Here is a 250891-nt window from a genome sequence, read left to right on the forward strand (position 1 = left end):
GACTGTTTAGGTAGAGACAACATATTGTGGTTTCCCAAATTATAGTAAGATTTCTTTAACTGAATAATAAATTACATTTTTTAAAAGGAAATACTTCTAATAGATTTTAGTGCAGCATCTTTTTGTGTGACTTCTGGGCCTTGTTTTCAGTGTCTTTAATGCCTTTTCCTATATATGTACTTCTTCATTGATTTAACAATGTTCTATTCAAATACTTATGCTAGTTTAATAAATATTGAGGTTATAAGCTCTGTGGAATCATCAGTTCACACTGTTCATAGCTGTGTAATGGTGTGCAATAATTTTCTCCTGTTGTGATGTTGCTGGGAAGGCCTGTCCCAGGTTTGATTATAATTGTCCACCTCATGATGGAAATGCATGTACTTTTTTACATACAGTTTCTATTACTGCATTTTGTACCTATCTTAAGGTGACACTTAAAACATTAAGCATGTTTCCAACAATGGAATTTTAAACCCTTTTATTTTTATTGGGCAATATTATAATTTCAATTTTTTGCTGTAGACCTCCATTGCCTGTAGATGTCTATCCTGATGCTCTTCAAAACTTCAGTTTAGATTATGCTTTTCCCCTGTCAGCTTGGTCTTCAAAACTAACCATATTTTCAGGTAATTAAAGTATCAGAGAATCCATCAGCAAGATGAAATTTCTTCTATACAGAGTAAAAATATAGTATCAACTTCTTCCTTCAGAAATACATGAAAACTTAATTTCTTCACCTCTGCTTCTAGTTATCTCCATTCCAACACACTCATAGGTAGCTAAAGAAATTAGAAATCACTCCTAGAGTCAGATTAACTTTTAACTTTGAGAGTAATGTGAAAGGTGTTCTGAGCAAGCAGACATTGATTTTTGAGCATGCCAAATAAAAATATATTTCATCCTGATGAACAGAGCTTATGGATAGTCTGCTATTAAGAATTATTTTTGCAAGAACTCATTGCTCTCTTGCCATTACAGCAAGTGGTTTTCAATACAGTGTGGACAGCCCTCAGTTCATATTCATCAGTAAGCCTTTATAGCAGTAAGAATATATCTCTTCATCTCTTTATGCATTGAGGCATTTCTGTTCATTTCTTGTAAATGAGCAAATAAGCCATCTAACTCCTTTCTCTTAATATCCCCAATCTGAAGGGCTTTTCTTTCTGGCTCCCTAAACAGCTGACACAGTAGGCGATTTCTGTGGGTGGCCAGGAACGTGCTAGATAGACAACTATTTTATATTGAATTGCAATATAGTAAATAGCCAAGACTGGGATATTGGGATTTTCTCAGCCACTGTCATAAAGGAAAACAGATTTGTAGCAATCAGTTTTGCTATCCTAAAGGTTGTAGGTAATTGAATTTTGTTATGCTTTGATAATAAGATGAAAATGTCCTGTGAAGTAAACTGAAAAAAGCACAATTGGTGGGACTTCCCATCTTTCTTACCTATTTATTTTCTGTTAAGTACATCCAGACTATTAAAGAGTTGATTTTTTTTCCTGCTTTGTTTTGAGGTATTTTTTTTTTATAAGGACAGTGTCATGATCAAAATGTTTCCTGCTCTCAGTGGTTTTTAAGTGATGAAATTTCTCAAATGTTGTTAGCTCTTTCATATACTTTTCCTAGTAGTAGTGGGTAACTAACAGATAAATACCACTGCAAAATCACTGTACAAATTGACTTGTGATCCAGTCATCCTTTTTGCCACGCTTTAGATTTTCTGTCTCCATGGGGTGTTATTTGAATACATTTCTGAAGTGCATTAAACAGTAAGACTGGTACCTCTGTGGTTTTCCATTCCACCTTTTTTCTCCAATAGGATTTTTTTGTTGTTTTTGTTATTTAAAACCTATATTTGCTTGTTAGTTATTGATGACATGTTCCAAGAAATTTCCTAATGTATAAAGCACGTGACAGATTTTTAGGAGTCTTCTTACATGATGTTCAAAGTGATTCTTGGTTCAGAAAAAGGGGAAAAAACCCCACCTTTGTTAAAGACCAGCAAGACCAGCATAGCCTCTCAGGCCTTTGGAAGAGATTTTTAAGTCACAAATTAAACTTTAAGCTATCAAGACTGAGCTAGTGAATTTGTGCCTTTTTCCCAGACCATAAATGCCAGGGTTTTAAATTTGACTGGAATCTAGAAAATCCAAGAAGGACATAATGTAGGCCAGGAGGGCTAGGGGCTAGAGACACACTAATTATTGGAGTAAGGTGTATTACACTGCTGTAGCTCTGATCGAAGATGATATAACAAAGCAGTAACTGAAGCCATATTACCATTTTCATTCACCTGGAGTGAAGTCAGTCTTCCTGCCACCAAATAGAAACTTCACTTAAATAACTTATATCACTTAAATCACTTATATTAAAAATGGAGATCTTGTATTGGAAAAAAAGTCCAAGGCAAACATGAGGTACTATTTGCATTCATGTAGAATTTTTATCTGTTACTCAAACCAGAATAAAAATTTTCAGGTATCCATTTGTTTTTGAAGAGACTGGGTATGTCTTACAGCAGCCTCTCCTTGTATGTTTTCATGTCAGTTAGGACTACTCTACCTTCCACTACATTTGATTTGCTAGCTTTTTCTTGATGACAAAGAAAATATGCTTGGGAGTGTTTCAGTTCCATTTGGATGATCATACTGACAGCCCAGCACATGGTGACTGGAGAAGGACCCCTTTTAGAAAGCTAGTGAGTCCTGGTAGAGAGCCACCAAACACAATACAGTCTAGATTTGGAATAGATCTTATCTGCCGAGATTGTTAATTATGTCCTGCAGGGGTGGCTTGTCTAGCCAGTAGTCATGTCTAAACATAGAGAAGTATTTGAAGTTTGAGTGATCTAATGACCTGCTAGGAAGCTTTGAGTACTCTGAAAATAGTAATTTTTTCAAAGATTTCCTTGTTGAAATGTTCTTGTTATTGCCAATATTTAAAAAGTAATACCAAGGCATATACAATGATTAGATGAAAATTCATATTACAAAAAGTGGAGATTATGCTTTTGTTTTTCCTACTTTCACACGGAGGATATAATAACCTTACTGAAATAGTTAAGAATTCTCTCACTGACTTTGGTACAAACAGGATCTGTTCTTAGGAAGCATGTGAAATGGTTTTAGTGGCAGATGATGTAGGATGATAAACTGATGCAGAACTAACATGGATCTAGTAATTTTTCTGGTGAACTCAAAAGAGCTGGGCAACATTCCTTTCATGCCCATTTCCACTTTCTTTTAATATTTACTTTAGATGAGTGCATTGAGTCATCGTAAAATAATATCAGCTCAAACATCAGCACTGTGCTGATTTGTGCAATTGTTTATCTTGTTTTCCATTACTATAGGGATGGCAGTTCCTCTCTTGACAAGGTACAGTTAGTGCAAACTAATTCCAGAGGAAGCAAACGCTGCTCTGGTCAAGGTATTGTTTGCTCTTGATGCTAAAGACAAAGTCCCAAGTCACTTCCTTTCTTAATCAGAGTGTTGCCGAGTCTCTGGACCTTGCTGAGAGCTTTTACTTTGTAGCTTAGGAGTATCAATATTTCAAAGTTTTGGTCATTTATCTTATATTTTCTTTGATATTTTGCCTAGCCTTCCTCAGCTCCCAGATTCCTGCCTGTTTCTCTATGGTATGTGTGTATGGCTATGATGTAATAGATCATAGAATCAGAATATTTTGCGTTGGCAAGGACCCTTAAAATCATCTAGTCCAACCTCCTGCAATGAGCAGAGACATCCTCAACTATATCAGGTTGCTCAGAGCCCCATCCAACCTGACCTTGAATATTGCCAGGGGTGGAGCATCTACTGCCTCTCTGGATAACCTTTGCCAGTGTTTTACCACCCTCACTGTAGAAAATGTCTTCCTTATATCTAGTCTGAATCTACTCTCTTTTACCTTAAAACCATAATCCCTTTTCCTTTCGCTACAGGCCAAAAAAGACTGTTCTCATCTTTCTTATAAACACCCTTTCAGTGTTGAAAAACTGCAAGGAGAAGTCTTCTCCACAACTTCAACTCTCTCAGCCTTTTGTCATAAGAAAGGTATTCTATCCCTCTGATTAATATTATGGCCCTCCTCTGGACTCTCTTCAAGAGCTGCATGTCTTTCCTGTGCTGAGGACTCCAGAGATGGAAGCAGTGCTTCAGGTGGCATCTCACCAGAGCTACTCTCCCCATGAGTAGAGTAATCACCTCCCAGTCTGCTGGCCACACTTCTTTTCGTGTAGCCCAGAGTACAATTTGTTTTCTGGGCTGCAAGCAGATATTGCTGGCTCATTACCATAATTTTTTTTCATCCACCAGTATCCCCAGGTCCTTCTCAGCAGGACTCAATCCAGTAATCTCCCAGCCTTTACTGATTCCAGAGATTGCCCCCACCCGGGTGCAGGACTTTTCACTTGACCTTATTGGACCTCATGAGTTTCACATGGACTCACTTCTTGAGCTTGTCCGGGTCCCTGTGGATGACATCCCATCCCTAAGGCAAATCAACTGCACCACTCATCTTGTCTGCAAACTTGCTGAGGGTGCACTCGATCCCGTTGTCTAGGTCACTGACTCAGAAGTAAGGAGTATGGGTCCTAATACAAACTCTTGAGGGACGCCACTCATAACTGACCTCCAACCTGCCATTGAGACATTGACCACTGCTCTCTGGATACAACCAATTCCTTATCCACTAAGTAGCAGGTTCATTCCAATGGCTCCTTGTATGCTTCTTATTGCTGCTTTATGGTCTTATCCAAATTTCCAAAGAAAATAAGAAAATATTCAAATTGTTGTTAGATAATTCCACTTTTTTATATAGGCATCATGAGGTCCTAAGACCTTCTGAGGGATGTCTAAGCTGAGGTGAAAGAATGGGAAGACCTGAGACAAAGAATTCCTCCTACTCATGGGGTCCTACTTGAAGGAGAAGAATTTAGTCGGACAGGATTTTCTCCTGAGTCATGTCGAAGTGACACCCAGTCTCTACCCATGTATTAGTATATAAAAATAGTAGCAAGAAAACAGGGGAAGTTTTATCCCAAAACGGTTCCATGAGGCTTTAGGGATTATATTAGTAATTGTTTGTGGAAAGCATTTCTGAGATGTGGCAGATCTTTTCTGAGATGTTAGAGGACAAAACTCTTACCACAGATCCTTACTATGCAGTGTTTTCTGTTTAAGTAAGCAGATATGTGGAAGAAGGATAGGAGAAAGAATTGGAGTGAAACCCTAAGTTTCATTGTTCCCTTCTAGCACTTAAGACTACTTTTTTAGTGCTCAGGTCCTTGCACTTAATTCCCAGCAGAATAAGACACTCACAGGCACACACAAACTTGCTATGTCTCAGCATAAGCTGAAGGACTCCAGTACTCCTTAGAGAAGAGATTCTACCGTGCATTCAGTGCTCTTAGAAATGGAAGGAATTTTGATGAAAACACAAAGGATATTTTGACTGCGCTGTACATTCTTACTTGTTCTCTCAGGCAATTATTCAAAGTGCGTGTCCATTTTCAATAGATATCCATATCCATCTGCTAAATAAATTATTACATTTATCATTGATTTTATTTTTTTGCATAGCTATGCTTTATCACAGTGCAATTATTTGAGATAAAAATAACAGGCATTTACCACAGGCAGTTCTTTGGACATTGAAAAAAGTCTGTTTGCATAATAGATACCCTATATCCCTATAAAGGACAGGAAAAAGCTTTAACAAAAGGTCACAAAACCTGACCTTCTCATCACTTCTTCAAAACTAAAAATCAGACAGCAAAACCTCAAGTCTCTAGACACAGCAGTGTATATATGATTCCTTTATTAATTTTCTTCAGACTATGATTAGCTTTCTCATATTTAGTATTGATACACAATTATTTTCAGTGAGATTATAGTTCTGATTCACCAAGTGCTACCATATGGACAGTCATACTGAAGTTGTTAGCAAGCATAGGTCACTTGTATTCCTGTATTCGATCCACTTCTTGAACCAGCTGTGCTTTGAGCAGGACACCTGGAAGGGTTTGCTTTGGCAGTGTCAGACTTGCTCTTCATTTATATTAGCGCAGTGTCTGGTTTGCCACAGCCTCTACTGAAACGGCCAACAAAGCAGCCAGTGCCTCATAACATCCCTTGCCCTGGCTGTATCGTTACCAATCGGGATGGCTCAAATAACAATACGTAGAACTCCGGTTTCTTTGGAGGGCATTATAGCAAAAGTTTATTGAAAGACAAGGACTTTTATGCAGTATTTTGGTACAATGGATATTAATGGTTGGTTGAGACCAACGCCTTTTAGTACCAGTAAACAACTTGGAAAAACACCAGGTGTCAGGAAGAAGATATCTACAAAGATTGTTTGGGGTTCCTCTTTATGATTTCCCAGGCCCAAGTGGGAGAGTTATGTACTTGGCTTTTCCCACAGGCCTCAAGCTACTGCCTGGAACGTAAAAATCTATTTTCTGACCAATGCCAGTTCCCACACAACAGCATTTATATTTTCCCATTTCAGTCAGTTGTACATGGCAAATGCATGATTGGAGCCCTTATATTGTAATAGATTATATACACCAATTTCAGGTATGCAGAGATTTGAAAATAATTTGTTTGAGTTATCATAACTACGCTTGAGCCTAAAAGAATACTTCAGCCAAGATGCAAAAGCTACTTCTCTCAAGATGCAGAATTTTTATGTCATGCTATACCTACTTTTGTTTTAACAGAAACAGGACAAAGATGCAATGAATTAATATGACAACACAATAAAGCCTTCGGGGTTTTGTGGTTTGTGTGTTTTTTTTTTTTTTTTCTTTTTTTTTTTTTTTTTTTCCCCAGAGGCAATGCGTTGTTGTACTGTAGTTGTACACAGTAGAGTTTTCATTCCACTTTAGAAGAGCATCATGAGGATGCTGTATGTCGGAAACGGGAAATTTTTTGTCTTGTTTTTTTTCATGAAGTTAACAAATTTCCCCTCATTATTTTTGATCAAATGTTTCTTTAGTATTGAATAAACCTTCAGGCTGAACAGCCCCAACTCTCAACTTCAGAGAGAGGTGTATTCACAGTAGAGGTGTTCCAGCCCACTGATAATCTTCCTGGCCTTTCTCTGAACTCTCTGCAGCAGGTCAATGTCCTTCTCATGCTGGGGACCCCAGAGTAAGACACAACAGTTCTGGTGATGTTGGAGTAAAGGAGTAAAAGAGGGGAATCCCCTGCCTCACCCTGCTGCCCATGCTACTTTTTATGTAGCCTAGGACACATTTGGCCTTCTGGGCTGCGAGTGCATGTAGCCAGGTTGTGCTGACTTTCCTGTCCACCAACACCTGTGTTTCTTTCCAGTTCACGTCTCAATCCATTCTCTGCCCCCCCTGTAGCTTTGTTTGGTACCTGCACCTGATCCAGGTGCAGGACCTTCCACTTGGCCTTGTTGAACTTCGTGAGGTTTGAACAGACCCACCCCTCAAGCCTGTGAAGGTCCCTCTGGATGTCATCCCTTCCTTCCAGTGTGTCAGCCACAGCACACAGCTTGGCATCCTTGGCAAACTTGCTGAGATGCTCTCAATCCCATGTCACCAACAAAGATGTTAAACATTACCTGTCCCACTACTGACCCCTGAGGGATCCCTCATCACTGGTCTCTGCTTGGACATGGAGCCATTGACCATAGCTCTTTGAGTGCTACCATCCAGCAAAGTTCTTATCCACCAAATGGTGCATGCATCAAGGGTTCAGCAACATCAGAGCATATTTTTTTTTCTGAAAGACATGTTGCCACTTAATATTTTTCTGTCCTTTTGTCTTCAGCCTTAGTTCTATTTTTCTGAAATCTTCCTTTACTGTTGCAACCAACCTGGACAGTGTGGTTAAATAGAACCTGTGTAAGGCTGAACTAAGATTCCACTTTTTCTTAATTTGTGTTTTCTCTAGTCTGTACATGGAACTATCAGAGTAGTTGTGAGCTGATCATTCCTTTCTTTTTCTAGTGCAGAAGTCATGTGTAGTTGTTATATTTGCTGAAATCATCCATATGGCCAGCAGATGTACTTAAAAAGTATGCAATGAGTGGTGTAAATTCACTTCATTAAGTTTTCCTTCAGTGATTTCATCTAGGCCAGGTGTATATTGCCTGTCTGTTTGAAATCAGTATGGATTATCTGAAGTAGAATCATGCTTACTTGGAATAACCTTGGTCTGGATGAACAGAAGTAAGTAATTAATTCAAGTGTAAGGTTTGTCATTGGAGTTTCATCTGCAAAATTATCAGTACAGCTTCTGCTTCAATTTTGGTAAGCCCTATATAATTTCACTCTAGGGCTGAAGTTCTGCTTGACGATAAGTAAGAGGTCATTTAAAGTTATGGTTCTCCTACTCCTTTTTGGTTCCAAGTTCCACTGGTATTGTAAATTAGATATATCTATATATTAAATTCTGCTCAAAATTTTATTTTTGTGATTAAAACAATCAACAGTGATGAAACCATCTCTAACTTCCTCTTAGTAATCTAAAACCTGGTTGACAAAGATCAAAAAGTGCATATTAATCAGCCATATCCCAAGATTCCACTAACATTTTTAGCTGGAGCACAACTTATACTTCTTAAAATCTGTATCTGAATGTTATTTTCAATTTTTTTTTTCTTTTTTTTTTTTTTTTTTCCGTAACATGTGTGCACACATGTGCATGCATATGTGGTTGTTTTTCTCCCTTTCACTCATTACAATATTAGTGTTCTTCCAGTTCTGTGAATTTTCCTCAGCATTTCAGCATTTAGGAAGCAAACTTAACATTGCTGTCTATCATGTCTAATTTATTTTTCTCATAACTCTTCAATCTGCCATTTAAAAATATGTGTTTAATTTTAGCTTGTGCAGTTTACTATCCTTTCATATTATTGATTTAATGGAAAGTATTTCATGTTACCTAATGTGAAAACACTTACTGTTTAGGTTTTCCAAATATGCGGCAGAAACATTTCTGCTGTTCCACATTCTTTTACACAATTCTATTTTTTCACATCTAGTTGTAAAGCAGTATTAGTGTTTGAAATATCATTGTCTCTGATTAACTTAACATTCTTCATTTTCACAGGATGTATCTTTTTGCCTTTCCTTTCTTCTAATTTCTTGAACTATTTAGTTCTTCAATTATACACTAACTGTTGCCAGCTTTTGTGCATTTTTTTCTTCCCCATTTGTTTTATGTTTTATTGTGCTGCTTTCTCTTCTTTTAGAAGATGGTAAGAAATGAGTTGGGAATGCAGATAAGGAGTAAGTCTGAAGTGGTATAGCTGAGATGGGTCACTGTAATCTTGAGTGTGAAATTTCAAAGTGGGGAGTCTTTTCTTCCAAGGATGTTTTTACAGGTGCTCTGGATTTGGCCCAGAATTAAGTTGACTATCTTCATAGCAGTGAAATTGTGCTGTGTTTTGTGTTTGTGACTAAAACAGTGTTGAAAACATGCCAGTGTTTGGGCTATTGCTCAGCAATGCTTGCACAGGATCAGGGCTGTCTCTGTTTCCCATTCTACCCACATTCCCATGCCAGGAACCAGGCATGAATTTGGGAGAGGACAAAGCTGGGACAGCTGACCCCGTATAATCCATAACATCATGCCCACCAATAAAACTGGGTAGAGGAAAAGGGTGAGACAGGGGCTGCATTCAAAGCTGTTTACCAGAGACTTGTGGTCTGCTTGTGGGCTTTGGTGAGTTGTTGCCTTAACGTATTTTTTTTTAAATCCTTACTTATTACATTTTATAATTCTCTCTCTTTTTTTTTTTTTTTTTTTTTTTTTTTTTTTTTTTTTTTTTTTTTCTTCTTTACTTACTAAACCATCTGTATCTTGACCTACTAGTTTTGTTTCTTTTTCTCATATTCTCTCCCCTGTCCCTCTAGGGAAGGAGGCAGGGGGAAGTGAGCTAGCAGCTGTGTGGGTGCTTATCTGCTGGACGTGGCCAACCCAAAAAAACCCCCCACATTAAGAGCACAATCTCTCAGTAGTGGGGTTTTGAGGTTTGAGGGAATTAAGTGCTTTTAATGAGAAGCAAGCCAGGGAAGAGGCATTTGTGCATCCACAGATAAAAGGAGGAGGACCTGTTTAACCTTGAGAAGAGGAGGCTCACGGTAGATGATCTTTTTGATGAGTTTAGAGGCCTGATAGGAGGAGTAAAGATGAAGACAGACTCCTTCTGATGTCCAGCAAGGGACAAGAGGCAATGGGCACAAACTGAAATATGAGAGGTTTCATATAAATTATGACAAAAATTACAGTAGATTAATTCCAGTTACAGACTAATGAGCAGAAGGCTGATTCCTCATATTTCAGTGTAAAAATGACACTACAAAAATTGATATTGTAATATCAATTAGTAGTATCAATATATGGTTAGTTCAATACTCACAGCTCTGCTGGAAACTGGGTGTAAAACCATAGCCTTTACACAAGTGCTATTCTGTAGGAGTGTTGGTAGATTAGTTTCATTCACAAGTATCAAAACTAACATTTCAAGATGACTCATTGTCCTGATTCAGACTGTTCTTTAGGTTCCATTTCTGGCTTTACTTCTGGCTTTTTCATTTCTGACAGTTTTGTAGGTAAGAGTTTGTTTATATTCTTCTGTTGCAGGCAGTCCCTGGCTTTCAGGCAGCTGACCTGATTAGTCTTGTCTATTGAGATTATTTATTAATTATTGCTATTCAGGAATGTATTTCATCAAGGAAATCTTGACTGCTTGGTTAAAAAGAAATAGGAACAGTCCATCTTTTTAAAATATGAGTGAAACACTACACTTTAAAAAATATATTAGCTTCCTCTTAAGACAGCAAATGCAACATGAAATTTGGGGGAGATATATGGAGCACTTACGCTTTTGGTTACTTTAATAGGAAAGCAGATTATTTTCATTGGATTAACTTAGTGACTTCAAAAACTTGCTCACTGATTTACTATCTGAAAAAAATAGGTTTCAATCTGAGCTGAAGAGAATATTTTTTGGTGTGTAGGTGCATGAAGAGTGTGATCTTGTAGTGCATGCTGCCTCCCTCTCTGTGGATTCTCATTAGCTGAACATAAGGAGAGAGAGTTCTGCAAGAGTGGCAGTACACACAGAACTGTTGCATGAACAGGCAGTGCTTTTCACTGTATTTCTGTACTCTCACAATGCACATGATGATTTTTCATCTGTGAATATTTAGTTTTTCTTTTCACTGTAAAGGTAGCTTGGGGTGTGTTAGTGTGATCCACTGAGGAAGATAATGTGGTGATTATGTTAGACATCTACAACAGCAGTTATGTTTATTTACAAAAATACATTAAACTGTATTGCCAGAAGTACAGAGGGGGTTCACAAGTCTTCTTCTGCTGTGTGTTTTGTTGTGCTTGTCTTTTGCAACACGATTCTTCTAAAGACCCTTCCGCATTCCTCTGTGGATCTCAGCCACATTCCTGTCTACCTTGGCCTGAAGCAGCCAGAAGTCGGTTACCAAATTTCAGATTCCTGCTCCAATGGAGCAGGAACCTGACTTTTCCAGACAATAAATTGAGGCTGTGTCTAGCAGCTTCAAGTTTGTTTTATGTCTTCAGCAATGACCAGAACTAGTACATACTGCATTAAAACCCAATCAAAATGCAATGCTAAGAGCATCCTGTAAACGTTTATCTGGGATGTCAGCAATACCGGCACACTGACACTAGGGACTACATCCCACATTGAAAGGCTTTGGTTGACAATTCGGCTGAAGTGCAATGTCAACAACTCTGGCAAGCTGCACAGAGGCATTTTGCCCGACACAGTGACCAGAAGAGACTGTGTGCACACCCTGGAGCCTCAGCATAGCCCCTTCCCAAGTAAGTAAATTGGGTGTAGACCTCCTTCCCCTCCCAAATATGAGGGTTTTCATAGCTCGCCCTGAGCGATCTGACTGTTATTGCCAACCCTGTGCTTTTGCTTTGGGATGATAAATATCCAGATTTGACCGCCTGTTTCCCGTGTTTGTAAATTTGCGTAGTCCTGGAGTCTGACCTACGGGAATTGAGTGCTGCTCGGGTTTCGTTCACCTCGCCGGCTGGGTAATCCCCTGTAGCTCCCCGGCCACCCTTCTCCAGGGTGACTAAAGACACCCGCGGCGCACCGTGCACGTTTCGGGTCCTTGCTGGCAGGCTCCGGGGGAGGGGCGGGCACGGACGGGCACGGGCGCCGGGGGCGTCTGGACCCTGCCGCAGCGGCGCCGCCCGCTGCCGCCGCGGCTGCGGTACTGCCGGGGCCGCTCGCCCGGGAGCGGAGCGGAGCGGAGAGGAAGAGCGCAGCCATCGCCGCCGCCGCCGCAGCCGCTCCCTCCCCGCGGCGGCCGGGGGGCGGGACGCCGCGGCAGCCAGCGCCGCTGTCAGCACCCGAGGGGCTGGGGGCCCTGCCGGCCGCGGGGGGCAGCGGAGCGGGGCCGCCCGCCGCCGACAGCCGCACCGGGGCGGGCGCCGAGCCGCAGCAGAAGCAGCAGCAGAAGCAGCAGAAGCAGCAGAAGCAGCAGAAGCAGCAGAAGCAGCAGCAGCGCGCCCGCGGCGCCGGCTCCCCCGTCGCGGTGAGTGCAGCGGGCGGCGGGCGGCCCGGGGCGGCGGCGCTGCGGGGGCCCGTGGCCCTGCGCCCGGCCGGGCGGCCGCGGCCGCCGCGCCGCCTGAGGTGGCCGCGGGTGCCCGCGTCTGCGCCGGGGGCAGGGGGAAAACGGGCCGATTTAACAGGTTGCGACGGGAGTGTGGTCCGCGGCTCTGTCGGCACCCGGGTTTTTGGCGTTGAGGTAGGTAGGAGCAGGATTTTTGTTAGCAGTTTGTCACTGCTGCTATTGCTAATATTGGCTTCTGATGCTATAAAACGCTTCCTAGGAACCCGCGTCTTCGGCCGGGTGTTTGATAACTCTCGGGTATCCGGCAGCTGTCCAAAATACCGGGACATGCAGTTGTTTATCTCCAGCCACATTCGGGCTTTAAGATGGTTCATGCACATAGGGAAATACCAAAACTTTTCTTAATGGTAACAGAACGAAAGGAGAACAAGAAATATCTTTGGGCATCCTTATGGTTCTAAAGGCAGTTTAACCTCCCCAGAGTGGTATTTTCTTAGGGGACGACCCATAATTTAAATTACTTTTTTTTCGTAAAGTTTTTGAAGCGCTGACACTTCCTCATGCCAACTCTTTAACTCTGTAATGTAGTATTTTTTTCTTTTTCATATGTAATTCATGCATAATGGATCATTATTCCTTTCTGTTATTTACTGTATGTGTTGTCTGTATCTGCCGAGAGGTTCTTTTACCCTTCTCATTTAATAGGTGCAGGATTTCTTGCAATTTTACTGATATATATTTGGCTATGGAATTAAATATTTTTGGGACTATCTAAAGGGAGGCACTGAAATTCGTGCCATTTCTAAGTTTGCAAGTCCTAAGTTAGAAGTCCAGGAAGGGATGAGTAAGTGTTCGGGGTTTTAGGTCTCTTGTGGGGTGGTTTTTGTTTTTTTTTTTTTTTTTTTTTTTTTTTTTTTTTTTTTTTGCTGCAAGGCATATGACATTTGCAAAAATTTGTCACTGTATCCTTCAAGTATCACAAGCAATATTACTGGACACATTTTTTTTTTTCTTCCTACACCCTGTGTCTCTTGAATAGTTTTGGCATTCTACAACACAAAGACCTTTGTGCATACAAAGTGGTTCAAGAGGATGAAACAACTAATTGGTTGTGAATAAAAGAAAAAATAGCGAACAACTAAATATTAACCTTCATTTTTCTATAGAAGTACTCAATTAGTAGACAGGTTTCAAAATACAGTTTTTGTATTCATACAGAACAGTCTTTTTTGAGGGTCTTGTATTATGAAAATATGCTTAGCTATAGGTATACTCCCTGAAGTCAATGAAAAGTTTTATACAGGCTTGCCTGATGTCAAGAATTAGTTCTAGAAAATTTTCCAACATGTTACTCTTTCATATGAGCAGACATTTCTGATGTTTCTGGGCTACATGCTTTTAAGCTTCCAGTAGAAGACCTCTAGGCTTCTGGGCTGGTTCCATCCTTTTACTACATGGAGAAAGATTCCCTTTAGGCTTAGTATGAACCTTGGTGAAATCCGTGTTGTATTTTTTGTGTGTCTGGAAAGGCAGTCTGGGTTTTAGGAACCTTGCCATGTTCTTATATTCATTATTTTCATGCCCCATTATGGAGGAGGCGTGAAAGCAATAGTATATTTGAGACTGAAAATCCTGTGCTACAATGTATATATGTTTGGTTGTTATTTTTACATTGGAATAGTGAGAAATTATCAGTTTTTCTCTGCCTGGATCTAACAATATCTTTTGATTGAAATTTTCATTTCTACTCCAGTCTAAAGTGTTAAAAATTATTGATGATAAGGTTGCAATGATATGGTTCTTGTAATGTGTGAGTCTCTCCTAAACTATGAGAATTTGGAGTATATGTAACATTATGCATTTATATCCTTACATACAGGTAAAACCCAGTTCTTCAGTATCTGAGGATGGATAAAGACTTCCGCTACTACTTCCAGCACCCGTGGTCTCGCTTGGTTGTGGCTTACTTAGTGATCTTCTTTAACTTCTTAATATTTGCTGAGGACCCAGTATCTCACAGCCAGACAGAAGCCAATGTTATTGTTGTTGGTAATTGTTTCTCCTTTGTAACAAATAAATACCCTGAAGGAGGAGGCTGGAGATTCTTGAAGGTGTTTCTGTGGCTCCTTGCCATTCTCACAGGACTGATAGCTGGGAAATTTCTCTTCCATCAGCGCTTGTTTGGTAAGTTAAAAGATGCATCTGCTGACTGCCTGATAATGGATTTCTGACTTTTCCTTTTAGCTTTTTACTCGTGGTAGTTTTGTAAACTTTGCTTTTAATCTCTTCTACTGTTAGGGCTCTATAGAGCTCAGTACATCAAAGCTTACACCATCATGGAAACAAATACCATAGCATAATTCTCAATGATTTCAGTCAAAAAAGGATAAAAACAGTGAAAGCTGACATATTTTAAATACTTGGGACATCGGTAGTTTTCAATTTTTCCGTGTTACAAATGTACTTCTTTGCACCCTCAGACCGGTTTTTTAGGTCTTATTGTGTAACTTTCTCAGCAATTTGTAGAAATGGAATTCTTCCTTGGGGTAGCAACTCTGCGTGTCTTGTCAAAAGACACTTAAATGGAAGCAGAGGTTCTTGTAAGTATTAGCAGAGCTGTGCTGAAGAGCTCTCATGTGAAAAATGGGAGTTCTAGAGAGGTAGGACCTGTCTCTGTTTTAGTGCAAGAACGAATCAGTAAAATGGAAAGGTGGGAAATGGGGAAAAACATGACAGTAAATGTTACCATACACAAGATACGACTTAACTGAGGAACATGCTGTACATGGACTAATTAAAGGAATGAAATAGCACTGGAATAAATTCTGAGACTGAGAACTTAGATGTAAATATATAGAGATACAAAACTATCCACTGTTGTCTTAACTTACATTTAGAGGATGTTGCATCTGAAGGCTCAAGGCTGTCTCTATGTTCCAGAGATAACTAGAAATCCTCAGGAGATTTCTTTGTTCCTGCCATTTGCACTGTTCTTTGAAACATCTGATTCTGGGTGTGCTGCTGCTGGTCTAGATGGACAACCCCCATATTCTTATACTGCCAACACTGCAAGATGGATGGTTACTGGAACACCTCGAAGCACATGAGCAATAGGCCATTTCCTTAGTCTGTCTCATTCTATTAAGATCCAGAGAGCGCCCCTATTGTTTCAGTAAATCAAATGTAAAGCTGTTGTATTGAGGAATGAACAAGCAAATCCAGATTATGAGGCTTCTTTTAGTCTAGACTTCTCTTGAAACACTTATTCTGAAAAAAAATTAAGCATCATGAAGACTGTTCGGCTATTTTACCACAGGGTGATGGTAAATGTTCCCATAAAGAGGACATTTTACCTGGAACAAAGGCTATCACAAGAATGTTTTCAATTCTGGCTTCCCGTTGAGAAATGATTTTGTTAAACTGAAGTAATTTAAGGAAAATTGATGAAACGGATGATAAATTTAGACAATTAGTCCAATAGTGAGAGGATTGAGGAGATCAAGGGAAGATTAGAGAGTGACTTGCTTAAATTTGAAGGACAGACCTTTCAGTTCAGCATATGTATTGCAAGGTCCAGTGCTTGGACGTGGCAAATAGCCAGTTTTTTTGTTTTGTTGTTTTTTGTTTTTTTTTAATCTGAAAGTCTGGACAATCATTAGATAAGTTTTTATAGGATATGACCTCATCAAGACATGAATTTTTCTTTTTGAGAGCACATTTTTCTGACTACGGAGTAATTATCTTCTATCTAGGTAGGTTATTATGATAGTTCCTTCTGGATTTGTAAGTGAATATCATATGTAGCTAAATACAAATTTAAAGGGGCTTGATTCAGTCTTACTGCCAAATGGAGTAGGTCTGCCCAGCCTTCAGTGTCTGCTGCTTTGTGCATTTGTGTGGTTGCTCAGTGAAACAGGATAGTGAACTTACCCATATTAGCAGTACCCATCTTTTATTTCTGTAAGGATCACATGCCCGACCGTACTGATGTTTGTGGCAGCACTAAGATGGGGTCAGCACTGAGAGGAAACCAAGGGGCAAGAAATTCCTAACCCTGAAGGCAGTGCTGGTTTATGGATATTTGTGGCTGTGGTCTGGGGAAACAACTTGAGTGTGGGTACAATCTGATTTGAGGCTAGCTGCTGCACAATGAGTCTCATGGCACTTTGGGCCAATGTAGATCCATCACAACCCCACCCTCCTAATGCCAGCCATGTGATTTTGGTGCCTCCCTTGAGCCAATGCTGCTGTTGATGTGACCGTGCAGTAAGCCAGCTCAGGCAGCCAATCTCATGGAAAATCAGTTGCTTCTGCTGTCGTCTACAGCAGCTCCTTGAACTGATGTGATCACTTGAGTGCCAGTGGTGATGAAATGGCCAAGGACTGTGCGGCCAAGATAGCTGGGGCTGTGGCAGCCGTGCCTGGTGTTGGCTCGAGCGCTGTGGGACTGCACCCATACAGTGTCGGTGGAAATATGCTGCTGCTTGTGATACACTGTGAGCAGATGGCAGGCTGTGTGACTGAAGAGCTGACTGTATTGCTGACTGATGTGGCTGTGTAGTTGGTGTGCATAGAGATTGCTTTGATGAGAATGTGAGTTTACAGCTTCAGTTATCTCTGTGTCTCCAGAAGATTTGTACAGTCCATGCTGAAATATTTTCTGCCTGTTATTTGCTACTACTTTAATGACTTCATTGCCTAGAAATTACTCTTTTTATTGAGATACTCATCAAATATGTCCTCTGGATCTTCTGGCATCAAGCAGTTCATGAATTCGCCCCTTTATTGTTTTTAGTCTATTTTTCTAAATAGCTGCTACGTGTTTTTTTTTTTTTTTTTTTAAATGTATAATTGCTTGGGACAACTCTAGTTTTAAGTCCTTGTTTATTTATTTTGTTGTTTTCTCTGCTACATTCTCTTTGCAGAGGAAATTGTGACTGATTGTTTCTTGTGGCCTGTGTATAATTTCCTGCAGTCAGGAAACCAAATAGCACCAGTCAATCTCCCCCTGTCAGATCTTGGCTCACAGTGTAGGCTGCAAATTGAAAATGAAAAGAATTAGTCTGCACATCTCACTTTAAATGAAGAAGAAAGGAAAGGATTTGCTTTCTCTATGCCCTTGCTGCTTTTTTGTTCCTTGTCTTCTGTATTTCTTGCTGCTGAGTTTGCATAGGAACTAGAAAAATAATGTAGCTAGAACTGTATCAGAATACAGTTTACTGTCTGTGACAGTCACTGCCTGATAGCCATGACTTTCACGACTAAAATAAAATAATAAAGAAGTTCAAGCATCTTATGTGTCTAAAAGGGGAAGAAGACAGATGCTGGAAATCTGATTTAGGCTCCATCACTCTGAGTTTACTGAGAGATAAGGGAGTAGGTAAACTATATCGATGAGAAGTAGAGATCTCAACTGGAGGACATAGTGGGATGTTTTCTGTTGCAACCTTTGAGCAATATTATCTTCAGAGAATCCTTCAAGACACTCTTCATGACTCAAGATTAGAAAACAATTACTCTTCTTGTTCTTTGGTCAAGAAATAATTAATTTGATAAACATCTCCCATGATAAATATTTCAGTGAAAAATAGCCCTTATCTGGTACATTCTTTATATCTTCATGACATGTGGTCAGAAGGAATAGAATTTAACATTGTCTTTTGGCTGTTATCAACTGTATTATTTTGATCCATCATGAAGCATATCTTCTATTTGGTTAGTGGGCAATTTCATGATATCTGGTTTCAAACAAAACACCCACCAAGGTTATGCTGTCTGAAAACATCACTTTTTTTCGTCAAACATCTTATCTGGAAGGCTCTAAAAGATCATACAAATGTCTTAAAAGCAGATACCTCAGTGTCTGTTTTTATGTTGAAATTTAAGGGGTGTATTAACTGAATGAAAATTACAAAGGGAAATTAGGCAGACTGGGATTTAGTCAGGATGATGTTGCACTACATAGGAAAAGTGGATGTTAATTAGGTAGCAGGATAAATTCATACAGTGTTACATATATGATTAGTTAGTATCCTGATATATTAGGGCTCATGTTAGTATAAAATCTGAGCAGTGGTATTGCTGCTAGTGTTGGCATATCACTTTCATGGTGGTGCTTGTGAAATAGCTAATGAGCCATGTGATCTGTTTTGCCAATGAAGCTTCCCATAGATTTGTTAAGATTTTTCTCACGCTTGTTTTTCAGCCAGATTGTTTCCCATTCTTGTTTGATGGTAGTGATAGGAACAGTTACACCACCATCTGTAGAGACAAGTGGTGTGCGTATGGCAATACTGTCATGAAATTCTGAGCTGATTGATAGAGCATATTCTTCTCTGTTGTCAGGTCTGTGTCTTACATCACAGTAAGGTCTGTCACTTAATACCCAGCAACTTTGTTCCTGCTCTTTCTTTTCCATTGATGACTTCAGTCTAGAAGAAGACAACTAATGTGATAGCTGGTGAAAAATACTGTCTTCAAGAGCCTGTTCAGTATTTTAATAACAATAACCAAGTTAATGCTGTTGAAACTATTCAAGGTCTGCTGTGACTGCCTCACGGTCAGTTCACCTCTTTTGTAGCAGTAAAATGTTGAAGCAATACAATAAAATTATTTTGGTCCTACAAAATGTGTGCCAAGGGGCCAGGGGCCAGTCTAACAGTTTGCTAATAATAATGCGCAAATGACTGTGAGCAAGCAATTCTGAGAGCCAGAATCCTCAAATGAAATAAAAAAAAAAAAGCTCTCAGCCAGCCACTGAATGAGTTGCAGACTCATCAGATTCTAGCTCTGGCAAGCTGACAGTAATTCAGATATCAGTTTATTTTAAACTTTACATCGTTCATGAGGGAGACCACAAGTGACCTTTCAAATATAAATGAAAAGCATGCAAGTGACCTCCTAATTTCTTCTCTTATGCCTATTTTTAGAAGAGCCGTAACATCTCACTGCTTCCTCTTTTCACACTCAATGAGAAGACTGCTGTTGTCTGCACTTAGCTTTAGCTGTGGAATCAGTCTTTGGGTAGTAAATTACAGAGTTTAATTGGAGAGACACAGGCAAAAGCTACAAAAGATTATCTTCTCTTTGATGAAAGCTTTGATTCCACTGGAGGTGCATATCCCAGTCCCCAAGCAGTAGCATAAGAGTGCAAGAAGAGCTACATGTGTCAGATTTTCCATAATGGGGAAGCTCTAGATAATATTTAGCATCTGGTGACTGAAAACTAAAAATAAGTTCATTGCTACTTCCTACTGATGTGTCAAATCTGTGTTTTGATCTTTTTGACGTGACTTTCATATTTTTCTTTCTGTTTGAAGCTGGGAGTGATTTTGGAATGATGCCTGCCACTTACAGGAATGATATGTCTCCATTCCCTGATTTCCAGAAATAGAAGTGAGCTTATTCTTAGTAGATGCATCCTGATGGGCATAGTGCAGGTGCAACCTAGTGCAGGGGCAAATTTCATGTATCATTATCCCATACAAGGAGGAGATGGAAAGGATATTAGTGTGGAACATCACCTGGCCATGTGCCTGTTGCAAACTCCCTAGGAGAACATGATTTTCCTGGTCATGCTGTGTCCTTTTGAAGGTCCCCTTAGGCTGTCAGAGGGGCATGAAGGTCCTTCATGAACAAACCAATGCTCTTCTCTGTGTGATTCTGTGCCCAAGCAGAATCTAGCCTGTGCACCTGCCTTATAAAATTATATATATACACATAAATTCACACACACACATATATATATATGTTAATTATTTTTTATAATTTCAGAATGAAAAAACCCCCTCAACATATTCTGCTCCTTATAAAACTTCGAATACATTATCAGGCTATAAGAACTATTTAGCAAATAGTAGGTGTGGTGTATACATTTCTCATAGATACTTTACATGTGTCAAACGTAAAAAAAAATTGTAAATGTATTCACTAACCAGACTAACTTTCAATGAGGAGGGAATGACACAGGTAGGGCAGAAATGCAGGGTTTCTAAGTATGACTGCTGAGATATAAGAGGCACGTGCCCTAATTTCAGATACCGGAAAACAGAATTTTCTGCACTCTTCTTTTTCTCTTTTCATCAGAAGGGGCAATGTCCCTTTCTCCACTGAGTAACTCATGCCTGGGGATGGCAGGAACAGCAGAAACTCTCCTGCTTTGAGGATTCACACTCTCCTTGGTGCCTTTATGTGGGAAAGGAGTCTCTCAGAAGCAAGCTGGACATCTGAGTAGAGGTAGCAACAGAGCCTTGAATTCAGCTTTCATCTGCAGCATTGGGGTATGATCTTTTGAAGTGGCCAGCTGTTTAGGGCTTTTTAGGCTCACTTATGTACATGCTAAAAAATGTCTTCTATTTCTGGGACACTGATGCAATGTCTGTCTACTATGAAGCACACTTTTGTTTAGGAGTAAAGCAAAGAAGAAATTAAATCTGTACAAGGCTCAGGTAAAATCAAACATGCTAAACAAATAATGAAAAAATAATTAGGGCAGTGAGGGAGTAAAGAGATGAGGCAAGATGGAGAAAAACATTCCTAGAGAGTCACAGCAACAACAATATTTAATTTTAGCTTACTTGAGTAAAAGGCCTAAAAATTGAGAGACCAGAGTTTTAAATAGCAAAATCCCACAAATATCCTAGCTCTTTTGCTAATCTATGCTCATAGATGTAAGTGACAAAAAACATGGATCTTAATTCACACCTGACAGTGTCATGTGCTAGAGGTATAGAAAAGGGTGGAGGAACTGAAAACTAATATTTTATTAGAATGTCTGTGGAGTTCCCGATCTGGGGAATTCAGGGCTTAGCCCAATGTTCAATTTTGTGTCACTTTCATGCAACAAAGAAAAAGGTATTTACAAACAGTTTTCTCCATGCCTACCACTTTTCTTCATGTTATCCTTGATAGGTTCCAGCTGAGATTATTTTGAAGTGGTTTGGGGCTTACATCCCATGAGCCTTATCTCTGTGGCAGCCAAAGGTGGAGCAATTTTTTTTTCTAAATTAGAGGTCACTTTTGTATGACTTGTCTAAATTCAGGGAGTAAAACAGGAGTGCTACTCTCTTGGGGATGTCTACAGATTTCCATCTCTTTGGCTGCAGATAAAAAGCAAAATTCCCTCGAGGCTTTGTTTCTGCTTGCCTTGCTATGGCACACACCAGAGCAAATGCAGGGGATCAGGGGTCTCTGCAGAGGTAAGGGCTACACTGCCTGTGCAGAGAGCCTGTGTGTACCCAGAGGTCAGCAGAGCGCCACTCTGGGTGTCAAAATAAACAAGAACTTGGTGGAGGCCCATATAGGGTTGTGCATAAAAGAAGAATTATCAATACAAGAAGCATCAATCCTTGTACTTCTAGATGCGGTTTGATAGCCCAGTACTGTTGGTGGTGTGGAACTGGTGTAGATCGTATGCTTGTGTTTGTATGTTTGTCTTAGGTTTGTTCTGTGTTGTGTTTTTGTTTGGTTGGTTTTTGTTTGTTTTGGTTTGGGTTTTTTTATGTTGGGCTCTCCTTCAGACAAGTGTGAAAATTCTCCTTAGGGGTGCATTCTGCCTTAATTTAGTCCAGCAATGGGTTTTGATGCTGTTAGGTATATGATTGATTTCAATTGTCATAAAAGTCTTTTTCAACATAAATGATTCTGTGATTTCTGACTTTACAAAATGTGTAGTATGTTAGTTCTACCACAATTTCCACGCCTCACTTTCCAGCACAACTAACTAGAGTCCTGCTCAGATGGGATTTTGATTTATCAGAAAATGAGTGATAACAGATCTGTTATTTTCATGCTGTGATAACGGTTATAGCAGACGAGGTCCAACTGTTTTATAGCAGGGGTAGCGGCTGCAATTACAGTCTGTGTAAACAACTGGCCAGAATCATGGTTATCGGAGGAAAATTAGCTTTTAACAGCAATCAAGACAGAATTAATTAACTTTCAACAGAGGAGCACCTTCTAGTGGTCTCGAGTGAACATGACAGGTAGTTACACAGTTACTCCAAATAAGGAGTGCTAAATATTCTAGATAAAGAATAGCAATGCATATTTCTGTGCACTATTTTTATTATTAAATTCATAATTAATTTAAAAACAAAGAAAAAACCCAAGTTTATTTTGGAAAAAATTAAAACCTTTTTTAATGACAATATTTTCTCCTCCTCCCCTTCTCCCTGCTGACCTAATAGTTCACTAGGTTTTTATACAGTTACCTTGAAAGAGTATTTTTGTATGTTCTGCTTGTAACCTATCCACCCTTTTGCTTTCTTAGTAATGAAAATTTGTCCTCATTATACAGCAGCTCCAAAGGAATTTTGTCATGGAAATATTACTTTCTTTGGTTTCACTGATTATTACAATACAGTTTCTTCAGTCAGAGTATTCCTAGTGAACATAGATTTTGCAATATATTATTTGCCCTGGTTACTTTTGCAAATAACATAGTATCAAATGGTTTAAATTTAATTTTTTCCTAAGTTACTACTAAATATAGTGGCTATAACTGTTTAGTCTAGTCTGTGATCTCTTTCAATCAGTATGTAGCATATAATGCTTTTTGGATTATATAGTGTATATAATACAAATGAGTGATGTGCTATTTCTAGAAAGGCAAAATAAGATTAATAAGCAATGCTTAATATTATGTCATTGCAGGATATTTGTGCATTTGTGGAAGCTAACTATATGAAACATATTCATACTTAGATTTTCATGATTTCTCTGAATTTTGCAATTGAGTGAAAAATGTCAAGTGCAAAAACTCAGATTTTCAGGTGCTTAAAAGAAGACATAGCTATTCAATTTTTTACTTTATAAACATCATAAACATATTCCTGAGTTTTCAAAGTAGGGAACTTGACTTTTTTTTTTTTTTCCCCTGAAGAAAATTTTCAGCATTTGGAAACTTCAGCCCAAAATGGAATTAAAGTCTTGTGAAGATTTTAAACCATGAAAGATAATTTTTTATCATTTGTTTTGGTGGTGCCATTATAAAATATGTTTGTCGAAATAGTTAGTAATTTGGCATCCTCTATCCCCTGCTAGGAGGGCAAAGGGGTTTTAAGACAAAGTTAATGGAGTTTTGGGTTTATCGACAGCTTCTGTAACCACAGAGACAGTATTCTGCAAAATGTTGTAAGTGCTACACAGTCGCTTGCTAGAAGTACAGCTGCTCACTGTGAGACAGGTCCAAGTCTGGCAGAATAATGGTCAGCTTCCCATGTAAGGTCTGTGCAGATTGCAGCACATACTCCTTCTGACATTATTAACTGGATGACATGGATTAACTGATTGTATATCCCTTTTTGGTGCTCAGACAAGTGTTGATGTGGATGCACATACAGGTGCCAGTTGAGTTTACAGCTTACAAAAAACCAGTTTTCACCAAGTCTGGAAAGGCTCAGGTCTATGTGCACACCCCTGTATTCCACTGTGAGCTCTAGAGCGTCATTTTTGTCACTGGAATGTGCTTCCTCTTGGTGCCACAAAACCAGTTCTCCACTTTGTTTTGCGCTGGAAACACAGACATGCTCAGTAACCTCTGGGGTGCCTGTTTGTCCAATGTGAGATCCAGTCACAATCTCCATAATAGACAGCAGAGTTGCAAATATTTGTTAAAGACAAAAAATAAACCTCAGGATTAATCTGCTTCATTTTCTGACTCAAAATTCTTTATAAATGTTTATTTTAAAGGCCTCTGTAGTAGATACATTGTAAGCAAATCTATTTGCTATTAAAAATAAGCTTCTGAATTAGCTTCAGGAGAAAAGAGCACACAGTATAGAAAAAAACCCTGATTATTTTGACAAGTTGCTGCAGAGCATCATTAAACTGGTATTGAAGAACAGAGATTTTATCACTTACTTTCAGAGTTCAGCATCAGCATTATACAGGCTAAAAGTATTGCTACATTTCTTTTATCTGCTATGAAGTTTGGATTCGAAAGAATTCAGAGAAGGCAAATGTAGTTTCTGGAGGCATGACATATATGGTGATAAAACATTTTAGCTCTAAAACTCAAAAAATAAGGAGGATCATAAAATTGCTTACATAGGTTTGGCAGTCAAAACTCCAGGTTTCTTAAAAATACTAAAAATTCTAAAAGAATAAAGAGTTCAAAAATATAATTAAGTACTTACATGCCCTTTAACTATTTTTTTAATGCCATGAAGCCTTTTAAAAAGAGAACTATTTTTTCACATTAGTTTTGTAACCTGGGATTGAGTCACATAGAATTAAAAAATCTACACCTCAAGAACAAATGCGTTAGCATTTTCTGTTGCTAATGCAGGGTTTTCAGTTACTTCCTCGCTAAAGAAATGCTTTAAACATTACAGGAAATCAATATCTATTTTTACAGGTTTTCTTTTATCTGCATCAGCACAACTGTCTAAACCTGAAGTAACAACATCAGTAATAGTAAAGTTTAAAATTAAAATTATTGGCTAAATCTCTGTAATGGAAATTGAGAGGTGCAGAAAAATTCAGAATTAAGTCTTCCTACACAGTAATTCTGGCATAGCTTTAAGTATTCCTGCATTGTCTGCATTTTACAACTCTTCCAAATCAGCAGCCTGAAGTATTGCTTCTAGATAATAGCAATGACATTAATGTAAAGCAGAGATGGGGTGCCTTCAGGACCCCCCCTACCATATTTGATATGGCAGATGGCACTGACCATCACCACCTGCCTCTTCCTTGCCTTTGGGTAATCCATAAGAAAAGAAAATGTCAGCTCTTTCCTTGCAGCAGCAAAAGCCCATCCTCCTGTTCTTGTTTTGGTATTAAGAGATGAATGTGCATTCTTTTGAACAATTCCATTCTTTTCTTCTTTGAGAAATAGCAAGAAATCTTTAAAGGCTATGTGCCATTTCTAAAATGGCATTTCTTTCTCTAAGGAAGGCAGAGTGCTAGGTATTTCACCTGTGTGTACTTGCCTGCAGTCTCTAGTTCAGATAAGGCCCTTGAGACCACCAAAATCAGGTGAGACAGGCTGCACAAGAGGGCCAGTGGAAAGACATCTGGCTATGCACATCAGTCTTCTGACCAGTGTTGGCTGAACTGGTGGGAAACCAGAGAGCCTGAGCTCCCTTTGTCTTAGCACACAATGTTCCCCACGAGGACATCAGTTTTTGAGCTGGGTCAGTAGCTGAGACCTTGACTGTTACCTTTTGCGACATTAGGCTGCGTTTTACCTTAGACTGCAAAAGCTGAGAACTGCAGTGCTCCCTGATTAGGGTTCACCTTTCCCAGCTGGAGGAAGCCCCATCTATGCTGACTCATGTGAAGTGGAAGGGACCGAGCTGGTAAGTGCCAAGCTGGGAGAAGTCCTGGAAGGAGAACTTGGGAGAACTGTAGGTTTGTTAGGTCACTGCAGGAGGCCAGCACATCCCATTAGCTCTTGACTGCAGGCTCCAGGCAGAGCAGAGGGACACTTGGCCACTCAGGGTCCTGGATGTCACTCCAAAGCAGGAGCAGAGAAGCTACATTTCTTTACAAGGCAGATGATGGACTTAGCCATATCACCTGCCTCTGCTGTGGATCCCCCAGCAGTAAAATCAGTCTAGGCATATTTTATCTCCTGCCTAAAAAGATTTTGCTTCCACAGATGAAAGCAATGTACAATAGAGAAGTATTTTAACAGCATTGTGGTATTGTTTGTTACAGTTTTTTGCCAAGTGAGGTGATTCTGAGGCATGGCAAAGAAAAACCTTGATATCATTTATGTATATTGAAGAGAAAACCAAGCTTTTAGGAACATCTGAACATTTTCATTTAAAAAAGTAAGCTCATGTCTTAATAAGTAAACATTTCAGTAGTTTCTCTCTGAGATTAAAGTATTGCAAAGAAAAATAGAGAATATAAAGATTGCTTTCCTTAGCAACTTGAGGAAATTTATAGCAAAATTTGTCTTCAAGTTAGAGATTTTTGGTTTAACAATTTTTTTTAAAAAAACAGCTTACAAAACAATGCTGAATGAACAATTGTAAATGGGAAAGTTGTTTCTCTGACAACAGCTGAGCATATACATAAAAGGTCAAATCTTTCAGGCCACAGTCGATAGACTGTGTTCACTGAATTTATTATGAAGATGTTAGAATATCTGAATAAGGTACAAAAAAAGCTACCAAGATCTTGCAGTCAGTTTTGTAGGCTAATACATTATTACAATCTACTATAATGTGTTCGAACTCATAATAGGTATTTACCTGGACACCATGTCCTCAGATTTAATCCAGACAAAGATCTGTGAGAAACCATTATTGCAATGTACTTGTCATAGTAGAATATGTTTATTTTGGCTCTTAGCTGTTTAGTTTATTGTTCACTTACTGTAGCAAAATGGAATAAGCATTTAATTTTATTTATGTCATTCTGGTAATATCATGGTAATATTATAATAAAACATTTTAGGACCATGTTTTTCAAAGTAAAAATATAAGCAAGTAAATATGAACAGATGTCGTGTGCCTTTTAACTTTTACCTTGCTGAAAACCCTTGGTTTCAATCAGGGCAACATTAGCATAATATCAGCCTGGTTGAACAAAAATGCTTTTTAAAAGTGTGTTTAATTGATTATATAACCATTTATAATCAGGAAAACAAGTGTCTGGAACCCTTATCAGCTACTAGAGTATATTTACTACTAAGTATCCTGAGAAACAGAAATAGCTTAGGGAAAGAGATGGAAGGATGGTTTTTAAAGATTATCTGAAAGCAGTGCTTTTAGACTCAGCCCATGACAAAGGCATGTTGTGTGAGATGTCCAGGCCAGGAGAACAGCCAACAGAGGCACTGTGGCACAGATGTGTTTTGTAGCAGTGCCCTTATCTGCTTTTTTCCCTTCTGTTCTTCGTTATTCAGGGTTAGTTGAGACTAATCTTTTTAGAAGCATGAGATTGTTTCTTATCTTTTTTCCCTCCTTTTTCTCTTATGTGTGTAAGCATCTTGGGACCTCTGTTACAGATGGCTTTATTGATAGATAATGAATGACATTTATAGAGCTTGTGGACACAGACAATGGAGACAAATAGACATGGAGGCCTGTTTCCAATAGACAATTAAATTTTAAAAAATAATATTTTTCTTTTAAAGTAAGAAAAGCTGAAATCACTAGAAATATCAAAGGAAAGAAGCAGTACTTAGAATGAGGTAAATACTCATAGGCATGCAATTTTTCTGTGGGATTTTGTGAGTGTAATAGTACATCCCAACACTCGTAAAGTGTTTCAGATTATCAGGACCAGATTATTTACTTGTTACAGACAATTAATTTTTTTTCTAGATTTTATATCTATATATTTAGTAAATACAATTGAAACATAGAAAAAGAGAGATTGAATATCCATGTAGAATAGAACAATTTTCTAATATATACAAGGAGAAAATTATATTTAAACTGTGGAAATTAAAGACCATACAAAGTGTATGAAAATCTACTTTGTCATCAGTAACTTTGAAAGTAAAGGGTTCACTGATACATGGGCTTTTATATTTAACAAGGTAATGTGTGGAACTTGGCAAGAAAACAAGTCAGCAGGTGGCTGATTATTAGAACATGATTATTTTGCCCATACAGTGTGATGAAAGAACACATATTTAATGACTCTTGAAGGTGGATGTTCTGGTGACTGTTGTGCTGGTTGAATGACTAAAATATATTGTAGTCTAATTTTCTTGGACTGTACTGAAACTGTGATGCTACGGCCCCAAAGGAACAAGAGAAGAAGCATTCTGTGTAGTGGCATCTCTCACCCTTCTTGCAGCTCAACCACCTTTTTATTTCAGAGCTTTTCCAGTGCAGACTTCTCCCTGTTGAGGAGTTCAGAGTTCATGGCAGAACACAGGCTCCCCTGAAGCAGAGCACTAATAACAAACATCTGTAATTTGGGGGGGACCCCCTGCTGCCTGGGAGAAGACTTAGCACAGCTCTGTAATCCATGCTTATTTCATGAGCAGATTCACTGTGGCTCTGACTATCCTCAGGGGCTTTATCTTGCTATTTATTGTTTGTTTGTTTGTTTGTTTTTGGAAATGTGCTGCACTTTCCTGGGTTAATGAGGTTCCACTGCCAGTGGAACTCTAGTGCAAGCAGCATTAAAATGAAGTACTTGTAGAAAGCCTCTCTGCAAATTCTCAAGCAGTTCAGCTGTAAGCATTCTGACAATTATTAATTGCACAATCACAATCACAGCAGCACTTACAAACGGATGAAGAAATAATTAACAGAAACTGTAAGGAGGCTCCTAAACACTGCTCTTAATCTCACTGTATTTTCCTTGCCCAGAATTAAAGGAGAACTTAGAACTTTTCATAATTTTTTTTATTCCATGTTGCATGTGTATACAGATTGAACTATTATTTCACAATAAATTAGGGTATTTAACAACCATATTCAAAGTGCCAGTTCTGTAAAGCTAGGAGTTGCTAGTGTTTTTTGTCATGTTAAGTTTTACTCTGCATTTCTGTGTGTTCTTGTCTGCATTTCTGTGTGTTCTTGCTTATTTGAGGGATATCTGTATAGCACAGGAGACCAAATATGAGACGGGTCTGATGATGCAAAGCCAAAGGAGCAGTTGGAGATGCAAGTCTTTGTAGACTGGTGTTTAAGTCATTGTTCTCAGGACAGAGTGATGTCCCTTACCCTTCCTGTCAGACAGCAGCAGTAGTACTGGCATTTGGGATGACATTTTACACTTTTAATTCTTTGATAGAATGTCTTATTTGCTATTGTAAAAATGATTGGGTCAAGGCAACTGTTGATGCTGCAGATGATCTCTGTGACTTTGTAAATGGCACTTAATGTGTTCATATTCCCACAGGGTGGTTGACAATTAATTCTGTAAATTAGTACCACCATCATCATAACGTGGTAAGGTATGAAAGAAACAGCAAACACTATCATAGCAGCTGAAATCAGTAACAGAGGCCTAACAAGTCTGTTCCTTCTTTGCTGACGTTTACTGAATTGTAGTAATGCTTTGAGAGACAACATATAGCATGTAAAAATGACTGTGACTGGAATTAGGAATCTCAATACAATTTTGGAGAATATGAATGGCACGGCAAATTGTAATGGTTCGTCAGTGTTATCCAGGTAATTTATCATGTTATGCTGTCTTCTAGCTGTAACTGTGTAGTAAATCTCAGGCAGTGATGCAATCACTATGAAGATCCATACCCCAACGGTGCAAAACACGGCCTTTTCTTTGTCCCACCATGTTAATGAGCTGATGGGGTGAACAGCACCTATGTATCTGTCAAAACTGATGAGTGTCAGGAAATACACACTTCCATAGATATTAACACTAAAAAATAGTTCTATGATCTGATAAAATGCTTGGCTGAAATAGATAGCAAACTTCTGGATATTATAATATACTGAAAAAGGTGCCATCAGAGTCCAAGTGAAGTCACACAGTGCCAAATTAAAGAGAAATATGGTATTGGTAGTCCATGTCTTCATGCAGTAAACATAATGTCGTAGTGCAAGTATATTGCCTAGAAATCCTGTTAATAAAGTGAAAAGACAAACCAGAATCAGCAAATAACAGTACCACTCCAGCTTGGGATTTCTGTTGCAGATGAGAATAATGCATGTACCATTCATCATCTGTCCACGGAGTACGCCTGAAGGGAAAAGAGAGACCAACAGCCTTTAAAATAAAAATTGAGTTGGATACATTGCATTTGAAATTCAAAAATTAGAAGTTTAATTCAGTGTGTTTGAACTGGCAAAACAATTCAGAACATAGTATAATGTACAAACTCTCTCCTCTATCTGAAAAAAATAAACTGCAGGTAGGTAACACAGCTTGCTCTCCAACACCCACACAAGCAGATCTTCATGAACTTATATGCAAAGCTTTATATACTTTCCTCTCTGCTCTTTACTGTAGTGTACGATAGATGCAAGAAATAAAGTGTGCACTCCTAAGTGAGAGCAATGTCCCTTGGCCGCTAATGTGTCTGTATCTATCTTTGGAAAAAGCAGAGGAGGTGACAGAAGGACAGTAATTGCCCATGCTCATTCCATCATTGCTTGGATTGCCTTGAGCATCCATATGGGGCTTAGGGGCAACTTGCATGTGGGCAGCTGTGCAGTGAGCTGTGACCGAGATCAAGAAAACAGCATCAAAACAAATGAGGATGAAATTCTGCTCTTACTGAACGCCACAGAAACTTTTCAATCTAAAGTGCTAGAAAAAGTGCTTTTTTTGACCTTCTAATTTAATTTTCTTCTGCAAATATTTGCCCCAGGATTAAAAGATTGTGCTTTGATAGGGTTAGAGAATATTCTTTTTGTCTAACATTATGGCTCCCTTTGTATCAATTCCTATTATTCAATATGTGGAATATAGAGCTGCAGTGTATTTTTCAAAGCAAGTTTTTAATGCTTGTAAAGTCTTAATCTTAATTTCAATGTTTTTTTACCCCTAATAAAACCAGTGGCTGGAATAATCTGTCACAATGAGCTGTCACCAATTGCAATTTGGTATGTTATAGAACATTTCCAAATGATGCTGAATTGTGAGGTCCGTCCAAGTAGAAGCTTTGTATGAAGATCATCCAAATAGCAATTTATAGATCAGAGTCCACTACACTGTTTGCTAGGATGACAGAATAAAATTGTCATCAGTACAGGCCACACTTTGAGTGGAAGAAAGAACCTTTTCAGAATGTTATTGATTCATTCAAAAAATTGAAACATCTTTAGCCATTAAGTTGGCAAGTGTTTTTTTTTTTTTTTTTCTAATATAATGCCTTGCTTTCATGTCAAGCTTAATACAATAAGACTTTTTCAAAGGTATGTTCATGTACATGGGTCAAAATATAACAAAGAGAAGCTGCAGTGAATAAAGACTTCTAAAGCTAAATAGAGACTACATTATTGTGCTTTGCAAATTTATAGTCTACTCAGTTACCTGACGAAAAGCTAGTTTAGACCATACTCAACAAAATTAGGAAGGAAGGTGGTTTCTCTAGAAGCTCAGCAACAAAGGCAGTCAAATGACTTTCCAGAAAATTATGTAGATAGAAAACCATCTGTTCTACTCACAGTGTATTTCACAGGTGGGTATTGTTTGTTCTATAAATGTATTTTTTAAAGTATTGAAGCACTGGACTTCAACCTTTGTAGCTATACTTTCCCTGCTCCATAGTCTTTGTGAATATAAAAAAATTACGCAAACTGTGTAATTGTTCTGCTGAAATTTATAAGAGATCCCTGTAAATTCTTTAAAACGTGAAACATAGTTAAGTAGCATTTTCTCATTATATGTTCAATTAGAAGTAGTTTGAATAGGTATAGGAAATTTATATTTCCCTAAAATCCTTTTGGCTGAGTTTGTGTGTTCTTGGAATTAAATGGCATTTCCTACCTCTCTGCCTTCCTTTTCAATACTTAAAAATGAGGGCACCAGACACACGATTCCAAGTTGTGTTGGCAGTATAAATAAGACCTAAACTGGCCACAAACATTATGGCCACGGCTGGATGAGGGAATTGTAATGCCGGTTTCCTGATCTTATTAAGCTTCTGGCCAAGGGCTGTAGGTAGGTCTAAATGGAGGGAGGCAAGCAGCTGTGCCACCTGCTCTGCTTTGCTTTAGGTTGGCCAGATAAAGTCTGGATGTGCAGCCTTGTAACTGTGTTAGGGCAGTCAACAAAATCCCCTATCTCCTTCCTCACCTTCAGTTTACTGGGCTGCACTCAGGGCTGAGCTCTATGAAGCTGGTTTTGTAGCTGGAGGGGATGGAACTGTCTAAGGTGCATTTGGAGCTCAGAGAGTCTTTAGAAAATATGTCTGTTTGTGTAGGCACTTCCCGCATTTCTACCTTGGGATTCCTATTTGAATTTTCTAAAATATTTTTCCTGTCTCCCCTTAATTCTTTGTATTGCTGTAGAGCTTAGAGATCATAAATATGACTAGATTTTTGAAACTGTGCTTTGCAATTGAAGTGGGTGACTTACAGGGTAGACACAGGGGAACAGGTGCAGAGATGAAAAGAACCTTTCCTGAGGTAACTTAATGAGCAAGAGGAAAACACAAGGGGTTTGACCCCCTGGTGCTATTCCAGGATTTCCTGGTCTTCCATCAGAAGAATTTAAAGCCTTATACAATCAAGGATGCAGTCTGACTGCATGCAGGAAGACAGACAGCATGCCCTGCTCTGTGCTGAACCCATTGGAGCTACCCTGATGTCCAGAAGATATGCGCTGTAATAATTTTCAGTGACATTTTTTAATATCAGACAATAGCAAGTTTTCTGTCTACTGTCTTAGCACCAACAGAATAACTCAAGCTACAGGATATGACTAGATTGCTTTCACAGTTCGAATCCAAAATTTTGCATCTGTATTTCAAGAAAACTTGCTTTTTCTGAACATAGAAGCATTTGCTGCTAAGTCCATGTATTCTTAAGTAAAGCCAGCCAACACACATATCTATTGGGGTGGAATGAGCAGCAGCACCATGGCACTATAGAGTGCATATGTTGTTAGTACAGGCTAAAATCAGACTTGCCAAACTTTGATGAAAGTAAGTTTTCAAAGTTAAAAAACATTTCCTATTTATTGTGATTAATTTTTCAGTTGAACAGTTTCAGTCATTGGTGGAGATGACCTTGAGCACTAAGCGGGCAGAAAGAGCATGCCTTGTTGAGGCACCCAAAATTAAAGGAATACACCTGATTCAATGAAGAGCTTGGTATTAGAATATTACAAATATGCCCAGGAAATGATGGACATTTGTGGTTTCCATCACTCATAGTTAAGACAAGAAAGAATGCTAAATACATGGGTAAGAACTTACTGTTTCTCTTGTTTCTGCTTCTGCAGTTTAATGAGTGCAACAGTCTTATGGGCTGCGGATCTAAAGATACTAGAAAAGTTTTAGTTTTTAAAAAGGTGACCTGTTTGACTCAATTTTTTGTATCTGCCTATTGAGTTCTTTTCTCTTGGGCTGGAAAAAATGGGTTGGCTACTGCCTGGTTTGTTGCAGGACCCTAAATGCTGAAATCTCTGCTACCTTGTGTTCTCCTAGTGCTGTTGATGTGCTCTCCAAAGCCTTGGAGCAGATAAAAAGACCTGTTTCCAGTCAAAAATTACATTTTGAGGAAATGTCTGGTGGATCCAGGAAACATTATGATAAGAGAATCTTGATTTTTGTATAAAGTTAATTCACAGTTTATCACTGGCAGTCATTCATATGGTATTTAACTTGTACTTGCAAAAGTCCATTAAGACTTAACACATTTATTTGGGGGTTTTTAAGTATATAATTTTTTATTGTAAATATATCATAATAACCATTTTCTTTTCTGTCATACCTGTCAGGGTTTGTTTTACATTTTTAACAACTTCATAATAAGCAACTAATTTTTCCTGACATTAAAAAAAACCCCAAAAAAGGTTAAAATGAGTCAAAAGCTTATTTTGTGTAATATTATTCCTTATCTACTGTCTTTGCCCCTTGCTACTTTTTGCTTGCTATTATTTGTATTAAAAGCCCTAATTTTACACAAACTGTTTTATTTTGCTGTAATTACTCTGAGAATTTTGTTGGGCTGTTTGGAATTGTACTTTAATCTAGTACAAGTCTATTCCAGTTACTGGATAGGTTTTACAAATTTCTGACCATTCACACCCCAGAATGTTTCTGATATGTGTGCTTTCGAAGTGTAATCTTTTAGCTCATTTTATTAAAAAATAATTTTACAGAGTCCTAGGTTTCGTTATAAAAAACCATTCTTTTCAATTTTTACTTAACTTACCTGTTAGGTAATCATCTGATGCAAGCCAATTTTATTTCAACTGAATTGATATGAAAGGGTATATAAAACAATGTGAGCATTAGGTGGATCATTTAACATGCATTTAGCATGTTATACATACTGGTACAGTGGGAGCAATAAGTAATACCTGCAACATTTGTATGCAGTTAGGTAAGAAAATTGTGCTAATATCCAATTCCTTTTGATTTTATGTATCAGTATTGTGATTAAAGTACTATTTCTTTCATTAAAAAATTATGTTGATGAACCCTGCTTGAGAGTGAATGAAGTCCTATATGGCAAACACAAGCTACAGTAGAAGGAAAGTTGAAGTGGAAAAATTTCCCTACTGAAGACAGTATTTATGAGAATATTCTTTTAAGAATTTATACATTTATACATATTTTTAGGTATTAATCAGTGTGTAATAACTAAATGGAAAAAACATTGCTTTGGAGAGTACAGGTGCAATGAATATTTATTAAATCTTTCTCTTACCTGTTTTGGAAAAGTCGGAGTCATCTGTTTTACAGAAGTCTTGATTCCAGGGTGTATTTTTTCTCTCCATTAATCTGGACCTCCTGAAATCACAACTCTATATTGCGAATACTGTTTATTATCCAAGGTGTCAGTAATATTCCATATGCAATGGCAGCTGTTCAGAGAGCAGGTATCAAACTGCAAGAGAAATATCTTTTATCATTAAGCCCCTCCTCTCAGAGGAGTCAGAATAATATGCTATTGCCATAGCAGCCTCTGCTTGCTCTTTAGGGAAGGACAGACTTAGAGGACATCCTCAGTCTAGCTAGGCCGGGGGCTGGCATGGTTTCCAGCAGTGAAAGCGTAGAAGAGTACAGGAGAGGGGCTTGGGGCATGTAGATATGTGTTTGCACTTCCCTGTTCTTTAGCTTTCTTCACTCACAGAATCCTTGTTGCTGCCCTACCACTGGACTGGAGCATAGGTCTGTGGACCTGTGTTTCTCTTGTCCCATTGTAGAGCTTCATTCAACCCCCCTATACCTACTTGTCACTTCTCCTGCCTCATGGTTCCCACATCATTCCAAAGTCTCAGCTTTGTCGAAGAACTCTCCTCCTCCAGCAGCTCAATCCAGAACTCACATTCTAGCTCTTCAGCCCATAGCCCATGTCTGCCCCTGGTCCTCAAGTCTTCCACCCCCAAACCTGCATCTCCATCTTCAGCAGCAAACACCAGTCCTAGGATCTTCCTGTCTGCCTGAAAGAGCATTTCAAATTTTTTATTATTTTCTCCCACTTTTTAGATTCCCTCTGTGTCCAGCCCTAATCAATGCTAAATGTGGACTTGGTAGTTCCACAACCAGCTCAGAGAAATCACCTCCATCCCAGACCATTTCACATCTCAGTCAGCCATATCACTTCTCTTGACACCTCCTGTCCAGCTCCTCATATTAATTCTGTTCTCCCTGTTTTGAGACTGCACTGTCTCCTTTTTAGATGCTGTCCTTCTCCTTGCTGCTTGAATTATCCATTGTCTTCCTTTACCCACTCCTGGCTCTGGTGTGATACTTTCAGCCTTGCAAAAACAAATTCCCATCTCTTGTACTGGTGAGGTTTTCAGTACTCTAAACAATTGTCTAAAAGTAAGAGAAGACAGAGAAGAAAAGCTAGCCCAGGAAAACTATGTTTGCAGCAAAAATATCATAAAAGTTTCACCTAACACCAGTGGTGAGAACAAGCAGAACTTCTTTTCAAGTGGGAAGACACCAGTATTTTTTGAAAAAATGTATTTGCAGAATAAAGTATAATACCATATAATACAATTAAAGTGATTAGATCTAAGAAAAACATACAGTACAAGATTCTAAACAGACTCATAATTTGATTTCCAAATTAAATTAGGGAAGCAAATAATATTTGTCACCGGACAGACCTCAATACTTCACACTGTCTTAGTCATGAAAAGCTGTCTTAGACACGAAAAAGGAAAACTATGTACAAATCAGTATCCTTTATTTAGCATTTGAAACGCATTGTTATGGCCTGTGGTCTTTCTCATAATCTCTTAAAAATACTGCTATTAATAAATTATTGTTGCATTCTTCTCGCCCCCCCCCCACCCCCCCCCCCCCCCCCCCCTTTGGATTACAATTTGTAATTTTGTAGCAATGATATCTGTTCATGCTGAACTACAGAAGTGTAGTTTGTCTACATAATGCTAAGCCTGTCCTCACACACAGTGGAATAATTGGATACTGGAAGAAATACAGCTTTGTACTTTATTTTGATTTATTACTATGTAAACACGTATTTACTGACTGACTAAAATATGCCTTCTCATAATTTTTGTACCATAGGTCAGTTGCTCCGTCTGAAAATGTTTCGAGAGGACCATGGGTCTTGGATGACAATGTTCTTCAGTACCATCCTCTTCCTCTTCATATTTTCTCACATTTATAACCTGTTCCTCATTATGGCAGGGAATATGAGGTAAGTTCCAGAAATTATTTCTGTCTCTTTTGCTCTAGAATATACTTTACTGTAAATTTTTTATTCCTCAGCTTTCTGAATTTAGGTAGAATAGTAATTTAATTGGTTAATTAACCAAGAGGATAAAGATATGAAGTGCTAGACTAATGTTAGCAACAATTAGATCATGGTACTAATGAACATGATATCTTTTTTTCTTTCTTTTTTTTAAATTTAAAATTAGGGCTAAACAAATTTGATTTGATGTTAGGGCTGAGTGGTTTACAAGATTAAGCATTACTGTTGTGCTTGGGTGCGAAGTTCAGAGTTAAAAGTGATTGGAACATAAATTTTAGGAAGCTCATGGATATTAAATGGGTAGTGTAGTTCTGTTTTGATTATGTACAATAATATTTGCTGATCCAGTTTGTTTAGAATATTCTTAATTCTTTTACCCGTAAGGTGCTCTGACAGAGCAAAATTGTGTTTGGCTGAGGGATGAAGAGCCATCTACTGTATATGGATTTATTTTAAATGGACCTCTCTTTATGTTATTTTTCTGGCTTAAGACCTGCTTTCTCCTATTATCTCAAAATTAACACCACTTTCATGTGTTGATTTTCCTGAGAAAAATTATATTTTTAGTTATCTAATATATACAAAATGAGTTCATTGGGCAAAAAACCCACAGCAATGTTGTTTGTGAAAGGCAAGACTGCATCTGAAGACTGCCCAGCAAGGAAAAAGAAATCCAAAGTATTTCTAAGTTGAAGAACAGTGCAAATAATAAAATTCCTTGTTCCTACCAGAATATCAGAGCCATACCAACAGATGGATGATGAGTTATTTAATGGGCTGTGGTGTGGTGTGTTACAGATCTTTAGCGTGTCAACAAAAATGTGCAGCGTTCAAAGTCCTGTAAACAATGTGACATAAAGCAAAAGGAGGCAGACTGACTGTCAGTGAATGAACATAGGCACAGACCAGCTGGGATAATTGTGAGATTGTGCCATGAAGACTAAATGTATCGATTTGAGCCAGGCAGGTAAAGCAGCAGATTCATCGAATGTTTTATGCAACAATCACAGTAATGATGTGGTAAATATGAATAGGTGCTCAATAACTGGTGGGATAATTAGGACGCGAGGAGCATTGCAGGTTTCTGGCTGCCCTATTTACATAGTCATGCTATTATTGGTATTATGTCAAGGTTTATATTTGGTATTTCTAATGTTCCGTAAACTAAAACCAGCTAGCTGTTAGACAAAGCATTAAGAATTTTGAAAGCCTGACTGTCTGGAAATCAGATTTCATTTGTCCTTGTCCACATTCCTGCTTCCTGTATCTGTTACAAGCTTCTATTATCTGCACTGAAGAGATTGTGTGGCCATCAGCACCCACATCCATGGAAATAGGCACAGCCTAGTACTAAAACAGCTGTGTCAGACAATGTGCCCTTTTGCTTTCTGTGGGTTGAAGCCTCTCCTTTCCTGGAGCTTATGTCCTAGCTCTGGATTTGTTGTGACTCTTTTGGGAGGTTCACCATAATGTGCTCGTGGAATTGCATGGCTTTTTTCACAGTGGGCTGAGGGCTCATTACAGACATGTCAGGTCTCCATTCCAGCCAGAAAGGATATGGAACAAACAGTTTCAGTCTCAAACAACAGAACTTAAATCATCAATAAAATAGAGCTCTTGGATCAGTCCTCTCAAAGTCTGGGTAGAAAAATGTGTAGTACTTTTGAAAAGAGGGTTTCTATGGTAAGTGTCATTAAAGCCAACTGCTCCATGTTGCCTTAATGAAGTGTTTCAAGGACTGCATTGTTTTTTACTGAGTAAATGTAATCCTTATGAATGCTATTTGCTCCATGGTTTGTACTTCTGTGCAAAAGAACAGCTCTGTCTATGTCTTTAAAGTGCCTTACTGAAATGACTGGAAACCAGAGAGACAGGATAAAGGTCAGAGTTTGCCTGCATGAAGGTTATGGTGTTTGTGGAGAGAAACTGACCTTTGAGCCTCTGGGAGCCTAGGAAACACAGGCATCCCAGATTATACATCTTTCAATAAAAGGGCTATGAAGCCTTCCTGTCTACAAGACTAAGTGAAAAACATTATTTTTATGCCTTTTTGTTTTGTTTTGTTTTGTTTTGTTTTCTCTTTACAGTGTCTCAGGATCACCTTTCCCTAGGTGCTAGCACCAGAGGGATTCTCACAAGTTTCTTTATGTCAGATGCTTGGTCTCTTCAATGAAAATCCCTTTCTGGCACACAAGTAGGAAAGTCATACATCCTGCATTATGCCAGCATGGATGATTACAGCAAAAGCCCTTTTGAGGGCTTGAGAAACCTGAGATTGAAAGCTCTGTCATATAACCATAACTAAAAAAAAAAGGTTTATTTTACAGTTGCCAAAATATGGGGTTTTTTTTAAAAGTATTTTTAAAGGACACTTCACATGTGTCTTAGTGCAGCAAGCCTAAAAAAGACTATATCCCTTAAAAAAATGTAGCACTAGGGATTGTAGTTTGCAGGGAAGAGCACAAGCTGAATATTGTGTGCAGTTTTGGGCCCCTCTCTTATGGAAAGCCATTGAGGTGCTGGAGCATGGCCGGAGAAAGGCAATGAGGTTGGTGAAGGGTCTAGAGAGCGAGTAATAAGAGAAGTGCCTGAGGGTGCTGGGGCTGCTTAGCCTGGAATAAAGGAGACTTAGGGGAGACCCTGTCACCACCTACAATGGAATGGAAAGGAAGCTGTAGTGAGGTGGGGTCCATGTCTTCTCCCAGGTATCTACTGACAGGATGAGAGGAAATGGCCCCAAATTGTGCAGGGCAGTGTGTATTGGATATTTTCACAGAAACAGTTGTTGAGCATTGAAACTGGCTGTCCGGGGAAGTGGTGGAATCACAGTGTCTGGAAGTGTTCAAAAGACACGTGGCTCTTGGGGATTTGGTTCAGTGGTAAATACACTGGTTGTTAGGTAACAGTGGTATTTTTTATTTATTTATACCTCCATTATTTATTTATTTATAACATGGAGGTATTTTTCAATGTTAATGATTCTATAATTATATAAACAAGTTGCTGGTATTTGAATATATATTATACAGCTGTCTTCTGGGTGAAAGCATGACTATTTGAAATAAAAATTTTGTGACAGTCTGGAATGTGTCTTTTTAAATTTAAAGTCACCTTTTTTTTTTTTTTTTTTTTTTTTTTTTTTTTTTTTTTTCCTTTTTTTTTTTTTTTCCCCCAGTGATGTTTCTTTTTAGGTACTTCACATTGTTGGGCACTGATCCACCATACATAAGGTCACTGTTCATAAGTATCTCTGTTCTTGTAGTCAGAGCTGAATATCTGGTGACTATTTCTGTTATCAAAATACCATTGAATACTTTTTTAAAGAGTGAGGGACTTGGGTGCTTATTTATCATCTTAGGCCATTTGTATTCTTGAAATTAGGCAGTGATTTTGAGCTGTGTGACAGATAAGCAACATGTCTCACTTATTAAAGTCTGTATTTGAAAGATAAATGAAAGGGGGAAAGTTTTTTTTCCTGTATCAAAAGTGCTTTGCGGCAAGACCACGTGGTGGCAGCAAAGGGCACAGTTTAAGAAGATAATCCCCGTGAACGTATATGGGGATCCTTGCTATCAAATTTTTTTCTGTGTTTTTCTGTGCCACAAGCAAATTCAGAGCCCTTTATGTATTGTCTCGTTCTTTAAAGGAATTACAGGTCTGGAACTGTCCAGGGACTGTCCCATATTTTTGTCATTTATTTGTACCCAGGACATACTGAGGTATTCCAACTCTGTACCTACATGCGTTGATTTTCCCGACTGTATTGCTTTAAGAGGAGAATATATTGCCAAAAGGAAATCCATCTTCTCCTTTGGGAGTTTGCATCAGTAAATATTGCTTTGATGTCTAACGTTACAACACAGTGATGTATTTTTCATATGACACACAAAAATCAAAGTTGCAGCTGCTTGTCTCACAAATGTTACCTGTCTTGTCTTAGATGAAGAGATTTTCAGTTGTTCGAAGGATGCTCAGGTGCGTCATTATTGAACACTGTAAAGTGTCATTGAAATAACAGACACAAACCTATCTTCTCTTTAGCTGCAAATTGTCACATTACTGTAGAAATAATACAATTTGTTGGGATTGTCTTCTTTGAGTTTTGCATGTGTCAGGAGAGAGTTTGGTGTGAGTTTATTACCTGTGCTGTCAAAAGGTTTTGGTTACTTTTATTAAGCACTAGGAGAGAGAGTACATCTTTTTTTGGTGTAGTTTTATCTTCTCTTACTCTTTGTTTCTTTTGCAGAAAAAGTGTGAAATTTCAGTAGAGTTTACATTACTTGCAGAAATTCCTTAGGAATAAAAATACAACTTTAATTAATTTTAGTTAGAGTGATTTATTGAATTTGGACCCAATTACAATTTGCAGCTGACAAATGCCTCTAAAGAGGGCTTTCATTTTGTTTAAAAAGCTGAAACAAGGAAACAGCTATTTATATATTTAAAAGCCACATTAATAGCTTTCTATTAAATACTTTACCTTTATCCAAATTAGTTACTGCTCCTTTTCCTTTTCCCCCAAGATACAGATTATTGTGTTCCTGGAAATGTGTTTACTCAAAGCTTGAAAAATACATGTAGTTCAGGATTCTGTGCTTTAGTTTGTTTGATTGCTCATTAGAGTCAAGGATTAGTCATCATTAGCATAATTCTAGAGCAAGATTTAGGGACAACAAAGACTTTGTTTTCCTAACCATGGTTACTATTCTACAGACCTGTGAGGCCCGCTGTGGATCTATATTAGGACTTCAGTGTACATTCATATCTGTGTCTACCTGGCCATATGTTCCGTGGGCTCTATGTTGATGTATCCTCTGTGTATATTTGGTATAGCTGTGTATTTATACCGTAGTCATGCTTAATATTTGGCAAAGATTATAGTGTTATACTGTGAGCTTCAGAAGTTCGAGCTTTTTTGAACTGCTGGAGGGAAAGGTTCCAAATCTGTAAGTCCTCTATGCTGTTCTCAGATACTAATCCTTTGGGGACATCATTCTTTCTCAAAATGTGCATGGAAATCAGGAACTCCCTTAGAATGTTTGTAGCTTCTAAACTTCTAAACAGCATAAACTGTGACAGGTTTACATTATGTAAAATATAGAGGCAGAAAGTTTATTGTTGTTATACAAATTATGGGCGCAAAATACTGCTCTAAGGATGCAGTCTGTAAGAGGTATTCAAGTTAGCTTTTTTACTGCAGATTGTCCTCCCAGCTGGGATCCTAAGACACAGGTGAGCACACAGCAGCAATAGAAACTATATTTCCCAAGTCACTGTGATTAGAAAGTGTCTTGAGCCAGGATTAGTACTTGAAAATCAAAGTAATTGAAAATTCCAAGCTAGTTCATGGTATTTCAACCTTTATAGCTAAACTTACTCCCACCCGGTCAAAAAGTACCTCTCCATGTGCTAAATCTGCCACATTGCTTCTGTCTTCTGTAAAATAGACGTCATCAGACCTTTCCTTCTTCTAAGCCAGGAAATGACAAAGAATAGAAAATGCTTAATTTAGATGTAATTACAAGGTGATGATTCTGAAAACCCAAACCTTTTCATGACCAAGAAACTTGTTCCCCAAACCACACTCTCCGCAGAGAAAGGGCAGAGGAGGTCTTGCATATTACAAAACAGTTGGCATAGAATCATCATAGATCCCAGGGAGGATGGTATCCCAGGACACCAAAGAGCTGTTTCATCCATAGAGCTATCCCAGGAGTCCCTGCTGGTTGCTGGTATCAAAGACTGCCAAAACTCCTGCGGCATAATTGGCTCCCTCGTAATGCAGGTCAATCAGGGTGAGAGCAATGTTAATCACTTTGATAGAATGACTGAAATTAATAGGAATTTGTGGAGAATACCAAACAGTGAGGGGGAAAAAAAAAAAAAATCAAAGACAAATTATTCTGTAAACTCTTCTAGATAGCTTACAGGCATTGGTCAAACCACAGAATTTCAAGTGGCACATATCAGTTTTGGAAGCAGTTCTTTGTCAAGGTACAGGCAGAAGACACAGCTTGGGAGTTAAGTGCTTGTCATGTGGGTTGACTGAATTAGTCTCAGGTACTTGTAAGTGTTTAGGTAAGAATTGTAGTTGTAGCACTGTTGTAAAGCCCCCTTCCCCTAAGAGCTTTCTTCCTACTGCCCAGAGTCAATGACTCTGGTTTCAATAAGTTGTTGCTGATAAGAGATGCCAGAGGGAAGAATTGTGAGTGTTGAGCACAGCAAGACCTGTTAGCTATGAACAGCAAGTACAAAGGATGCTGGAGGCTGCAAGGGGAGAAGCGTGGGAGAGACAGAGGTGTGTCCAGCACCAAAGGGGACTTGCTCAAATCCAAGACAGAGGGACAGGTAGCCCTGTGGCTGTGTCCCAGCTGTCTTGTGGTGTTGCCATGGTGAGACTGATGTGACTGTGGCAATGTCTTAGGGCTTTATAGACTGATTTATCCTTTCATTTCCCCTATCAAATAAATATCCTTTCCAGTGCTAGGGATAAATGACTACCTAAATTGATCACAGCACAATGTTGTTAAAACTTATGCGAAAGTTAATTGATGGCATTATTATGTATTGCCCTTTTTATTTTTTTTTTTTTTTGGTAATATGAGGTTTATTTAAAATGAAAAAAAAATACTCAATTTAAGGTGCAGGTAATGGCTATCACATTACTTTTCTTATTTCATACTCCTCTGTATTGAATTGACATGTAGACATTGAGAGCAGTTTCCCTTAAGCACGCTATGACCTTGTTGCTGTGGCATTGTCTTGCAGGATTATGTGAAAATGCTCAGCTCCAGCAGCTCTCTTGCTGTTTCAGGAACTACAGGATTGCTGCTGCGTTCATTTCTCATTTTCTTTGCCCATGACACACACGAGTTGAGTCCCCTGAAGACTGAAAAATACTTTTCCCTAACCCAGATTACCGAAGAGAAACAGAGTTCCAAAGAGAAACACAATCTGAGGAACCACTTAGTGGGTTGCCCTGCATTTGCAGCTCATGAGTTGAGGCCACGTGCCTGTGGGTAATATCTCTGTGTAGAAGGCTGGACTCCAGAGACACCTCCTGAGGCCTGTTAGGATATAGTCCTTTTGGAATGCTCTGAGTAAAGCATAGTTTCTTCTTGTATAGGATATCATGTCTTTAGGTCATCTGTCCTTGAACTAGAAAATCTGTAAAGCTGTAATCTGCACTGCTAAGACGTTTTCCCTTTGCCAGGGAAATCTAAAATTAAGACTAAAATCTTCTGAGAGGATCTACTGCCAATTTCCATTAGCTGAGGAGCTGGTCCTGTCTTGTTTGCTTTTAGCTTACAGGAGGACATTGAGATAAACACTGTTTTAAAAATAGAAATTTAATAATGAAAATTTCCATAAAAATCAGTTTTTAAGAAGAAAAGGCTTCTTGACACTTTTTATCCTTCTTCATTTTAGCTGAAAACCTTGAAGACCCCAAGTACCTGGAAAAGTCTGCAGCCCAGCTGCCACCCCAGTGAGACATTCGCTTACTCTAGGTGCTGCTGCTGTGTTCTCTTTTTTGTAGCCAGAGCAGGAGTGGGGAGAAGAGCCCACCTGTCCCCAGCATGCCTGCCAGCAGCGAGGTGGGTGGCAGCAGCAGATGGGGAGGCAGCCTGCTTCCCAGCCCTGTTAGGCTGCTGGAGGGGAAGCTGCAGTGGTGATGGAGGCTGCTGAACATGAAAGCCATGGCAGGGAAGAGAAAGAATTGGAAAGTGCAGGAGGAAATTTTGCAGGCATTTGGTCTCCGCTGGCAGCAGTAGCTGATGCGATTCAGAAAAGTTTGGCCCACGTTGTGCTTTCAGCTCCCACGGGGTAACACAGGATGGTGGTCTCTGCCCTTCTGACAATCCTGGGTGCATCAACTGCCTTGTGTTTGGAGGTGACTGCTTGTGTGAATTAAATTAAGCACTTGAAGTAATTCTTGCCAGATTATGGCCCTAATGCTAGTAGTTAACCTGCTCTTGCTAGAAAGATTTCCAGCAAATTCAATTTGAAGTATCTTTCTTCACTGTTTAGTAGTATAGGGGATCATGAAAGATAAGAGGAAACCAGGTTTGCTTTCCGAGAAAATATGACTTGAGTTTATTTAAAGCATTTAAGATTTTAGTCCCTCCCAAAAGTACATGCATTTATATGGCACATTTTATTGTCATCTTGAAAAATCACTGCACAGACATTTTAATAGAAATGTCTGAATTTTGCAAGTGATAATGCATAGCTCCCTGTTGTTTTATCTGATGGTGTAAGCATCGGTCACCCTAAAAACACAACTGTAACAAAAATAAATAGTCAATTTAAAAAATATTTACCTGAATTTTTCAGCAATTGCCTGTCCTCTGCATCTTCTAAGAGAGAATCTCTACGTGCAATGTAAATAAAATAGTGCTTTAGTGATTAACCTGCAGGGTTAATGCAGTTTTTTTCCAAAATTGGATATGACTTGTAGGTAACACCTCTTCATTAATATGTTCATACCTCTGTGAATCAGCAGACTAAGAAATGTGCTTGTACATATGAAGTTATAAATATTTGATGCCAATTAAAAATGGACTACCTTTTTCCAAACTAGAAAATATGTATTTTCTTAATGAAAGTCTTGGGGCTTTTTTGACCCAGGCTTATGAATTCTAACACTTTGGTAATAAAATGGAAGCTACGAAGAGTTTTTGAGTTTCTAGAAAATCCCTGGCTATATTCTAATGAGAGAAAAAAGGTTAAAAATATCCAGATAGTAAAGGGCACAAATTAAGGTGGTAGAGCAATACTGCATCTCATTCCTGCTACTTGCATTATTTTATCTGATACTTACCTAAGTTAATCTAAAATGAAACTAGCAGCATTTTCACTATGAAATTGGACTTGAATCCTTAGTCTTCTCTTAGCAATACCCACAGTATCGAGAAACCTTTATACTAGGCCCCCGACAGGAAAAAGGACAGTAAATTTGTGGAGGGAGGAGAAATTTTCAAGATTTGATAAAGAAAATTTAATCTGCAAAAGTACTCAGGACTCTAAAGGCATTCTCGCTTTATTTAATTTTTTTTCCAGCTGATTATTCAGATTGCTGTTTTTTTCTCTCTGTGAGTATTTGTGCCAAATCTTGAGTTCTTCAGTCAGAATACCCACTAGATGAATCAGGATTTTTTTGCTTGCTAGTAGCTGCAGCCCTCTACTTTCTTTTGCATGTTAACAAGAAAGAGTGTCTTAGCATGTCTTCAGTGTTTTTCACAGCATGATACATTTTAAGCATTTCCCTACTACATTTAAATATAGGTTTTGAAGTAAATGTTTTTATTTGCTATGAGTAACAGCATATAAAGTTATCACTGTTATCACTCCCATTCCTTTTTTTTTTTTGTGCCAGAACTCATTATTATATAGTTTCAGCACCCAAAGGAACTTCATATTCAAATAAATAGCCAAAGCATGAGTTACAGAAAATTGAAGAAGATATTTTCAATAAAACATTGAACGCTTGCTGTAAAAAAGTTAACAAGCAGTCTAAAATTCAAGAATTCAAAAATCATTTTGAATAATGTACAAATGACTACTTATGGTGGTACCAGATGGCAGAAAAAAATTGTTAAATTAAAGAGCTTTTCAATAATTAATGAGCCAAAGATTTCTCCATGTTATCATTCTTCAATTAAATTTAGTGTTAAAGATTTAAAATTATCATGAAAGTTTCAGTATTATTTAGACAAAATGTAGTTACATCCATTCCTGTCCATTCTGCTGGAATATTCTGTGAAAGAGGGAATGGACAGTATATTTTAGTATGTAAGTCTTTGTTTGTGAATTGGTACCTGTAGATATATATCCACACACATATATATGTAGATTCAGAAGAAATGTGATATATTGCCGTTTCTGAAAACCATGAAAAGATACTCTTTGAATTCTACAGGCATATAGCTTTCCTTAAATGCATTACTGGCTGTAGTTATTTAAAGATTTTTTTCCTCCTTTGTTTAAGTATGTAAAACTTTTAATACAATTCACCATTTTAGAAAGAAAGAATTTAAAAGTAGCTGAGTGCAGGAATTCTGAATTTGCATGCTGAAGTAGTATTCATATAGGCATGCAAAAAAGTTAATATAACTTAGGATACAAATATTTTCCAATTCAAAATTCTCCATGGAAAGATTTCTTGCAGAAAATCTCTAAGTATAGGTTAGAAATGTTTTGCCACTTACCAGTGCTCACCAAGGGAAGCGTAGGTTAGGAATTTATTTTTAGAGACATTTTTACTGGAAGAGAATCAGCATGACTGTGATGGAGAGCTCTGCTGGTTGTAAAAATCATAAGGGAGCATTGAAAACTACACAGTTAGAACCTATCTAAATGGAATCAGCCTGTAAAATGCATTGTGACAAAATGACTTTCAGTGGCACAGGCTCTGAAAAGTAGAGTCAAGATGCGCAATAGGTTCTGCTTCTTTCAGGTGACCCATTTTAAGACCTCAAGTCTATCTAACACATAAAGGTAACTGAGAACATAAATCGGTGCTAGGTAACAGCAGCATTTGACACCTACAATTAGTCCTACAGAGATGAATAAATGAAATAGAAGCAAAAGAATCTTTTTCTAGCCTTAAAACACTTGTGAGGCTAAGAAAGGGAATATTCCTTTTGTACTCTGCAGTAGCAGGAGGATGATGCCTTGCTCTGCATGAAGTACAGTGAGGGAACTTGCAGAGGGCCTTTGTTCTTGTCCTGGAGGAGTGAAGGCTGGTCCTGTGTGCACTTCCTGGGCCTCTCTGAGTGGCAAGTCCACCCTCGAGCAGTGTGACAGCAGTGGCAGAAACCTGCAGTTGTGACTGTGACAGCAGCCATGAGCGACCTGTGCGTGCTGTGCTTCCTGGGCTTAGTACTGAGGCTTGCAAGAGTGGCTTGGGACTAAACGAAAAAAACAACAAAAGAAACACCAGATTAGAGACTTCAGAAACATTTCACAGAAGCCTGAAATTTTCCAGGGCTGAAGATATTATTCTTAACCTCTGGTCGTATGCAACATCATGTAGCACTTGGGGTCACAGAGATATCTTCTAGTCTTTTTCAGAATGGTTTTCTCACAACATTTACCTACTAGAAGCATTCCATGCTGAAACGATTCCATATATGCATACAAAAAGGTGAGTGGAATTAGGATAGGAAAAATGAAGGGGGGAAAACCCCTGCCAGTAAGGTGACACTGAAATTCTATAAGCTGGATCATAATACCATCACAGGCCATCTGCCTTTGATCAGTTCTTGTGACTAAGAAACACTGATCTTTTTAGATATTTCAATTTTGGACTTTTTCAAGGAACTGTAGAGTAAATGTTCAGTTCTCATATTGGCAGGGTTGAGGAAAACCTTGTTTTTAATCTACTGCTGAAAGCATCCTGTGTCCAGGAGAGAGGGTTTACCCCAGAGTATTTCCATACAGTGGATGTTAAGATCCAGGTTCTCCTAGTTTTGCTTTGCCTTACGTTGCAGCTCCATAAATGCAACATAAGCATTAAATAATCAGAGTGCCAGAGTGCACACAGTATCAGAGATATGTCTTGAATTCTGTAGCTCTGAACACTGCAAAAATTGAATGTTCTCATCTGGTATTACTAGTTCCAGCTGCTTTTCATTTAAAATGAGAACAGAGTGAAAATGGCTATTAAAAAAAATTTGTTTACCACAGTTATTCTCAGGATTTATACATTAAAATAACAGTAGTTTGGGATGAAGAATTTGAAATGTTCTTAGGACCTTTGTGCTTGTTAACCTAAGTTTTGCAATTTCACCCTCTCTTCTCAACTTTCCTGGAAAAAGAAAGCCAAGGAAGGAACTCTGCTTTGTCCAAAGCACAGGTCAGACTTCAGGATTACAAAGGGTCTGGGAGCACACTGATGAAGATGATTCATTGCAAAATAATTTGAATAGATCCTTATTTTGTGAAGGTCTGCAATTTCCTGCTGGTTTTTTGGAAAAAAATGTGACCATGATTAAAAAAATCCTGTACGTGATTCATCTTGTCCATTAAAGGTTAAGAAAGAAGCTGAGTGGATCTTGTTACAGAGAATGAAGTTGTGAAGGAGTATTTAAAGACCCTGAGTATATCACATTTTAGTTGAATCAGGTTTTAGTATGATTTAAGAGGTCTGAAGTGGGCAAAGTCTAGTTTCAAGAGAAGGAAGAAAATATCGAGTGTCCCATCAGAGAGTGTTTCTGGAAGACACAGCCTTTGAAAAGTGACCCAGTTCCCTAAACCAACCGGATTGGAAAAATACATGATAAACTGCCTCTTACCTGTTTGCAACTGACTGGTGTCATCTGAGAAGGGAGCATGGCTTTCATTCTTTTATCTAACAGCCCACCTTTCCAGGTGTGCCCAAATGTGCTGCTCTTTACTGGTGCTTCGAATTCAAAAGAAACAGTATGGATTGCATACAGAAGTAAAAAGCAGTGAAAAGTAGAAACCCATTCTTTCTGCTGGAGTTTTTTGGGTCCCAATGAAAATTTTGAATCAGTTTCTATTTTCTTCAGACTGGCTTCCTGATCTGTACTTTTCAGGCTGGGAAATTCAATAAGAAAAATATATTTTGTTCATTGGATTTAGAGAAAGGCTTTTTTGGAACTGAGGTGGGTGGGTCATCATGATAAGGAAAACTTGTTAGATGGAGCACCGTTGGCAATACCTGTACCTCTCTAGCTGGTGGTGCATGCAGGGATTTTTTACTTCCATGAAAATTCTTATTTTATAATTTCAGTGTAGTTAAAACAGCTAGAGGGCACTGTGGCTAAACATTTGTAATCTGCTGTTTAACAAGACCTGACTTATTTGCCAGACATAAACTGTAATTTGAAATTAACAATACCTTTAAAGTTACCCCTCGTGTCTTTTGTCATCTGTAGAATACATCAAAATTACTGTAAAAATGCCATTTCTGTCTTTAATGGGTTTTTGAATGAAGAGGAAAAAATAGAACTGAGTATTATTGAAGTCCCACAAAAGAATATATTTACTATAAACGATATCGTTATTTACAGTACCATCTGCATATTTTCAGATGTTGAAATCTTCTATCCATTATTCACATTTGTCTAATTGATTAGTAATTTTTCAGGAAGTTGGTATCCATATGTTATACAAAAAGCTTTATGTATGTAAATAAGTGACAGATGAGATATTGCTATATATGTCCAAAGTTGCTTCCCTGAGAAGGAATTCAGTACAGTACATAAAATATTGGTCATTAGTCTGAATGTTTTGGAAACTAAGTAAAACAGCAATAATTTTCTGTAACCTGATCACTTCCTTCACACAGAACTAGCAACATTTCAGCTGTGAGAGGTATCTCTTGGAAATCTTAAGAAAGAAAGGTTCCAGACCTTGGCTTACTGAGAACAGGAATTTCTGAACACACATTGATTTCCTTGAGGAATGCCTTAGCTCTCCTTTGACTTCATTTAAACCAGTCAAACAACCTACTGTGAATTGGTTCTCATGTGAGTAAAGTACACCAAAGTCTGTCCATAGCTAAACTGCAATGAATTAATCATTCAGGTGCCAGATAATCCACTCTAAATCACAAGGTAATCTCTGCTGCATAAGTGATACATGCACAGCTGATGGAGAAAATACATAATCTTTATAAAATATGTTTTTAAATGTATACCAGAAAGCGTATTGAGATACATAAGGCTGTGATGAAATGTAAAATTAGTGATTCAGAGCACTAGCTTTTGTTTTCTGGATCAAAATGCTGAAAAATCAAAGGATGTGTAACATTATTTTTCATAATTCCAGAGTTCTTGGCTTAATACTTCATCAGGATGCAATATGGCTATGTATAAGGTTCATTAATGCAAAGTTTACATCTGACATGTCTGAATGTTTTTATCTACATAAATCACATAGCAGTTAACTGCTGTTATTTAATTGCACCATCTATTTGATAGAATCATTTATTAATCCCACCTAATTGAGTGTGTGCTGGTAACTGTTATCAGTTGTATAGTTCAGATGGGATTAGTTTCATGCTGGGTGTTGCAGCTGCACCATGACTCAACTCCTCTCTTTTGTCTCTGTTGTATTCAGGGAGATGACAGTCCAGGTAACAGCTGAGCCAGTCATTGGTCTTGGGTTTATTGGCAACTTGAATGCATGCTCAAAGCAAAGATAAAGTGATTTCTCTCCTTAGGGAGTAAGCTTTTTTCCTTTTTTGGCTGCTTATGGTTGAGCCTATTCCTGATTTTTGGACTTGTTTTTTCCAGTGTGTGCTCGCTTGAAAGCAAAACCAGCTAGAGACTCCAAGTCAGAAAAACAATTTAATAGGAGAGGGGAAAAAAAAGTAAAAACAAAAAACAAAAACAAACAAACAAACAAAAAACCCAACCAACCAACCAACCAACCAAAACCCACCCCCCAAAAAAACAAAACCAACAAGTGCAATAGTACCAAAGATCACTGACAGAGTCAGAATACAACCTGACACCCTGTTAGTTAGGGTGGTTATAGCAGTCCAGATGAAGTGGTCTTGTTGAAGCAGTGTTCTTGCAGAAAGGTCTGGTAGCTCTTGTCCTGTGGGAATCCAGTGAGTAATGCTGCCTGTGCTGTCCCAAATCCCAGATTATATCCAGGTGGGAATGCTTGGCTCCTCCCGTTGGCTGGAGCATTTCACAACGGACTGATATAATTTTATCAGTCTTGCAATGGGTCCTTGATTGCCTATTAAACAGAGATAGCTCCTGGAGGGAGTTATCTATGAGTCATGCAGCAGGGCATTGATGGGCCATTAACAGAAGATAGTCTGGAGGGAGGGGGCAAGGGAAACACTGCCCAACCTAGTTTCAACAGCTCATGTAGATGGTGATAGAATACATACTTTGGGCATACCTTACATTGTAACCTAGGACACAGTGTCATTGAAAAATGTGTGTCTGCACCTTTATAGCAGCCCTAAGTATATCCTGTAGAACATCTGAATTTCCAGTAGGCTTGCAAACCTTAAATATCAATATTGAATTTCTGTCACCCCACCAATAGTTATTCTACTTTTCTGACTATTGCAGAAAGTATACTTTAAAAATGTTAATTGGAACCCACTGTGCTGACTTAAACAAATGGTTGCACTGAGTGTAATAAATTCATGATTTGTAAGGTTTTATACCATCGTAACTTTCAGCAGTTTTAATTAAAGCAATCTGATTTTTATCAGTTTGGTTGTTCTTTACTTTCAATTAGAAAATGGTATAATAAACCACGAAAAAAAATGAAAGTTTATTGAGGTAGGTATGAAAAAATCAGACTGACCTGCTCAAATCCTTGGATTACAGGGAAAGTACTCTGATAATTGATGAGAGGATAATTGATTCCTCTCATTAAAATCCAGAGTCTTCAGGTAAAAGCAAATTCTCTATGTTAATGCTTTGTCAATTCTAAGCTATGTTTGAGGTGATTTAGCATACAATGGATTGATTTTCTCTCTTGTACCTTCCTCTGTTCAACAGGGAACTTGTTTGGCTCCTCTCTGTCTTGTGGTATAAAGATCAAAACAAGAGTAACTCAGGGATTCAGTACAGTGCATGCTTTAAATAAAAGTCCTCCTAGCAGTTCATTCTGCAAAACATGTATTTCATAAGTGTAATTTTGTATAGTCCCAGAAGTCCACAAAGGATTGGTTTTCCTTTATTATTTAGGAAAATTGGTGTGGGCCAGGAGAGTTATTGCTCTGCAGATATTTTTTTGTGACTACCTAAACCGTGATTTCATGTACGTGTAATGAAACCTCAAAATTACTTTTGTTCTGATTATTTGATAATCTTTTAACCCAGCAAGCAGTTTTCATCCCTGTAATAATTGTGTGTCATTACTGCCAATGTGCTTTACATCTAGGTATTATAAAACCAAATGTACACAAGAACTTTCTCTTGCACCTGTTCTTTGCTTGTTTGTGCATCGTAGTCAAATAGACGGCTTGAAAGGCAGGATGGATCCAAGTCTGATTTATACTGATAAAAGTCTTTCTCAGGTAAATGAGGACATGCAGAGATTGATTGTCAGGCCATATTTTTGATAATAAAATGTTAGAAGAGAATAGTGTGTATCCAATTTCCTGTCTTGTGTGTAGGTGGCATTTATGAGGGTATGAGTGCCTCATCACAGAGTTCTCACTGTACTGCAGCCATCGATTGTGGTGAAAGCCCTCCCTTCACCCACGCCTAGGAATGAGCCTGCATCTCAGTCCACTGAGCTTTGTCTGGGAAATGTTATTTACCCCTTATCCACTCCAATTGCCTCTATATTGGGGACTATTAGATATCACCTTGTTCTGAATATTAATGAGTTTGGCAGAGCTCAAATATCCTCCAGCAGAGACACCTGTCTTCTGTTGGTGACACACACTAGGACTGAAAGATGTACTGAAAGAGAAGGTGTTTGGGCACCTGGCGCCCTCAGTGTTTCAGTTGCTTCCAACAGCGCTCATCAAACAGTTGATGAACAGTGGGATATACCTTGCACTGCTCGACTTCATTAATTTCTTGTTGTTTTTTAATGTCCAGAAGGACTTCTAGTTTAAATATCTACTGATGTCTGTAACAAAAGTGCCTGTGTTTTAAAGGAGAATGAATGCCAGCTGTGTACTGCTGTGTACATTGCATGACATAAGCTGCTCCTGGAGCTACAGGAAAGAGTTGGAAGGTAGGAGAATCATGAAACTTGTACGCTCCATAGGTGAGTGCTGTGGAGGTGGAGCACAGTAGCTGGCTTCCTGTAACCTGTTTAACTTGCTTTAATATATGATAAACAAATACTGAAACCAGTGCGAGTCAAACGCCCTCAGTGCCCAGCAGCTGACAGCATTGCAAGAGCATGGGAAGGAGATAGCAATAAGATTTGTGTAGGAGGGGGGCACGAAGCTCAGGGAGGACATTTGAACATTTGAATCCCCTATACTGGCACTTGCCATGCCAGTAAAGAAATTTATAGGTAGTAGTCACTTTTGGATGTAAAGTACTCCTGTTTGATAAGGGTTTTTTTATACAGAATTGTGTTTCCTTGATCCATGAGTTCCACACAGTGTTTACTAAGGCCTTTTGAAGCTGTTTACAGTTGTGGGAGATTATCTTGTTCCCTTCTGCAGGCATGTGGTGTTCAAAGGAGCTGTTTCTTTGTTTTGCTTATTTCCCCCCCCTAGTTTACTGTATAAAATACTTTTTTTTTTTTTTTTTTTTTTTTCCCCCCCCGATTGCTGCATTATGATAGCTAAAAGTAGACTAAACTACTAAACTCATTAAAAATCCAGTATCCTGACAGGTTCCAGGTAGTTCTAAAATGACAATATATTATTTGGGATGTATTAAAGGGATCTGTGGATCTGTGTTGATGTTTGCATTGCTTGGTGTCTGGAGAAGCGTACTGCAAAGGAGCAGAATGGCAAAGGTTTTGACGGTCCCAAGTTATTCAGTGTAGCAAAAATGAAAGCTCACTGCAGAGGTACAGAAGGATTTCACATTAGTAAGTTAGTAGAAGACAAAATAGCAGGTGACAAGCTATTCCCACTCAGGACACAGGGCTCAAAGCTAATATAGGTAGTTGTATAAAAACTGTTTGTGCAAAGGTGAGCAGAGGACAAGGAAGTGAATGTAAATAATTATTAGAAAAAGAGCATAGGGCTAGGAACTGCATTTTGAACAAAACAGAAATTGTTGGGCAACTCTTCATACCACTAATGCTCCTACATCTTGAATAATATACATGGTTCTTTCTGCTCCCCCTTCAGAAAATAGTACAAGGAGCTCAAGAATGCATAAAGTGCAGCAAGGATGGTCAAAGGAACACCTTCTATATTACAAGCTGTGAAGTAACTAAAGTCTGTGAAAAGGCCTATTAACTCTTGGATGGCACAGGGAGAATTAACTAATTAAACTGTTTATCCTGCTATAAAATTTAGAATATATCAAATTATATCAAAAACATACTGTGTAGCTCATTGCCACTGAAAACTGCAGATGTCTGTGTAGATGCAAAAGCAATTAATAAACTCATGGAACAAGAATAAGCTAGAGTTTTACACACTGTGTAATCACCTTGGTCAGAGAAAGCCCTTGAAAGTCCTCCCATCTGGGAGTCTGTAATGGGGAGGTATCAGTATCATCTGCGGGTTTTCTCTCTTCTGATACTTTCCTTGGTCATCTTACAGGGGTGAAATATTGGGTCAGACAGATGTTAGGCAAAGCAGAGCCATTATTGTTATATCCTACAACTTTGGTTGTATGTGTCTCTCAAATGTTTGATCATAATATAAGAGATATTAAAAAAAGTCATGTTTGCATTAAACTGTGTAAAAAACACACTGAAGAATGTTACAGATCACATGTCCAACATGCCTTTCTACCATTCTCTGAAAACAAAATTGATGCTTTTTGAGTTTCCTTCTAAGTAATCTCACAAAGGATAGAAATTGACTTCCAGATACCATCATGAAAGACCTCATGAAAAATCTCATGAAGAAATCTCATGAAAGATGGAAATTCTCTTCCAGATACCATAAGGAGTGATGGCCTTAAAAATCTGGAAATGCTTTGGCACTGAAAGGAAATTTAGCTAGAAAGTGGGGAAAGAAGTGTATATAGATTTACAAATAAGAAAATTGGTTAAAAATACTGGCCTGTGTTTATTTACCCATCTGAGATTCTGATTGTGTGTCTAATTCTATTTGGGATTCTGTTTCTGTGCTGTTCTATTTGGAATAGTAGCTTTTGACTCAGTATATATTATTTAAGAGTTGCAGCAAGTACAGGGCTGGTGCATCAAGCTTAACTAAGCATCCATCAGAGATGGAATGAATATTTTGTCATTCTCACAATGCTGCTAAACACATAGGAAGGATCATATGCCAAATGGAACAAAGCTGCAAAAGAGTAAGTGAGATTGTGAATTGCTAAAGTGTTATGTGAGAGAGAGGTCAAAAATTGGTGAATGCTTCATAAACATATTTCAGTTTTGTCAGCAAACTTATGAATTGACTTCTGTCAGACTGTTTACTACTCCTTTAGTATAAAATCTTGTTCTTTCCTTTAAATGACACTACTAGTGAAAGAAACATGCAAAACATATACTTAAGTGTTGGGGAGGAGGAAGCCAAAAAACCGTATAAATATGATTGCCTATATTCTGAGAATGTGAAACCTGTAGGTGAGATAGAATTGAAAGTAAGTTTTGATGTTTGAGATGTATTAGATACTGGATGTCTGGGAAAACAGTTATGTGACCAGCTGAAAGTTACCTGCAGCCAGACCCAGGTCAAATGGAATGTTCTGTCTCACCCTCAATGTATGGTTCATCCCACACCTGTACCCTTCCCCTGAAGTATCAGGTATCTGTAACCCCATTGGCACAAGTCCTGTTCCAGCCCACCTCCAGACCCCTTATCAGGGGGCTGCGAAGGTGGCTCGCTCTCTTTGCTCTTTGCTTTTTGCTCTCTCTTTGCTTGCACCCTTCCCCGAGGACTTTCCTCTCTTGGAATTTCCTCTCCCTACCTCTCCCTTCCCCCACTTTCCTAGGCCTTGCCACGAGCTGCAGCCTGGCAGCTCAGAGCAAGGCCCCCACATCCCTTACAATAAACCTCATCTTCTAAAACCTAACTTCAGAGATCTCTCATCTACATTTATCTACACCGTCCTGGAGTCCTCCGCAGCAAGAGGCATATTTCTACACTTAAGAAAGTGAAAACAGAAACGTGTTTTGAAGGTTTTTTTGTGGTACAGCAGAGATAGCATTTCTTGGGGTACACTCTGTATTCTAGTTCTGTCCAAATCCTCCTGTTAACAAATCTGTACTAAAGACAAGGTGTTGGTTTCATTCAGTCTGCCTTCATTCATTCACTCATACAGCACCTAACAGACACGGGACTGAATATTTTCAATCAAACATTTTCTCTGCAGTCATAAATTATTAGCTAAATAAGCCATTAGTACCCTGACCCTAAGGAGGGACATCATGTTATAAATATCCAAAGAAGGAAACATTGGAAAGCTTGACAGTATAAATCAGCTCCTCTCAGCCCCTCTGACACCCACACATAGACATGCACACGTGTATGTGTAACGCATTCAACATTCAAATCCTCAAATTAGTTCAGTATCCATCCTTATATTTGCAATTTTTATTCTGTTTATCGCCACCAGTCTACACATATTATGGTTTCATTTTTCCAAATCCTGTAGGTAACACATTTTTGTTGCATGTCACTAGTATAATTTTGGTTTTGTTGTCAGACTTCTAAATGACAGTGCAGTGTGCAGTATGCATAAAGGAGCGTCTTGCAGGTCCCATGTGAGAACTGAAGATGAATACATTTAAAGTTGCAGCAGTATAGCCTGAAAAATTGTCATCAATAATCTGAGATGTGTGCATGTACTACTTTTTGACATGCCTGTATGCATGTTGATGTAAATCTTCTATGAAGACTGGTGACAATATTATGACCTCCATTTAGCGGCCCTGCCTGTTACTTAACTAAACTATATTAAGTCACGGAAAGAATATCAACAGTTCTGCTCCTGTTGGAGAACGTGTAGAAAACTTGAGGTCTTGAAAAGCAGTTTTTCAGTATTGCTAGTAATGTCTACTTGTGTTTTCAGAAACACGTGCCTGAGTCCCAAGGATTACTTGAGCAAGAATAGGATGCAGGAAAACAAATTAAATTTTAGCTACGCTTGTATAATATAAACACAGAGGATTAGTAAAATATTACAGAAGTGCAGATGCAATTAAGGTGTTCTTGATTTTTGTTCACTTGTATCAAAATGTCAGAAAGCCTTTTGACTGATAGTATTCTTTTAAAAATTACAGGTTTAAGAACTTAGATGCATGGGAGGCATCTCTCCTTGCCATAATAAATTCTACCAGTTTATGTCATATATCATTCATAGACTTATGGAGTCAGGACATTTCCAAGGTTAATGATTTTAACAGTAAAACATTGTTACCTTTATTCTATTTTGGTATTTAACTTAATCTTTCCATCATTTAATGATGTTACTTGCTTTTTGGCTGGATTGAAGAGCTCTCTACTATCAATAATCTCCTATGTAAGTACTTGTATAGTGTAATCAAGTCCTTGCTCTTGGACTTAATCTTTGCTTTGATCAGATAGACACAAATTCTTAAATCTGTCATTGTAAGGCAGGATTTATAGCCCTCTTATTATCTAGTAGTCCCACTATTCGTATTTTTTTCTTTTTTGCTGATGTTTTCCTTCAGAGCATCAGAACCAGTCAAAACAGCACTCTGAAAATACACAGGTGGTCCAAAAACACTTCCATACTGACAAGGAATACCATCATTGAAGTCTTGATAAATGTTCCTCTGCTTATATTCCCAGAGATATTATCTGTTTGCTGTAATACTGTATTGGGACATTGTGTTTTGTTAGTAGTAATGATGCTCATAGTGTGCTTTTGCAGATGATATCCCTCTTGTTTTACAGTTTAGGATTATTTTATTGAATATTAAAATGTTATTTGAATTAACACAATATAATGTGTAAAGAAGAACGGTAAATGATACCGATGACATAATTGCACCTCTGCTTTTCAGTATAGCTCAGTGTCATCCACAATTTTTTTAACAATAAACTTGGAGTGTTTCCAGATCAATGATAGCTGATCTTGTAGGACCCCAGATCAAAATGTACACAACTGCATCTTGTAATGCAAAATAATTCACTGCACATTCTTTTAGATATCACATGTGAGAAATTGATTTGGTTTTGCATTCATATGTGATCAATTTAAAGGGTTGTGTTCTGTTGCTGCTACACATGATGTATGTGTTTGCTACATGGCTGCAAGTTGGTGGGGCTCTTGAATCAGAATTTTTGAGGTGACTCATCTGCATGAGTATTTTGAGAATACTTACCTACTTGAATTCTATCATGTGCTGAAATGGTCCTTTTCAGGTTGTTAGTAATAACTGGTAGAGTGAAATAGTGATGACTAAAATGTCATTGGAAGCCTTTTCAAAACATGGATGGTGTTTTGTTTTGATTTTGGCTGTTTTTTTGTTGTTGTTGTGGTTGTTGTTTGGGGGTTTTTTTGGTTGGTTGGTTGGGTTTTTTTGGTTTTGTTTTTTGTTAAAAAATTTACCTAGCTGTTTATGCATAAAGTGCCTTTTTAAAAGGAATCAAATCCATAGGAAGTATTGTTGAGAAAGGCGCTGTCTTGGCTCAAGACCTCACCCCTCCTGTTGCTGAAATCAGTGGAGCTAAATAAACTAAGGATCTGGCTCAGCTTCTGTAGTAAATTTTCTGTTCACTGGGTAAGCTCACAATCAGATGTTTTGAAGTTAATCTTTTGAGAGAAAAAAAAAAAAAAAAGTTACTCTGGAGATATCTGTCTCTCCTTTATCCTTCTTCCTCCCACTACCTCCAAAGATATTCCACTTGCTCTCCCAGAGCGGGTGAAGTTTCAGAGAACATGAGGAGGAAAACAGAGCTGTCCTTTCCGAGGTGCCACACTGATGAAGATACGCTTCTCCTGAGTTATGTACTCCCCTTCTCTAGGCTTTCTTCTCTCAGTCTGTTTCTTCAAACTCAGATGCTCTTATTGCAAAAGAATATTTTCTTCCCTGAAAAAACATTAATTTTGTATTCAGACATGTATTTTTAGTAATTTGGAGTTAGGTACCTGGCAACCCATGGCTGTGGATGAAGTTCTGCATGGTCAGGCAAAACTCACAATGACAATTAAGTGATTTGGCTGATACTTTAGTACAGGAAAAACTATATTGGGAATTTTGTTTTCCTTTCAGTGGAATACCAGTGACTGCTAAAGACTGCAGGAATTAAATACTTGTCTTATAAGAGTGTTTTCTCCTTGCTGCCATCTGTGAAAATTTGAAGCTTTAAACATTTGTCTCATGCATTTCTGTGTGGGAGGTGTGATACTTTCAGTTTAATAAATGAGTCTTAGCTTGTTTACAGTATATCAGAATTGACTATAATTTGGACAGTGTGCATCTGTTCTGGAAAATGTCTAGTGTACTTACTTCATAATGGAGTGTGATTATGTTTAATTTGATTTCTTCTGCACAATGAAGCATAATTAATATTTAATTTGTAATCCTTCGGTAATACAGTATGAGGCTGCTGTCAATTAATTGGAAGCAATTAATTCATTAGCTAAAATGATAGTATCACAGGACCAACGAGCATACATAGCTGGGCAGTGAAAATATCTGTGGGAGACCAAGTGTAGTTCAAGTCTCCAGGCCACAGATTTTCTTCAGTAGTAAGCAATTTGTTGCAAAGAGGTGTGCCAGTACTGCTTTTAAAATCTGTTTTTGCATTGTTAGCTCCTTCTTGGAGTCTGATTTTATTTGTGTATGAGTTGTCATTTGTATTGGAAATTTCCTTCAGACTGCTGAGCATTTGGTTTGGTTTGGCCACTACCCTGCCTTTCAGGAGACAAGTACTTGAGGGAAGGTTTAGGGAAGGAGCAGGGACAGGCACACTGCTGAGGGTTGCTTGATATCTTGCTTAATTCAGGAAACCTTTTCTTCATTTCTGGCTAGAGGTGAGCTTTGCCACCTGAAAAATGGAAAACCAAGTTCAAAGAGGGGAAGGAGCTGACCCTGGGAAGCAGAGCCCTCTACCACCACCTTCTAACTGTTAGGCAGAAATTTGAATGGAATATCCAGGTTACAGAGCTGCACACAAACCACACAAGGTACTAATTCTTCAGACAGATCAATTTGTTCATCACCTCAAGAGAAGAAGGGATTTAAAATGTTTCTTATGTACTCAAATAGTTAAAGGACTTCATATTACTCACCTGGTGCATTAAATCTAGCTGAATTCTTAAATATAGACAGGATAGACTCTTTTCCTATGGCCTGACTTCTCTTCTGAGACCACCTCAGGGCCACCAGTTTGATTCTCTTCTCCTCATCAATATTGCAGCAAAAAAGAAATATCTAATACTATCTATAGGTTTTTCACATGAATAGCCTAATTTATTGATGTGCTCTGGCCTATGTTATCTTCACAAGACCACTTTAATTGGCACAGTCAAGAAATACTGTGATTGTCTTGTTCTTACTGTTACTTATTTGATGGAGGCTTTCTTTCTGCTTCCTCACATCTGTTTGCATCTTCCAGAAGATCAGATCTTAGGCTGGTCCTGCTGTGCTTAGAGGTCAGGGACTCAACATTGCACGGGTGGGATCTACCATTCCTGAAGAACTGGCCCTTATTGTGACACCCACTGTGAAAACTTACTTCCTGATGTGGAATATATTTTTTGACCTTGGGTACCAATACATTTTTTTCTGTTGAGAAACTATATCTATTCCAAAATACTTTTGCCCAGTTTATCTTGTCATGGCAAAAATTGTCCTTGGTTGGAAAAGGAAAAGTCATGGAATATAACCTCTTTCATAGTTGGATAAAGCCAAAGTGACAGGAACAAGCTCTGTGCCAAGCTAGGACAAACTGCTAGCTTTCTCAAAAGGATGAGAATAAACACAGACTTGTCTTGCTTCCAGCTAGTCAAGAGGAGCCTGTGCAGCCTATATCTGTGTTAGGAAGTTGCTTAGCAAAATAGGATTGGATCTGTAAAGAAAAAAAAAAAAAGAAGTGCTGAGGACGAAGCATCCTCAATAGATGCAATTTGGGGGGTGTGCTGGGGTTCAGCCTGGCTCTAGTCTGGTACTGGATTGAGCACCAGTGCCCTTGCAGGAGCATCGAAGGTGGGAGCCGAGTAGAAAGCTGGGACCTCAGTAGTGGTCAGCCTTCCCCTTTCAGTTTCAATCTCTTCCAGTCACTTCCTATATTTCTTACCGCTGGGAGGCAGCTGATGTCTAGGATCCAAAACAGCACCATTCTGCACAGCAACCTTGAAAATGGCTGTGTTGTGAAGAAACAGATGTTCTGTAGAGAGATGTCAAGCAGCATCTGATCACATACAGTGAAAGCTCCAGTTTTGTTCTGTCTCAGGATAAGTAAGGCAGCTCATTGCTTCCAGGCCATTAGACTGGTTGTAATAATTTCCTTTTGTGCTGTTTCTCTGAAGTTCTGTGAATCACTAAAATGAGCCATCTAAATACCAGTGACTCTCTAGATGCAATAGTGCAGAGAAGAATATGAGCTAACTGAGATAACTGAATTTTGATTCCTGTCTACTTACAGTGTTTATTTATTTTTTTTTTAAAGTAGATGCATCATGTTATGATTTCCTGCTGATATTGTGTGCAAAAGACTGATACAATTTCAGAGGAACTGTATTGTTCTGCTGCTCTTTTGGGGAGGAAAAGTTCTTTAGTTACTGGCATAATTTGCTATGGTTAAAATATGCACAGCGGTACCACAAAGTGTTAAAAAAATGTTCTGAAACTGTCTGCACTTCAAACAAACAGTGGTTAGTCGCTCTGTGGAATTTTCCAAAGTGTTCTTGGCTGAAATTGTGTTGTACCAGGAGGAACATTAAGACATTAATAAATTATTAGTCAGGGTTGTTGCCAGCATATACATAAATAAAGCACTGTTCCTACATGTTTGTTTTCACTGGGACCCAGAAACAATTTAAAAAAAACCAAAAAACCAAAAACTTCTGTGGTGATACTGTTTTTTGTAGCTTTCAGAGATATGTTCTGGACCTATATAGTAGTACTTAATACTACTTTAACCTATACTGCTTATAGTTGTATGGGTTTTCTTACATGGATTTAGAATTCCACTTTTTTCAAACTACCTGCATTATTTGCTTATATTAGGCTTCTTTTAAATTCCTGATAATGATATTGGCTATTTCCTAGATTTTTAGTTAGGAGACAGATTTAATAACACCCTCTGTTCATATTGTTTCTTCCAATATAATTTTGTAATTTATAATCTTCTGTATGTCTTCTGCTGCTGTTTACTTTCTTTTCTCTTAAGTCCTCAGCCTAAGCCTCAAAAATGCCATTATCTTCAGTGGTATCCAGGTAACAGAAGTGGGGATTAATTTGTTTAAAAAAAAAAAAAAAAAAAGCAGGATGAGGACAGGGAGGATAATGGCCACCTTGAATTAATGACATTCGACATTCAAGGTCATCACCAGGTGAAATTTCAGTTTACAGTGAAGGAAGAATCACATGAGGAAATGGATATAAAATGGAATTTAGTTTCTGGGACATACAAAATAAAAGTAAAATTAAAAAAAGAAAACACCATAAAAGGAAATACATAGAAGAATTCCCTAAATTGTCCTGGTCTGGATTTTTCTTCCCTTTGTTACATCTATATGCAGGTAACTCCTCTAGAATTTATTATTGCTCCTTATGTATTAGAACAGCAATTTAGCTGGCACCAGACACCCTGCAAAAGAAAGCTAAAATTCTGCTTATTGCCATTAAAAAGAATTGTTATTACACCCAGATAGTAATGAAGTGGAGCACAGCAGAGCAATTTTTTTTTTTTTTTTTTTTAATATTTCCTCTATTGTATAATCTCTCCTATGTATCTCTTGTCTCATCATCACTAAAATGGAGTTATTAAATCTGCCGGACAACTGTGCTGTTTTGACTCAGGGAGGAATGCTCCCATTGAAAACAGCACTTCAAAGAATGTTTTGATTGCTTTTCATCTCTTGTATCCTCATTTTGTACCCTTAATATATAAAAGCCCCATGAAGCTGGAATTGTTGCTTCTTTTCAAAACATTTTAAAATGTTTTTCAATCTGTTTGTCAATTGAATTAAAGGTCTGCCACCAAAATGTGACCTATTTGATGTGGTTTGCATGGTAGTGAGATATACACCAAAATATGTACACTTTTTATCTACAGTTTTCCCCACCTGCTAATATCATCACAGAATATTAATTTTAAAGAATTTGATCTTGGTGCCTGCAGGTGAGACCAATTAAGGCAACATGAAAATTTCTTGTGAACAAATTACTTGAACACCATACAAGGCAGTGAAATTCAGGGGTAACTCTGTACTGCTGTTACCACTTTGAAACTGAAATAAGCTGAAATAGTTCAGAGTGTGGTAAAAAAGAGTATGGTCTTCTATGAAGCCAGTGATTAGTTCTGCTTACACAGGGGTTGCTCTGTGCAAGCACATCAGATGACTGAGTTTCAGAACAAAGCATTAATTTTTCAATGTATGTCCTCTCTTCAGAAGTATTGCAGGTAGACTTTAAGGCTTTATTCTATATACTGGTCAGTAATGAAGGCTTTGAAAGGGATAGTCTGACTGAAAATACTGCCATTCCAAGGATATCCTCCTGCCTGTGGATCTCTGAGAAAGAAAAGAAACAGCATCTGTATGCGGATTTATATATTCAGGCGAAGGAATGGGAGAAGGAAAGGTACATCTATATCTAATTGTGCACATTGTTGAGAATCTTACTCATGCTTTATGTACGTAGAGTTCACGTTTCATGCTCATGTAAACACAGAGTTTACATCAGCAGCTGTAAAACTAGAGTGAAGATAGAAAGCTCCTTGAGAAGCCACTTCAGACACTGAAAGCAAGGAGAGGATAACTATGTGAGGCCAAGAGCAAAGAGAGGAGAAATGGAAATAGCAAAGTATAAATATTTCTAAATCAGGTTTCATATACTAGAATTTCCTCACATGTCCTTGTAGGTACTTGTGGATATCCATGTTCAAAATATCTCATTTTCTGCTCTTCCTTAGTTTCATTTTGACCACTGCAGTGGAAAAAACCCCAGGGTTAGGTCTGCTTGTGTTTTCTTAATGATACCTTAGTTAAGAGGCCTTACAGCAACTTTAAGTAATTCTAATCTCTTAAATAAATTTTGCAGTAATAAAAGTAGTTCTTTTAAGTAGATATGTAATTTATTTAACCCACAAGGAGATGCATCCTTTAGGTAGCTATATCTTCTATCAGCCACTAATTTTACTGCAGAAACTGTGTCAGAGAACTTGGGTGATGTGTCCTGTCTGTATTTACAAAAGTTACTTGTTTCAACACTGAGTTGAAACTCTTGAACTACTACTTTTCAGCACTCCTGCAGTATGTCATTAAAAATGTTTGCACATTGCCATTCCTGAAGTCTTCCCCAAATTTGTTCTGCATATGTGTCTGATTTCCCTGCGGCAGATTTTTCTTGACGTCTGCTGTCAAGACAACTGTAGCTAAACTGAGGTGGAAAATGCTGTGGCTCTTCAAGTGTGCTGCTTGACCAAAATCTGGTACTCCAGGCAGACACAGCAGGGGAAAAAAATCAACCAACCAAACAGCCCTCATAAATCTGTATTACAGCTGGATAAAACTTTTAATTAAGAATTTTCTACAGAAACTGTGTTTTCTGCTAAATTAAAATTTTCAACAGGACACTATTTTTTTTTTTTTACTTTTAGCAAAAGGTTGTTTAAAAATCGTGGCTTTTAAAAGAGTTTTCCATTACTGCTTGCATAAATCTAGGTCACTGTGGTGATTTGTGGGATTATAGGAGGTATAGTTTGGATAACTCCTGTCTTCATAATTCCTTGTCACCAACATAACTTTAAGATGTACCAAATCTTCTCTGATAACAGGATAGTCCACAACACAGCATAGTAGACATTTTTTTCAAAACTAAAATTTGGAACTGAGTTCTCAGACTTCGTCTTTCATCAGAAAATTTTCTGATATCAATGTTTTGCCCCTATTTCAGGGAAAAAATGAGTATTGAATTAATTAATTTATTAAAAATTAGAAAATTATCCTTTTTGACAGCTTAAACATGCATATAAAGTTAATTGACTAATTCATCATTTTTTCAGGCAGCTGTAGGAAGACTTGGCAGGGCATTCACTGGCTTGTTAAAAGTAGGCACAACCAGGTCAAGTTCAGCCCCTTAAGTACTGAGGAGGAGGAGACCTCCTCCTATAGACCATTTATAAAATCAGACTTTTAAGCTGCTGCCATATAGGTGACATGCATAATCTATTTGTTTTTACATAGTAACCAATGACTAGAGAATGTAAAATCCCATGAGACACTATGACCAGTTCTTAGGGAGATAACAAATCTATCTGCCATACTTGGCAGCAACAAAGGCTTAGTAGTCTTAACCTGCTTCAAGAGATGCAAACAATTCATTAACACTGTTGCTTGTATGAAGCATGTCTATATTTAGTTCTTTATTAAAGTTTTTGCTGTCAGTGGCTCTAAAGCTAGACATTTTTGTAAATAAAAATATGGGAAAAATGTCTGTGTTTCTTTTATTGCATTACCAAGAAAAATGCTTACATTAACAAAAAATCCATAACCCAACAATGTGCACATGCATCCCAGAAAACTAGTCTTACTGTGGGCTGCATCAAAAGATGTGTGGCCAGCGAGGTTGATTCTGCTCCTTTATTCAATTCTCCTGCCATCCCATCTGGAATACTGTGTCCGGTTGTAGGGCTCTGGTAGAAGAGAGACATGGACCTGTTAGAGTAGGTCCAGTAAAGAGTTACAGGGTTGATCAGGGCTGTAGCACCTCTCCTGTGAAGACAGGCTGAGAGAGTTGGGATTTTTCAGCCTGAAGAAGAGGAGGCTCCCGGGAGACCCAACAGAAGCCTTTCAATATTTGTGTCTATTACATGTTTGAATTGGCTCCACTGGAACAGCACCATCAGCAAAGTATTGATGGCGGATCTTAAGAAAGATGGAGAGAGACTTTTTACCAAGGTCTTTAATGACACAAGAAAGGTCAACACTTTTTAGCTGAAAGTGTTTAGATAGAAGGAAGGATTGTTTTTTGATGAGGGTGGTGAGACACTGGAACAGGTTGCCCAAAGATGTTTTGCATATCCCATTATTGGAAGAGTTCAGGGTCAGGTTGGATGGGGCTTTGAGCAAGCCGGTCTAGTGAAAGGTGTTCCTGCCCACACCAGGGATTTGAAACTAGATGGTTTTTAAGGTTCCTTCCAACCCAAATCATTCTGTGATTCTCTAGTTCTGTGAAATGTTTCCAAATGCCCAACTGCATCTGACCTTTGGTGTAGCTTTGCTGGTTTTCATTGATGGTGAAACCCAGGCTGTCATTTATTGGAAAATAAAAAATGTATTATGCTAAAGATACAAAAATTCTTTTCTGTCATTAGAATTAGTTTGGAATTGATAGAAACATAAGCAACAACCTGAACTGTTCTTAGATAAACACATCCAATTCCATTTCCCATTAGGATGTAGAATTTGACTAAAACTGTACCTTTGTGCTAATATGTATGGAACCAACTTTTTTTTTTTTTTTTTTTTTTTTTTTTAATGTAGCCTTAGAATTAATTTAAAATGGCATCTGTTAAATTGTTCAGCTACATTTGGTACTTTTGTGACTGAATGTCTGTCTACAAGGAGTTAAAGTAAATTACTTCTATTTATGTTTGGAAGCTTGAAATGTTAGTGGGAATGTCAGCCCTTCTCATTTTGGCATTCTCTAGAGCAAGGCAAGTGATTCTAGCAGCATGATCCTATTTATCTCTTGTCAGCTCCATGTGGTTTCTTTGGTCTCTCTGTCTCTGGGATATTAATTCATAACAGAATTATTTCCTCCTCAGCCAGGCATTTTTGCAGTGTCAGCATCTCCCAGTTCGTGCTCCAGTACTGTAATCCACAAAGTAAGCAGGACTAAGGCATGGTGGCATAAAGAGAAATAATAGAAAACCAAAAGACTGACATGACAGAACTAAGCATCTAAATAAAAAGTGTAGATAAGGATTCAGAAATTGGAATGTGAATAAAGGACTCAATATCATTTCCCCCACATTTGAGTTAATAACAGGGATTTGTACACAGTGCCAATTGCTGTAAAATGCAGTAAAAGAGAGGAAATTCAGTAAAATTACTGTTGTTTTCAGGTCTACATCAAAAAGTATATATATTTAATTCCTAAATTACAGTAAGTTAAAAGTGCCCTTGAATACTTTGCTGATGAGGATGTTTCAGAAGAGCAAATTCAAATGTGTAATAGCCCCAAATTTGTAGGTATTACATTCTTCATCTTGCAGCAATTTTCTTGAGTGTTATTGTTTGAGTCTTCTATTATATGTTAAAGCTAGTATTTGATGAAATCAATCTGTATGCAGTGCAACAAGGTAATGTGCACCATTAATGGCCACCATCTATCTCATCTTGAGATTATTTTTCTTTACTGGATAATCTCTATCATTAATGTATCTTAATGAAACAAGATAAAGGTAGGGTCAGCTCATCACTGAATGTAAATTAGACCAGCCCAGTTGGTACCTATTTAAAGTATTTCATGGCCTTGTGCAGAAATTCAGAATTTCATACTTGAGCATTAAATTCTTGACAGTCTTTTAGTTCTAGTTCAATTCATAAAACTAACACGTAGCAGTAGTTCAATTAATACATTCAAAATACATTTTATATCAATGAATGAAGTTTTGTTTTGAAACTGACAATTCCAAATAGAACTACAGCTATTCCTATGTATTTAATATTTTATTTGACAACCACTTTCAGTAGTTAATCAGTCAGGAACAGATACTGTCTCATTGTCATCTCTTGTTTTTGCTTAATTGTCTACTTCATTAATTAGTTTTGAAAATAATTACTGTAAACTTACTATCGACTTGCACTGATGTCCTGAATTCTGCATTTTCTTTTTTTTTTAAATTTTACCCTTTATGTTGGTCCAGAAATAGGCAATTTATTATTGGATTGATTAGATTAGAGCCTTTATAATCTCACTTTAGAATGACACTTGTGAATATACAAGCCCGTATTCAACCTTAGCTTGATCAAATCGGATTTGCTGTTTATTTGCAACTTACATGACCCTGAAAATAAGTAAGAACTCCACTTTAAGGAGAGCCAGCTGAGATGAATCCATGAGTTCTTTAAATTTGTGAATCCAAGGAACTATGCTGCTCTCCTTAGCTGACTATCTGATGCAGTGTTTGTGACCTTTAGTTACTTTCGTCTTTTCCTCAAGCAAGTTTCTACATGGAATTCTTGACATGAATGCCTGGTGTTACATTTTGCTTTGTTACAGTTGATAACATCTACTTAGAGATTATTTCTGGTTTTGTAGGTTACAAACATGGTTATATATTGTGACTTATTCTTAGTTTGTATAGTTTACCTATGTGCGTAAGGAATTTTTATCTTGAGAGTAGTCAAGTCATCTGCCAAGAAAATGCATACAACTTTCCTTAGTAACTTTATATTCACTTTCTGTGAAGCCCTACATATATGACAGAAAGCAGTGGAGAACTAGACCTGTAATGCTTTTAGTTTTGTAACAATTGTTTTAAAATATTTTTGGTTGTTTATTTATTCAATTCTGGTTTTGTTCACTTTTCCTATGTGAATGCTGAGGGCACTCTGCAGACTGTCACCACCTAAGCCAGCTGAGAAACATGTGCTGTGTAGTGACTGATAAGAAAAGGCCTCTGTTTTCCGAGAATTATAAGGTTGCTTACAAAGAACTTGGTTTTATCAGTATACTGTGGTTCAGGAAATCATGCCTAATTTAAGTATGCACTTTCTGATATCACTAGCTTTAGTGATATACCTCAAGGTAGGTCTTCTGCTGTAGCTGACTTGGGTACTTTCAGTACCAACTGCTGGTAAAATATCTACATTTGTCACAGTCTCATCCAGTGATGAAGGTGCCGTGACCTTCCTCACTAGAAGCATCTTTAAAAGACACCTAGATCAACAGAAGCACAGGCACTCTCAGGCAGAGAGTGACTAGTTCTTTGTGCACCCTTAGGTGCAAAGTGATCAGCCCTCTGGTGCACTCTCAAGTGCAGTGATTTGCTCTTTGTGAGGCTGCCTGAGCAGCACAACCGCGTTTGCCAGCCCAGGTGACACAGGTGTGAAAGCAGGGAGACAGGGTATTTCCAATCTCCAGGAGAGCTTCTTTATTCCACAAAGTCCACAGGGAAAAAGCCCCGTGGTCCCAGGGAAGAATGATTACACAGGGTAGCTAGGGGCGGGGTTTTACAACTTGGCCAAAGGGGAAAGGAATTGGGAAAGGGACCAATCAAGGGAAGGATCCAAAAAGAACCAATCAGAAGGGCTAAAAACCAGGACCAAGGAGAATAACCAATGGGACATGAAACATTAACATAGAACTGCAAAGGCTCATGGGTTGAAGTATTTTTTCCTTACCTTGGGCCACAAAGAAAACTCTCAAAGGGACTTCCCAAAGGAGAGTCCCTGTGAACTGAGGCAGCCTAGGGGCTGCACATGGGTTGAAGCACTTTTGCTCACCCTGACCTCAAAGGAAGTCTCTCAAGGGGACCTCCCAAAACAGGGCGGGGGGAGGTGGAAATTTCCAAATGAGGCAGCTTAAAGGTTGTGCGTTTTTTAAGGGAGTGAATTGTTTTCTGTGGATGGCGCAGGGGCTGCCGCATGGGATTTTTGTGGGAGTGATATAAATGCCAGGGCTATTTATGTGTTTCGCTGTTCCTTACATGCTGCAATATACACCTTACATCCTTAATGCAAATTGTATTTGGACTTATCCTTTCATTGGATCTCTGCTTCATATTTTGTCTTAATACTTAATTTGTAATTAATATGTCTGTGAAAATACTGTAGTTGCTGGGATGTTGTTTACTTCAGTTATGGTATGGTTTTATTAAGATATTGAGTGTAGGCTTCGAAAAGGTTAGAAAACAGTTAAAAAGATGGTTTGCTGAAAAATTCAAAACTTTGTAAAAATTATTGACTCCTGTAACCTGATAATACTAAGCAAACATCTTAAACTTTGAACCTATTTGTAAGATTGCATTGACTTGAAACTGTTCAATTGAGCTTCTAGAATTATTGACTATTGCCAGTTTGGAAGAAATAATTCTCAGTTGGACCTATTTCAAGGCTGGAATGGATTCAACATAAAAGGCTTCAGACGAAGTGTGCACATAAATCCCTAATCTCGTTGGTCAGGTTATTTTAGGGAAGCTTAGCAGATGAGTAACCTGTTGCCTTTCAATTCCATTAATGAAATCCTGTCAGAAAAAATTAATGAATATCATACTGATATTTTAGGCTATTTTATGGCCATGTAATGCACTTGTTTAAAAACTCATTGCACAAACCATTTAAGTGTTGTTGACACTAAGTGGAAATGCAGTTAACCCATGCCGTTACTATGTTACTCAGTGTTTCAATTTTTTATTGATTTGGTGAGAAGCAGAATTTGCAAAACTTTTTTTCCAGTGAAGCTGCAGTTCAGTACAGGACTGGCTTGAAGGAACTTAGATTTTGAGATTTTGAGAAACATTAGTTTTGATCATAGCAGCCTTTCTGTCCAAGATGTTATAACAAAAGCCTATTTTGATCATATCAGTCTGAAATGAACTTAAATACCCCTGTGCAGAAGTGAATAATTTATTTATTGTCTTTAATAATTTGTATTTATTAATGCAATGCAATATTTAGAATTGTAAAATGAATGAAAACCCACTGTAGTCAATATCATTCAAGAAGATTGTGAAATATGTTGTCAGGAAGAGAGGCGGGATCAATGGTATTGAACAGAGGTGACTTGGTCTTGTTTCCATAAAGAATTTACATAAAATCAGGCTCAGAATGCCTCACACATACTGATGTTAGAAGGTAAGTATGAACATTATTCAGGTAATTTAGACTATAAAATATAATTCAGGTTAAATGTGTGATTGCTTCACTTTTGGTTTAACTTTACAAATCCACCTTTAGTGTGGATCCTCCTCAGATCATCATGTGATTTGTCTTTGTATTGCTCAAATTGTAAGAATGCCAATTAAGACAGAAAGAGTTAATGGCCAACAAAGCATGTTTGTTTCTAGAACCAGTAAAATAACAAAGTGAAAAGCCAAGGCTCTGAAAAACAGTGGTAATGATATCTGCTATTAGTATTTCCATTTGCTGTTGTGCTCTGGTACAACTGTACTGTACTGTACTCTGTTTTATGCTCCTTTAAATATGAATTCCATATTTATTTATTTATTTATTTATTTATTTATTTATTTACCACTGCAAGTTCTCCTCCAGTCAGAAGAACTTGGTTCTAGGAAGCACTTCCCCAGTCAGAAGTTGAACCCTCATCTGTTTTAGTAAAAAGCATTTGTTCTAAACCCAAGCATGTTGGCTTATACCTCCTACGTTCTCGGAGGCAGCTTCACTTTGCTATTTCACAGTTTCACCTTCAGGATCTTAGTCTCAAAAATTCACTGATGGAAGATGGAAGAGTAGCAGATTGGTGTTCTACTGTACTGAAAGTGTTTCACCCACCTGCAGAGCTCATATGTCTGCTCTTGAAATGGCAGATTGATCTGGAAAATTAACGATTTACTGTGCTAACTTTTAACCATTAACGTGTTAACCTTCTCAATGGTCAGTGCTGGAAAAACAGACCAAACATTAAAAAGTTTCCACTTTTTTCCTCCCAAACTTCAATTTTTCAAGTTCTCAGTCCTCTCTCCCTGTTTAAGGAATTCATGAGTGCCATCAAGAGTTCTTACCCATACATCAAAAATTATACTGCTAATCAACACATATCTTATTTTTAAATTGAAATCCAAATATTATAGTCAAAATATTGTTAAAAAGTAGTTTAAAACATAAAATATGGAAGAAATTCACCTCAGATGGACAAAGAAAAAGCTGTGTAAACAGTACCTGCAAGGAAATAGTAGTAAGAGCCTGAAATTAGTACTACAAAACTCAAGGTGTATGAACATCCCTTTTTCTCCAGCAATAAACTGATTGGCTTTGAGTAGGTTCACTCCAGTAAGAAAAGATTCATGAATGAGACTAGAGGCCACGCAAAGTCTGAAATAGAAATATATGAGTTCCTCTCTTTTAGTATCACTTCTCTTTTTGGCACTTGCTGCGCTATTTTTTCATGGCTCTTATTCCAGTAAGAAGTAGTCACTCACTTGGCCTGCCTTAAACATAAATTTCTTTTTGTAGCCATAGTCATCAGCTCTTGAAAAAACTACTAATTAATAATGAAGGTCTCTATTGTGGCAAAAATCTCCTTGCAGTAAGAAAGTTTGCTTTATTGCCTGCATTGCCCAGAAGAGAGACTGATGGCAAGCATTTTCATTGACTTTTTTTTTTTTCTTATAGCTGATCTCTTCTGTATCAAGTCAGATTCTTTTGCTTTATTGCACCCCTGCAAGAAGTACTTTAGGATAAAGTATAATGGATATGGACCCTATTTTTACCTTATATTTTGTATATATGTTATTCAAGCAGACCATAGTGCTTATAATTATTTGAAAATGCCTCAGAAAAATTATTCAAACATCCTCAACAAATGTATGACAGCAGTATCTTACAACAGTAAGGACGAAGTGTCAGCATTTCAAATTTGGCTTGTCAAACATGTCATCGTATATTGCTTCGTTTCCTCATCTTTTGGGGAATTTATCCCCAGACTATCTGGGGGAAAAAATTCTCCCAGTAACACAGGATCCATTCTACTTCTGACTCTCTCTATGCCCTGGAGGCCATCTGATATTATTGAAAGCTAATATTTGCTCCAAAGTGGTACTGCTGGTGGCATCAAGAAAGCTCTACTCTCTTGATTACTTTCTCTCTTGAAGGACTTAAAACGCTGACTATCTCTACAGTCTATTCAGCTTTTGAAGAAATAGGATTGACTTACTGGTCTTACTCCAAAAATAATCTTTTCCATCTTCATTGTTTTGAAGTGAACTACTTGTGTTTGTTTTATGAAGAGACACTTCTGTCACAAAATTTCCATAAGGGAAAACAAAATCTTTTTAAATGAAAACAAATCCTTGATAAGGAAGTGTATCTGAAGCATAGCTATTTTGTACCTTGCTGGTCTGGCCAAATCATATGGGGTTTCTTTACTTCCACACTGACTAAAGGAACAGTAATTTATTTGGTTTAATGATCATATATTTTGTGGACAAAAAGGGTCTATTTCTGTATTTTCTATTAATAAATTTTCATTTGAGGTTTTGATTTTATCTCATGGTAGTCATAAAAAATTTTGCGAGAAAACAATAACTAAATCTTTTTTGAGAGACATAGAGGTACATGTAATGATGGGACTCTAAAACAAAGGGCAATAAGAAAAGTAGTGTAAAACACTCAGAAAACTTCCGTTGGCTGCTCCTCTAGAAGACTAAAGGCATGATTTCAGCAGAGTTCATGTACTTCTTTTCCAAACACTGGTTTATTCTGCTATCCGGAAAAAGCCATGTGGCTTGTGCTGTGTTCCCGCAGGTACATTTGCATAGGAAGGCAGCACTGTGAGCATACTGTGACAGCCAGCCACACTGCTGTAAGGATGGATATTGGGCTGTGCCAGATATTGTCAAGCATGCGACAGTTTCAAGAGAACACAAGGTGAAAAAGTATGTTGGAAAAGTAAATGAAACTCTATCATATCCACACCACATTAAGAATCCAACTGTCCTGCGGAGGACACCTGTATGTTCCTCATCAGTGGCAGGGTTTCTTTCACTCCTGAGTGGTCTGTTAAGAAGAAGGAATTCTCTCAGCCCTAGGAAAGCTTCCTGACAATGTGATAAACTAATGTCAAAGTCTTGTTTTCCTTTAAGGGGAATAGAAAAATACTTACTTAAAAAAATTATAATTGCCCTCTATTTCAGCAGTTCAATAAAAGAACAAAGCCTCATCAGTGAAGATTTCTTGTTAACTATCCAAAACCAATTTATTTATTGTTCTGTTAGTAAATCCTTGTTTAACAAGAATTCTTTGTGGGCTTCTCTGTCCAAAACAAGTTAACACATTTGGTTGTACTTTCAACTGTGTTTTCCTTTATCTAACAACATGATTACTTTGAAGGTGAATGTGGTTCATCTGAAATTTTCAGAAACTGAGTACATTTTTTCATCAGTTCAAAATGCTTAGCACAAAATCTGCCACAAAAATGTAGCAAACTGATACACTTCTGACAAAAAATAAAATAATAAAAAGGAGATAAAATTTTACTTCAAATTTAGGTGCATAGTATGTGTCTTTTTCATTCCAAATCTGTTAAGTTGAAATGTATTTAAAATGTTCAGAACATGGAGTAAACTTTTCTTTTGGAGGTCTTGCTGCTGTCAGTCTTCCTGAAATTGGTCATCCAAGCTGCAAAAGAGGGCAGGAATATTTTTACTATTATCCTAACAAAACCCTAAACAGTTTCTCACGTGGCACCTTCAGTATGGCACTGGCTCTCCTTTGTACTTCTCCTCCCCTCTGACCATAGCAGCTGTGGAGGTCTCCAACCTCAGCAACAGTTTGGGCTGTGCTCTGCTGCTGAGGGAAGATCTCAACATCCCTAAACATGCTCAGGTTGAAATCAACTCTAAGTTGAGCAGGAGTTTGCATTAGGTCATTTCCAGAGTTTTCTTCCAACCTAAATTATTCTATGTGTTCATGAGAAGTATAAAGATAGGAGAGTGTGTAAAAGTCATTAATTTGCAGTATTACTTGTCTGGGTTTTTATTTGGAATAAAGGATCACCTGAAGAACAGTTGAATTCTGGTCACTACAGAAAAAAGATAAAAATCCATCAGCTTTAAGTGCTGGTAAATTAACCCCCTCCAGTATAACAGGAAATGTAAAAACTGGACATGAAAAAGTGGAACTGGATTCCTGCAAGGGGGAGATCTCCTGCCAGTTCTGAGATAAAATCTTTGGGGAAATTAAAAAGATGACTCAGTGTAATGCACAGTGTGCCTGTACAACCAGTAAATCAAAAGAGACAGTGTCATAATCCATTCTTTTTTCTCTTATCTAGCAGAGGATTTTGTTTTCATTTGCAGTACAGAACAAGAAATCGGATTTAAGTCCACAAATGTGACGGATTATTGACTGAACAGGCTTCAAACAAAGACAAGAAAATGTTATTTAAACATTGCAGGAGATAACTCACAGACATGGTGATACTTATTTTTATAGATTTTGTAGATCATCTACATTGTTGTGTTAATGTTAAAATTTCTCACTAGGTTGAGACATTTATCATAAATATAACTGTGAAGTTTTCTGCTTCATAAATTTTGGACTGAGGATGTAAATGGTATAAGTGTCCCAGACAGTGGCCAGAAGAGTATGATACAAACTTAATCCATATGTAAGAATGCAGTGCTTCTATTTAGATAAAAGAAATTGGAAAAAATATGAAAATGAAATTTTATGGAGCGGTTTGGTTTGGTAAATAATTGATATTAGCAAATGGAGATAATTATTTTTTTAAAAATCTCTTATTTATTTATTTTAGCAGAATGTATTTGAGAAATTAATATGATTGATGTAGATGCTGGGGATCTCTGAAAATCCTACCAGAAGTTTGGCATTATGATTTGAAATATTGCTTAAGAATATTTAAACTAATATTAAATCAGAGTACTTACTACTCTATCAATTGTGGACTTTTTTTGTTACTAGAAAGTCAGTATGAACAGAATATTTTGTGGAGGGCTGATTTTGGTTGGCTGCCAGCACCCACCCTCTGGAGGATAGAGAGAAAATAAGATGGACAAGATCATGGGTTGAGGTAAAGACAGTTTAATAAAAAAAGCAAAAGCCACATGTGAAAGGGAAGGAAAAAGGAAGAAATTTATTCACCATTTCATGCCAGCAGACAGATAGGGAAGTGGGGAATTGGTAGGTACACATGGCAATTCCTTCAGAACGCAAACACTCTAACCCTAAATATCCCTCCCTTCCCCTTCCCACCTTCCCTTTTATGACTGAGTAGGATGTATACAGTGTGGAATATCTTTTGAGTCAGTTCAGATCAGGTGCCCCAGCTGTCTCCCATCCAAACCTCTTACCTGTCTACAGCCTGTTGGCCTTCTGAGTGATGGGTTGGAGAGACAGCCCTGATGCTGTGCGAGCACTGCTCAGCAATGGCCAAAACATCACTGTGTTACCAACACCCCTGTACCTATAAATGCACAGCACAGCACTGCATGAGCTGCTAAAATGAAAGTAGAGTTCCAATGTGGGAATCCCTCAACCAGACCCAATGTGTGTAACAAATGAGATGTGCAGTATTATGTCTGGTTGAAAGCTGCATTTAGATATGTATATACTTTTTTTGTTCATGAGAGCATGTGAAAAAGACATTAAAAAAAAGACATTAAAAAAAAAAAAAGTGGGCAATATATCTGACATATAGCTGACATAGCTAGAAAAATATTTATTTTGAAAAATAATATAAGATTAAGGGAAAGTATCTATAAATGTTAATTACAAATGAGATTTTAAAGTCTTGAAATATGATCATTTAATCATACTCCTTATAGTGACTAGTTTCTATTGATTAGATCTCACATTACTTTGCTGTCTTATACCTTCATACTGGTATGACAATTGCTGTTTGAAAGTGAGCTGTTTACTATTTCTGTCTTCTCCTTTAAAAGACCAAATATTACAAGGCTTTAAATACTTGGGTTTACCTGAAGAATTACGTTTGTTTTTCTCTGCTTCTAAGCATTCTCATGCCTTCAACTGGTTTCAGAATGCAGGGAGGATTTTTGCACTATTCTTGAGCAGAGAGGAGGGTTTAGAACTGCTCTGCCAAGCCATTTAGCAACCTTCTACTTCTTCCATTCATCAGTGTAGAATAGCAATTTAGTTACAAAATCTCCCACATAATAAATAAGGAAACTCGGGAAATACTGTAAATTACATTGGTGGTATTCCTGAAACATGGACACATCCGAGGTAGAGATCTCAAGGTGTCCTTATTAAGAACTGCATTTCCTTTAGCTAGTAACAGGTGGATGATAACTTTCAGTCATTATAAATCGATTTCTGGATCAAATTATCATTGAAGAATAGCATTTTGAAATGTTTTTCACATTTCAGTATCAGACAAAGATATTTACTCCACAGTTTATTTAATTATATCTGACTTGCTGTCATCTTTTCAAATTCAGATTTAACATAATATTTTAAAAGCTTAATAAAAGCTTAGTAAAAGCTTAATTGAAGTTTGCTCATTCTTTTAAAGGTTTCTTATTGACAGTGTTTTATCATGTAATCTTTTACATTATTTGGAAACGTAATTTTCAATCTTATGTATAAGTTTAAAGGTAATTTTTTTCAGTTAGAATGGTATTTTCTACACTACATATTTTAACTGAAGTCACTGGTTTTAGTGCAGTTTGGGATAGGTGTAAGTCTACAAGGAATGTTAGACCTTCACTCTTAAAATTGGAACTGTGCCAGTCTTAAAACATAAAAATCCATATTTGGTCATAATTCATAGTTTAAGAATTCAATAAAGATGAGTTTGCATTTAACTAACTGCTTTTACATTTAACGGAACTGAAATCCCCAGAAGATGATTCATCTGATTCAGAGGTGTTCTTGCATGTTAACAAGGTAAGCTCATAGGCAGGCAGCATCAGTGTGTTATCAGCACTCCTTAGGTCATAAATCTAAACGATAGCACTGTACAAGACACTCTAAAGAAAATTGACTCCGTTTCAGCCAGACCCGGTGCAGATGTTTAAGATAAATCAGATGAGTTATGTCTGTAATGTGCTTATTCTTCTCCATTGACTCTGGAGAGAAGCAGACTCTTCCAGGAAACCCTAGAATTACTAGCTGAAAATGTGACTTTTTTTAAGTCTGTAGCTGAGATGAAACTCTGTAGTATTTGTGACTAACTGACCTTAAAAATGTAGCCAAAAGCATCAAAGCTTAGTGTCTGGGTATCAAAAAGACATGTGCATACATTTCTCTCTCTCTCTCTCTCTCTCTCTCTCTCTCTCTGTGCATTGTTTGAAGATGCGCTACTCCTTAGGGAAAAATTACAAGAATATTCTTTTCAATGAAGTTCAGACCACAAATTGTGCATTTTCTTCATTTGTGTGTCTTATAATTGTGCTGCAAGTGACAGTGGCAGAGCAAAAACCTGAGCAATGGGTAGTTCTGATGTGTCTGTCTTCTGATAACTCATTTTCAAGACTTTAAAAGAAGACTGTATTGTAAAATGGAAAGTCTGCAATAGAGAGCTGTTGATTTGAAGGTAAAATCAATAAAAACCTTCTGTCACTTTTCCCTCTGTATTTCAATGATAATTTTATTTAAAATGCTGAGTATTGTAGGAACCAGAAAATAAAGCAGTCAGTACAACACAGAGCAAAGTTATATCAAGTGTTGAACTGGTATCAGCCATAGGATGGTTACGAAGTCACAGCAATGGTGTTTACCAGCCAAGGAGTGGAAGAACAGGCTGTCTTCTTTGCTGTGTTTTCCATGTGAAACTCTCTGCTATGATTACATGCCAGCTCCTGTCAAATGACTGGCTCTGGACACAGTTGTTTTTATATACAGTTTTCAAGTAATACAGTAAAGAAACAATCACCTCAATTTCATAATTTATACATTGCTTGAAGTCTAGTTCTTTTCCATCTGCTCTGCAATCTGCTGCTGATAGTACATTATGAGAGAAGTTAAACAAATCCTCTGGCCAGCCCCTGAGTTGTAAAACCTCATTGTTCTTCTATTCCTTCTCAAAGGTACCTGGGAGCATGGTAAAAAATTTTTGTTTAACAACTCTAGTTTCTATATCTCTGTCTGATTTTATAGGCTGTAGCAATACTGAAATACACCAGTGATCTTAAACAGATTCAAAGCCAAATGCCCATAACTGAACCATGGGATCATAGCAGGGTTTGGATTGGAAGGAACCTTATAGATCATCCAGTTCCAACCCACCTGTCATGGGCAGAGATGCTATGCACTAGACCAGCTTACTCAAAGCCCCATCCAACCTGAAAGATATTTTCTGTTTACACCTGTAAGTAGTTTTAAATAATAGCTTTTACTCCTGTGACAGTTTCCCAATTAATTTTGATTTATCTATCAAATATTGGCTATGTGTCTGCAAGCTATAGAACTTGGATAATGTTTTAGAACAAACCATTTGCATGGGAAGTGCTTGAGAAGATTCTTATTTAGGGCTAGTTTGTGATTATATCAGATTGTAGTATCCCTTTTAAAGCTGTGGCTTACAATTCTTTTCAAATCCAGCTCAAATTCTCTTCAGTAATGATCACTGAGTATCTGCCAGCAGAGATTCTGTGTCAACATTTCTTTGTTCTCTCTGTTCCAACTCATTAACTTATGGCATGTTTTTTGTAACTTTTTGGCATTCCATTATTTTAAAATAAAAACCCCATTTTTTTTTTAAATCAAATTTTCAGGGAAGCTTAGTAAGTTAAAGAATGATTCATATGCAAAGTTACATCATCTGCTAATACTTACAAGTATTTTACTAAAATTTACTTAAATATTTTTCTGCTTCCCCAGTTGGACTGCCATTTACAAGCAGAGTCTATCTGGTGTTTTGTAACAACTGCAAATTCTCCTACTTTCCCCTTTCTGAATAGCAATAATACTGCAGTTACTTGTTTATTCATTGTAATAATGCTTTTAAACTTCTCTGTCATCCCAACAGCTGAAACAGATAGAGAGTACAAACTTTTGCTGAAATTCACTAAAGTTTTAAAGTTGTCAAAGTACTTGGTTAGAATCATAGTTACAGCTATATTATTTTATTTAATTTTGTTTATATTCCATTAATGGCATGAACAGTTCTCTCTCTCTCTCGCTCTCTCTTTTTTTTTTTTTTTTTTTTTTTTTAGTGAATAATTTTTTTGCATTTGAACTTCCATTTCTGAGAATATTGCTACACATCTGTCCTTTTCCCTTCCTAGCCATATTAAAATGTCAAAATGGGCATGGACATGTGTAAGCCATGGCTCTTTATAAAGAGTACTGCCAGTGCAGCATTACTCAAATTCATTCTTACCAGTATCTCACCAAGTTTACAAGTAAAACATTATTTATTTAAAAGAAAATGTTTCACTGCATCTCTTTTTTTCGAAATTACTAATCTAGCTTCACCTTATAAATGTGTTGCCTGATATATTCTTTAGTTTCTGTTGCTTTTTCAAATACGTAAATAGTATTTCCAAGTATGTTATTTTGAAGTTTTAGTAGCTGACATAGCTGAAATAGTCTGAAATATTCTGAAACACCACACACCAAACAAATTATCCGTATTTTAGGATAAACATATCTACAACACTTAACAAGTGCCCAAGGCCATTTGTCTTGTGTCCCTGGGCACCTGTTTTATCTCGCATTTTGACATTTTTACTGTAAAACTCTTCTGATATCATACTATATAGGTTAATGGAGTGAATCGAATAGGTCATTTAATGTACCAGGACATAGTACAGTGTTGCAGATTAGTTGCAGAATGTTACTACTCTATTAAAAGAAATGCTAAAAAGCGGCATGGTTCTCTTAACTTGTCACAAGTTCTCCTAACTTGTTTCATTATCCACTAAAATAACTTTCAACAAGCAATTCACTTTGCAGTAAGAAAAAATCTTCTCCTACAGTATCAAACTGGCATGTATGAGGCAACCATGTGTGTCACTGCTTCAGAAAAAACAACTTTTGCAGCAGTCATAGAGTTGAAATGGAAGCATAAGCAGCTGCATATAAGCTGCAGCGCTTGTGAGAGTGTGTGGTGGGGACAGGTGAGGCTGTGCCGTGTGTGAGTGGGTGAGCATTCGTTTGTTAGCACTGAATTGGAAATGTTTCTGCAACCTACCCTTGGCTGAGTATTGTGGCCTATATTTGCAGCAGAAAAATGCTACACGCAGTCTGCAGCCTTCCGTTTTCTTCTTTCTGACTAAACAGAATATATATTTTTGTGATACGCGTTGCACATGAATAGCAAAAATCCTGGAAAATTTGTAAAAGATATCTCATTGTAATAGACTATGAACACGAAGAAAAGTTCCAATAGGAATTTATTACATTACAGCAGGCAAAGCAAAGGCAAATACAGCGCTGGACGGCAGGGGAGTCTCGCTCCACCAACTGCCGTGAATTGGTAGATTTTTCAGTCTTGCTTTTATCTTGCTTCTTTCCTCCGATGATGTATGTGTGACGTGTTGCTGGGAGGGTCTCTTTCTGTCTCTCGGTGGTCGCAGAGATGAAGGCTGTAGTTGTAAGCTGGAATTCCTGAAACTTAAAGCTGATTAAGCAAGTAGAGAAGGAATGAGCACGAGTCTGTTTGCCTATCAGCTTAGATAGTGACATAGTAACTTCCTGTTATCTTGAGTTATTTGATCTTCAGTGAACAAAAAAATAGTTAATGTTTATCACAATTCCCCCATTTCTCTTGTTCTTACTTATTTTTGTTCACTGTATCTTTGCAGTTCTTGTCTAGCTAACTCTAAAGTTTCTAAATTTTCTTCTTGAGGTATCTGATCATATTTAGTCCTAAGAAGCATAAGATGTGCTGCTTCCAGCCGGCTTTTCACTATAGTTATCAGTTTATTAAATATACATGGTCCAAAGGTAAGCCCGAGTGCCACTAGAATTACTGGCCCCGCAATAGTAGAAAGCAGTGTGGTTAACTAAGGGGAGTGGTTGAACCAGTTTTCATACCAATTTTGATGGGCTTCATTTTCTCTTTTCCGCTGTTCTATCTGCTTCCTTAGTTCATTCATAGTATTGATTACTACTCTTGTGTGATCTGCATACGAACAGCATTCTTCTTTTAGCGCTACACAAAGGCCCCCTTGTTGTAAAAACAGCAGATCTAAACCCCTTCGATTTTGTAATACTACTTCTGACAGTGATCTTACTGATTTTACTAACCCATCAATTGCTTTTTCTATTTTACTTAAATCTTCATCTACAGAGATTCTTAGTGCTCTAAATTCTTTCTGTTGGTTGACTAATGAGGTTATCCCTGTTCCAGCTCCTACTCCTCCTACAGTTAGAAGAGTTGCTATAGTCAAGGCGGTGAAAGGTTCTCTTCTCATGAGGTGGTGTTCTGGGGTTGTGTGCTGTTCAAGGACATAATCTTTTGGATGATAAGTAATTTTCGGTATAATAGTTACTTGAATGCAATAGTCATGGGTGTGATTGAAAATTTTTAAAGATAAACAGGGAGTAATTCCTATACTCTGGCAAACCCATCGAGTATTGGGAGCTGGGAGCAACCAATCTGCTTTTTGTTTTTGCTTGGGGTTTTTCACAGTGATGTTACACAAATGTTCTCTATTAGGGGGAACAGTACCCACACACCGTCCCTGTCCGGTTACCTGAGAGAGTGTTACTCCTTGAGTACTTTCTTTAGTCTTTTTCCAAAGGCATTCTTTTGGATTAGTCCCATTTATTCTTCTTGCTTTAGCCGTTACCCCAATGGCTTCATAAAAAGGAGGTCGGATGTTATAGCAAAGCCAGCATTCTCTTGTTAAATCAGGGTTTGTTCTATTTAGAATGCCATAACTAGCTTGCATTATTTTCCACAGAGTACCATATTTAGAGGCTTCTTCAGGGGCATCAGCCTGAGGCACTGTTAATTCTCCCGATCCCCTGCTATTTGCAGTGTTTGTCCTGCTCTGCCTTACTACTAGTACTGGGTTTGGTCCTACACTTCCTCCCCCCATTTCTGGCGAATGGGGAGCGGGTTCCTTCTTTATTTGGATGATATTCCCCCTATCTCTCCCGGGTTCCCAATGTCTAACTCCCTAATTTTTACCTAATAGCCATTCTTGTTTCTCTGGTTGGGTGACATTGAGATAAACAAACGAGCAGTCCCCTATATAGGTTATTTCTCCTGAAGGACCCCTCCATGGCTTTGTGCATCCTGCTGGTCCAAAGTCTGCTTGCAAATATTTATCATGCCCTCCTCTGGGTGTCCAGTCAGAGGCGATTGTTTCACAGCCCCAATATCCACAAAAATATTCCCCAGGATAATTACAATATCCTTTACCGTGATTTGAGCTTGGGCACATGTAAAATCCCGTTAGGTTCAGTGTTTTTCCACAATGATCTATGTTGGTCAGAGCACACAATCCTACTCTGAAACTGGGTGCTCCTACAGTAGTTACAGTTTGCAAAATCTTATTGTCATCTCATCGCCATAGTGACCATTTAAAGGGTTGGTGTGGTAGATTGTCTAGGGCATTAATCCCTCTCAAGTATAACATCAGCAAAAGAAAAGTAATCGGCTGGGTCACGTGGTGAGCATCATTGGGGGCATAGGAATGGGAGTATATCTGAGGATTGTTCCATTTCATAGACTGCAACCTGTCTCTCTGCCCAGGGTCTTTGCTCTTATTCCTATTCCTGAGGCAATTCCTCAAATATTGTTTTGTTGTCCTACCCTGGGGTTTCTTTCCTCCACAGCTTTTTACCCCTCTGCCTTTCCCGTCGACTCGGTTGCCTCGAGCCACGGGGGGGTACCATCTTCTCGGCAGCAGGGATATTCTTCAGGAGGTCCCCGGGGGCGACTCTGTTGCCTCTTGACATAGGAATCCCAGTTCTGATACTTAACCGGGGGTGTATTACACCGGATTCCCTTTAGGCGTGTGTGGCAGGTGCAGTCAACAATTTCAGCTATGAACGGGATGGGTTCATTAGGGTGATAACAATAATATTTTGGTTTAATCTCTAATGCAAAAATCTTCCACTACTCTTTTGATTTTTTTCTACTAATCCCTCATATTTAACTTTATATTCTAGAATCCAATTAGTTATGTTCCGCTGCAATACCCAACAGGGGCTGCAAATTCCTCTAGGGGGGGTCCTCGCCTACAATGACTCCACCACCTGTCCCCGCAGATTTTACAAATATAACAAACAAAAGGATAACAATTGCACTCTGGGTCTCTACACCTTATCAGAGTTACAAATTAATCTTTCCTCCGTGTAGTGTGGTTCTGGTGCATATTCTACACGGTGTCCATTCATTGACGATCTCTCCTCTGGATCCGTAACTTCAGGTCTCCAGGATTGCTTGTCACCTGCCACTCAGGAGTCGGTTTGCTCACTGGCCCTTTAATTCTGCTAGCATGGGTCCATCTCTTCTCTGCTGTTCTGACTGCAGTATCTGTAGTAAGCAATACAAGGTAAGGGCCCTCCCATTGTGGGGCCAAGGTTGCTTCTTTCCAGGACTTTATCATTACCCAATCTCCTGGTTGCACCTGGTGCAGTTTCAAATCTAGTGGGGGTCTCTGAGCTAACCTTCCCTTTTTCCATAGATTTTCCCTATATTTCATTAGGCTGGTAATGTATACATTCATATTTTGATCTCTCAACTTTGGATGATCTTGCGGTTCCTCTATATTGTAGGGCATTCCATACAACATTTCAAATGGAGATATTCCCATATCCGATCTAGGTTGTGTCCGGATATTTAGCAATGCTAATGGTAGGCATTTTACCCATGACAGTTTGGTCTCAATCACGAGTTTGGTCAATTGTTTTTTAATTTCCCCATTCATTCTTTCTACTCTTCCCGAACTTTGGGGGTGCCAGGGGGTGTGATAATCCCATTGTATTCCCATTATTGCCATGGTTTCTTTAATTATTTTGGATGTAAAGTGAGGGCCTCTGTCCGAGTCAATAGTTTCCGTGACCCCATATCTGGGAATAATCTGCTCTAATAGGGTCTTGATCACTGTTTGTGCCGTTGCTTTTGCCGTAGGGAATGCCTCTACATAATGGGTTAGGTGATCTACTATTACTAATAGATATTTATACCTCCCAGTCTTTGGTAACTCAGTAAAGTCTAGTTGGATGTTAGCAAATGGCCGGTATGCTGTAGGTCGTCCCCCCATTAAGGTTTTTCTTAAATTGGCCCTATTTACCTTTAGGCAGGTAATGCACCTCCTCACTACCTGCTTTGCCAAGTTATCTGCCCCAATACACATATGTTTGGTGGCAAATTGATCTACCAATGCTTGTGCCCCCCAATGTGTTTTGCTATGTATTCTCCTCATAATATCCATAGCTATGGATTTAGGCAGTACAGTTCTATTATCCTCTGGAAGTCGCCATTCCCCTTCTGGGTCTTCTCTCAACCCCATTCTTTTCATTTTTTCTTTTTCTTGCATAGTAAAGCTATATATCTTTTGCAAATTCTCTCTGCTCTCACGCTCTTTTCTTTCAGCCTTCGGATCTTCCTGGGGGGTAGATTGTGACGTCTGCAAAGCAGCCCTTTTTGCTTCCTGATCTGCTGCATTATTTCCCCTGCTTTTGAAATCTAATCCCTTTTGATGCCCTTTCAGGTGAACAACAGCAATTTTCCTAGGTCCCCTCAAGGCCTTCAGCAGTTTCCTGATTAGATCCTGGTGAACCAGGTTTTTTCCCTGGGAGTTTATCAACCCCCGTTCTTCCCATATTTTTCCAAAAGTGTGTATAATCCCATAAGCATATTTTGAGTCAGTATAGATGGTACCTGATTTATCTTTTAACAACTGCAATGCCCGCAGTACAGCATAAAGTTCACAGGCCTGTGCCGACTAAAATCCACTTAGAGGGCCTGATTCGATAACTGCAAGTCTTTCTCCCCCAACTATTGCATAGCCAGAGACCCTTTTTCCATTAATTACTTGCGATGAGCCATCTACAAACAACCTATCTCCCTCTTCTAATTCTTCTTCATCTAAGTCTGGTCTTATCTTGGTTTGTTCTTCTATGGTAGATAAGCACTCATGGGCTAATTCATCTTCACTTGGCCTTCCATATAAGAATTGGGCCGGATTTTGTAAGGCTGTAACTTCCAGGGTTAATTTTGGGGAGTCTAATAGGATTCCCTCATACTTCAAGAGTCGGGCATCCGTTATCTATTTTTCTGCCTTTTGTTGCAAAATTCCCCGGATATTATGAGGGGATAATACTCTCAGTTCCCCGTTGAAAGTGATTTTATTAGCCTCCTCCACAAGCAAGGCGCAGGCTACTAGAGCTTGCAAACATGTAGGCCAACCCCTGCTTACAGGGTCTAACAGCTTAGATAAGTACCCAACAGGTTTCTTTTTCCCAGCCCATTCCTGGGTCAGTACTCTATAAGCTGTCTCACTATCTGTGTTTACAAATAGATAAAAGGGTCTCTTCAGATCGGGTAGGCTCAACACAGGGGCATTGACTAAATCATGCTGCAGAGCTTTCAGATGCTTGTCATCTTTCTCATCTCATTTCACTAGCCCTCCTTGGCTCAATTTCTCATATAAAAACTTAACTTTGGTGCTATAGTTCTCAATCCACTGTCGGCAATACCCCATGAGACCTAACAACTGCCTAATTTGCTTCTTGCTCTTTGGAGGCGGTATGGATAGTATTCCTTTTACTCTTTCAGGGTCTATTTTCTTCTCCCCCTTCCTTAGGTAATGCCCAAGATACTTTACTTCTTCTTCCACGAATTGTAGTTTTGCCTTAGATACTTTGAGCCCCTTAGCACTCAGAAAGTTGAGTAATTTAATGCTTTCTGCCCGTACTTTGTCCTCTGTTTCCCCAGCAATCAGGAGGTCATCTACATATTGGATAAGGGTCACTCCTTCCCCAGTCTGATATTCTTGCAAAATCTGTTCTAAAGCTTGTCCAAACAAATTAGGAGATTCCGTAAACCCCTGGGGGAGCACGGTCCACCTTAGCTGCTGTCTCTTATGAGTGACTGGGTCTTCCCATTCAAATGCAAAGTAATCCCTACTCTTCTCGTCTAGAGGACATGCCCAGAATGCATCTTTAAGGTCAATTACACTATAATATTGTTTTTCGGGACTAAGTCTGCTTAGCAGGGTGTAAGGGTTGGCTACTACCGGAAAACGAGCTACTGTCCTTTTGTTTATTTCTCTTAGGTCATGCACTAACCGGTATGATCCATCTGCCTTTTTTATTGGCAGAATTGGGGTATTAAAAGGAGACATGCAAGATTCTAATAGTCCTTTGCTTAGTAGCCTCTCAATCTCGGGCTTCAACCCATTCTTTCCCTCTGGGGAGATGGGGTACTGTTTAACTCTTATCGGTGTCTCTGGATCTTTAATGATTACCGAGAAGGGGGGTATATTCAACCTCCCTACACTATCAGGAGTGTACTATACTTCTGAGTTAATTTTTTTCTCATCCTCTACCCTCAAGGGACAGAGTTTTATTTTGATTTCCTCATTTACTACTTCTATATTAATACTCATTTCTATAATTAAGTCTCTCCCTAACAAATTATAATCTGCTTCTGGTACCAGCAGAAGGTTCTCTATTCCCATTTTGGACTTCGATTCCACCAGTACATTCTTAATAACAGGGACTTCAAAGGGCTCCCCCTTTGCCCCTATCACTTGAGCAGTTTCCTTTGATATCTTACATCCTTCCGGTAGTACCTGGACTGTCGATCGCTCAGCTCCAGTATCTACTAAAAACTCAAATTCTTGCTGCTGAGGACCTATTTTTAATTTTATCAAGGGCTCCTGATGTTTCCGTGTCCTCAGCAAATGAAGCCCCTGACTCCGTCAGTCCTCTTTGAAGACTCTCTCATCCCTGAGCCGCTTCCTGCAGTTTCTCCGAAAGTGTCCTTTATTCCCACAGTAGAAACATACGCTTCCATCCTTTTTCTCTACCCGGGGAACTCCTCCCCCATTTCTCTGGGCCACTTGACTTGTTTTGGGAGGGGCATCAATTCTCCTAGTTTCCCTTACTGCTGCCACCATCATTCTTACTTGTCTCTTGTGACTCTCTTCATCTCTCCTCACATATACCTTCTGTGTTTCCCTCAATAGCTCATCCAGGTCTCTATCTTGCCAATTATCTAATTTTTCTAACTTCTTTCTGATATCTTCTCACGATTTAGCCACAAATTGTGTTTTTAGTAGTGCTTGCCCTAACGGTGTCTCAGGATCTAAGCCTGAGTACATTTGCAGGTTTTTTCTCAAGCGTTCTAGCCAATCCGTAGGTGTCTCCTCCTTTTTCTGTCTCTCATTAAATGCTTTGTTGATGTTCTGCCCCCTAGGCACCGCTTCCCGGATCCCCTGTACTATTATCCCCCTCAGATCTTGCATATTGATTCTGTGATCCTGCTGCTGATGATTCCAATTGGGATCATGCAAAGGCCACTTGGTGTCTGCTAAGGGTCCTTGTGCATGTTGCGAATCCCATAGCCGCATCCCCGCTCGTCTAATTATATTTCTTTCCTCGGCCGTGAAGAGAATATTCAATATGGCTTGCAACTCACCCCAAGTATAAATACTGGGTCCCAAAAATTGGTCCAGTCTCTCGGCCACCCCCAAAGGATCTTCCAGGAGGCTCCCCATCTCCCTCTTAAATTCCCGAACATCCCCAGAACTCAAAGGTACTGACACAAACCCTATCACTGGGTGAGGTCCCTGCCCCCCCCCCACAGGCATTTCTCTTAGGGGATATAGGTTATGCTGTCTAGCCCGACCTCGGGTTATGGGTCCCTGCACTTCCTCGGGGGGCTCGGGATTACTTCCTGCTTCCTGAGGCTCCATTGGAGGTGCATCTGGAATCTGGGGGTTCTGAGGGGGTATGTAAGGGGGTGGGATCAGTAAGGCTTCTTCCTCTTTACTCCTGTCTTTCTTTCGTCCTCCCTCTTTGAGGGGAAACAGGAGCACTTCACCCCCAGGTCTTGTAACCCATACATTAGCATATTCACTTTCTTCCTGACTAAAAGGAATTTTAGTGTTTACCCACAAGTTGAGTTTTTGCCTCACCCAATCTTCTGATGATCCAAAAATAGGCCAAAAAATATTCCGGGAAATCTCCTTTCCACCCCATACTACCACACAATAATGGATCATTTTAGCTTTATCTTTACCCCCTGTGTTAGGGTAATGTTTCCAATTGTCTAATATGAACCCCAGTGGGCTATCTCTAGGCACCGGGGGGAGTTTTATGGGAGTAGAGGGCCTGCTCTTCCCCTGTCCCATCTTCTGGAGTGCCCTCACACAAGCGTGGTGCGGAAATCACTCGCTTCCCCTTGTTCGTGGCTCACGCCCTCTCGGGCAATGAGAACCGCACTACTGAGGGTCCACAATCACTTGGAAAATCCGAGCTGCCGGTTCTCCTCTCACTCACACACACACTCGCAGCACTCCAGGATACCCGACCCAGACCGAACGGAATCTTCCACACAGATACTCACGCGTCTTGCGTCTTCGTCCGGACCTTTGTGCACAAAGTTTATAGGGTCTGCCGGCCTCCTTTGCCTAATGCTTTGAATTTAGGTTCGTCGGTCCAACCGAGACAGGAATCGGGTCTACCAGGGCCGCCGACTGATCGGCGGGGCGCCCCCCAGGCAGAACCAAAAGTCCTATCTCACAGGTGGATCCGAGTCACGGCACCAAATTGTAATAGACTATGAACACGAAGAAAAGTTCCAATAGGAATTTATTACATTACAGCAGGCAAAGCAAAGGCAAATACAGCGCTGGACGGCAGGGGAGTCTCGCTCCACCAACTGCCGTGAATTGGTAGATTTTTCAGTCTTGCTTTTATCTTGCTTCTTTCCTCCGATGATGTATGTGTGACGTGTTGCTGGGAGGGTCTCTTTCTGTCTCTCGGTGGTCGCAGAGATGAAGGCTGTAGTTGTAAGCTGGAATTCCTGAAACTTAAAGCTGATTAAGCAAGTAGAGAAGGAATGAGCACGAGTCTGTTTGCCTATCAGCTTAGATAGTGACATAGTAACTTCCTGTTATCTTGAGTTATTTGATCTTCAGTGAACAAAAAAATAGTTAATGTTTATCACATCATGAACATAATGAATTTGAAAAATCAGTTTGTTTAATTATTTTTTCAGGCACCTTTTATACTTTTCACCAGACTATCCTGTCCATCATAAGTGCCTTGTAGTGGAATTTATAGAGTTAGTATATAATTTTCATCAGGGCACTTAGGTAATGATGGAGAAAGGTGATCTGAGGGAATAAATCTGGGTTCAATTCCCTACTTGCCTATTCACTGTCTCCAGTTTTATTTGTCATTTAGGGTTTGACAGACACACACAAAAATGTAGATGTAGCAATTCCTGCCAATTAATCTCGCTGGCACAATGTGCCAGCAATCACCAAAGTTTACCTTTACCCAGGGGAGCTGCATTCCTCCCACAGAGAAGGTCCTTAATGCTTTTGAATTTGCAGATCCCTAAGATTTTCCCAGTAGAGATGCAACCTCTCACAGCCTCTGGCAGTAGGCCCATCACTATGATTTACATTTTGCCACTCTTTCAGACATAAGCTGTTGGCCATTTTTGTATATGACATCACAATACCATAGAAGAAAATAATCTAAATTAACAACCTGCTTTGAATTGCTATCAAATCTGTTCATTGTGGAGACAGCCTAGAAAGATTAGTGTAGGATAGGAAAGATTAGTGTAATTAGGTAAAAGTTAACCTGTATGAATACCACCTGATCTCTAAAGAGAAGTCCAGACCCTACTGGACATCAAGTGCTTAATGCTTGGTTTGTCGGAATAAGATCCACAAAAACCCACACAAAAAACCTCCTACAACCAACAGTAGAAAAAGCAACATTAAGAAAAAAAATATGTTAAAAATCCTGTCCCAATTTGCTTAGGCACCTTAATTTGGACTGTAGTTGTGATCTAATACAAACACCTATACTGACCAGTGGCATCCATTCTAAAAGTGAAGGAAAGGGTATATTTTTCTTACATGTGAAAGATGATATTTATACAAAATATGAAATGTGCAGCTTCAGTTTCACTCACCTAGCAGAGTTCTGAAACACATATTTTTCGCCCCCTTTTGTCATCATCTTTTCATATTGAGAATGAAAGGGAGGTACAATTCTGTAACTTTGAAGGGCATTAAACCAGTGTCCATTGGAATAGGGCCTGGATCTCGTGTGTACTCTACCATTTAAGTTACATACCTCTTCTATATAGAGAGAATTGAAATTGCTGCATTTTTCTATGGACTTGTCTTAAAGGCAGGCTTGCAAAGCTAGAAACTAAATGGACTGTTCCTGTGGACAGTGAGGAGCTCCTGTGTATCCCAGCAGCAGAATTTCTAATGGCTTGGGAGCCCCCAGGGAAGGTTATACAGCCCTCAGGCCTGTAGACTGATGAGCAGAGGTTTTCAGAATTACAGTTCTGCTGCCTGATTTCAAAAAGCGTGAATAAATGAGTTACCAACCAGTGATGCTCAGTTACAGAACTGGTCTATCAGTCTCAGGTGTTCTGCACTGTGCCATGGATCTGCCTCACTAAAGCCAAGCTTGTTTTGCTTCTCAGATTTTTGTGTCTTGGAGATTAGCCTGCTGATCCTCTTGTGGCTGTTACCTCTTTGATGTCTTGTCAAGCCAAATCCCTGGTTCAATGCCTCTTAATTCTCTCTGTTCTGGTGTCATAGAAGTTTCATCTGTATGTCTAAAGCGTGCACTGGGGATGGTTAGGGACTGGATGAATAGCTGTTGTGCTCTCTGTGCTGTTTGCTGGTAGCTATGCATTATGCCATCCTCATTATGATGTGCCAGTTTATAAGACAGCAGGTCTTGCTGTCTCTGGGCACCTTCCAGTTCCCTGTGGCTCTGACTTCAATTCCTAACATTAGAAGAATAGCTTTTCAGCTGAATGAAGTGCTACCGAGTATCTCATTTGCCACTCTGTCATTTTAGAGTGACACATACACATCAGGAACTGTATCTTCAGTCTTTTATGTATGTTTTCAGTTATTCTAACATTCTCTGCCTCTTCTAAATTGGGGGTAAAGGAAGCTTGTGATGCCACATCTAAACACATACTTCTTTGCAGCCTGTGTGAACTCCTTTGCTTTCACTTGTTTGCCAGTGTCAAAGCATTTCACTTTGTCAGATGCACCAAGGAAGATGAGTTCTATATAGATAATCAGCTATTTAGGGGGAAGGCCAAATAATAAAACTACCTCAGAAAAGTTCATTTCGAACTGCAGAAGATGTACAGGCTTTTTGTTATTCATCATAAAAGATATCTAGGCCTCCCCTCCTTTTCAAAGAGCATTAAGTTATCACTCTCTGTGGGTGCAGTCCTTGTTGGCACTGTACAGAACATGCACTGTGTGCTGTGCGCCAGCCCAGTGCCTTCAGTACTCTAGAGTGTATAAAGAACCTGCTGAAGTTTAGTTAAGATGTATCAAGGTTGCTAAAATTGCTTTAAAAGGCAAGTAAAACCTCCCTGAAGTGTCTATTATCTCATTGATGTCCCTGGACACCCAGGGTTCAGGTCAGATATGTCTGAGTTGTCATTTATGTCACAGGCCTCACAAGAGATACAGAGCTCTTTGGATTATCATCTGGAGATCAAGTTATGTCACATCACTGAGAATCAACATGTGAACATTTTTTTTTTTTTTTTTTTTCCGTGCTAGCCATCAAGAAGTAATGTAAGGCAAGTAAATCCTTGACCTAGTCTCACCATGCTCCACAGAGAGTTTGACTTCCTGGTTTACACTTACATTTAAGTGTCTCTATTCAAGCTATAGCCCATTCTTAGATCCTGCGGTGGTCAAGAAAACACAAGCTCAGCACTGAGACATGAGTCTCAGTCATGATTTTTTTTCCAGTGTTTGGAAGAGTGTTGATAGCACCACAGTGATTTGTGCATCTGTATCCAATGTAAAAAAAAAAAAAAAAAAAAAAAAAAAAGAACTTTCCATTTGCTTTCAAAGTGTTTGTCATTTTAGCAGTGTCACCCTTTAAAAAATGCTCTGATACCTCTCTGGACTAATGTGGTTGTCTCCCTCTTTATCCATTCTGTGCACACGCTGCTAACTCCAGAGACTGTCCAAATACACTGGGCTCATATGTCTTTTTACTGACTCATGGTTATTAACATACAATTTGTGACAACATGGATTTAGACAGTTACTTATGGGGGGTTTTTTTGTGTGTGGGTTTTTTTTTTTTAATAATTTATTTTTTTATTAATCTGTTGTAGAACTGTGTTTGTCAAGTCTCCTTTGTCTTTTGATTCCTCTCTTTTGTCCCATTCTGTTAAAATGTTGCTCTACCTTCCTTAGACTTTGGCCTTCTAAGAGCAGTTTCCCTGGAGCTGCAGCTCCCAGTCTTAACTGTGAAAGGCTCCCAAATCCCAGTCACAAATCTGTCCTTTATCTATAATATTCACATGTATTGGCTCCTCAGACTCTGATTATTTACACTTATCCTGTTCGTTTCAAAAGAGCTTTTTTACTCTGGGCTTTACCTGCTGTGTTTTTTCACTCAGTGCTTCCTTGGATTGTGCTGCTCATGTAATCTGCTTGTGCCTTGCTGCAGAATACACATATGGCAAAGCAAACAGAAGCCTTTTAACAAGCTATAGAAAATCTGGGCTGACCATGAAAGTTAACTGGAAGCCAGCAGATGTTAGTCCTCCTGCAAGGTGCAGACATGGGTCCTAGCCAGGAAGAAGACTAAACAATTGAAGAAAACTACTCTCATCGCTAGCTAAAGCTAGAAAAATGTGAGGATTTTCCCAACAGAATTAATTTTACTTTTGGTACTGATATAATATGTATCCTGCTAGTATCATCAGGAAAGCATGTCTTTTTCGAAAATGTCAACCTGAAAATGAAAATTGGAGGGTTGGGTTTCTTTTTTATAATTAATTTTTAGCATCCCTAAATCCCTATTTTAAAATAGTCAATTTCTCTTTGTGTTTTGAAAGAAAAATAATATTTCAGAGAGCATAAAAGACGCAGGGTATAATGCTAACAGTTAATGAAATAGTAAAGTATTTCATTACTATTTCTAATAAGATGACAATGCTAAAAATATTCTTCCTCTTCATAAAAAGTTGTATCTGTATTTTAATCAGTAAATGCACTTAAAACATGCACAGATTATATTCCTAAAAGTTTCTTTATAATAATGTGCTATTTTGACACTAACCAAAGGTTTGTTAATTTGCATGTTTAATTCAGGCATTAATTACTTGTAGACTGGAATGCACAATTTATAGGCCTCTTTGATGCTTTAATGTTGGAAATGACAAAAAGAACTGTTGGGAAGATGTGATGTTTTCAAGGACTTTCTGTGTATTTAAGTGTTGTATCCAGCTCATTCAACCTTATTATAAGCCTTCTGATACTTCTATCATTCATAAAAACAAGCGATTACACTGAGAATTTCAGTTTCCATTAAAAAAAAAATCGTTTATGTCTGGGTTGATATCTCTTCTAGTAGGTAATACCCATATTCAGGGATCAGTGACCTCTCAGCCTCTTGGCTTACCCTCCTTGTGTCCAGCAGCCTGCCAGGGTGGCTGTGGCAGGCCTGCTCTGTATGCCAGGGCTATAGGAGTTGCCCAAGTGGCCTGTTTTCTGGGGGTGTTATGCAAATATTTGCTTATTGTACACCTGTGATCATGTATAAAGCATATGAGAATGTGTAGTGCATATAAGAAAAGGTGAGAACCCTGGGGTTTTGTGTGTCTTTCCCACTGATGGAGAAGACTAAGATATGCTTTGCATTTGAGGGCCGTTCCTTACAAAGACGCTTATTGTCATGCCTTCTTTGTGAAGAAGACATCTTCTTGAGGAATGAAGACTTGAGTATTTTCAGCCTTCTCAGATGCTGCAAGAATGGCATGCTACAAGAAAGATGCAAGAAAAAAAGGAATTCCAAATATTTTCCAGTTCTAAAGCATCTAGAAGGATATATCTGGGAGGGGTGTGCTTGCCTGTTTTCAGTCTTCCATGGTTTCTGCTGTTGCCCTCTCTTGGAGACAACATTGAAACAGGGAGACTTTAGGCTGACTTTCTTCTTGGGTTCTCACATCCTTATTTGTAACATGGTGGATTTAGGATACTTGTTGATGATCTTTTAACTACATGGAATGTTGTTAAAAATAGTTCGGATTTTTTTTTTTTTTTCCAACAGAAAATTAGAGCCAGCGTATATGTACTGTTCAATAGGAAAAATAAACAGTTGGCATTTTTGTTAGTGACATACCAGCTGAAAGGTCATAATGTGTATTATGAAAAGAGGTGTTACAGCAGGACATTTTTCATGTGTCATGAAACTTATCACTGACAGTAATATTTCTGCTCGACAAGATATTACATTGTCTCTAAGAAATTACCCCATGCTGTGCATGGATTTGTGCTAGCAAGACATTCTATCTTGATCTGATATTTAGATTTAAACAGAACTGGCCCAGAGAGTGGAATCAGTTTGCACTGATCCAGTGGCAGAGACAACTGCAACTGCAAGGGTCTGTCTAGCTCCTAGACATTGCAATATTTGGTATGTAATAATGGTAAGATTTAAATAAAGGATAGCACAGTGTTCAAGGACACTTTTAAATGTGACTGTGTCAATTATGCACACTCTTAAATAGGCATAACATTACATAAAACATGTTTACAAGTGTCTTGAAAACAAAGATATCACTTGTAAAGTTAAAGTACAATTGCCATTCATATAATCATTGTTATTAGCTCTTGAGGAGAGTTGCGTCTTGTTGACCACACTAAAAAAGTCTTTTAGAAGAGGATATCAATATGTTTTTTCGGAAAGGTTTTAATCCAGACCAAGTAACTAACTTCTTAATTGTCTCTATGGCATCTTGGTGAACTTGAAGCCAAATTACCAAGTGAGGTTGTAAATCCTATCCGTTGCATTATTTAAACAGAATGAAAATGCTTCCTATGGATTTAAGTAAAATATATCTGTGAAAATAAATAGTATAAATCTAGAAACAGTGACATCTCACTGAAATTTTGCAAAAATTGCTTTCACTGATGTGTTAAAAAATGTGGTTATATAACTGATAGAGTGAAAAGTCAAGCAGCACAATTATCTTTTTAAAGATACGCTAAAGATTTTTATTTTTCTTCCTGAAGATTTTGCAAAGTCACCAATTTGAAGAATGTTATAATTCTATTTGTATAAAGAAAAAAAAATTAAAACATTTTTTTTTATTTCCAGAAGCTTTACATAATCCTTAAGTCTTTGCCAACTGTTATTTTAGCACCTTCAAAAGAAGTACGGACTTCAAAATCAGATTCACATTGCATTTCTAATTGGAATCGACCTATATGGGTTCAGTTCTGTGTCAAGCCTCAGATCTAGCAGAAGAGTTATTATGAAAGCAATAGGAAATCTTTCACAGATAATCATAAATTTTGTCACTAATTCAAGTTCTTTGTAACTACATTGAGCAAATGTGCATATCTTACGTTTGTGTTTTTTTTTCCACAGTGCATACATTATAACAGACTTCATGGGCATCAGGAATGAAAATTTTATGAAGGTAGCTGCAGTTGGGACTTGGATGGGAGATTTTGTCACAGCATGGATGGTAAGAATCATAATTACATTTTAAAAGGAAAGGAATATGTTTGTTGCTTTCAAGGAAAAGAGGAGAGGAGAAGAGAGAAAACTCAATTGCTCTGAGTCAAGTGTTTCAACCCAGAAAAGTAAAAAGTTAACAAATGCATGATGGCAGGCATTCAGTTGAGAGTCCAGAGGAGTTTCAGTTAAAATGTAACAGAGTGATTTTTGTGAGTGGGAGTTTTGCCACTGACTTCTGCACAGTGGCCTTTCTTTGCCATGAGGGAGCATCATAACCTGCTATCCTGTGAAACAAGTGAGTAACAGCTAAAGATAAATAACTCTAATGAAAATAATTAGTAAGAGAAGAAAAATTAAACTGAAAGACGTGATAGAGAGCAATGGAATGAGAGAAGGAAAATAAGTCAGTTACATGCCAGGGTTTGAAGGTAGTCTGATGTGAAACTATCTGATTAATTTTGTTTCTAATTTAGGACTTTGAAAAATAAAGTTTTCACTTGGATTATACTTGTTACAAAAGCTTTCTTCTGAAATATGTGCAAGCCAAAGATCAGCTTAGTGGAAGAGAACCAGAAAATGATAGCTAGTTTTTGGGAACAAAATAAAGCATCTGCACATTTTAATTGTTCAGAAAAAGCATTTCTTAAACACAAAGTGACAAAATGTGAATTTAATTATTTTTTTAAGATTAGTTTTTCAAGAGTAGTGTAGGTAAGATTTTTAGCAATTGTGTTTTAACAATGTCTTCTACCCTCCATACTTGGAACATACTGTACAACAGACGGAAGGGGAAAAAAAAGCATCAAGGATTTTTTTTTCAGGATGTTGTTCAGTATGTGTCTGTGGTTTGTCCAAGACAAACTATACCCTGTGAAATGGTGGACATGAAAAACAAGTACAGAGAAAATAGTTTGTATGTGCTTTAAAGTAAGGACATCACAGAATTGGTGCCTTGACTAATATTGACAATAATGTGAACTTCTTCTGAATTGGTAATAAAATTCATGGGTACTTCTGAATACCTTTAGCTTGCTTTTTTTCTCGTGGGCTTCCACATCTTTATTCCACTATCAAAGAAGAGATGATGCACAAGCGAAGCTGAATTGAGAGAGTTCACGTACATCATACATAGGTGACGTACGTAGGGCCCCAGTGATAGATTAAAGACAAGTTGTACTACATTAGGTAATGCAGGGTTTTTCAGTCCCTCTTTTCTCATTTCCTAAAAAAATCCCCTGTTATATGCAGTACTGTATAAAGCACGGAAATGGTTGATTCAAAAGCCATGAGAATCTTAATCATTTTCAGGATACTGAAACTGAGTACTCAAAGCCATCTCAGGTCTCTTCAGCAGTGGAGTCACAACTGGACAATTGGATTGTGCCTCGGCAGATTCCAGTGGCAGATGGGGTTATCACTGAAGAATGTGAAATGAGAGAGAGACTGGGAGAAACTGCAGATGTGGTTTGATTAGGGAAGACTGTTTGTTTAAATTAATCTGGTTCTATTAGCTTTCAGGAAGAGTAGAGAACATGGGACTGGAGATTCAATGTGTTTTAGGACATGCTTTGATTGCATGAGGAGAATTAAGAGGTGTAGTGATTCATGTTTAGGTCCTCGGAATGAAAGAAAATAGTGATATTGCTTCTGCAAAGCAAATCTCTAGGCAAAGTGTATCAACCAGGCAATGGAAATAACAGTGTTCAAGGGCAACTAAGCCTGGAAACATCAAACAAAACTACATTTTCAGGTCTCTACCTGTATTAGTAAAAGAGGAGATTGGACATATATGCTGGTGCATGGACATGTATATTGGTGCAAATCATCTCCCATGGTGTCTAACTTTAGCAATCTGTCTTATCCTATATGAACAGAAATTGGTGTGTTTTTTATATTTGAGTTTGCTTGGCCTTCTGCTTATAAAGCCCAGCATGGAACTAATGTCAAAGTGATTTGAGTCTTCTGTGGTATTATTGTGAAATTTCTCCATCCTGCTTTGAAATAGAAAAAACAAACCTATAAAGGAACCTTTGTACATCTTCCAATTCACAGCAGTGTTTATATTTTCTCATGTTTAAGAATTACTTTTAAAGAAACTGTCCATCCATAGACTCCAAAGCAGAAGATAAAAATGAAAGATGTAGCCTTCACTTCACTGTGTTTGAATTGTAAATTAGGATCTTATTCCCTATTTAATTTGAAATTTGGGAATAAGCAGAAATAAAATAGATGTGATTTAATTTTAAAAATGAGTAATCAATAAACAATACTATTACCCCAGGACAGTGAAGATTTGGCTTATTAAATCAGGAAAGTGATTGAAATGGGAAAATATATTTTGGATTACTCTTTGTTTTGGATTGAAAAGGCAGAAAGAAGTAAAACTTTCTCATCAACACTTCCTAGCTCACTAACTATTTTGGAGACAGGATCTGATGCAGTTTCTAATAATATTTCCATTGTGTATAATGAGAATGGGGCCATGCTATGGGTGCATGGAACCTTCTCCTTTGTACCTCTGGCCAGGAGCATCTGCTAGTAATAAACACCTTTGGTGAAATCTGTAGTAAATGTTAGATATTCTAAAGTCTGTGAAGAAGGGATGGGTTCAGCACACTGACTGTCTCTCTACATTTTTCCCTCTTTAAAGCCATGGAAGAATATCTTGCTATCTTGTACTTGCTTTGACATGCCCTCCTGCTGCCATAAAAAGTATATTGTCCTTATGGAGAATGCTTTTGAGGCAGACACCACTGATTTTTGCACAGTAGGACCCCTTGGAAGAAGGGTTGGATTCCACCCAGACAAGCTTATGAACTAGCAATTATGGCTGCCCTCTGGAAGAGTGCAAGCAGGCTGAGGAAGGAGCTAGTTTGAGGGCAAAATCTCTGATGATTAGAGTGGCTTCTCTGTGAGGACAACCTGGTGCAGCTGTTTTTGTGAGGGACACAGTCCTCAGCATGTGGGGTAAGGCATGCTCAGAGGATAGCTCCAGGAGTGGGTGGCACTGAAGAGCGACACAGAGAGCAGGAAAGTGTTGGCTTTCAGACTGTCAAAGCTGGTGTTCTCTTCTGGTGATGGCTTTTTGGACTCTGCAAAGATTGGCCCTGAGTTGTGAACTATACTCCTACCACACAGAGAGCTTTGCTTTCCAGCTGCCATTGCCATTTGCACTAAAGATATATTGCTATCTACAAACCCTACATATGTGTGTAAGAGTCTAAACAGTAGAGGTTTAGAAGTCATATCTTTCTTAGACATTGCTTGCTAGGATTATCAGAAGCTGAAGCTGTTGTCTTCAGCCAGTGTCTGGTACTGATCTCTATGAATTACCCAGGCTTACCCTCCTGACAAGGGATCCTATTCCTTATTGCCTATTTTCTGAATGGTTATTTAGTTGGGATTCTCTTTTCCCATGTTAGTTGCTAGAGAACTGGGAACGTTTGAGAGATCACTGAGCAGCAGACACTCTGCCTGCTCCTGTTACCAGAAACAATGATAAACTTTAGGGATGGTTTAGTATATTATTCATCAAACTAGTGTTTACCGCATATGTACCAGCATATTCTTTTTAAAAAGAGAAGCCAGGAGTTTCCTCATCACTGAGCTTTAGCACAATATTTGACACAAGGAGTGTGAACTGAATCATTGCAGCAATTGTCTGTTCTTTTTGACACCTTTGCTTGATTTCAGTTTGACTTCTCCCTTGTGTGGGATGATGAAGATGTCTGGGACTATTTCTCTTTCATCATCTTAGCAAGTGAAATAGTAGGAAGTTAGGAAGTTAGGAAGTTAGGAAGTTAGGAAGTAGTACTTCCAGGATAGTCTAGATGGCAAAGTGATAGATCACTATTGCCCTGCTGATCCAGTGCTGACCATGACACACCATATCCACTTGGATGGATGGATGGATGGATGGATATGGAGGTAGATACCTTCTGCCTAAGACTTCTTGTCAGGACAAAGTATTGGGATTTTAAAAGGTTAGTACTGAGTGAATCTACACCTCACTTTCCTCATTAGTGGAACTGGATAACAACTCCTGTATACACAAGTTGCCTGGGCTTCTGTGAAGTCTTTCAGGGAAAAGAGTCACTTCATTAGGTGACATTCTGAAATTTAACTTTTGGTGGAATTCTCCTCCCATTGATTAAGATTATCTGATTTTATGCAAGGATATTCTGTTCTCTGAGATTTTCAGCATTAGCTGTAAAATCTCCAGTTTATCAGCCTTATAATTCCCAGGGAAAACCTCACACCATTTTGTGTTCTGACTTTTCTGACTTTTCTGGTTATGAAAGAAATAGATTCTGTTTTTTTTTTTTTTTTTTTTTTTTTTTTTTTTTTTTTTTTTTTCCATTCACATTCTTCCGTGAAACATTTTTGTCTTCATCCTCTGGTGAAGAAACTTTTGGTATTTTCCCATTTTATATGATTATTTATGATTTATATGATATCTTACCTGGGCAGTCCCAGTGTAACCAGTAGAGTGGTCTGTGGCTGGTTTATAAAGAATACTCTAAAGGCCTGAAACCTTCATTGGAATTCTTAATGCTATTAACATCATTAGTTGACAGGTTAAAGTTAATGGTTACTGCCATGCAAAAACACAGTAAAACTGTAGAGTCCTAAACCAGAATGTTTTTCTGTCTCATGCACTATATTAGATCTCAGGCTACATCTGTAAAAAAGGCCAGTTCCTTCACCTGTTCAGACCAAAAATCCATGCAGACTAGTATCTTACCTCAAACTGTGACTATAAGCAGAAGCCAACCAGGAGAGTAAGAACAAGCCAATAGTAGGTAGGTAGGGTCTGCTAATACTCTCTTGAAATGATACAATTTTCTGTATATAATGACTCTTGATCATGGAATTGTTTTGCTCTTTTTGCACCACTTTGCATTCAACTACGAAGAATTTCATCTGCTATTTTATTCCCTAGGGACTTTCTTCCATAAGCACCTTTCCTAATTCTTCACATCCAGCAAGCCATCATACTTTTCACTGTGCATAAGTTAACATCATTATAAAGCTTTCTCACCTCACTGCTCATCCATTTTCCCAGGTTGCTTAAGAATATGACGAATAACTGCATCCCCTGCAAAAATCCCTGTGGAATTCTGCTAATGACCTCCCTCCATTGCTAGAGCTGCCTGGCTAACCTACTTACCTTCTGTTCCCTGTCTTTTAATCAGTAATTTATCAACATAAAGACCTTCTCTAAAGCCCTGAGTGTTGAGTTTCCATAGAAGCCTGTGACAAGGAATTTTTCAAAAGCCTACTAGAAAATTCAGCTTTGCCTATTTCAAATATATCTCCTTTATCCATGAGTTTTGTTGACCTCATTCAATAATTCTGTTCTGATTAGCTCCATTCCTGTTGTTTACAGAGCCAGCCACTTAGAACTCCTTCTGCAGCCTCAGGTATTCCCTCTGCCATTAAGGAGGAAATGTTGACTAACAGTGTTGGCTGGCCCTGAAAATGCTTTTGCAGGAAATACAAAGTCAGCTCAGGAGCTGTGAATGTGTGGAAGACTATGGAGCCTTAATCTGCCTTATCAGCGAAAGGCAGTGAGTTTATTTCCTCATGTTCATCTTTCCTCATCATTACTTTTCTCTGTTCTTTTTCCTCAACATCTCTTAGTCTTATGGCCCTATTATTTTGAAGGTGAAAAAAAATAAGCTGTGAGTATTTTGTTTTGTATGTTCTTGCATATAGCAGAACGTTCAGCAGAGCCTGAACACAGCTGTCATTGTCATCTCAAAGACAGAAATGTCACTGCTTGTGGTGAGACCTGTATTCTGAGTATGGGCCTAGACTCCATGTTTCACAGATCAACCATAGATACATAACATCTCTTTCCTGAAATCTTATGTAGTCTATGCATTTCTCTGGCTGAACAGGGTGGCTCTTAAGAAGTTTTCAATATTTTCATAATTAGATAGAATTGTTGAATCATAATTTTGAGCACAGGGACGTGTGTCTGCTAAGGTAATTGTTTGAATCTGAGGCCCTCTTGGTAGTCTTGCTGAGAAACACCTTATTTTCATTCCCTGCTGTACAGAGAGTGACACAACCTAATTGCTGTAGTTTAGGACAGAAGTACTCAACTGCCCCAAATATATTCTCACTCGGCACTTCATTTTGATTTTATAAATGCTGCTCTGGTGTTTCTTTATAAAATACAAGCATAGTGATCTAATAACAAAGCCCATGTGTTACATGTTAATAAATATCACTTGATGTTATTGTTTGGTAGATAACTGCTACCTGTAGAATATGCTTTGTGTACTTTCTTCTTTATTAATATTTGTGATAAGAATAGATGTTTACTTATTGCCATTAAAACATTTTTAATGGCTTGCAATCTCTTGGCAAGAGTTTTAAAAGTATTTGGAGCTATTTGCATTTGAGTGTTGCCTCTGAGATCATGACAAACAACAATTATTTGTAGAGTAGGAGAGCAAGCTATTCAATGATATTGAAGTGCTTTCCCTGTGTCCATTAAGAGACAATATTATTCTTGTCCTCTTTTGCTGAGACGTAACTATCTATGTCAACATAGAGTAATGAAGGGTTCATTAATACTCTGCAGAAACTAGATTAATTTACCTCTGTATTTTATTTAATCTCAGAATGTGTATGTGTTGCTAGGGCACGTTCACTCAAAGTGAGCAACATTGATGCTGGAAATACTATCATATTGCTGAAAATAGCAGACACTTTAAATTATTGCAGTGAAAATACATGGAAAATGAAATAATAATGTGACTAAAAAATGAAGTTTACTATAGTACAGGAAAGGACACCAGCATAAAATTTATGTTGAAAGAAACCATAACATCATAATTAAAAATAACATTTCCAGGATTTAGTATTAAACTTTTAGACTGAAATAATAGCCAAAAATATTCACTCTTAAATTTACATGATTCTTGGAAAGGAATTCTTCTATCCAGGAAATTCTGTTTTGCAAAGAATAGTGTATAGGTTTATTTGCAAGCAGTGAAGAATCCATTTTGATGCACATTAAAAGGTAGTTTAAAGAGTCAGGAGTCTTAAATGACTGGCAACTTTTTTAACTCATGCCTCTGTCAAGGATTGGGCATGACAATTTAGATTATGATCAGTGTCAATCTTCATGATTGTTTCTATTCCACTGGCATATCAAATGACAAAATAAAATTGTAATTGAATTTCCAGCAGCATCTGAAGTGCCGTACAGCTAACAACTCTGGTGTTCTTGAGTAGTGGAAATGAAATTGAACTATGAAACATGAACTGGAAGGAGCAAATTGAATGACACCCATTCCTAAACTCACTTGTCAGGGTTGCACAGAAATATGACTAATAACATTATTAGTGGCAATATGTTTCTTTCCGTTCAGAGAGACATAGAAAAGCCAGTTGCCCTTTTTGTTTTCCTGTGTATCTTGTTTTGGTTTTCATTCCTTTTCTTAAGGGCCAGTCCAGTTGCAGAAACATTCTGTCACTAGTGGTTCTATCTCCAGGTGTTAACCACAAGTAAGTTCATCAGCACAATGGCAGTCCAAATATATCCAGTCATATGAGGCCTGCTAATTTTGTTTTTTCTACTTTCTGGGGCATGAATATGCTCATATCCTGCTCTGCTTCATGACTGCCACTTAGTTATATAAGGTGGAGTGTGCCTGGTGTCATCTGAGTTCATCCAATCATCCCATCAAGTCAGATTGCACTATTATTTATTCATTGATTGATGGTGTTGCCATCTGTTCATATGCTCTAGATTATAATTATCTGCCTTTTCATGCTTGATCTTTTTTTGTATTCCCCTGTTACTTTGTCGTTTCAATTCTGACCAGTCATTGCCAGAGGTGTTACTTCACCCCTATCTGTTTCCCAGCCAGTGAGTTCCTTCAACTCATTGTTACAGCAGTTACTTTTGTTGATAACCATTTTCTGGGCTCTAAAATATGTGCTTAGTATATCTAACAGTAAAAGCCTCAGGATTTTTTTTGAAAAAGACCACAGCCAGCTCTACCTCAGAGCTCAAGATTGAGAAATGCAAACCCCAAAGTTGGGCCCCAAAATATCTCCTAGTGTTTCTCCAAAGCAGCTACTGACATCTTCCAATGACAAACAAACATAGTAGGAGTTCTTTCAAACAGGTGTGACATCTTCCCAACTATTTTTTTTAATTTCAATGCTTATGAACTCATACACATATTTTTGTGACCTTGTACACACTTTTCTTGCGGTCTGGATCCCATCTAAAAATACAGGAAGGGTCATGGCAAGTATTAATAAGAGAAATTCTGTTCTCCAAATATCATAGAAGTCAAAACACAAGCTATTAGGAGACGATATGTCTTCCTGCAACTCAAATCTTGTTTGATTGATTTGTATTGTAGTTTCAAGCAGCCATACAGCTATACACAAAACTGGGATCCTCTATTTTCTCTTCCTCATTGTCATTTGCTCTTTTTCACATGGAATGGTATTTGCTTCTTGATGATATTTATGCAGATCTTGATATATCCTGGTTACATGTATTTAGAAACTGGAGTCAGAGTAGCATATAAATTAAAGTAACTGTGCAGCAATTCTGCATTCTGACATGATGTACTCCTTAGAAATGGTGTGAATATGTGGGTGTCAGAAGTGCTGGAGAAGAGGAACTCTATAAATAACATGTTCTTACTGAAGATCTTTGAGTACAGATGGCAAATGTGTAAACTGTCAGAGTCTCTAAGATGGACACTTCCTCTCTGGAAGAGTATGGTTCTGGATGAGATTGCAGCACAAACCTTTTTCACTGACTGGGGGAAGAAATTAATTTTCTTTCTGAAACTGAAATTGAAACAATCACCTCAATATATCTGCTAAGATGTGCAATCAGGAGCTCTATGATAAAATGGGGGGATATTGTTCAAGAAGTATTATGAAATGAGTATTGGACTGACCATGCACATTCAGCTGAAGATCTTTACTGGATTAAATATATGGTGAAGCAAGACCTTCTGTATCCACAGGGAGAGATTAGCAGCAGATGGCAGTGGTACACAGCAATACATTTCTTTAATTCTGAATTCCTTTAGGATCTGTGGGATGAGCTATTTGACATTGTGTAAAGGGAAAAAAGAAAAGAAAGATGTTTTATTATGCAAAAACATATCACAGCACTCTTGCCTAAAATAATGTTGAGAATGTTGTACATAATCCATTCTTCTCTACAAGGAAGAGCAAAGTTAAAACTGGTAAATTAAGGAAGACACTATTGCTAGTCTTAAATTACATAATTTTGATGGGTGGGTGTTCAGCTGAGAAACTTTATCTCTGATGCTGTTTTGTAGAGAAAACGTGTTTAGAATATGTCTAGAAAATAATAGCCTAAACACTCAAGTTACCAGAATATTACTCATTTTGTGTTGTATTATGCCTAAAAATGAAAGATTATTCTCACAACAGCTACAGTACCTTAAAAATTGTATTCCATGTTATCATTGAGTAAATACAGCACAGAGTTAATTTTCCTGCACAGTACTGCATAATATATGAATTGTAATGTGGTGTGAGAAGTCTTGTCTTAACAACCCTGCTATGAACTCTGAATTGAATGGATCAAAGAATCCTGAATTGTAAGTGAAATCACTAACTCTGTCTTGCCTGTATGGAGAAATCTTGGAAACTGTCAAACTTAGACTTATGACATTCTAGCCAGATTATTATTATTATTATTATTATTTTTTTAATATCCATACTTGTCATTGTGCTCAAGAAAGAATGAAAGTTCAGTATGTTCAAACCCAGTTTCTACAGAAAAAAATCAGATAGGTTGGCTTCCAAAAGCTCTATGCTGTCAAAACCCAAGTCCAACTTGGGTGCAATTCTGCTGTTTGTGTCAGACTTAAAATATACATTTGCTCCTTAAAAACTGAGCTATTAAAAAGTTTCAATGGATTTGAATTAAAATTCATTATAAAACTTCATTTAATAGAAAGCACTCAATAGAGATGAGACTAATCTCTTCTTGGTCTCTTTTTATTGTTATGTTACATTACTTGAAGTGGGAACTTGAAGTACTTTTTTTAATGGATAGTGAGATTGTCGAGTTTCACTTAAACTTTTCTAAGTACTTTTAAAACCTCCATTAGAAAGCTATTTTTGAAATTTCTTACAGTACTATGCTTCTCCAAATCACAAAAGAAATCACTGCCTCCTACACTGGCAGTAATAAAGAAGGTTTTGCATTTTGCAGACACTAGGGATTGATCTTTATAGGAGCTCATGGAGATAGGTATGCTAATATGCCCCTGTTTTACAATAGAGAGCTGAAACAAAGGAAAAGGGACAAGAAAAAAGGGAACTGGTGATGGAGCTGAGACAAGATCCTGCTCCCAGTTTTTTATTCAACCCCTCTCTGCTCTCCTCAAATCTTTGAGGGAAATTATTTTCTCTATCCCCACTGATGACGGCATTCTAAAAGGCATCTGCCTCTGCAAAGATGCTGAATAATTTCTTCTATGGAAAATTACAATGGAATGTATGTGTACTGGAGATATTTCCACATGGTGAATGCCCTGGACTGTGCTTTCCTTTCCCCTGGCTTCAGCTGTGTGTGAACCCAGTGTACATGGTTTTTTCTGTGATGGTTTTTCTGGGCTCATTTCTGACCTGTCTTCTCTTTGGCTTTGTATTTCTTTGTGTATTGTCTATAGCTTGTATAACTGCACCAAAGGAATGAATTTCATACTAGTGTGTGGTTGCAGAGAATCAAGGCATGTATTCCCTTTCTCTTTGAACAGGTTCTTTGCTTAAATTTTTTAGCCCGTCACATGATGACACAAAATTAGTTTTAGCACCCAACACCCCAATTTTATTGTAAATAAACACTCTAAGTAGAGTTATTGGACAACATAATCTACTTCATAATGGACAGAGTCCTGTCAGGAGCCTTATCAGAATAAGGACAAATTATAGAGGCGTGATTACACTGGTGTATCACTCGCAAAGGTCCAGCACTAGTGCAAGGCACAGCTCAAGTTGCAGCACCTAACGTTTTATTTGGCAGGACCATAATTTTCAGACTGCAGACATATTTTACGTGCACTTCCTGTTATATCTCATAGACCTCCAGAATATCCATGGCAGATGAGGAATAGCATTTATACCTGTATGGCTTCACATTGTGCTTTACTTGGGTCAACACCTGACCTGACCCAGAGAATGAAGGCAGGATTTGTGTGACCAAGTAGTGATTTGGTCTCAGAATTGGTAAGATTTACATTTGGACAGCTAAAAATTTTGATATTTTATTCTGAGCTGATTTTCCGGATTGTCTTAGTAATCAATGAAGAAAAAAAGGCCTGCTAAGTCTTTGGAGTATATTTGACATCTAAAACTATGCAAATAAATCACACTGTAAAACCACTTATTTCTCTCCACTGAGAGAATTATTCCAAATAAAGGAATTATAAGGTCACTCAGATTTAGATATTTACATTCAAGGTATTAAGGTTTTGTGTACTGGGCAAACCCAGGACATTTATATAGGGGGTATAGTAATGCCAGAAGTTGTACCACAAACCTGCAGAGTAAAAACATGTAATGGTTTACAGTTAAACATCCCTTGGGAATTAAGGAAGGTAAAGGAATACTTTAGAATATCAAGGCTTTCCTGATGAAACGTTAAAAGAACTCCACGTGAAATCAGAGGTTCATGCAGCAGTGAATAATTTAAACCGTAACACAAATAAACCAGCAAGAATCCACATGCGACAGCAGTGTAAAATCAAGGATTGTTTGGACAGTAATGAGAACAATCATGTCAGTGTATCCTCCAGAATTTAAAATTTTGCCTTTAAGTTAGGAAAATTGCTAAGAATAAATGTTATTTAAGTTATCTAAATTTCAAGACTCATTTCAAAGGATATCAGGCATTAATAGATAAAATAATTTCTGCGTATGTGTGTAGGTGTGTTCCTGAAATGCAGCCTCTTTTGTGTTGTGTTGTGTTACTCATATGGAACAGCCTTAATCTTTATAAGGCAATTGAAGGCAAACATATGACTAAGCTGATCTGTGGCCACAGAAAGCTTTGGTTCCTTGATTTCCCCTAATTTTCCTGTCCTGTGGTGATCTCCATGTATATTCTCATTGGCATGACCAAAGCCACACTGGGTCCTGTTTATTCGTGCTTTGCTAACCTATTATTTTTATTGATTTAACCTATTTACAATGTTATCTTATGCTAGTTGGTAGATGAAGGACTATTAAATGAGTTGAGGTAGCATGGAGGGCCTGAATCAGCCACAGGATGCTCAAAAGCAGATACTTGGGAATGATTTCAGAACAGATGCCAATACCGGATGACTGTTCCTCTGTGAGCTCATATCTCTGTCTTCTTCTCTGGTCAACTCTACACCTTCTTTCTCCTTTGGAAATGCATAAAGATTTGGAGCTGAAAATATAGTGCAGTGACACCTCCAAGCTGTTCTAACAATACATGGTGCCGCCCTGTTGAATTATTGAAGACTGTTTAGCACTCACTGGAATAAACCTTTGTATTGCAAAAATGAAGTCTGAATTACCAACAATTATTACAAAAATCCAGTTATTTGACAAGAAGGGATAATAAGGAAGGTATTGAGAATTTAGCTATAATGTGGGGTTTGTATTAAAATATCTGAAATCTAACCATTGAATGATGCTCTCTCTAATTGTTACCTCAGAAATAAGCTTTTTCCTCTTAAGTTGTTTTTTTTTTTTTTTTTTTTTTTTAACCCATTGCTTGTCATTAGTTTCATACTGTAGATGCTAAAAAAAAAGATTGCCTTTTTCTATTCTTATTTCTGTGTGTCACTATTTTGGGATATTTTGAGTGGTTCTCAAATATCTTTTATTTCTGGTTCTGCCTGTTTCTCTTCCTGCTGTCATTCTTTCTGTGCACCACACAATATCTTAAACTCCTCATATTTCCTTCTGTCTTTGTAATTCATTCATTCTGAATCACTTGCCCAGTATTTTTACACTGAACAGCCTCTCAACACACATTACACACCAGTTCTTTCACACAGAATTAAAATTCTGCCCACTTAATTAATGATGACTTAATCAATCCATTTATTGTATTTCTATCTACTGTGTTTCATTTTTTGACACCTCTGTGATGTCAAAAAGGTACTGACTCTCTTTCACTGGCTGTTTGTGTGGGGTTTTTGCAAACTACAATGCTAAGGCTATGCTGCAATAATAAACATTACTGCTGATTGAATTTTTTAGCATTAACACAATTGCTTCGCTCTCCTCTTGTACAGTGGACAACGGAATAAGTCCTGCACACCCCCCATGCTTGCTGTTTTCTCGTTGCAATGATGTAGTCTGTTTTGATGCTCAGGGGGACAGTGCTTACAGCTCTCACTGGCACCAAGGACCGTCCTTGCTGTGCAGGGCTGATGCATATTTTCTGATATCTACATGCTCTTCTTCAGCCCAGGAGAGACCTCTTTGTCAAATGGGTCAATATTATGTAGAAGGTGGAATCTCTTTTACTGAGGTTTTAATCAGTGCCCCATCAGACTATACAGAAAAAACTGAAATTAGGAGATTCACAGGAATACAGCAGGGGCATGACTGCAGCAATCCACTAGCCAACTCTAACGGCTGTAGTTTTATAACAACTGGCAGAGGAAGTTGCAGGAGACAGCGTAGGCTGAATTAGCCCTAGCTGTAACTTTTATCTGTACAGAGTTGCATGACGTGGGCCTTGGTGAATGTGGTCCTTTCTCTGTGGTTAAACTACATCTTTACACCTGCTCTTAGTGATGAGGCACAGATAGATGCTGGTGACATACATTCACTGCAACATGCTAATGTAGGGGAGACTTGTCAGAGAAAACTCAGATTGTCATTAGAAATTTTGATTCATTAAATAAAATTAATTGCTAAAAACTTAATGCATTTCAGAATAAGGTGTACAATCGCAGCAACTGATCAGTTCATTTTTGAAAGAGGCATAGATTGAATAGCTTGTATTTAAATAAAAATAAATTCTAAAACTTAATAGTAGCAGAGAAAAATGTACTCACTTTGCTGCATTAACTTGTGGACAGTTCATTAATGAACATCACCAGGCAGCAAAACATGTCAACATTACAGAAGCACTGAGTGTGCCAGTCATGCAGCTATAACTTGTGAACCTCTGTGCAATGTGTCCTAACTATCAGCATTTGTACTGATAAAGTCAGAAAAAACATTTTATTACTGGTGATGTTAGAGCCAAGGTGTTTTTAAAAGAAAACTCTTATTCCACATGCACTTTCATAATAATTTAACTGCACCCTTATCAAAACTTGACAATGTGAGAATGATCAACCCACAACCCTTACAACAACTTTTGTGTAAAACCTGGTGTACAGATCAAGCCCACAAACCAGTAAATTCGGAGGAACCCTTCAAAAGTTTTAAGAGAGCTCCCACTCCTTGTGTGTAGCACTAGTAGCTGCTTCTCTGGTTTTAGGTCACTTACAAACATTGAATTCAGCCCCCAGCATCACTGCATGGGGTCACTTAAGGGAAAAATTGAATTATTCATCGTGGTTTTTAAAATTTTTTGAACTTCAAATGTTGAAGTCACAGTCTATTCTATATAGTATACTGAATGACTTCAGAGAGCAGTGTTGATCTTGTTCTTGGGGTTCTGCTGCTCTCCATAAAGCATTTAGGCAGTGTTTCTGGTGTATGATGTCAGAAATGTAATCCCTTGAGTGAATTATATAGATTTGTATTCATGCCAGGTCATCTTGTTACCCTGTAACCTGGTTTTTACACAGTCCAGTTGCTTCCACCATCTGAAACATTTTTGAACTCTGTGCAGCACTTTTCTTCAGTAACACACATATCACAGTCAAGGATAAAGTCCCAGGACTTAAGTGTGACATAGTGATAGTATGAAAAGAGAAGTTCTGTCTCATTCCTTGTGATCCTAATAACTGCTTATGACAGCCTGTGCTATTTTTCTTTCAGATGCTGGAAACACTTGTTAAAGTGAGTTAAATTTTTTGAGACTGAATATTCCTTTCCTTTTACAAAAATATTCAAGAGGATATTTATCTATCTATCTGAAGCACTGCACTCTTTAAAACACAGCACTTCTAAGTGGGTTGCTTTGAATTTCCTATCACTGTTGCGTTCCCCAAAATAAAAGCAAAAGTACTTTATGGGAGAAGGAGAGAAAAGTGCCTTTACTGTTGGTGAGGACCATTGTCTTTCTAGAGAAGAAACTTAAATTGTAATTACCAATAATTCTAATTCAATGAGCAAGAAATTGGGAAGAACGACTTGAAATTCGCTTTCCAGTTATTTTTGTTGGCCTCAATAGAGGATACATTTGAGATGGAGTAGGTTGGCAGTTTGCTATGCTTTTTTTCTAGTCTAGGAACCACAAAATAAGAGTAATTATTAAAGTATTATCTAGTAATTATTAAAGTATTATCTAGTTTAGGAACCACAAAATAAGAGTAATTATTAAAGTATTACACCTCTCACTATGTGTGTCTATTTTCATTTACATCTGGCAATGTTTAAACACTGAAGACGTATCCAATCCATCTACCCATTTTGTAGGGTTCACTTTGGAGGGGAAGAAACTTGGGGGAGGTCTGAGGATTTCAGCTGGTACGACTTCCCTCTCTTCTGAATGGTAGCACTCTCACCAAGATTTAGCTTCTATAAAGTTAGTTCTTCTGCATTGCTGAGCTTCTTCCCTTGGCTGACAGCTTCATTGTTCCAAGGGAACAGAGCTGTCAGAAAAGGTCATCACTGCAGAGGGGATGGAAGCCTCTCAAGTACCTAAGGCCAGTCCCAGAGAGAGTTTTGAGGACCATGGCAATAACCTCCACCTGGACTCTGAAATCGTGAGGGAGCTTGTGCAGAGACCGGTGTGCCAGAATGATGCATTCACAGTGGCTTGTGTTGCTAAGAAGACTAGCAGCTGCTTTTGTAGCAGTGGGAGTTCTTTTCACAGAATGTATTTTTCAGTTTTGGATACAATGAGATGCAGTAATCAATCTGGAGGTCATACCTTTGTGGATCTGTGCTGCCAAGTCTCTGGTAGATTCTGAAGACAAGTATATTTTTCAGTACTTCATTCAACAATAAGTTGATTTTTAGTAAGGTGGCAGATTTTCTCCATTTCTTTATGGCCTTTGTTGAGAGTGAAGAGTGGTTTGACAGAATTTAGGAGTAGTTCTTGTATTCTGTCTATCCCATACACCTTCAGAATACTCAGTTTCCATGGGTACAGATTGAGGTTTATGGGTTCCCCACTTTGCTCATAGGATGGCAGCTGTTGACTAGATGATTAAGAATTTCCTGTTAAGAACTGCAGTTCAAATTTATCTCTCTATTCATGTCTGTGTAAGTAAGGAACAACAGCCTGTCTGTAATCTGATTGTTTTCTGTGCTTCTCCAGTGTTTTCTTTTGCTTTTAATTTTCTTGAAAACAAAAACTTTAAAGTATTTATATTAAAGTAATTGGTGCTTTAAGAATAAAAAATGTGTATCCTTTTTATAAATGAAAAAAAGAGGAGGCTCACAAGCATGTCTGACAGATAGACTAACTACTCTGTGCAAACAGCTTTCGTGTCATATTCCTGAAATAGTTTTACACAGTGCAGTTAACAAGACCTTGAAGGACTGTTCAAAATCATGTTTCTGCAGAGACTGTATTGCAACACATAGATACTGAATAAAAGGAAGAAAACACACTGCTATAACCTCTGACATTACTGTAGCTTTGTACTGATGTTTCTGCACTGGCTTCTGTTGGTAAATCACTTTCAAGTATTTGTGCACCGTACTGACTTTAAAGGCAGCCAACCAACCCTTCATTCATCATAAATGTTAAAATCCAGGAGAAAGAACTTTTTGTGAGGAATGCTGATTAGAAAGGACATGGAAATTCAAGGAATTTATTTCCTATAATATGTTCAGCAAGCCAACTTGCTAAGTTAAACATTTCCCTGCAGCACCTATGTGCTACTGATTACTGCCTGTGCTAGTAACTAAAAGGTGTTATGAGCAATGCACGTAGCCTATTTACTTCCGTCTGGTAGTCTGTAGCAAGTATATTTTGAAAAACAAGAATATGGGAATAAGAAAACCTAGCCACAACACAGCCATGTGTATTAAATTGGTTATCCAAGTCACCCCATTGCATCTTGGTATATCATGTTATAATTCTGTTGCATTCTCGTCTTGTCTACAAAGATAAAGCTTGGAGACAATTAACTGCATCCACTGAGGAATTCAGTAATAAGCCCAGAAGAATAACAAAACTGTGTTTAAGTCAATAGCTTAAAGGAAACAGCTGTGCAAGAACAATGGCTTTTGAAACAGGGTGTATCTTGACAGAAGCTCAGATCCCACATATTTCAGCCTTTTTAATTTGTCAACATAAAGGCAAGACAAAACCTTGTCGGATTAAGTAAACTCCATGGCTGAAAATATAGTTTGACACTGCTTGTAGACACATGACAGGTCTACAAAAATAATATATTGGTAGTCTTTTCATCTAGAAAAGAATATGTTTTTAAGGATGGTGAGAGCTTTTATTGAATTTAGATTCAAGCAGTATAGTATTAGTATCTTCAAGTAATTTTAACCAGATGTTGCATTTTTCTTCTTTTCAGGCTTTACAAATACAGATGGTAAGGAAATCATGCATGAAATACTTCTAAATAGAACCTTTAATTAATATTTAGAAACTCTTTTGCAGTTGGCACAATTTCTAAAACTGTTTATCTAATTTTTAAACTGTGTCCCATGATTGGAATTTAATTTAGTTAATGAATATATTTTGTAATTTTAAGTTCTGAATTTCATATGTACTTTCTAGTAACTTCATAGCATATGGGTTCCTAAATTGAGCCTATCATCCCCATTGATGCCAGTTGTGCTATATGCATTACATGCTGTTAATGAGGAACAGTGACAGACACCCAGAGAATCAGATCTGTAATTTGTGTTAAACAAATCTCATGAGAGTGCATTAAAATGTGAAAGGAAAATCTGACTGCCTTGTGAAGGACAAGAATGCAGGTAGAACAGTAAACTCTAGGTTGAAATATGTTCTCTTTTTAGATGGATATAAAATAAGGGTCCTTCTTGCCATAAAATTGCATTAATGGATTTACCCTCATCTGTGCAATGGAGAGCAGAATTCAGCCCTTTCATCCTTATTCATAGTAACTTGCCACTGATTTTGGCAAGATGCAATTCCTGAGTCAGAACTGCTCTTAACCTTCAAAATGAACAGAAGGTATTTAGGATCTCAAGTGAATCATAAACTTCTCCACTTTTGTTTTTGTTTGGAAAAGACATTTCTATTGCCATGTGTTGAACAGCTGAGAGTTTTCCCCCACATCAAGAATCAAAATGATAACTTTGGAAAGGGCAGTTCCAAAGAGATATGTTATACTCTTCGTGCAACATCCTGGATTTTTCCGGGAAGATTCTCACACTAGTTCACCCTCCAGCAGGTATCTGGATGGTAAGCCATACTTCCATTATCTGCTGTATTTGCAGCATCTTGTTACTAGCATCCCCACAAACAAAAGAAAAGATGTTGTCCTTGGTGAGCCATAGCTATACCTTATCAGTCCAGATGTATGAACCTCACTGCTCTTGGAGGAATGAAGTTTGCACGTTTGTAACTGGAGCAGCAAGTGTAAAATGATCACAGTTTTGTCTGGCACATTGACAGCAAATTGATGCGATGGTGATGCCTTGAAGAGGCGATCAAATGACACTGGTGTTTTTCAGTCTGAATACTGAAAGCTGAGTCAGAGCTTGAGGAAATGTAGAAGCAGAAAAGTACAACTGTAGTTTGGACCTTTTACTGTCCTTTCACGCCCAAGTCATGGACTAGGGATCTTGGCCAAGAAATTCTGTCAGCCTAGAAAATTTTTTTAAATGGAAGTCACATTAGACTATTCTTCACACAGAAAACAAGTAAGTGTCTGCAAAGACAGCTCCAGAAAAAATAAAGCATATCCAAAATATGCCCATAATTTGATATTTACTGTGATGAAAAAGCTATGAAATCTCCAGTATAGCAAACTGGTAGAGCTGTCCAAGCAAGTACCTCTGAACTCAAAGAGCTGAAATTAAATGGGCTTTGTTAATTTGCCTTCCTTAACTTTCCATGTAGCTGGTACTGCTTATCCATTTGGGTTTTTTTGTTTGTTTTTTCCTCCAGGAACTATAAAGCATGTTCTTATTGCTATGATGATGTGGAGCTCAAACAAGAGTCTAGAAATGAAACGGTCATGGCCATGCAGAACTTTCTTAAATGACCTCTTCAGTGTTCTTTTGCCACGTGTCAGTTTCAGATATTACAACCACACACCAGTCAGCAGAATGGCTCATATGACCCTTCTCCATCAGCTTCAGTACAAAGTCAGATGGCTTAAAATGGTGCCAAAAGCTTTGTTATTTGTTATATTTGTTATTTGTTATATTTGTTATTTCTCAGGAAGCTAACTACACATTTTAAAGTCCCCAATTTTATTAATAAATGGAAAATCGTCATGAAATAATGTAAACTAAAGGAATCTGCTGCTAGTCATGATTGAACTGACAACTTAATCTATTCCGAATTATTGTGCCATAATATTTATTTTTTGAATTTCTAATTTATAGTCCAGTTAATGAGAAAGAAACATAGTCAGTAACTACAGGACTTACTTTCAAGATGGAACTTTGTTGCTATCACACTACTGAAAAGAAAATGTATTGCAAGGTATTTACCTATAAAAATTCTAAAAACTGCTAAAATAGCTATGATTAATGATATTTCTCTAAAGGGTGACAAATTTGTATAATGCTAAAAAGTACAGTGCTAATAAAAATAGTGCAAGAATTTAAAAACCAGAAACTTGTCTTGGATCAGAAAAAGAGAGACTCTAGAATGCGAAAGAAGACACACTCAAACAAACCTAATAGTCAAACAACAGTTAGAAAAGCAAGAATGACCAGAGGCAAAAGGTATTTAAGTTCTATTTCAGTATCTTCCTACAGCAGAATGAGTACTGTGAAATAATTTAGTATGGGCAGCCATATGTATGGTGTCTGTGCTGACTGGGCATTCTGCTGTAAAAATAGTATGGATGTGTAAATTCCATAGATTTAGAATGTTGTATAAGAATTTTGGCAGAGAAATGCCCTTCATAAATAGAACCCTTCAGATATATTCTGCTTTGTCCTCAAATGAGGAGTTTTGTGATGCTATGGCTTAAAAAAAAAAAAAGTAAATATGTCTTGGTTTGCTTGTGTATGCTCTTTCACCTGATACTAATTTTTCCATTTGAAGTACAGTAACATTTCTGCAGCAAGAATGTCTCCAGCTCTTCATCAGCCTCCTTTCTAGAAGCACTTTCTTACTGCCCATTTCTGTTTTCTAGCATTTTGAATTCATTTTGGAAGCAAAAATTGCAGTGGAGTTGTGGCAGTGTAGGGGCAATGCAGATTGCCAGAAAGTTGGCATACTTTGAGCTTTCTCACTGACTCCCAAAGAACGTTTTTAGATAATTTTGTGTAACCAGAAGAATCTATGGAGAAAAACACATGGAGGACAAAATTAATCTTTGAGCTTGTACAAAAAAAGTCTTAAGCCTTGAGATCCTTTGTTTATTTATTAGGTAATGTTCTTTTATTATAGGAATGTGAAGATATTCAGTGACACAAATTTGAGGATGGAATGCTGCTGGGGTCAGGTGGCAAGAGCAGAGTGTGGTAGTAGTCCAATGTAATAGACTCCTCTGCCTCAGAGACTGGAGCAAGAGCTGGAGCCTGGGAATGCTGACTGCATTTGACTTTGCAGTCTATAAACTGCTGTTCGCACAAAAGTCTTTGTGGCACTGGGACCTATGTCCCAGTTCAGTTTTTCAGGGTGTTAGGCTTTGCCAGTCAGATCACAAGAGCACTGAGGACAGACAGGTGAAAGTACCTCTTATGTATAAATTAATATTTTTGTACATGCATGTGTAGTCACTTAAAAGTCACTACCACTTTTAAGTATGCTATTAAAAATTCACCATTAAAATAAACTATTCTTCAATATAATTTTAAAAACTTCAATCCATCAAGTCATTTATTTTTCCAAAAGCCTACATCCTCCTTTTTCTCCTTGTTAGAGGGCTTAATATAAGTATCTGACAGAGGAACTGTGCATATATGTATATATATTATATAATAAATGTATAACATATGACACAGGAAATCAAACACCCATTTGCTGGCTTTATGCTACATTGATTGTTACACTGAAACAGCTATCAGATAATCTTTTTTCTGATTATTTTAATCAATTGTATGTTCTAGGTTGCAAGTAACAGCTCTAAATATGTCCTGTTTACTGTCATTGATAATTCTCAGCTGTTTTGTTTTGTTTTGGGTTTTGTGGGGTTTTTGATAATTGTGTCAGAAATGAAAAAAACAATTTTACTATAAATGGTAGAAAAAAATTCTCTTTAATAGTGACGGTGGCTGTAAATTTTAATACTAGCTCTGGCTAAAGAACTGAGACTGAAGAATCTGTTTCTGCTGTCAGTCCTTCCATTGCCTGATCCCCAGCTTGCCTGCAAATGCTGTGTATAAATTGTTTGCAGGATTGTCCCAGTTATTTCAAAGCCTTATTTTTGTATTGAAAATGATTGATAGTAGACACATCTGTGTGGAAAGCCAGGGATAGGTAGCTTTGCACTACTGGATTTACTAGCTGTTCAAATTTATGTCCAACATTATTATTAGAACCCAAGTTTCATGATCACTGGGGTGGGTGAAGATACATCACGAGAGGCATCTGACACAGAGAACCTTCATTCAACAGTGATAATCACCCTTCTGTTTTTGAACCAGTTCAGAAGAAGCCCCAATGAATCAACAGTTGACAGAACATCATTCAGAGCAAAGAAAAACTCAAGTCTTCTCATGCTTAACTAAATTTAGTTCTGACTGCTGAATACAGGATTACAACATAGTTTAACTTATTAGCCTGGTGTTGGGGTTTAAGTCTGCTGTAGAATTTTTTCCCCCTCCCAAGTTGCTAGGAGACTAAGTGCTGAGTGCTTAACGTGGACAAAAGAACTGATAACTTAGTTTTGGGGGAGGGAAAAAAGCTCCCGGAGAGAGCGGAGGGTGGGGGGATCTCGCGGTTTTTTCTTTGCTTCTTCCGGGGGGGGGGAGCACGGATCGGGCCACGGCTGCTGGAGTCCACGGTTAAAGAAAGAGTCTGTCCTGGGAATTCTACCATCTGTTGGAGTATCCAGGAATTCAGAGTTTCTTCGCTGCCCTGCTGGATTTTGGGTGAGACCGGGTCCCGCCGCTGCAGCTTCTCTGGCACTGCCACCTCTGCCTGCCGAGGACACCCCCTGCCTGCGGAGGACAGCCCACCGCGCCCGGCTTCCAGCCATCAGCACCGGAGCTTCCACCGTGTGCCCTCGGGGTTCTTGGTTCTGTTCTACTATTGTTATAATTGCTGTTGTTTTTTTTGTCTGTCCTGTTATATTTACTAGTAAAGGACTGTTATTCCTTTTCCCCATAGCTCTGACTGAAAAGTTTATTTTTTTTTTAATCTTCCAAATTATAATAACACGGAGGGAAGGATTCAAATTCCTCATTTCCTAGAGAGGCCTGCCTCTCCATAGCAGACACCTGTCTTTTCAAAACCAAGACAGAATTTGGAGCCCAACGTGGGGCTCGAGAGAAAAAGGAATAACAGTTCTTAAGTGCCTACATTGTTGTGTACTGGATATCATGTGGTCTGGCTTAACCTGGTTTGGGTGGCATGTGGGTGTGGCCATATTTCTCCCATTTGCAGGCCCTTTTCTAAACATGGGCCCTGTAACTAAGGTTACTGTGGCTGTCATCAATCTTGCTATATGGGTTAACGAAGTGAGGAAATCGTGGATTTTTAATTTCCTCTGGAAGGCAGGCACATGGATTCAGGGCTATCATACACTAACTGTGTGTTTCTGGAGTTACTTTAACAATGGTACCAACTGTGAAGAAATGACGCCGGGGGAAATTTTTCACAACCCTTCACCCAGCTCTTTGGGCCTACCCCACCAGTCTTTGAAGGGTTCAAATCTCTGAATGTTAATGACATCATACAGTGGCTAGTGTTGCTGGTATGCCTGTTCTGTTTAGCATTTAGAGATAAGGAGAGACTGACCTGGATAACCACCCTAAGACACCTGGTAACTGGAATGAAATAGTCACATGAAGAATCAGTTTACCTTCACTACTTTTCCTTTGGTATGGGGAAAAAAAAAAAAAAACAGCAAATCCATATTTGCAAACCCAGCATAAGAAGCACAAGGGTGCACAATGGATAAATGTCAGGCCTGGGTCATAAAAATGAAAGCAATGATTTGTGGTCCTTCATGGAAACTAATCTGCCCGTGTCTCAGGAGGCCAAAGCATGTTAGATCAGCTGCCTGTGAACCAAAGCTAAGTGTGTGTAGATGGCATTGCAGTCCACTGAGAAAACATGCTGGCTTGTATTGATGCCAGTTTAGAGTTTTCCTTGCTGAGCTCTAGCATTGCTCCATAGCGGATCAAAGGTTTTTGAAAACTCATATAAAGTCTCTTCACATGTTTATCCAATGAGATAGTAAAGCTTATAAATCACTAAGCAATTTTCCATTGCTCCTCTCTGTTTCAATGATTCACATGACAGCACTGGATTCTGGGTGGTCTGAAGATATCTTAATTACTCATGAAAGTGAAAAAATCTATGAACTACTCCAATTAGGAGTATTTTATATTTAATAATTTCAGGTAGTATCGAATTTCTGCCTGTCTCTCAAGCATATGATAACATTGGGTTCTTAGATGTGAACTTTCTGCTTCTAGAAGTTGCATCTTTGGTCTACCTTGGCTTGGTTCTTGTCCTATGGGTTGGCATTTTGTCTTACTTGAAGAGCTTTGGATTCCCTTTCAAACACTTCAGGAATCAATCTGAGATGTGCTATGAAATATTCTAGTACCTGGTTTAAAGCTGTAGTTCTGTTTAATCTAGGGATAATCTACCTGTCAGTGCCAATCCTTCTTGCTTTTGAAGAAAATGTAAACAACTCTGAATTGGATCTCCAGTCTTTTGCAATTACACATTACTATGTCAATTTACTAAGCTTATTTCAACTCATGCTCTCACTTTTAGTATTTTATCTTTTCCATGCTTCTCACTCTGTCTTCCATCTCTCTCTCTTTCTAGAATCTCTTTCAGTCATCTTTGACTGTCTATTTTCTTGTTTCATTTTCCTATCAAAAAATGAAAAAAAATTTCAAAGCTGATAAGGGTCTTTATTAAACTTTGGATTTGCATAGGATTCAGGGAGCTCTACTGCAAACTAAAATGCCTGTATATACTGTATGAGAAATGCTAAGGTAATAACGATTTTAGCTAATCTAGAACTGTAATCACATTTCATTATTCATCTGTTATAAAATGTATATGCCAATACAGAGAGGAGCTGCAATTTTAATAAAAGTGTTTACAGACATTACTAGTTTTCAAGCATATATAGATAAAGTTTATATGCTTATATAAATAAACCTTAAAAATTCTGTTCCAATTTTTCAGGCAACTGACATGGACATTTTCATGAGATTCCTGCTTATGTGACAAAAGACATTAGGGAATGTGTATTTCAGCTCTATGTATTATACATACACTGAGCATCACCACTTATATTTGTCATTTACGCTTGAAGTGTTACCACATTAATTCAGCTAGGTAGTAGTTAAGCCAGCAGTATGCCTCCTAGGTTAATATGCACCTGGGTTAAAGTGCAAGTGCATCAGCTCAGTTCTCGGCAGACTCTCTTTCAAACAGGAATTAGAGTGGAGTTGTCAGGTACAATGTCACAGTGCTCTCATACAAACAGGCTACATAGTCCTGGGCTGAGTAATTTTTTTTTTTTTTATTTTTAGCAAGGACTTAGTATTAACAGTGAGAATTCAGAGGCATCAGAACTATAGTCTAGGAACTGGTTCAAAGGTGACCCAATGTAGTCAAGGCAGGAAAGATGAAACTTTACTAAAGCAGAACATGCATATTTGATAGAGAGGTGATATAATTTCAAGTAAAACAGCTGTAGATATGAATTTACTTTGACTATTGCAGTAGTGGATATCCAGTAAAGATAGTATCTTTATCTTCTCCCAGTTAAAGTGGATTTTTTTTGTCTCATGCTTGAGAGTAGTAGTTACTATTTGAGTATACTAATAATCTAATTGAAACTTTGCCTTCTCTTTACAGTTATAAGGTAAAGATATAATTTTTTAAAGTCCTTCTGTTTATGCTTAGTCAGAGAGCTTTTGTTTCTCATTTATTCAACAAAAATTTCTAGAAAATATTAAGAAAATATGATGCAGGCTCTGGAGGGCAGATTTATATTTCCCCAAATATGATGGTTCCCAGCTTGTGCTAAGAGAGCAAGGCAAATAGCTGTAGCTCAGCCAAATGGTCAACTCAGAAAAGTTCAAATGATAGCACTCCTGGGTTATGTTAATATCATAAGGGAGACATATATAAACATAGAGAGCATGAATAGAATAAAGATTATTCCAGATTGTACATTGAAGCTAGTTCAAGCATGTAAATATAATCTGCATTTCATTTCTTGAGAACTCTGGGAGAAAAATCAGGACTACTTTGTAAAAAAAAATTATCAAAACACCTGATCTGGCTGAAAACAGGGGTAACTTAAAACAGTCAGAAGACAAGGGATTAAATATTTCACTGAACACAGTATTCCGGTTTTTTAGAGGCAAAAAGGTCAAAGTTTAAAGCAAAATAATTCAGTCTTGTTATATATTCTCCATGTCATTATACTAAACTAAAAACAGCTTAGCAGCTTCATTAGAAGCTGCATACCATCATTATCAGTAGAGAATTTGCAGGTATTGGAGAACATTCATTATTGTTTTGTAAGAAAGAAAGAATTTAAGATACAAATTATAAACCCATCAAAATTATGGCATGAGAAATGGACAAAGACTAAGTAAGATGTTGAGAAGTCAACTGGTTTTCAACTAAATACCAGCCAGACAATTTTCAACAGAAGGTGCATGGTTTTAAGCAAAACACTGATTAAAATACTTAATCAAGTAAGCCAAGATGACAAACCAGACCAGCTGTAGAGCAAAGATTGTACTGTATCAGCTATGCACACAGTATGGCTCAGCTTTGAGAAATGTCCACATGGGAAGTAGTAATTGACCAAAAAAACTGTTGTTCAAAAGAGAATCTGATAAAAAAATCAGCCTTACACCATGTTGATAAAGCAGCATTTTAATTTGCAACATCTGAACATTTAAGAAAACTAACTTTCCCTTTCATGTAAAGTTGGTCTCCTTGAGCTTTTTCTCCTTTGTTCTTTTTTGAAAGAATATATTGGGTTTTGCTACAGTGTGTCTTATAAATATGTATAAGGCAAAAGTATGTTTTAATGAGTGACCATTAGCTGATTTCCCATGGTCTTGTGTGTAGACAGTAGATAAAAAATAAACGTGTCTTAACTAATGGCAAATAACTCTGCAACCATGATCTAATGTTGCTTTTTTTCTTCTAAGTGACATCAATTCTGCTTCCCCATGGGATGAATGTTTGCAGACAAATAGTCATACATATGAAAAAAGAAAAACTGAAAAAATCTTGATACTTTATTTATATGAGATATTAGATTTCAAATGGAAATATACCAGGTGCTGAAAAGCAATTGCATTTTAAGGATTGTGTTCTCAAGTGTGCTTAAAAGTGGAACAAATTTCTTTCCATTCTCTTTGAATGTTTCTTTGCCCAGAGGTCCTGGTATTATTTCACTTCTTATTGAACAAAACCAACAAAAGTACAAAGTTCTGCCTGTGCTCAGTAACTAAGCATTTTGGTTAAAGACTGCTATTTTCTATAGCCAAGGGCATGTGAGAACACAATGTTACTACCAATCATTTCTAGCAATCCTTGACTTCCCAGTCTGCAAAACCTCTTATCTACTTACTGTCAAATTGGCTGTGGAAAATATTTCAGCACTAGTCCAGAAGTGAGTGTCAAATTCTGTCCCTAGAGATACTGCAATTTCTCTCAGTTCTCTTTTTGCTGTACCTCCTTTTCTGAAATCCTCTCTAGCAACCCAACAAGTACTTAAGAATTCTTTACAAACCCTTATCCCCGGAGTGTCTTCAATATTCTTCCCAAACAAGGATCACTATAAAACATTTTCAGTTGTGTCCATTAATGTTTAATAACCAGCTTCTCCTTTGGTGCTTACTGTACAAAAAATATCAATATTTGCAGCTGTTGAAATTTGTAATATTATTGCTTGACTCTGTAGAAGCAGAAATTTGATCTGAAAGCCAAAGTGGAGGTTTGTGTGATATAAGAATGTCTTATCCTCTACTTTATTTCAAGGCATCAGATTTGGTGGGAAGTCTACAAAAACACGAACCGTAAAACCTGAACAAAAATAAAATGAAACATGATGATGATATCTGTCTTAATTTGGTATATCTGAGCTGAGCAAATCACACAATTTTAAGGGAATAGCAGTATCACCTGAAATTCTCAAGGCTTTCAATATTATGATTTTTTTAATAGAGACAACTTTAGGTATGATCTCAATTTTTTGAATATCTAATCCCAAAAGTTCCCTATTCAGGGAATAGGGACATTCATTTTGTGTTCTTTTTTCAGCACTGAGAATTTCTTGAACAATGCCAAGACAATTTAAGAGTAATCATTATTTCTCAGCTTTCTAATAAGATGCTACATCCTCTTGTGAATTTTTGATGGGTATTTTTACATTTTAATTATAATCTGAATTGTTAAAAAATTGCCTAGGTTTTCTTAAAGAACATATCCAACAGGAAAAATAATTGACTGACTTTTCAAAACAAAATATTTGTTATTCAGAATAGCAAATGACTTTGCAAAGAAATTCTGGAGATTTTCCTCTGTTGAAGTGAAACCAGTACTAATCACCTTCACTGAATACCTTCCATGTGTACTCTTTATTCTGGAAGTAAGACCAAAGTAACTCTTTGCCATTTAAAGAGGATTGAACAAAACTGGCCATGCTTGCACTTCAAGTGCAAAATTGCACAGGAAATGGGGACAAATAGAAGTATTTATAGCTTGATGTTGGATTATGTTCTCTGTGTGATTGTAGCTTCAGTATAAAAAGGTAATTAAAAACAATTAATGATGCTGCCCATAAATCTGTCAAAGGACCAGCAGCTGCACATAAATATTATTCTAGTTGTATAATCCCATATAGTATAATAAAGAAAATATGGTAGAGAGCCAATGAATGGTTTTTCAGAAGTGCTTCATGAGTTTTTTCTGTTTATCTTCCAGTAAGAGTCTTCATGAGAAACTTGTTTTGTGCAGAATTCTTCTCATTCTCTATTTAGAGTGAAAATATTGTCATGTAGTAGCTGTGTTTGCCTTGAGTGCAGAAAAGAAAAGGCCATGTAAAGGAAGTTTCAAGTTCCCCATTACATACTCTGCGGTAAAGGCTTCTTCTAAAGGAATGAAATGGATTGAAACCACTCTGAGCTGTCAGTACATCACAGCTTTGAATCAACTGGAAAAGCAGCACAGTGTCAGCAGCATGGAGATGGATTTTCATTTAATTAGATGGCTTGTTCTGGCAAGAGGAGACAGGCAAGTGTCTCAGCAGAGTGGCCAGTGTGCCTGCCACCCATTGCTGGGGGGCATCCCGATGGTTCTGTTTTGGTTAGGTTCCTGGGTGCAGAGAGTAAACATCAGAGCTTGAAATCACATCATTCATTTGAAAGGATTAATTTGTTTTTACTAGGTTCATCATTATGTAGACACCAATAGAGAATTTTGAAAGATGTGCTTTTGTAACTTATATTTACCCTATTTAACTGCTGATCTAGAACAAACTGTGTAAAATGAAATCAAATCCCAAAAATTAAGTGTCAGAAACACCCATTGTATGTCACATCACTCATTCATAACAAGATATTCCTTCATTAGTCCCCAAGCGGAAGTTAAATAGAGAAGAAAATAGCAACCTCACAAATAATTCATTAGAAATATGCTATTGTCACAAAGTATTGTCACAAAGGTTACTTTTTTTGCTTCCTCACATGCCAGAGAATCACACTAACACTGTGTACTCAAGTGTTGGACAAGTGTTATTTACACATTTGTTGTCTTCTTCTTTCATCCCTTAACTCACCAAATATAATTAAAAAGTATTTGTGGGAAGGAAGAAGGCATGTGAAAGACACCAAGTGACATGTGTGTTGTCACTTTTTTTCTGAAGAGCAGGAACTTCAAATCTACGATTGTCAGAACAGCAAATGATGACCTTCTGGCACATCAAAACATAGACTACACAGACGTTGCATTGACAGTTTACAGCTCTAGCTGTGAGTCTCTGAGGGCATCATGATACAAATAAAAATGATGGCACTGCTCAAGAGTAATAGCTAATGGCTCATGCAGAAAGCTGTCTGCATCTGTTAGAGCACATGGTTACGTGCAAGTATTACTGAGAAAATTGTTAGATGGAGATGTTGAAAGACGACAGGCCTGAAATTAAATTTGATCAGTAGAAACCTTTGTCTTGTGAACCTGTCTGGCATGGGATTCCCTCATGTCTTGGGAACTGACATGACTATTTATTCCACGCCTAAGCTGGTGTTCTGCTCTACAGCAGGTATTCTGGTAAGCTTCCTGTTTGCAAAGTCCAGAACTCTCTTTAGAGACATAACTACTCCTTGTTCAGTATATCCAGAACGGCTGGCAATCTATCCAGAAAAGCTCAGCACCTGTGTTATATTGCACCGAATCAAACCAGAATTTGTTCCTAGTTTTTCCTTGCTGCAGATAGTGACCTTTATGGGACCAGGCAGTTGAACTTGTCCGTGACTGGTACATTCAGACATCAAAAATTTTGCTTAGGTTATGACAGTCTCAGAGAATGAACCACACCCTAATTACTACATGCCACCATTTAGTGCATAGTTTCATATATGCTGAAACAAAACCTCTATGATTTTGTGATGTGATTGCACAGGTCAAAGCTGGGAACCTGTAAATGCTGAGGTAAATGAGGAAATGCTTGCAATCCTCCAGTATTCCAAAACATTATGGATCCAACCCTAATTTTAAAACTGTGACTTGAATTTTGCATAAAAATTCCCCCTTTCAGCATGAACTCATTTTGAACCTTCTGCCATAGGCTACCTCTATACTAATCAGGTGCTGGCTTGATTCTCTCTTCAATGCTTTGGTTTGTAGATAGCTGTAATATGTAATTCATAGGATTAAAGAAAGAATAAGTTGTGAAGAGTCTGATTCTGCAGCTACAGAAGATGGAGTGATTTGAAGGCTGATACTTTGCCTACGTGTGTCTTTAGAATCAAACTCAACGGATAATGCCTATAACATTGGTTAAGATATAAGCACAGTTAGATCCAAGACTAAAATTGGGTACATAGATTTGTCTGCTTTAAGCAATAGTCTTTTGCACAAGAGAAAACCAATGCACCTTTGTCATCATTCCCTAGAGAACTTGACAGTTTTAGTCTCAAAAATAAAGAAACACATCCTGTGGAAACCTAGGAAAGTACCTCTCTCTCTGATACTTGCATTGTCTGGCTCTCTCCCTAGGCTGAGTTACACTTTTGTGATATGACTTCTCCATTCTCTAAAATCCTTTGCTTGCTTACCTCCAGGACCTGCCAAAGGAACTCTAAGGATTCTCCAAGTATCTTTCTCTGAAATAGCCTACTGAGGACAAAAGCCTAATTTTTAGGCATAGAATGTTTGAAAACATCCCTTTCCTATGACAAAACTTCATCTCTTATGAGCCATCATATATGTCATTAACCAGGTTAATGACACTTTGGTGAGAAACACTAAAAAATGTAGGAAACCATGATGGGATTCATGTTATCAGAATTCCAGTGCCAGCAGCGTGATCATCTGAGCAGGTTCTGGTTTAGAGTGAAGAAAAATAGGTACATCTTTATAACAGAACCTATTTTGAAGTGAATATCACCCCAGAAATCACTGACTACAGAAAGAATTTACATTGATTTAGATGCATGCGCTGTGTGCACCAAACATGGCATGACTTCTTTCTCTGACCTTTCACCAGAACCATTAAGCTCTCTAAATGAGTTAAGCAAACTTTCCCGCCCTGACAACCTAAAATGGAAATGAGCTGAATGCCTTAAATGAAAATCATGATGTGGCTTTATGTCTCACACTTTGTCTGTAATATGTGACATTACCCAGACCTCTGCTTCTGCATTTGTAACACTAATAAGGAAGCTGTAAAACAAAGAAAAAAGTCTTCTGAAATGTGCTGTCAATGATTATATAAACAGCAAGTGCTTGCCACATGGCAGGCAGGATATTTTGTTGCACATACATAGTGATTTTTGTGCACAGTAGGAACTTGAAACATGTTAGGAATATAAAAGGCACAGCTTAGAATTTTTTTGCAGAAACTCTGCTTCAATTGCAAAATTGATCCTAAGCAGTTACTTATGTTTATGAGCTGTCAAGGAATTTCCTGTTAAAGGAATTTTTTTAAAAAATTTATTTAGAAATATTTTTTTCTGGTATTGAAATACAAAATATTATTGTCAGAATAAATTGAAGAGATTTAAAATAATTGCAGACCAGATTTCTTCCCTTACTTTTTGATATCCAAAGATTTTTCCCAGAAATTCATTGTGGGCCAGGTGTCGGCTTTATGGAGCATTCTGTCCTACCTGAATTTGGAAACTGAAATGAAGTGCTGGCCGAAGCGACTTTTTAAAGTTGAACCTGAAGTGTATATATTTTTAGTTGTACTTGCCATCTTGTTAAATTGTTATCCTGGCATGGTTGCACAGAAACCATTATGACAATATACAGAACCAAATCAAGACATTCTAGCTAAAAGACAAGAGGCTTGCTGCTTCCTCAGTGGGTGGAGAAATAAATTTGCGTGCATCAGTAAAGATGGCAGAAATTAACATAAATCTTCTCCATATTAATACAGAAGATGTTCTTTAAATGGTTTTGGTGGATATTCAGATGTAAAACAGTACACATGTCCAAATGCTGTGGATTGGGAGAATAAGAGCTCATAAGAGCAATACTTAGGAAACATAGTGGGAAATATGCAAATACACAAAATTGTACTGGGGAGCATTGTGGGAGCCACAAAAGTGAACCATAATATTCTTTATAAGTCATATTGGTTACGGAATTGTGACAGCAATTTAATGTTGTTTTTCAGGATTTACTTATTGTCAGAACAGTATGTGTTGGTAAGACAAGAACAATGTTCTGGCTCTGATTTAAATGAGAAAACAATAAAGAGTGTATTGAAGGGGCCATTTTGTCTCTGTGATTGTTGTTGCTTTGGAAATGCAAATATGAAAAGAATTAATTGCAATTAAATTGACGGAGAAGTAACCTAAAGGAAGCGCTTTTTTGGTATTGTTTGGGGGTGGTTTTTTTTTTGTTTTTTTTTTTTTTTTTAGGGTAGAAATCAACTAAATTAGGAATGTTCCAAAATAGAGGAAGCAGACAAAACTTCTAGAAGTGTATTTACAGATGACTAATAGTATTTAACTTGAAAAATATAGCCCCTCCTTATAGATCTGTAAGCCTGATTACAAGTATTTTTAAAATTTGTTTTCAAACACTTACAGATTTTGTTTTTTCCAAAAGGCAACAGAGGGGATTGAAATAAATTAACAGTTATTTCAGAAGAATGTGTAACAAAGTTCTTGACGCTTCTGCTCAACTGCCAAAACAATTTCAGAATTAAAAGAGGCATTGCATATTATCATGTGTAGGTTGTGTAATAGTTGAGGTATGATCACAGAATCACAGAACTGTAAGGGTTGGAAGGGACTTCTGGAGATACATCTAGCCCATGACCCTGCCCAGACGAGTCATCTAGAGCAGATGACACAGGAATGTATCCAGATGGGTTTGGAATGAATCCAGACAGAGAGACTACACAACCTTCCTAGGCAGCCTGTTCCAGTTCTCTGCAATGCTCAGTGTGAAGGTCTTCCTCATGTTAAGGTAGAACTTCTTATTTCTCTGTTTATGGCTATTGCTCCTTGTCTCATCACTGGGCACCACCGAAAAGAGTCTGTCACCATCCTCTTGGTACCCACCTTTGAGATATTTATATGTATTAATGAGATGCCTTTCAATCTTCTCTCAGCTAGACCAGAATAAACAGGCCCAGCTCCGGCAGTCTCTCCTCATAAGGGAGATGTTCCAGATGCCTCACCATTGCTGTGCCCTCCCCTGGACCCTCTCCAGTAGGTCTTTGCCTTCCTGAACTGTGGAGCCCAGAACTGGACACAGCATTCCAGATGTGGCCTCCCTAGGGCTGAGTGGAGGGGCAAGATCACCTCCCTTGACTTGCTGGTAATGCTCTTCCTAATGCATTCCCAGGTACCATTGGCCCTCCTGGCCACAGGGACACTGCTAGCTTCATAGTCAGCTGTCACCCTCCACGTTCACCAGGTCCTTCTCCGCAGAGCCACTTCCAGGAGGTCAGCCCCAACACACGCTGGCACTTGGGGTTATTCCTCCCCAGGTGCAGGATCCTCATTTACCTTCTCTGAACCTCATTAGGTTTCTTTCCGCCCAACTTTCCAGCCTACCAAAATGAATGGCAGCGGAGCCTTCAGGTATATCAACCACCTCCCACAGTTTCTCATCATCTGCAAACTTGCTGAGGGTACATTCTATCCCTTTGTCCACATTACTGATAAAAAAGTTAAGACTGGTCCCAGTATTGATTCCTGGGGAACACCAGGGATCTGACTGCAGGCTTCCAGCTGGATCCTTCTCAGCTGATCACAGCCCTCAGAGTTCTGCCATTCAGCCAGTTCTTGATCCACCTCACTGTCCATTCATCTGATCCACAATTTCTGAGCTTATCCATGGTGTTATTATGGGAAACAGTCAAAAGCCTTGCTGGAGTTGAGACAGATAGCATCAGCTATTCCCGCCCCCCCTATTGACCCATCCTGCCATGCCATCAGAGAAGAGTATCAGATTGGTCATCAAAGCATAAACACTTTTTCCCTGTAGGTTACTTTTATACATCAAGTGAACAGCTCCACAGTTTTTACATATCTCAAAGAAGAGAAAGGTTGTGGGCAGAAACTTTTAATGACTGAGTACTAAATGTTTCCCTAGTTTGGTATTTGATCACTGTGATGTAGCCTAGTACTTAAAGACTGAGATATGATAAAGAATTGATATGCAGTTAGTGGGACACCTATATATAGCTCTTACCTAAAAGCACATAACAGCGAAGCAAGGGGAGTGTATCCCCTCAGCTGTATGCATTAACTCTCATTGACTTCACACTCTGAATTCAGAAAACATGATTACAGTAACCTGATTTAGCCCCTGTGGTTTTGTTTTTTTTTTTTTCTTTCTAGAAAAAATTCACATACTTTTCAGAAACACATGGGCAATGCTGAATCTTTGCAAAACTACTGATGGATCCTTTTGAAGAGGAATGCAATGTTCATGGTCTTGCCATGGGAAACTGCCCTCTGGCCTGTCTTGTTTCTATGGCATCCTTACAGTTCCTGAAAGATTTTAGAATTTATGATATTCACTCTTATCAATGAAATGCCCCAGCTGCAAGACTGAAAATAATGTTTTTTGTTTAGAGTTTGGGGTGAGTGGAGATGTGCAACATATGCACTATTTAAAGGCTGAGTGTCAAGTGAAATTAATATAGTGCTACTTACAAAGAGGTTATGATTTAAAATAAAATATTTAAAATTGTAAAATTATAAAAATTTAAAAAAACCCCACCTTCTAATACTTGAGTCATGTATCTGACAGTGGTAGATAGATACATTTTGGCAAATGCAGTTATTCAGGCTACTCTGTTTTCCAGCAATAACACCATGATGTCACGTCCTTCTGGTTGAGTAGAACACAACCAGCTTCTTTACCGAGATTTTAGGTTGGAGTCCTACTGCCCTTTAGACTTTTCACTACTCATTGCATTATCAAAATAATAGAAAAATATTTCATATTTCACCATTTGGTTTGTGCTTTCAGGCTTTTCTTGTGGATCTTAGATTTTTCTACCTTCTGTTGAATTCTGGAGGGCTGCTCTTACCCTGTTTTGGTGATTTATACAAGTATGAATAAAGCAATGAAAATGCTCTGTTAAGGGCTTGTCTTAACTTCATGAATATTGCAGCATAGAATATATTGTGTCCTAAATCCCAGAGTCCATTTCTCTAGGAAGAAACAGTTTCTGCAGCTGCTTATATGAAGAAGTGCTACTATTAAAACCAATTGATGTACTTTTATATTTCTACATTTCTAAAATGCCATTTGTCAGATGAGAACAGCTTGGCCAGCAGCCTGTGACAAATCAGTTTTCTGTGGGTTATCTCTTTGAGCTTAAAGGTGATGGTATAGTCCCTGCTAGTGAAGTATTTGGATGACAGTTTGTAGGCATGAGCAAAGTATGAGGTCGTGTTCTTATTTTTATTTTTTTAAATGTATTTATTTATGTATTTATTTTAAGAGAAGTTTCACTTGCTGTTAACTTATAATAGAAGAGATGCTTTGCCTTAGATGACACACCCAGTGCAGAGGTCGCCTCTGCTGAGAAGGACCCTAGGAGGTACAACATAGCATCATTTGACATGAGTGTCTACAGAGAGATGTAAAGTATGTGCAGAGTATCCTGAACAATAGGCTCAAAGAGTAACTGCATGGAAGGAATAAATGATCCTTAAGGTGTCTTACTGCTCCACTTGGTACATCTCAGGTATTTTATGTATCTTACTATTTTACTGTTTGTTTGCTTGTTTGTTTGTTTTAAGTTTTTAATAATTTTTCTTTCTGCATTTCTTGTCTGAGTAATTTACTTGCTCTGTGTAGTGGTTTCACGTTCGCCAAATTCTGGCTGCCAAATTTAGTGTAGTGGTCTTAGTATTTATTCTTTTTCTGTGGGAGAGAGATTAGGAGAAAAGCAAATCAGGCCCAAGCTTAAAAATAAACAAATAGTTTTATTAACACACACTAAAAGAATGGAAAAAAGGAAGTTAGGGGAAAAAACCTAAAACAAAACAGAATGAAACTCCAAAAATACTCTTCCCCTACAAACTGTTAACTTTCCTATAAAACAACATCAAGAGACAAAACCTGTAATTTTCAGTCAGTTTCACCACTTGGAAATAGTCTTCATCAGTTCTTTAGGAGAAGAGTCTCTCTTAGAGTCATGGATCCCACTGACTACTAAGAACAGTTCTCTTGTGGGTTTTTTTAACTGTTACAAAAACAGCCACCCAGGGAAACCTGCCTTTGTGACCCCTCCCATTAGCAGGTTCCCAAGCTGCTTATGGGTCATGGGCCTTAGACTCTTGCATACTGAGGTGTCACCTTTTTAAAGATAAGTAACACCAAAGGCAAAGGATTCTTCACCTCAAGGTACAGAGATATCTTCTCACTTCTTCACTGGCTCAGAGGACTTCTCATTTCTATCTCTGTTCAAGCATTTTATGGGATTAATATCACTTAGCCCATCACAAATACCTTTGCTCAAATCTACACACAAATCTAAACAATCATCTCCCCAAATGCATCTTTCCCATGATTTAAAGGGATAATCTACAATATAGAATTCATTTCCATGGCTTGGTAAGAATGGAATGACAAACTCCTCAACCCTCTGTCCCAATAGTCTTTTCACTCTTGCTCCACTGGCTTCATGCTGTTTCTCCTCTATGTTCATTCTGTCCCTTTCTTTTCTCTCTCAGGGAAGAGTTAAGCCTTGGAAGCTTCATGTTGCCAGGAAAGGGTTAAATCTGCCCAGAGTCTTTTTCTCTCTCGATGCAGCTTGTGGTGGAAAGATTTTCAAGGCCATGCTGGTGAGGTGGGGGGGAAGAGCTCACGCAGAAACATCAGAGATCAGAGCACCCGGGCAGTACGGAATAAAAAAAAAAAAAAAAAAAAAAAAAAAAAAAAAAAAAAAAAAAAAAAAAAAAAAAAAAAAAAAACAAACACCCAACCAAACAAAAAAACCCCACACAACACCCAAACAAACAAACAAAACCCCAAGGCAGGATCAGAAGTGCCCTTTTTGCCCACCCCTCAGTATTAGTCAGGGCGGCCTCAGCCTAAACAGGGCGCATAGCTTTTATCAGGGGCTCGGCAGAGATCTCTCCCTGCTCCGGGGAAGTTTGGAAAAAGTAGTTGTTGTAAAGCAGCAACCTCTCCTTCCCCTCCCACCAACCCAGGAGCTGATGGAATCTGGCCAGGCCTCAGGCCAGCTCCCCCCAAAAAGTAGGGAGCAGCAGGCCCAGCTCGATGTTACCTGTCTCTCTCTGGTCAAAGGAAAGAAGGACTGACTTGCTGGAAATAAAGGGGTTTTATGTGGGTGCTTCCCAAAGACACATTTGACATTCTCAGTGGTCAATACAGATGTCAATATTCCAACTAACCTTCTGATAGGTCCCTGTCTTTTCTAAAGTAATTCCCAGGTCCTGACCTGGAAAATCATTCCACACTCCTATATGACTAAAAAACTAAACTGTGCTAACCCTTGACACTCTGAATGGCTTTGAATCCCAGATTCTTTCTTCTATGTGATACATCATTTTTCAAATTATTGTATTACATATTGTATAGTAGTATCTCTCCTAGGCCGGGGTGGATGGGGCTCTCAATGACCTGGTCTAGGGCAAGGTGTCTCTGCCTATGGCAGGGTGGGGTTGGAACTAGAGGATCTGTAAGGTCCCTTCCAACCTAAGCCTTTCTGTGGTTTGATGATTGTATCAAACATCAAAAGGATCATATCAAAAGAAACAATTTTATTTTTCTGTAGCAGAAAAATGGGAATCATAATGTTTTGCTATTAATGACATCAATAAATCTTTTTTAAACCATTATGAGTTTGCCTCATAATTAATACAAAGTGAGTAATATGAATTGTTGATAAAGTCATATTTTATAGGGCAATATGAAAATTGAGATTCTGTAATATATATAAGACATACTAATTATTAATGGAAATGGAGTTTTTTGTGGCGTTGGTGTAACTTATGAAGTCAGGCAATGTGTGTGATACAGCTTTTCTTTTGCAATTTAATACAGTGTAACTGTTTTTCTCATGAGGCACAAAATAAAATGAAAATATATACACTGTCTCTGTGTAGGGGCCATTCCTTTTTGAACTGAAGCCGTGTAATTATTGATTAAAGTATATTACATCTCCTAATTCAAGAAAAAAATACATTACCTAATTACATTGTAAGTGGCTTTCCCTATTTTTTCTTGATTATGTAAGATGCAAGCAGACATTTACTAAAGTGTTCAATATTTTTTTTTATTCCCATGTATCAGCAATGTTCTCAAACACAGTCCAGTAAAGCAGAGATAAATGTATGCTGTCCAGCAATTGCATTGTGAAATATGAATAGAGAAGAAAAACACACACATTTCTTTACACAAAGTTCTGCAGATTAAATTAAAATTTATATTTTTCCTCTTCTAAAAACAATGGGTATTTGATATCTATCTAAAACTTGTCTGCTGTACTACAGTGTTGAGTGTTTTGCTCCTGTGGGCTGTTTTCTACAGTGACTGTCCTTGACCAAATCAGAAAATGAATTTGATTTCTCTAATGCAAAAGGTAATTGGATTTCTCTTTATGGAATGCATCCCTTTAATGACTGTCTCTTCTTCAGCCAATTTAGCTGCAACTGACCTGACATTGATCTGGTGATATGACTTTAAATAAACACCAAAGTTGGGAGATGAAAGACCAACTATTTGATATCAGGAAGAACATTTCCTGCCTCATCTTGCCACTTTCCTCAGAAAATATCTCCATCTCGAATGTCATTCTTATGAAACGTGCTTCTCTAGTGATTGGTCATAGAGCGGCAAATTGCCTCCTTCTCCCAAATATAATAATTTCCCAGAAAACATCTGGAGAAACTATTTTGAAACTTGAAGAAAGCCTCTTGCAATATCTGTTCTTCTTTGCAAATGTTCATTACCATGTAGTCTCTTCCTAAGAGGAAGAAAAATTGTTTCTAAAGTAGTGTATTAAATCTTTACAGAGGTCTTGTTCAGCATTAAATATTTATCGAAATATTTAATTAGATAATGGGAACTTTATAAAAAAGTATTATAGCATGCTGATCAGAGAAAAGATTTACCCACATAAAACAGTTATTAATGGTGGTATTTTTAAGATATCTGTTCTTTGTTAAGGTTAGGTTTAATGGAATAGTGAAATTCTAGAATGTGCATTTCTATTTATTTAACATAGCCATTATCCTTTGGACCCAGTCCAGGCTAATACACTGAGCACTTTTAACCCCAAATGGACTTGAAGCCAAAATTCAGCAGTTGAATAAATTTTTAATTTATTCATTGGCCACGTGGTTTTTTTGAAAAACACTCTTAATGACATTGATTGAAAAGGGTACCTTACACTCTGGATGATAAACTGGATTTTAAAACATCTGTGAAATTTTGTCTTCAGTTTGAAATTATTTCCATCTAATACCTTAAGATTTATCTTCCTGTTGATCAAAACACATAGTAATTTCCCACTCTTTACTGATAAGTGAGATAGAATTTGGTTTACTTATCTGCATTTTGAAGCAGGTGGTCACCCCCATTTCCTTTATCTGATCAATTATTTCTTAAATCTTTACAAATGGATAGGTTTTCCACTCTGGATCTTTTGCACAACAGAATTTATGAGTTTATTGTGAAATAACTTTTGGTGCTTTTTAGTACAGTTAACTTGAAGTAAATGGATATGAAAACACAGCTTCCCAAAGAAGCAGGTGCCTGAGGGGTATTCACCTCCCTCACTGAACCGAAAGTCATTTTCAATACTTTCATGTACCACCCAGAAGTACTACATGCATATGATTCTCTGGACAGAGAAACAGATGGTCTCTTTAGATAGGAATTATGAAAACGAGAATAAATATTTCATACTTTTAAAATTTTTTGCAAGTTCTATGGGGTTTTTTTCTGTTGCCAGTCCCAAGTGTGCTTTTTATACTGATAGCAGGAACTGAGAGGACATTATAAATGTTAAATAGTGCTTAATTCACAGGCTTCCACTCCCTAGCTGCAGTTCTGGTTTCAAGAGTGGAAATTCTGCTGATGCTGCTCTCAGGGAAGTGGTTCCCCTGTCCCAGATTGGGCCAGAAAGCTTCACAGCCACAGGGGAATGTAAGTCACATCCCGTAGGCTGCTGTAACTTTTAGACTGGTTCCTCTTATCTTTGGATCTCTACAGGTTTCTTTGTTTCTCAAGGAATTACATGCACTTCTAGAGGCAAAATACGTAGCCCAATATTTGTTATCTTGATTGCAAAAAACCACTGGACATACTATTAGTCTACTGTCTGTTATCATTATCAGAACTGATGCAGGTGTGCCACACATAAAATAAAAATGTTCCTAAAGTCCTTGCTAGTACTGCCTTATGTAACACCAGTGTAACTATCCACTATTTCTTCTTCCCCTACAGGTCACAGATATGATGCTTCAGGACAAACCCTACCCAGACTGGGGAAAGTCTGCCAGGGCTTTCTGGAAGAAAGGAAACATTAGGATCGTTTTATTCTGGTAGGAAAATAGCAAAAAAAATTTATTGTAAACAAACCTTTTATAGAACGTTGAAAAACATTACTTCTGTGACCATCTGTGGCAGAGAGAGATATGGTTATAAAAAGGTAAATCTGGTCTAACAAAAAATTAAACATTGCGAAAATGGTACATGAGTGAAGAATTCCTAATCAAAATAGTTGGTGTAGAAATATAATTTTTAAATTAAATTATACAGTTTCTTTTATTCTATTTTGACACTTTATAATTGAGTTGCAAAATTTTTGCTATTTGTGATAATATTGGGGTTTCCCACTGTAATTCCTTGTAATAAAGTAGATATTTTGAACTTCCTTTTGTGGCCATGAAATTAATTTTAGAAATTCCTTGAATTACCACATTAATAGGATTTAAAATGTCACATCAGTCTCAGATGATTAAGAAAAATATTAAAAATCAATGCAAAAAGTTGTGAGGGTTAAGAGTTTATCTCACCTCAAATGTAGCCTCTTCCAGGTAAATTCCAGACAAATGTAACTATTGCAACAGAACACAAATTATGACAGGAAAAATGAATGATAGAGAATATATAGTCTAAGAAGCAGTCTGAAGACCTTATAGCTGAAGATTTAAGAAATAGCAAAGATTTTTTCAATTATATCAGAACTGTAAAAACTCATGAAAATGTCATCAGACCTGCTGTTTATAAAAGAACATATTTCAAAAGAACTCTTACAGAGAAGTTGAAAGATTTATTTGTATGGAGTCTCCTACAGAAAATGCAATGAAATATCTTGTAGTATCTTTAAAACAGTAAAACCAAGATATTATATTAAGGCAATAAAGGAAATAATAAGAGAAATTTGAAAAGAAAGCAGAATCAAATGGCTTATTGGCAACACAGAAAGCTTATGAAGAACTGAAGGGGTTGAGCTGATGCAAGTTTTTTTAGCATTTAATTGCCTTTTTAAAAATTGAATATTAAAATTTGCATATTGTTTTGATTTTTCTGCCTTTTTTTCCCCCAGCAAACTCCTATTATCCTACTGGCCTGTTAGTCTGAGTTCAGTTTTAGTTAAATGGATTGAATATATTACATAATTATATAATATATATTATATATCATTATGTATCTATAATGGAATTATGAGCAAAGCTCTAAATTAATTTCTGCTAAAGGAAGCTGGGGAATCTTTACTGAAAGACAACCTTCTCTGATCTGTTAGAACTCTTTGCACATGTCCTCAAAGTAATGGATATGGGAGAAATGCTTGATCTAATTTATTTGGATTTTCCCAAGGCTTTTGACAAAGTTCTTTAATGAATGCAATTAAGAAAACTAGTAAGCCTAAGTGTGTTAACATTTAGAAATCATCTCAGCAATGTGCATTGAAGTTATGAATAAAATAATAATATTCTGCTATATTGATAAGGCTGAGGACTTACATTATTTCATTTTTGAAGTAGTATTCATTATTTATATACATCATAAATATTAGTGATGTGACAGAATTTAAAAATTAAGTTAATAATTTGAAAAATGCATGAAAGAGGGCTCTTAGAAAGCTAGGTGAAAAAAATAGTGTGACTTGAGTTATGGATGGGGGCAGGGGGTTTAAACGACTCCTTGTCATCAGTGCAGGATGTGCAGAGAAAGATTCTGTCTCAGCGTGCAGGGATGGGCAAAAAGGTAAAGCATATATATCAAAAAAATTCACAGACAGTTGCCAAGTGGGCTACCAATGATTACAGTGTCATCTGAGCAGAAAGCTCAGTCTAAAACATCATTGATTTTTTTCACCCTTGCCTGAAGAATAGATTTGTCTGGAAGACTGAAAAGGAGATGAGTTAAGATTTAAGAAAAAACTTAATTACATGAAAAGATTGGAAAAATGGGACAAAAGGATTAAAAGCAAGGTGTTGTGATAGTTTTCAAATTTATATGTCAGTTGGGAAGACCAATAAAACTTTTAAAATTACTAAAATATCATTGCAAGTGATTTTCTTCCTCTCTAAAATTTTAAAGAATCAGTATTTTATTTCAAATAATATTCACACTAACAAATCCTACCAAAAATCAATATAGAGATGAGCAAAAAAAAACAGTTTTCATGCAAGAATCTCATACTAAAGGGTAAGCTCAAAACCTAAAGGGACACATAAATGTTTTTATTTTTAGCTTTAAGCAGTGAAATAAAATAGCCGTGGATGACAGTCTATATTCTGCAGACATTATTTATATAGTGTAAGGTAGACATTGTTAAAAGTAGATTTTATTTTTTCTCTCCACTAGGTAAGAAAAATAAAGGGGTGATAATGGTATGCATGGTAACATGGGGAATTTATATTTACTTTATTGTTGCTTAAACAATGTGATGTATACGGCCTAATTTCTGAAATGTCCTAAATGAAACATCCTCAACAGTGTGTCCTACATAGATACTGGTAGGTCAAAATCCATTTATTCAGGACAATTTTTAGTAGCACACCTGTTTAGTAGAGCTAGTACAATACTGTGAACTGTATTTTAATAATTCCTAGTGTAGATATGTGATACACAGTCGAAAGTGGTAGATGAAATGAAAACCTTAGATACAAATTAGACTTCTTTTTCTGCTAATGTCTTTTTTATTTTTGGGTTTACTTTGCAAAATTAGAAAATTTCTGTATATGTACCAAAGGTGGAAGGATCATAAAGGTGGTGAAGGCACCATCCACTTATTTATGATAGTTAATTACGTGGCCACTTTGTTTCTCATTTGGAAATGTTTTAAGCTCTCCAATGCAACCAATTCACAAAGGTTTTGACTCATCTTATCATTTCCACCTTTAAATAATTTTCTGGAAACACTGTCTGCATCTATTTGGGTAGTTGCTCCTGAGGATTCTGGCTGACTTCTGAATTTCTTCATAATATAATTCTTCCACAAACAGCTCGTCTTGCTAAAGAATGATCAGTTGCTCTTTGCCTTTGAGTAGTCCATCACTAAGGAGTACTTTGAAGTGTCTTTAACTTTTTTTGAAGTCAGAGGTTGTCTTTTTTTTTGTGAAAAAATCTCCATTTTGGTAATTTTCAGCTCCGCTCATGACTAATTCCAGCATTCTGAGGCAGCTTTGTGTAATGTTTTATAGTGCTAGGTGATACAATGCAAATACACTTTCTCATGTGTTTAAGAAAGTGTATTTTCAAGAGGACTTCTAGGTAGCTATAAAGAATCTTGAACCCTGATGGAATTACTAAGATGTGTGGGCTTGTTTGTTGGTCACAAAAGATACACACAAGGAGTTAAATATCTGCACCACCTACAGTCAGATGAGTCTCTCTACAGACCACTGTCTCCAGTGCTCTGTCATCATTATCAGTATTGCAAAATTATAAGCATGACTTGGAACAGGCTGTTTTGTTTCGTTTTTTAATGTTGGTAACTTGGCTGATTTAGGAGAGACAAATCACGTATCACACAAGAGGACTGGCATTTGAAAGAAACAAAAAGAAAATAAGTTTGTTGAATAAAGTCAAGTAAAGATCTTGGACAAGATTGTTGACAAGTCAACAGCTGTAGCTAGTGGTAAGAAAAATAAATAAGACAATATAGAACCATATTTAATTTTGATGTTGGATATTACATGAATCAGGTGCAGAAGAGACTGATAATTTTGCAAATATTTTTTTTATTTCCATGCAAACATTTAATAAGTCCAGCCTACACTAAAGGTGTCCCCTGCACACCCCCAGCAGTACAGCAGGTGCTGTTGTTAGAGGCAGCCCACACCAGCGCCCCAGTACGTGCCCAGGCTGTGAAGTCATGGCCAATGTAACATACAGCTCTCTGCCACCAAGGCCTGGGGTTACCTCTGCCTACTTTGTGCCTGAAATCACTGTCTCCTCCTCACAGTGTCTTCTGCAGTGACCTGCCATATCCTGTGGAAAACTGAGCATAGCAGTTGGAATAAAATCATAAGGACACCTCTGGGATGTGTGCAGTTTGCTCAGTAGAGGCAAGACCTGAATACTCTCTTTTGACAAACTGCTCCAATAATAATTGTCCTCAAAATTTTCCTAACAGAGTATGGAGGGCTTATAATAAGCAAGGCATACAGAATGTGAACTTTTAGCCATAGGGAAAAAGCAGAGCAGAGTCAAAAAGAAACCAGTTTACAGGAACAGAGGAAAAGAGCTGCTGAGGTCTGTGTAACCGAATAACAGAAAATTGATATTCAAAGTTATATTATCAAAATGGGGGATTGTAGAGATAACAGTGGATTGTGCAGCTGAATCTTGATTGCAGACAGGGTGACAGAACAATATATACAAGCTGAACCTTTGAATATGCAAGTTCCAGGCTGGAATCCATTTCTGTGGTGTCCCTGGCTAGACATTCCTTGTATGTGTAGGTAATGATCAATCTTTATTGGTGCAATAAAGACAATTGTCCTTTGACACAGGATTCTTGTCTGAAATAATGCAAAACAGATACCAGCATGGAAAAGAAATAGAGTAATATGGATAATTGTACATTTTTGATTCTCTGTGTCTGCTGTTTGACTTCACAAACTAAGCATTCTTCTATTAGTATGTACTTCCCTAAGCTCCTGCTAGCTTTCTTTAATAAAAAATACAACTACACATGCTAAGAAATGTGTTAGGAATCAGAGTATTTTAATTTAGCAAATCAACCTAGTAATACAGATTTAGAAGCTTTTATTCAAAATAATTGTGCAGAATTGCTACAGAGTTCTAATTTATGTACATGTGTGTCAAACATAACGTAGGTTAGTATTCTTAACTGGAAGTAGAGAAAGCTTCCTTATGAGATAGATAGATAGGAGATCGATAGATCTCTTATAAAGATATAAAAGCATTTTCTATAAGAGTTTTTCTATTATGCACCCATTTGAACATTTGATTTGATAAATTATATTTCCATATTCTATGTTTTCACAATCAAGATGATAAGTTTATACTGGAAAATTATATTCTTTTCACATATATGATTGTTCAAAAGACGGCTTCTAAAAACATTCATTCTTCTCACTATAGGCTGCGTTAAGAAAAACTAACTACGCATTATAGCTCAGTCAGTTTAAGTTAACTGAAACAAAACAAACCTTTCATTACGTTTGAGTAAAGGTTTTTGGAATACATTCCCGCAAATAAAACTGCATGAAACAATGAAATAATTGTATCTATAATATCTGTGCATTTAGAAACAAACACAGTATTCTCTCCCTGGTTTGGAGGTTTTAAAGTTCATCTATTAATTCTTTCATATTTAAGTAATTTATCTTGGGATAAGGTGAACTGACTACTGAACAGAAACCTGGAATCATCTAAAAGGCAAGGCAGATTTCCTGGTAAATAGCATAAATAGTATAAAAGAACATACAAATATTTTCCAATATTATTGGTCACAGTAAATCTTGTAACTCAAGTGCATAATTTCAGTTTGGATAAGAAAGACAATATATAAGTTTCTTATGATTTGCTTCTTGTCTCAATACAAAATATTCACTAAGGTCCTCCGCAGATGATTTATATTGAGTGACTACTAATCTGGTCTGGCATTGTTAAATATATTCTGTCAGGATAAAACTATCCATTAATAGTAATTGTTACATTTAGTCTGGCCATTGAGATGTATGATTATAATTTTTCAAGAAATTACTAAAATATTTTTGAGAGCATTTATTTAATCTATGGGTTTTATTGGTGACCTGTGCTGTGAAATGACAATTTCTTAATGTAAAAAGTGTTGGAAATTGTCTTGGTTTTGAAAGACACTTGTCTGCTAGAACTTCCCTTGGAATGGAGAATGTAAACCCCCTTTCCCTCCAAATTATTATAATTTTCCAATTAGGGGCTCTCAGGCAAGGATATGGGAAATAGGAGTAACAGTTCTTTACTAGGAATATTTAAAAAAAAAAAAAGAAAAAAACAAATGTAGTAGTACAAAAAAAAACAAAAACCAAACCAAAACAAAAAACAACAAAACAAAACAAAACAAACAAAGAAACAAACAAAATAACTAAGCAAGGAAGCAAACAAAGATCCTGGAAGAAACCCTGATGGAGTCAGGGATACAACCTGACACCCTGGTGATCAGGGTATTGGAAGCAGTCCAAATAAGTCCTCCTGGAGTAACAGATGTGGTTCTGGGGAGTAGAGATGGTCCTGTAGAAAGTCCAGTGGTGGGGAGATGAGTCCGGTCTTCCTCCAGGAACCCAGTGGAAAAACAGGATCCCTTGTATCCTTCAGTCCCAGTTTTTATCTAGCTGGGAACAGCTGGCTCCTCCCCCACTGTGTGGAGCATCTCATAACGGGATGATGGAATGTGTCATGTCATTGGTGGACCCTAATGGCCCATTATCAGAAGATGTCCCCTGGAGGATGGAGGGGTGGTGAAAGAGATAAGAAACACTGCCCCACCTGGTTTGAATGGCTGGGCCATTATCAGAAGGCATCCACCCCCCTCCCCCCTGGAGTAAGGAGGATAACACGTGCCCCAAAACCAGCTTTCAACAGATGAAATAGAAGATGCATTTTTAGGTTACATAATCCAATACATTATCCACCCCTTATGCTATTACTATCTGCATTATACCTAAATCAATAAACTCTATTATACACAATGAACCATTACACCCAGTTCTCACTTAGGATTAGGTTCGCCTGTGGTACACAACTGTTTTTTCTATATTTCTGCATTACCCACCAAGTAGAACTAGGTCTTTGAGCAAAAACAATTCCACGGATGGGTTTGCCTTTGCCTGAAGTGGGGTTAATCTAAACAGTCTTTCTTAGAATTCCTTTTATATGTACCACAGGGACTTTTATTCCCATCCACTGTGTATAAGTGTTTAGACTGGGTAGGTCCTGCTCGATTGATGGAGCCTCAGGTGTTGACTATTCAGGTGGCCTTTGCTAAGTTAATTTCCTAATTTTTGAAGGTTCCCCTGCTAAGTGCCTTCAGAGTAGTCTTAAGTAGTCCATTGTACCATTTAACTTTCCTGGAAGCTGGTGCATGATAAAGGATGTGATATATTTATTCAAAGCTATGTTTTCTAGCCTAGGTGTTTATAAGGCTGTTCTTGAAATGGGTCCCACTGTCTGACTTGATTCTCTCCGGGGCGCCATGTCTCTACAGGATTTGCTTTTCAAGGCCCAGGATGGTGTTCTGGGCAGTAGCATGGGGCACAGGGTAGGTCTCCAGCCATCCAGTTGTGGCTTCTACCATGGTCAGCCCATAGCGCTTACCTTGGCGGGTTTGGGGAAGGGTGATGTAGTCAATCTGCCAGGCTTCCCAATACTTATATTTGGATCACTGCCTACTATACTATAGGGGCTTCACCTGCTTGGCCTGCTTGATTGCAGCACACGTCTCACAGTCATGGATAACTTGAGAAATACTGTCCATGTTTAGATCTACTCTTCTATCTCGTGCCCACTTATAGGTGGCATCTCTGCCTTGATGACCTGAGGCATCATGGGTCCATCGAGCTAGGAGCAACTCTCCCTTGTGTTGCCAATCTAAGTCTATCTTTGACACCACTATCTAGTTGCACGCCTGTACCCATAAGGTCCCAGACCCAAAGTAACCAGGCTGTATAAGCCTCACGTACCCGTCGTGCAAGATCTTTTTGCAGATTACAGAGACTTTCATATGTCAGGGACTCAGTGATGATATCAACCTCTGACTCCCCTGTGGGTTGTGAGGGCCCTCCTTTTTTATCCTTGTTGCCTGGGTGCTCTGATTTCACCTTATACTTCTTTGTTCCCACAGGGGCAACTGCTGCTGGCTGTGGCTGCCCCTGTGGTTCAGCTGGAACCTGGATGGTTGTAACGTCTGTGGGTTCCGCTGCTGCACCATCAGACTCTCCTTCGTCGGGGCAGGGGGAGGGTTTCCTACCCATTGGGGCTACAGATGCTACAACTGGGGAAATGTGCTGCTTTAGCATCTGGCCCATCCCCTTCACTAGAATCCCCACCCAATCTGGGTGGTTCATTTCTGAGGTGGGCTGCGGGGCAGGGTCAGGTGGTGGGCCAGCATCCCTATTCTGTGGGTCAGTGTCAGGCCCCTTGGCAATATTCTCAGTCTCTGAGGCAGCATCAGGCTTCATGACAGTGTTCCCAGTCTCTGGGGCAGCTGTCTGTGCAGTGATCCAAGTCAACCTCACCTTATCTCTGAAAGTTAAATAGGCTAGGATTATCAGCAACACTTGGTTAGTATCTAGAGGAAATTGAAACCCTTCAAAAGCTGGTGGGGTAGGCACAAAGAACTGGTTGAAGGGCTCGGGGAAAAACTTCACCTACTGTCATTTCCTCACAGAAAATACCATTCTTAAAATAGCCCCAAAAACATGCACTTAGTGTGTGACAGCCATGTATCCATGTGCCCACCTTCCAGAGGAAGTTAAAGATCCATTAATTCCTCACCTTATCAACCCATAAAGCAAACTTGATAACAGCCACAGTAGCCTTAGTTATAGGGCCCATGTTTAGATAAGGGCCTGCAAACGGGAGAAATACAGCTACAAACACGTGCCATCTGAACCAGGGTAAGTTAGACCACATAATGGTACTTAATGAGGTTTCTATAACCAGTACACAAGAATGTAGGCACTTAAGAACTGTTATTCATTTTTCTCTCAATGCCCTCGTACCCCACATTGGGCACCAAAATCCATCTTTGTTTTGAAAGACGGTTGTCTGCTAGAGCCTCCCTTAGAAAGGAGAATGTAAACCCCCTTTCCCTCCAAATTATTATAATTTTGCAATTAGGGGCTCTCAGGCAAAGATATAGGAAATAGGAGTAACAGTTCTTTACTAGGAATATTAAAAAAAAAGGAAACTACAAATGTAGTAGTAAAAAACAAAACAAAACAAAAAACAAACAAACAAACCCCGAAAAACAACCACCTAAGCAAGGAAGCAAACAAAGATCCTGGAAGAAACCCTGATGGACTCAGGGATACGACCTGACACCCTGGTGATCAGAGTGTTGGAAGCAGTCCAAACAAGTCCTCCTGGAGTAACAGATGTGGTTCTGGGGAGTAGAGATGGTCCTGTAGAAATTCCAGTGGTGGGGAGATGGGTCCAGTCTTCCTCCAGGAATCCGGTGGAAAAACAGGATCCCTTGTGTCCTTCAGTCCCAGTTTTTATTTAGCTAGAAACAGTTGGCTCCTCCCGCACTGTGTGGAGCATCTCACAATGGGATGGTAAGTTACATAATCCAATACAGAAATAATTAATCATAATAACAGAGTGCTGAATTTTCTTTCATGTAATTAAGAGTTGTTTAAGATTCTTTTGCCTTTTAGTTTTCATTTTTTCTTATTTTGAATATTTGCAAACATCGAATAAATAAGAAAATATTGCATTATCAAAAGTATTTGCACAAAAGTTTTTCTTCAACTTGGTCTTGTACAAATTCTCTGGTTCACATCCTGAGGAAAACTTTTCCAATTGGATAACAAAGTGCTTTTACAGTTCTAGTATGGAAAAGTGAATGTGGTCAGAAGTCACCAGAATGGTTGAAGCTTGGCAACCACATGAGTCATGCATTTTTGTGTGTATGAGAGATACATTTTTGGACCTTGTTCTCAGATGTCCCCACTCCTCAGTGCATGAAAACTATTGTGTCAGCAATTCAGGGTTCTCCCACCAATCTGCTCTCCTCAGTGGGTACTGCTTTCAGCTGGAAGTTTTACTTGATCCCTAGCAGAACATCTCTGCCCTTCTTCCCTTCTTCCCTTTTTCCCTTCCTCCCTTCCTCCCTTCCTCCAGCACAGCAATAGCCCAAAATGCTGCAGCATTTGCAGAAGCAAGAGGGAAAGGGTAAGGGTGATTTGAGGCCCTAGGTCAGCTGTGAGGAGGGTGGCTTCTGACATTGCATTTGCTAATCTAACATTATGGTCCATCTCAACCTTTCCCTGGCTTTTCTGGGAGCATCTTAGGACTGCAATCACTCCACAGGCCTCCCATGTGGCCTCATGGAATGTGTTCTGCATAGACTACTAATGCAGTGCAGGAGGGGTGGATGCTTTGCATCACATTATTTATATATGAGCAGAAAAAAGGTATGCGTATGGGAGGGCATGCAGGTGGAAGTCTCCCATCTGTGTCAACTGCCAAAGAAGAAATCTGGCACTTGCACGTGCCAGTCTCTATTTGGAAAGGCTGTGTCATGTATTTTCCCACACCCTAATCATGACTGGAAGAATAGTGAGACAAATCACTCTTCATCTCACTTTTCTTCTGAAGGCAAAGCATTTGAGGGAGATATAATTAAATTTAGGGAGTTCTGAGCTCTGAGATTCAAAAAAATGCTTTAAAACCAAAGCAACAAATGAAAATTGTGAGATCACTTTAGCTTGAAGATTAAGTTCTTTATTTTTCTCATTCAAGTTACATTAAGTGTTCTCATCCTATTTCTTTCTGATGGAGATGCCTATAAATCAAACAAAAACATATGTTGCCTCTTACTTGTATTTGCACGAATAAGAGACCACAAAATCACACACGTGACAGGGCAACAGAGGGAAGGAAGGGAGCTCTTACACCCCTGCATTTACATCATTCCCCTGGTTAAGTTCTAGTGAGAAAACATTTAATATCCTGGGGTTTAAAAAAATATTCACAGACCAATCTGCCTGAAAGATAATTATACTGAAGAGAGAAAAGCATCATCCATTAGCTACAATAGGATTTTGGACTGGGCCCATGGACATAAATTTCACAATTAATTTGGATTTAAATTCTCTGAACCACTGTAGTACATATGTATTTTATACCATATCTTTTCAATTCCTCAGCCTGTTTAAGCTTTTTGAGTTATATTTGGTAGATACTTGCAATTCAGTAGGTGATTGCCTGTTAGGAAAAAAAAAGCTTGGTTTTATTCCTACATAATTGCTAGATTCCTAAGTATAGCCTTCGTAATTGGATGGATATGGCAATCCATGTTCACCTCTTTCTAAAAGTACATTTTATTCCATCTCTATTACTGAGAAAGAGGTATATCATGAACGATTACTAAAAAGATTTTGTCTGATGTATATATAGCTTTAATAAAACTTTTTAAAGTGCTGCGTCTCCAATGTTTCAGTAATAACAGTACTGCCAAATGACAGTACTTCCACAAAATTACATTCTATGCCAAAACCTGAGAAGCTCTAATTCTTAGATAAAAATTTCCCTTGGGAAATTCCAAGTTCTTTTCTTTGAATGGGCAGTTGCTGTTCTTGGTTCAACCACAGTTGGAGCAAGTCCTCTTTTAGCACGTTTTCTTCACTCTCTGCAGAATTCTTGCTGAGCAGAAGACACATCTTCCCCCACTCAGACACTGGAAGATTTTCCAGAAGAGCGGAATCAGTGATGTGGTGGTTGTTATATCATTGCACTCTTTCTGCTTGAGTGCTTTACTTTTCTTCCTTTGTTATTAGAATTTTTTTTCTATCTTTAGCATTTACAGCTAGCTTAGGCCTCATTCTAGGGCCACTCCAAAATCAGGATGAGTGTAGCTGTCACATAAAACACATTATGTGATCATATAGGCGGAAAAAAGTGCTAAAAGATAAATAAATATATGATATAAAAATAAAAAAATATAGTCAGATAATTGAGATAGCCACCCCAAAATAGAAGTTCTAAGTATAGTAATTACATCAGCATGAGCATTGTGGACTATTATTCTTACAACAGAAAGAAACGTTTAATGTAGAAATTCAGTCTTGCATCCTTGCTTCAGTGTGCAGAAGCCTGGCAAAATCATCGCCCAAAACATGGTCAGTTCAACTGAAACTCATTTCTCTGGGAAAGCTGTAAAGGACCCATCACACTAAAGACTGGTGCATAGAGAAGTTGCAGCATCAGCCAGTGGTTTTGTTCAAGATGCAAACTCTGAAAGACCACAAAGTTCAGTGAAGATCAGAAAGTGAGTGTTTCAGCTGCTCATGCTTATAGCCAGAGTTCATCGACTTTGTCATGGCTGGATTCCAAAAATCAATACCATTTTCTAAAATAAATGTGATGATTAGAGTAATGAAATTATTTGCCTTCCTGGAATGCTGGAGTATTTTTTTTTTTAAATTGTATTTCTCCCTAATGGCATGTTCAAACTTGTGCCTTAGAATTTGCTGATGTACTTAGCTTAACTTCTGACTCATCTTTCTCATAGAATCATTGAATTGCATAGGTTGGAAGGGAATTTAAATGTCATCTCTTTCCAGCCCCTCTGCCGATGCCTTTCACTACACCAGGTTTCTCGAAGCCCCATTCAAACTGGCCTTGAACACTTCCAGAAATGGGGCATCCACAACTGCTCTGGACAATTTGTTCCAGTGCCTCACCACTCTTACAGGAAAGAATTTCTTCCCCACATGTAATCTAAACCTGCCCTCTTTCAGTTTAAAGCCATTCCTCCTTGTCCTATCACTACATGCCCTTGTGAAAAGCCCCTCTCCAGCTCTCTTGTAGCCCCCTTTAGGTTCTGGAAGGCTGAAATAGGTCTCCCTGGTGCCTTCTCTTCCCTGTTTTGAACAATGCAACCTCTCTCAGCCTATCTTCATAGGAGAGGTGCTCCAGCCCTCTGATCACCTTTGTGTTCCTCCTTTGGATTCCCCCCAACAGATCCATGTCTTTCTTTTGGGGGACCCAGAGTTGGATGCAGCACTACAAGTGGGGTCTAACAAGAGTGGAGTAGAGGGGCAGAATCCCCTCCCTTGCCCTGCTGCCCATGCTGCTTTTGATGAAGCTCAGGGCACATTTGGCTTTCTGGGCTGCAAGTGCCCATTGCCAGGTCACATTTAGCTTCTTGTCCATCAACCTGCAAGTCTTTCTCCCCAGGGCACCTCTGCCAAGGGGAAAAATTAATCCAGCCCATTGTCTGCCCATCCTGCACTTATGCTTGGGATTACGCTGACCCAGGTGCAGGACCTTGCACTTGGCCTTGTTGAACTTCATGAGGTTTGCAGTGGCCCACCCCTCACTCCCGTGAAGGTCCCTCTGGGTGTCATCCCTTCCCTCCAGCATGTCGATTCTACCACAGAGTTTGGTGTTGGCTACCTTGCTGAGGTGCACTTGATGCAGCTGTCCATATCACTGACACAGATGTGACACAGTTCCCAGTACCCCTGGGAACATAACTCATCACAAGTGACTGATCATAACTTTTTGGATGCCATCCAGCCAATTCCTAACCCACCCAGTGATCCATCCATCAAATCCACTTCTCTCCTGTTTGGAAAAAGGCTGTCATGCGGTACAGTGTTAAATGCTTTGCACAATTCCAGATAGATGATGCCAGATGATTGCTCTTTCCTTATCCACCAATGCTATAACACCATCACAGAAGATCGCTGAAACTGTCAGGCACCAATCTTCCGTTAATGAAGAAAAACTAGTATTCCTGTGTTTTGTTTAAATACTGAGCGTTTACACATGATCATGTTAAATGTTTTTTGGCTTTCAGTTCCATCTCAAGAAGCAATTCTGAAACTGATTTGTTTCCAGTGAAGGTCAGTTTGGAAACTATATTTTTAAGACCTGTGGATTTCATGTGCAACTGGACGCACTAACACAGTGAAACTGTTCCACCACCAATAATGGGATTTTTTAACAGTGGGAGCTGAAATCAGTCTCCTTGGAGATACTCTGGATGAGATTATTAATCTTCTGCAGTTTTCAGAAGGATATGGCAGTTGTCATCCATTGAGTGTGTAATTAAAAGTTTTATTACTCTTGATTTCCTGATAGTTCTTCATGATGTGACTTCTGCTGTGTTTTGGGCATCAATTTTTCAAATGCAATTAGTGAAACTCTTTACCATATCCACCTGTTTTCTGATGCAAAAAGGCTAACAGCCACAGAGTAATAATGGCTCCAGTGAAATAACAACTTGGGATTCAAAGTGCTGCACATGACTAGAATGTGGTTGTACATTCTAACTTGTGATGCTTTAAAAGAAAGAAAGAACAGTTTGGTGTATCCAGATTCAGTTATTTAGGCCTAAGATAAGAATTAGAGTGAACCTTTTGCAAAGACTGGACTTAAAGTTGGAGCAAGAAGTTATTATTTGAGTGCTGTAAAGACTTATTATTTGACTTCATCCTCTGTCCCATTCTGTCCCCACTCAGATTTTTATAACCCATGACCACTGTCAGAATAAACTGTTTCAATAAAAAACATAACTAAAACTATTTTTTAAGGATGTGCTTAAAACAGTTATAAATATGAATGTATATAAGCTTATTTAGTCCATGTATAAAACCTCAATTTCGATGTAAGGAGTCTTTCTTTTGTTGCTTACTTGCTTTTCTACTTTGAAAAAATCGGTATGGCTGTAAAATTAAATGCATCTGCTGACAGCTATCTTAATCAAGGTACTCAACTTCATATATTTTTTAGGCTGGGTACCATAATGAGAATATTGTGGCTATATTTTTATTTCAGATAATTGCGTGTTGTCTGACTGCAGTTTGTGACTGTGGAAAAAGCAAGGCCTAAAACAAAGAGTAGATAAAATTTTCAATGAAATCACAACAAAAGGTTGTTAACAAAAGGTGCCCTGCAGGGCCCTTGATTTCATAATACATGTTTTGATACTTTAGCATCTTTGCTAGATTTTTCTTCTTTTAACACAAAAAAATCATGTTAGCAGTTAAGCCCTTACAAAACCAGCTGTCAGTTAAATTCCATATTTTGAGCATGCTTTGTCTAGCAGGAAGTTATCCTGATGAACATTGTGATTTTGTGATATTGACTAATCAAGGAGCTTCAGTAAACTGTGTAAAATAACAATACTTTTAATACAGTACTTGATATTTTTCATCTCTTCAGGTTCTTTATGTACTGAAATGATTGATCTACTCCTTCAATCAAAACCCCCTTGACTCCAGTTTACTGCTGTTTGCTTTGTATTACTGATTGTGTTGGTGCATTGGTGAGCACAGCGCTGCTTCGCATGCAGACAAAGAGTAAATCTTTCTGAATTTCAGTGGAAAGGGCATCAGCCCTTGTCTGTGATGGCCAAGGGGTAAGGCAAAGCCATGAAAACAATTGGAAAACAACTTACTCAGCCTTGAGAAAGGTTCATATTTTTAAAGCTTTGTTTACTGCTATTTGCTGTAGTACTCTTCTTTGCTGCTTCCCCATTTATTTTTAAACCATCCTACCAGATACTGCTAGTTCTGATGTAGAAAAGTTTGAATTTGATTTCACTTATTAAAGACTATTTTACAACTGATAAAGTAAAGGGCAAGGGCCAAGAAATTATCAAATTACTACATTAAAATGAAGGACGATCCATTTCAAGTTTGTGACTTACTATGGCAGTTTTAATTTATTCAACGCTATACTTAAAATAGTAATAAATAAAGGAAGGCATTTCTTATTTTAAAAATACTAGGTACAGCTTTGTCCCAGTTCTGAGCCAACCTCTTTGTTAACTCCCATGCAAGCACGTTTTTCATACGTGCTACTTTTTATTTAGATGGGTTGGTTTGAATCTTTATTCAAAATACCTCTTCTGTGAAGGCAGGCCAAGAGAGATGGGGTTGTTTGGCCTGAAGATGAGAGAGTTCCAGGGAGACCTTGTAGCAGCTTTGCAATGATGAGAGGGGCTGAGACGAAAGATGGAGAGGGACTTTTAACAAAGACGTGTAACGATAGGATAAGAGGGAATGGCTTTAAACTGTAAAAGGGTGGGTTTAGACCAGATGTAAGGAAGAAATTCTTTCCTTTGAGAGTGGTAGGGCACTGGAAGAGATTGTCCAGAGTGCTTGTGGATGTCCCATCTCTGGAAGTGTTCAAGGCCAGGTTGGACAGTGCTTCGAGCAACCTGGTGAGTCATTGAAAACTGATACAGTCACGGACAAAGACCCTCTAACTAAATAAAGTTAGAAAGTGGTACGTTTATTCATCATCGGGCGGCACAGGAGTCATTTCTGAAAGGCGTGGCCACCCCGAAAAAGGCTCTTTGCTCTCTATTTATTCTCCAAGATCTTACATACCCAGCACCTCCCATCCCCGCTCTGTATTAAAATGAGGCTATCAGTCCTTCACGCGTGCGCAGTTCTTCTCTTGAATTGGGTCGGTGGTCTCGAATTGGATCAGTGGTCTCAAAGGATGAAGTCAGGAGAGTCTTCATCAGGTCTCTGTGACCCTCTGGCACAATCCAAGGTCCCCTGCTTCATGATTGATTGATACCAAGTCCAGGTGCTGGCCATTGTTCTTAGTGGTTTCAATCTGTTCTTATGACCGTTCACTTACTCCACTTTTTCTATAAACAAGCTCATAATATAACAGTTAGCTCTAGCTTGGGCATCTAATAATCATTAACCTACCATTTACTAAACTAACTTACATCTTGATCAATATAAATTGTTTCTAACCCTTAGCTAAAATCTTAACTCTTTAAAGTCATGTCTCACTGGTATAGTGAAAGGTGTTGGCAGGGGAGTTGGAAAAAGATGATCTTTAAACTCCCTTTCAACCCAAACCATTCTGTGATCTCTACTATAAGCTGAAACAATGAATTTATAACTTCTGGAAAAATAATTTTATTTTAATAATTTAATTTAATAAAAATGAATTTATTTAATAAAATTAATATTTTTAAAATATTTTTTTTAATAAACAAAAACTCATGACCATGGTTTGAAAACAAACTGCTATTATAAATGCTCTTACATGGGACCTCATTGCACCAGAATTGCAGAGCCCAGGAGAAGTGAACTTTGGCCCAGGGAGGTTACTGTCTGGAATTCTAATTTTAAAAAGAAACATGGCCCAGAAATATGCTAAATCCCTTGCCTATAAACATATATTTGCTGCTCACAGAACTGATGTGCTAGTAAAAAAAATGGACCTCAACACATGCTCAGCTTCGTTATTTGCATGCTTTGACCTGATCTCATCTATTGAAATATTCAAGGCCAATTGGCATAGCACAGGAAGCATAAGTCTTGGGAAGGAAATAGAGCGATGCATGCTTTCAATGACAGTAAACAAGTTAGAAATATTTTATTTGACTTTTAAATTATATAGTGAGTTGAAAGAGCTGGAATTTAAGTGGGAAACAATCAGTTTTAAATTGAATAAATTTGATCTGGAGGGTCTAGAGGAAGACAGCACTGGCAATGTCGTTTTTAATGCAGTAGCTCTCAGTATGAAAGTTCTCCCAAAGACAGGTCCAGATTTCTTGTCTAAGCTTCTCTCCAGTATTCTGTCACATGAAATCTAACATACTAGTGTTTGTAAACATTATAAATAAAGTATACTATGAATATTAGTGTCCCTCAAGTATTCTTTCCATGTCTGATACAAGCTTGACCAAGCTGCATGAGCATACCCCTATTATAAAGCATTTTCTCTTTCAAAATGTGGTGCAACTGATTTTTATGTCTTAAATACTAAGGATTTAAAACTGTCTCTGGCTTTCAATTTGATCATAGAATCATTTAGATTGGAAAGGACCTTTAAGTCCAACCACTAACCCAGCACTACGATGTTTACCATTAAACCTGGTCCCTAAGTGCCACATCTACATGTCTTTTAAATACCTGAAGCACTTCCCTGGGCAGCTGGTTCCAATGCTTGACAACCCTTTCAGTGAGGAAATTTATCCTAATAGCCAATCTAAACCTCTCCTGGCACAACTGGAGGTTGTTTCCTCTTCTGTCACTTGTTACAGGAGACTGACCCCCCACCTGTCCACAACCTCCTGTCAGGCAGCTATAGAGAGCACTAAGTTCTCCCCTGGGCCTCCTTTTCTCCAGGCTAAACAGTCACAGCTCCCTCAGCCATTCCATATACTTGTGGTATGGACTTGTGCTCCAGACCCTTCATAGGTTTTGTTGCCCTTCTTTGAATATGCTCCAGCACTTCAAGGTTAATCTGGAATCAGGGCAGTGCTTACTGAGATCTTAAGGATTGTTTCCTCAGGGTGGCTTACTTGAAATTTTAGCTGATATACTGTACTTATACTAACCTTTAATAATTTGAACAGGGAAAGTTTCGGTTCATAGTATAATAATTTGCAATGTACAACATTATCTTAGTTTTGATTAGGATGTTTTAAAACTTTTAACTTTTCCTCTCACGTGCATCTGAACTGATAAAATTATTTGAACTACTAAAGTTTTATTTTTATGGAAAGTAAAAAATTTATACTTTCTTCCAAAGCATATTAATTTACAAGGTGCAAGCACAGACAAAAGCAGCTGGTATGTGGTAATTGCATTTCAAAGAATGATTGTTTTTGTTTCAGAAAGGTGGGACTTAGAATTAAGCTTCTCTTTAAGGTGTTGTTTTGCAAAGTTTGTCAGCCTATTGTATGATTTCCAGGTCTTCCTACCTGAAACATTTCTGTGAAACCACATACTGATGTCTTCAGTTAGGAGTACCACTTCTAGTGCCACAAGATCTTTCAGTGACTACAATATATGTTGGCTGGTTTCAAAAAGCATACACTCTCATTTAACCTATACACAACCTCAATTACTGTTCAGGTCAGTAAGTGGGAAGACATTTATAGAATCAATCATTTTGGGTTAAGGAGTACACATACTGCAAGTGTACTAATGGAATGGAAATAATGCCTGGAACATCTCCAGAACAGTCACAGTCTCAATGGAGCAATTAAATATGTATGAAGAATGTTTGCAGTGAAGTTCAAACACATCAGCCTGAGGCTTATTTTTTGGTTTAATTTATTCTCTGCCTTTCTATTTACTGCTGCTTGGTGATTCAAAAACACTTCTGCACCCTGCCTCCTGCATCATCTATGTATACACTGACTGACAGATACGGTGACAGTTGCTATTTTTAATCACTATCTCAGGAGGAAGGAGTAGACTCTACAGTAGAAAAGTGCAGGGTTAGTATTGAGGTTAACAGATTTTATTCATTAATGAATTCAACATAATTCACAGTATGGAAAATAGTCTTCAGATTTAATTCAGGCAGTGTTTGAATACTTAGCAGAACTACTTATTCTGAAACTGTTGGTGTTATTAGAGTATTTCATGATATGCCCTGTATTCTATATCTTCATATCACTGCTTTTATCCTTCATGAAAGAGATGCTTGTCCTGCAGTTAGAGACTGCTTTTTTTATCATTGTGAATGCCAGCACTCCTTAAAGAGTTAGTGGCTCTGTTTCCTGGTAATTGTTGTTCTTTGTAAAACGTGTGAAAGGACATGTGCTATTTTCAGCTTTCTCTGCTGTTTTCAGCCATAAATGAAACCAAACTACCTGGGGCTTTGTAAAGTATGTTTGCTTCCTTTGATGGGTCCAAGTTCTATGATTTGTGACTGATCAGAGAGCACCAGTGTATTAGCTGGTTCATCTGTTATCAATTCATGCGCTGTGAGTAAGTGTGATTGTCATGTAACCAAGCTTAGCGCTATTGGCAAAGCAACTGAGCAAAGAGAGCCTTTTAAAAGGATTACTGGTAATGTAATTACTTGTGGAAGATGTATGGATATCTCCTGAATGAAAACACCAGCATCTTAATACATTCTTTAAGCAATACCATTAGTGGAATGAGAGTTTGTGTTCCAGTAATGGCATACTATGCTGGTGGATAATGGCACAGTGAAGCAAAGGCATTTGTGTGAAGTAAACACTGAACCAAAGCCAGATATGTGCTTTTGTTTCTTTGTATCGTTTCAAGCCTGTTATTGAAACAAAATTTACTTTCTAGTGACAGGAGTGTTATTTTATTAAATGCAATGGGGTTTCAAGGCCTCAGAACTTCCAGCAGATTTTCTTTAGGTCTGCAGGAAAATCATTTTATATCTATAGTCAATCTATAACTGTTAATAATATCAATAATTTCAATGAAAGAAACATGCTGTTAATATGACCCCTATTACCAGAGATATCAGTAGCATGTCATATGATTTAATTTTATAAAGAAGCAGAATGTATTTAGGACCTTTAATTCAGGCACAGAATAAACAATCTTGGTGAAGTTTCAAACTTAAGAAAATCTTTGTGCTTCTGAACCGTTGTTGTCGATGGCTTTTGATATTGACTTCAGTCATCAAGATGATTGACTTTTCTTAGTGAAAAGGTACATTCACATGTGTTTAAATAAGCACATGACCTTTACCTTATGAAAATCAATGAGAAAAGCTCAGTAGTCATAAATGAAATTTTAATCCTTTTAGATACTGACAGACATTTTTTTCCAGTTAAGTGTAGGGGATGTTTTTCCTTGAAGTGGTTAATGAGCTCCATGGCATCCATAAAAAGAGATTACTGAAGATACGATAGCTGTTCTGATTGATTTGTTTAGTCTTAAACCCTTTTCTCACCTTTGATAGTACTTCCCTCTTAAAACTTCTATATTTCTTTCTTCACAGTGAACAGTGTTGGTTCATATCTTCTCATTATTCAATAAGTAAAATTCTGATGCTTGGTGGTTTTTTTGTTTTTTTGTTTTTTTTTTTTTTTTTTGTTTTTTTTTTTTTTTTTTGTTTTTTTTTTGTGTGTGTGTGTGTGTGTGTGTGTGTGTTGTTGTTGCCACCTAATCATGATCCTTTTTATATTCACTTATTCCGTTTTGCTATTGGTTTGTTTATTTTCTTAAAGACCTATTTTCTGATTTTGAGTAAATAATATTATTAACATGTATATCTTTATGATTCTTGTATCAGAAACTTGATTGGGTTAGTGGTTGTGATATGTGGGCAAATAATCTGGCTTTATCAGTGTCAGAAGTTACATACTTACCTTGTGTAATACAACATTCTAAACTTTAATGTGTCTTATTTTTGCCTCTCAGTGGAAGAAAAGACTAATAAAGAAAGCTAACACTAACTGTTGTAATGCACCCCCCCATCCCCAAGTGAGCATTTCTGTATAAGGAAAAGGGTTTCAGCTCACCTTATAAATATATAAGGAAAACAGACTAGAAAGTTCTGTGCCCTTTTCATCAGTATTGGCTCAGTGCCAGCACAGGAGCAGCGATTGGGCTTTGAAAGTGTACTTCAAAGCCTGTTGACAATTTCATTGGGCACTGTGCCAAACAACCCACCTAGACCATTAAGTACTAAAGGGACTACACAAAATAACTCAAGGGCTTTTTTGGACTGCTTTACCAGCGTCAGAATGCTCTCAACACTGTGTTCGACTTACATTTCTCTGTTTGTTTATGTTTATTATTTCATCGCTTTTTATAACCTTTTATTTTACAAAGCATGTCCAGAGAAGTTGTCTTGCTATGTGATTTAAGCCATTTTTCTGAACGGGGCTGGACCCTCAGAAGTATTGGAAACCCCAATAACTAATATCTATGTGCATGTAGTCAGAAAGTGATGCATAGGAAAAATGCTTTACCTTTCCAGGAAAATCGGTCATAGCCAAAATAGTAATACCTTAACCATCTGAACTTACTATCCTATAGTGTTGTTTTAAGGATCCAAATATACAAAAAATTATCTTGAATTTGACCTGCATCAGATTTGTGTGGCTTGCAGTACTCCAGATAATCAGACCATTTAAATATAATTCCCGGGCTATAGACTTGGGATCCTTAGCTTCAGCCACAAATTAAACGTTTATCAGAAGGTCTTCCTACGGACCTTGTGAAAATTTTAACTATACATCCACCTTGTCAAGCCATTTATTATACTTATTTTTTTGTGTTTTCTGATCCCTTTGGAAATAGAAGCAGATTAAAAAAAAATTAGGAGAGAGGAATCACTACTTTGCAATACATTATTCATTTTACCACCTCAGTTTTATCATTTTTGTTTTTAAGATTGTTTATGCTATATGGATATCTGCAGTGATGTGACTTCCTGTGATTGAGGTAATTCCCAATACAAGGACAAAACCAGAGCTCCTTGAACTGAGAGAGGAAGGATTCAACTTTCATGTCTCTCCCTGCATAAGCAGAAAGAGGAAAAAAGATATTGTTACCCCGTTTGCAAATGCCTTCTAAGGTCTGGGCTTTGGATTTTTTCAGGAACCTTTTGGCCTTGTGACACAGCTGTGCTCATTAGGACAGTGGCAATTAGGGCTCAGCTCTATCATTTGCTTTGCAACATGAACAAACTGAATGAGCATTATTAAGACTCTAATTGGCAGGAGGTGTGACTATGTTATAAAACAACCCAAAATTAAAGAAGAATTTCAATTTGCTACTTAATGTTAAACTTTTCAGTATAAATGAAAGAAAACTAAACAATCACTAGCAGGCCTTGGGTTGCAAAAAGGATCGGCTTTAAAAATCACTGCAAAGTGTAATAATGTAAGAAGAAAGCTCTTGGAGGTGTTTTTAAACAATTCCTTTTTAAAGAGCACCTAGATCAGACCTATTTGGAATGAAATTGATGGCAAGGTCCAAGGTGTCAACACAGCAGGCATACACAATGCCATCATAGTATGTTAAGCAGGAGCTAAGATATTAATCAGCTTTCACAGGTCTTAAGGTACTAGTTTGTTCCAAACTTTTTGACTTTGTGAGTTGTTCTGTTGTGGTCTTTCTGAAAGAAGTGTGAGGACACTTTTCCACATGGCCAGTCCAGTTAGAAAATAGTCTTTATTCTTTAAACTGAATAATGAAAAACTTTTTTTTTTTTTTTTTTTAAGAAAGAGGTGATCTATACACTCTCTTTGAATTATGCCTTGTAACCAAAACCCTTCATATGTTCAGCTATTCCCATTCAACTGAAGCAACAGAGGTTTGCTAGTGTCATTCATTACACATATCCCATCCTTTAAACAAATTTGATGCAAATGTAATTACAGAAATCTAAATATAATTAAATATGTGTTTTCCCAGCATTTAGATTTATGCAAATTCAAGGAAAGTATCATTTGACTGACAGAGAAATTAGTAACAGCATTAGTTTCTGGAAGCATTGTTAAAATTTATTCTAGCAGAATATTCTCAAGAAGTTGTGGGCTGTAGAATACCCTGAATGAAGTTAAGGGCATCTTCCTCAGCAGGCAGGTAGCTTCAAAGAAGATGTTGTGACATTCTGCAATTACTGTTCATAAGACAACTGGTGGTCACCCCAGTCCTATATAATCTGTATCTGTCTTTAAATGCAGAATGAAATGCCTATATTAGCAATCATTGTTTATAGCATTTATCAACACTTTTCAAACTACAAAACCCAGCTGATGTAGTATAACATTTAACAATATCTGGAGAGTTTTAAGTGTAAAGTCTTTTCCTCCCCAAATAAATATCAGAATACTCTCAGTATGTACCAAAAACCTCCTTTAACTTAGTGACGGTGGCCACTGTCTCAGACGAAATATATTTTTTTTTTTTTTTTTTTTTTTTTTTTAGTAGACATTGATGGGGTTATCAGCTCAGAAAAGTCTGTGATAGATTGCAAGTAATAGCTGGAAAGGCCCAGGGATGATTCTAAGTCACATTCATCTTTCACGGCCTCTTAGTTAGAGATGACCGTTATTTTCAGGGCTCCCAGGAAGAACATAAAGCAAAAAACCTCATTGAAGAACTGGTCAAATTAATTTAATATCAGTTCTGTACAATGACTGAATATGTAGGAGAAAACTGAAGATAATCCTAACAAAGTTCATCCAAATGACTAAATGAAGCTTTCTGTGTCTACTCTCCAAAACTGTTTTCCTCTTAGAACTTTTGAGAAATGGATGCAGTTATTTGCAATAAAAAAATCTAAAAATGTGGCTGATTCTAGTCTCTCCAGTGGTTGATCAAAGAAGAGAAGTGCATCCATTTATTCCAAATTCTGATTTGTTTCAAAGTCTCATCAACAAGACAAAGTTCCCTGTTTAGAGAGAAAGTGAAACACTGCAAAATATAGCCCTTCCAAAAGTATTCCTCTAGCTTCTCACTGTAGGTGCTGCTGGAGATTGACTGAGCAATCATATAAGTGGGGTGGTAGCTTGTAGGCTTTTATGCCTGTCAAACATATGTGTTGAAGTATTTTACAGGAAGAAAAGGGTCATAGAGCTGTAAAAATAGAGGGGACACAGTCAGTGAGGGGTAAAAGTGTTTAAGAGAATATTAAAAGAGTATTTGTTTAACAAAATTTGATCAGCACAATCTCTATTAAGCTTGGGGGGTCTCTTTAGCAGCACCTAAACTATTTTAAGCACAGTATAATCATGAAAGCAAAGCAAAATCTGATGTACTATTTGGGTCTCTGGAGATAAACTGGGTGGATGCCTAACCTCATCTAGATGGGGCCCCTCGTCCAGACAGCTGGTCTATTCCTTGGGCAAGATAAAAGGCCTGTCCCCAGCTTGTAGCCTGGGTCTGGTGAAAGAATCACCTTGTTGGATAGGCATAAGAGTTGTGATATTTATCACTTACTCTCTAAGTCTTTCTAGAAGATGGTTATAACCCTAAAGGAGATCCACAAGAGAAAACTGGGAGAAGAAACAAATGCCTCTGATTAAACCACAGGAAAAAAAAAAGAAAACTGTTGGCTTTTAGCCCTCCCTGTCAATCCCTACTGCCTGAACTGCAGTGTCATTCAGCAGTCCACCACTACGCCTCTGCTGAGGTGTCCTTACTCCTTTGCATTAGTCCCAGATCAACAAAACACTGTCAGATCTTAGGGCCAAAGAGGCTCTACTACAAGTTACAAATCCCATGAAAATCTGTTCAGAACTAAGTCAGGTCAAGTGCACCTGGTAAGGTAAGGAGGAAAGAAACAGGTCTAAAATTGAGACAGTACTAAATGCCAGGAGGGAATGTCAGCTAAAAGTAAATGTTTTTTGCTCAACATAGAGTTATGTGACTGAGATGATAAATTCTGAGCATTTTAAAATTAAGTCTTTTGTGTTAAGATGTTAGAAGCTGAAGAGATCAAGGCTGGAAGATAGAGGATGACAAATTATTTCTAGAGGAAAGGGATCTTTGCTTATACTTTGTTGGAAATCCTGCAATAAAACTTTTGATTGCTGTTTTTTAAGAAAACCAAAACATTCAAATAAGCATCATTATTGGTTAAACTTTCATTGACAAATGTTTCTCATCTATGGGAAGGAATTTCTAATCAGAACAAGTGAGATCCCCATCTGCTCAGAGTAGCCAGTAGCATGATGATCCAGTCCACATGGATGATTTCTCATCTGAGCCCCTGCCCTTCTCTTTGCAGGGCAGGTGTGGGACAAGCCTCAGCCTGGGTTTTACTTTGCTGAGTTCCCTGAATATTGCTATTTCTTCCAGGTTTCTGTTTAATGGAACAAATTGGAAAAGAGTGCAGATTAATCTCAGGATAGAACACAAGATTTTTCTGAAATACTGAAAAGTTTCTCTTTGAGGGAGATAATTATTTCCTGGAAAACTCAAAGTTTACCCAGTATGTATCTGGGCATCTTAGTGAATTTATGCAAAACATTCCCAAGTTCCCTTGTGCGCCTTCTTCTTGGAAATGTCTGTTTATCTTCCACTGAAAAAGTGACAATATTCATATGGTCACAGAGCACAGAGCTGAGCATATAATTATTGGAATAGCACTGGCTATCAGGATATATTTTGATGAATCTCATGATTAATTTCTGTTTGTTCAGTCTTATTTCTAGTCATGTTCTACTGTTAGAAAGGTTAACTTTCCAGGAAGTCAAAATCACTGTAATTTGCATGTGATTTTTCTTTGTTTTTTAAGAAGACAGGTGTCAGCCTTATATTGGAGCTGGCTCAAGTCGTAAAAAATAAGGCATATGAACTTTTATTTTCTAGACAACTTTTGAGTTTGTATAAATTCTCTTAACATCCTATCATTCACTTTCTTAGGAGAGGTTGGCTCCATCTTCTTGCTCACCTCCCCAGAGGCATTTGGTGGGGGCAGCTGTTAGTTTCTCCCATCCCCCAGGCTCTCTTCCCAGGACAAGTGCTTCAGCCCCTAACCAGCAAAACTTTAAAATACTCCACTTTAAAAAACTCCACTTTAGTTTATTAGTGGTTTTTACGTATGGTTGGCCAAAAACTGGATGTGATATTCTGGATATGAGCAAAGTAATGTCCCTTGATCTACTGGTTGTGCCTTTGTTATTGCCACTCTGGACATTGTTGGGACTTCTTTGCTGCCAGCAGACATGCCTGGCATGCACTCAGATTGCTGTCTACTAATGCCCTTTTATAACTGAGGTAAATTTTTCATTATTTGAAAGATTTTTGACATAAAAATGTTTTGTTCAGGAAGCAAGATTAAAGTTTTGTTTGGTTGATTTTTTTATGTTGCAGTTGTTTTGGAAATACATTTCATCAAAATATAATGGAGTTGTTAGGTGAAAGACCCTGTATTTATTTAAAATGCTTTGGAAAAAATTGAAGAGGAGTTCAAAACAATTACAATTATATTTTACTGTGATAGGATTTGCACAGATATAGTTGTAAAAAGCACAACATCTTGATGAATGAGAAACTATGTCCCATAGATATGATGGTGTATGAAGCCTAAAATAATGTGAAATTTCTTTTTCCATCGAAGTACTGTATAGATAAATTACACAGCTAATCTAATCTAGAACATAGAAAGCTATTAAACTGTTAGGTTTAATTTATTTTAAATTTGCAATGTATTTTAAATTTTAGTTGTGGATGTAATATGTTTGAGAAGCCCCAAGAATGTAATTGTATACAGTACAGCTCTCCCACCCACTTACCATAAATGTTTTCTAAGAGTAGCAATATGACAGTATCTGGGCAAGAACATGTTCCATATGTTCTGCTTACATAAAATAAGTTCCATTTTTACCCTTTATGCTTTGTAACTCATAGAATCATAGAAATATTTCTGCTGGGAAAGACCATCGAAGTGGTATTGATACAGGGCATAGGCTGACTTAACCTCTGCGGCACCTCCATGCTGGATGAGCCATCGTGCTCATCAGTGTTGGGTTCCACTTGCAGGAGCTCACACCTGTTACACCTGGGGAGGCAGGGCGGTCACAGAGGACACAGGTCACTCGTCACCACTGCCCCTGTCCCTTAAGTCACTGTGCTCAGACAGGCAGAGGGAGGGCAGGGAATCCTCCAAACCATGCATCCTGTCTGCCTGCTGGGCCTGTTCCACGGTGTGATTGCAGCAGTCTCTCTCTCTCGCTCTCTCTCTGTTTCCCCTCATCCCATGTCCATCCTCCTGCTGCCGTCTGGTGCTGGTGTGGGAGGTGGGCACAGCCCGGCGCCGCGGCAGCAGCGTATTCCCACCGGAGCAGCCGTGTCCGGTGGCTGCCGAGATCAGAGGGGCCGTGGCTCTCTGATGGGTGCACTTCTCCCTGGTTGAGCTGCAGGGCTGAAGTGCCTTTTCTGCACATCCTTCCTTGACAAGTGCTGCCTGAACTGATGCTCCACTCACTCCCTGTGTGCCCACCTTGCTGGCATCACTCCTGGTCTCTGCTGCTCCTGTGGGATTCTTTTACACATGGGAAAACCTGGATGCCAGTGCTCCTGGCCCTGCCCTGGTCCCATCAGCAGTTGTAATTGTATTTGAGGGCTCCTGACAGCTCTCTTTTCTCCCTCTGAGGTTCCCCCAGTTTGGGAATTGTGCTGGCTCTGGAGCTCCTTGGTTGGTGACTGAGCGATACTTTTATTATCACACATACTATGGGAAATTTTATAGGGTCTGTTCTTTTTTTTTTCCCAAAAACTTGCAAGGATAATTTTTAGACTGCCACATCAAAATTCTATGTGAAATCATTTCAGTTTTCTAAAATATGTCTTAAAAAGCAAGTAAACCCCAACTTTTCAGTGATTGCTTTTGACAGTTTCTAAATACAAATTTTCCATTATTTTATTCAAATATGAGTGTTGTTAATTCCTAAATAAAATATATTTGGTTTTCAATTCAAATATTCAAAGGTTTTACATTTTTTTCTTTAAAGAAATTAAAACATCAGCTTTGAGATTCATCTCTGGGTTCAGATGTCTGGTGGTTTTGTGTTCATCATGGTTATCAGCATGCCAGAACCTACTACAGCTAATGGAGCCCTGGCCAATACAGGACATGGTCATTCAGCTTGCCACAAGTAGAAACTTGCCTGTAGTCACCTGCATAATTTTCCAGACTCCATCATTTGAATAAAGGCAGGATTCAGGTCCCTAAACACAGGCATTGACTACAACTTGAAATGCTTTGCTGTTTTGAAATAGTGCATAGACCTGGTGGACATGACACAGGGCTCAGAGGAGACCTTCTGTTGCAAGGTTTGAAGACCACGCAAGGAATTCCACAGCAGCCGAAATCATACTAAACTAAGTTTAGTTTAGGTAACCAAATCTCACACTCTATCTCTATTGACTGTAATGACAGATTAGATATGTTAACTCACATTTAAACTTTTGAAAAAACAGCTCTATGGTTAAGTTTCTGGCTGACTCTGAATTGCTTATAAAATGTTTTAATTGCACTAAACTAACCCATATGTAAAAATAATCTCTTTAAAAAAATTATAAGTTTGTTGCTTGGCTCTAGACAAAATGTAGCAGACCTCACTGTGATTTGGGAAAAAATTTGAATAACTTAAATGCAGAAAAGAAATATGAGTCTAGAATATCCTGAAGGAAACATTCAGAGTGTTGTTTATATAGTAAAACATTGATCAGGTTTAAAGTTCCATCAATGGTGAAATAAACTGTGAATACAAACAATGCAGGTAAATTCAACAATTGAGAAGTAATTATTTATTAATGAAAGAATCAGTTTATTAATGAATTAATTTTTACCACTTTTCTGACTTAGATGTTTTCAATTGTGTCTTCTGAAACTCAATCTGTCTTAAATCAATCATCTAGAAATCTAAATAATGTAGATCATAGACAGGATTGAAAATGTGGTGTTTAATCCACACTTACACTCTTCCTTATTTCTAAAACTAGAATTTAAAAAATGTGTCTCAATTCGGGAAAATCAAGGTGATGTTGGGATATACTTCTAGCTCTAGATCTGAAAAGCTTAATTTTAGGCTTTTAGAATAGCATTTCAATTACCATCTTAATGTGTTTGAAATGGGTTTTTCCTTCTAAATGTTAAAACAAATATCTTTTCCATTTCAAAAGATTTTTTCCTGTTCTACATTGCAATGAATTTAAGACTGCACTGAGTGTTTCATGATAACTGAGAGATGGAGGCCAGTAACATTTTCTTCCCATAAATAATTTCTAGCAGTTGTTGAGAATGCTGGAAACATGAAAGCCAAAGTCCCTGCTTTGTATGTTTTGGCATATGATCCTACGTCTTGCCACTATGATGAACAGCTTTTACCCGACTCTTGCCAGGGGCTGGGACAACTAAGCACTAAGATACCTGGATGTAGGAAATCTGTGTCCAGATAATTGTTAACTCATGTCATGACTAATGTCATGTCATGAATAATGTTGACTCAAGTATACTAAGTAGACCAGCTCCAGCTAGAGAGTCTGAACAAAGAGTACCCTGTAGCATGTGAAAATCTTGTTACTGCATCCAGCTGGCCTCATTAACACTGATATTCAAATAGTTGGTCTGACTTACTCAGAACAGGTAATGGACTCTGCACTGTTTATCTGTACCTCTTGTGTAACTGAGATGCTGCCCTAGCTCCTCGGCCATAATGTGGTGCAGGAATAGTGCCCAGTTCTGACACACCTTCCCTCACATTACAGTAATCATCCCTTTCACAGGTAAATTTTGCATATTGGTGAACAGCCCTTGTCTGAATATAAATCATTTTTGCTGAAAAATAGTCAGGTGGGTCTATCCTAAGGCACATTTAAAAAATATTTTTTAAAATCTTGTTTCTGTTGTTTTTTGAGCAGCTGTCTTCCACTCCCCATTCCATTGATAAAATAGGTAATGTATCCATCTGAAAGTAAAACAGAAAAATGGCTTCTCTTTACCTTATATAGAATTGTGTTTGGTTTTCTGTTTTGGTTCAGGTTTTTTTCCATATGCTTTTTACTGGAGTTAAACAATTAACTTCTAACTTTGGAAGTTGAACATGGAATTCTTTGGATATGATTCATGTGAGTTTTATACTACCTTGCATATGATTGAAAATGTTTTTTAGAAGTAAGTCCATGAACTTTCATAAACTGTTTTTGCTTTTCTGTATCACAGATAGGAAATTTGAAATGTAAAACTTATGGTGATGTGTTTAATTTAAATGAGCTGCTGTTTGAAATAGATAACACTTTCATTTTAGTAAATTAATGGTGTGGCAAAGGGAAACTCAAAGGTGCTTCAACCTATAATAAAAAAACCATACTCTCTAGAATTCTGATATTGCATCATGTGATTGCATTACCTAATCTTATTAATTTTATTGCAAGAAACATAGCAAAATGTTTCCTTTATATATTAACATAAATATAATTTCAGGCTTTATACAAATCTCTGTGCAAAAATCCCAAATAGCTCTGGAATCATATTGATACACTCTAATAAAATCAAAACTATTATGGTCAAAAGATAGATGTAAAGCAAGGTTTGTGGGAAAGGTTGTTGGTGTTAGGTTAGCTCCAGGAACAACTGGGGCTGGAAAAGGCAAGGCAAGGTGATCCCAGCAAGGCCCCTACCTTGCTGCTCCTCTACTTTTCTCATCTGGAAAACCCATAGGATTTGCTTACTGTTAGGGCTTAAACTGGGGTTGGGGTTAGGGTTTAGTGTTCAGTTTAGGATTATGGTTGAGGGAGTCAAAGAGTCTAGAGCTCCAGGAACACTGGGTCTGGAGAAACCATGCCAATGTGATCCCAGCAAGGCCCCTACCTTGCTGCTCATGTATCATTGCGAACTTGAAACCCATAGTATTGGGTTAACACTTGCCTAGTCCTAGGGTTAGTGTTAGCCTTGGGATTAGGGTTGAGAGAGTTAAAGAGCCTGCAGCTCCAGGAACACTGGGGCTGGAAAAGGCATGCCTATGTGATCCCTGCAAGGCCCCAGCCTTGCTGGTCCTCCATTTTTCTGATCTGGAATACCACAGGATTTTGTTAGGTTTAGAGCTGAAGCTGGCATGAGGGTTAAGCTTAGGGTTATACTTAAGGTTAGGGTTATGATTGAGAGATTCAAAGGGCCTCAAGCTGCTGCTCCTACATCTTTCTGATCTGGAAAACCCATAGCGTTTGTAAGTGGATAGATAAAAAGCAGAAAAACTATTCTAATTTTGCAGCCTCAGAACGTCCTTTATACTCTGCAGTGTCCAATTTCTTCGGCTCACCAGTCAGAATGGCAAGAAGCACTGTTTAGAAGAGTTAGCTGGGAATGTATGGTTCTCCAAATGTGCAGTATCTGTTATTGATATGTTGTTATGAGCCATTCACAACATAAGTGTTTTAGAGCAGGTATTTTGGAACTGGTAGTTACTGGCAAATGTTGAATTACTTACACATTACTTTTAACAGAACAGAAGTCAGGCATGCACTATTGTGGTGACAAGGACTTTAAAAAATAACGTGATTTAATGTTTGAATTATAAACCATTTTCTTGTAATTGATATTTAACTTCAGATAATTAAGTCTCATTGATAGTAATCTGCATTAATGTAATTTCTCCCACTTATTCATGTCTGCAGAACATGCCATGGGGAGTGTGGTGCTCTGAAATCTGATGATAGTATTGCTTCGTATCTCTGCCACATACTTGTCTCCATCAGGACCAAACACCTAATTTTAACAAAATGTAATTAACTCTCCAAATATTCCTAGATTTCTAGGGTCAGTATGTATTACCAGTAATTCATTTCAGTAGCACATTGGACCTGACAGTTATCTCCACCTGCCCTTTGGTTAATGGTATAGATTGTTCCAGGCTGCACTAGTGGGATTTCCTCTGGATACATCTGAAGTGGACACTGCTTTCAGGGATCTCACCTGGTCCACACCGCACAAACACTGTGAATATGGGACCTTCAGCACCAACTATGTCACTTTGTGGCACTGCACTAGCCGCTGACAAACACAGAAATCTCGAGTTCCTGTCCTCTCTTCTTTCAGAGAACTGCCCCGTGGGGGCAGAAGAGCAGTGGCCAGCTGGAGGTTTAAAGTTATGCTGCTCCAGGGAACACAGATGCTTTTCACCACCAGAGCATCTGTCCCTCATATTTGCTTAATTGCAGAACTGGTTCTGACACCAAGCAACAGGCAGACTAAATATTTTATTTTGAATCGGCTTAGAGTTGCTATTTTTGACAGATTAAATAACAGAGCCCTTCTTAATTAAAACAAGTGAAATAAAAAGTGTTGGCATTTGTATATGAAGATCTGCAGTAGCATTGTTGTTTATAGTTATTGAATACAGTGTGACTGTATATTTGAACAGTGCTGATTCTGAGATTAAAAATTATGTAGAGTATTTGACTCAATGGATGATCTTTCTTTCCTGAGGACTGGGAAGCCTTTTTAAATAGAAAAAGCGGTAAAATTTCTTTCTTTCCCTTTCTGTATCTGTTTTCACAGGATATTTGCAACTATTTGGATTCATTCATGAGAAATTACCAAGGCAATTGGTGCCAGTGCAGGTGCATTCCACAGCAGAGTGAGGGATCGTGACATACGGGGAGTGGTTTCTAAGTTGGGGAAACTCCAGGAAAGTGCAGAGGTATGCCAGGAACTGGCAGTGTGATGTGGGTGGAACAGTAGTAATGGCAGACACCCCACTCCCAAGAAGGGCAGCCCTAAGGAGTGTGACCAGTTTCTTTGATCCTGCCTAATGTGTCCCATCCCAAATGAACATTGTATTAAGCAATACTTGGAATCCTTGTTAACAATTTTTAATGATTTCCAAATGACCTACCTTAGTGACAATTATGTGTGAAATTACGATGAAAAGTTCTCAAAATGCTGTGTCATACAAATCTAAGCAATTTTTCACTTGGCACAGGTAGGGGGTATTTTTGGAAAAGGTGCAGTCAAAGGGCAAGATAACACTTTTTGCCTCTTGAAAAAGACAAAATGAAAATGAGGAAAATAACTAAAGTTTGTCTTTCATCTCTTCAGTTGGTCTTAACAGAACCCTTACTATCTGATCATCAAAGCTGTAGCATTGCAAAAGATTTGGCAGAGGATCATGTAAGACAAGAAAATTCTAACTATCTCCAAAAATGAGCAGCTCTTAGTCACAAATAAAGGGAAGGAGTGTTGTGCAAAGAATCATGTTTACTCTTTGAATGAAAAGCTTCATTTTCCTTATGTTACAGTTTGAGAAATGACGTTCTCTCACAGACCAGAATCCATTTCTGATATACTTTGCCCTGCTGATGTTGACATGAAGAATCATGAGACTCAGATTGGAAACTGTTCTTGTTTCCAACATTAAATGTTTTGTGAACATGTATACATGTATTAGCTTGTCTTTTATCTCTCCAGGGACAAATTCTGGATTGTTCAGTTTTCTTCTCAGTACAGAGAAATAGACTGATTCCTGAAGTTGTGGCTGTATGGAGTCAAAGATATTTCTGGTGCAGGTTTGGAGGGGATGCACTATGAATGGTTTTGTGGTACTGCCTTGGGGCTGCGAGAGAATGAGTTGTTGCCTCATGGGGTCTGCTTAGGAGTTCCTGATGAGGGAGGTAGGACATGCTAAACAGCAGAAGAGTGTGTCTCCAAGCATCCAGGACATAAGATCACAGCAGTTAATTGTGTTTTCTCTCTACAAGATTTAGGCTGTGACCCTGTCTGCCGTGAGGCAACCACTGCCAGTGACTAAAACATGCTCAGGTCTGCTCCATGTGGTTCACAACTTCTCATAATGTATAATATGCTGAATGATAATTTTAAAGTTGGTCTGTTTGGTCAAAGCTTATAGTGCAAGAAAGTGTAGTGGAAGGGGGCAGAAGGGAAGATGCATCTCTTTTGGATCTTGCCAAGTTTTTGAGAACCAGATTGGTCTTCTGCTGACAAATGGGCTGGTAGTATGGATTCAGTTTGGCATGAGTGATTTAATTTGACAAATTCAAGACCAAACTCAGTCCTGGCAATCAAAAATTGCCAGTCTAAAAATCTGCCTATTTTTTAAGAGATTTCTGGCTCTCTTTCAGCCTCCCCCTTTTTATCCTCCTCCCCACCACCCCCCGTCCCCTGTTCAGTGTGGCACTGGGGATTTTAAATAATTGCTGGCAGTGATAAGCACAGTAGTGACTTTTGTGGACCTACCCAATAATTTTAACTATTCAGCATGTTATTGGTCTGGACAGTGTTTATTTGTACTCTTAAGGAGTATGCAGTAGGTTGTAAAATGTGTGTTATTGTAGCTGAATAGGTGTGCAGGACACATAATCATTCAATACAGCAAGCTAGGATTAGAATTGAAATATGAAAGTTTATTTCCTTCGTGAACTACAGACAGAAATTGCATTTTTTTAATGCCTGGAACAGAGAAGAGTCAGTTCTCTCTCGCCCTTCACCTTGTAGCCTTTCCCCTTCTGTAATGAGGAGACGTCCTGCCAGCAATGTGGTGAATAATTTGACTGAGCTCTTTCTCAGTAATGTGCATTGCAGAATAAAGGGCAAACTATACTGGGCTAGATATTGCAGGGCAGCTCACACTGATTTATCCAATACAAGTTATGTCAACTTAAACGAAATACTCATCTTTTTTCTTAATCTCCAGGACACTGTACTTTCACAAGAAGTGAACTGAACCATAACCCAAACAAACTCAGTTTATAATAACGCCAAAAGCATGTATTGAGTATCTTGCTGTGTTCCAGTATCATAGGTCAAAAATACAACTGAGTACTAATTATGCTGTTTAATGCAACCATTTTGAAAGTCTGTTTCTAACCTTCTTCACATTTTCTTATTCTATTAGCAGCCCATTTTCTCCTCCCTTCCCTCCCTATCTGACATTTCAGAATGAATAACAAAGCAGTTTTCTAAGTGCATATGCAGTTCCTCAAGGAAATCAGGACTTGAGCACACACATCAGTCTTTGCATGCATGCCAACAGAGCATGAATAAAAATATGCCTGCCTTTGCTTGCCTACATGCCAAAGTCTGACCTTCCATGCTTTGAACTCTTGCTCCAAAATGCAAATGCATAATTCAAGAGGACTGAGGCAGAATAGTTTTGAGCATAACTTCTGGGTATATGCTTCCTATAGCAAAATACTCAGATTTGAATTATGGTTTTAAACTTCCTCTGCCCCAGAAGAGGTGGTTCCACAGAAAGAGGTCAAGGAAAATCAGGGTGCCTAGTGGCTGGGGGAGTCTGCCTTGCCCAGTAGACAAGTGCTGAGGATTGCTTTTTTTCTGGAGAACCTTTCAGGTAAAGTAAGAACATTAATCATGAGAATTTCAGATATGAAGGTGAAATAAGTAGGAAAAAACACCTTTGTGTGTCTCAAGAGGCTGTAGGTAAGAGAGAGAATTGTCTTCCTAAAGTAAACTGTTCTGTGTATGTGCCAAAGTAGAGCTTGTAGAAAAATCAGTCAGGTTCAGGTACTGATAATTGAGATGGTAGCTAAGCAAATGTTTTGTGATAAGAAGGCTTAACTATTGCTAAGGTCTAATTACATCTAATATCCCTCATTTTTTGGGATTTTTCTTGCCTAGGTTCTTGTAATTCTTTTGAGGGAAATTGTTAGGGCGTTAACCATAGTGTTGCATGTAACTGCATTAATTTATTAAGAACATAAATAAATGTTCCAAGGTAAAGGTGGTAGAAATCAAGTAATTTTGTGTCTCATTACATTCTGAAGAAGCACAGCCCATGATGTCACAGAAGAATTATGTTTATGAGTCCAAATGTATTATACTATTGCCTATATGCTTATTTTTTTTCCCTTCCTGACAGATACAGATGAGGCTGCTGTATAAATAGAAATGCATACAGACTGGTAGCCTGTGACTACTGGTGTGTAGATTATTTTTTTTCCTCTACTGAGCATTTGTCCTGTTTGGAAGTGTCATAGGAAATATTCCTCACTTTATTTTACAACACTTTGTAACTGAAGGGAATGAGATATTACTGCTGTATAAAAAAATTCCTGCCACAATTATTTAGCCATGAGCATGCATTCAGATTTTGATATGCCACTATTATAGCACAGATTTACTGACAGCCATGGCTACTGAAAGAAGCCTTGCTCACCCTTAAATTACCAGCTAAATTTTCCAGCTTCCACAGAACCAGAAATTCAATCAGTCACTGCTGCCAACTCTGTAAGATATTACCAAAGTGCTGCTGGAAATGAGGTATTTTGCAGGGATAGCTTAGAAAGATATTAAATACTGGTTTCAGAATTGTATGAATTAGTCAAATGTATCTTCTGGAATTCTTGCAGCATTTATACAGAGGCTTTAATACTTTTGTGATTCATTCTTCACTGACTTCTCAGAAAAGTCATAAGATTGTTGAGAACTTTTACAAAGGACATCTTAGAAAACACAAAGCAAAATCTTTCTACAATCTCCAGAATTTTCAAAAAATTAATTTAGTGCCTTGAATTTTTTTTTATGGAGACATGTTTCAGTATAAAAATTAGACTTCATATTTAGCATCTTATAGCTCCTACAGCTTGGAAAATATTTTCAAAGGTTCTGATGTATTTGGTACCTTAGACAATGTTCTCAAAATTAGTTGATTTGAATTTAGCCTAGATCATGAAAACCTTGGTACATTTTACTTCTCTCTTATTTTACTTACCTGGTTTTCATCTTCAGTGAAAAATACAGAATAAAGAACCAGATTGATATAGTCCAGCTAATTTTGCAACATGCTTAGAACTAGCCAGTAAATTTATTTTCACAAAGGATACAGTTGACTGCTTTCTTTTCTAAATTAAAATATTTGTTTGTGCACTTAATTTTCTTTAGTCTGTTTCCATCAGTGGAAAAGTACTGATAAAATACTAGTTGACTGTTAGAAGACAGATAAAATAGAATGATGCATCTTCATTATTATCGTATTCTCTCTGAACTATTTTTTCTTCTTCCTTCCAGGACGGTTCTGTTTACTCTGACCTCTGTAGTTGTGCTTGTCATCACTACTGACTGGATCAGCTGGGACAAGCTGAATCGTGGATTTCTGCCAAGTGATGAGGTCTCAAGAGCCTTCTTGGCTTCTTTCATCTTGGTGTTTGACCTTCTTATTGTCATGCAGGTACACCCTCCTAATGTTCCACTCAGGCTGTTGAGACTGCCTAGTCACTCTATTTCCTCTAGAGCAAATGGCATTTAGCTAAGGCTACAAAAAGGTAAATAAATGTTTAGTTTGCAATCACTATTAGTAAGGGCGTTTATCATTCTCAGTAACTGTGCAAACGTCTGGCCTTTTATTGTGAAAATATTGCTGATTTCTCTTCTTCGAGTGCTAGGTAAGAACTGCATGACTTTTCAAATTAGAAAGTGTTTTTTGCAAAAATTACATCAGGAAAAGAAACAGAAGATGGTTGTTTGGTAAATTCAAATCTTCTCTTAGGAAGATGAGATAAATTCAGACAAACAAGAAGGAAATACTTCCATATTTCAAGCATTTATGATATTAGGTATACACACACCAAAATTCAGCTTTCCACTTTTATGTGAAAATTTTGTTACTTGATGACAGGTCCTTCTTGTGTAACGACTTCTGCTTGAAAGCTTAACTGGGGAGATGATTCGGTGTAATCTGCCTGATTTCTGCTCCTTTGAATCTAGCTGCTAAGAGAGGAATCTGGGTCACAAGTATGTGGCCAAAAACCTTCTTCATGTGATGCTGTGGTCTTCCCTTTGCATTTGTATCTGTTTGAACCTTGTGTAAATAGTTCACCCGAAGCTCTGTGAAAAATTATGTCATTTGGGCTGAGGCAGGGAAGACCAACATCAGAGGCCCATGACTTTGCTCTTAGTCCTAGGCATGTTAGACTGTTGAACTGAAGGTCAGCAAAGAATATGAGAAGAACCAAAGGGTCCTACTTCTCCAATATATTACTAACTCTGCCAGCAGACAGCATTTCTGAGACACTCAGTTCTCTTTAAAAAGCTCTCTATTACTTGAGTAATTATCATAGAGATGGCACTGGAGGCACTCAAATTTTATCACTGCTGTACTAGGACTTGGTGCATAGAGTCCTCTAGTTCAGTTTTGTTACCTAATGTCCACCACTATTCAGTGCTCACTGTAGTTCATGGTTAGAACTAGGAGGATAAAAAAGGAAAAAAAAAAAAAATTGTCATAATACTGCTTTTCTCGTAAGATTTCTGGTGCTTTGTTTTCTCTACCTTTGAATTTTACATTTCGTTTGATGTTTCAAAAAGATTCAAGAGAATGTATAATAAATGATTGTACTTTACAGAGCTGTAACAAAAGTATGAATGAAAATTCAGGATGTATCAAGCTATAATGAATTTGATATTGCATGCAGAGTAGAAAGGCAGAGCTGTCTTAATATAAAATAACTATTAAACTATCCTTTTGGCTTTGAAAAATAAATTTCAGTATTTTGACCTTGGAGTTGCTGAATATAGAGAAAAAAGTTATGTGAAATACCTTGTCCTGAGCACTCTTTTATATTTTTATAATACAAAGCAAGAGGCTCTTTTAAATTGCATTTCTAAGTGATATTTGTATGATAGAGTTATTTATTTACTTGAAGTTATTTATTTAGACTGTGAAAATATGATGGCAAGTTTTGTTTACAATGTAGTTCTAGCATTTCTACTGCAATAATCTCACTTTGAGAGAGGAAAGTATTAAATCACGTAGAATCACAAAATGGGTCAGGTTGGAAGGGACCAGAGTGGGACATCTGGTCCAACCTCCCTGCTCAAGCAGAGTCACCCTAGAGCACATGGCACAGGATAGTGTTCTTGAATATCTCCAGTGAGGGAGAGTCCACAGCCTCTCTGGGCAATCTGTTCCAGAGCACGGTCACCTGCACAGTAAAGAAGTTCATCTTTCAGGTGGAACGAAATATTCAGGTGGAAGTTCCGGAGTATCAGCTCCTGCCCATTGCCTCTTGTCTGATTGCTTGGCAAGAGCCCAGCTCCTTCCTATTGACACCTTCCCTTCAGACAGACATTGATAAGGTTGTCTCTCAGAGGTGAACTTAGCAATAAGGACAGGTGACCAGTGACGGGTTTTTCAGATGAGTCAGGGTAGACAGAGATTCACCTTTAATAAAACTGATGACAGATGCAGTTCCATTACTGGTGCAGGTTTTACAGGGAGGAGCAATATACCCTGGACTACTTTTGTCAAAATTATGTAGAGTGTTTCATTCCATTCAGAGTATATTGCTCTCCCTAGCAGATTTTAGACACGCCTGTCAAACAGCATTACAAAAATGGATAACCATTTTGAAGACACACTTGTACTCAGCTAATTGTGCAATGTTTGCCAAAGAATCCTGCTGTGAGGGCTGGCTTTGTTGAAGTGTATCTTCCGCGGTCTGCAGATCTCTGAGGGAGAAGGGACAGGTTCAAGTGAGGTGACTTTGGGAGAAGCCTTTCTGTAGCAAGTAATAGATTTTCTTTCCTGCTGTCTCTCATGTGGTAAAGACTCTCTTCTTTCGTCCTTTCTACATCCTCTCTATCTATGGATTGTGGAAGTGTTCCTTATCAGTACTGATGTAAAACATTCAGAAATAATCCTGAAAATAAAAGTGAATTTAAGGACTAGAAAGGAACAGTTCTGATCTACATCCTCACTTTATTTGTACTTTGAAACTCAAGTGACATACCTGAGTATATTCCTAAATACCATTTAAGCAAAAAAATTGTTTCTCATGACATTATTGGTACCATGGCATTTCTTTGTAGTGGGTCAGACGTGGATCTTTCTTGCCTATCCCTGATTTGTTGAATCTGCCTCTACAGCTGCTACTTATGGATTTATAGCTGCATTGAATTCCTCAGTCCCAAAGTGCTGTGGTTTTTTACACTGAGAGCCACTGCTTTGAATGATATCAAGTCTCTCTCCTTTCAATTTTGAACACAGAATGGTAGCTCTCCTGAGCTCCACTTTTCATCCATAAGGCACCCGTTTTCTCTTAATTTTTCTGTATCATCTGTCTGTGACTGTTAACAAGGGACTGAGTTATTTTGTACTGAGAGACAAGTTAGTGTGGTCCCAGAAATGGCCATCTCGGGAGCAAGAACATTAAAATGGAGTGTCCTACAGAGTGAAATGTCCCTGCTCATCTCCTGGCAGTGAAGTGAGGCTGTGAATAACCAGGGCATGGAGCCTCCAAGCCTCCACACCTCCTTCATTTTGTTGTTTTCTGAGGACAAGGCAAAGAGAATGGAAATGTATTGTACTTACAGGTCAGAGAATGAAATAAAGCATTGGTAATCAAATGGTTTTATCTTAAAGGAAAACACTTCCAAGTTTAATGAAAGTGTAGGTAGTATTTATGTAAAGGGGTGATGAGGGGCAAAAAGCGTTGATGAGTGTAATTAAGACTCAGGAGTTTCTGTTGAAATACTTTCAAGACCTAGTGGGATATATAAATTCTTTCTAAAAATCCTTGAAACATTCTTTTGCCCCCTTGCCAGACCCCACTGTAAAGTAGAGTTTATTTCTTCAAGTCTTTCAGTTACTTTGGGACTAAGAAAATTATAAGCAAAATAATTTTCTGCTGAGAAAAGCTGGGTATATTTTGTCCCTTATTGTCTTATTGCCTGTCCCTACATTTACCTTACCATTTTAATGAGCTGTCTGGATTCTGGATTTTCTTGCAGTGTTATTGTTCTGTGCTTGTCTAGTTTGATAACTGGCACCATCATTTTCTGCTGTGGATTTTATTAAACAAGACATGTGAAGTACATTATTTTTAAGTACATTTCATCCTTTTTACTGATTGCAGATGGTTAAATCTTCCTTGGATGCATTATATTTATCTCAGGCATTATAAATTCAACTCCAGTGTTTTCTTCAGCTGCTGTAACTTGGTGTACTTGTGCTGACCTGAATCCTCTTGTGCCAATTTATACTGGCTGAGGGCTGAGCCCTTTTTTTTAGCTCTGTCACTTAGTTCCTCATTTGCAGAAGAGGAACAACTGTAATTCTTTTCTTCCACTAGTGTGATTGTTCTGCTTAAGCCCCCAAGGTTCTCAATGAAGGAGGCTGTCTAACTTGGTACAGCTTCTAGTGTAATCAGGCACTAGTCCCAGCTGGAGCCTCTTGCCTCTGAGATGACTACACACAAACTGAATTAGCGGAAAAAGCTTCTCATTTGTCACAGTCATTCCCTTTTACCCTGACAATGGGTGCATGCCATATGTGTGACACCGAGGCCTTTCTTTGGCAGTGCAGGTATTTGCCTGAAATAACAAAGCAGTTGTCTAAAAGTAGATCCAGAATTTTCACATACTGCCCCTGGAAACTAACATATCCAGCCCAAATTCACAGAAAGACATGCACTTATAGGAACAAGAAAATCTGGGAATTGTTTGCAAATCTTTCAAGGGACTATTTTAATTTTTAATAGGAAAAAGAGCCTTTTCATAGATTCTGCTGTAATTAGTGTGTGATAGGCTTTGTTATTGCTGGATGTATGTGTAAGAAATGTTGCACTGCTTAAGAGTATATTGGAGTGATTTATGTTGATATAACAGTAATGGTGACATTCAGATAACTTCAATTCTCCACAGCAATCCTCTGGAATGTATTATTTGACTGTAGAAATCTGCTTTATTATGAGTGCTATAGGTTTCAGGTTTTTATCTGAAAATGAAAAATCTGAGATGAGACTGAACAGGTTCAGCTGCTTTCTAAGTGACAGAATTGCTTGCAATTTTTAAATACACGCAGTGCATTAAAAAGAGAAAGATAATCCTCAGTTTGCCATCATTAGAAAGAGCACTGTCTTGGTGGCAAGATTTATGCCCATCCACATCTTACATTTAGCTACATGACATATTGAACATACAAGACTTATGGATGGGTTGTACAGAGCATACAGATCCACCTGTCAATAAAACTGAATTCAAGTAAGAAGAGGGAGCAAGACCAGCTTGGTTACTCTTAATCTAGAGGGAAAAAACAAACAAGAATATGCTTGATATTGTTAGTCTAGCTGAGTTATTTCTGCAAAGCTGATTGAATGGCAAATGTTTATACTTACTCGAAAAAAGTTTGAAGCCTGTACAGCTGCTGCTTTTATTTGTATAACAAAACAGACATATTTAATCACTGAGTGTCCTGAGATACCAAATACATTAGATATTTTTGCATCTGTTAGAATCCAGGCTTTACTGAGCCCATCAATAAATAGTTCATTTTCATATGTATAGAGGAGGGGAGGTATTCCCTAGTTCTTTAGTGATTTGAAATTATAGTTGTGATGGTTTCTGAGTTTCAACTACCATTTAATTACTCAGCCATACTGTGGCACCATAGCCATCCTGTGGGCATAGGTGTTGTGTAAGTGTGGCCTTCAGTCAACCAAGTTTCTAGTTTCCTACAGGTCAGAAGCTAAAAAGTTTTCCTCTTCTGGAATGTGACCATGATTCCTTCTCTATTCTGTAATGCTTTTTAGGGAAAGGAGATTCCCCAGAATAACACCAGGTCTGACAGATTGGGCACCAGCACTGCATAACACAATGTAATTTCTGTGGTTTCCACTGAAGCAGCAAAACAACTAAATCAACATGCCTACAGAGTCACCCAAATAGTCCCAGTAGTGTCCTGCAGCTGACTTTGGACTGTACTATGCCTAGGCTGGTCCCCAAATAATTAAACTCTCTTTATCTCTTCCTAGTACCCAGATAGTATTTGCAATATAATTTTTCATTAAGATTCCTTAATGCCTGAGCCAGTGGGTGCTGCAGGCATATCAACACACCATTGTTCTTACTGAAATGGTACAAGCAGAGATGAAGGTGATGTTGATCAAACTGGGAAAGAGCTGTAGTTTACACCTCACTCTCCCCAATACTTCTTTGATTACTGCAGTAGGCAGTAATGCTGAATTTGTCTTGATACCTCTAGTGCCAGAATGACACAGCCTCAGGTAGTGTGTGATGCTAACCTGTGCTTTCATCTCCCACTTCATTAGCAGAGGGGGCAGCCACAGGCATGGAGGGTCCTATCCATTAGAAACCAATATAAACCAATAAAAGGTGGAGCTGTCACAGCCTCTAAAATCAGTCCCAGCAGGCATGGAATCCATTTCTCCCTGGATGAAAATAGATGAATTAAAGAGCTGCTTTCAGGACTGGTTCTGAGAAGGCAGCATGTGTCCCAAGGCAGCTCAGTGCTGGGAGTGGTTTAAAGCATTTATGAGGGCCATAAGGGAGAAAGAAGACCAGGCCCAGAAGTCATGGCTGCAGCTCCAAGCCTGGCCAACTCTGGCTCATAGCAGACATTTGCAAGCTGCTCCCTGTGTCTGCAAAAAGATCATGGTGGTAGCAGGATAGTCCTGCTGTGCAGGGGAGCACAAGAGCAGAGAGAAAGACTTGAAATTGCCTTAGTCCCCTGAAATGGTCTCCCTCCATCCAACAGCACTCTATGGTGCACCAGAGGCACAGGGGGAGGCACAGACCAAAAGCAGCTGCTGATGCTGGTGCCCCTCTCCCAGGGAAATACTCGTGGTTTCAGTGACCCAACCCAGGCAGGGCTGCTTTTCTGCTGTGGCCAGGCAAATTTGGCCATCACCTTCAAGAAGCTTTTACCCTGTCCTGGCCAAGTCTGTTTCAATCTCTTTTCCAACAATCATAGAAGCCATAGAGCACTGCACTTCTCAGTGAATTAATGGCTTGCACCCCTGCTAGCATTAATTTAGTCATACAGTCAGTCAGAAGACTGCACTGTAGTTGTTCTGGCTGGTAATGGTAATTTTGACTGTGATTTTATTTCATCTTTCAGGAGAGACATTGGAGTTCTTCCTTTCTTATAAACCCAGCTTGAATTTCACTCTCCATCAGTTCTCACTGAGCTTTGCTGTGATGTTGTTTCCCGCATCACGTACCACACGAGGAATTAAATGATGGAAATTTGTGGCTAGGTAATCCATTCTATTGCCTGAAGATGAAAATGAAAAAAAACAGTGTACATCACTTTCTAATGGATCTCACTATGGATTTAAGGATATAATCCCATAATCCTTCTTGGATGGCTCTTTACTTTTAGTTTCGCTCAGGTGGTTTTTTTGGCTTGACTATACACAATGTACAGTATGCATTTGGTCTATAATGAAATTTCATTACACTTCAGAACTGTGTGCCTGTCGGGTTCATTCCCTGAGATTCAGGTGGTTTTAGAGTCCTTTGCCCCCTTGCACAGCTCTGTGCCAAACTGACGAAAGAGACGGAGTCTTCACATTTAGATTTTTCAAGGTTGCATGCTTTATTTATTGTTCTTATCTTACAATTCTCTCAGTCCAACAAGATGTTTGCAGCTGCTTGGACTTCTGACGACCCCCCCCCGCCCAGGGCTGTCCCTTATCTTTTATACTAATTGCTACGTATTCTTTATTTACTATTAATTGCCAATGCCTATCACTATTACTAAAAAGGTCATCTCTACTCTGACCCAATCCTCACAAACTACCTTGTGCCAACATCACTGCCGAAGTGGAGTGAGGGAAGAAGAAGAAAGAAGGATACAACGCCCCAGATTCTCCATCTTGCCCCCATTCACTTCAATGCTAGAAACCCAAATATACTGGTTTTTTACCCTGTGATAAGCTAAACTACTATTTTTCACACTCTTGTGGCCTGTAAACCTTCTAGCAGTGAAGGAAGTTTTTCCCATGGACTGAGATCAAAGCCAGTGTCTCTCTGAGCTCTGGGCTGCCCAGGTCTCTGACCCTCCAGGGCAACCAAAGGAATGCCCTGGACTCCAACATGTGCCCAAAGTGGAGAAACAAATAATTCTCAACAGCAGCACTATCCCATGTATAGCACACAATCTATTAAGGAGTAGATGGCAGAAAAGAAGTGATTAAGTGATCTGCTTTATCAGACAGCTAGAGTTAGAGAAAAACAAAAAGATTGTTGTTCCACATCAGGAGTGTGTGTGTACACTTTTATGGTCTTGATTTGGCCTGGTTTTTGCAGACTGCGTGTTGGAGAAAGTGGCCCAGACTTCCCAGACTGTGCTGGGTGACATTTCTGAAGGCAGCTGCTTGGTGGTGCCCCAGCCACCTGCAACTCCCACCTCCCAGACAAGAACTGCAGCATGCTCTTTTGTCTGTAAGTTGTGCTGACATCCTGACCTTAAGTTGAAAAGCAATAGCTACATCTTCTGAATGAATGTTAAATACCCTTGGGGGTGTTTCTGGCATCTGGGCCAAACAATTACTGCACTAATCTAAATTACAGAAACTCTTACTGTTTCTCAAGGTCAGGCTGCAAAGATTTTCATATCTGGACAATGTGTTCTAAATACAGGGGATTGGAGAAAGAAAAGCATCATACAAACAAGCCTAATATCAGAAATGAGCAGATGATAATTTAAGCAACACGAATACAGTGACATGTAAAAAATGGTGTTAAAAATGTGACACTACCACTGAAGCTGCAGAATCATGCATTCAGGAATTAGGAGATGTCAGAATTAAGTCACCAGTATATACTTTTCACCCCTATTTTCTGCATGCATTATGATAAAATCTTTAATTATTCACATTCCACTCTTCCACAGGATCTCTGTCTTGCTGCACTGGATGAATTGTGTTCACTTAATGAGAAGCTATTTGATATTTTGGTTTACCTTTTCTGTGCAGCCTGTGGCCCCAGGCCTAACTTACTGCACATGATTGGAACCTTCATATGAAGATGAAATCACTCATTTCCTTGTGGCCTTTTTTGTGACACACATCGCTGTATTTCCTAAGGGCTTCTCAAGCATTAACGTGTTTATCTTCACAATAGCCTTCACAACAGGAGTATTATTGTCCATTATTGTCCACATTTTATACTGAGGCACAAAGAAATTAAAGTCAAAAGGCCCCTAATTTGAGATGTCTGAGGACACTGTTATGAGGACATATTATTACCCATCTCTTATCTGAGCAGTTACCTTACTGAGGGAGGAGGGCCTAGCATATTATTTCATTAGTAATAGACAGAGCCACGTATTTACTTGATGTAATCCTATATATTATTATACTGACAGCCCTATTTCTCTTGTGGCATTCAAACAATTTTAAAAGCAGTTCCTTTGCTTACTTTGAATGATGCCTATAATTGTGTCATATATCTAGCTCCATAAATTCTGGTTACTTTTTTTTTGCTGATCTTAAAGAAGTACAATGCAGTCCTATCCGGACAGTGTCATGTACTACAGGACTTTTGCTCTCCCCATGAATATTTTGTCAAATTTTCCTCTTCCCAATGGTGATATATTCAGGTCTAGCTCTCATTAGTTTCAATACCAGCCATGGGCACTTGTCACTTGTACAAATCGAAGCATAGGTAGAGTGGGGAGGTAATCCCACCGGGGGAAAAAAAATAGCTTGGTTCTAGAAATGCACTTAGTATCTCTTAAATGTCTCATAGCAGAGTTGGTTGAGAGATGTGTCATAGCAGAGATGGTCAAATTCAGTTTCACCTAGCAGCAAGGACTTCTGTAACAGGAGGCAAATGTTTTCACATCTGCTGCTGTCTATTGCACTTACACCCGTCTTCCCACACACTTTCCAGCTTGTGCAGCAGATGCAGAGTGCAGGAGGACTACAGGGGTCTCTGTCACTATATATTTCCATCTCACAATCATAAGTTAGATACTCTTTAATGAAAAAAGGTTGTGTCTTCTGGAACAAGCTCTATGTGAGCCAGTAACTAAGGAAGTATAGTACCACGCCTTAACCTAATCCTGACATCTAGCTCTTGAGTCTTCACCGTTGAAGTATTCAGGCAGATGCTTTAATGCAGGACTTTCTGCGTGCATAAATCTGATTTTTTTTTTTTTTTTTACAAAAAGATAGCAATCTCAAAATCAGAAGCCTGCCATATGAACCCAATGTGTCTTATCAGGGCACTGGGACTCTTACCTCCCCTGCAGGGATGTTTGCCATATGAGCAACTGCTAATTGCAGTGTGTGCTTTTTCTTCCTATGAGACAGTTCATAAGAAAGAAGAGAAACATACTTGGCCTCTGGAATTCACATCTGCTTGTTAACAGCGGAGAGTGGTGATAATTAGAGTCATGGTGGCCAGCCCAAACTCCAGAGCCAATGAGGTAGACACTTTCTGATCACATCCCCAAGTGTGGCTTTTTCCTTCTTGTCACTTCCAAATCCCCTCTGTATCTCCTTTTTTTGCCCCCATCCTGGGTCCTCGTGTCTGATTCTGTGACATATCCCATTATTTATATCCAATTCCAGCTTTCAGTCTTCATGTCTCTCATTTCTAAGCTCCATACTTAGCAAATCCTACTCATCTACCCTGCAGGTGCTGTTCAAACCAGAATCACGCCTTGTCGCCCTTTCTCCTCTCCCTAATTCAGTCCCTTTTTCCTTAACCAGCCAGTCCCAACCTCCCGCTCTCATCCCTACTCTCTTGCCCTGCTTCAAGTCTTTCCCCCCTCCCCACTCCTTTCATGTAATCTATTCCAATTTTCCCATCAAACCTTTGTGTCTCTGTGGTCATTTCCTTCCACAGCATGGCCCAGGTTGTGTGGCTACACATGGATATGCCAAGCCCTCTGCTCAGCCTCTTAGAGACGGCTGGTGGGGAGGGAGGAGGACAGGGTTTATCACAGAATAATTTAGGCAGAATAAGACCCTTAAGATCAAGTTATTAATCTTACACAGACAAGCCCATCACTAAACCTTGTCCCTTAACATCACATCTAAATGTCTTTTACATACGTCTGGGGATGGGGACTTAATAATTTCCCTGGGTAACCTGTTCCGGTGCATATAATACACAGTTTTGCTCTAGCTAAGTACAGCTTCAAAAAGGTCTAAATACCTTTACTTTGATTCAACATACTGCTAAGTTGTGCCATGTGCAAAATAAAAAGGCCAAACCATTAAAAATAAATTTAAAAACTAGTCCCCTGCTACGCTCAGTCTCAGACCCAGAGCAAAGTGCCCTACTGTCTCCATCTTCCCTCAGATCAGATGCCTAGCTCAAGCTGTACTTGACTAGCTCCAGCTGTACACAGAGTACTTTGGATTAGTAATTAGAGGAAAGCTGGCTCTCTGTCCCTTGGCTGCTGTGCAGGGCCAGTTCAGTCCCTGTTTGAGAGCAGCTCAGAGTACTGCCAGCAGCAGCAGCAGCAGCAAAAAATGGGGGTGGAGGCAAAGAGGAAATGGAGGACGCTCTGTCTCTCTTCTGAGATTGGCAGTTTCACTAGAACCTGACGCTCTAGGAGCTGAGGGACACTTTGGCATGCCGAGTGATGCACAGTTTGGGAAGAAGCTGGTTTCTGAACCTTTAGCTAGATTCTTCTAAGTATGAAAATTACTGACTTTTCAAAGGTACCTTACAACTTTTCAGTTTGGGATAGGTATTTACAGGGAGGCAGGAGGCACATCTCTGACACAAAGTTACTCCCTTGCTAAACTGTATTTCTCCACCTGAGATATCTCTACAGAGCAACTTATTTTCTGTTTGGTCTCACTCTCAGAAGTGATTAAATGGTGTTATTTGAAAATGTTAAAACCCTAAATGAGAAACATAGAACCAAATTTAAAAAAAAAAAACCAAACAAAAACAAACAAACAAAAAACCACACACAAACAAACAAACAAACAAAAACAGCCTGAGGCACACACCAGGCATGGGCTGTGTTCAGCCCAAGCAGTTATATTTGGAAATGTTATAAGCAAATGAGATCAGTATCTGCACAAGCCCACTTGCATGATAAGCAGCAGCACTGTGATTTCTCCCCGTTCCATATGGTAGTTGGGCACCCTTGTGTATGAATTCCTCTAGCGCCATTTTTTAATAGCAAAATGAACCCAAACCCTCTCTCTTTTCATACTGCAAGGAACTTCCTGCATTTCTTTCAGTTGCTTTTATAAAACTAAAATAAGAACTGAGTTTTCTCTGTTGCTCTGTGGTAGGGGTCTGGAAGGAAGAATGGCCTCTGCCCCCTTGATCTGCTGAATTTCAGATCAACAGAGGTGAGAATTTTCCCACCTCTACAGGACTGTACTGGGGCATCCTGGCTCCATTTTTAGCCTTCATTGAGATGGTGGCTCCAACTTGACACAACCGTGTTGATTTGCGGACAAAGTGCCTAGTTCATATTGGTGATGCTCAGAATCCAAGTGGAGTTGTTATGTAGCCACATCCATGCAACATTTCTCAACCCAATTTTTGTATTCATTTTTCTAGCCATAAAAATCTTGCTTTCCCTTCAAATAGTGCTTACAGATACAAGCAACTTTGAACTGTAAAAAAAAAGGAAAATGAAGTTTTTATTCCCCATACAGATCTGGTAAATAAATTTCTACAGTGTGTCCTAAGGCAAATATACACAGTTGTGATGTTTCTTCTGCAAAGAGCACTTCAGAGAGTAGTACTCACTGGGACAGTGAGAGGCAATCTATCAAGATATTTTTATCCAGCAAATGTGTTTTTTCTACTATATCAATTAATGGTATTCTTGGTTTACAAGACACAGTTTGCTACTGGAAATTCAGAGAGGTGATAAGAATCTAAAAAATCTATAGCTAAACTGCAAGTTCGATTGGGGATAGAATAACTGTGTCTGTATAGCCATGCACAGAATCATACCGGCTAGATGGGCCTTCAGGTTGTATAAGAAAATTAAATGAAATTATTACTGTGTTTTGTGGCTAAGTCGTGGATTTCTGTAACATTACAGTTAGAATGAGAACATGCACTTAGTTTTCTTTAGTGTTTTCGTTCCAAAAAGGTAACATATTCTGGTAGAAATTGTGCAGAATCATGCTCATAAAAACATAAATGTAGACATCAGTTATATGATTGATAATTGACCTTATATTATGGAAATCAGTGAACGCTTTCAGTGTTTTTTCAGGAAAGTAGAATGTCGTCATTAGTGCCAATTAAGTAGCCAGCCTCTAATAACTCTCTTTTCTGTCAAACAATGTGTTTCATGGGGCTTCACTCTCTTTATTAGCAAAAGGATTTCCATGTATCTAGTATAAGTTCATAGGAAACAATTAAATATTTAGAATTAGGCATGAGGCAATGTAGACTTGAAGAGTAAGTTTATCAGAAGGAAATAGTACTGATTGCTTATTAAATGATTGCTACAAGAGTTAAATGAGAGATACTTTCCTTGAATTTTGACTCAGCATTTAAAGCAAAAAGTTTGTCAGATGACTGTAGGAAAACTCAGAAGAGAAATGGGAATGAGAGGCTAAAAAATTTATTAATATTTTAGGAAGGAATATTTAAATACTAATACTCGTTCTTATTCTGAGTTTCTAACAGAAGTCTTGGTCATTCTAAGTGATTGTTAAGGAGTAGTCAATACTTTGATCAGTCTTTATATTGGTCAAGACTACAAGATAGGGAAATGTTAAAATGAATGTTTTGTGTCCTTGAGCATTATGTATCCTCCTGTGTTATTAGAAGTTCCTAATTTTCTATGGCTCACTTGAGCAAAAAATTAAAAAAAAATCTTTTTCTGGTCAGTGTGTTTTGTAGCCTAGATCAGGGAAGTCTGTCATATATGAATGAGATTTGAAGCAGAAAGGCTATGAGCTGGAGCTTTTGGGTCTTCTCAGCATATGCAAGGTCTAGAGGGGTCTTCACTATAGTACATGAGAAATGTTATTTTATTAGTTACTCAGCCTTTGAATTTTTGCTTGCAGAATCCAGTGAAATTGCATTTTGGGCAGATCAAACCATTTGGCCAGCCTCTCCTCTCAGGCATGCTGATGCAGACCAATAGTCCAGTAGTATTTAATTTCTGAATAGTACATTCCTGTAATAATAACCTGTCATGTGGTTATAATTTTTTTCCCTGCATTGTAACTCTCCAACTCTGATTATAGATTCTTTGAAATTGCACTAATACTTGTGATAATCTGTTTTGCTCATACTTCTTTCATACTTGCATATCTTGAAGCCAAGCTTTGTACATGCAAACTGGATAAGCCTCAGGAAAAATGTAATGTGTCTGAGGAGACATCAAAACAATGGTCTCTGTTTTCTTTTAAAAACATGGCAGCAAGCCTATTGTTCTCTGAGCTCTAATTGCATTTGCATAATTAACAGCGGAAATACCCACCCAAGTCAGCACATGGCAAGTAGCACTGCTTCAGACCAGTGCATCCCTAAATATGGTTTGTAGTGCATTTCTCATGTACCTAAACTGCTACATTTAAGTGTGCAGTTTCTATCTATTCCTTATTTTGGTAAATGTAGATTGCCCAGGACCCTCTGATGAATAATTATGTGTTTGAATGAGCACAGCAACTTCAGTAGCAGACATTTGTTCTGTAGACCTGTTAGGAGAATTATAATGGATGCCTTTTTTATCACTGAATGAAAGAAAGATAGAAGTGCTGCTATAACCGGAAAGTTGAAATAAATTATGTAAAATATATAATTTGTATAATGACTGTCCCTTTATATATGTTCATCTTAAGTAACCATATCATTTATGATAATTCCGCCTTGAGGAATGCTATGAAAGAACAGCTCATTCATTACCTTGACTTGCTGAATTGTTCTAAAACAGTACCTCTGATGAGAAAATTGATTTAGCATTTCTTTAAACTATTGAAAAGAATGCTTGAATTCTATACTTTCAGTTTCAGTAACTGTGTCCACTATATGGTTTTGACTAGTTAAATTGGAACTCCCCTCAAAAACCACACACATCTACCTCTTGTCTGCATGCATATATACACATGCAGAACCTTGCTTTAAAACTCCACCTGGTCTATTAATCAGAATGACAGAGTAATCACTCAGCTGCTGTAATGTTGCTCCCCTGATTCATTGATGGCAGTAATTAAAAGTTTTGGAGTTTGGAAGTCTGGAAGCCATGCACTTATCTTCAGGCAAGATCCTGTGTCTGTTTACTGCCCTCGTAACTGTGTCTCTGAGAACAGGCAAAATGTCATTTCTCAAAACTTTTGTCAGGGAAGTTCCTAAAATTAAAAATATGTACTTATTCGTTAAGTCTATCACTTATAGATGTTAGGGAGGAAGTTGTGGGAGAAAAGACAGTAAAGGGAAAAGAATTTAAGTGTTATTGTTTGTGGCAAAGATTAGAGAGATACAGGGTTATATGGGTAGATGAAAGAGCAAAATTTCTGAAGCAAGAGACAATGTAAGAGACCATCTCCCCCTCCAAAAAGAGTGGCTAATGGGGAACTTACAATTTTCCTCAAAGAAAATTCTCTCTGAATGGAAATTAAAAAGTTGTCTTCCAAAAGTAGCATTAGCAGCAAAGGCAGAAAGGAATTTCTTGCAGATCAAAAGTAAAGACTAGGTAGAAGGGTTGCAGGAGGACAACCTTCAGAAGCATCTGTTAGTTTGGATATGCTTCTGGCAAGAGCTGTATAAATGGTTTCTTATCTTTCCAAATTTTTTGAGCTTGTCCACTCTGCCTCTTTTTTTTTTTTTTTTTTTTTTTTTAATATTTTATTTTTTATTTACTTCAGCCTTACCTTAAGGTCAGCATAGTTGCTATATTTAGATTAAAATCTCACTAGGAGAACACTTCAATTCATTGCATACCACCAGCCTTTGATTTGTCTTTGAGATTCGAAAAGCCACCTTAATAATATTCTCTCTACTCCCAAGGATTTTGATAGGAACAATTTTTGAAATTCAGACCAAACAGTTCTGTTTGCCAAGACCACGGTGAGTTTGTGCAATTAAAACTTGGTTCACTGTGTTTTTGACAAGCTCTCCCAGGAGGTTTCTAAACACTGAAAACCTTTTAGGATGAAGTTCATGTTTTCTGCATGTGCTTGGCAAAGGCAGATATATTGCTCTAGTATAAAAAGCTGAAATTGCACTTTTCGTCTCTCATGCTCAGGAAGTGAGTTTTGCACTGGGTGTCAAAGAAGAGGCTGTAGAAAAGAGCTATCTTCCCTAATTTTTATTCACATTGAAGACTATCCTTTTGGGTTATGATATTGTTCATTTTCTAAGGGATGTAATTTATGTATGTATAACATAGAGTATTAGCATCACTTCCTCAAGGGATAAGAAAATGAATGGATTTTTGGAGAGGAGAGGGCAGATAGGAAAGAGAGAGCTTAAGCAAATAATTCTGCAACTATTAAGTGACATACACTCTTTCTAATAAGATATGTCATGTCACTGAACTGCAGTGAATGACTAATGCAATGCTGTGCACTCAATGGAAGATGCAGTATAGTAATCCCAGCAGCACACTAGTTTTGTGTAGCCTCTTATTCACCAAAAATAATAAAACTTCTGTGGTCACAATTTAGACCTGTACTTACATAGTGAGACTTTTTTTTTTCTTATTTTTCTCAGCTCCTGGAACAGATGTGCCTAACGGCCACACCACAGCTTTTGAGGATAAAACTGGAGGTAGAGGGGTAGCACAGAGATGGAGCTCAAGAATGGGATAAGTTGCCTTCAGGAAATGAAGTTCTGTTTGCAAACAGTATGCTGCTGCTGTGGATCTTGCTAGCAGGACACAGAAAATATTTAAACTTTAACTTCAAAAAAGACAGAGGAAGCTGGGAAGATCAAGTATATTCCATATTACTCTAGTCCCTGAAACAAAAATTAAGTGCAGTTATCAGTGTTTTGCAGTTAGCCTTTCTTCTTGCAACATTTACATGCAGTTTCCTTTATCTTTCCTTATATATTAGAATTGATATATTAATTAGCACAAGTTATGAAGAGGAAATTAATTTTGGAAAATGTTATTACCATTTTTTTAAGGAAAAGGGAATTCGCATTGACTTGTTTGCAAACCCCACATTTAAATTCATGAGACATTTTTCTCTGTGTTCCATATGCATTCAGTGTTTTTACTTTATGTCATCTTCAGCTCTAATATTTTTTCAATATCAGTCAAATGCAGCATGTAATACTGGGGGGTTTTACAGTGGAAATTTAATATTACTGTTTCAGTACCTTAATTGCAGCAAGCTGAACCCTGTGCATGCTATTTTGTTTAGTTAAAGCTAAACCAAAACAGGCTGGATGTAAGTTTCAAACTGAGACCTCTGGTCCAAATCTGTCACTTCAGATCACACCAAATACCCAAGGACAATTTATAGTTTTCTTTGGAACCAAATGCAAATTTTGGGGACTCAGAATGGGTGATGGTAAAACTCTTCAGAGCACATATAATCTGAAGGAATTTTGTCCAGAACAGAGTGGTCCCTCAGACATCCATTTCTAACATTGATGCAGCTGATTTGCTTTCCACCTACAGTGAACACCACACAGTAATCCCCTTGCTCCAGACGCTCTTCATTTTTATAACACCATTTTTATTGTGGTACAAAGCTTACAGCAAGGAAATACCTGCTCGAATATTTTACAGCAAATGTCTCTTTTCAGGTTTAGGTAACACTGAAAAACACCATTAAAATTTAAATACCAGGCAAGAAGGAAATTCATGTATGTGGATATTTGGAAAGAGAAGGAACAATATACATTTTAATACAGCTGAAGCTAGCTGGAGACAGTTTTCTTAATGTAAAATTACTTAAGAATCCTGAATAGAGCTTGCTGTTCTCAAATAGGTATAAATTGCATTAGCAGTGTTTACAAATCCTGAAATGCCCCAGATACCATTTTACTGTTCAGCTGCAGTGTGGGTATATTTCCTACAATGCAGTGGTATGTGTTTCATTGCATGTACTTTTGCAATGTTCTGATATTATTGAAGATGATTATACAGCACTATATTTAAAATTTATTTCTATTCTTCACATCATAGTCAGATATTTGGTTTCCTAGGGTACCAGAAAGATTGACTCTTCTGTTGTGATTTCCCTTGACAGTAGGATGAAGTCTCAGTAAATGTGTAAATATAAGTATTGTGTATTATTAGTGAATGTTCATTTCTCCTATTCACTGCAGAAATGGCTTTCATAAAGTGTGTCACTGAGGTAGTTAGAAAAACCATTACAACTGGCTGGTGGTTTAGGGAAGTTTCAAGTAGAGTTGCTTTACTGGAGCTGATTTCTTTGTCTTTTATAGGCACACAATATTGTAACATTAACACTTTGTTTAGCAGCTTAACAGACTCAAGAATTAACTAGAAAAGTTTTCACTAGTGTTTCTCATCCAGATGGATTATCTGATAGCGAATAAACTCAACTGAGGTCAGACATGAGTGAAACAGTAAAAGAGTAAAAGCTTACAGTAAATGGAGACACTGAAAAAAAATCAAAGAACATTGACTTTTACTCAGCATTTTCAGCAGTTGTGAATAGCTATTCAACAGGTGGGAGTGATTTACAATGAAGAAGAACCTCCGAGTGTCATTTTGCATGTATGAGACCTCACATTTACTTGATGGAGAAACTGGTGGACTTGTTCCTAGGACATCCTGGGCATAAGCACACACAGGCTGTGCTTTATGTGGCCTGCCACTCCTCAGGCATCAATAAAGGGGTTTCACCTTGCTCCTGTTTGACACTAATAAGTACTTAATACATAAAGGGTGGATGTAGGATAGAACAGTCCTTGCCCTCAGCAGGAAATGGTGGCCACTGCTGCTCCTGGTCACTGCACATCTCAAGATTTGAGACCTTCTAGCATCTGTCCTTTCTTGTGCACTGGCTTGTTTTCAAACACAATTTGTTCCTAATGTAAGGAAATTAATGGATAGCCATTCACTCTTCACACTACTAGCAGTATTTGTCCTATCAAGAAACCAGTAATGATCACTAAGGACCAGAGCAGTGTTGTGCTAGATGATGCTTAAAGGCAGCCAAATTACAACTCCAGAGAATCTCATTGCTAAAGAAAATCCCAGAGTTTTAACTGATTAGACAGGCAGGTACGAGCAATACCAACATTACTGGTCAAGATGACAGGTAAGCCAGGATGACTAATTCATGACATCCTAAGGTTTTGTCATGCAAAAGAGAATTATAAAGAAGAATGAAACAGGATAAAACTCTTCAGCTGATAGAGAACTGCTCAGGAGAAAAAAATCTCTAAACAGAGAAAAAAGTATAGCCTGAAGTTACAAATTGATTGAAGGAGCAGCTGTTGTATAGACAGTCTGTACATAGGGTATTGAAAGATCTAAAGAATTTGAATGAAAGAAAGTGGCCTGTACTTTATTCTATGAAAGAGAAGAATGTCATGGTCAAAAAAATAGACTAGGAGAATGGTGTTTGCAGCAGCATTTCTGTATCAGCGGAAAACACCACCCATTAAGGCCAGAGGGAACTGAACAGCAGATGATGAGAGCCTTGATAAACATTTTAACTGTGGGGTATGGTAGGAATCTTCATATCTGTGACATGTTATGCAAAACAGGTCTGCAGTATCAAGGCACTACAAGGTTCTGAGGAGTGAATATATGATGATACCCAAGCCATAGTCACAGGGGGAGGAGAGGGAGATGCCATCTGTCATGAATCAGGTGTAGATATGAGACTTCCAGTGAAATGTAGGCATTTCTTATTTTAGGTCAACTGAAATACTGGAATTACTTTGAGCTCCCTGTGGAAAGGCTAAATCCCAGTCCAGAGAGCTCAGTAAGAAATGGTACTGTTTTGAGGACGAATACATACACAGCTTTCTCTATGCTCAAATTGCATTAATGTGTAGATTCAAAGTGCAGAGAGCGCAGAGTGCAGAATGCAAAGGGCTTGTTTGGGTCCTATGTGGCCTGGGAATTGTTGCCTTTAAATAAGCAGAAACAGATAATAGACCAAATGATTCTGTAATGATTTTTTTAATGGAAGAGGTCATTCGAGAATAAGCATGCATTACTGCTCTGTCATAGAGGGAGTTATTGCTGTCTTATCATTTTCTCAAATGAGAGAAAAAAAGCAAAATTTGCAGCGGTCTTTCTAGAGAAGGGCCGGGAGCTTGAAGAAGCTAAGCAAAGACTGAGGAGGGAAGAGCACAAAAATCATGGGTGTATGTTCATGCCTTACACTGCAACACAGTGCAGGGGTAGCCTTTCTATACCTGTGGCTGGTCCTGTTGTCTGCAGTCTTCTGTCTCTGCAGCTTGGATCTCAACTGAAGCAGGTTTTCCACCACTGCAGTGATTTTTTTCCACATTTTAAATTCTTTAAATCAACACTGAGTGATAAAAGGTGAAGCAGTGTCTTTGATGAGGGACTTGGTGCCACAGTTCCTGATGGGGTTTTGTTATCATTATTGTCAGTAACAATCCAGAGAGGTGAAGCAAAAACAGATGACCAGATCAAATAAAATTTTCTGGACTTGAAAACTATGAGGAGATTAGCACTGATAGTACTAGCATGAAGGAGGAGGTCTTTTGAAGAATAATGTGTCATCTTTCTCTGTGGGAGCTAAGTAGCCCAATTGAAGCCATTCGGGTATGTAGGTGGTAATGTTAAGAATATTTTTTGTTTAACAAGGGCTAAAATCAGCAGTGCCTATCAAATTTTCTTCCTCTGTCACAGAACAGAAGGTCAGGTGAGCAGTAAGTTTGATCTCAGAAGCATAAAAGTGAGTTCTAGTCATAGCTGCTGACTTCCCTTATTATCTATGTTTGAATGAAATATTATAAATATGTTTGCATTTTAGCAGCTCACAGAGATCTCAGCTGTTGATTTCACTGCAAGTTGCAGCACTGCAATGAAGTTAGACATAACCACAGAGGAGTTAGGGCTTTGTCTCTGAATTCCAGCTTTTCATTTCTTACTTCAAACACTTGCAAAAATACAAAACCATTGCATCTCCCGAAAATTCCTCACTATGTCTGTGTCCCTCGTGTTCTAAGATGCAAAGATATCTGAGAACAGTTTTCACCTCAAAAAGTTTTTAATAAATAAATAAACAATGCTATAGGCAGTTTCTGAAAGACATATAGACATTCATATATGCATTTTCTCCATTCCTGTCCTGTTTTATTTATTGTTTTGAGACATTTAAAGTACAAATGTACTCATAGCATTAAATATAGCATATGTCATCACTACTTAAAGCCGAAATATTCAGTGTGCATTATTCCTCTTTCCCTATTATATCTGAACAGTCTTTATATTATTCTTAGTGTTATTTCATTTTTACTGAACTCACCAGGAGCTATACTCAAAAAGGAAGAGAGATAAAACTGTGGCACATTTGTTCACCATTAGTTGTCAGTGTTTTCTAATCATGGTCCCATCTTCTCTGTGGCATTTTTCCTTGGGTGGAAAGAGGCCTGTAGCTGAGGCATGTGTGGTTGTGTGTGCATGGTGCACGGGATGTGGTGTGCTGAGGGCTGGTATTCCCTTCCCAGACAGCTAATGATCCCGACTTGATCCTGCCAGCACCTGCCTCTCATCCTCTAGGCTCTGGAGATGTGGCCCAGAACCTGCAACAAAAAACACCGAGGGTCAATCCTGCACCAAGCCAGGACACTGGGAATTGCCAAAATGCTCCTGGGCAGCTGTGTGTCCTGGCTTCAGGTCAGGACAGCGCTGCCCAGGACATGGCTTCTCTTTTCCTCAGACAATGGCACTAAATAGCCAGATAATATCAGAAAGTCTAACTTTGATGCTCAGTTACCATTGCTAAAAATATCTTTACTTAAAGAGGTACCAAATTGGTGCTGCCAGCTGCACTGTAGGGTCTTAAACTAACACCTGGAATTGCAGCAGAGAGTATGTGCATTTGTTTGGCCTGAGTAGCTAGAACCAAAGGGAAGAGGATTAAAATACTATGATCTCTAGGGTTTTTTCTGTGCTTCTGCATTTAATGAGGTAGCTGATGGAAATCAGAGGTGCTCTCTGCCCATTGCAACACCAGGATGAGGCCCTCAGTGATCTTGAATTCATCCTCTGGCTGCCCTTTCCTCAATGACTAGAGTGAAATGAGGCAATAACCTTATTTGATTTTCACATGCCACAAAACTTTCCGCAGAGGTTAGAGACCTCTGTGCAGCTGATTTAAGCCTGATGGTTCCGGGCTGGCCTCCTCTCCACACGCTGGGTAGATGCATGCTGCAGTCCCATCCCCCCAGGCTGGGAACCACTGAAGCAGATGAATATTAGAAATCTGACGCTGATGGATTTAAAGGAGAAACAGTCTGTTCATGCAGTATGAAAGGTACTTATATGAGCTAACAGTATGCTTGTACGGCTTTATTTTTTAAAATCTGCAATGCATTCTAAATCTGGTATTTTGGGCCCAGTTCCTAATGAGATCCCACAAATGGCAGAGTACAGGCACCTCAGCAATAAGGACTAAAGCTGATCAGGTGAACTTTGCATATTTATGAGCTGAGAACTTTAAGAACATAAGATACGGCACTCATGTCCCAGTGGTGAACAGACTGACATCAGAGGCCGCAGAGAGAAAGTACCGTGTAGGGAAACAAGATGCAGGCCTGAGCTGTGTTCCAGAGGGGGAAGTGTTTGGATTTATGGGCTTGAACACTTGCTCTATTCATGTAGCTCTTAAGAAGTGAGGCGGAATATATCTACAAGGCATTTTGAATTTCTTAGGAAAGTAAGAAAAAACACAACAGATTCAAAAGATTTTGGACAATATTTTCTAAGAATCTATATAGTAAAATGTCCACTTTGTTTGGTTTGGATTTGACAGCCTGATATTGGCATTAGCCTGAAAATGTAATAATAATCTACTTTTCTTTGGCACAGTAATAATACTACAGCTATGTTTCTGCAAGTGATGATGGCTCTCCTGGACAGTAGACACTCACACTTACTGGAGCTGTGAGTCAAATGAAGTTCCAAAGGCTATTTAATCCCTAACTTAAAGCTTTGTTTTCCTAACTGCTGCATCTGTATGACTTCCATGGAAGTCAGCAGGTTTAACTCATTATTTTAGTTTCCTATCTTAAAATTGTTTTCAAATACATTTCATTATTTATCGGTGCTTTTAGAAATTACTTTATTTCTGCAATTTCATGGGTCTGTTCTTAAAGAACAGACTGCATAAACATTCTGATAAAGGTGTTACATTCAAAATGTTATTTATGGGTGAGGAAGGATCTCTATATATAAAGCCAACATTTTATTATAAGTGTTAATTTAAACACTGTAATCCAAAAATCATTATTAGTTGAGATCTAATCATTGCAGAAAAGAATACTTTTGTGCAGAAAGAAGTTTCAGTAGTAGTATTTGTATTAGTAATAATGATAATGATGATGATAATAATAATAATAATGTCTATATTCTTATACACACACTTCTTAGTTTCTATTGCTTTTCCTGATGTTTTGTCCACCCTCCCTCTTGAACCCAAGTTCCTGCAGGTCTTGGAATGGGCAGTTTCAGTCTGATGGGGTTCAGTGGGAGCATTATGGCATGTCGCTGGAATCTGGAGTCCTTTGCTGGGAAGGACATTATCTTCATCATGATGGTTTCTTTTTCCTTATGGTAGAAGCTTTAGGGATGGTTTTATACTTCATAACACATTAAGACCTTGCTGTTTCCTCCTTGCTCTGAAGCTCCACCTTACAGATAGGTTTTACAGATAGTGTCTTATGTGAGATATTTCTTTGTTCTCCTTGTTATCCCTAAAAGTAGTTTTGCACAGCCCAGATCTGCATATCTTTAGCTGAACACCAGTGTCATTTATAGCTGTGAGGTCTCCAGCACCAGCCTGTGCCCATCTCTCTAGTTATGTCCACACCATATTACAGGGCTTCAGTGTACTAAAGGTCACAATACAATTGAGGCGTGCTTCATACAGTATTGGGCATATATGTAGAAATGTTTTTATCAGGTAATACTCATTCAGATGAGAAAAAGCTCTTTTTAATAAAAAGCTCAGATGCAGAGACACAGACCAATACAAAATTCTGCATGGTTGAATTTTATCTGTAATTCAGCAAAAGGCACAGTAGGAGCCTTGGGGCAAGACAGGAGCAGGAGGCCAGATTTATAGACCCATGTTTACTTATAACTAATGCAGAGTTCACAGTTCTCCATTTATTTATTTTCAGGAATATGTAATGTATTTCTTCCTATTTATTCTGGGTGAGAGTATGTATAAGATAACAGGAGACACCGGTCCAGAGATGTGTATTAGAAATTGTAAACTGAAAGTGTGCATGCATAAATTTTTTACCTCTGGGCATATTTTGAATGCCTACCACCCGCAAGAGGATTTCTACAGATGCAGGGTAAGGGACTGTGCAGCTGGGCAGGTATTACCAGGAGTGCATGCATTGCATTAGTGATACAGCAAAAGGAGAGCATCCTTATTTCTCTCATCTTCTACATCTGTAAACTGGCACTTTCTGCATTTCTGTGAACATTAGGAACCTGGTAAAGGGTGTCAGATTTTCTCCTCATTTGAACTCCTGTTAATGCATTTAACTCAGTATCACCAATAGTTAGCACAAATCAGCTGTTAGCGATCAGGCTGTGCTGATCTGTTTATGATTCCCAGATCATAAAACTCTTCCATTTCTCTTCCATTGTAGAAAATGTTGGAGAGCTTAGTAAGTCTTAGAAATTAAGTTATATATGTATTGATTAATCTTTCAGAGGCCATGTAATATCCTCAGCTGAAAGGGATACAGAAGGCCTATGTCTGGCTCAGCACTGGACAACCCCAAGAATCACACCATGTGCCTGACAGCCTTGTCCAAACACTTCTTCAGCTCTGTTAGGCTGGTGCTCTGACGACTTCCCTGGTGAGCCCGTTCCAGTGCACAACCACCCTCTGGGTGAGAAACATTTTGAGGTTAATAACATAAACCTCCCCTGACACAGCTTCAGGTAATTTCCTCAGGTCCTGTCACTGATCAGCAGAGAGCCGAGATCAGTGCCTGCACTTCCTCTTCCCCTCCTGAGGAAGTTGCAGACTGCAATGAGGTTTCCCCTCAATCTCCTCTTCTCCAGGCTGAACAGACCAAGTTACCACTCCTCACATGGCTTCCCCTCAAGGTCCTTTGCCGTCTTTTGTTGCCCTCTTTTGGACACACTCTAAGAGCTTTATATCTTTCTTGTATCATGTCACACAAACCAGCCCCCAGCACTGGAGGTGAGGCTGCCCCAGTGCAGACCAGAGCAGGACAATCCCCTCCCTTGCCCAGCTGGTGATGCTGTCCCTGATGCCCCCCAGGATAGGACAGGGTTGGCTCTCCTGGCTGCCAGGGCACTGCTGACTCAAATTCAGCTTGCCCTCAACAAGAACTCCCAGCAGCACTGCTTTCCAGCCTCTCATTCCCCAGTCTGTACATCCAGGGTTGCTCTATCCCAAGTGCAGAATTTAGCACTTGTCTTTGTTAAACCTCATAGAGTTGGTGATTGCCCAGCCCTCTGATTTGCCAAAGTCTCTCTGAAGGACCTCTCTTCCTTTGAGGGAGTCAACAGCTCCTCCCAATTTAGTAGATGATTCTTATTTTTGAATATATATATATATTTTCTAATATTACTGTGTAAGGAAACTTTCCATCCTTAAAAACCTGAAAATTAAATAATGAAATTGGTTCTCATGAGGAGATGGCCATGCTTGAATGGTTTCCATGTGAAGGAATCACAGGTCACTCACAGAGTTCTTCACATTTTGGATTCCTTTATTTTATTTTTAATAATTCAGGTGCTTGTTGTACTAGCTTATTGGATACAAATCCAGGAGTGTGCATGGGAACAGGAGCAGTGTGCTTGTAACAGGAAATCATCAACAACCTGCAGTGCACAGAGTAATGACACTGCCAGTAATCATACTGATTCTAGCACATTGCTTTCAGTTTGGGCTCTAACGAGCCATGCTATCATTTTCAAATGACTGATGGTGGGTACAGATAACCAAGTGAAAAATTCCTTTAAATGCAGCTCTTCCTCGGCTGGGGTACCACATGCTACCAAAATATGCATAAGGCTTGGTGAGAGCTTCCCCATTTCCAACATTACTTTGTCAGCTGAAATATGGCAGTGGAGAAAAGTGCTTGGGTCTATTCAGGCAGATTATGCTGAAGGGACCTGCACTTGCAGTGATTGTTTATTTAAATGTATGAAGGCAAAATACAGAAAACACCCTGTAAACTGAACAAGTAAAATACAGATATATGTATTTTACTGAAAGGCTCAGGCCATCTTTGCTAATTTCATACCTGTAAACTGTTTGCCAAATTGCAAGTTATTAAGAGTAAGTAGCGTAGCATAGTTTTTATATAGGTACTCTTAGTATTGCCTATTATAAGGTGATATAGATATACCTGTCTATAAGGTATTCTTATTATTACCTGTTTGTATAGACTATCTTAGTATTATTTAGGTTTTAAAGATGTATTCTTATGCTTATTCTTTCTTGTACTATCAGCTGGTAAGGTGGGTTCAGTACTGTCATTCTGAAGTGAACACATAATTACATGGAGCTGAGGTTAAAATTATATTGCAATGTCTGATATAGATAAGTAAGTAAATAAGTAAGTAAGAAAATCCAATAATGGAGGCTTAAATAAAGAACATTTCTGTTTTATTAATTTATGCCATTTTAAAGGCAAAAATATACCATGAAATCTTACTTTTAGGCTCTTATTTTTCTTTTTTAACAGGACTGGGAGTTTCCACATTTTATGGGTGATGTTGAAGTGAATCTTCCAGGCTTGCCCTCAGCACACATGCAATTCAAAGTACCTTATTTCCAAAAGATACTGAAAGAGGAATATCACATACATATAACAGGTAGGCAATCTTACAGGTTGTGACACAGTCACACAGTGAACTGCTTCTGTTTAATAAATGTATGCTACTATGGTCTTACGCATGTATTTTTGTGTGTGTCCCAGCCTTTTTTTTTCTATCTATCTCTCCATATCCATATTCTCCATATATAACCATCTCAAGGAAATGAGGAACCCGTATCTTACAAATCAGAGAAGCCTGCTGTTTTTCATGGATTTCAGCAACTCCTTGTGACAATAAGTAATACTTATTACTTATGACAATAATGTAACTTCAGACATCTTTTCTCTAAAATTACTCTCTCTGGGAAATTAGAAGGTTATTTCATCTTCAAATCTCTTATGCATTCAGATGCCTTTGCTATGATTTATGCTAATATCTTTTCATAACTTCGGTCATTCTCATCTGGCAAAGGCCACTCATAACCGTACTTCCATCAGTCATCTAACAAGAAGCAGACAGTTAAATAACCTCATATAAAATAGAATTGCAGTGATTCAAATGGATGATACATATAGATAAAAAAGTACCTGATCCTTGCATACTGTGAGTCAGTATTTTATTAACAGTAGAGAATGGAAAAGAGAAGAAGGTTAAATAGGGATAACTATTTTGGTTTTACCTTCAAGTTATACAAAACGAGTATAGCTCCTCTCTCTACATTGAGAAGAGATGGATAATAATGTATAACAGAAGAATGCAGGTGTGAATTGGCAGGGGTCTTTAGCTGCTAATATAAAAAGTCACAGCACATGACGCCACAGAGAAATAAGATAGATGAGGGCAACCAAAGACAAGCCAAAAGAAGCTCCTGCAGACCAGGGACAAAAGGAGCCTTCAGAGATGATACAAAGATAAGGCCAAGAGGTAGCAGGTGACTCACAAGCTCAGCGGACAGCTAAAGCTGAGGGAAGAAAATGTGTCAAGGAAAGAATGACATAAGCACTGAGTTGAGACAGACTGAATGAGGCCTCAGAAAAGGTGTTTTCAGCAGAGAATGCAGGAATGAGATTAAAAACAGAAAAGAAGATAAAAATAGTGTTGGCTATTGACTGAGGGAAGGCAAATGGGCCAGAAGGTATTACAGATGGAGGGATAGAAAGTTTTTCAAAATTGAAGGTAGGTGCCCTGATGGAATGCTGACAGAGAATAGCCAGCCAGCAAGGAGAAAGAGGAGCTGGTACCTATCTGAGGGAGACCATTTGAGCCATTAGTGATTAATGGAACAGGATAAAGTAAATGATGGCCCAGTCAGTTACTAGAAGGTGTAGGGTGAAAGGAGATGTGATGTGTACATGAGGAACACATTCTTCTCTCCATGGTGAGCAAAAAGAGAAAGGAGCAGAGGGAAAATAAAAGTTTAAGCATCAGATATTTTATGTGAATTACACGAATGGAATTCAGGGAAAGCAAAAAAGATATTTTTTTTCCTTTTTCTCAAGACTAGGGAATTAATTTGGAGGGGCTCAGTCCCTCAAGGTTCCCAGATGCCATGCTGTTATTCCACTGTATAAGGAAAAATAGTGGGATGGATGCACAAACGAGCAGGAAAAAAGATTGAGGCATGGTAGGTTGGGCTGTGTCACCAGATACAGAAACTTGGCATACAAGTAATGGGTGATAGAAGTTGAATTGAAGAGCAAAGAGCAGTTTTGCATTGTAGAAGAGACGGGGACATTGATTATAATCAGGGATAATCAAAGAATAAACAAGAGCAAAGAACATAAATTAGTAATCAGAAATGCAACTGCTAGCAGTGCTGCTGTTTGAAAACAGGCCAGCCAAAAAACCCCAATATTTATGCATTGTTGTCTTCTGCAGAGTGGACTGGAGTCCTTTCTGATTTTCTAGTGAGAAGGCATTCTTTTAATGAGGATGAGATAATGAATGAAGGCTGAGGAAAATTTTTCCCTGCTCAGCATTAACAAAATCCATTTATTAGATTCACTAGACAAATCAATCCATTTGACTGCACATCACGTATCCTGTGTACTGAGTGCCTGTTTTATCTCAATGCTACACCACACTTTAGGAGATCTAATAAACAGCCATAACACATGGCACAAGAACCTCCCTTTGGGTAAGTTTTGCTTGAACCATCTGTTCTTGCCATCAGTCTTTGTCTTAGGTTACGACATCATGTTGTATAATTTTCAAGCCCTAGTCTGGATGTGCAGATACTTGAATATTCTACTCAAATCAAGGTGCTAATAAAAAAAAATAAAAATAATTAAGAAACCCAAACAAACAAACAAACAAAAACCCACCAAACAAACTGGTTTAAAATATATTTATATATAATATTATATTTATATATTTATATATAAATATATTTTTATATATATATATTCATATATAATATATATTTATATATATTATATTATATATATAATATAATATATATTAATATAATATATATTAATATAATATATATTAAATGATGCACATGCATGCAACTTCAGCAGGTGACAGGGGGGTAGGAGAATGATAATGACTGGGAGAACCCTCTATTTAAGCCATGTTTAATACATGGAATCCATAATGTTAAATTTAACCACAGAACTTCTTTTAAGTAACAAAGAGGAAATGAACACCGAGGCCTGAAAAACATTTCTTTTAGTACTGGCTATATAGATAAATCCTGTAAATCTATGACCTGTGCTCTAATTTTTAGAAACTGGAAACCATTTTCTCCCAAGTAGTAAGGAGAAAGAAAACATGGATGAAATAACATTTGCCATCTTCTTCCTGGTGATTTTTATTCTTTATTAGTTCTTACACAGTCTGTTTTAGTCACTGTTGATTGATGTAAATAAAAGGAGTCCTATTCAATATCGTTTTTTCAAATAAGTAATGGCCCCACACAGGAACAGCTCTAAGGAAAGCTACATTCCAAAGAGTCAAGGATTTCAAGCCACCGTTTTGTTGGTTTGTCCTTGATGGCTTTGAGCAAGTCCTTTACAGATGAAGAATTTCAATTACATGCTCTGTGTTGCCAGCTTTTCTGATTTCATCACAAGTCTTAAAACTGTTGCTCTTTTTTCTTTTTTTTTTCTTTTTCTTTTTCTTTTTCTTTTTCTTTTTCTTTTTCTTTTTCTTTTTCTTTTTCTTTTTCTTTTTCTTTTTCTTTTTCTTTTTCTTTTTCTTTTTCTTTTTCTTTTTCTTTTTCTTCTTTTCCTTTTACTTTGTCTAAAAGACTTATCTCCCGAATTCAGTGACTAAGTGAGATTTTCAGCTTTCATAAAATAAAGATCATGACTACAGAGGAAAAAAATTAAAGTTTGCTTATGCATAATTCAATGTCTAAAAGACAGAAAAATACAACACTAAGTATATTATTTTAACCCATGCTACTTTAATAGCATGCTTTCTTAGGCCTGGCTTGTGATTTCTGTATGTTGTTGGCAGTAATATTGAATTAACATCTTCTGACTCTAGCTGATATGCTTCAGTGTAATTTTAAATTTACTATTAAAAGCTTATCTTATTTTTACTGCTAACAGAGTACCTCATTTTACTCTCATTTCTTTGCAGCTCCTTGCAAGAAACTCCTTGCAAGCATCTACTGAGTATTAAATATTTTCATTCTGTTTTGATAGCCACTTTTTTAAATGAACATCAAAAATAACTTGAATTCCTGCATCTGCTTAGCTCATCTGGATTTCCCTTGACAGATGGTTCATTGCAAAGTGTGTGTTTTCCTTTTTAGGCTGATGAAAATTAGGTTTATGAAAATACATATTCTATCCTAGTTTCTATAATACCCAAGGAAATTTATAAAACTTAAAAGTAAATTTTGTTACTTCAGATTCTTTTGTGATTTGAAGGCACTGGGGGAGCCTGCCTCGTGCCCTTTAATGGCAGCACTGGAAATACAAGAGCATCTACTGTCAAGCATGCAGATAATTTTCAAACTGAAAATGTTGGTTTAGGTATCAAAAGAGATAGGAGATTTCGCTGGCTGTTTATAACATCTTTCTAAGGGCTGATCTGGCCCAAGTGTCCTTCCACCTAAAGGAGAAATAATCACCTTCATAGCTGGGGAATTCCCAGCGTGGCTGGTTTGTGGAGTTAAACCAACAGCATGCCTAGATTCAGCCCAAGCTTACACAGGGTAGCCTGAGGGCATCTGTGGGCAAAAATAGAAAGGTTGGAGGTAAAAACAAAGCTGTCTGTACACACAGATGTGAAAAAAAACTCAGGGGATTAACATCTTAGATCAGCTGTGAGTGGTCTGTCTGCCTGCATGTATCTAACTAATAACACTAACATGACAGAAGATAGGGAGAACATTTCAAATGTTTTACAGCAGTGTCTGAGCGGTTTTAGACACAAATTACAGTTGAGAGAGAAGTCAAAAGTTAACATTTCCTGCACTAGCCTCTGGCTGTGGTTGCACAGCATGAGGCTGCTTGCATCTAGCCTTATTAAGTGGAATTTTCACATTACCTCTTGACCTCAGTACGGTTGCTGAGAATTGGCTTCCACATGAGATCCTTTTTGTTGGGAAATGAATGGTCTGTTCCAGAGGTGGCATACAAGAATAAAACTGGTCCAGAATCAGCAGCTGGTTTGGAATATTGGGATATATTCCCAATGTTGTGTGTGGGATTGTCCAAAAATCTTTTTCAATGGTGAATACATATGAATTTCTGGAAAAGGGAAAAATAAAAATCCATGATTTTTTTCAAAATGAGAAAACCCTGGCATTCATGTGCGGTGCACAGTCATTAAGCTTCAGCAGGGAGGGGAGACTGTTTCTAAGTAGAGTTCTGTACAGACTGGTGTTCAGAGCATGGTCTTATGATGCAGGTCCAAGCTGCCACAAGTGGAGGTTATTGTAGAATCAAGGCTTGCCTTCTGGTGAGTGTTCTAGCCAGGAGGATACAATCCTCTTCAACATACATGCTTTCTCAGTAAACAGGAATGAATTTTCATCCCCAAATACTGGTTGTAGTCTACAACACCTATTAAAACATTTCACGTTTTGCATCACAGCCTGACAAGGACACTAACACTCTTGGGTTCAGTTTTTCTTTTGGAGGATCTTTGTTGCATCAAATTGCAGTATTGTACCACGTTTCCAAACACACCAAATCAGATTCCTAACTCTCCAAATATTATGTGTGGCATGTAAAATATCAGTGCTGTGAAAGTTATTAAGCTATAAAATTATTAGCTAGGTCTCTTTTTAGGTAGTGCATGGCTGAATGACACAACCTATATTCCCATGTAACATTCTTCATTGTTAACTTAACTGAAGACTGGATAAAATTCTTTTCAGTTTGCTGAAATGATTGACTAGCCTTCCAGTCTTGAGAGTTGATCCTATTACATCCTTCCATTTCAAATTTTGTCTTTGAATAAACCACTTTCCATCCAAAAAGGGCAAAGTGGGGTCAGGAATATGCCAGTATTCTTGGCCACACAAATTTCATTGAAGTAGAGCCAACCCTAAAGAAGCAGTCATAGTAATCCTACAGAAACTGGGTAAGAGACAAGTCAAATGACCTCGTAGTGGGGGGGCTCCATTTTGCCTTGTCACTTTTCATCTGGAATGAAACTTGAAATATTTTTAAATAAAATTAATATTTATACCTTCATAATATATTTATTATTATCCTTTGCATAGTTACAAACTTGAAAGTGTTCATGCACAAGATCAAAGGTTGTGATTGACTTTTAATTTACCTAGCTTATTTCCTACATAAGCTTGATATATGACTTAAAGTTTGCTATAAAAATAATTATGCTAAAATTAAGTTGCAATAGACAATCATTTCTTATACATAGATTATAAACATTTAAGTTATAATGTTAAAGGTTGGTGAATATATTAAATCTCTGTATAACCACATACGAGCACAATGACATTTTGTGGTCCAGAACATCACAGACCTAGAAGGATTGCTTGGTTGGCTTATTTGGCTGTCATGCCTGCTACAGCAGCAGTGAAGTAAATCTCTTGGAGAGGGATAGATGACAGAAGACACTCTATTCTAGAAAGAGGTAAATACTTGCTGTAAGTACCCAAGACAGCACTAACTCAGTTATGTTGTGTCCAAGGAGATTAATGCAGCCCTTGGCTACAAGGATTACTGGGTAGGAGCAGAAAGATGTCATTGTGTTCATATATGGTTATAGTGAGACTGTTACTCATACACAGCCTTTGGTTCTGGTGACAAAGGCTGATTCAAAAAAGGAAAACTCATAGAGCTTATCAAACATAACAGTGATGCAGAGGATGGAAAAATTGTCTAGAAAGGAGAAATTTAAGTAGTTTTGAGAAAATCCACTGTAGAGCAGAAGCTGTTCTCAGTCAACTAGCTGCCATTTAGACATACCGGTCGCAGTTCATCTTCTCTAAATGGGATGATGGACCTAAGCAGTTTGTGTAACCCACATGGACCCAACAATCCCAGCGGCTGAGCTCAGGGCTTTGTTTCTGCCTGCCTACTTCTGACTAGGAGCTGAATGAGGGAGCTTCAAGTTCATACTTTCTATGAAACAGGAACAGTGTACCTTTCTTAGACCAGGCAACTGCTTAAATTCTTAATGTGAAAGGGGTGGAGAATTTTTTTTCATTCTCATTGTAATTTGTGTTTAGCCTACTTTTCCTAAGGAAGTGAGAATTATATGATTTTGTCCTATGTGTGGTTTGATTTTACTCTATCAAACATTCAGCATCAAATACCTTTGAACCCATGGCCATTTTCAAAACATTTTCAGACAGTGAGAATATGAAAAACTGTTATATTAACATTGTATCATAAGAAATGGCAATAAGGTAATGAAGAGTAATTTAAGTGCCCAGCTGAGGGAAAAACAAGAAGTCAGCTATTTTGCTTGACAGCAGCTGTCGCAGTGCCTCACGGAGCAGCGACTCCGTCCACCCGAGCTAGTCCAACACTGCGATCAGACAAGGAACACTTCTCTGGAACCCGGGAACCAGAGGAGCGGCTAAGGGGGTTTTCCACTTGTCACAGGAGAAACCACGCTGACAGCAGAGGAAGGAGTCTGACTCAGCTGAAGGGCAAAATCCAAGGTCTTTATTCAGTCCCTGCCAGGAGCTCTGAGCCTTAGGGGAGCTGCTCCAGCAGAGCGCCCAGGGCAACAAGCTCTGGGCTGAAATGCAGGGGAGGGACTAAGGGAGGAGACAGACCAACATACAAGGTGGGAGTGGAACAAGATTGGAGGGACATTTAAAGAAACCAATGAGAACATAAAGAGAGGAACTTCCTCGGCTCCTGCCCTATCACTTGATGTCCTTACCCGAACTCTCTAGAACCTGGGAGTAACAGTCAAATGACAGGCAGGGCCCGTAGGAGGGGACTGGGAGGAATATGGGAGGGGCAGGGACAGGGAAGAGGGGCAGGGACAAACCTTGGAACATAACATTTCTCAGTACAGGGGCTGTGGAACAAACCATTATAGCGAAAATAAATAACATAAAATATAATATGAAAATAAATAACACAGAGCACAATGCAACAAGCAGCTATTGATAAGTGAATCCTGTGCCTTTCTGTTTAAAGATAGATGTGATGAGAAAAATAGAAACATGAAATACATGGCGAACATTCACAGGAAACATCAAATTACATTGTATTGATTGTTATATTATTTCATAGTTTAGCATCACTTTCAGTCTCTTGGTGTTGATTTAACAAATTTAAATATTATTAAATGTGGTGATAATAGTCTGAAAAGATAGTTTTCTTTAACATGTCAATTATAAAATTCACCAGGGAGAATTATAATTATAAAATTATAAAATAACCAGGGAGAAATCATAGAATGATTTCAGTTGGAAGGGACCCTAAGGATCACTTGGTTCCAGCCCTTCTGATGTGAGCAGGGATACCTTCCTCTACACTATTTTGCTCAAAGCCCCATCCAACCTGACTTTGATAGAGGAATTATTCAGGAATTATAGGATTGTCTACAGAGTCTTTTCAGTCCATTTTTATTTCTGGATAGTAACAATAACACATGAGAATAAATATTCTTGTTTATTTTCAGTCTATTTAGTCTAAACTGAAGAGAACTACTAAACATTAACTCCTGAATCCAATAAGTTAGTCTCCTTACCCTCCTGAAGAATTCTGGGTATACAGTTTGAACATGCATACTTTCAGGAACTGGAATCCATTAATTCTTGGCAAGACACTAACATAATTTGATAGATCCTGTGATACATTCTCTTTTTCACTTGAAGCATGCTTAAATATGATTCAAGCAAAGACCAAGATCTTTCATCACCAGCAGGAACATTCCTCTGTGCATGTATTTTCACTTAATGCTGACATGTAGATTTGCCAGGTTCTTGGGTGGCAGCAGTCCTCACTGCACAGGTGAGATAGTAACATACGTCCAACTAGAATGTAAGATAGGCTTTGACTGTAAAATAGTATAATTTGTTATGTGTATTCATAGACACATTATAAAAAAGTTAAGCTGGCTAGACTTTGAAGTCTACAATCAGCCCCTGCTATTTCTCAAGAATCTCGCTGTGATTCTATTAATCACAGTTTGTCTGATTGCCTGTACCAGAACATATCTGCACACCATGTTAGGTATATCAAAAAACTTAAGTATATACTCTTAAAATTCACATAATTACCAACCTTAAAAACCTCAGTCTCTTCAGTAATTTCTGGAATATAAATCGTTCTGTCAAATATGGACTTTTCATGTAAAATTTCCATATCAACATTTTTAAAGCCCTAGAATTAATGCTTTTTTAGGTTTATTGGTCTATAACACATCACCTAGTGATCTAATCAACTGATCACTTACAAACTGTAATGTCATTGAATACATATACTGCTCTGCTTGTGTTACAAAATTGTTTTGTGTCAAGACCTAATTGTGAAATACTAAGGGATATTCAGCATAAATGTGACCGTGGTGGAAATTTATTTACAATTTTGCTTTCCAGATTAATAAAAAAGAACTCTTTTTCTCTCAGTACTTTTACATATAATGGCATTTGTACTGCTTCTAAAATGGATATATGAGATAACAGAACTTTCTTTTTCCAAACAGGCAAATGGTTTAACTATGGAATTATCTTCCTTGTTTTAATCTTGGATCTGAATATGTGGAAGAATCAAATATTTTACAAACCTCATGAATATGGTCAATATATTGGTCCTGGACAGAAGATCTACACAGTGAAAGACTCAGAGAGTTTGAAAGATCTTAACAGAACTAAGTTATCATGGGAGTGGAGATCCAATAACACTAACCCATTGACGAACCGGACCTATGCCGAAGGGGACATGTTCTTGCACAGCAGGTTCACAGGTTCCAGCCTTGATGTCAAATGCCTGGCTTTTATTCCAAGTTTGCTGGCTTTTGCTTTGTTTGGTTTCTTCATCTGGTTCTTTGGGCGATTTCAGAAAACTGACCAAGGCATGGAGAATTTAGACAAGTCGTACACAAGAATGAAACGAAAGTCACCATCAGATATGGGAATGACACGAGAAAATACACAGGTGTTAGAAGAACCACTGAATTTTCAAGAACCACATCTGGTGTCCATAAAATCAGACTTAAGTGAAATAGTTTTTAATTCTTCTCTCCTAACTTCTGAAAACTTGAACGCACAACTGAATGAACAAGACAGCCCTTTACAGCCAGTACCAGAGTCCTCTGTCCCTAAGAATAATCCTGTGACATAGAGGAAGATACCCAGGAAAATCAGTTTAAATAAGCAGTTACTCTAAGATTTCAGTTTTACCTTTTGTAAGTTAAGATTTACATAGTGTTTAGAATAAGAAACTCAACCTATACCAAGAGGTGCTCAGCATGCTTTTTCTAGGAATTTTGGTTTTTTATTTGTATTATAGTACGTGCCTATTGTATATCTAACATTCCTTTATAGATTGCTTCCCAAAATTGCACAAGCTATTTATTAATACATTACCTTAACTGTATAATAGTGTATTAGATGATTACTTGCAGGTATAAAATTCTACCGTGGTGGTGCCTTGAGACATTAAACTGTTTTTTAACTCAACAGGCATATAGCACACTTCTTTTCATCTGTTTTGCAAAGCTTTTTGTATATGGTTGTTTCAAGTATCATTTGATGTCTTGACAGAAGAGATAAATATAGTTATTCCTAAAAAAGGTTTTCTGCTAGGACATCACCACTTGACTTTGTTATTTACTCATCTGTGAAATAAGAGATTTTGATGACCAGACCACAGAGAAGCATGTTGATTACCTTTTAATTCTTCTGGCTAGCTGCCAAACACAAATACAGATTTATTATGCAGTAAACAGCAGAGACATAATACAGCATGGGTCACTAGTTGTGAAAATATGAGTTTCTCCATGAGTAATAGCAATTATGTGATAATGCCTAATTATGTTTTTCTTAATTAAAGATAAACTGTGCCTTGATTTAAAGTTTTGCCCTTCACCTTTTAGAAACAGAGGTGAAAATACATGGTTGAAGCAAGTCTTTCCATCATCACACCAACCCCATGCAACATCAAAGAGCCAATGGAGTGATTACAGTAAAGGACACAAAGCCCATTAAATCCAGTATTTTTGCAATTCAGTTCAGATATGGTCTGGGTAAATGTGAAACATACATAGGAACATACTGCTTATAGTCTAATTTCTCCAAATACTGAAGAAATGTTGAGGGTTTTTAATTAAAATAAATTACTAGTTAAATTTTATTGCACTTTTTTTTTTTTTTTTTTTTTTTTTTTTTTTTTTTTTTTTTTTGTCGTTCATTTGTTATGCATGAATATTTACAACTTGGAACCAGAAATAGAGGGAAACTGGGGTTTTTGCTTTTATGAAGGGGCCTTTGTAATGTGAATTTCTGTGCTGTATGATCAAACTACTTGCACTAGAGAAATTGCTTATCTAAAACATCAGAAAGACTCTGACTTTCCTCTAATTTAGTTCTATAAAATTGTTGTTACAAGTTACCAAATAATAACTCATTTTTAAGACTGAATTATTTCCCTGTCACTTTCTGGTGTTGCTGTATTTTGTCTTTGTGACTTTTTTATCTCTGTTGGTTTTGATCTATTTGCTTTTAAGTTTTCGTGCTGAATTTAGCATGCATAATAGAACTATGCATTTATTAACTGTCACTTGAGAGCCAGTTTTAATAAACATCATTCAACAATTGTTTTTTATGAGGCAGGAACACACTGTTATTTTTGCAATTTTTAAAAACATTTTACTCGTGTGTTTCTCTATTTCAATTGATAAATATTACTGACACCAAAAAAGACAACATCACAGTGATGTCAAAATAAAAGATTTTTATGAAATATTTAATATGTTATCAAGGAAAATATTTTAAAATCATACTAATTCTTTATCCATTAAAAATTATGGCTAAACCCAAATCTACTCACTTTTGACTAGTGCAACCTATAAATTTGTTTAATTGACTTACGATATAATCAAAGACAAGCCATTAATAAGTAAGGATAAAACTGTGTGAGATCCTGCTTGTACTATATAAGACATGATATACTGATTCAAACAGCATTTGATTTCTTTAGTTACAGAAATAGCTGTTTAATTTTGCAGATACCTGCTTCTCTGTATGTTTTGGACACTGTAAACCCAATACGGAAAATCTCTCACTAACTCTTTTCTCTATTTGTGCAGAGTAGTAGTTAAATACATTAAAATGTAGGCAGAAAAATGAAATAATTACTTGAGCCTTACAGCCTGCATGATTACTTGACTCTAATGTAACTGTTATTAAGCAACTGATTTCACAGCTAAAATAATTCCTTGACCTCGTATTGAGTTAATGCTTTTAAGGTCATTATAAGCTTTCATGAAAGAGAAAAACATCAAGTAATCCTAGAATCTGCATGAGTACTTAAACTAATGGTCAAGCATAGAGACTGCTTATATGATGAATTCATAAGAAGTTTAAAGATTCAGTGTAACCACTCAACATGGTCAACAGATCTTTTTAATTAATGGAGAAAGGATTTCTCAGTCATGTAGGAGTTTCATTTGTTATTACAGACAAAGACAGAAGAAGAGAGGAGTATTTTCATACTCCACTTCCAGTGATAGGTTTGAGGAGCCTGAGTTAGGTGGCCAGGCTTGCCCTAAGCACCTTCTGAAACAGGCAGAGACTTGGGAGCCCAACACCCTAAAGATGATCCAGTACCTAACTCAGTCATTTACCTCTGCATTACTGAGTAGTGGAACCCAGCAGGAACAGGTTTGTGGAGTTGGTGCTGAGGACCCAGCTCCCACAGTTCATGCATTGCAGGGGTTTACATCAGTTTAGCTCTTGTTGGTCCTAACAGAGTGAATGAATGATAGTGGCTGGTGTACATGCAGAAAGTACATGATCGGAGTTAGAGGAGAGTAAGCAAGCACAATCACAACTTTACTCTTGAGCTGAGCTACTAATGCAGAGACATTCTCAGTCTTCTTCCCAAAATGGAAATATTCCTCTTCCAATCGCATTCATTGTTGTCAGCTGTTGTCCACTTTTAATATTTTGAAATGCTTTGCTAACTCAAAACTGTCTGAGCTGCTTTCTACTCTAGTATCCATAACTGGGACCTTAACATGGAAATTTGTCCTTCTCCTGAAAGCCTAACTGTTGGACAAATTTTTCAGGCTTCTATTTCTTTTCCTGAGGATATTGAAAAATCCATAGGAGGGGAGAAACTTGATGAAGTGTCAGTTTTTTCACAAACTGCACATCTCCAGTCTGCCCTCTATAATGAACCATCTAGCTGCTGCCATCAGGACAGGGCTGGCTGGCATTTGCTTTGTTGAAGATCAGATTTGGTACAGTACCTTTTTTTTTTTTTAAACCATAGATAGATTGTACAGTGATGGATGATAGAAACCACCTGATACAGTATATATACAGAAGATACATCTCTAGGATAAGCACATAAGATTTATGAGCCCACAGGTACCCTTAAATTGCCTTAGCATTCTCAACAATTACCTTTACTGAGATGGAATTGACATGAAGCAAATAGAAGGTAAGAATTTTTGTAGAAAGTACCTTAAATATAATATTCATGCCTATGGAAATGTATAGATGTCTTCAAAAACCACATACATTAAATGTATATGTGTATGTACATTAGGAGCCCAGGGATTCATTTGGTGGGAAAACTGCTGAATTTCTCAAGGCAATTTACTACCACCCTTTTTATGCTATATTGCTCCATCAGTTACTTATTCCAGGTTGCTTCATCTCCTCTGCCTCTACTTATTTTGCAGAGAAGATATAAGACTAAAGAAAGAGCATTTAATTGCAGTGTCTGCATCCCCAAGTTATTTCTTGGTCTAATTTATGCAGATTTTTTTTTTTTTTTTTTTTTTTTCTGTTTTAAAAGATTTCTTTCCAGCTAGTATCATCATACTTTGGGCTACTGCACTGTCTTACAGTATGTGTAAAAATATTGCTTTTACTGCACTGAACAGCATCCATCAGGACAACCACCTGGAAACAGAGAGCAGACACCTCACAAAGACTGGGAAGGCAGCAAGTCACTTCCTTAGAAGACTAGCAATCTCATTTTCCCACAAGTGAACAGGTTTTGACTCACTAGTAAAAGATGTAACAGATTTTTAATACACTGGTCCTAATTTTAACAACCTTCTAGAAGGGGCTCAGTGGGAGAAGACTTTCTATCTCACACTATAAATTTGAAGTAGTTACATCCTGCATGCAGAATGTTTCAACATTTTAGCATGCATTTAAAAGTAACCAACTTAAACTTTGAGCAGATTGCAAGAACCATAAAAATTAGACCACACTGTAAGTAAGACTATAAGGTGATTCACTTTGTGCTTCCTGGCACAGGATGGAGGCAAAACACTTTTATCAAATGTTTGAGCGGCCCTGTGTTTGGGATTTGACATGCAAAGATTCAAATTGCATTTACAAACAGTTGCAGTGTCTTTATCAACAGAGGTGTCGCTGCCTGCACCAGACAGACCAGCTCTTCTGCCATACACTCTCTTTCCTGTCCAGCCATTCTAACTTGCAAAATACAAAAGCTGCTCCTTTTGCTGTGCACTGAAAACTGTCCTGTGGGGTGTCTGGGCTACCTGAATGTGCTGTGGCATGTTATTGCAATGTCTAATATAGAACTCCAAGAGTAGGCAAAAGCAGGGAGCCTGGTCTGCCAGTTTTATGGCCTTGAGGTGAAGAATGTCACTTATGTGACCATTTCAGAAGCAAACCAATATAAATAGAAGTCCTGTTTCATAGGAACATGAAGGGACAAATGGAGAGACAGGAAATCACTAGAAATCTTCCATAGCCTTCAGATATTCAAACAGAAGCAGCAAGTCCCTGTTTCCAAATGCTCACAAACAGTTCCCAGCTTCCAGATAACTTCTAGATGAGTAGCTCTTCTGGGTAACTAGGTTTTAACACCATCGTAGTTCCCCCCATAACACTTCCTCTGCATGGGGAATGTCAGCAGCTTTTCACTCTTTGGAGGAATGGAGTAGTTTTCTGAAAAGGAAGTGGGAAAGAAATTGTAAGGGAGACACTCCACGAGGCTGGTACTCTCCAAAGCAAACTCCTTCTTGGAGAAAGGAAAAACATGAATCCAGTTGCTTTGCAAATAGGATTGAAGTAGCAAAATCAAATCCTTTCAGAAATATATCTTTTATCAGCAGCAGAGTCACAGAGATACTTCTAATCTCATGCTTTTCCTTTAATGTGTAGCAATTGTGGTGTGCAGAAGAGCAGCTTATCTGATTTCTGCAGGAAGGTTATAGACCCAGTTCTCATGCAGTTTGTGACATCTGGAACACTTTATATCAAATTCCTTCTTCTCTTCATTTTTCTCTCGTTTTTCCCCCCAAAAGTCCATTTCATTTCATTCTTCTGTTTTTATTGCCAATAAACTTTTATTGTTAGTGACCTAAAAGGCAAGTTACCCTCCAAAGGTCCATAATTGCTATTATTGATTTGGTCCCATCTGTATCTCTCTCCCTCCCTTTCAACAGGGATAAACATCAGTGGTGACTGCTCTGAGACACTGCATGCCTTGCTGACCTTTCCTTTGAGACCTTCGAGGGCACATAAAGGCAGTTGATGTGCTGGTGACTACTAGGTCTTTTGGCCAACAAAGTACATACTCACACATAGTTAAGTTTCAGTATTTAACTGTTCACAGAATCACTTGCTCAAAGTGACACAAGCAAGTGCTGGCTTAGGACAACAAAAGCTAAAATTAGTATATTCTGAAACTGCAGTGGCTCCAGCTGCTCCAGATGTTTAAGGACTTTTGCAAGGTTTGTTCCCTGTTGGCTGTGGCAGCATTGCTTGAGGATGCACGTGTGGCTTAACTTCAATGTCATCCAATGATACCACAAGTAGACAGAACTCCCAGTAATCATTGTTGTCATGTTTCCATGGTTACTGGAGAAATTTCTATTTTTGCTTCATGAAGCTATTAAAAAACAGAATGACTTCCAAAATCTTTACAAGGTTAAATTATGAGTAGACAAGCTAGCCATTTTTGCTTCATCTGTGCAACCTTCTTACTCCCTTTTCACCCTTTCCATCAGTTTTGACCCCCTGATCCACAACAAAGCTACTCCTCAGAAATAATCACAAAGGGGACAGCAATCAAATTCTTTCCTATGCAGTCCTGGAGAGACTTCAGACATCATTCATTAAAAAAAAAAAAAAAAAAAAAAAAAAAAAAAAAAAAAAAAAAAAAAAAAAAAAGATTCTAAGGTCTAAAGAGTTTGTTATTTATATAAAAACAGTTAAAGCAGATGCAACAGAAGTTGGCAGTAACCTCCTGCCTAGGGGGCAATATAATTATTTGTTGAACCTGTCAGGTACAGGTAATGTGTAGTATTTAATGAAACCTTCACAGAAATGTGTGCTGTTGTACTTAAAAAATTGAGGGTTTTTTTCCCTGTTTTCAATCCCAGGCAATACCTTTATCACCTAAGAGAGCACAGTGACAGGTTCTTAGTTAGCAACCAGTCTGTACCAAGAGGTTCTTGAAAATCATGTAGGACCATTCAAAGATAGGAACTCAGATCTATGTGATCTATATGGTATTTTAGATCACTCCCTGTTGCTCTGAGGAGTGTCACAAAGACACAGTGTAATACTGGTCTGACTAGATTTCAAAGATGTCTGCTTCATTTGGATGTAATTCAGTGCCTTTCAAAGTGCACATGGAGGAATAAATACAGATAGCCCAAATGTCCCTCCTGACACTTTAAAGGTTCCAGCTTTACATCAGAAATATCCACCAACTTTTTGGAGAAGTTAACCAGGAAGTTTACAAGACCTCTCCTAGAGATCTCTGCCCCATCTTCTGTGGTCACTGGAAACTGTATTTTACTAAAACTACCCACTAATTATATTGCACTTGTAATGACACCACTGTCACATATAAGTCTCTCAGATAAATATAATTACAGAGATTGGAAAGGGACTGCTTGAAGGAACCTTGCAATGGAACAAAAATGCAAAAGTAGAGAGGAAAATTAAAAGGCTAAGATATGAAATCATTTGCTCAATTTCAGACATGACAGGTATCCCCCTGCTTGCCTATTTTATTAGTACTTTTGTCTTTCTAGTTTGGTTCTGTCAAATGTTTTCTTTGCTCCATGTCATTCACATATACATGCGCATGGCATGAAATATCCCAGGAACAGAATTAGATGTATTTGACCTTTGCCTAAATTTCAGCTGCAGAAATTAAGTTTATGGAATCAGAAGGCAGTTTTGTTAGCACCAGATCCCCATTGTCTCATTCCATGAAACTGCCTCCAGGTAACTGCCACTGGAAGTGGAAATACCTCACCACTTCCTCAACTGCCATTTGGAATTTCCTTCACAAGAAACCAGTCTGGTTTCAGATACTGTGATCTGGAAAACTGACTTCAACTGTGCTTCAAGAACAGCAAGTAAAATGCAGAGGAGTTACAAAGCCACTCTTTTATCCCCTCAAATGATGACATCCTATTGTTCCTTTGAAAATTGTATTTTGCAAAAAGGAAGTAGTTAAATTCCTTTTCATAGTAATAGCAAAGACAGCCAGTGTGTTTGTGATGGAAGTTTCAATATTTATACTGGATTGTGTTTTCCTTCAACTCTATCAAGTGTCACTGAAGAGCAATGCTGGGAGTTCAAGCAACAAAAATTATTCTGCTAACATGTTCCTGTCATGTACACTGAATGCATTAATTTTCTCTTGAATGATGAAACAAAGAGACCTGTAAAACAAAAATCTATCTGTAATGGGATTCTGCACATCTTGTCTGAGAAGTGAAAGCCTGCCATTATCAGAGTAATAAATACTGGTTTTAGGGACAAGATGAGAGGAAACATTTGCCCAGTGAGAGCACACGTGATCAGCAGAAAGTGACAAGTTCTGTGCTACATCTCTGCCTGCACACGGCAAGTCTGGAGCGCTTTGCCAGTCAAGGTCAATCTGTGCAGATGGAGGGAATGGTGAAAGGCAGGTGGTGGGACAAGCGCTTTTAAACACATGTATCTGCTGGCAGCTTTATCATCCGGATTTAAGATTTTCTTCCTCCTAGTTGCTTGAGCCAAAACTTTGAATAATATTGGGGGATGCGAGACTGCTGACTGAATCTTTTTGGAGATTAATTCAAAGATGCCTTGAGTTTCAGTAATATTCTTGTTAAGAGAAAAGCCTGGATATATTTTCCTTACAGTTTGGGAGGTCTACCAGAGAGCATAGCAACATTTTCAGAGTTCTAACTTTGAAGAAAAAAAATGCCTTAAACAATCTAAAAGGGAGGAAACAAAAATGCATCAGCCTCTTAAATAACTGTAATATATAAAAAGTCATGTTCTCTATTCTGACAGTTTGTAGAAACCTGAGGAGCTTACATCATATGGCACAAAGTTATTTCAGCAATGTTCTTGTTTTTTGTAGAATGAATGAGTTTGACGTGTGAGCAGATTTGCAATGCAAATTTGAAAGAAATCAGTGTTCCCCTCCCAGAATGATCTGCAGTTGGGAATGGTGTGAGTGGTCTGGTTTGTGCCCCCAGCACTCTGGGGATTTAGTGAAAAAGAACAAATCTCTCAGTCCTTGCTGCAGATGTGGCCTGTGAAGTCAGCTTTGTGGGCAGAGCTTATGTAGGTCCTGTGGTTCAAAAGGATTTGCAGATACTGATTGCATTCTATGTACAGCTTTGATCATACTTTCTCTGACTTGTTTTGCATCACTTCTTTGAATTGTGCCTTCTCTCTGATCCATGATTAACTTCCTACTCAGACCATTGGACTCAAGAGGATGGTGGCCTTAAGCAATGTCCCTGAATTCACCCTAGATACAAAGGTGCACTTGTGTTCCCTGCCTTCCTTTGTCTGAGGGATGTGAGTCCTGTTAGAGAGAAGCATCTCCTCACAAACCCCCAAAACCGTGCAACAGAATTGATTGCTCCACAGAAAGTTTCTGAGCAGCTGCATGGGTTGGAAGATGCTCCCAGGAGTCAGCTCCCCGAGGCACCCAGGGGTACCACATGCTTGGTTTTCAGCTGGGAGCTTCAGTCACACTAGAAAGATTAAGTCAATTCCAGATAACTGAATGTGTTTCCTAATTCAAAAAGTGCTGCACCTTGCATGTCCCAGCAGCAGAGATGATGGCTGCAGCCATGGGGAAAGTGCAAAGAGGGTGCTGGAAGGAGTGGCTTGAGGGGCAACTTTTCCATGAAGGACATGAGGGATTTCCTGGGCTGTCACTGACACTGCACAGCAGTGCTTGAAGGGCTTCAAACTGCCCATAGTGGTCTGAGCTCCCACTTCTGGTTTGTTCTAACTAGGAGGTTTCTGCTGGTGATGAGGATGGTTATCCCTGGTAGTACTGAAACTCATCTTTTCCTTTTCTGGATCTAATTAGGCTAGAGATGTTACCAGTCATATTCTGTGACTTGCAGGAGTCAGTTGCTTGAGCAGTCTTTATCTCACAGACAGACCAAAATGAACTTCTTGTGCAGTGTCATGGCTTACCAGGGTTAAAAGTAATATGTCAGCAGGCACCTGGATCCAAGTGTGTACCCTTCCTAGAGAGACATCAGATGTGACACAAGTAGGGCATGTAGGAGGATCAAACACCAGACAGTAACAGGCTACCAAGAGCATTTCAGCAGCTGAGTGTCTAAAACAGCAATCTGTTCAAACAGCAGTGAGGGGCACAGAATACTCAGGGTAAGAAGGGTCAGCTCCATAACTTCTTTAATGTTTTAAAATTGGACTTTTAGAGCACTTCTACAGGCAAGCAAGGTGTAATCAATGCTGGAAATGGAGGAAAAAGACTGAGTTACAGTAGTAGAAATCTGTCTTGATGGATGTGGGCGCTCAACCCTTTGAGAGCATGAATATTTATGTAGGTGGCAAAATACAGATTTGAACTTTAGCTGAAAAGATTGTGAGCTGAGGTGTTTTATAGGTACTGGTTCTTATAATGAAAAAAAAAAATAAAATTCTCAGCCTTTCTCCCTCTTTTCTGTCAGAACTGTGACATGTGGTAGCCTACAGGAAGCATCAGTGTGCTGCAGTGCATCAGGGCTAAGACTCTAATGCATTTGTAAGGGGTAAATGACCTTTGGATGAGGTAGAGCTTCCAAGTCAGAGAAGAAATGAAGTCTGACCACTGCAGTTTTTAGCTCAAAAGCACAGTTTCCACATATTGGCACAGTCTAACTTCAGTACTAAACTAGGCTAAGGTAGCAACCACCTATGACCTGCAGACTAAATTTCAGGATTCCCAACCGACCCTATGTTATTCCCCAGTCCACTCAACAGGTTCAGAGAAAAGTAGTTTGATTCACTCTGGGTGATATGTGGGAAAAACGACAAAATTCTCAGGAGGCTCAGCAACAAACTTTTACTCGCAAACTTTAGACTATTAAGGTAGAAAAAGGTACCTGGAAAATTTTAAAACAGCATCCAGACTGTGTAAGGCACTTCACAAACTTTAACTCACTAAACTTTAACTTAACCAACTTTAACCAAAACAAGGAATTGACTGGAGTGTTTTTTAATCTGGCTTACAATACTTTGAGAAGTTAGGAGAAGAAAGAGAGAAAAAAGAGAAAGACAGGAAGAAAAGAAAGAGAAAGAAAGGATGAGTAGAAAGACATTACCACTCATGGATGCAGTGATGAGACTTGATTGCTGAAATTTAGTTGTCCCTTGGTCAAAGCAATGGTCCCAGTCTCGATCCAATAGAGGCTGGGGATTGGGGAAGCCTGTGAAACACCAAGTTCAGTGGGTTGGCATATGCTCAATTGTAGGTGGGAATGCCCACATACCTCCCCTGCAGCGGGAGTTTTACACTGATGCAACACTGTGGATCATGACAGGCCTCTGATGGAAGGCCCCAAGAAATGAGTCAGGGGTTTTTGATGGTTTATGACACCTTCTAAGACATGACATCTGCCTATCACATTGGTGTTGTTAGCCTGAAAAGGGATTAACACCTTCAGGCCTATGTATAAATGTCCCAGTTCCCTTCCCCAAAGGGAATTTTTCATACCTGAGCCAGTTGTGTAAGGGAGGACATGATAAAAAGCACTATTCCACCAGGCAGGATCTGCTTTTTATCAGCCTCTTATCTGGCTCAAAACTCTGGTTTTTGCTAGACAAAATGTGATTTGTCATGGTCATCCTCTGGTGCTCACCCCTTCTGCACCTGGGCTATTACCTTGTCTATTACATTGACTGCAAAGCATCCTACTTTTCCAAGTGGCTGATTGTTTGACCCTTTAACCATTACACTTCAATCTCTCACATCCTAAAAAAGAGAAGCTGAGAAAACAGAGTACACCTTCCAAGAGGCTTATACTTGTTTTAGCATCTCCTGGAGTAATCCACTGTCTTACACGCCACTGTTCCATCCCACTGAATTCATTCTTTTTATTGGATTTGTACATTTCCATAGTTAGCTCTGCATTTATGTGTGTTTGCTGGGTTGTATGGTGTCTGAAGGGAAGATGCAAAGATGATAGAATTAGGCTCTGTCCAATGGCAAGGCAAGAAACAATAACAACAAATTGAAACACAGGATGTTCCCTCTGAATATCAGGAAAGTTTTTCACTGTGTAACAAGTTGCTCAGGAAGGTTGTAGAGTCTCCTTTGAGAAATTTAAAAGCCCACTGGATATGGTCTAAGGCAACAGGCCCAACATAGCCCTGCTTGAGCAAGGAGTTGGACTGGAAAACCTGCAACCAACATAAACCACTTTGTGATTCTGCAATTCAGTGAAATTATCATGCTTTTACAGGTGTTTTCAGTGTTTGTCTCACATTTTTCTTGTCTCAGTACAGATGCAGAAGTAACTTTAATAATGCTGTTACTATAGTTGCAAATAAAACAAAGCTCATATACCTGGTAGATACTTACTGAGATGTTGCACAAAACCAGCAAAGGCAAGTGTTTTAGATGACCCAAGAATGTGTCAGCGGTCTGCTTGTGACTGAAAGTTTCCTACCTGCTGCTAGAAAGATTGTTGTAGATTTCTGTACAACACGAGTGATCATTGCAAAGCCCTGGTTTGCCATATGATGTATGTGAAAAGGAGAATGGGACAAAAACCAAGTGCATGGATACTGGCAAAGGAAGACTTCTTCCACATTGGAAAAATTCTTACCTTACATCCCCTAGTCTCCAGTGCAACGATGCTGTTTTGTTAGCCAGCACCTCATTCCAGTGTTTCACCTTCTATGTGGAAATTCCTAGCTCTGGAGATGTACACAGCCTGGTTGGTGCAAGCCATACTCTAGTCAGAGTCCAGCTCAGGATTAGCCTCCTCAAGCCATCTCAGGAAACCTCTTCCCTACAGTTCCAGCCTCATGACATAGTCCACCAAGGTACTCATGAGATTCAGAACCACTTGGCTATCTGTGCTGGAGCCAGCCAAATGCTCCTCTGAAAAAGCTCCAAGTTAGTTGCTCTCAGTGTCAATGTAAGGGAAGAGTGGAAGCCGATGCTGCTGTGGTCCTAAGGTTGGATTGCAAAGCCCTACTTCTAGCCCTACTCCATGTCTCTCTACCAGTGAGAACACACCCAACAAATCTCCCCCCGATCCCACACTGCCCCCAGATGTCACCATGCTGGGTGCATACAGTTGGCTCACGTGATCTGGGCAGGCTGCTGCTGGCAGTATTGATCTTGCTCACCACTGTAGTGTGATTGGCAAGATTTTATTGTAATGTAGGAGGCTTTGGTGAGCATAGCTAAAGGCAAAGGACTGAGATGAAGCTCAGACAATTTGTCTCCTGAGCTCCTCTCTATCGTATCGGAGTGATTCCGGCTAGCGGGAGCTGCTGCAGCTTGATCGTAATTTTAATGGGAAAGATAAATTCCTTTAAAAAAACCCACCCCAAAGCACTGTAAGAGTGATTTGAGATAGACCGGCGCAGAATAAGTGTGCCATGCTTGGGCCCAGATAGATGTGGGAAAGGAAGAAAAAGAATGCAGCATAGGAGATCAAAAAGGCATCTTCAGCCAAGGGAGGAGGGAAAAAGACAGCTTCAGTGAGGGCTGCAGTGAGGATCATATCTGCAGCTGATGCCAGGTGACATCCCTGAGCAGCTGATGAGATGTAAGTTGAGAGAAAGCGCTGGCTCATGCTCTGCAGAGCCCACTTCCAGAGGCAATGTTCTCAGCTGCAGGCTGAGGATGAGGGCACATGCTGAGAACTGCTGAAAACTAACCGATCAAGATGGCCAACAGTTTAGGAAACAAGTCAAAGCTGCACAATGAAGTTTGAGTATTTCCTCCTCCATGCTACTTAGTCATGTGTTACAAGGCTGTCAAGGTTCTCTTTCACAGCCTTGGTACCCCATCCTCACTTACAACGTTTCCAGGTGTTTCTTTTTTTAAGAAAATAAAGAATTGAATAACGTGCTGACTGCAAACTGTAACTCAGTCTCAGTTCTTGGCTGTTGTGTCTCATTCTCAGAATCTCTGCTTGACTTGCAGTATTGAAAGATAAACTCTTTGGGAAAAGAACTGTTCAACACCCTGGGCTGTAGTGAGAAGAAACAGTTTCTCAACTGGGTACAGAATTACCAATAACAAAAATAGGTTTTTTTCTTATTTATGCTTGACAGTTTTCAGGAGTTATTGTCTTGTGCACAAGTTGTGTGGTTATGGGTAAAAAAATAGCTTATAGCTATTTGCATGAGTGATGATGCATTGTCAAGTAAAAGAATTATAATTAGTGATGAAATGAATATGAATTGAATGCTAGACTTCCATGGTTTGGTGCTCAGACACTGATGTATGATTTACAGAAATAGCCGATGATCTCCATGCTGCCATTACACCAAGCCAATATTTCATCTCAATACTTACATCCCCTGAGAATTTTAAGTGCAATCTGCGCGTGCAATCATCCAGAAAAGGAGGAAGCATTGCTTTTATGTCAGGGTTCATTTTCCTTTCTTAGCTCTGATTTCTGCCTTGAAGTTAGACCAGCTAAAAATGAGTTGTGCAAATGTTGTTTCTTTGCACTTTGTGAAGTCTTTGACAAATTGATCTTTAAATTTCATTTCTAGAAGAACAGTACAGTTTATGCTTAACAGAAATAAGCTTCAAAAAGTACAGTAGGAAAAATTATATTCAATCTTTGTCTGTGTTTATGTATGGTGTCATTGATTTTGAGCTTTCAACTGATATCAAACAAAACAGAGCCTTTCTTCAGAATCAGCTGCACTTCAGAAGTTGCAATTAGAAGGGAAATGGATCCATACCTTACTATACTTCATTCCTCAAACCTGGACCTGAAACCTGTAACTTTCTCTCTTTCATTTAAGAATCATTATGCATTCCTACTATGTTTCATAGTTTTGTGCAGCCATCAGAGAAGACTGTGGCATTGTTTGCCCCTGGTTTCATTCTCTGAGAGTCACAGGAATATTGCTTTGGATTTGAGCTTCCTGGTCTCAGTTTACAATTTTGGACCTAAAAACTCAATGGGAAATGAAGGGTAACACCCCTGATCTTACAGAGTTGAACTATAATAAAGCACACAACGTAGGATTGTGTTGATGAGGCCCCAGAGTGACAAGGCTCAGCCCAGGGGGCTGTTGTTCTCTCTGGGTCTGCACATGGGCTGGCTTCCCCAGACACCTCCAGGTCTGAGGGAACTGGATGTGGCAAAGCAGGGGGAAGACCCAGACTGAGGTTCTAGTTTCATCACAGGACTCAGACTGGTGGGCATCTTAAGAGGATTAATATAAAAGTATTGCAGAAGTCTGGTTTGTATTCTGCTGCTTTCCACCAGTCTGTGAAGGGTCTGAATTTGCACAAAAATTCCCTTTGTGATTTGAGCTGCCTCTATAGCTCTTCTGAGGGTGACATGTGGAAAATGGAGTACCTGCATTTGAATTTTAAACTTCTTGTATTACATGGGAATTACCATTACTATTACTATTACTATACTGATAGTGTTTTAGATTCACTGAATGCCAGCACTGGCTCTCTTGAAGCCAACTTTGCAACCATCTCATATGCAGTGACATAACTGTGAAGAAACTCTTGTGGAGAACTTTTCATACACTCAGCCACTGTTAATACAGAGAGAAAATAATTTCAGGGGTTTTATTTTGACAAGCAGTGTCTCTGTGGAAAAAAATAAAGTGCAATAAGCACTGTGAGTAGGACTGCCAACAAGAGCTAAATAGGTAATTTTTATTTGATATTCCCATATATTGCATAATTCACTTGGCCACTACAAGGTCTGTTTATCTTTTAATATTCTTATTTGGATGTGATTATGATATACTGTGCATAAAAGTAAAGAATCAGTACTTTCACTAATAATGTTTTAAATTTAGTCAATGCATTTCAAAATATAACTTTTTTATCTCTCTTCTAATTTTGAAAATACTCTTTATATGAACATTAGTATTCTCCCAAGTCATGGTATTTAAAGTTACCCTTTCCTTTAATGTGTACCATGACATCCACAGAGTGGAAAAACAAACTTTTTCTACTGCCAGTTGGTTGTCCACCGACTTATTTTGCAGATATAAAGAGCTGTGCCATACAGCCATGCAGGGAAACTAATTTCAACAGCAGGCACGGCAGTGTGCTTGCCAGGTTTTTGTAAGCCAAAATCTCCCGACACCTTTTTTTGGACGGATCAGCATAAGTCAGGCTGACCATAAATTCAGAGCACTTTATTACATGGCTAATCTCAACATTTAGTGAGCACATGCAAAAGTAGCCACTTTAAGGATTTATAGCTGTACTTAGTAAGTGAGGAGGTATAAGAAATGTAGCTGAGCCAGCAAGACTTTAAAGTTCTACTGTGATAGATCTTACAGAGAGAAAGTACTGCAAAGCTGTCAATTGCTGCTTGTAAACAGTACAGCTTGAAATGGGGAAAACAGGTTTTTTCCCCTGTCAGAATGGCACAAAGGCTTGGTTGAAGCCCTTGCCTGGCCTATCCATCTGGCTGATGTGAGAAATGAGATATTGATTTTTTCTGATACCATACGACCAGAAACTAAGAGGAGCCACAAGGCTAGGAAACAACACACAGTTTATTACACTCTAAATGAGATGTTAGAAAACTTTTGCAACACATATCTTTTTTTTTTTTTTTTTTTTTTTTTTTTTTTTTTTTTACCAAATAAAACTTGCTTCACATTATTAAGCAAAGAAATGTAGAACACACACTTCTAGATTTGCTTCTGGTGAGAATTGATGTAGTTAGGAACTGGCTTACATGCTGCAACTTCCCAGGCTACAGAGGATTTGTTCCTGAAAGGAAAGAATTCCTTTGTTAAAAATAAGTTGTAAGTATGCAAGTTTTCAGAATCTCTCCATTAGAATAGAAACACAGTTGCTACTCATTTCAAGGAAATGTGTGCAGCCAAATCCATTCTGTATTGAATTTATCAATATCTGATTGAAATTATCAATCTAAGCACCCAGAATGATCTTTTATCTAGAAAAGAGTGTATATGAGGAAATCAGAGTGGAAAATATAATTTATTATATATTGCATTACATGATATGATGTGATATGATATGATGATATGATATGATATGATATGATTATCACAGGGTAAAGTTAGAGTATCTGTAGGTACTTACAAGAAATTCAGATCTCAATATACAAGAACATAAGATACTTCATTCTTTCTACTCAAAGTCACTTAGCTACAAGAATGATCACAGAGTAGCCTGAAGATCCAGAAACAGTGGGAATGAGAACAACATGCTCCTGGCATAGAGAGACATGGTAGCTCAAAACTTTCTTTATAAGCCAAAAAAGTCCCAGAGGGCTTAATTTTCCTATAGGAAAAACATCTTTTAATCATAGACCATATCTTTTAATGATAGTCCAGAACTCACGTCCTAAGCATCTGTTCTGCTGACTGTCATTACTTTAAATAGCCGCAGGATTCGCCTGTCTGCATTTAAATGAGCAAGAGGATAAATAGGCCCTTTTCAGTTTCTGAGAGTGTTGCCAGTGAGAAGGACAAAGCCCCAGCAGGATGGCCCCAGTGAAAGGCACAGATGCCCACGGGAAGCAGGCAGATGCCACAGGAGCCGTTCTGCTCAGAGCACTGTAGAGAACGCCATGCTCTTCCTGACAAGCCGCTTTCTGGGAGTTGTTTTGGAGCCAGCCAGTTCAAAAGGGGGAGCATTCCTCAATGTTTCCCAAAAAAAACCCAGCTGTAGATGCAGAATGATCCTGACCTTACAATCACAGGGGAGGAGGTAAAACATGAAAAAAACAAGTCCATAAATTCGCATAAACAACCCTCACATCAAAAGCTCAGGGAACAAGCCTCATCATCTGCACATATAATTAGTGGGAAGAAAACACGTGAGAGATGGAGTCCAACCCTGAACAGCACTAAGCTGAGAACATGGAGTGGGTGAAAGTCCTTTCTTTGTGCCCTTCATTTTTGTTCAGGGCTCTGTACCCTATCCTGGGGCATATGCTAGCTAATCAGGGTCTGTGGGTACCCCCTGGGCACAGCATACACGTCCCCTGTAACAAGGTCAAAAAGCCCACCATCCCTTCAAACCCTGTGCTTTCCCATGCAGGTCTCCTCCAGGTTCAAGCTGGGTCTGAGCTCTGTGAAGGCAGGTGGGGACTTCCTGTGCCCATGTCACTGTCACCCTGTCACTGTGATAAACATTAACTATTTTTTGTTCACTGGAGATCAAATAACTCAAGATAACAGGAAGTTACTATGTCACTATCTAAGCTTATAGGCAAACAGACCCTTGCCCATTCCTTCTCTACTTGCTTAATCAGCTTTAAGTTTCAGGAATTCCAGCCTACAACTACAGCCTTCATCTCTGCGAACACCGAGGGACAGAAAGAGACCCTCCCAGCAACACGTCACACATACATCATCGGAGGAAAGAAGCAAGATAAAAGCAAGACTGAAAAACCTGCCAATTCACGGCAGTTGGTGGAGCGAGACTCCCCTGCCGTCCAGCGCTGTATTTGCCTTTGCTTTGCCTGCTGTAATGTAATAAATTCCTATTGGAACTTTTCTTCGTGTTCATAGTCTATTACAATTTGGTGCCGTGACTCGGATCCACCTGCAAGATAGGACTTTTGGTTCTGCCTGGGGGGCGCCCCGCCGATCAGTCGGCGGCCCTGGTAGACCCGATTCCTGTCTTGGTTGGACCGACGAACCTAAATTCAAGGCATTAGGCAAAGGAAGCCGGCAGACCCTATAAACTTTGTGCACAAAGGTCCGGATGAAGACGCAAGACGCGTGAGTATCTGTGTGGAAGATTCTGTTCGGTCTGGGTCGGGTATCCTGGAGTGCTGCGAGTGTGTGTGTGTGTGAGAGGAGAACCGGCAGCTCGGATTTTCCAAGCGATTGTGGACCCTCAGTAGTGCGGTTCTCATTGTCCGAGAGGGCGCGAGCCACGAACAAGGGGAAGCGAGTGATTTCTGCACCACACCTGTGTGAGGGCACTCCAGAAGATGGGACAGGGGAAGAGCAGGCCCTCTACTCCCATAAAACAGATAGCCCACTGGGGTTCATATTAGACAATTGGAAACATTACCCTAACACAGGGGGTAAAGATAAAGCTAAAATGATCCATTATTGTGTGGTAGTATGGGGTGGAAAAGAGATTTCCTGGAATATTTTTTAGCCTATTTTTGGATCATCAGAAGATTGGGTGAGGCAAAAACTCAACTTGTGGGTAAACACTAAAATTCCTGTTAGTCAGGAAGAAAGTGAATATGCTAATGTATGCGTTACAAGACCTGGGGGTGAAGTGCTCCTGTTTCCCCTCAAAGAGGGAGGACGAAAGAAAGACAGGAGTAAAGAGGAAGAAGCCTTACTAATCCCACCTCCTTACATACCCCCTCAGAACCCCCAGATTCCTGATGCACCTCCAATAGAGCCTCAGGAAGCAGGAAGTAATCCCGAGCCCCCCGAGGAAGTGCAGGGACCCATAACCCGAGGTCGGGCTAGACAGCATAACCTATATCCCCTAAGAGAAATGCCTGTGGGGGGGGCGCCAGGGACCTCACCCAGCGATAGGGTTTGTTTCAGTACCTTTGAGTTCTGGGGATGTTCGGGAATTTAAGAGGGAGATGGGGAGCCTCCTGGAAGATCCTTTGGGGGTGGCCGAGAGACTGGACCAATTTTTGGGACCCAGTATTTATACTTGGGGCGAGTTGCAAGCCATATTGAATATTCTCTTCACGGCCGAGGAAAGAAATATGATTAGACGATCGAGGATGCAGATATGAGATTCACAACATGCACAAGGACCTTTAGCAGACACCAAGTGGCCTTTGCAGGATCCCAATTGGAATCATCAGCAGCAGGATCACAGAATCAATATGCGGGATCTGAGGGGGATAATAGTACAGGGGATCCGGGAAGCGGTGCCTAGGGGGCAGAACATCAACAAAGCATTTAATGAGAGACAGAAAAAGGAGGAGACACCTACGGATTGGCTAGAACGCTTGAGGAAAAAAAAAAAACAAAAAAAAAACCACAACAAAAACTGTAGATGTACTCGGGCTTAGATCCTGAGACACCGTTAGAGCAAGCACTACTAAAAACACAATTTGTGGCTAAATCGTGGGAAGATATCAGAAAGAAGTTAGAAAAATTAGATAATTAGCAAGATAGAGACCTGGATGAGCTATTGAAGGAAGCACAGAAAGTATGTGTGAGAAGAGATGAAGAGAGTCACAAGAGACAAGTAAGAATGATGGTGGCAGCAGTAAGAGAAACTAGGAGAATTGATGCCCCTCCCAAAACAAATCAAGTGGCCCAGAGAAATGGGGGAGGGGTTCCCCGGGTAGAGAAAAAGGATGGAGGCGTATGTTTCTACTGTGGAAATAAAGGACACTTTCGGAGAAACTGCAAGAAGAGGCTGAGGGATGAGAGAGTCTTCAAAGAGGACTGAAGGAGTCAGGGGCTTCATTTGCTGGGGACACGGAAACATCAGGAGCCCTTGATAAAATTAAAAATAGGTCCTCAGCAGCAGGAATTTGAGTTTTTAGTAGATACTGGAGCTGAGCGATCGACAGTCCAGGTACTACCGGAGGGATGTAAGATATCAAAGGAAACTGCTCAAGTGGTAGGGGCGAAGGGGGAGCCCTTTGAAGTCCCTGTTATTAAGAAAGTACTGGTGGAATCAAGGTCCAAAATGGAAATAGGGAACCTTCTGCTAGTACCAGAAGCAGATTATAATTTGTTAGGGAGAGACTTAATTATAGAAATGGGTATTAATATAGAAGTAGTAAATGAGGAAATCAAAATAAAACTCTGTCCCTTGAGGGTAGAGGATGAGGAAAAAATTAACTCAGAAGTATGGTACACTCCTGATAGTCTAGGAAGGATGAATATACCCCCCTTCTCAGTAATCATTAAAGATCCAGAGACACCGATAAGGGTTAAACAGTACCCCATCTCCCCAGAGGGGGGTAGGTTGTTTGTAGATGGCTCATCGCGAGTAATTAATGGAAAAAAGGTCTCTGGCTATGCAATAGTTGGGGGAGAAGGACTTGCAGTTATCGAATCAGGCCCTCTAAGTAGATCTTGGTCGGCGCAGGCCTGTGAACTTTATGCTGTACTGCGGGCATTGCAGTTGTTGAAGGATAAATCAGGTACCATCTATACTGACTCAAAATATGCCTATGGGATTATACACACTTTCGGGAAAATATGGGAAGAACGGGAGTTGATAAACTCCCAGGGAAAAAACCTGGTTCACCAGGATCTAATCAGGAAACTGCCGAAGGCCTTGAGGGGACCTAGGAAAATTGCTGTTGTTCACCTGAAAGGGCATCAAAAGGGATTGGATTTTAAAAGCAAGGGAAATAATGCAGCAGATCAGGAAGCAAGAAGGGCTGCTTTGCAGACGTCACAATCTACCCCCCAGAAAGATCCGAAGGCTGAAAGAAAAGAGCGTGAGACTAGCAGAGGGAATTTGCAAAAGATATATAGTTTTACTATGCAGGAAAAAGAAAAGATGAAAGGAATGGGGTTGAGAGAAGACCCAGAAGGGGAATGGCGACTTCCAGAGGATAATAGAACTGTACTGCCTAAATCCATAGCTATGGATATTATGAGGAGAATACATAGCAAAACACATTGGGGGGCACAAGCATTGGTAGATCAATTTGCCACCAAACATATGTGTATTGGGGCAGATAACTTGGCAAAGCAGGTAGTGAGGGGGTGCGTTACCTGCCTAAAGGTAAATAAGGCCAATTTAAGAAAAACCTTAATGGGGGGGACGACCTACAGCATACCGGCCATTTGCTAACATCCAACTAGACTTTACTGAATTACCAAAGACTGGGAAGTATAAATATCTATTGGTAATAGTGGATCACCTAACCCATTATGTAGAGGCATTCCCTACGGTAAGGGCAACGGCACAAACAGTGATCAAGGCCCTATTAGAGCAGATTATTCCCAGATATGGGGTCACGGAAACCATTGACTCGGACAGAGGCCCTCACTTTACATCCAAAATAATTAAGGAAACCATGGCAATAATGGGAATACAATGGGATTATCACACCCCCTGGCACCCCCAAAGTTTGGGAAGAGTAGAAAGAATGAATGGAGAAATTAAAAAACAATTGACCAAACTCGTGATTGAGACCAAACTGTCATGGGTAAAATGCCTACCATTAGCATTGCTAATATCCGGACACAACCTAGATCGGATATGGGAATATCTCCATTTGAAATGTTGTATGGAATGCCCTACAATATAGAGGAACCACAAGATCATCCAAAGTTGAGAGATCAAAATATGAATGTATACATTACCAGCCTAATGAAATATAGGGAAAATCTATAGAATAAGGGAAGGTTAGCTCAGAGACCCCCACTAGATTTGAAACTGCACCAGGTGCAACCAGGAGATTGGGTAATGATAAAGTCCTGGAAAGAAGCAACCTTGGCCCCACAATGGGAGGGCCCTTACCTTGTATTGCTTACTACAGATACTGCAGTCAGAACAGCAGAAAAGGGAGGGACCCATGCTAGCAGAATTAAAGGGCCAGTGAGCAAACTGACTCCTGAGTAGCAGGTAACAAGCAATCCTGGAAACCTGAAGTTACAGATCCAGAGGAGAGATCATCAATGAATGGACACCATGTAAAATATGCACCAAAACCACACTACACGGAGGAAAGATTAATTTGTAACTCTGATGTTAAGATAAAGTGTAGAGACCCAGAGTGCAATTGTTATCCCTTTGTTTGTTATATTTGTAAAATCTGCGGGGACAGGTGGTGGAGTCATTGTAGGCGAGGAACCCCTCCTAGAGGAATTTGCAGCCCCTGTTGGGTATTGCAGCAGAACATAACTGATTGGATTCTAGAATATAAAGTTAAATATGAGGGATTAGTAGGAGAATCAGAAGAGTGGTGGAGGATTTTTGCATTAGGGATTGAACCAAAATATTATTGTTATCACCCTAATGAACCCATCCCGTTCATAGCTGAAATTGTTGACTGCACCTGCCGCACACGCCTAAAGGGAATCCGGTGTGATACACCCCCGGTTAAGTATCGGAACTGGGATTCCTATGTCAAGAGGCAACAGAGTCGCCCCCGGGGACCTCCTGAAGAATATCCCTGCTGCCGAGAAGATGGTACCCCCCGTGGCTCGAGGCAACCGAGTCGACGGGAAAGGCAGAGGGGTAAAAAGCTGTGGAGGAAAGAAACCCCAGGGTGGGACAACAAAACAATATTTGAGGAATTGCCTCAGGAATGGGAATAAGAGCAAGGACCCTGGGCAGAGAGACAGGTTGCAGTCTATGAAATGGAACAATCCTCAGATATACTCCCATTCCTATGCCCCCAATGATGCTCACCACGTGACCCAACCGATTACTTTTCTTTTGCTGATGTTATACTTGAGAGGGATTAATGCCTTAGACAATCTACCACACCAACCCTTTAAATGGTCACTATGGCGATGGGATGACAATGAGATTTTGCAAACTGTAACTACTGTAGGAGCACCCAGTTTCAGAGTAGGATTGTGTGATCTGACCAACATAAATCATTGTAGAAAAGTACTGAACCTAACGAGATTTTACATGTGCCCAAGCTCAAATCACAGTAAAGGATATTGTAATTATCCTGGGGAATATTTTTGTGAATATTGGGGCTGTGAAACAATCACCTCTGACTGGACACCCAGGGAAGGGCATGATAAATATTTGCAAGCAGACTTCAGACCATGTATATTTAATAAACTGATTACTATAGTGAAAAGCCGGCTGGAAGCGGCACATCTTATGCTTCTTAGGACTAAGTATGATCAGATACCTGAAGAAGAAAATTTAGAAACTTTAGAGTTAGCTAGACAAGAACTGCAAAGATACAGTGAACAAAAATAAGTAAGAACGAGAGAAATAGGGGAATTGTGATAAACATTAACTATTTTTTGTTCACTGGAGATCAAATAACTCAAGATAACAGGAAGTTACTATGTCACTATCTAAGCTTATGGGCAAACAGACCCTTGCCCATTCCTTCTCTACTTGCTTAATCAGCTTTAAGTTTCAGGAATTCCAGCTTACAACTACAGCCTTCATCTCTGCGAACACCGAGGGACAGAAAGAGACCCTCCCAGCAACACGTCACACATACATCATCGGAGGAAAGAAGCAAGATAAAAGCAAGACTGAAAAACCTGCCAAGGCACGGCAGTTGGTGGAGCGAGACTCCCCTGCCGTCCAGCACTGTATTTGCCTTTGCTTTGCCTGCTGAAATGTAATAAATTCCTATTGGAACTTTTCTTCGTGTTCATAGTCTATTACAGTCACCATGTCATCCACTCAACTCATCAGCTGTTTGCAGACAGGCATTAGGGATGAGGTTCTTCTTAGCTGGACTGTACAGTCAGGTTTTCTTCTTTTTAAGTGAGTCCTTCCAAAAGCCAAGGAGAAGTGAGGGCTTTCCCAGGAACAGAAGAGATCTGCTGCATTTTTCACCTGAAATACTGTGTCCAAAACACTGTGACCCTACTTTGATTAATAGCCTTTCTACTCTGCTTTGCTGTTCAGGAGAGAACTGTTAAGCTACAACCTGTTTTGTCCTGTTGAGTTTCACAGGACCTGACACTTGCTTCCTTCTATGGGGACATGTTCACTCTTTAAAAATTCATTGTGTCAATGAGAGGTTCATAAGAATTTCTTCTCTGGTTCATTTTCAGTGGCATTTTTTGGCTTACAGAGTTTATTACTGCTGACTTCTGAGGAGAGCATTTTGATCCAGAATCCCATATGGCTTATAGTCACAACAGCCGTGTGAGATCCAACTGGAAGCCCTTCTGAGCCAACAGCCATCTAGTGGGCGCTTGAATAGGGGAGGATAGGGGGTGTGGGATTACATGATAATGGCTGCACACACACTCTGAAAGAACACCACAGCTTGGGGAACACCAGTACCACCCTGGCCAACTCATCCTGATATCACAGGGGCCGCTGGCCCATGAAAGGCTCATATCCACAGACCCAAGAGCACAATGCCCGAGTGCCAGGGGTGAGCCAGCACAGGGCACAAGGAGGGCATGTTGTCAGTGCTTGACTCTACCCAGCACCAAGATAGAACAGCTGTCAAGTGAAAGACACCTAGCCTGAGGGCAAGGGTAATGGCTCTGGGGGTGGGGAGCATGGATTCATGTTCTGGAGGCAGGAAGCTATGGCAGATTCCCCATACTGAGGCCACCAGACTCAGCACTCTCTGACAGGAATGGTTTACTCCAATCCTTGCTTTTGAGAAATTCTCACAGGCATCTTCTGAGTATGTACATCAGGTCAGACATAACTGATAAGACGCTTGGTTTGGATCCCATCAAGGCTTAAGCAGGACCTAGATACTGAGTTGTCTAACACAACTAGTCTGACAAGTTAAGCCCACCCTATTTTCTTGGGAGATATGCATGTGTTTGCATGTGGCTCAGCTGTACTTCCAAACAGAATATTAAGAATATTAAGAATCCTGATGGATGGTGTAGTTTCAAATGAACACCTCAAACAATGTTCCCCATGACTTGCCATCCAAAAAAGGCATGCTGGGAGAACTCTTATTTTCCCATCTGGTGATTCCCAGTTCAAATTAGTTGTTACACCATTTTTTTTTTTTTTTTCCTTTTAGCTTCCAGATTCAGGCCTATAAGTGCATTTATTCAAACTGGGTATCATAAAAAATTGAAATACACTAAGAAGTGGAAGTTTTTATTGGCTGATTTGTACAGTGGGGAGAATAAAGTGGTTGTGACCTTCTGGCTCTATCTTTGACAAGCATATAATTGGGAGGCAAGAGGGAGGCTCAAAAGCATGCCACTACATGGAAAGTGAGCCACTTTTGCTTATGAAGACATGAAATTGTTCTTCTAAATGGCCTCTTATTTATGCAATGTACAGTCTCTTTTAACAGCTCTGTTGCTTTATCCAGCTATCCCTCAGTGGATTGTTTGGTTAGGTTTGGTTTGGTTTTAGTGGTTTGGTTTAGAGAACCTGAAAGCAATGCAAGACAAATGAGTGAATATGTGCCTACAGTGCCAGAAACCTTAGCAGATAAACTGCAGAAACAGAGGAAAACAAGAACAGGGAAAGGAAAAGGGAGGAGGAAAAATGCCCCAGAGGAGTTATTGGTTTGTTGTTCTGTCCACTAATGATCCTCAATGAAAGGTGAGAAGTGCTTCACATAGAAGTGAAGGGAATGAGTTCCTTTGTTTTAATCATGATGCAGAATTGGCTCCTGTATTGGTCCCTTGAGCTGCCTGTGAGTTCATGTCTTCTGCAGTTCATTCACTGGCTTTAAGCCTTTCATGTCGATGTAAATAACTTGTCATCAGAAAGGGAGGACCAGGTTCCTTACCTTCCTGTCACCACCTAAACACGGAAGGGACTCCAGCAAAAAACACCATGCCACTGATTCTGCTCATCTGCACTGATCTTGTGCTTTCAAAAGGTTTATTATTTATGCAGACAAATTTAGGCCTAGTGTAAAATACATTGTTCTTTTTGAAAAATCAAGCCACACTATATGAGGCATGAATTGTATAGAATTTTTTATATTGTTAGCTCTTGATGCATACTAGGAAATGCACTTTGCAACAGTCCTTGTAGTCTTCAGTGTCAATTTTTTATTAATGCTTTCCCTGTAATTCTGCATTTGTCTCTAATGTAGGTTGGGAATAAAATGAGAGCTATCCAGTGACTAATATGACATTTTTAAATTTTCATGGATGTTAACAAAAGACTGCGTGGTCCAGTGAATAAAAGCTACCCAGTGAGTTATAAATGACACTAAGATTATATCCCATGTAATTATTTTTTTAATGAAAAATTATTTACTAGATTATTGTGACTTTTCTGTAAGATAGTGTTTTAAAAAATATTTAGCATGAATGAAAATGGCAAGTGCATAATCAGCTGCCATTCTGCTATTTAATTTGTGCCAAATCTGTGTGCATTGGCAGTGCTGAAAAACTCAACACTGGGCCCTTGGTCTGTGGTATTCAGCTTGCTGTTTCCTCAGAAGCATTCACTAAAGGACATTTGAAAGTCCCAGCTGCAGGGCTTGGGGGAGGGCACAGTGATGCGAAGTCTTTCCTCTTGTCCACCACATGCCTTGCAGTAACTGGACATCAAGGAATGCAAGTGTCTTGGGGAAAAGAAAACTGAGTAAAGACACACAGCTCAGCTCTAGGCTATGGCACTTAGCTGGGAGGAGATGGCTTTTTTTTAAAATCAGACTAAAAAGAAGCATAGGGAAAAGGAAAATGTGGGATTTGGACCAGAAATATGCTGGAGGTAATGGCTGGGCACTTACTTCCGGGACAAGAGAAGAAGTTGTTAGGAAAATTAATCCACGAACACCAGAGGTTTATGTCCAAAAAGGAGACAGAGGAGTCCTTTTGCTTTATTTAAATAAAGAGAGAGGCCATGGGGCATTTACCCTGGGGTCTCTCAGTTTTTCAGAGGATGCAGCCTCCTTTTTATCCTAATTTCCCGGCCACATTTCCCTCTCTCTTTCCCCATTGGCTGAGGTACTTGAGAGGTACAGACTTCTCGAAATGCCTAAGACCTAAGATTCCCCTTTTAATGTATAACCCCCCGCTAATTTTTATGGGATTTATGGGTTTTCCCCATTGTTGCTTTCATCTTTCAATATTCAGTTTCATTTACAAACAAACTTATTGTTTGTTTGTAAAGGCAAGTATCTTCTTTTCCATTCATCAATCAGTAGAATCCTTCCCATTGTTTCTTTTTTCTCTCAGTGCTAGTTTTATCTACTAGCAGACTCAGGGCTTGTTTGTAAAGACAATTCTCATTCGTCTCAAAGGAAAGAGAGATCCAGTCTCCTCCATCCCAAAAGAGCACTGAGACAGGCAACTGCAACACAGCTCAGCTGTGAACAGTTCCGTTTAGGTGAGTAATTCTAGATCTTCCCAAGGAGCCCTTGAAATCATTGATTCATTACTTCTCTCTGACAGTGCTGAAGCAAACATTTCAGAAAATAAATTTTCTATTTCTATACATTTCTTCAGGCTAAACATTTTCTGATACATACCTTACAAATTCAGGTCATGATAAATGGCGTTCTTTAAAGACAGGCTTTGGTTGGACATATTATATCATTATCCCATATCAAAAACATTGCCAGTTCTAACAACACACGTTATCCAGTGAGCTTATATATCTATTTTCTTAAAATGCATTGAAAAAAATTCTTGCTGTTTTAGTGGGGTACATATGTATAATTATATCATAGGCCTAGTAGGAAAGTAATATAGATTTGAGGAATTACTACTGTACTATAGAGGTAAAGGTACAGGTGATTAAGAAGAAGAAATTATATTCAGAGTTCAAAAGAAGTTTTGCCCCAGAATAAATATAAATGAGCTTTCTGCTGTTTCAAGGTTTTGGGTTTTTTTCTGGGTTTGAAGCTATTATTCTGACCATAAAGGAGGGAAAGTGTATGCAGCCATATATAAGTATACATACATACATACATACATACATATATATACATATATATATATACACACAAGTAGGATCGTACAAGTGGGATCAAAAATTTGTTCCATTTGAACTTTGATCTCTGAACTAAAAAGGATGTCAGTTAACTGAGGCTGCATGACTAAGCAGAGTTAGGAAATGTCAGCTATGTTAATGAGCAAGCAGGCATTTATCAGGGAACCACTGTGAAAGCAATTTTCTTGCTAAGCTATTGAAGATAAAACAACAGGTTGCGTCTGTAATTAGGGACACCAAGGCACACAACTGGACCCACTGGACTCATGCTTTTCACAGCCATGGTGTGTCAGTCATGTGTCTGCAAGTCTTTCTTGTTCGTGTCTGTAATTTTTTACATCACTGCTCCTAATTGTGCATTCTTTGAAAACCACTCCACATCAAATGGATCTTTTCCTTTAGAACACTTCAAGAGACACAGACAGGGCCTTCCTGACATTACCACTCAAATTTACCCTCGGAAACCAGAATACATTTAAGACACATTTCACTTATTTTCTTTTTCCTCAGTTCAACAAAATAGGCCAAATAAAGGTTTATATATATTTATAGCCCCTTTGAACTTCATGCTGGTAAAGAAGGTGATGGAAGACCACATCTGCACTGTGCCAGGTATGATGTGTAAGTACTCCAACCATACTAAAAACAAGGGGTTAGTAGCACTCTTTCATTTAGCATGTGAATAAATATTTCAGGGCCTGGGTCCATGAGAGACTGAATGTCTTCCACAAGAGGACTGCACATGATCCACAGTGTTTCAAAAGACAGTGTGAATATAACCCACTCTGGGTTATACTCTGGGTACCTGGATGTTCCCACATACAGCTTAACATATATTAACCCACTGAACTCCATGTTCCATGGGACCTCCACCAGAAGACCAAGAAGACCAGAAGACCAGAGAGAACCAAGAGGACACCTACTGGATCCATGGGTCATGATACCTTTCTGCTTAATCTGTCTCTCTGTCACTCTCTCTCCACCCCTGCTTTTTTCCTATTTCTTTCTACCTCCACCTCACATTCATCATGAAATAAAATCCTTATTATAGACTGCAGCATATGGTGTGTTTGCACCTTAATTCAGGAGTCACACTGATGGGAGATCCTTCCTCTCTTATTAGTGAGGCATCTCTCTAATAAACAAAACAATCAAAACTTAACGCAGGTGGAATATGAGGGAAAATCTCCACTTCTCTGGGTCTTGGATCAGCTCCTTGATGTCTGTTGGTGCCTCCTTGGCTGGAGGCCATTGCCCCTCAAGACAGCAAAACACCAGCTGCCAGCATCTGTGCCAGCTCTCCTTCTGCTGCCAGGTCTCCGTGGCGGGAGGTTCCTGTCAGAACCAGGTGGTTTTGTCCCAGACCAGTACAAAAGATGTGGCTGCACAACCAGAAGCAAGAGACCATCTCCTGAGGACCTTGCGCTGTAGCACAGTAGCTGTCATGTGCCTGCCCCAAACCCTCTGTAAGGAGGCCTGCTGAGGAGTCAGCTGTACCTGAACAGGACAACATCATCCCCATCACCCAACCGTGTTCAGGTGCCTTTAATCAGTTGTGCAACATGTCTAAAGCTCAGCCCAGGAATTTTTCAAAGACACTTTTTTACCCTGAGGAAATTTTTTAACCACTGACCAATATCTGCACTATTCAGTCAGTGTCATGTCAGGATTTTCTGGTGTTGACCAGTACAGTACTCAGTAAATACACTATAAATTCACCTCTATGTTTTTCCCTGATTTTGCTCTCAAAATCTGGCAAAAAATTATTGCTTAATTATCTTGAAACCATTTCATATATTTATTTCTGAACATGAAAAACATTTTTGTGACAGTGAAATCTCTGCTTCTCTATTTTCTTACAAATGTCCACATGTCTTGAGTTTTGATTTCCACCAGGCAGGTGTCTTGGTTCTGAAAGATAGTTGTCTGCTAGGGTAAACTAGAGCCTCCCCTGGAATGGAGAATGTAAACCCCCTTCCCTCCAAATATTATAATTTTGCAATTAGGGGCTTTCAGGCAAAGATATGGGAATAGGAGTAACAGTTCTTTACTAGGAATATTTAAAAAAAAAAAAAAAAAAAAAGGAAAATACAAATGTAGTAGTACAAAAAAACCAAGCAAGGAAGCAAACACAAATCCTGGAAAAACCCTGACAGAGTCAGGGATACAACCTGGCACCTGCTGGTCAGAGTGTTGGAAGCAGTACAAGTAAGTCCTCCTGGAGTAACAGATGTGGTTCTGGGGAGTAGAGATGGTCCTGTAGAAAGTCCAGTGGTGATGAGATGGGTCTAGTCTTCCTCCAGGAATCCAGTGGAAAAACAGGATCCCTGGTGTCCTTCAGTCCCAGTTTTTATCTAGCTGGGAACAGCTGGCTCCTCCCCCACTGTGTGGAGCATCTCACAATGGGATGGTGGAATGTGTCATGTCATTGGTGGGCCCTAATGGACCATTATCAGAAGATGTCCCCTGGAGGATGGAGGGGTGGTGAAGGAGATAAGAAACACTGCCCCATGTGGTTTTAATGGCAGGGCCATTATCAGAAGGTATCCTCCTCCTTCCCTCTGGAGTAAGGAGGTGTAATGGTTTTAATTTAATAAAACCAGGTGGAAACACCAATTAATGTAGGGGTTTTAGTATTTATTCTTTTTTGTGGGAGGGAGAGATTAGGAGGGAAAAAAAAAAAAAAAGCAGGCTTAAGCTTAAAAAATGAACAAGAAAAAACAGTTTTATTAACACACATTACAAGAATGGGGAAAAAAAAGTTGAGAAAAAAAGAAAAACTAAAACAGAATGACACTTTAAAACACGCTTCTCTCCTCTTACAAACTATTAATTTTCTTATTAAACAACATAGACACAACTTGAGACTTTCAGTCAGTTTCACTATTTAGACATAATTACTCATTTCTTTTTAGGACAAGGGTCTCTCTAAGATTTTTTTATGAAGACGTTTGCCACAAGACAAAATAGTCCAGTGCTCCCAATGTCACACATCTGCCGCCGCCCAGAGTTTTTGCAGACTGTGATGTTCTATCAGCAAAGCTTCTCAGTTTATCTGGGGTACTATTTATGAATACTTCTTCTAGTCTAAAATCACCTTTGTCTCAAAGGCTGAGACCTCCTTTTAACCCAGGAGTGGGGGCTTTAAAGTTCCCAAATAAATCTCAATTACATCAGTCCTCAATTTTGATTAGAATAGCATTCTACCCGACAACACTAAGATGCTACAAAGAACAGTCCATTTCTCCATAGTTTATCTCAGAGAAGTCTGGTTAAAAATGTCCACTTCTTCAATCCTATTCCAATATTATCAGTTCTTACACTTCTGACTTCATTCGGTGTCAGTTTCTATATACTGTGGCTGTGCCTTTCCGCGCTGGGCGGACACGGGCCCCTGGCTGGCTGAGATCTGCACAGCGGCCAAAGTGTTTCGGTCGGGGTATGCAAGCAGGTTATCTTTACCTGCTGGACTCGGCTTCTCAGCAGCAGCTGGTCCAAATAGTGTTGTGACTGCGGTGGTAGATAAAAGGATGGTTCTTGGCTAAGCAGGTTTAAAGCTGGTTTATTCAAGCCGAGCTGCGGGAGATCCGCAGCTCGTCCAAACTACCGGCCAGAGAGAGATTGAATTTCCCTCCCCGATCTTTTCAAGCGGGGGAGGGTTCAGGGGAGGTCACAACAGGATAGCAAATCAGGGAATTCAGGGGGTAACAGGGGGTGTCCACTTCTAAGCCTCTGACCACTGACAAAAAGGGAAAAGGAATTCCCCCGGGCATCGACCTATCACTCGACGCCTCCCTGGGAATTTCCCAATCCGGGGAGGGGTTCCGAAGTGATAGACAGGATGCTCCAGAGCGGGGTAAGGGTAGAGGGGTTTGACAAGGATAGGTGGGGGGTGGGATGATTGACATGAAACAATTCAAATAGGATGGACTATTACAGAACTGGGGGCACAGTGAACTGAACCATAACATAAAACTCCTTATATAAACTTAATAAAACAATTCTTGCACCACCACAATGTACCCTCTGTATTCTTTCTTTTTTCTCTCAAGGAAGAATTGTGCTTTAAAAGTTCCATGATGCTAGGAAAGGGTTAAATACGCCTGGGCCTGCAAGGGCCAGGTGCAAGCACCAGGCTGCATGAGGCTGAAAGAAATGCAAAGCTGTGCTGATGGAAGAAGCTGGTAAATGTCATTTTTCCACCCCTCTGTCTCATCCAGGCCGGCTCAGCTTAAAGTTGTTATGGAGATGCAGGCTTTCTTTCTCTGCTGCCAGCAGCAATTAAGCTGGGCCATGTCTTGGCCCCTTCTGCTGCGGTCCAAGCACGTGGCCAACACTGCCGAACTGCAGCCACCTCTTTTCCCTGCCAGCAGCAGGGGAAAGGGGCTCAGCCGGCCCAGGCCCTCCCTGTGCGGGCAGCGGCCCTCAGAGGCCCGGCTGAGCCCAGCCCGGCCGCCCAGAGGGGCAGCAGGGCCTGACCCGGGCCAGCCTGCAGCCTCCGATATTACCTGATGGCTGATTCCAAAGCAAGAGAAAGATGGATCAGCAGCAGATTAGTTGTAAATGTCCCCTCCAAAGTCGCATTGACATTTCTCATTGGTCAACTTAGCTGCCAATATCCCGGCCAGCTTCTTGATAGGTCCCTGTCCTCCCCCCCAAACCACTCCACAGTCAGGGCAGGGAAAAAACATCTCATAATGGTAGGGGTTAAGTTTAGTTTTGTTTTTTTTCTTTCCCTATAGAATTTTCCCCCACATAAGTTGCTAAGAGACTAAATACTGATGCTTAAAGGGTACTTGACCCACATAAAAGAAGTGTCGAGGGTGGTTGATCACTTAAGTTTAGGGGGAGGAAAAGGCTCAGGGGCTCCAGGAGCTGAGGGTGCCCTCCTTCTGCTCTCGGCTTCCAAGAGGACAGTCGGGCGATGGCTAGCTGTTAATGGAAAGTCCAGGCCTGGGAATTCTATCATCTGCTGGAGCACCCAGGAATTCGGAGCTCCTTGCCTGCTCTGCTGGAGCTAGGTCAGCCCCTGTCCAGCTCTGACGGCTTCTTAGCACTGCTCACTTTGCCTGCCGGGACACGCCCCTGTCTGCTGGGGATAACCCACCATTTCAGCCATCAGCCCCGGGAGTTTCCACCGTTTTGGCTTGGTGCTCTCAGGGTCCCAAGAGATCAGGCTGCCCGGGGCTTGTGAGACAAAGCCCCTTGGGGTTCTTGGTTCTGTTTATTATTATTATTATTATTATTATTATTGCTGTAGTTGTTGTTGTTTTTTTGTCCTTTTATATTTACTAGTAAAGGACTGTTATTCCTTTCCCCATAGCTCTGACTGAAAAGTCTCTTTAATCTTCTAAATTATAATAATTTGGAGGGAAGGGATTGGAATTCCCCATTCCTAGAGCGGCCCTGCCTCTCCCAAGCAGATACCTGTCTTTCAAACCAAGACACACATTTCTCTATAACCAGAAAACAAAATTGTACCACCCCATGAAAAGGAGGATAACACATCTCCTAAAAAACAGCTTTCAGCAGATGAAATAGAATACACATTTTTAGGTTACATAATCCAATACAGCAGGCAATGGCTACCTTGTACTCGTTGATTGTTCAGAATCCAGGTTTATATTTATAAAAGAGATGATTGCAAACCTGCTGTGTTGTAATGCATTAATTGGGTTTATATTTCATCGGATTTGTAATGCTTTTTCTATGTATCTGTCCTATGATCTGTCTTTGCCAGGCTGTGCCCATTCCCCACACTGAAATGTAACCTAACTCTGTTCCCCTCCCGCTTCTCCCTTATTGGGTGGTGCCTCTGGGCCCTGCCGCTGGGCCCTGCCCCCTGGGGAAAAAGCCCTGACAGGGGAGCTGTGAGCTCTCTCTGGCGCCGGTGAGCCACCGGGGCGGCTCCAGCCAAGCAGGGCAGGACTCGAGAATAAAAGCTGTAATATCCCACCCGGTGAAAGAGAGCAGACTCTTGCCCCCGGCGGTCCTCTAGTCTCATGGGGTAATACAACACTGCTGGAAGACAGCTGAAGAACAAAATATATCACAAAAACTATTTCAAATACATAGATCAAACAGTTTTGCCTTCACTTTTATGGGTATTGAGCCAAATCTCTGTAGGATTTTCTTTTGCTGACCAGGTGTATATATTTCAGGAATATATTTTGCACATGAACCTTAAATTCTAACAGCTAAAAAATTCAAATTCAACAGCTGAGAAGCTTTATGTGCAAAAGGATATTACCCACAAGAAGCAATTCAAATACATGAAGCATGCAAAAATCACTCAAAAGCTACACAAATGACAAAAACTTGCTATATAAGAAACAAAAGATCACTTAAATGGGCCATATAAATGTCTGAATGTCTATAGCTTTTTTGGGAATTGATGAAGCATTTTAAATTTTGGTGTAAGAGGATTCAAGAAATTAGACCTGTGATTGTGAGGGTGCAAACTGGCCTTCTGGGCTGCAGATTTTGGAAGCTGCTTCTGTTAAAAAAAAAAACAGAAGTGGATTCTTGGTTTGCTTTAATCCTCATTCAAAAAGAAAACAAAATTTCAGCAACCACTTACTCAGTTTGGTTCAATTTCCAGAGCAATAGAAAACACAGATGAACCTGAAATGTGAAAACTGGGACTCAAGTAAGAATTTTACTCCATTATTTATCCAAATTCAATTACTTTAATTGTACAGTATATTAGCAGGATATAAAATGCACAGTGGGAATCCATATATTTTAGTTTTTGTAAAGGGATGGTTAACACTGGCTAAAACCTCTAAACCAACATGAGTGATCTCAAGCCCAAGGAGTGATAAATTCCATGTATGGAAGTTTGAAAAGATGGGAGAATAACATCACCTGTTATGGGAGCCATGCGGAGAGTGGCCAACACTGAAAGTGATCTGCCAGGTGCTGATACCGGCAGCCACAGAGGAGATGAGGGTGGGAACAGCATCACATGATTTTCGTTATTGTGACAAGGATGATAAAAAAAGGTGCTCTTGCTGCTGAGGCTAGAGGCTGCCCATAGCAGGCAGTCAGTGTCACTCACACTGGTCATTGTGCAACACGTGTTTCTGCTGAGTTGTGGAGGGATCACAGGCCCCATGGGTTGCATTTCTCTTTCCTTTGAGGGCAACAGCAGCTGAGCAGCCTCTCAAGCTTATCAAGTGAGGAAAGAATAATTTCTTCGTCACCTGCTGTGTTCTTCAAAGGAGCCTCAGGGCCCATCAAATGTAATTATTACCCAATGGAAATTTAAAATGTAAAAAGAGACTGATTTTAAAAAGATCGTTTAAGTAATATCAGTATTATCCACTCAGCTTGTCACCAGCAGTGTCTGCAAGGCCAAATTTTAACACCGTCTTCATTAACTGCCTTTGACATCCATTCATCACCAGCCTGACCCATCTGGTCAGGGGAAGAGGAGCTGCCCAGTCCAGGCCATGCAAGCACCAGCTGCAAAGCTGCATGCACAGGTATTTCCCCGAAGAGATTCTGTGGTGGGGAAGCTAGCCATGGCTTGGGGCTAGCCCTCGGTTGACTTGGGTAACTTCTGCAGAGTTGCATGATCATGAAACAGCAAAGCAGTGAGAGAACTGCACTTAGAGGTGTGTTTGTGAGCACTCTCAGTTTGTCCAGTGTGAATGAGGTGAACACCAGCTTTTTGCCTTTGAAAGCAACTAAAAGGCCTGGCTTCTTGCCAGACACTAAGAACATTTTCTTCCCGACTTGAAGGCAGACCTTACCTTTCCTGTGCTGTGGGTTGCACATGTTGGGATGATATGGGAGTTCTTGGGACAGCACCAATCCCACCCCTGCATTTCTTTGCACTGATAAACCACGTGACTTGCAAAATCCACATAACAGCAGCCAAAAGGAGAGGCTTTGCCTTACAAGGTTGCAAGAGAAATCAATCTGATCTGGGTCATTCTGGTCACAGTTTATGGTGCACCCAACTACACACAGCTGATAAAAACAGCAGGATTACACCTTTAGGTAGTGTGGTGCTCCCTCCATCCTGGCTGGCTGGTGCCTATGGCTGCTTTAGGCAGGATGCTCCGGCAGTGATACAGCGCCTGCTTCAAAGGGGACCAGATCCATCCTGGATTGGCCTTTTTAGGCATTTTTACATTTTTACCAAAGGCACTAAGAAAATAAATAGGAAAAGGCAGTGGTTCAGTCAGTCAGATGAAGTATTCAAAAGCAGCATCAGCTAAGGAGCTTCTTGTAAAAACGGAGGTAACCATGCACAAGGCTGCATCCCCCTTCTTGTTCAGATCAGCAGTCATTAAAAGAGGACAGGACCAAGTTAGCATCGGTGGGATTGGGGTTTTTTGTTTTGTTCCCCTCTCCCCTCCATGAAATTTCTTTCCCCACCACAAAATTGCATTGGAGTCTAATTTGTTTCTGTTGTTCTATTTAGATGGATGCTCCCTACCTGTAGTGATGCAATTCTAGTTATTCCGGTTTTCATATATGACTCAGGCCTAAAATAAGACCTTAAACAATTTTATTTTATAATTCCAAGCAATATTGCTGATACATAAATGACATACTGAGAGTTACATTTGAAGTCTTAAATGGTAACATGAGATTACTGAAAAAACAGATTTTGAGATGAAGCATAGTTATTGATTTAGGCTATCTTACGGATGAAAATTAAGCAATCAGTAGATTGTTATGGTTTGTAGCAGTTAAAGTTGGAAGTTATAAAAATAATCTATGAACAGATTAGTAGGACATAGGGTTGTAAATCTCCTGCTATAGTAAAAAATGCCTGTTTGGTATTTCACAGACTACATAAACTCTGACAATAAGAAAATACTGATTGGTGCAGACCTAGATGAGTAATTGATTTCAACAGTTGATTTTTTTTATTTTTTTCATTTTGCATTAGCTCCTTGCTGTCAAAAATTAAAAAGTGAAATACACTGACATGCTAGTGGCCATTCACAAGGCTGATAAACAGCCACAGAGGGATGAAAAACAGTTCTTAACACCACCTTTTTCTTTTTAGGCCCTCTCGAAAATGCTTCTCCTTACTCAAAAATCCAGTGGTATACTTTGTCTTTTCTCCCAGGACAGAGGTTTGGCCACTATACGAAATCAACAAGAAGCTTTTAATCTTTAATTGGAAATTAAAATAGCAACAGGAGACACAGCCAGGATTGTGACTTAGTCAATATGACTGTGTCTTGGGTAGAAGACATGACTGCAGTGGACTTTTTACTGGTGCCCTGAAGAAGCAACACAGGCCACCCACTCAGGAGATGCCAGAGCTGCTCTAGCCTTCTTACTTGTATTACTCCAAAACATTTTCTTTATAGAGCTGGCAAAAGCTAGCTAGTGATTTTTAGCTTAAATTATTAACTGCTTTGGGGACAAGTTAAACTGCATTTGCCTGTGAGCAAGTTACACTATTAAAAAATAACTTGCAGAGCCCTGCTTTAAAGCTACTGCTATTTTTATCTGCAAAACCAAGGGAGTTCCCTCCTGTTGAGAGGGCATGTGAGCTCAGCACTGCCATTTGCTGCACTGGGAGCCTTCTTCACTTTGGAGAATCTGTGGAGGGGGAGATCCTACTGCATACACATCCTGCATTTGAAGCCAGCTCAAATATGGCTCATGAGACTGTGCCTCTCTGAGGTGACCCAGGATGAACCTGCTGTAGGCCACTGGAGCTAATGGCAAGATCCTATGCTGGAAATGAAGGAGGGCACTTTTACAGCCCTCACTGCATAACCACACATTTTTATGCATCCTATAAAAATGCAATGGCTAGTATTGGCCCTAGTAAATTTGTGGGTACCAGATATACACAGGTGCATACGGCCCTTTTTAACAGTATTACAATGCTGCTGTGTTTTATCAACCTGTTTCGCCATGGCACTGAATTCAGCATTGTAACTGAAGACATCTCTGCCATTATATCTATATGTCTATTAACTTAGGGCAATTATTCTGCAGAGTTGACAATTCCTCTACGGAAGTTATTGAATTTTGGTACTGCAAACACTGCATCAATAATGAAGGGCCAGTAAGAGACCATAATAAGAGAGCACAATGTACCTGCATCATTCAGAATCATAAATTTTTTTGGACTATATTGTCTACAGATAATTTAGGTTTGGAAATAAGACATCAATTTCTAATCATATTTACATTTCAAGGTAAATTAAAAACATGAGCTACTAATTACTGGCTGGGTTGAACAGGAGGGAGATCAGGAAGAGGAGGTGAAAAGGAATGAAAATAAGGGTCACCGATATGTCTTCTTGGAGTTTGCTGACCTTTAGAAGAACTCCCAACTGATTAGTAACCTTAAACATTGATAAATTAGACAATATTCACTGAGCCCATTCTCATTTTTTATTTAGTAGAGACTTCCAGCTTTGTTCAGTAGTATGACCTGCTCTTTACATACATGCAACACCGAGTGTCTCTCCAAGGATCAGATTCAAGTTTTAGCTACTACTTTATGTCTCAATTTTTGGCTTTTTAGCCTATTAGTGTACTGCACTGTGCTTCAAAAACCCATAGTTTGTGAACCCATACCAAATAGTAGAAAGATCCTCCAACACTGTCCTAGGGTGACTTCCTCAATCGTCTGTTCTGTTTGTGCTGTATATTGAGTTCTGCGCCTTTAAGACTGGTTCTAAGAGCAAGGAGAAGCACGGAGTTTGTTTTGAGAAAACTGCCTGACTCCTACACATTCTTCTGTGGACGGGGTGTTCGGCAGAGTCTTGGGGAGACTGCAGGACAGAGATTTTTTTTGCTTTTAGTTAGTTTCAGCTAGCTAGGGCAGAGAAGTTCCCTGGACTGGTTTTTTTTTTTCCTCGGGACTGTTTAAACCTGCTCTGGACTGAAAACCCAGGGGAGCACTGGGGGCTGCACCTGCGGCCCACCGGGGCCTGGACCTCGGCATTTTCCAGCAGCTCCGGAGAGACTGGGACTGAGGAGAGACAGAGAGAGCCGAGCTACACCCACGGCAAGGACTTTCTCAATTTGTCATCTCTCTCCAGAACGAGAGGTTTTATTGTTTCATATTATACATTCTTTATACTTGTATGCACTTTGTTTGTTAAGTAAAAGAGTTTTTTCCACTTTTCTCTGAGGAAATTCTTTACCAGACCAACTGGGGAGAGGGGCCGTTTGGGTTTGCTCCCCAGAGGGATCCCATTCAGGGGTTTTCTCCCAAATTTGCCCTAAACCAGGACAAACACTCAGGTCAGGGTAGGCAAAAAAAGAAAATGGATGTCTGCTTTTCATCGAGACACCATTTCAGTTTTGATTAAAATTTGGTATTAAACACCAGTGTTACTCTATTAGACTGAGGAAATATGATGGAGATAATTTTCCTTAGAGCTCTCAAATTGGTCATAGCTCTGAAACCAAAGTCAGAGGATGCGCAGAACCCGATTAAGAACAGACATACTTGCCTCACCTGCAACTTTTCTATTCACTGCCAAAATAGGGATACGTTGTAGTGCACTAAAGAGTTAGTTCATTTTTGTTATTATCAAGGAACCCCGATAGGGATGCTTACAGTGTTACTTACAATGTTCTGTAAATATCTACTCTACCATCTCCAGTGGTTCTCTTCAGAGCTTTGTACAGCCTTTGCCAGAGCTGAAGTATTCTGAGCTCTTGAAAAATCCTTGAAAAATGTTCATTCTTTTCAAAAAAAGAACTCTGGTCTTCATGCATTTTCTATGTCTATTTTGTACCAATTCTTGAATGAAACTGAAGTGCAGTTCTTAGAGGGTACCCAAATTCTGCTAAACCTTCTCTCAGAAACAGGCATGTAGCGGCTCATGAAATCCACTGGAGATGTGCCTCAGAGTCTGAGGTGAAAACATGACCTCCTGGCAATTACTACCAGGCAAGAAAACATTGCAGAAAAAGCACCATTTTTGGGGGGAGCTGTGACTGGGATATACAAAGCAATCACACGAGAGACGAGAGATTTCGCAGGGCAGAGAGCTCCTCCGAGCCAGCTCGAGCTGAGCCAAGGCAGAGAACAAGGTGGAGAGCCCTCTGCCTGTTTATTTCTTACTTTTTATACATTTGTGGGTCTGGCTGAAGACTGGCTTCTGGAGTTTCCACCTCTCAGCCAACTGGCCAGACCAGCTGTCAG

The 250891-nt window shown here is 38.6% G+C and overlaps 1 protein-coding gene across 6 annotated transcripts; it reads left to right on the plus strand.

Annotated features, from left to right (window-relative positions):
- Positions 1–9570: 9570 nt before the first annotated feature.
- On the plus strand, positions 9571–211908 carry TMEM117 (transmembrane protein 117). 6 transcript variants are annotated; one of them, XM_040063079.2, is made up of 8 exons: positions 9571–9707; positions 14496–14800; positions 36723–36855; positions 96885–96984; positions 137572–137669; positions 174523–174682; positions 201082–201211; positions 210260–211908. In XM_040063079.2, exons 2-8 carry the CDS (start codon positions 14524–14526, stop codon positions 210895–210897), a joined length of 1536 nt encoding a protein of 511 aa, XP_039919013.1. In that variant the 5' UTR covers positions 9571–9707; positions 14496–14523; the 3' UTR covers positions 210898–211908. The 6 variants fall into 6 exon arrangements, with proteins under 6 accessions (XP_039919013.1, XP_039919014.1, XP_039919011.1 ...); XM_040063080.2 differs by lacking the exon at positions 9571–9707 and adding an exon at positions 11733–11849; XM_040063077.2 differs by lacking the exon at positions 9571–9707 and adding an exon at positions 12452–12577.
- Positions 211909–250891: the final 38983 nt, after the last annotated feature.

This window comes from Hirundo rustica, chromosome 4 (assembly GCF_015227805.2).
Source record: "Hirundo rustica isolate bHirRus1 chromosome 4, bHirRus1.pri.v3, whole genome shotgun sequence".
NCBI lineage: Eukaryota > Metazoa > Chordata > Aves > Passeriformes > Hirundinidae > Hirundo > Hirundo rustica.

Excerpts from the sequence above, each read along its gene's own strand:
- TMEM117 (XM_040063079.2), top strand. The coding sequence starts at position 14,524 with ATGGATAAAGACTTCCGCTACTACTTCCAGCACCCGTGGTCTCGCTTG. Across the intron at positions 36,856-96,884 it reads ATTATGGCAGGGAATATGAG|TGCATACATTATAACAGACT; the intron begins GTAAGTTCCAGA and ends TTTTTTCCACAG. Across the intron at positions 137,670-174,522 it reads ATTAGGATCGTTTTATTCTG|GACGGTTCTGTTTACTCTGA; the intron begins GTAGGAAAATAG and ends TCTTCCTTCCAG.